Source organism: Boleophthalmus pectinirostris, unplaced genomic scaffold (assembly GCF_026225935.1).
Source record: "Boleophthalmus pectinirostris isolate CB_2022bp ecotype Guang Dong unplaced genomic scaffold, ASM2622593v1 HiC_scaffold_12, whole genome shotgun sequence".
NCBI lineage: Eukaryota > Metazoa > Chordata > Actinopteri > Gobiiformes > Gobiidae > Boleophthalmus > Boleophthalmus pectinirostris.
This window is the reverse complement of record NW_026571018.1, coordinates 18,951,415-19,239,772: the sequence shown is the minus strand read 5'-3', so window position 1 is coordinate 19,239,772 and position 288,358 is coordinate 18,951,415. Positions and strand designations below refer to the sequence as shown.

At 38.1% G+C, this 288,358-nt stretch overlaps 7 protein-coding genes across 16 annotated transcripts in view; 1 reads left to right on the top strand and 6 right to left on the bottom strand.

Annotated features, from left to right (window-relative positions):
- The window catches only part of srrm3 (serine/arginine repetitive matrix 3), a 50,863-nt gene extending 13,722 nt beyond the window's left edge, over positions 1 to 37,141 (bottom strand). Inside the window, exons 1-5 of the mRNA XM_020930190.1 lie at positions 36,867 to 37,141; positions 15,480 to 15,578; positions 5,030 to 5,119; positions 3,930 to 4,010; positions 1,818 to 1,886 (exon numbers count right to left, since the gene is read on the bottom strand). Of these exons, the coding sequence (XP_020785849.1) occupies positions 1,818 to 1,886; positions 3,930 to 4,010; positions 5,030 to 5,119; positions 15,480 to 15,578; positions 36,867 to 37,141 (614 nt within the window). The remainder of the gene's footprint in view (positions 1 to 1,817; positions 1,887 to 3,929; positions 4,011 to 5,029; positions 5,120 to 15,479; positions 15,579 to 36,866) is intronic.
- A 61,192-nt stretch (positions 37,142 to 98,333) lies between these two features.
- Positions 98,334 to 115,641, bottom strand: LOC110165079 (carbohydrate-responsive element-binding protein). Of its 4 annotated transcripts, none has more exons than XM_055148597.1 (17): positions 115,221 to 115,641; positions 111,835 to 111,941; positions 111,585 to 111,667; positions 110,801 to 110,890; positions 110,053 to 110,094; positions 108,015 to 108,192; positions 106,993 to 107,073; positions 104,847 to 104,998; positions 104,144 to 104,756; positions 102,939 to 103,009; positions 102,607 to 102,835; positions 102,157 to 102,251; positions 101,543 to 101,665; positions 101,020 to 101,147; positions 100,813 to 100,936; positions 99,199 to 99,328; positions 98,334 to 98,578 (listed from the first exon to the last, which is right to left on the bottom strand). In XM_055148597.1, exons 1-17 carry the CDS (start codon positions 115,544 to 115,546, stop codon positions 98,415 to 98,417), a joined length of 2,736 nt encoding a protein of 911 aa, XP_055004572.1. In that variant the 5' UTR covers positions 115,547 to 115,641; the 3' UTR covers positions 98,334 to 98,414. The 4 variants fall into 4 exon arrangements, 3 of the variants coding, with proteins under 3 accessions (XP_055004572.1, XP_020785892.1, XP_055004573.1); XM_020930233.1 differs by having other exon boundaries at positions 108,015 to 108,189; XM_055148598.1 differs by lacking the exon at positions 106,993 to 107,073.
- Positions 115,642 to 115,890: 249 nt separating this feature from the next.
- Positions 115,891 to 118,103, bottom strand: c1qbp (complement component 1, q subcomponent binding protein). The gene is made up of 6 exons (XM_020930273.2): positions 117,719 to 118,103; positions 117,131 to 117,281; positions 116,971 to 117,061; positions 116,792 to 116,887; positions 116,551 to 116,676; positions 115,891 to 116,433 (listed from the first exon to the last, which is right to left on the bottom strand). The coding sequence occupies exons 1-6, from the start codon at positions 117,969 to 117,971 to the stop codon at positions 116,284 to 116,286; spliced, it is 867 nt and encodes a 288-aa protein (XP_020785932.1). The 5' UTR covers positions 117,972 to 118,103; the 3' UTR covers positions 115,891 to 116,283.
- A 445-nt stretch (positions 118,104 to 118,548) lies between these two features.
- Positions 118,549 to 123,203, bottom strand: dhx33 (DEAH (Asp-Glu-Ala-His) box polypeptide 33). The gene is made up of 12 exons (XM_020930211.2): positions 122,829 to 123,203; positions 122,289 to 122,449; positions 121,977 to 122,204; positions 121,727 to 121,897; positions 121,371 to 121,556; positions 121,133 to 121,244; positions 120,898 to 121,057; positions 120,658 to 120,746; positions 120,416 to 120,543; positions 120,032 to 120,235; positions 119,864 to 119,950; positions 118,549 to 119,784 (listed from the first exon to the last, which is right to left on the bottom strand). The coding sequence occupies exons 1-12, from the start codon at positions 123,037 to 123,039 to the stop codon at positions 119,476 to 119,478; spliced, it is 2,046 nt and encodes a 681-aa protein (XP_020785870.1). The 5' UTR covers positions 123,040 to 123,203; the 3' UTR covers positions 118,549 to 119,475.
- A 2,903-nt stretch (positions 123,204 to 126,106) lies between these two features.
- Positions 126,107 to 148,457, top strand: p2rx1 (purinergic receptor P2X, ligand-gated ion channel, 1). 7 transcript variants are annotated; one of them, XR_008631554.1, is made up of 14 exons: positions 126,107 to 126,369; positions 130,221 to 130,365; positions 135,574 to 135,645; positions 136,173 to 136,242; positions 140,384 to 140,471; positions 141,593 to 141,673; positions 141,807 to 141,948; positions 142,061 to 142,206; positions 143,030 to 143,120; positions 143,200 to 143,265; positions 144,625 to 144,720; positions 145,495 to 145,554; positions 146,980 to 147,021; positions 147,988 to 148,457. XR_008631554.1 is itself a non-coding variant. In XM_020930242.2 (14 exons), exons 1-14 carry the CDS (start codon positions 126,224 to 126,226, stop codon positions 147,996 to 147,998), a joined length of 1,278 nt encoding a protein of 425 aa, XP_020785901.1. In that variant the 5' UTR covers positions 126,107 to 126,223; the 3' UTR covers positions 147,999 to 148,457. The 7 variants fall into 7 exon arrangements, 5 of the variants coding, with proteins under 5 accessions (XP_020785901.1, XP_020785900.1, XP_020785899.1 ...); XR_008631555.1 differs by having other exon boundaries at positions 146,980 to 147,025; XM_020930242.2 differs by lacking the exon at positions 145,495 to 145,554 and adding an exon at positions 145,793 to 145,882 and having other exon boundaries at positions 136,173 to 136,230; positions 146,980 to 147,025.
- Positions 148,458 to 152,500: 4,043 nt separating this feature from the next.
- Positions 152,501 to 225,830, bottom strand: camkk1a (calcium/calmodulin-dependent protein kinase kinase 1, alpha a). The gene is made up of 16 exons (XM_055148600.1): positions 225,475 to 225,830; positions 196,099 to 196,475; positions 187,304 to 187,351; positions 184,175 to 184,228; positions 178,590 to 178,641; positions 178,015 to 178,148; positions 170,717 to 170,753; positions 170,372 to 170,393; positions 167,343 to 167,431; positions 165,161 to 165,360; positions 163,192 to 163,245; positions 161,636 to 161,709; positions 159,583 to 159,670; positions 156,731 to 156,859; positions 154,531 to 154,634; positions 152,501 to 153,200 (listed from the first exon to the last, which is right to left on the bottom strand). Exons 2-16 carry the CDS (start codon positions 196,396 to 196,398, stop codon positions 153,128 to 153,130), a joined length of 1,458 nt encoding a protein of 485 aa, XP_055004575.1. The 5' UTR covers positions 196,399 to 196,475; positions 225,475 to 225,830; the 3' UTR covers positions 152,501 to 153,127.
- A 5,288-nt stretch (positions 225,831 to 231,118) lies between these two features.
- Positions 231,119 to 287,744, bottom strand: atp2a3 (ATPase sarcoplasmic/endoplasmic reticulum Ca2+ transporting 3). The gene is made up of 21 exons (XM_055148217.1): positions 287,342 to 287,744; positions 275,833 to 275,850; positions 275,405 to 275,487; positions 267,145 to 267,249; positions 265,835 to 265,973; positions 256,733 to 256,813; positions 255,785 to 255,870; positions 254,103 to 254,567; positions 245,046 to 245,134; positions 244,383 to 244,485; positions 242,675 to 242,806; positions 241,156 to 241,272; positions 240,851 to 241,069; positions 239,949 to 240,284; positions 238,771 to 238,991; positions 238,367 to 238,569; positions 237,754 to 237,839; positions 236,637 to 236,770; positions 235,762 to 235,879; positions 235,521 to 235,638; positions 231,119 to 235,093 (listed from the first exon to the last, which is right to left on the bottom strand). Exons 1-21 carry the CDS (start codon positions 287,457 to 287,459, stop codon positions 235,050 to 235,052), a joined length of 3,015 nt encoding a protein of 1,004 aa, XP_055004192.1. The 5' UTR covers positions 287,460 to 287,744; the 3' UTR covers positions 231,119 to 235,049.
- Between the last annotated feature and the right edge of the window lie 614 nt (positions 287,745 to 288,358).

Genomic DNA, 288,358 nt, shown 5'->3' with positions numbered 1-288,358 from the left:
ATGTTTTTCCATTGGGTCTTTTTCCCCGGCACACAATTTTACTTCAGTCAAGGAGAATATGTTTTTACTGTTTTTCAAAGCAGTTTTGTTCACTTCTTAGCGATTCAATTCCAATTTTCAATTACAGTAATATCATTAGTTCCACAATTTCGCAAAAACATATCAGACTGTTTCCCTCCATTTTTACATCTTGTTGTCTTTTATCTTTCTATAAAATATGATTATATCTTTTTGTTGTTCAAATAAACTAAACAAAATAAGAAATCTTTTTTTGTATCTATGAATCAATGAAGAATTAGTATTGTTCCCATAGAAATTAACTATTTGAAATGAAATATTCTATCATTAAACTAGTGCTACAATTTGGTACAGTGCATCTCTCCTATAGGCGCTGTCTCTGTCTCATTCATTAAATAAACTAAACTAAACTAAACACTGAATGGTCCTCAGAATGCTGTTCATAAGTGTAAAAAGACTGGAGTGATAGCTGGCAGCATGACTTCATCAATATTGGAACTACCACTAAACAGATATTTCGCACGTCAAGAGGGGAAAATTTGTGACACATTTACTGTTGGAATCCGAGCTGGATGGACACTGTTGAACTGCAGACGTGCTCCTGGCGATATATAGAACTTTTGGCAAGGAACTTTAGACGATTTCAAAGTGTAAAAAACATTTCTTGCGCTGATGGATGTCTGCGCTTCTCCAGTGCTGCTAGTTTTTAGTGTTCCTTCCTTCCTGTCCCGCTTCATCATCTTGAACATTTGTCATTTGTTCTGTCTGGCTTCCTTCCACTCTGTGCTTCCTTAATTTTAATAGATTTCTACATTTTAATAAGTGCCTCCATGGGACACATATTGAAGAGTGGCATAATAAAATTTAATGCTCAACGTAATAAAAAACCAAGGAAAGGAAAGTATTTTGGGACTGTCTTGCTGATATGGGATTTTATTTTATTTTTAAGGTAGGAAGGTAGAAGGTATGAAGGATGCACACTGTCTGGTTTAAAAAGGAAAACAATTAAACTTGGGTTGGCTTAAATGTACACTATGTAACTTTCCTCACCTGCTTGCTTTCATAGACATGTTATTGCTTTGCCGAAATAGTCCACAGTATGACATTAAAGGTGCACTATGTAACTTTTTGATTGGGGGGTCCTTCACATTGTTGTTTCTATGGCAATGTCATTGTTCTGCTTTGAATGTTCCACAATATGACATTAAACAGATGTACTTTACATTTATTCAATTAAAGGTGGTTTTATAGCTCAAAAATACCTAGAGGAACAGGCGGGGTCGTCTTTCCACAGACTCCACAGACTAGTAACTGGACCTGGTTTGGCCTCCATTATGATAAAAAGGTACTGGGAAATATTTCAGACAAAGCAGGTAGTAAAATAAATGTTACAGGCAAAGCAAAAACATCTCCATGGAGACTCACTGCAATTTTACCTCCACAAGTAAAGCTACACACTGGCCCTTTAACATGCAAACTGAGGACACATACATGTTTTGTAGAACACTGGAAAGCTCAGAAGGACCTCAACATTTCTTCACTCTGCACTACAACACTGAGTATTTAGATCTGACAAGACCCGTTTAGATTTTTTCCAACTGGTTTTAGTCACTGACTTGAAAACCAAAATTTTTTGTCAAACTGCCCAACCCCGAAAGGCAAGTTTATGAAATATTACATAAAATCCCACATACCCTGCCTTTAAATTGCTAATATGCATGTGCATCTTTGAACCTGTCACTATTAGAGGGCAGGTGCAGACAGGCACTTTGAAATCTCCTATGTACAAACACACTCACCTGTCGCGCTTGTGCTTTTTGCCGCTCTTCTTCTTCTTCTCTCGGCGAGTGGGCGAGGAGCTGCCAAACCTAGTGACAAAAAGGAGACTGGATGAGTACTCAAACTACAGCCAAATATTTTACACAACATGATGAATTACATTGGGTTATAAAGGGGATTGGGAGATTGGCTGAGTATCTTAATATAGCTAAGTGCAATGCCAGTTTCTTCTAATGGTTTTGATTTGTTAGGGCTGCTTAATATTCTTGGTAATGCGTCTTCCTAAAACTGTATGCTGCTAAGTGCCTTTGTAACTTTTGTGATGCTACAACTGGAACGTAGATTTCCTCCGGGACCAATATAGTGTAAATTTAATCTGATTGTTCCCAAGCCATCCTCTCCCCAGCGCTTTTAAACTGATTTTGCAGTGTAGACGGTAGTAATTGCCATAGTTTGATGTGGCCCTTGTGATTCAGATGCAAATTAATTTATTTTTGTTGTGACATACAAGAGAGCATTTTCCCCTAAACAAGAAGTCATGTACAGTTATGAGAAGTCCTATTTCACCATTGCAATACGGTGGGAGATATAGTTGGGATAAAAAGACAAAAATTCCACAGGATTTTTTGTCCCTGTGGTTGTTACAAACTTTTTTATTTTATTTGCATCAATTTGCAGCCATCTCATATTAAATTAGGCTGCTGAAAATACAATAGTTTTAATCATCTGGCATGAAAATATATGAGTTAAAGATGCACTGTGTAACTTTTTGGGTAGAGCATCCACCACCTATTTGCCATCACGGAGATGCTATTGCTTAAATGTTCCGTAAAATTGTCTATCTCCATGGAGAAAAGCATGTGATATTACCTGTCTGCAGACCAGTAAGAATGTTTTTTAATTGTATTTCTTTGATATATAAAAAGACTTTATAAAATGATATGCCAAACTGTAGGGCAGGGGTCTCCAACCTTATTCTTCCAGTGAGCTACCTTTACAAAACGAAAATGCCAGAGAGCTTCTAGTTTTAGCAGTCACAAGAAACGGAGTGTATTTAAGTGCCGCGGTGAGCCTTAAATGAGGTTCGGTTAGATACATAAACCATTACCCATTTATTAGTATACAAAGTTAGTCACTGTACTAAATAATACATGTACAATGGTAATTTAATCAATCAAATTTCACTTATTCAGGACAATACGTGTAATTCAGAAATCCCTTGGCAAACTACTGATAGCTCCTGAGCTACAGGTTGGAAACTCCTGTTGTAGGACATTCTAGGTAAAGCAATCTCTATGGAGACAAGCAGGTGGCACACACATTAGAAAATTGACACACATCTTTAAAGGGCTCACATTACACTATTTTCTGATCTATGTTATAAAGTTGTGTCCTCATCACAAACATACCTTGACTTGTGATTTGTTTCACTCACACATTTTCAACACACAAATCCTGTATATTTAGACTGAGTTCTTCTCTGAAACAGAAAACACCTGTTCCACCTTGTGATGTCATGTGGTAATGCAGGAAGTGCTCCACTATGTTTTTAAACTTCATACACTTTCACTAGAATCATCTGGATAAATTCAGTCCTAGAATTTCTGATCCTTTTCTCAACTAAAGGTAAAAGGTAGCTGTTTAACTTGAAAACTACCGCTTCATGAAATCAAAAGGTGGAACAGCATTTTGAGGTTTAGAAATGTAGACAGACTAATAATGCAGGCTTACTCAAACATGTGTGAATGAAACAAAACACAACTTTATAACATGGCTTAAAGCTCACGAAAATCCATTTTGTGTAATATTGGACCTTTAACTGAAAGCAGCTCCACTCCTGTATGAAGTTAATTTAGTCTTTTGATAACTTCTTACACTTTTAATTGGTTGCTGCTTTATTTTATTTGTTCAATACCCAATATATTACACCTGACGTAATTAGTTTTCATGTACAAAAAAGTATTAAATTGCTAACTTGAACTTATTTTTTCACTCCCTCTTTTCAGACTGACCTTGCCTTTTCTCTATGTAAAATCTGATACACAGTTTATATTCACACAAAATAACTGAGCCTCCACAAACCCACATGCTAATCGTTTTGGCTAACATCACTGCACTCCGCTCCCACTCACCGGCTCCTCCTCCGGCCAGATTTCTTCTTCTTCCTTTTCTTTGGCCGCGGAGATGGAGAGCTGGTGGATTTCCTCTTCTCTCTGAATAAAATCATTTACAAGACATTGCAATATTACAACACTCTGATCAGAACAGAAAAAGTTTTGATTATAGCTATTATGTTGTGAAAGAATAACAAGGAAAACATAGCTAACAAACCTAAGCATCAATTTTCTCATCTACTCAAATCATTCAGCCATAGGAAACAATGTTATAGCAATAAAGTAGCGACAAAAATCAGGAAATTGCTTTTGGGAAATGACTCTAACACTTAATCTGCTTTGGAGTGACACAGGAAGAAATCTAAATGGCCATCTCCATTGTAATTCTCAAACATAAACGCCTGGCTAACTTGGAGCCGCAGAACAAGATGGCGTAGATACTTGAATTGGAAAACATTTCGGATCATTTGAATATGGATGTGGCCAACTGAAAAGCAGTTTATGGAGGACACTTCATAATATTCAAGAATCTCTGTCCATGGGTTTCAGAAAGATGGAAATTGGCACTGTTATAAAAGCACTTAAAAATTAAAACCAAATATTTTCATCTTTTAAATCAGGAAAAATCCTCCAAATGTCACCTATAACAGGAAGCTGAAAACCAATGAAAAGTTAAAAATGTTGCTAAACATCAGGGCAGAATTCTAAGGTCGAATTTGCTCTGTCAAACTGCAGATTTGTTGACAACCTTTATGGTTAATATTTCCATAATTACTGGGCCTATCTACATGAAAAAGTTATCTGTCAGTATGAATAAAAGTAAAATGATTTTTCTCAGTAACTTCAGAAAGTGGTTCAGTTATTAAACATCAAAAGATCTGATTGTTGTCAGTTGAAAGGACTTTGAATTATGGACCCAGTCTCTAACAAATAATAATAAGGTTCAGTATTTGTGGATCAAACTTTTTGATATTTCTTTCAAAAAAGTGAATCCACCATGTAATTAATCAGGCTCCTGCCATCCATCTCACAGTTATGACAATATCAGGCTCTACAGAGTGTGAATTGAAATAAATGCTAGGTCACTATGTATATTACTGTATTGTGTAAGTGAATACCTGTTGTCACTGCCATAGTCGTAGTCTCCATCTTCATACACAAACTCCTGGCTGTCCTCATACTCATGGTGATAGTGCAGGTGGTTGACCCTGAGAATACAAAGAAACATCAAGAGATACTTCTGGTTAAAAGCCTGATGGTAAAAATGTTTTTCAGTTGATGGCAAAGCACAATCGTAGCTTTTAGTGATATTTTTGAGTATTTTTGCTCTGAAAATTATCATTAAACAAACAAATTTCAGATTGGTTAACTTTTGGAAATATTAGACTGATTCTTGTCTCTTAGCAAAATGCAACTAAAAGGTTCTTGTCATGAAGTCCTAGTCATGGATATCAACCTCCATTTTAAGGGTTTTTCACCATTCAAATGAGAGTTAGTGTTACATTTTTTAATTGCCATGGTAAAGGTTTTAATTTTATATAGTTCTGAAAACCATGGATAATAGAAGTGGTATATATCTCTGCTGTTGGAGAAGGTTTCCAAACATTGTTATCTGTCTGTTATGTATTTTGCTGCTCCAGTCTCTCGTGCCCTTCTGTGCATCAGATGCGTCTTTCTAAACAGACTAGATCGAGTTAATGAGTTAACGTGGAAATAGAAGAGCAGTTAAGCTAAAATGTGGATGTATGTTTACACAATCATACAACCAATTATGTTATATCCAAGAAAAACACATTTTGCTGTTATTTTTACAGTTCAATAAGTCAAAGTTAGTTTATGAACTCTACTATAATCAATGTGTGGACCTTGCAATGTTTCAGAATGATGACAATGGACAGTTGCCACAGCGATTAACAATTTACAAAAAAAAGTCCTCAAAATGTTGTATTTAACAAGAAGCTGAAACCCATGAACAGATTTTAAATATTGTTATTGATATAGGGAAATATATTGGCAATCTATTTATAACTTCTGAAAGAAAAATCCACATGAGCCCAGTCTAACGGAAGAAGCTAAATAATTCCCAGTAGAACAATACAAAGCCAGCGATTATTATTTATACTATGTGCTTAACGGCAACAAGATGCTGTCCTTATCCCAGTCTATGCTCTAGAAGAAATACACCTTTAGACTAACTCAGTTTTTATGAAATCACAAATCTGTTAAAACACTAAACTGGAATAGTGAGGATGATAATGAGAAGTGACCCGGGTTTAATAGCAGTGAGCCGGAGCTGGTCAAGTGCTATAATTAGAGTGGGACATCATTTACACAAGTGCCTGGTAATTTATTATAGATCAGACCTTTTAAATTAGGACTTCAGTTGGGCAAACATTGATTTATCTTTAATGGTTTAAATGAGCCTGGAGTTAAGCGTGCAGCACTACTTGAGAGGAAAAGGGTTTGGGTCTTGCAATATTATCTTATCCACTTTTCTTTTGGTTTCTTGTTTCTATTTCCATCGAGGTAGTGGAGGGTAAACTTGAAAAATCAGACAGAAAAGCCTAGTTTGCTGTGTGCCTTTTTAGCAAATCGATTTTTCAGTACATAGTTTGTTTGTGGTGGCAAAAGTGTTTGAAATATGGATGTGTTTTTCTCTATCTCTATTTAAATCCAACTGAAGTGCACAAATACAGAGTATACTAAGGCTGCATATGATCCTAGCTTAGTCCTGATATTCAAAGTACTGAAAGTAGTACACAGTGAAAGCAACTATGCAATGAAATTCTAACTTGCTTTCTTCCCTTGAAATAAATTGTATATTAAATAGAATGTAGACTTGGTTTGGTGCGACTTAAGCTACATTTGTGTTAAAACAAAACCCAGATTAATAAAGTCTAACTTGAGTAACATAGCTTCCCACAGAGCCTCCAGCTAATTTTACCTCACTAAAAGGTATCATTATGCAAACAGTTTTGTATTAAAGCAGCACAGTGTAACTTTCTGGAGGTGACACGTTAGTTAAAACCATACTTTGGAACATTCTTCATAAAGAAATTTTTTTTTCATGCTACTGTGGAATATTATAGCCAAAGAACAACTTTGATTTGTTAAGATGCAAACCTGATCTCAGTAAGAACACGTTTTTCAAACCAAAATAGCCAAAAATGGCTATTAAGTTCCACAGTGGGGTTTTAAAAGGTGAACTATTTGATATAGCACCCCAAAAAGCACCTTGACAAATATTTTTGCACAGAATGGAAAGAGAAGTTTGTATCATTGTCCATTTTTGTGAGCTCCAAAAGTCTGGATCCACATTTGATGACATGTTTCTGGCTGACATTTAGCCTCCCCTCTGTCCCCTGCAGGGCCCTCTCTCCCTCTCAGCTTGTGGCTCTAGTCTCCTCTCACTTGTTATTCGCACATACTGTACTGTACATACAGACAGATGGCTGCAGCCTCGCCCTGTTCTGGATTCTTCCATAACCCATTACCCACCTCTGCCTCCTCTGCACCCCCACACTCTCTCAGCCTGACCTCGGCTCTACAGGGCTGAAGAAAATGAGAAAAAACACACTTCACTGATGATTTTATTATATGCAGCACTGACCTTGTCCAACACGCCTTTAATACAAAACCATCTGGCTGCTTCGAGCTCAGGGAGCTACAGAAGTATATCGTATAGTACTATACGTATGTAAAGGTAGCAATATTAATGATTTTAAATAGTCTCCACAAGGCTGGTAGTGTAATTAAAAAAGACCATGAAATTGATTGATTTTAGGTCAAAATATAGTTGAAATAAAATGTCTTAAATTCCAAAGTGTCGTTGTTATTTTGTTCTCTTTTTCAGTGCAGTAAATGGCCTCACTGGCTCAGATCTCAGAAGCTAAGCAGGGAAGGGCCTGGTCAGTACTTGGAAGGGAGACTCCAGGTGCCACAGTGGCAAAATACTTCACCCACATCAAATAGTATTAATGTGGTGTGTGTGTGTGAGTGTTGGTGGTGGTCGGAGGGGCCAATGGTGCAGATCAGCAGCCTCGCTTTAATCAGTCTGCCCAGGGCGGCTGTGGCTACAAGCTTACCACCTCCGAGTGTAGAGTGAATGACTAATGCACTGCCAAGCACTTTAGGTATCTTTAAAGGCACTATATAAACCCAGTGATTAATTAATTCAATTATAATTTTCCAGATTCAAGTAAGTTTATGTCTGAATATAAGAAGTGATTTGATACACATCTTTATATTTATTTCTTTTGTAGCTGTTACAAATATGCAAAATAAGGTCCACACAGGAACACAATAGCTGTTAACAATAGAAACAAATTGTGTGTCAAAAGTGCAATCTACAATGTGAGAGGATGCATCAGCAGCAGCAGCAGAAGCAGCAGCAGCTGCAGCGGCAGCAGCAGCCTTGAGCACTCTCTTGTGAAATGAATCAGAACACGAATGCTGTGCTCTGGTTCGATTGAGAGAAACAGGATGCTAACTCAGAGAGAAGAGCTGCTTGTTGAAGTAAATGGTGTTTGAGAGGCACATTTGAGCAGGGCACCAGGCTGACGCTTTGTTATTGGAAGAAGATGGGTAACAGAGCCCCTAATTGGCTGAGGACCGCTGAGCACAGCAGGGAATGTCTCGTACCAGCAAAATCACCTCGCGTCTGCACCCAAAAGCCCACTCTGCCCACACGGAGGAACACTGACATCCTCCTACAACATGTGCTCACTAAGTCCATCTGGAACTCTGGAATTCTGGTCATTTCCAAGTGTAATAATGCTGTATTGTAGTGAAAAGCAGAGAAACAAATGTGTCATGACGTGTTCAATATTCAAGATTATGGTTGTGGTCATCGTGTTGTACTTGATCCCATTCAGTCTTATAATAAACTGGAAAAAAAAAAAAGGATTGCAGCTTTATGTGATAAAATATACTATATGGCCATGGGCAGGCCTCAGTATTGTTCACTGTATTTTAGACTTAGACTTTCTTGATCCACAAGGGAAATTATTTGGACACAGTAGCATGCACATCACAACATTATAATAACAAAGAGCAAAAATATAAATGGTAACATTAAAAATAGGTAGCAAAATAACAAGAGACTAAAGTCAAATAAGGCCTAATTATTTTTTGACTGTTCACTGAATGTCTCTCTTCACCGCTTTTCTTGCTGATGATTTCCTCATCCTGGCATAGCAGCACAGTCACTAAGTGACTTGCAGTCTCGCCTCACAGCAACAAGTTTCTGGCTTAAACTCCCGGGCCACCTGAGCTTTTCTGTGTTTGCATGTTTCTCAATGTGTCTGAGTCGGTTTCCTCCAGTTTCCCCATCACCCAAAAATATAAACAGGTAAACTCCTCCAGGTAATTTAGTCCTGACCAAGCCTAGCTGAAGATATGGAGATGTGTCAATGGGCGCAGCGCCAGTGCCCACTGCCCCTGACAGGGTGCCCCGGCGGCATTGAAGGAGCCCCATCCTTCAAAAGCAGAAGACAAATTTCCCTATGGACACAATAAAGCAACAGGCTATAAATCATGTGTTTGAGGTTTGAATTCTGGTCTATTTGGTTCTATAAAATAATAAAATTGTGATGACTAAATCTGCTGTTACTACTTCTACACAATTGATAATGATACTGATTCATAAATGCATTTCCAAATGCCACTGAGCTCTAGTCATTTCAGTTGTCATTGCACATTGTCAAACACTGAGCACTCTGGTCTCTACAGCATTATGAATGAAGCCCACTGCCAAAAACTGTGATTAAACACAAATGCAAGTATCTTTGTGCAATGTCATTAACCATACATCAACTAATTCCCCTGGCTTTTCTTAATCTTTTAATTGATTACATTGTGGTGTAGAGTTGAGTTGGGCAGATCCAAAGCTTTTAAGAGGGCCTTCCTGGGATGACAGGTTAGTTTATGGAGCTTTAGTGTCTGTGGGAGTTGGCGGTGATAGACTAGATTCAATGGGCTCCTCGGGGCTGCAGCAGTACAACTCATTCAGCCACACTTAGGGAGGAAATAGAACTGGCTCTCAATAGCTGTTGAGTTATTGTCTGTTACTGACGTAGGATTAAATGCAGATTAGATGCTATTGAAACACTGATGTAATATAACTATGAAAAAAAGATTCAATCATAAATATTTAAAGCGAATGTATTGTCAAACATGGATCATTATTTTGTTCATGTAAACCCTAATATTAATATAAAATGGCTTCATAAAAGAAATGTTCCATTGATTTCCTGTTCCTTTTGAAGCCTCAAATGAAGAGACAAGCACGAATCAACTGAAATACAATTCTGAGCAGTTATAAAATGGTTAAAAGCTCATAAAAGTCAACTTAACATACTATTTCCCCTTTAATTATTGAAGCTATAGTATTTTGAGTATAAATAATCATTAAAATAACTGGTCTATCTTTGAAACAATATTTGAAGTCTAAATGTCCTTATTTATTGGTGTTGATAAACTGGCAATTGATTAAGTTGACTTTGTTAAACATTTGAAGAAGGAGGCTACAAAAGAAAATGCATCCATTGTAATATAGAACATATTGTAACCACTATTGCCAGAAACTAGTAATCACATACTTTACTTGAATGGAAGATCTTGGATTGTGTCTAATTTTCAACGATTTCAAGATATGGCTAATGCCTTGGTGGAGATCTGAATTTATAGTGTTCACATTAAAACACATTTTGTAAGTGATGCCTTCGCTTTCTATTGTGTAAAAGAAGGGCATGTATTTTTCCAGTCAGCCAGTCCCTTCTACATTCTGTTCAAATTCAGAAGGGACTGGAATGAGACAATAGAGCGTGAAAGTCCAAACTTGAGCCAATCCAACCACAGCTGCTAATTTGTTAGCCAGGCTGGTAATTTCAATTTTATTTCTCTCCAGCAACTAGGTCAGGAATTGGAATACACTAAACAGTTTGCAAGAACCCCGGAACTTGTAGACCACGCACTGGGCAATCAGCGAGGAGCTGTGAAGCCATGACTGGGTCTCTTTTGTGGTACAACACAACAGTAAACAAAGCGGTCGAGATGGATGTAGATGAAGACATACATTCTGTGTTGGCAATGATTGCCAAGATGGAGGATTTAAAGCCAGAACAAAGAGAATGTCCACCTCCAAAAGAAATCTCTCATGAATTCACGTAACATTCAGAACAAAATATATAACTTCTTATACCTGAGATAAATCATAGTGAGGAAATGCGTGAGTTCAAATACACCTTTTTTTAAATTTTTATTTCTAGCTCTTTTGTAAATAATGAACTGTGAATATCCTGGTGGGAGTTACAAGTAATACCAGTGTTTCTGCTCAGTATACCACCTGCAGGCAGCACATCCCTGTTTGTCCAAATACAACATATATTCTCCCTTTTCATAAAAATGTATTTGCCTGGGGCATTTAGACAAATATTGAATAACTGTGTAGAAGTGGGGGTTTAGCTTCAGTATTGATCAGCGTGATGGTGCAGACTTGGGTGTGTGGATCTGAGCTGGTCCCATCAGTTGTGCTGCAAATCAATGCAGGGCACGGTTAGCAGAGTTATGAGTTCTCGTGTCAGAGCTTCCTGTGGGCTGTTTATTGCTGTTGTGTATAAGAGTATTAAGCTACTTCTGACAGGCCTGTGCTGTCAATAGAAGAGGATGAAGGAAAGCTTAGCAGGCTGTGGTAAACTCCGGCTCAATACATACATCTGTTAGCCTCAGATAGTGAAAGTACTGATTTGGTGCTTCAGGCTAGTCTTTAAAATCTCAGAGAAAATAGTTCTGTTTGGAAGTCAGTTTTATTTTAAGCCCTGTCATTTTCTTGTCCTCCATGAGCCTTCTCCATCTGCAGTCTCGCACTTTCTGGTGGTGGTGGGGAAGAGGGTTTGCCACCTGCTAGTCTCCATACAGATGTTGTTTGAACTGAAATGTTCCACAGCAATGCATTAAACATATTTAAGTGTTGCATTAAACTATCTGGTGTTGATATTGAGGAAAAAAGCATAAACATGTATTTTTACTGGCTGTTGGAAAGTTACATAGCAGGGATGTAACAATATCCAAATTTCTCAGTACAATATTATCATGATATACATCTCACAGTACGAGATTTATTGTGATATTGTTTTGAAGTTAATATAATATGAGATAGGACACTTTTTTGATTTTAAAATACCTTGACAAGATTTCTTCATGTTGTCTGCACTGAAAAGAATCATGGGATATGTAGTTCTCTATGTTCAAAAGCTGTTGGCTACTATAAAACCATGCATTTAAGCAAAGCAACTTGTGATTCAATATATTGTGACAGTCCACGATATTACTGTGAGACTTTTGATGACGCGACATCATGATATTTTGGTTATTGTTACATCCCTATTACATAGTGCACTTTTAATTAGAATCAGTTATTATCAGAATGATGACAACAGCAATATTCACATTTAGTAAGATGCTTTTTTAAATTTATGTAATGTAATGTAACTAAATTATATTATTGTTGTAACATATATTGCAAGTATTATAACTAACACAATATTATATTCACTGGACTGAATTTGCCTGATCAAAAAGAGGAAGGACATTACAAAATCGGTTGATAAATTGATTTTCAAACTGAATTTTCCATATAACCAATTACAGCAGAGGAATGCACTTTTATAGGGGGCAAGTTTAATGGGAGAGGTTAGACCCGCTCAATATCTGTGGCATTTGAGTCTCATTGGCCCAGAAGTGCTTTCAATGATCAATAATACTGATCTAGCACCTTTAAAATACACATTTCTATATTCACTTTTCACATCCTTTTTCACTTATATCGCAAGTCAGGGAGTGTAACATTTGCATATTTGAGAAAAAGGACAAAAATGTATGTATTTTGGTTTACACAGGGGCAGAGCTGACACAACCATCACTTATTGCATTACGCAGAAGAATTGGTGTGTACTTTGTGAATTTTCAGTTATTTTGGCATGATTGTTACATGATTAGATCTGTTTATTATTATAAACATGATTATTGTTAATGGCTTTAAACATGATTGTTTTGAGGTTCACTGACAGCCCCCATTGTTTTGTTTTGTTTTTATGGTGTCATTTTCAATTTAATTTCTTAACAATGTTATTTACGAGGTGCATTTGAGTGCCCCACATTGATTAGTCCATATGTCTTGACCTAGACTGCAGTTCTAAACAGTTCCCCCAGCGAGGCACTAGTTGAGAGCAGGGGAGCTTTTGTAAGCTTGTTGTAACTTTTTGTGGCTTTGAAATAAACTTCCTTTGTGAAAAAAAAAAAACATCCTAAATCGTCTTCTGTGCCTAAAAACATATTTCTATGGACAGTCCAAACCCAGGGAGCGGGTCGAGGGATGGGCCATAGCCGACTGCATGTTAATAAAAGCAGATATTGGAAAAGTTTTAATGTGGACACAAGATGTTTACTTTTGAGTTAAGTTGTTGATTTGTTGAGCGCTAGTGTGTGGCAAGAGTTGGGGGATAAGCAAATTACAGCCGTCTTCAATTTTCCACATCAAGGCTTTTTGGTGGAGAGAAAGCCGTGCATCCTGCCTCTGGAGTGCCCTTGGAAGAGAACTAATACTCGCAAAAAACTTTTACAAATCATCGTATTCATCTTTTTTCCCTCAGATGCAAACCCCTCTCTGCTTAAAGGGCCTGCACCCAATTTTTCCATGTATATGAGCAAAATATATCTCGCCCCAGTACAGATAGCAGAAGTAAAAGTAATGAAGTAAAAGTAGTAAAGTACTGTACTTAGGTATACATTTTAGGTATCTGCTTTACTTTGACAGATTTTTTTCGTCCAGCATCACTTAATCATCAGAATTGGGTACCAAAATTGGTTCCTTCTTCCACCACGAGTACAGATATGATGTAAAAACAGCTCTTAAGGGCAAAATAAGTCCAGTCTGTGTACTGTCTGCATCTAATTGGTAGCAAAACTTTGTTGTCTGAGAGTTGTGAAAAGCATTTATAAACTCACCAGGGTGAATAATTATGATACTTTGAATTAAATAAGTAAGGAATAACTTTGGGACCACAGCACACCATTTAAAATGAGCTAGTTCTGCTTTTCCCGTTTTGGAGACAGTAAAAAACAGACGTAGCTCCTTTAAATGTCAGGAGCTGGCTAAAGTGCAGAGGAGGGCCATTAGTCTAGTCAGTGAGACTGGAAGCGCTAGCGTCATTAGCGCCTATTAGCTCGAAGACAGCAGGTCACAGTGTCAACACTATGACTTGATCATTCACACGTATGAGCTAGAGACTGACTCAGGAGAGCAGACACGCCCACTTCCTGCTGTTTGGCGATTACACATGGATGAACACATATGACTAAACTGTGATGGCTGTCTCCCATAGCAACAATTACAGTGGCGATATATGCGGCACATGCTTAAACATACCTTTGAAAATAGTACTGGCAACCTACAATGTGTTGGAGATGCTTTAGAGAGATATTATTAGACACCAATTATTATGTGAGTTATATCTATTTTAAATCAGTCTGCGCCTTTAGCTTTATTTTACTCGAATATTATTGTAAGTCTATTCTATTATTATGTGCTATTATTTATTAAGTCTACTAGTCCGTGTTTATGGTTATTAATGAAAGAATTACAATAGGGCTGCATAGGCCAGTAGTTGTTTACTTGATTAATTGGCCGATGGTGTCTTAGTCGACCAAAACTTATATTAGTCTAATCATTTTATTTAGATTATGAGGATTTATATGGGTACCAGCAGAAAGTTAGTGAGTGATTTAGCTCACAGGCATGTTAAACTAAACATTCACAAATTTTATCTGTCGTTATATTGCATTAACTCCTTCGCTGCTGTAGTCTTGAAAGTGCAGTTTGGGTCGGACACATCGAGATAATATTTTTGAAAGCTTTTACCTCACTACCCTTTTTATTCAACTTATCGGTCACCTGGACATGTTTTTAATCAACTTCAGCTCTAGTTTACAAATAACAATGTTTTCTAGCACTTTTACTTCTACTTGAGTAATATTTTTTATTGGAGTAACAGTATTCTTAATTGAATAAAAGTTTAGGTTACTCTTTCCAGAGTGGGCAAATCTATAATAAGTTTATGTTGACAATATTAAATGATGTGAAGATTTGTGTTTCTTGCACAGAAAAGTAGCTTCCACAAACTCTTAAGAATACAGAAAATAGCTAAATAAAAACAGCAGGATCATGTAAAGAGGGTTAATATGAAAATTTTAATACCAAAATGACGGGGCTCACTGCGGCAGTTACAAAGAGAGGGATGACAATGCTTCAATGCAAAGTCAGTTGGAGTTGATATAGCTGGCATGCCACCTGCTCAGTTCCTATTTGGTACACAGCAGCCAGCAGGTTAGTTGTGTCCATTTATACGGTCTACGGTAATTTCTAAAACCACTACTTTTTACTTCTATTTGAGTAATATTATTTGGAACTTACTAATGAGTACAATTTTCTCTATACATGTTTGCCATCAAGAAACATAGCACGAAAAGCAGAGCGAGTGTGTGTAAGTGTGTGTAATGGAGAGGACTTACATGGGCTGCTGTGTGCCTTCTCTGGTAATGACACCCTCTTTGTCCATCAGCATCTGCCTGAAAGTGCTCACTTTTTGCCGGATCTCCTCCTCTGTGTACCTGAGAGAAGACAGCCAAAAGAATGTTATCGAGAAGATTGGCACCCACACGCTGCAATTCAGTACAGAAAGTGGCCAGCAAAGTTTTAGTTTATAAACAGACACGAGAAAGGACATGGGTATACTAAATGAAAAACTTCTTAGAAATGATTACATAAATTATACAGTTTAATTATACAGAAATGTAAATGTGTCCTTCATAGAAATCTATCATAAGGCACAAATTATCAAAATAGACATTACTTGCTTTTAGATAGTGGCATTACCCCAGTGTTAAAGGGGGCTATATTACATTATTTTCTGATCTATGTTAAAAAGTTGTTTCCTCATCATAAATATGGAGTTGTGTTTTATTTCATTCCCACATCCTGCATATTTAGGCTGAGTTTTTCTCTCGAACTCAAAACCCTCTATTCCACCTTGTGATGCCCCAATTGTCTATTTCTACTGAACTAAAGGTAAAATGTAGCACAAGGTGGAACAGAGCATTTGGAGCTTTGGAGATGTAAACAGAACAATAAACCAGAGTTACTCAAACATGTGTGAATCTAACAAAACACAACTCCAGGTATGTTTTTGATGATGCCTAAAAGTGCCTAAGAATCCATTTTGTGTAACAGAGGACCTTTAAATAATCCATTCCTTTACTAATCGAACATGATAGAGACAAGTTAATATTGGAGACATGAGACAATATCTTACAATTACTGGTGTAGTGGGGATTTTTTAAGTGGGGGTACACGATTCGTGACTGAACCAGGAGGACTAAACCAGGACTAAACCAGGATTAAACCAGGTCTAAACCAGAACTAAAGCAGGACTAAACCAGGTCTAAACCAGAACTAAACCAGGACTAAACCAGGACTGAACCAGGACTGAACCAGGATTAAACCAGGTCTAAACCAGGTCTAAACCAGGACTAAACCAAGACTGAACCAGGACTGAACCAGGATTAAACTAGGTCTAAACCAGGACTACACCAGGTCTAAAACCAGGACTAAACCAAGACTGAACCAGGACTGAACCAGGATTAAACCAGGTCTAAACCAGGACTAAACCAGGACTACACCAGGTCTAAAACCAGGTCTAAAACCAGGTCTAAACCAGGACTAAACCAGGACTAATCTTGGATTTGAGAGAGAGAACTCTGAGCCCATGGAGCAGGGTGTCACCCTGCCACACCTCTGATCCTGTCCTGACACTCAGTCCTGTTTTAGTCCTGCTTCAGTTGTTGTTTAGTCCTGGTTCAGTCATGGGATCACTCCTGGTCCCTCATGTCGCTAGTCACTATAGGATACTATAGTACACAGTACTGCAGATATCATGAACGTATGCAGGTTGTTTTGACCATTGCCAATAGCTCCGGTTTGACATTTAAGTAGTAGCTATTTTAGATTTGTTATTATTTTTATATCTCACATCAGGAGAAGTACAGCGTACCCCCGTGTACCACAACCACTACACCCCTGCTTACAGTGTTACAGATCTTACTTTTATCTTACTTAAACTTAAAATCTGAATGTGCTTAAAGTCTATAGTCTACAATACTTTTTAGATTTGTGTTTTTGTCCATGCTTTAACACTCCCAAAATGTTCTGAATAATACTTAATCATTTTCATTCTTCTGAGAATCTAACAAAGCTGAAAAATATAAAGAGTTTTTTTTCCTTCACATTTCCTCCATGTTTCACTGTAATTAAGTGCCCAAAGTGCAAGACTCCATCTGACACATAAAGCACAGCACAGCCTTCATAAACGCAATAAATAAGTACTCTATTCACAATATCTGATGCATAATACCTTGCATCTTTTATTCCTGTTCTTTTGTGAGACGCCTGCACATTAAATTGACCTTTTACGCTTTAATTCCATTGTGAGCGTGAATGTGGGCCGGGCTGTAACCAATGAATCAAACATGGCAACACATTTTTTATGCATTCAGACACAAGCACCATCCAGAAGCAGTGACAGAGAGAAGAGGTGCTGTAATTATTCTCCCCTTCTGTCAGACTCTGCAGAGGCTCTATTGTCAGAGGCATAGCTGCACCACTGTCAGTACTGTACACGGGCTCTTTAGAGAGACCAGCTCCAGGCATGTTCACACATCAACACATTTTACTCATAATAAGATGTGGTGATCAGGCGGACATGAGAAACATCAGGAGGATTTTTACAGGGCCCATATTACACTATTTTCTGGTGTATTGTTTTCTCATCAAAAACATACTTGGAGTTGTATTTCGCACATGTATTCACACATGTTTAAACACACCAACTCTGCTTATTAGGCTGAGATCTTCTCCTAACACTGTTCTACCTTGTGATGTCATGTGATAGTACAGGAAGTACTCCACTGTGTTTTTAAACTCCATACACCTTCACTAGAATCATCTGGATTATTTTAACCAGTCTCTACTGAACTAAAGTTAAAACTTAGCTGTGAAAACTACTACTGCTACTACTACAGACTAATAATAAAGGATTACTCAAACATGTGTGAATGAAACAAAACACAACTCCAGGTATGTTTTTGAGGAAGTAACAACATTATAATGTGCCTTAAAGCTCATAGATTCAAGTTTGCCTAATACGGGAACTTTAAGGGGAGAATCTATAGCTATGTGTACTAAAAATATGTTTATCATCAGTTTTTTAAAATTATAAGACTATAAAAACAGCAAAATCATCAAATTTTTCTCTGCTTATGGTTCCTTTGATATATGCGATTTTGTGCTTTACATGTTATTTAAATAATCTTAAATGTCCAGAATCAGATAATAATCAGATGTGAACACAACCACTGACTGCACTGCATTGTAAAGTTTTGTTTTTTGATACCTACATACAGAAAAATCTATTACATGATCATTATTAGGATCATTTCTTAAGTCATTTTTGAAGGTTTTCAGGAAAATACAAAGTAAACATATTATTTCAATAAGATGAAAAAAGCAGTTCACGTTTTTGTTTTGTTTTGTTTTGTTTATTTGTTTGTAAATCTCTTTGTTTTGATTGATCAATTACAAAGCCAATGACACCAACAGATGCAACAGGGTCTGGAATATGTAAGACGTAAAAGTAAAATGAGACAAGAAACTCAATTTGGCCAAAATGACATAGGGACTTATTAGGCCAGCGAAATGAAGGTTCAAACTACTAATTTAGAAATGCTTCCATGTTGCTGTATGCAGGGCAAGTCTCTTGTACCTTTTAATTTTTAAGTCACATCTCTGACCGTTTGCCAAATGCCTCCCTTCACTTTTAATCCTATTCATAAAAAGAAAATGACTAACTTAGATTTACATGATGCCTTTACAAGCCTGACAAGAGCATCAAAGTGCTAAGGTAGGCCCATCATTCACTCCCACACTCAGTTGTCTTAAGCTGTTTTTGTCATCATAGCTGTACTGGGCTAAACTGGTTGAAGTGTGGCTGCCAGTCTGCGCCTACAGCACCTCCAACCACAACTGATCAGTGACTCACACACTTTCACCAGGTGCGGCACCAGGAGGGGGAAGGTGGGGGCTTGAGGGGGCACTAGCTTTGCCTCGAATGGCCATTGCACCAATGCACCCCCATAGCTCCTCCAAAGATTTGCCCCATTTTCATCGGACATTCAATCTTGACTAAAAGCATTCAAATGGAAACCACGGAGTGTCAAAATGAGATTACAATAAAAGATAAATCACTACAGGGGCTAACTACATTTAAACTAGTTTAAAACACCAAAGCAGGCACGGTTGGGGGTTGGGGTGCACTCACATCCAGAAACAGTCAACATGTTAAGTGAGCACAAACACTGAAGAACTTAGCACCCCATAGCTCTTCCACCCAAAAATGTCTGGCGCAGTCCCTGTTTTGTACATAAGGAAGGTTGTTGCCCATGGACACAACAACAGCATGTTACTATGATAAAAAAAAAAAGAGGTGGGTTTATATATATATATATATATATATATATATATATATATATATATATATATATATATATATATACCCACCTCTCTGGGTGGGTGGGGAGTCTTTGCCTCAAGTGGAGGAGTTCAAGTATCTCGGGGTCTTGTCCATGAGTGAGGGAAGGACGGAACGTGAGATTGACAGGCGGATCGGTGCAGCGTCTGCAGTGATGAGGTCGATGTATCGGACCGTTGTGGTGAAGAGGGAGCTGAGCCGAAAGGCGAAGCTCTCGATTTACCGGTCAGTCTTCGTTCCTACTCTCACCTATGGTCATGAGCTCTGGGTAATGACCGAAAGGACGAGATCGCGGATACAAGCGCTCGAAATGAGTTTCCTTCGCAGGGTGGCTGGGTGCTCCCTTAGAGATAGGGTGAGGAGCTCAGTCACACGGGAGGAGCTCGGAGTAGAACCACTGCTTCTCCACGTCGAGAGGAGCCAGTTGAGGTGGCTCGGGCATCTGTTCCGGATGCCTCCTGGACGCCTCCCTCGGGAGGTGTTCTGGGCATGTCCCACCGGGAGGAGTCCCCGGGGAAGACCCAGGACACGCAGGAGGGACTATGTCTCTTGGCTGGCCTGGGAACGCCTCGGGGTTCCCAGGGAGTAGCTGGAGGACGTGCCTGGGGTGATGGAAGTTTGGGAGTCCCTGGTTAGATTGCTGCCCCCGCGACCCGGCCCCGGATAAGCGGATGAAAATGGATGGATGGATGGATATATACATGCTCAATAGCAATGTATTGCACAAAATGTGACCTAATAGTTGTCTACCTTTACATTATTTAAACTATAAGTATAACATTTTTAAATTGACCGGACTGTAAACTGTTCACATTAGATAGTGATGCCTGCCATAATGAGCAGCAGCAGCAGCGGTAATTGTATAACTGAAAATCCTGGGTTTCTCTCTATGAACTAATCTGTGAATTACGGGAGCACATTTGACCGTGAAAAGTACATTACCCCTGCCGAGTGTTTGCTCTCCTCAGATTAAATATAGAATCCCATATCTTGTACTTCCATATCTCAACCCGTCTACAGCGAGGAGAATGAGATTAGGACAAGTGTGATAGAGAGCTGAAATAGCTGGAAGATAGCCCAAATTTGAGGTATAAGCAAGCCCTATTTGACAGGTCCATCAGCACCTGCCGCTGTACTGCAATCTCCCCACTCCAGCACCTGTCAACTCAGCACAATGCAGCCGCGAATGAGAGCTAGCTATTCATGGACTGCACCACCTATCATTACACATTAAAGTCTACATTTCTACGCCCACTCCTGTCAGTCTCACTCTCAAGATGGACATACAATGGGAAAAATCAGAGATGATCCTGGCTGCACTTTGTCCAGAAACATGGACAGAGCTATAGGTCTGTCTCTTCAAGCCGTTTTCTGAGCAGTTAGAGCCTGAAGCCATCTTTGTCTGCAGTCCATTGAAGACACAAAAAGAAAGGGTCAAATGTGTGAAACGGAAATCTCTGTTTGAATTTGACCTACACAACCTCCCTGTCTTGGCTGGTCTTTTTATCACACTTTTTTTTTAAGATACTCTGCTTTCTTGTGAAGAGCCTGGCATTTGGAGGTGAATTCAAGTCCATTTGGGAAACATGCAGAGATGGAGTGAGCATTCAGAAGTTTTATCCAAGAAAAATATCAATGGTGAAAGAAAGCTATATGGAAAAAATATCCTTAGAATCTGTGAGTCTGAAAAACATTTTACAGCAGATAGCAATTGATAAAGCTGTGGGTGAGCGGCCATGTCAGAATTTTTAAAGGCAAAGATGACTTTAAGAGGAAGACTGAAATTCTGTTGTAGAACTCTCATAGGCAAAGTCAGATTATTATAATTATTAGTTACAATTAAGGATTGGTATAACTATTAAAGCAATATTGCACAATTGCACAAAACAAAGTTAAAAGTGCTTTGTTTAAGTTTTCAGGTGGAGCGTCCGTCAAATGCTTTTCTTGATGGAGATGCTATTACTTTGTCTGGAATGTTTCACAGTATGGCATTAAGCCTTTCTATTTATGATTCTATCAGCCCTACAGCCGCATAACTTCTACGTTCCTTCAGCATGTCCAGAAGTCCAACTTTTTGTACGATGGTTAGCATCTTCCTCTGCCTTTTGGGTGCGACCTCAGGAGCCTTTGTTGGTGCAGAACGTTTCATCAACATTGTGAATTTTGGCGGGGAGAAAACTTACATACAAACAGCACTTCAGAGTCACACTGTTAGAGATTGAACATTTATGTAAATTTGGCAGCTGAACACATTATGTACTGTACAGGACACACGGCATGGAGGAGACTGATTGACAGTGGTCTACAGTCCTTTAGCCAATCAGGATGCAGCGGGAGGAACACAATGCATGTTCATACACTGTAAAAAAAAACAAAAAAAAAAAAAAAAAAAAGCATGCAAAATTGCACAAAAAAAAAAAAAAAATCTGCGATACAGCAAGGCTTCGAAATGTGAACCGCATTATAGTGAGGGACGACTGTACAGTACACCTTTAACATGTTTTTTCCTTTCATTTTTAAACACCTTTTTCCAGCACTTTTTATATCATAAATTATATACTTGAATCTTGTAATGTGTATGAATAGTCTCTTTTGAACAGTGAATTTTATATTCTATTCTTATCTTGTAGAGTTTGCCTTTTACATGATATGAAATAGCAGATATTGTCAAAACATCCAGAATGGTTCAGTGAATAACAAATTGATATTGACTATTTGGTTTTCTTTGCCGAACTAGAAACACAAATTTTCAGCGGTACAGTCAATAGAGCGTCTCCATATTTATTCACTTGAAAATGAAGTTCATATTTTGGAATTCAACAAAAACATTCACAAATCTAGCTTCACAGTGCTGCAGATCCAAACAGAATCCTTCCTGTGTCTCATTACAGTGTGAATGGTCATCTCTGTGAAGACCAAAACTGACAGCATGCTATGACTAACATTAGATGATTGGCAGAGTTAGGAGAAAACAAGAGCGCTTTTCTCTGTACATTTAATTAACACTTATTCCAGCTGTGAAGCCCGCTGACTCCCCTCTTGCCATCTGTTCTGCCCTGCCACCGGCTAATGCTCACTACAAAGACATCACGCATAGACCGGCCCACTCCTGACAAAGCTTGGTAACTTTTATAGAAACAGGCTTTGCTTTGGTTTCAAAGTGGATTACCTGCTGTAGTTTAGACCCTTTGACAAACATGGCTGTCTAATGAAGATGTGTGGACGCTTTTTGCTTCTTTTTGTGTAGGTAAATAGTTTTTAAATTACTTTGTCTCAGAATAAGCTCATTTTATAAAGGAAAAGAGGGAGCTGTTAAATTGTACAAACTGCAGTTGCTAAATTATGCTTTAGTCAATGGGGGCTTTTAGATTAAACGAGAGATACATTACTTTGCTGCTTGTCAATAACACCTCATTTACTTGAAAGTGAAATAAACGTTTTCACAAAGAGACAGCTTCCTGCTCTACCACAACAACTTTTACAACAAGGGAAATATAATATAATATACATGTACTCAAAGTGTTTTCACCCAAAATTGAGAAAATTGCGCCTGCTTTCCTCCTCCCATCGCTACCAATAAAGCTAATGCGCACTTCATTTTCGATTCCTAGCTTGATCATAGTAATCCGTGACACTATCTGACTATGGGTAAGTACTTTCCACACCTCTGAGCGAGCAAAGCGTTGCAATTTCGTGCAAAAAACAACCTGCGCTCCCATCTTTAGAAGTGATTCAGTGGCGCCAATCAAAGCTATTCCACCTTATTTCCGAAAACCACACATCACATTGAATTGAATGAAGAAGGACAGGCTACATGGATTAGCAGCAGGGCCTCCCCACCGGCCCCCACACCATGAAAAATTACCACGATTAAAGAAGTTGATTGGAGTAATTAGACAGCTCTGAGAAGCCAGCGATTTGGTCCATTAACTCGGTCTTGGGGAAATGAATAGTTGTGGTGTTCAAGCTGATAGTGATCGATTTGATGCGCATGTGGCTCTGTCTGTACGCAGTCAAGCCCAATACCTGAGAGAGGCTTTTTCCTCAAGTCATCCCCTGGCTCCTCTCCTTTAAAACGTTCAAAACACGGCAGCTATCAAGAGACTGGCCTAATGTGTGGACCAATGCCAATACAGCAGTGGGGGAAGATGTACTCCATTTTGTATACTTCAGTAAAAGTACAGATACCAGAGCAAAAAAGGACTTACAGAGTAAAAAGTAAAAGTATTTCACACCAATATTGAGATCTGAGCTTCAAATGTACTGATTTTGAAAAGAATTTAGGCTGGATTTGGTTCAACATCATTTTTTCAGTTCGGTTTTTATTTTTTGTATATTTGTGTTTGTTCAGACTATGAACATGTTAAAAATAAACCCTTCAGGCTTCACAGGTCTTACTTTTCAATCCAGTTAAAACATGTAGAGTAGAAAGAACAGATACCTGCTCTGTAATGAATTAAAAGTAAAAAGTATCCACTTTAAAATCTTCCAAAAATTTACACTTAAAGGTGCACTATGTAACTTTTTCGCTGGGGGTCTTTCACCTGCTTGTTCACTGCCCTGCATGGAATATTCCACAGTATGACATTAAACAGCTTTATCTTACATGTATTAAATTACAGAAAATACCAGAAAAAACAGGCATTCTGACTGTGAGCGTGGTTGCCTCTCCACAGATCTGACTAGGGTTGCCAACCATCCCTTGAAAAACGGAATTGTCCCGTATTCAGAAACAAAAGTAAACGTCCTGTATTGAGCTGAAAAGGGACGCACTTTGTTGAGTATTACCGTGAGAATCAAAAATCGTGTGTAGTCAATGGAATAGCGCTTTATATGAAAATTTACAGTAAAGGTATTCTCAGCCTCTCCTGCTCTGTGACCAACGAGCCGACAGCACACTCACATCCCGCTCATGATCTCATTGGTCGAGGTTGCTTGCATGGCGAAGAAGATACAGAAAAACAGCAAAGCAGCGTGGATGACAGTGGTGTTGACAGTGCTTTACGGTGTTCTATCGAAGTTGGTTGCGCCGTCGAAATGAGCTACCTTCGGCCTAACATAGGTATTCTACTGCAAATCTAACACACACATGTCCATGTTTACACGCTTAACTGGTCAAAACATACAATAAAACCAATACACTTTTAAAATGTGACTTGTTACTCCACTTCTGCCTCAGGAGCTCAAATCAAAGGCATTTAGACTGGAACAGCGCTTAGGGGTAGCTCAAATCGACAGGACACTGGCCTACCAATGAGGTGTCCCTTATTTATTTTTCAGGAGTTGGCAAACCTAGATCTGACCTGTAACTTGGTTTGGTTTGTGCTCCATGAAAGTAGAAAAGTTTAATACCATACTTAGTGCTGTCATGCGATTAAAAAAATTGAGAGATTAATTAATTATGATCTGTAATTAATTAATCTAATTAATCTCTTTTTAATCTCACCTAAAAAATGCTGAGAAAAGCCTTCAAGTTGAGGTATTTTCATTTAAATTCATTATTACATTATTGTGGCAGATCAAAAGACTGATATAGAACAAAAAAAAGTGACTTTATAAAGTCATTTATTGTTTAACAAATCTCTCCAAATTGACTGTTGAGCCCAAGTCTCCATGAATAAGAAACTGTTTGCTGTAAAGTAGCAAAGACTAGGAAATCTGAACATAATAACTTTTGTCTACTTAAAGACAATAAAAAGTCCAGTCTTTCCTTAACCATATTAAAAATATTATTGATAGAGAAATGCTTTATATATGAGATCACTGGTTTTAGTTCTGGTTTTAGTCCTGGTTTAGTCCTGGTTTAGTCCTGGACTGGGTTAGTCCCGGTTTCAGTCTTGGTGTTAGTTCTGGTTTAGAGGCGCACAGGAGGAAGCGCGGTTTACGCAGCGTACGCGAGAAAACGTACGCGGCGCACGGGAGCACATCGGTGTCCGCGCAGTAACTACGGAAAGAAACGTGGTCCGCGCGTTCTCAGGTTGATGACGATGATGAAGGTGTGTGTTTGTGTTTGTGTGTATTTGTGTGTGTTTGTGTGCGTGTCCCCTCATGTGGCAGGTCACTATAGGACAGTAGTGCAGACATCATGAGTCTATGCAGGTTGTTTTCACCAGTGACATTTAAGTTGTAGGCGATTTTATATTTGTTATTTTCTTTTATATTTCACGTCGGGAGAATAATTTCCAAGACACGATTGTGTTTTTACCTGTGCACTGCTGCTTCTGTTCTACTGGCTCTTCGACCTCGTCCATTGTGCGACTGACGCCGCAAACGTTAACATGACGTTTGCATCGCTCTTACTGCGCGCGTTTTGTTGTGGGTTTCCGGCATTGAGTGGAATTACCGAAATAAAAAAATAATTAATGTGTTTTTTGTGTGTGTGTTGTTGTCCCAACAACACATAAAAACAGATTTTATAATAAAGCAACTCGCATACAGAAACAGTAAAGTTAGAGATTAAAAATGACATTAACGCGATTAAAAAACATAACGCGCTAAATATGACTGTAATTAATTAATCGCAATTAACGCGATAATTTGACACCCCTAACCATACTGTGAAACATCTCCATGGAGACAAGCATTTGATGGACCCTACACAGAAAACTTACCCAATGCACCTTTAAATACAATACTTTAATACTTATACTTTGTTACGTTCTACTGCAATAAGTTTAGCTAGCTCAGATGCTGTAGAAACCAACTCATGTGTTTCTATTTCAGGGGCAGAATTAAAATGACCTGCCAAGACCACCAGCTCTCAAGTGAAGAGGATTCAATAGAAGCTCTCCACCGTCATAGATTGCCTGGTTAGATAGCATGTAGCAGCTAGCACCAAACACAAAGAAAAGAAAATGAAGACTAGACGTTCCTCTCTCAACATCAGCTGGCCTTTTCACCTCCCCCATGGTTTAAACAGATCAATGTTCAGAACAAGACACTCTTTCTGATTGCTCATTTTGTTGTTACCCTGCTATAACGCGACAATCCAGGGCAGTTTTGTCTCTCGTTGATCACTAGATAGGCTGCGGGCCCCCCTCTGTTACAGGGGACAAAAGGGGTCATCCTTTCTCAAATGCTTTTCCATCAGGGTTTATAGTGAAGCCTTCATCAGTACTCGCACACACAGTCATTTTCAGTAGCCTGCAATTCTTTAAAGGGCTCATGTTACGCTATTTTCTGACCTCTGTTAGAATGTTGTTTCCTCTTCACAAACATACCTGGAATTGTGTTTTGTTTCATTCATGTTTAACACACAAATCCTGCATGTTTAGGCTGAGTTCACTCTCTTTAGAATCATTTGAATGATTTCAACTCTCTGATTGCCTAACCCTACTGAACTAAAGGTAAACGGCAGGTGTTAACTTGAAAACTACCACTTCATGACATCACAAGGTGGAAGAGAGCATTTACGGCTTTGGATGAAAAAAACAAACAAAAAAACCTCTGGGTTTTGATGAGGTAACAGTATTATAACATGGCTTAAATCATACAAGAGTCAATTTTGCATAATATAGGTCCTTTAATGGACCTAAAGTATGTGATATTTATAGCTCTCTCTTCACAAGGTTATTTATGTGATTGTATATTGTGAAATATGCAAATTTGTTGTTATAGATGCAGTATGGAACTTTCTGGAGGTAGCACATCACCTGCACAATTCCAAGAACATTTTCCTTGGAGATAAATAAGTTTATTGCTGTACTGTGGAAGATTATAGCAAAAGGAACAACATTTCCCTTGAGATAAGCAGGAAGAGGCACTCTGCCAGGCCAAATAAGAGTCAAGTTTGTGGAGATGCAAGTTCATAGTAAGGACACAAGTGTTTGAGTGCAATAAAAACAACCAAAATGGAAAAAAAACAAAACTTTGACAAAACATGCTTATATTTTAGGGTGCACTCACAGTAGGAGTTTAGAACTGTGCCCAAGCACAGATAGCCCCTAAAGTACGATATGTTTGTCCAGTGTGAACGCCACTGAACCGTGCCCAGGCACGGCATGGTTGGGACTTCGGCACGATTGGAGGAGGTGGGCCAAAGCTCTCGCCTCTGTTTGTTTGTCACTGTGTGACATGTAAACAAACAGCGCCATGTGTTGATGTCATCAGGCTGTGGCCTGGTGAGTGTGGGCCAGACTAGTATGAGTGCGCCCTTAGTCTGTTTTTTTAAATTTTTTTATTTATTTTTTTGCTTCATAGTTACATACTGTGGCTTTAAGTTATGTTAATTTCCCATGATACAGAGAAATCAGTATAGTAAAAATTGTATTAATTTCACTAGTTTAATGGTGCACTGCGCAACTACTGTGAGCAGGCCCACATCTCCACAGATCTGACATGTAACTTGGCCTAGTGATGTGGCCTGCTTATCTCCATGGAGATAGTTAATAATCCAGGAAAAACAATATCTACATGTAGTCAAGCAGGTGGTGGACCCTCTACCAGAAAAGTTACATAGTGCACCTTTAATGTTATAGAGTTGTGTCAAACCTATTTTAAATGTGATGATTGTGTCATGGTGAGTTATAGCAACATTTAAGTAACTAAGCATCAGGGACGAGGGTGTGCCAACTATGTCAAATTAATATGCAAATCACTTGGAACTTAATTAGCTCTTGGGGCATCATAAAGAAAAACCCAGAAGGGAAGAAGTTATGGTAGGATTATGAATATATAGGCTATATATAGGGTCTAAGCAGCAGCCAATGATGAGGATGATGTAGGTCACATTTAGTGCATAATTCTAGCAGTCTAGTAGCAGTCTCCCCAGACGCTTCCTCCAACTCTTCCAAATCACTATAAAAGCATTTGACTTAAGAGCTTGAGAGAATTTAAGAGTAGCAACTCTGTCATCTATGTTAAAAGGTCTTATATTACGCAACTTTGACTCATGTGAGCTTTAAGCCATGTTACAATGCTGTTACCTCATCAAAAACATAGCTGGAGTTGTGCTTTGGTTCATTCACACATGAGTAACTCTACTTTATTAGTCTGTCTGAAGTTCAAAAATGCTCTCTTTCACCTAGTGATGTCATGAAGCAGTAGTTTTCAAGTTAACAGCTACCATTTACGTTTAGTTCAGTAGAGATTGGCAATTTCAGGGTCAAAATCATCCATATGATTCAAATGAAGGTGTATGCAGTTTAAAAACAGAGTGGAGTAGTTCCTGTATTATCACATGACATCACAAGGTGGAACAGAGTGTTTTCCGAACTCAGACTGTATACAGGGTTTGTGTCTTAAACATGTGAATGAAACAAATTACACCTCCAGGTATGTTTTTGTTGAGGATACATTATAACATAGATCCAGAAATAACGTAATATGGGCCCTGAAAGTCGCCAGGGCAACACTCGTAGCCTCGCCTTAAAAATAACACATTCATTTTTCAATATACAAACGCACATCCAATTTATCTGCTTGGTCGAGCATACAGGGAGATGTACTCTATTCCCATCCACTGTACCACATATGATAAATACATACATGGATTACACAATGATGCATACATAAGCAAAACACAGAGAGATTTGTTAGTGTTGAGGCTACTATCCTTTTTTCTGCTTTTGCCAGTGTATATAAATTTTATATAGCTTTTCTTGTGTTTAAAGGGCACTATTGCACTATTTTCTGATCTATGTTATAAAGTTGTTTCCTCATCAAAAACAAAAACACAACTCCAGGTATGTTTTTGGTGAGGTAACAGCATTACATGTCTTAAAGGAGTCTATTTAGCTCAAAGAGGCCCTGGCACCACACGAAATAAGTACTGTAAGATATGAGTCAGTTGGAAGGTTGGCAGGCTGCAGCAATATGTTATAATATGACATAATATAATCTATTACGTCTGCCAAGTCTGTTTCAGCAGGACTTTGTGGTATGGTGTAAAAATATCAGGATATATACCAGCTGTAATAGGGCTTCAAGGCAAGGCAAGTTTATTTGTATAGCACAATTCATACTCAAAGTAATTAAAAGTGCCTTACAGAATAAGAAATACATTAAAATGCAAAGAAACCAAAACATAATTAATCATCATAAAATTAAAAAGAGAGAGACATTAAATGAGAGATAATGAGAGAGAAGAGTGCAGAATGAAAACTTATCAGACATATGCAGCAAAACAGAACTATTCTGAGCTTAGATTTAAACAGCGTCAAAGTAGAAGTCTGTCTCACATGTTCAGGAAGACTGTTCCAGGTTTTAGCTGCATGAATCTGAAATGCTGACTCCCCATGTTTAGTCCTGACTCTGGACACCAGCAGGAGGCCGGTCTCTGAGGTCCTCAGAGTGCGAGATGGTTCATATGGCACTAACATGTCACAGATGTACTTTGTTGCTAGGCCATAAAGAGACTTGTGCTCAAGCAGAGCTGCTTTAAAGTCTATTCTCTCACTGGAAGTGCCGAAACCTGAGCACAGGATGCATGTGCTCGTACTTCCTGGATCGAGTCAGGCTTCAAAATTAATCACAATCAAATCTAAATCTGAATGTAAATGAAGGAAATGAGCAAATTGCAAATAATTTGGAAGAAGTACCATAACTTCCTTCCCTCAAAAGAAAAGGTCTCATTCTGCATAAAAACTAGTTTGTCAGTTCGTACTTCAGTTCTGTTCTTCTGTATTTAAAATGTGAACTTTGAACAGAATCTCATTATTAAAACATGAATCGCAAATCTAACCACAATCACAACGCTTGTCAAAAAAAATAAAAAATTCCCAAATAGTTCATCCCTAATCTGTAAGACACTGTATAATCAGAAAACAATTACGCACACATATAAATTCTTTACCACTGTCAGATAGGGTCCTATGTGCCCATGTACGCAACTTCACTAAACACAAGTTGATTTTGATGATGTAGTGAATGTTTTGAATACACAACAATACAAAGCAATGTTTAAGCAGATTTTGATTATTATTTACAAGATGTGAAACCTTTTATTATGCATCTTCATCGTTCAACCAAATAGTTTAATAATTAGGGGTTTATCATTTTAACCACAAACAGTCTTTTTCAGAGTCATAATTTCTTTTTTCTAATTCCTTTGTCAGTAAAAGCATGAGGTTTGGAGTTCATACTAAATTTGGCTAATTTTCTGTTACATAATGGAGCTGATTAGTAGTCTGTCTTGTCTATGTTCAGAGAATCAATAATGACCAACAAATTTTATTTAGTTTTTAAAAAGGAAGAGAGAGAGAAAAATATTGCCTAGCTGTATTTCCAATATTCAGTAAACTCTCATCTGAAACCTCCTATTGATACACATAAATGTAGAACACCCCCAGCATGATGTCACTGCAAAGCATCAATAGCTCTACATTCGCTCTCTCATTATGAACACTGACACTACAGAAAGCCCCTCTTGCTCTTTAGCTCTGCTCTGAGCCCTGTACAAATGAATCCACGGTCTAACCTCCAGCCCAGCTCATGTACATAAAGGCCAAAGCCCCCCGCTGTGCCCCAGAGCACTTACGGACCACTATAGACCTTTGTACAGCAGACAGCAAGATACACCCTCTCTTAATTGAAGGACCATTCTAATTGGCTCCCAAGGTGAAGCCATCACTCCTGACAGCCTATTTAGCACAGCTCAAAAGAAGTGCATGCTGGGAAATATGAAGGGAGAGGAGTCTGTCAGGTTTAAAGGTCCTATATTACGCAAAATTGATTCCTGTGAGCTTTAAGCCATGTTAGAATGCTGTTAAATCATCAAAAACATACCCTGAGTTGTATTTTTTTTTTCTTTCACACATGTTTGAGCTCTTTATTATTAATCTGACTACACCTCCAAGGCTCAAAAAGGTCTGTTCCACCTTGTGATGCCACAAAGAGATAATTTTCAAGTTAACAGGTACTTTTTACCTTTTTTAAGTTCAGATCTGCAATTCCAAAGCTGAAAAAATCCAAATGATTCAAGAGAAGGTGCATGGGCTTTAAAAACACAGAAGAGCACTTCCTGTATTACCACATGACATCACACCATGTAAAAACACATCCTAAATATGCAGCATTTGTGTGTTAAATGTGTGTGAATGAAACAAAACACAACTCCCGGTATGTTTCTGATGAGGAAACAACATTATAACAGATCAGAAAATAGAGTAATATGAGCCCTTTAAAGGAGGGGGCAGACATCCAACCTATCCCAGAGCGTAATCTTCATCATTCGGGACAAGGAGGAGGAGACAGAGGTGAAAAAAAACCCCATCTTAATTGTGTCTAATGCCCTGGAATTGTTGTGACTCTACCCCAGTGTTTTATCCCCCGGCACGATCCGTTAATCTGGCACACATGCACACAGAACTCATTTAAAATCCACATTAGGAAATAGAGAGGAAGAGCAAGGGGAGACTGCCAAATGAGATCCCGTCTTTAAGAAGAATCCGATGATGAGTGTGTCTCCATTGCGAGATAGGGTCAGTTTTATCAGTTGGAATTAGAGTGAGATAATGTCAGTGAAAGTGGATTTTGCGGGAAGGATCAGCAATGGGTGTTGTTTTTGTTGTTTTTCTGTCAATAAAGTCATAGTAGTAGTATGCTGGTACCTTAATCAAAAGTAGAGGTGTAACATTATCCAAGTCTCACAATACGATATCATCACGGTGTGAACCTCACAGTATGATATTTAAAGCTCATGATATGGCGGGAAAGCTCACAATTAGGGATGTAACAATATCTAAATCTCTTGGTACAATATTTTCACAATATACATCTCACGGTACAATATTTATTTATTTATAAAACTGTTAATATGCTACTTTTTCCTCTTAAAATGCCTTAACAAGACTTAAACCAAAGAACTGAGGCTTAAAAGTGCTTAGTGTAGTCTACACTGAAATGGAGCAAAGGATCATGGTCTATGTAGTTCCCTCTGTCTTTTTTCAAGCTATTGCTGCACCATAATTTTGTAATTGGATATATTGAGATGGTCCACAATATTATTGTGAGAACTTTGATGTTACGATATCACAGCATTTTGGTTATTTTTACATCCCTAATCAAAAGATCAAAAAAATGTATTTAAACATACATAGCAATGTTATTGTTCTACCCTGGGTTTATCATTAATTAGAACTACATTATCCCTGATTTAGTTTCCTATTTAGGCTTAGATATAAAGGGCTCATATTACGCTATTTCTGATTTATGTAATAATATGTTGTAGTAATATGTTCTTTAGTGATCAAAAACATACCTGTTGTTGTGTTTTCTTTCATTCACACATGTTCAACTCACAAACCTTGCATATTTACCACTTCATGGCATCATATGGTAGAACAGAGCATTTTGAGCTTTAGAGATGTAGACAGCCAAATAACAACATGTGAGAATGAAACAAAACACAACTCCAGGTATGTGTTTGAGGAGATAACAGCGTTCTAACATGACTTGAAGTTTACAAGAATCAATTTTGTATAATAGAGGACCTTTAAAAGCCAGTTATTATCATATGCAGTACTTGATGTGAAAAGTTTGAGCATCTAGAAGGGATGTAACAATAACCAAAATATCATGATATCGTATCGTCAAAGTTCTCACAATAATATCGTGGACCATCACAATATATCAAATTACAAGTCTCTTACAAGTTATGGTGCAGCAATAGCAAAAAAGACAGAGGGAACTACATATACCATGATCCTTTGCTCCATTTTGGTGTAGACTACAAGAAGAAATAACAGTTCTGAGCACTTTTAAGTCTTAGTTCTTTGGATTAAGTCTTGTCAAGGCATTTTAAGAGGAAAGTAGCAAATTAACAGTTTTGTTAACTGCCACAATATGTTGCAATAAATATCGTACCATGAGATGTATATCGTGGAAATATCATGCCAAGAGATTTGGATATTGTTACACCTCTAATCGTGAGTCTCCCCATTATATTGTGAGCTTTCCTATGATATCACAATAAATATCATACCATGAGGTTCATACCGTGACAATATCGTATCGTTAGACTTGGATATCATTACACCCCTAGCATCTACTGCTGAGTATAGTCTGGGGGATGGGTCAGTCTCTAATAGTGACCAATCCAAATATGGCCAGTCACAAATAAGTTTGCCAACGTGTGGGTAGTGTCAGGAAGGGCATCTGATATAAAAATGATCCAGCACTGACAGCCACATTAAGAACAGTAATTTGGAAAGGAGCTTGCCAAGTGAAATTGTGCCTTGGTTACACAGGAGCGTGGTATGCCAGTCTTCTTGTGGTCAGCGCATTTGTCGGCCCCCAGTGGATTCTGTCATCATTAGCTGAACATATCTAACCACAGCTACATTGTTTTCCGTCCCAGAGCCCCGGTGTCTGCAGTCCACAGAGATGAGGGGTCCTGACAGATGGCACCACTGCATATACCCCCATTGCCCTCTCATGAAGTCCAGCAGTATTTAGTATTTAGGCTGCATCTGTCACTGTTAAGTAAATCCTATTGGGTATAAGGCTTTGGAGTTAAAACATGGATGAATAAGGATTTGTGTACAATTTTAAAGGTGCACTATAAGTGTTCTGGTGGAAGATCTGTCACCAGGTTGTCTCCATGGAGTTTTTACAGCTTTGCCTTAATGTACCACTGTATGACATTGAAGGGCTATGCTATTTTCTGTCTATGTTATCATCGTCTGTCATTCACACACACATGTTCAACACACAAACCCTGCATATTTAGGCTGTGTTCTTGTCTGTTCCACCTTGGCATGTCATGTGGTAATACAGGAAGTGCCCCACTGTGTTTTTAAACTCCATACACCTTCACTATAATCATTTGGATAGATTCAGCCCTGGAATTGCGGACCCCTGCTGAACTAAAGGTAAAAGGTAACAGCTAAATTGAAAACCATATATATAGGACAATATAGGACCTTGTTACAATTCACCAAATTCTTAAATGGTGTGTGGTATAAAAGGATACTTTTCAAGTAGAAAATTTAATGTCACCCTGAAATTGCAGCTTAGTTTAAAAGTTAACAATATGACTAATCTTTTTAGAAGTGTCTTTGGCCTGGCCTTGAAAAACACCTGCCACCTCTTCCCTCGGCCCAGGGAGCACTGACTAATTAGAATGACCTTTGTACAATTACTACCACCTCTCCTAATCTATCGAGGATTATCCAGACTTTACAAGTCACAAATGTGATGTGAATAAAAAATATCTGAGATTTGGGGGCCTAGTAAAGTAGTAGTAACAGTACTTTTCAGCACTATGGCCCTCGTCTATGGAACTGCCTGCCGGAGGAGCTCAGGGCTGCAGAGAACGTTCATGTTTTTAAGAGTAGGCTCAAGACCCACCTTTTTAGCTTAGCTTTTGATTGAAATCTTATACTTTTACTTGTTTTTATTGTACACATTTTATATTTATTTATCTTAGGCATATTTTTTAGGATTTCCAGTGTTTCCTTTGTAGGAGCCCTCTGCATCGGGAGTGGAGGTCAGCTGTGGCTGCTGGGTCTGTCATGTGGGCTCCTGGTGGAGGGATGGTGCTTGGGCCTCAGGTGCCTGGGCTTCATCTCTCCCCTGGACCCTGTGGTGGTTCCTGGTGGTGGTGGACGTCTCTCTGCTCCCGGTGCAGACGGCTCCTCTGATGGTGCTTTCTCAACTGGTTCGCCTGTATTCAGCCTCACATTTTATTGTGTCCGGTTATGTATTTTAGCGTGTGAGTGTGAGTGTGTGTGTGTGTGTGTGTGTGCATGATTGTGTGTATGTGAGTGTGTGTTTGGGTTGTTTGACTATGTGGGGTTGGGGGTGCGGGGGTTGGGTTGGTGGGTGGGTGGTTGGGTGGTTGGAAATGCGGGACTGTTTTTAATCACTGTAAAGCACTTTGTGTTGCATTTTGTATGAAAAGTGCTTTATAAATAAAGTTTGATTTGATTTGATTTGATTAGTAGCAACAGTAGTGGTGCAGTAGTAGCAGTAGTAGTTGTAGTTCTTGTAGTAGTAATAGCAGCAGTAGTAGTAATAGTAGTAGTAGCAGCATAAGTAGTAGCAGTATAAGAAGTAATAGTAGTAGTAGTAGTAGTACTAGGAGTAGTAGAAACAGTAGAAACAGTAGAAGTAACAGTATTAGTAGTAGGAATAGTTGTAGGAGCAGCGGTAGTAGTATTAGTAGTAGTATTAGGAGTAGTAATAGTAGAAACAGTAGTAGCAGTAGTAGTAGTAGTAGTAGTAGTAATAATAGCAGCAGTAGTAGTACTAGAAGTGGAAATGGAAGAAAATCCCTGAGACTGCCAGAGAGAGCTGCTTGCTGCAGCGTGGGGCCTGTAAATGGTTTCAGATGCATGAGGCGGGACTGTGTGCGATTGCACCAATTAAGGCTGCAGTCGGCAGAAAATTGGAAAGGAAAATGCACCATACACAGTGTAGCACTGCAGCCTTTTCTTGGGAAGAGAACATGAACATGTATCTAAAGCCTTATTGAACTGGAGTTGTGTTTTGTAGTTATTGGTCATGAGGTATTCCCAAAATATAAACATGAATATAACTGTTTGGAGCAAATATGTCTCTCCCTGTGTTTTCACCCACTGTGTAGAGCATGATACAGCTCAGTTTACATCGGACATACTAGCTGAGGTTAGGAGCAAATTTATAGGGTTAAATAAAGACAACTGTCTACGATTAAATAATAATTAAATTGTGGTCAGTGCATTCAGTGGAAACAAAACAATTGGTATATAATAATTTTAGCCTCAACATCGCCTCCTACAAACTGCAACTCCTGAAAATGCCAACAGCCTTTTAACTAACTCCCACGAGTCTGTGTGCTGTGACTGAAGCATATGCAGCTCTTATTTTTACTCGCCATAAGGATACCCCCCCTCCCATCCATGGACGTCTCCCTAGTGTGAGGTAGGACATAAAGGCCTTATCCATCAGAGCCTGTGAATGCTGAGAACTGAACTAAAATAGACACTCATCTCAGCAAGCAGCCCTCTCCAAACCACTGGCATGTTTCCTATAGATTTTTATATATAGGTGGTTTTATCCATAGCTTATACATGATGAATATTTTTCTTATTACAGTATGTCATTGTAGCTATATCAGTAAATATAGCGTCTGGCAACACTTCTGAACACTTTTCTGCTTTACTGTTTTGGCAGGTAACAGGCTTGGAAAGTCATATTTTATGTTCAGCTTCTCAGCTTCCCTATAAATACATGCAATATTCAAGTCAGAAAGTCAAGAAGCAATTTGTTCTGTACAAAATGGCTTGCTGAGGGAAAAATGTAAGTTGTAAAAATGTAAGACCTACCTCAACTCCAGTATTCTCAGTGCATTTGCTGGTGGTCAGAATATGGTTAGGTTAGTTTAATTGGTGCTTACCCTTGTTCCTCCATCATCTCCTGCAGCTCCATACATTTGAGCTCCACCCTCCTCTTCCTCTCATGGTCCAGGATCTCTCTGTGGGGCTTCTTCACCAGGACAGGCTCCACAGAGGCGGGTTCCTCCTCTGCGCTCTGTGGTCCATCTTGACCTTTGACCTGTAGGACCGCTCCAGACGCCTGACCTCCTGAGGCGGTCCCTGCTCCTGGGACCGCAGCCTGGGCCACGCCACTGGCACCATCTTTGGGGGATGGCACCCTCGCCTCATCGTACATGGTGACTGAAAGACAAAGGAGCAAAGGAAAGAGCTAAGGATCTGTTTAAAAGACACCAGCAGAAAAGCTTAAGAGCCTCACTAGAGTTTTCCTTCTTTAATTGAGTGAAGGACAGGTCCAGTGCGTGTTGGTCTTATAGTTGTGGAATATAAACAGATTTTATGTTCTTGGGAGGAAAAAGAGTTAGAAGTGTATGATAATGTGATTATGTCTGATGCTATCTCTATCCTGTGGATATGTTGATTCAAATGCACGGCACACATTTAACAATATGAATAATAAAAGGCTTCTGCCTCAGAGGCAGTTTTCATGGTCCCTGAACCCTTGTTTGGCTAACGCTGTAGAAAACACATGGACGAGCTGCCAGCGCAGTGCAAATGTTCCCAGGCATAGACAAACACATATTGGTGTTTGAAATAAGTTAGCGCTGGGCTACAGGGCACACAGAGGATCCACAGTAGATCCACAGTGAAAGGTGAGTTTGATGGTAATACCTGTGGACAGCTCAGAGCTGTGCCTGAGTAGAGCAGCGCACACATCAACAAAGTGTATGCACAGAGATATACGAGCACATCAGCACACAGCAGCACACAGACTACATGTAGACATGCATTATCTGTGACAACACTGGTAGAAACTCATGCTCTGTGAGTCAGTCCAGCAGAGCCTACAGGCCAGTTAGGAGCAAGAAGAGCTAGATACACAGCCAACTCAGAAAGTAGCTTTTCTTTCACAGTAAACTCAAGCAATGAATCACATTATACGAGTCATGCATATATTTGAATATGTTTAAAAAGTTTTGCAGTGCTTTCATCTTTTGGAGCTGGATCTTTTGGATCTTAGAACAAGACTTAATCTAAATTCATGTTTGCTTTCAGCCCACATAGAACCTGCCATTGCTTAATACAAGGAGCAAATGATAATGGCCATGTGAGAGTATAAGGCTGTTAGCAGAGCAGCCCGGTGGACCACTGATTAAGATGGACGCTCCTATTTGGGCCAGCGTGCCGGGAAAGAGGAGGGCCTTCCCTATCGTACAAACCTTGGCTGTCCTGCACCTCCCCTTTCCTCTACAACTAATGGCTCCATTTTTCACCAGAGATCCAAAAAAACACAGAGCAAGGCGCTTCATCACTGTCACTGTTGGAGAATACGGGACAAGATTCTAGCGGCACCGTGGAGACACACCTTCAGGACTGCAGATACACTCATCCCAACCCTGCTCCCCCTTATCGGAAGAGAGATTTTAGAGATATTTGACTCTGAACTGAAAGAGTTTGTGCTAATAGTGTGGTGTTTATTGTTGGAGGAGCTGCATTCATGTGTATGTGACTGGGGCTGACAGAACAGGTGGCCGAGCAGCAGGAGGTATCATCACTGAATCTATTAGACACTAAATCAGCGCTAGATATTCCATGACAGCAGTCGCTCATCTGCACACTGTCACAAAGAGTTGATTCTGAGGAAAAAGCAGTGACTTATTCAGAACAGCGTGACATGACATTAAAGCCAACAACTCTATCAGCACTGAGTAAGCTGCTACAAGTGTAAAAATCTAATATTTATTCCAGTTTCATTAAAAACTGAGTAAAAATGGAACCACAAAAAAATTGCAATTATGAATTAAAAGGGCCTATATCAAGCTATTTTCTGATCACAAACATACCTAGAGTTGTGTTTTGCTTTATTCATACATATTTAATACACAAATAATGCATATTTAGGCAGAGTTCTTTTCTCCAACAGGAAACACTCACTTGTCACCTGATGTCATGTGGCAATACAGAAAGTGCTCCACTGTGTTTTAAACTCCATACACCTTCATTAGAATCATTTGGATCACTTCAGCCTTGGAATTGCCAGTCTCTACTGAACAAAAGGTTGAAATTGAAATCTACCACCATATTCTCACATTTCCCAGTTCCAAATCTAACCCAGTTTTTTTTTTTTTTTTTTATTAAGACCCCACATTTCCTTCTATGTTCTTATCCAGACCATCAACTGCACTTAAATACTCCACAGCCAGAGGGTAACTCCACAGCTAATCCTGTTTGCACTGGACATCATGTTATGGCCACGAGATGTTCCAGTAACAACATTGACATAACCATTCCCAGCATATGACCCAACATTAAAGATGACTTCAATATTAGCTGAAATGGAATGGGGACATCAGGGAGAAATAGGGGTGAAAAAATCTCCTCCCATTTCAAATTAAATTCTCCATGATGCCAGATGTGGGTGTCAAGAGCTGCGGGCCTGTCTGTGTTAAACCATGCTGTAAATATCCAGGCTTCTCATTACGCTAATGCATCATCATCATTCACGGAGGTTCCCTTGAGGTCCCAATGGGCGACAAGAAAAAGCTGCTTCTCTCAACTTAAAACAACTAAATCACTTAATTGTGAAGTGAAAGAACCCAGGCAGAATAGCACCCTTGTCAGTTGTGGTTTGATAACGTGCAGAGGACAGATTTAATTGTGTGGGAGTCGTCCACCGGGACTCAAGGTTATCAGGAGCTACTGTAATAATAGTGGCACTGAGCCCTTCTGCTGTTATTGCATGGGAGTCTCACACTGTCACCTCACAACAAACTGTGCTTGTAATTATGCCGAGGAGACCACAACGCAATTGCTTTTTCAACAACCTCAAAGCTGGAGTAGTGATAAAAGTAAGAAATATTACTTAAAAGTACACGATGTAAGTCTCCTAGCACAGTAGAGTGTTTCAAGTCTCACCTTTGTTCTCTGGCTTTTAACACTGCGTGAGTTGTGTGGTTCTCTGTATTTTATTGCTTTCATTTATTTATTGTGATTTCATGGTTTTGCTCTTATTTAGTCTTACTAGTTTTTATTGTTTTAAGACTAATATGATTAAATCTGAGCGTTTATTTTTGTACTATATTATTATTGCTGTTGCTGTTGTTACTGTGTGAAATGAGCTATATAAATAAGGTGGACTGGATTTATTTAATTTTTTATTTTATTGCTATAGAAATGCATTGAAAAGCATGCATTCTAACGATAATCAGAGTGGCCTCCTCCACATATCTTCACTGTCATACACTTGGCAAAAGTATAATTATCTCCATGGAGACAAGCAAGCAGAAAAGTTACACAGTGAAGTTTAACAAAACATTCAAGCATTTAATGGTGGTACTTTTGCAAGATATTTACTCAATGGATTGACATACAAGTTCCGGAGCCAAGTCGATGTGAGTTGGTACAAGACAGTTCCTGCGAAACGAGGCAGCTGTAGTGTCAATTAGCCATCTGCAGTGACAACAACACTTCAAAATGTCCTGAATTTTTAAACATTTTATTAGACGCAATAGAAATAGAGTATTAAACCAAACATTGACATGCGCTGTGAATATCAACATGAGATAAATTTAGGCTGTCAATGATAAAGTGTTAAACTAGGAGTTGGGAGCTTAGTTACGTTTCAGTGCCACCAGGTTGTCTTCATGGAGATGTTATCACTTTGCCTGAAATGTTCCACTGTACGACATTACACTTATATATCTCTATGGAGATAACTGAGGGACAAGTTACATTTACAGACGTTACAGAGAAGCGAACCCACTCATAGTAAGAATGCAAGTTTTAAAGTCAATAAAATAAATAAATAAAATAAAATATGACCTACAGATAAAACCCATAAATTGGCTTGGTGGCGTCACCTGCTTGTTTCCATGGAGATGGATAAGTATACTGCCATTACAAGCAATAACATCTCATGCTAATCTGTCATGTTTATTATGCATGACTCATTGGACTGTAGGAAGTTTTGGTTGTTTGACTACAATATATACTTGTATGAGTAAATATTAATCTTTCGTAATATAAATTCTCATTCACCTCCAAAACCAAGCTCACGCAGAGTTTCAAGTAGCCCAGGGATGACTCATCTTTTATGGAAATGCATTTAGAAGTCTCTTAATAAGGAGAAGATTTGCCATGACCACACAGAATTAAAAAATCCCACCCTAATGAGGACTTGAACGTCACATTAGATTACTGACGAGAAGGAGGTCTGTCTGGACACAAGCCACTGCACAATTACACAGAATGATATTTTTGTTTTATGTGGGTGATGATCTAATTATAACAATTACAAGAAAAATGAAATCTGTGCTATACTGGTAACTTCATCAGTCTTTGGTTAAACAGATTAGAGACTGACAGCCAATGGCATTACACAGCCATTATGGGAAAAGAAGCACCTCCGAACAAAACACGCACAGAGTCAAACAAAGCATTTCTGAAGGGGAGTGTAATAAAGCAAACAATATAGTCATAAATAACAGAATAAGCTGTAATGTTGACATTTATAATCCAGCAAACAATTTCTTATGAAAACAAGTTGTCTTTGCTTGACATTCATTTTACAAACAACCATAATGTCCACTATGACAGCTACTGAATATTAAAATAGACTATGAAAATGTTACAGAAAGGTTTACACTTAAAGGGGCTGTACCTGTGTTTTTCATGTAATAGTCAAATTTGTCTTGCCTCAGTACAGATATATTGTGAAAGCTGTTTGTGTTAAAATAAGACTAAAACGAGTAAATACTGCAAGTGTGTGTGCTTTTAACAAAACCAAATATTATTATCATTTGTAAATCAAGAAGTAAAGCTAGCGCAGTTAGCATGCAAGGCTCTGCTCTGGCTTCTGAAAATTATAAACTCATCATGTTGAATAATTAGGATTTTAGGACTGCATTAAAAATCAAAGAAAGTTTGGACCGCTGCAAACCATTTTGAAATGAATTAGTTATACTTTCACATTTTAAGACAGTAAAAAAGTACATGTATTCATTGTTGAGTAGGTCAGTTTTTTGTTTTAAATACATTCTTAAATATTATGATATTTTCTGATCTATGGAATAATGTTGTTTCTTCATCAAAAACATACTTGGAGAGCAAGTTTAACACAAACCCTGCATATTTAGTCTGAGTTCTTCTCTCAGACGGAAAACATTGTTCCACCTTGTGATGTCATGCTGTAATACAGAAGGTGCTCCACTGTGTTTTTAGACACCATACACCTTCACTAGAAGCATTTGGATCATTTCTGCCCTGGAATTGGCAGTTTCTATTGAACTTGAAAACTACCACTACATGACAACACAAGGTAGAACAGAGCATTTTCAGCATGGAGCTGTAAACAGACTAATAATTCAGGGTTTCTCAAATGTGTGTGATGAGTTAACAACATTATAATATGGCTTAAAGCTCAATTTGCGTAATATAGGACCTTCAAATATTTGTAAACAAAATTATAATCGCAAATATTTATCATTCTTGCCTCGTAACCAGAAGGTCTGAGGTTATATTTGCAGCCCAGGCAGGTCCTTTCTGTTTTCCCTGTGTTTTGCATTGGGTATAACATGCTGTAATATCGCTATTGTGTGAATGTGACCTTTAATTCTGGCGTTGCTCCTAGCTGGAATCAAAACACAAAATGCCCATGGCCAGACCTGTCAGCGGTGAACCACATAAATATTCATTGTTTGTGTCTTTGAATTAATAAGGTTGACGTCAAAACAGCGGCTCTCTGCGGGGTGACAAATCCATTGGTGACAAGCTACATTATAAAATGACCCAGGCTTGAGTCATGTCGAAGTCCTATTGTTCCATTGAAATGGCTTTCTCTTTCTTTTATTGTATTGTCAAATAGAGCCATTTCTTTTTGCAGACTACAGAACACATTCATTACAGAACATATTTGCAACCATCTGTATTTGAGCTTTAGCTATTTATATAAAACATATTTTGCATTAGGATAGACAGAAGCAATCCACATTCTAGTCTTGTCACTATAAATTTCTAGAATTGCAGATTTATTGCAGAGTAACCAAGGCTGTGCCAGAATGTGGCGGCCATATTGGAGTTTTTATGAATATTGATTAGTATACTATCAAAGATTTATTATCAATAGGTGGAATATATTTGGCAAGTATTTTTTAGTTGGCTGGATAGACTGTATATAAATGGACTTAGTTAATCCGCTAGCCGCTGTGGTCCAAATAGGAAGTGAGCATAGGGGTGGTTCCGGCTCCGTCAATTCTGTTTCCAACTGACTTTACACTGAAATATTGTCCCCTCTCTCTCTGTAACAACTGCAGTGAGCCTCATCATTTTAAAATGTTCATATTAACCCACTCTACATGATCCTGGTGTTTTTATTTTGCTATTTTGTCCTTAATTAAAATCCTATTCCTAATATGGCCCTGGCTCCAAATTTGCCCCTATAACTGCTAGCCTCGTGCGCTTCATTTGACTGGAGTCGAACGCTGTGGGTGACGTCACACTCCCTTAGTCTACCTCTTTATACAGTTTTTGTTTGGCTGAGAAAGATTGGCTGGTTGTTTTGGCTCTTTTAGCTTCTCTCTTGTGAACACATCTTTTCTTAGCCCATTGAGAGTCATTGTATTGGAGCACCAAGGCTTCAATGATACGATCTCTCCCTCCGCAGTGATTGAAGGGTGGCGCTAACAGGGGGCCCGACCTTGGCTGAGGCTGGCAAAGTGGTGGAGCAAAGCATCCTGGGTCAGTATCTCTCACCTCCCTCTTAGACGCACAAAACAAAAGAAACATCCAGAGACTGGTTGGGTGTTTCTTGCAATCTGTGTGTGTTTTTTAGGAACACCTGGTTATGTCTGTCTCTCTCTACGCACCGCAAAACTTCTCTTCGTGCTAAAATTACCTGGCCTAGTGGCTGGAGGCTTGTTTTGTTTTTAGCACTTTGGAACCCATAGGAGGTGTTCCAGTCTCCCAAGGTCAGCGGTCTTCATTCCAGGCACGTTGGTATGCAATTGGATGCCAGAAAAACAAGCAAGATTTCTCTCTCCTATTCCTTTTCTGAATGCAATGAGGATGTTAGCTGCATACAGAATGAGCAGTACAGGTTAGAGCAGCTATAGGAGGTAGAAAGTGCTCCGTTGCGTTGGTGACACCGCTTGAAGTTGGCTCTGTGTGTGCCTCTCATCCCATTTAGACCCGCAGAGCGAAAAGACAGCAAACAGGTGCTTTTGTAAATACATACCAAGATACTGCCAAACGTTTATGCCGCTTTCATACCAAGAAATGTGCAGGAAAATGTTTCACTTGCAGTTCTGAAGCATCCTGGGAGTTAAATGTTGAGAACTCAAGAGCTCCGAGACATTTAAAAAAAAAAAAAAAAAAGAGTCAAAAGTTTGTGAAGGTGAAACACAGGGTAAAGCAGAAGAGGGAATGACAGTTGTGCATGAAAGACTGATTTAAGCGGTTCAGAACATCAAAACAACTATTTCAACATTCAAAATCCAGTGTTTTATTTGCCACGCTATGAGGAGAAACACTCATCTGGAGCGGACTGATAAAACAGCTCATTTTGGGACTAATGAGTGCCAAGAGACAAATACACAAGGAAGATGAAGTGAGAGATAGAAACGTCTTGTATCTGGTTTTTGGATATTGAAGGCCCTGTACCCAATTTATTTCTAAGTATTTGAGCAGGATTTGTCTTGACCCAGTACAGATATATTATAAGCAGCTCCTGACGCCGAATTTTTCTGCTGTGTACTATCTGCATAACCTATATATGTACAAAGAAGTGGACTAAGGGAGTGTGACGTCACCCGTAGCGTTCAGAGTTCCATATTAGGAAAAGGAATTTATTTGCAGATTTACAGATAAAATAGCGAAATAAAAACACTAGGATCATGCAGAATGGGTTGATACGAATATTTTAAGACCAGAATGATGAGGCTCGCTGCTGCAGGGGTGAACATTTTTTGATGTTCTGGAACCGCCAATGGAGCCAGAAGTGCCCCCATGCTCACTTCCTATGTGGAACATGGTGGCTCATACATTAGCTATGTCCATATATATATATAGTCTATTATCTGCATCTAATTAGTTAAGTGTGGTCCGAGAAAATCAAGAAGTATACGTTAGTGTGCTAGTTGTTGTTAGCGCTACAGTGGTGGCAAAAATCCGCTCTGGGCTCTGAAAGTTATGGAAAAATATGAAAGGAAAGAAAAAGAAACTATTAAAAACTCATTTAAAAATTCTGTTTGTATTCTTTCAGTTACATCACTTCAGTTTGCTATCTGTCTTGTTTTGCATTTTGCCCCCATTTTTAACATGGCAACTCCCCTTGGAGGAGAGAGCAGACGTGTGCAGCAGACGACATCTGGGCTGCCCTGGGTTCAGCCGGGGGTCGGTGCTCCTCTTCAGAATCACGCTGAGAAACTCCGGCTCCCTTTGCTCCAAACGGGATCAAACGAGTACCCGCTTTAATCTTTTGCCTTTTCTTCGGCAGGTTCACAGCACTCACCTGACGCTTTCGACAAAACTCTGAAATGTTTTGGGATAAGTCTCTGGGGAGGGCTGATCATTGTGGCATTGCTCCAGGTGAAGTTTTGAGGGCAGTAATGGGGTACAGGGGCAAGCGGGGAAATCGTCATGGTTTAATAATTACTTTGATTTCATTTGTTTGTTTCAAAATTGCACCATGCATATTTACTATATTCAAACAGCTTTTTTAAAGTTAATCATACATTTATATCTACAATACCAAAGTAGGATTTTAAAGGGTCTATACACATTTTTCAAGTAATTGTGTTAAAACTCTGAAAAAAAATCTAAAAGTCGCCTATAGGCTCATTGCGGTGAATAATTTGGATGCTCAGAATGCCACTGCAAAATATATTAAAATTAACTAGTTCAGTTTTCAACTTGGAATATGGGAAAATATGGAAAATTACAAATACGTAAAAATATGTCTAAGTACAGATCAGGAGTATCACAATGCCCAAATCACTGATATAGTACTTTAATAGCAGATCTGAAAAGAAAGAGGTCACTGTCTGGACCACCCTGTGCATTATATTCAAAGAAAATGCAGTGTGACATTTTCATATGTCCAAGTGCACTTCAAACTACCTTACATTCACATCTAACACTCGGCTTCAATAGTGGGATAATAGTCCTGCAGCCCTCCGAGAACAATTTACATAGAAGTGAGAGGATCTCATTAAAAGTTGAGTCTGACTTTCTCTTCTCTGAGCCACTGAGAGACAGAACTTAAGATTTTTTTTTTTTTTAAATGAGTGGTTTTCATTTAAGTACAGAGTGTCTTGATGGATTCCGCCTCCATCTTGTGTCCTTGTTTACTTGCACGCCTAAACCATCAGAAGCTTTGGCCTTGCTCCACTAGTATTGGGCGTAATATGGTTTGGGCGTATAAAGTGCTTTCTATGTAAGAGCCCTCAGATATATCAACCTTGACTTTTTTTTAAAAAGACAGAACAAAGTGAACAGTAAAGTCACATTTTTATCCAAGGTTAAACATGCACAATGTAACATTTCTGGGGGAAAATATTCTGCTTGTATCCATGGAGATGTCATTGCTTTGCCTGGAATGTTCCACAGTGGTATTACAGTTATGTACTTTTTCTTCATGGAGAAAAGAAGTGATGTCATGAGTAGGGCCGGGTATCATTTGCCGATACGATACATATCTCGATACGTAGGCCACGATACGATACATACGTCGATACAGTGCACTTTCGATTTGATACGATATATTTCAAATCGATTTGATGCGGGTCAATAAAATATAAAGGCTAAATCATGGCTGTGATAATAAAAGTTTCTGTTAAACCACTTCTTGTGCAAAGTTCATATGAAACACAAACATTTCAATCATCAAAACAGTGAAAATGTCAAATGTGTCACATAAAAGTTTCCTTCCTCTGAATAAGCAACAAACTGTAGCGTTGTAACAAAATAATTTAATAAAATATACCATAAAACACTCTTTGCTATATATCGATACAGCAGCTTATGCTATCGATACTGTATCATCACATTAAATTATACGATATATCGATATTTCGATATTTTTGCACACCCCTAGTCATGAGGCAGTTATAGGTCAGATCTGTGGGTAAGTGATCATGCTCACAGAAACAATACATGGTTTTCAAGATATTTTTGAGCAGCTGTAATTGACAAAAGATAGTTAAGTTGACTGCCATAGTGTTCTAGACAAAGCAATAACATCTCAGTAGAGACAAGCAAAAAAGTTACACAGTGAAACTTTAAGATAAGACCAATTTCCTTTCGTGTGGTCCATCTTTTGAGTGTCCCAGTCTGACCGTGTTACTGTGAATGTCAAAGGGAGCCCAGAGATTAGCCTGCTCCCACCATCCATTACAGAACTTATCAAACTTCGACAGACATGCTACGCTCAAATTACTTCTATGCTACAGCACCAAGCTCCGGAAAGACATGTCAGTTCCTTCGGTATATCGTAAAATGAGAACATCCCCACATGATTTCCTTCTTCAATAATTCATTAAGTTTTTCCCACAAAAGAATTTTAATGATAATTATAAAAATGAAAAATGAAGAACCGTGCTAAGACAAGAGAGGGTTTAATCTAATTCAAATTATCCATGCAAGGTCAGTGTCCAAGGGAGAAAGCCAATTTAAAGTTAAGTGCAGTGGGGCAAGGTCACTTCGAAATAGCGCAAAGCAAAGAAACACTCAGGTTTATCGTGACCTCTTTGGTATGCTCCAGAAAACATGACAGATCTAACAAGCTGCAGATAGATAGAAATCAAATCCTTATCCACCTGTTTTCGTCTGAGTACGGTTGAGTGAGTCTAAAAAGAGGAAGCGCCAGAAGCAACGTGAGACCAATCTCCAAAGTGGTGCATAGACAGAAACAGGGCTGTCCTCTTTTCCACCTGCTCTGCTCCTATACTCTTTAAATGAGCCAGCAGTGTGGAGACAAGACTGATTAAGGCCCTGATACAAAGTGAAGTCTGTCTGTTTAAGGTGGAGGTTTGTGGGCTGGAAGAGATAAGAGCGTGAAGGTCCCTCCATCGAGACCCTTTTGATGAAAACTAAAGTCAGCAATCAGGTCTTCTGTTTGTCTGTTTGTTATAGAAGTAGGTAGAGAATATATTTCTTAGTTTGCCATTGTTACTTTTATTCATGTCATCTTGGGTTGCCACTTCTAGTATGTGACCAGCTTTATGCAATCAAGAAAAGCACTTTATATTTAGGTGTATTTTTTGAGTGTAGTTTGAAATGAAATTATTAATACATTTTTAAAAAATTATTATTATTATATTTAGGGCTACGTCGATATGATACTGGTATGGGATATTGGTGTTAACATTGAAAATCTATCTGGATCAGATATCAGCTTCCAAGATACTGGTTCAGCCGATATCCCATTTTAGTTTATAAATGCCGAAAACATCTTATAATATTAATCTTGTATTTTTCCAAATCTGTTTTGTAGTTACATTAAATCATAATTTTACCATATGCTGTTTGTGTTTAAAGGAAATGAAATAATAATAGAATACTATTTTCAGTCTCTCCCCTATAGTATTGGTTGATATCGGATATTGATGGATATTTAAAGCCAAAGTATCACATCAGTATTGGTAATAGAAACAGCTGGACGAGTGCACCCTAGTTATATTGTGACCTGAATAATCATGGTCATTGATTAGCCATACCTTGACATGTGCAATGTATTAAAATGTGAATTCACTATGACGAACAGTTAAGTAAAAAATATTTATTGTTGCTTTGTATGTATATGTATTGTTGCTTTAAATTTTGCAGCTGTATTTGTTAATGTTTTAAAAATTCCCAGATCACTCAAACATTTTTGCATTATTTTATACCAGCTGTTTTGTTCTTGCTTGTAAACTTTGTCAAAGAGAGTTTTAGACGACTCAGAGACTGCTGCTTCACTTCCCACATCTTGCTAACTAATCAGAGCTGTACCGCTGCATTGTTCTGCCAAAGGTCTGATTCTAATTGCAGGTTTATCTGCCTACACCACTTTAGGATCATAATCACGACCAGCAGCTAACGGCCCACTGCTGTCACACAGGCTTATGCAAAAACAAAACTCAATGTAGGCTGATGACTCACGAGGCTCAAACCACTGCTTAATTACACCAGGGACTCGGGCTCCCTGTCACTTAGCTCCAGGCGGCTGAACCAAATGATTGTGTTGGTGGTTTCCCGTTCGCACACATACAGATTTGTTTGCTTAACTTTTCTCGAGACCTACTTTCATGATGACTTATTTAGTGAGATCTGATTGTGTTTTTAACCATACATTTCAGGGTCTAGATTGCACTTGTACTTAAAAGGGATGGGCAACCTTTTTGGCCAGTGGGCCACAAAGTGTTCTAAAATTTGACGGAAGGGCTGGACCAGGAGCAGATGGATGAAGTGTAGAGAAAAAAATAATATGGGATATGTAGAAAACCTATGCTTGAATTTCAAATGAAAGTCATTACAAAGCATTACAACACAATATCTATCATTCAAGCCCCACAGTATTTACTATTTATTAAAATTACTCTTAAAACACTGAAAATCAAATGAATAAAATACAGTATTTTTTATTACTAACTATTTTAAAGCACTGAAAGTTCTGTTCTCCTTCAGGATATTATCATCATCACTCTCCTCCTGACTGTCTTTATTTCAAAAAATGGTAGAAGATGCAGATCTACTTCTATTCAACTTGCATCCCCAGTGCCAAAACTCAACGACCAATGCAAGGACGGAGCAGAGACAGTGTGCCAGTATGTGAGCGTGTTATATTTGATCTGGTGTGCATTGTTTATAATGAGTGCGTATACATGCACATCAGTGTCCAGGTTACGATCGGGTTTTTTGAGTATCCCGGTTTTGTCATGGTTCATGTTTAATTAGAAGTGAGCTCTTACACTCTTAATTCTTTATGTATGTATGTCCTCTATATATTTAATGTATATACTGTGTTTTTATGTTGCTGAATGGTACATAAGAATTTCACTACACACTATACTGACTGAGTACATTTGTATATGTGACAAATAAACAAAACTAAACAAAAAAAAACAACTTAAAGTTGTATAGAGGATTTTCCAAGGAACGAGAAATCAGCGACTGTTTGTCCTTTTTCAAATGTTGCGCATGCGTGAAACCACCCCCCTCCCTACAGCTCCCTACGTAGAAACGCCTCCTCCCGCCTCCTCACTACGCCAGAAACAGGTTTGTTTACAGCCGGTGAGCTGCACATGACTTGTAAACACTAACTACAGTGTTGGTTAGGCAAGGCGGAGAAGTGAGGAGCGGGGGGAGCGGGTGTGCGGACATTTCGTTCGCGGACGAGAAGTGAGGAGCAGGGAAGAGCGGAGCAGGGAGAGAGGAGAGAGAGAGAGGAGAGGGAGCGGTGCGCGGAGATTCCGTGCCCGTAGAAGTGAGGAGAAGGGGGAAGAGCGGAACGGGCAGCGGGGACAGGAGTAGGAAAGGGGAGCAGAGAAGGTTGCGCGGAGATTCAGTGCGAATGAACTAGCTACAACACGCAGCAGCAAGCGGACTCTTTCTTTGCCTTGAAAATTACGTTTTCAGACATAGGATATCGCTTTCGTGTCCTGAAAAACGTTTGACTAGCTCTTGGAAATAAAGTACGTTTTCATAATAAGCAGAAGTTACCTGTCCAGGAGTAATTTGGCGACCAATGCGTCAGTCTTTAGACCCTGCGTCTGCTTCAGTCGCGCCATCGCTGGAATGAATCTACAAGAATACCTTAGTTTGGCTTCGCTGCTTTCCCTTGTCTTCTTCTTTCAGCGACCTCAAAAACGGACTTTCTTTTGCGGCTAACTGCTCCTGGATTCTTGTCTGCCATTGCAACAAACTTTGTGCTAACTGCGAGGAAGAATAGGTCAAAAAAAGCCGCTAAGAACTGTTGCATTGGTGGAGTAAACAGCGTCTGTGCGTCTTGCGTCTGTGGACTGCGTGACAGGCGTACGTAAACCACTACCGGCGGCGCGCAGGCAGTCAGTTACGCTAGAAACGTAGGGAGTTTGATTATAGCCTGTCAGCTAACAGATAACGAGGCCGTGTCGTTATCTATTGCAAATGTTTAGTGGCCCCACCACGTCCAGAGTTGATGAATTTTTATTCTCTTTTTTTTGGTCATCATAATTACAAAACCTTATAATGCTACATTGACAACTGAAACAAAAAACAAAAAAAAAATCCTCCATACAACTTAACTATCCATTATAGAATCATAAAACAGATTAATAATGTTAATATATTCAATTAAAACAATTTCTTTGGGAGACTTTCTACAGTAGTGTCTATTTTCAGTACTAGTTCTGATACCAAGCACTAGCAAGTTTTATTTTAATAGTACAACGATGCCTTACAAACAAACTCTATATATCTAACTTTGAGTTGGAGGCTATTTAATGTCATGTATTGAGAAATGATTTTCACAAACTGCTAAAAATTTCTCTTAACCCTCCTCCACCTTTTCGTTTTTAAAAATGTGTTTCTTTTTAGGGCAAGATTTTAATACAAGCATCTGCTGTGAAGTCAACATATGAGTCTAGTTGGAGCCCAGCCAGAGCTCATCTGTTTACTGGACCTCGCATGTGAGTTAGGCTCTACATTCATTTAATATTATTTCTGTTGCCATATGTGCTGTGTCTATATACATACCAGCCTTATGGACTAATTAGAAGCTTTCTCACTATAAATACTCTTGTGCATTAGTGAAGAAGTAATGGGCACAAACATGAATGCCCTTACGTGTTATAGTGTGGCATTTTGTAATTATGCAGATGTATTCACAGTGGAATAATTAACAATGTGAAATGTTTTAATTGACAATTTTAGACAAAAGGGATTTCTGATTCGAGTTCTTCAAGTGAGATCACATAAATGGAAAAGTTATTTATACTGCAAACTTCATATTAAGTTGGCTTTTTTAACCTCACTAAATGAGTTTGCATCAGTTGCTATGGTTATGGTAATGAATGTTGACATCTTGTTAAAACACTCCAGCAGTAATTATTTTTTTAACATTTTCAAAGCACGACTTAAGATAGAGAGAAAAGCTGTGTGTGTCTTCTTTCTGCATTGTTGGTTTAATTAAATTGATGGATTTAGAGACGAATTCTATCTCCAGTTCAGTAATTATGGAAAGACATTTTAGTTGAACTTTATCTCAGTTTGAAAGTGGTATTTTGGTTTGTCCTCTGACTCACAGTATTCACAGTTGTCAGGGCACACATAGTTCTTCTAGAGTTTAAAACTGAGTGGCAGGGTTAGGGGCAAGTCATATAATGCTTGGTTACTTTCTAGTGCTAAACAATATTCAACTCAACTCAAAATTCTACTGAAAAATAAGGTTTCTTGGGTATGTATGTACAGTAAATCAAACAAATGCAGACATTTGTTTATTCAGACTGGAAAAAGGAAAACAATACCACATTACTTTTACAAGGTCTCGCAATGTTATCACAGCACAACAAATTCAATCTCCAATTCAAATTTTATACTTCAAATTTTGACTGAATACTCAATACTCAATACCAATTTTGATACCACAAAACAAAATTTAGAGGCAGTAGAAATTTACTATGCATGGAGATGTCATTGCTTTGCCTGGAATGTTCCACAGTGGTATTACAGGTATGTAATTTAACTTCATGGAGAAAAGAAGTGACGTCATCAGTAGGGCTGGGTATCATTAAAAAGTTGCCGATACAATACCTATCTGGATACGTAGGACACGATACAATATATACATCGATACAACACACTTTCGATTCAATACGACATATATTTCAAATCGATTTGATATGGGTCATTAAAAAATAAAGGCTAAATCATGGCTGTGATACTAAAAGTCTTTGCTAAATCACTTCTTCGAAAGTTCATATGAAACACAAACATTTCAATCATCAAAACAGTGAAAATGTCAAATGTGTCACATAAACGAGTTTCCTTCCTCTGAATAAGCAACAACACTGTAGCGCTGTAACAAAATAATTCAGTAAAATATACTAAAACATATTTTTGGCGATATATATCGATACAGCAGCTCATGGTATCGATACTGTATCATCACATTAAACAGTGATCCCGCTCACAGAAACAATACAAGGTTTTCAAGGTATTTTTGAGCAGATGTAATTGATAAAAGACAGTTAAATTCATTGCCATAGTGTTCTAGACAAAGCAATAACATCTCCATGGAGACAAGCAAAAAAGGTTACATAGTGCAACTTTAGGATAAGACCAATTTCCTCTTGTGTGGTCCATCTTTTGAGATGTTATCACAGCACAAACATTTCAATCTCCAATTCAAATTTTATAATTAAATTTTGACTGAATAGTCTACTCAATACTGATTTTGATACCACAAAACACAATTTCTTAGAGGCAATAGAAAGTTATTGTCAGCACAAAACAGTTGTACTTAATACTTAATGTTACAATGTTGTCTTCTGATAGTTCTAATATAAATGTCGAGATGGTTTCAATATGGAGGCTGTTTTTCTGATCAAGATGTTTCAGCTCCCATCCAAAAGTCATTTTCAATTTTTCAAATTGATAGTACTGGCTTGAAACACTGGGAATCAATCCTAACCTGAGAACAGCCCCAAAGTGAGGAGTTATAGTGTGAAACTGCCCTGCCCGTGTATTAGATCTCAAAATTGATGTAAGAGAGTTTAGATGGTTGTAGTAATTATCTATCTAAGAACTGAATCGAGTCTTGGTTTTGAGAAAGGATAGAAACTGTACACTCAAAATGCATAGACCAAAAGAAAAAAAAGTCTTCTCTTTTCTACAGCTGAAGCAGGAGATGGAACAATTTAATGGTACGGAAACGCGAATCAAAAGAAGAATAAGAACACAGTCCTCCATTGAACCACTTCAAAGCACATGATTTATAGCTCTTTGTGAGGCTGCAGGTGTATTGATAGGAGCCTACAGCACAACAGCACAAGTGGAGTCTCCATATCACGCTATAGGTAATTGGATAAGAATGAGACAAGTGAACAAGACAGTACAGGTACGTAGGCCAGGATAGATGTGGAGAGAAATACCGCTACTCTGCAAAACCTAAAAGCTTGTCAAGTTAAAGGTGCATTGTGTCACTTTTCCGGTGGAGGCCCTGTCAAGGACGTTTCTTTATGTTTATGTATTTGCCCTGTCTGGAATGTTTCACCTTTCTATCGTCATGGAGACCAAACCAGACCAAGTTACATGTCAGATTTGTGGAGAGGCAACCCTGCTCACAGTCTAGGTATTTTTGATTTGTAATTTAACAAATGTAAGATCAAGGTAAAGCAGAGCTGTTTAACGTCATACAGTGGAACATTTCAGGCAGAGCAATGACATCTCCATAGAAACAAGCAGATGACGAACCTTCCACCAGAAAAATTACACAATTGTACTTAAAATATGAAAATATATTTTTGCTATACTTAAAGATGCACTATGTAACTTTTTGGTTGAAGGTTCATCACTTGCTTGTTTCTATGGACATGGCATGAATATTCCATAGTATAACATTAAACAGACCCACCTTCCATTTTTTAAGTTACCACTGGGCGGGAGGGCTCATAACAAATGCAAATTCCGCAACAAATACAAACACCACAACACAAATAAAAGCCACAACGGAAGTGACAGCGGGCCTCTATTTTCAGAGGGACCAAGAGAAGCTAAAGGATGAAGCGGGAAGTGAATGGGAAAAGTTGAAGAAGAACAAGAATGTGAAAAGTAAAGGAACAGAGAAGTGAATGAAGTTGGAAACATGTGGTGCGTTGTGGCTTTTTGTTGTGTTGTGGCTTTTGTATTTGTTGCGGTGTTTGCATTTGTTGTGTTCCCACCCAGCTTCCATACCTTTATAGCTCAAAAATAACTAGAAAAACAGGCATTCTGACTGTGAGCGGGCTTGCCTCTCCACAGATCTGACCTGTAACTTGGTCTGGTTTGGTCTCTATGATTATAGAAAGATTTAATACCATAACGTGAACCATCTCAGACAAAGCCATAATATTTCCACAGAGACCAGCAGGTTGTGGCTCCTCTCCAGGAATGATTCACGTTGCACCTTTAAATCATTTGAACCTACCTACACATTGCTTTTTGCAGTGTATACAAGTAAAACTGTCAGATCTGGGGTCGGTGCATCAAGCGGTCCTGCTGATGCTACAAATCCTCTTAATTAGAGATTTTTTAGCTGTGGAGCAAAAATGCCAAAAGCCCAAGAGAGTGTGAAGTTCAGGTTGAGAACAAGAATGTGCACTACGCTCATTAGAAGAAAAGCAACGCAAGATATTAAACAAGCTCGCTCCATCAGACAAGAGCCGTGCAAATGAATTCCTCACAATCTTCTAATGTGGTGTCTATGAAAGAGTTATGTAACGTGTTTTCATTTTTGGTCTAATTTATGCGTTTTAGACTTCCTTAATGGGTTCTGTTCTATTAGCAAATCAATGGACGTCAGTCAAATGCCACAATAGTTGAAAGAAGAATTTGAATATGGATGTGACAGTCATTTTAAGTGGAAACTAAACTATTTAAATAAGGCATGTTATACTTTTGTCAGATATATAGTTATAATCTATAGCATCCATGGATAATTATGTTTTAATTTGGACATTTTAAAGGTGCAATTCTTAACTGTGAAGAGGGGCGACTCTCCACAGATCTGAATTGTAATGAAGTGTAGTGTACTGTGTATCAAAAAAGTATTGGAGAAAGTATCGTATTTTTCGGATTATAAATCGCACTTTTTTCATGGTTTGGGTGGTCCTGTGACATATACTCCGTGCAAGTTATATATTAAAATTTTCATACTGACAGCCGTGAGAGGGCGCTCTAGGCTTGTGTACCAGTATCTGCTACTTCCACTACTTCTGTACTACTGTCATTTTGCGCTACTGTGAATGTCTCCTGCAGAAAAAGCATCTGTCCTGCTGCAAGTAGTGAAATATTCAGCCGAAAATGGTAATCGAGCAGCAAAAAGAAAGTTTGGAGTGAGCGAGAAATTTGTGAGGGACTGGCGGAAAGCAAGGATGGAGAACACAGCTTCAGGGTAACCGGGTGGGTGCACCATGCAACTTTCCTGGAAGTCGCTGGATGGATCGACAAAGCACAAACTTCAGTGACAACCACTTCAGAAATTCAGAAAGGCCGAAATAATTCTAACTGGAACTGATGCTGAGTCTGACAACAGCTATGCAGAAGAGGAAGTGGCGTTCCGTTTACCTCCGGAGATCGCCAAGTTGCTCAGAAATGACACGGAGGATGAAGAATTCAATGGATTTTGTGATTTGGAGTGAGATGGAGAGTTTGGTAAGCTTGTTCTATTCTGTTATTTATGCTATAGTTATCTGAATAACTGTTCATATGTGACGTTAACATACCAGACGCCTATTCAGCCTCCTGTTCTCTATTCTATTGTTATTACTATAATATGCCTTTCAAGATGAAAAGTCGGTTCCTGGCCTTTGATTATATAAAATGAGTGTGAAGAGTGGAGAACTTCTTGTATTGGAGTGTTTTCTGTTGGAGAGAAGAACGCCTAAATATACAGGGTTCTTTTAAATGAAGCAATGACGTCTTGAATAAAGAAGTATAAAGATTACTCAAACATACACGAATCACACTAAATACATCAGGTTAAATGAGAAGGGGAAACAATTATAACATGGTTTAAAGCTCTGAAAAGTCAATTTTGCATAATATGTCTGTTTTAAAAACCTGGGAGCAGACAAAGGCTCAACAAGTCAAATACTAGAGACAGATTCAGACATTCTGCAGATTTGAGTGGCTTTTTCCCTGACATGCTTTCTCTGACAGCTCAGGTGCGTTACAATAGCACATTTCCACCTCTCAGTGTCTCCACGGCAACCCCTGACATTCCATCTCAAATTAATTTAGATGAGTAGCGCCTCTTTCAATTAAGCTGTACAGAAAAGGCTTATTTCCATCTTCCGAGAGAGTGGAAAAAGACAAAGTAGGAGGAAATGTCACTCCATTAAAGCTTGTTTGTAACTACGCTTCTTCAAATTACAAGAATCTCCCCAATTTTGATGTGGTTGAGTGCGCGTCAAGAACCTAACCCTGAAATACCATTTATGTGAGAGTGGGAGGTTAAATGATGGCATTCTCTTAGCAACAGCTTTCAGTATAAAATAGGATTATAATTTAAAATGAACTAAAGGATTTCAACAGTGTTCAAGAGGTAGGGGTGAGAGATATTGAAGATACTGAGTTTACTATCTATAATTAAAGCTAGGTTTGTCAAAAATATCAGAAATAAGACACTAATCAACACTAAAACTAGTATCAAAGCTGGATATTTATTTGAGCAAGTATCGATACGACGAAAGTCACATTCACAGTACAGAAATGAACCTTTCCCGAATAGCTTTAGCATGATCTTGAGCTGTATCAGAACAAGTGTAAGAGCACATAGACTAGTCTAAGTCCATGGACCACTATGGAAGGATTACATGATAAAGTTAAATGTTGAAAGTCAAATAATTTTTTATTATCATCGTGGTAGTTGTTGTGGAGTATCGAGTCTATTCGTTAGTACTGAAATTGAGTTTGATTTTCTTTTACTATCGTGACAACACTAATTAAAACGATTTAAAAAGACAACAAAAAGAGCTGATTAAAATTACAATGAACAGAAACGTCCAGTGTAATCTTCCAAATAAAGGTCTAAAGTGATATTTTAATGATTTTATAGGTTTTATCCCATTTTAACTTACAAACCCTGCCTGAGTTGAGCTGAGTTCTTCTCTCAAACAGAAAACACTTGGTTCCACCTTGTGATGTCATGTGATGATACCAGAAGTGCTCCACTGTGTTTTTAAACTCTGTACACCTTCACTAGAATCATTTGGATCATAAAGGTTTTGTTTCATGACATCACAAGGTTGAACAGAGCATTTTGAGCTTTGGAGATGTCCAAAGCTCAAAATGCAAGATTTCACAAACCTGTGCATGAAACGAAACACAACTTCAGGTATGTTTCTGAGGAGGTAACAACAGTGTAACATGGCTTAAAGTTTGCATCATATAGGACAGAATATTGAGATAACGCAAAGATTTTTGTCATTATTATCCATCCCTACCGAGGGACATGTGCGGTTACCAGCTAATGAATGTAATTGACTATAAGGGATAGCAGGGTATAATTTGCATGCATGCTCCAATTAGACGCATTAGCTGTTTGTGGATTGAGATGTGGCTCCAGGACAACATTAACAGGCTCCAGACAGTGACAAGAGACAAAACAAGTGTCACTGGAGCTGTCAGGCCCAAACCTGCCTATGTGACAGCTATGAAAAAGTCACTGTTTCCAGCAGAATGACAATGTCCACAAATGTGAAACCAAGTGAAAAACAACATGAAAACTGGAAAGTCCGAAAGTGCTAACGCAAGATGAACTTAATGTGAAGTGCTGTTCTCAGCTCCAAAGTGTTGGCAGTGAAGTGACAGGAGATGCTCTGTGCTACAAGTCTAAGTTATAGCACTTGGCACATGCAGCCAGAGATGGAAAGAATACTTTAAAAAGTATTTAGTTACATAATACTGAATATCCACAGTCAAATGTATTTTGTAATGTATTCTCATACATGATCCAATCAGAGTACTGTATTGTGAATACATGCAATACTTTTACATCAAGTTGCATTTAAATTATTGTGTAAAGATGTAGTATTCATAATGAGATGGAAAAATCACAACATGCATTCCACCACAATAGCTGTGGTTTCTATTGTTCTCACTGATGTGCAGTTTGAAGCCTAAATTACATGATCAAATACTGTAATGTATTCCTTTCATTTTACAAAAATAACTGTATTCTGACTACCACCATATTCCTGTACCGGAATACTTTACTCAAAATCAGCATTATGAATACGTATTGTCAGTACATGTATTCGGTTACTTGCCAGCGTACTGCATGTAGCATACTGCCAGAGTTTTACAATGTTCCAAAATATTAAAATATCACAAAAATGTATCGTTTTGGTCAAAGACAGTTTCGGCTTTCTAGATAATTAAAGGTCTAATTTCAGTATCTCACAAAACATAATAACTATCACAGTTCATAATTACTGCAATTATATCAAACTGAGTTCCACTTTTGAAAACGACAGAACATTTAGCAGAGTGCAGCAGAAATCTTATCCAAACATTCGTATATGACCTTTTAGCACTTTTGTTCTGAATCTGCTGCTCGCGGTAAATGAGTTTTCCATTCATATTTATAACCTACCAAGAAAAACGGCATATAAAAATTCACTTTTCCTAAACTATGAAAACAAGAAACTTATCCGAAAGCACCTTAATGGCTATTTTCTTTTCCATTTTTAAACCTGTATTTTTAAAGCAGATAGTGACAGAGAAGACTCCTTTTCCTCTTTCATGTAGATTGCCTGTTTTCCCACACATGCAGAGGTGGGGGATGGACAAAGTACATGCAATCCTGCTGACAGATCAGAAACACAGTCTGATGCAGCACAGGGGAGCGATAAGAGAAGCTATTGTAATTTTTCTGAATATTATTGTGGTTTGGGTGTTTCATTTCTTATGGCCACACTGCTGACAGCACACTGCCTGTCACGATAAGGAAGCATCCTCTTTCTTGCAAGGACGCTGATTAACCAATGCTACAGGACAGATAGTGCCACCCAGCTCAAGGTCAGCCAGGAAGTATTGATTTAATGACTTTTCGTGAATAATGCAAAGTGTTTCTCTATGCACTAGATAGTTGTTAAAGAATACATATTATGCTTTTGAAGGCCTATTTAGATAAAGGCAACATGGCTCTAAAATGGCTTTATAATAGAAACAGGTCCATTGACTTCTTGTTTAGAACTACATCTTGGCATTTCACCAATAGCAAGTAGCAGATTTTACATGTATTTATTGTTGAAAAAGCCCACGGTTACGATCCAAAATATGAATATTTTGAATAATTGAAAGTAGAGTGGAAAGAGGGGGCTGTGGACAAAGGGATTGTGACGTCTCCCATAGTGTTTGGCTTCAGTCAAATGAAGCTCAAGAGGCCTGCAGTTATAGGAGTGAATGTGGAGATGACTTTCATATTAGGAATAGGAATTTATTTACAGACAAATTAGCATAATTCATGTTATTAGGTTCTTTTTTTCAGACAAAAAGTTAGTTTTCATACCTGACAGTTTCGACTGCTCATTAGCGCTCTTCCTCCGAGTGGTCACGTGATGTTACTGTGACGTGTCCAGTCAGCTGATTTATACAGGTTTTGGCGCTGTCTTCCTACTGGTAGAGGCAGGATGACAACGCCATCTTCAATCCAACTTCCGCAGGAAAGTATCCCAGGTGTGTGAGAGTAAAAAGGCCCCCTCTTCCTGGTTTATAGTCCCGTGGGCACATTTCCGTATTTTGATTGATGGCGTTTGTTTTCCTCTGTCCCAATGATGTTTGCTCCATCTCAGTCCATAATGTGGTTCTCTCTTTTACAGTGGTCAAAGTCGACTGGATTAAAGATTCAATCAAAATACGGAAATGTGCCCACAGGACTATAAAGTGACGCAAGGGGGCCTTTTTACTGTCACACACCTGGGATACTGTCCTGAGGAAGTCAGACTGCAGATGGCGCTGTCATCCTGCCTCCACCAGTAGGAAGACAGCGCCAAAACCTGTTTAGATCAGCTGACCGGACACATCACAGCAACATTACATGACCAGTCTGAGGAACAGCGCTAGTGAGCACTTGAAACTGTGAGGCATGAAAACAAACTTTTGGTCTGAAAAAAAGAACCTAATAACATAAATGATCAGAAGACCAAATTGAACCTCACTGGACTAAAGTAGCACAATAAAAAAACAGGATCATGTAGAGTGGATCACTGCAGCAGTTACAGAGAGAGAGGTGACAATTTTTCAATGTAAGGTCAATTGGAACCAAAGTCTATGGATCTGGAAGCCCTCCCATGAACACTTCCTATTTGAAACGCAGCGGCAAGCGGGTTAATGGTTAATGTCCATTTATATATACAGTCTATCGTCAAAACAGGCATCTTCTGAGCAATCAAGCCTCAACGGTGTTGGAAATGGATTACTCAAACTAGAGCCCGACCGATATGGATTTTGTTGTGGCCGATATGAAACTGATATAATGGGAGTTGGCGCTGCCGGTAGCCGATATAATCGCCGATATATTTAGTGATGTAAAAATTCACTGTAAATCTTGAATTGTTTAAAAAACTTAGGTTTGGCTCTAGTCTAGTGGATTCTAAATTGGGTTTATTTAGGCAACATTTATTGTTATTCTGACTCTTTACATCATATTTACATACAGTAGATTGGCCTAATGGCATTTTTGCATCACATTCTAGCTACTAGTGATGGGTATTCCAGGTTTTTTTTTTTGGAGAACTGGCTCTTTTGGCTCGGCTCACTAAAGCAGCCGGGTTTTTCGGCTCCCAAGCGACTCTTGAGATTGTTTTGTTGCAAGCAGGACTAAACTAAAACTGAACCAGGACTGAAAAAGGACTAAACCAGGACTAAAACAGATTTAAACCATGTGTGAAACAGGACTAAACCAGAACTGAACCAGGACTGAGTGTCGGGACTCGGTCTCTATCTCTCTCTCAAGACCAAGATTAGTCCTGGTTTATTCATTTTATGCTGAACTGCAGCCAAATATACACTTTTTTTTTAATCCTATGCACACGCATATTTCTGAAAGTTTCGTTTTCAGCCGCTGCTGCTGTCAAACTACGGGTCTACAAGCGGCTTGAAGAGAAAAAGTGAGAGAAAGAGAAAACACGGCTCCCAATAAGAAGCAGGCTCCTGTTGTTCGCTTCAAAGAGCCGGATCTAAGAGCCGCTTCGATCGCGACCGACCCGTAACTCCTAGCTAGTAAATAAACTATCGCCATTAGCCTTTAGCCGTAAAAACGTGCGCACCGCGGTAATTAATTATATGCATAAATGTGGATCATTCACACGTCTATTCACAGCTCATTTACATATCAATGCAGGTCCAGTAACAAATATACGGACAATACAGTCACTTTACAATAGGCCAATAGAAAACAGCCTGTTTATGTGCGGGAGCTACAGAAGCTAACAGCTAACTAGCTTCATATTTCCAACACTCACTGCTTACACAGGCTCCTCCTCACATCACAAGTCTGCACTAATAAAAGTCCTTTTAATCCAGACTCAAGACGATTGTCCGTAAAAAGAATATAATCTCAGTGTTGCGCACCGCTGCGGGTGTAAACAATAGCACGTGAGTGAAGTGACGTGACTCTGGGGGTGTGTTCAGGGACAGTACGGACACAGACAAATTACACCGCAAATAAATACTGATGCGGAGCCACATATTAGGACATTTATCTGTCTATAAATTGGATTATATGAACATAATGTAGAGAGTCTAAGATTTATAACGAGGTATAACATGCCCACGTGAAATATCGGCCCATATCAGCAAGCATATCGGCCGATAGCCGATATGTCTCCAGGTGCCCATATTGGCCGATAATATCGGCCAGCCGATATATCGGTCGGGCTCTAACTCAAACATGCAGTAATTGATCAAATTACAACTTTAAGCAATCTAATAATGAAGGAATATTGTTATATCATGGTTAAAAGCTCATCAAAGTAACATGCAACATACATCATTGTTAGAGAAAAGATGAGACCAAAATTAAGCGTGCACAGATATTGACGGACTGAAAATAGGAGCCTGGGTGACCGTCAGGACGAAGCACCAAAGACAAACTGATAGGACGATTGATTAATGTGGAAGGCTCTCCTCTCATATCTGATCTTCACTGACCTCGAGTCTTGCCGCATCTCTGACAAACACTTGGAGAAACACAAACCAAACCTACAAAAAGATGAACAATAAAGGCTGGTTGACAGGTGCGCTAGCCCCCTACAGAGCCCCACAGATGTTAGGGAACGCACAGAAACTTCAAAAAAGATTCCCCCTTTTAACTGTCAAGGTGAAAGGGGTCACTCCGCCTCCTTCTACTTCCTTCTCCCTCGTTGCGTTACATCTCAATCCTCCGCTCTCTTGTATCAGCGGTGGTGCGTGACGTGAGTGGGGTGGGTGGGAGAGAGGGTCTGGGGGGAGTTTAGGGGGGCTGGGGGGGCTATGGCTAAAAGCAGATAACAAGAAACAAACCCGGAGCTCCGCAATGGGCTTCCCACCTTTGCCTGTCCGCTCGGATTTCACATCTCCTCTAGCCATCTGTCAGAGAACACTACATGTGATAGGCCTATGTACAAGCAGATATCCCATAGCCTGAGAGGAGATCCATGCGTGCTGTGCAGTAATGCCTTTGATATCGCAGGAGGGCTGTGTCTAACTCCTAACTACAAGGCAGTGTTCAGGGCTAATCACTGTTGAAATGTGTTTACTTGCCAGAGGAAGGAGATGATATTGGAGTAAAATCTTGCAAAAAGCATGGGACTCTATAATCTGCAAATTGGGAGCTGGATTAAGGCACCTTTCAGAGGAGGCCTGCTGTGGTAATCCTCATCTTCTGTACAAACAACTATCCGTACATCCGTATATTGGGAAAATGGGGGACCACTTATTTACATATAGTGCTCTACTAATTACAAAAGACAAAATTAAACATTTTAGAGATATTTACACAATATACATTTCTATACTTACCTCATGAAATTTACTTGCAATGATTAATCGGAATAGTAATGGATTCCTGTGGCTCAGGCTCTGTTTATATTAGCTGTGCATATGATTGAAAGGATTTTATTCTGCACTCTTCTTTTCTAATGTTAATGTTATGACGATTATTTATGTTTTGTTTGTATTGTAATGTCTTTCTTATTCTGCAAAGCACTTTGAATTACTTTAAGTACAAACTGTGCTATACACATATATAAATAAACTTGCCAGGCCTTGTAATGGTTAATTAACTATTAAAACAATCATTGTATTTTAATCCTTTCATAACAGTGAATACATTTTATTTGTAAATCTAGGTGCCCTCGGTCACCACATTTCAACCTTTATTGGATATAAAATTATATATGTAATTAAAAAAATTAAAAAAAACACAGTTTGACTAATAAACGTATGTATAACAATAATTATTACTGACCACACTCAGCTACTAAAAGAATTGTTAGTTGCATGCCTATTAGCAGTGCTTTACACAACCAGCACTTCTTAAATCCAAAAGGTGTTAGCTGATAGCAGGGAGGGAAAGCCTGGTTCGTATTAACTGTCAGCTTTCATATATTTTGTCCCAGAAAACTGCATAGACAGCTGTGTATGGAGGTCACCTTTGTTCCAGAGTCCAGAGCTTAACATCCAAAGCACTGCTCTCTATGGATGCACAAAGCAGCATTTTCTGCTTCTCACACTTCAAAGCCCAGACTTTAACTACACTCTTTTCAAGTCAGGAAAGTTTGAACTGTAAAGCAAAAACCCTTAACAGACAGTTAGGGGTTCACTCTTTGATTTTATGGAGTATTTAGGTGGAAAGGTCTGAATTACAAAAACTGCCTGTTTCAAACAACTTGCTAAAAGTTTCATAGGTTCCCTCACAATTTCCTATTATAATATCACAATTTTGTCATAAATGTGATAATCTATATTATTGTATTTAATATTCTTCAGTATTATTTTAAGAACCAAATACATTGTGACAACAGTATTTCTTTGAGAAACCACTACCTGTGTAAAGGTAACAACATTATAGCACTATAATGTAGTAAAATATACAAAAAAAAAAAAAAAAACAGGTATACCAATATGTCAGTGTAAGGACAGCCCTAGGTCTGTCATGATAATTACTTTTCGACTTTGAGCATGACAGATGTAATAATATATTTTGGAGCTCAATACTTATCATGTTTTCTTTGCATTAGTGTTGAGATTTTTGTTATTTTAGTTGTAATGCAATAAGAGTTGAATAAGTGGCTTATAGTATGGCTAATTATTGGTTCATTTTGCAGTTTATTTGGTGCAGTTCAGGTCTTTCGACGTTACTATCTATTTAAATAGTGGTGTACTGGGATTATCTTGCTTTATTATTATTATGTCAGTGGGATATTGTCATTTATCTGCATCTGTGCAACAATATATTGTGCTCAGGAATTTATGACAGGCCTAGACAGCCCTATTTCAAAATGTTCTATCTCTTCACATGGTCCATTTTTCTACTTTTATGTACACATTCAACACCATTTATGATCTCCTTCCAGACTGAAGCTGTCACTTAAATGTTATTGTGGGAAGGCAGAGTGCACGGTCAGTTTTTGCTTGGTTCAGCTTTCTCGGTGGCCTAATAGAAAATGGTCTTTGATAAAGTCCATTAAAGTCCTTGAAAGAAGCTTTACCACAAAGAAGATTAGATATCATAGCATAATGCATCATGAACTGACCTATGCATTTCTGAGGATGCTTCCCATAACAGTGCTACAAGACCTGCATTATTTTTAGCTTTCAAACCCACTGTGAGTTTGAATGTAAACTCAAAAGTTGAAGTTGTGTAAAGATGTTGTTGTCTTTGGTAAAGGTTCATTCTGTCTTTGTTCTTAGAATGAGCAATTTTTTTGTGAGACAGGAGAGTTTGTTTACCTGCATTACATGTTTTGGGGACATTTGTGCCCAAAGCTCCAAATACCACAGCTACATCGAGGTTCACAAACAAGATCCAAGAAGCATAAATCGTGACGAGGGAGCATACACCCTATCACACACATCAACAGAAGGCCCGGAAGCGACGCTAGGCAGTAGAGGGTGTAAACTTACCCTGGCAATACAACGTAAAGCAGCCTACAAGACACGATACTACACCATCACAGGATGCTTCTGAGGCTACAGGAAATATCTGAAACATGTAAAACAGGTAAACAAACTCTCCTGAATCGCTAATTTAAAGATATTGTTGGGTTACTAAAGACAACTGGAAAAACCTCTAAAAATGTCAGTATCCCTATCTGGAACAAACTACATCCACAACACTACAGCCGCACAGGAGTTCATAAACAATTATATAGAAATCTTTTAGGAAACATTACTGTTGTGCATATGTATAAAGAAAGATTTACAGTTCATGATTCTCTCCCAAATCTTCAGCTAACTCACTCTATGCCCTCGCTTGTCTCTGTTGTCCCATATGAATTCCTTGTAATTTTAATAAAACTAATACATACTTTGGTCAGCTAAAACACCATCCATCACCTAAGCTGTACTTACTAAAGTAATAAAAAATATGTCATCTTATATCTCATATATACTCACATTATAAAAGTTAAAGAAGTATATAAGTTTGTTCAGTGTTGTCTGGATAATTTCTGCTTCTAATACGATTACAGTGCACAAACCAGGGGACAGAAATATAAAGCTGTGCCCAGTGGAAACAAGTCCCTAGTTTATTAGCAGAAAAACTGTCTGAAACTGTCTCCATAAACTGTCTATGTGTGGATCTGGATGCCTCGTCTCCAGTGTCTTCTCTGTCTGAGTCTATGCCCAGAGACAAGCTCAGCTCTCAGGGGAGCCCAGGACACTTTCCTCTTGTCAGCAGTCCTCCTCCTCTTCCTCTCCTCCTCCTCCTCCTCCCCTTCCTGCAGACAGACTTGGCCCAGTACATAGGGTTCTATATAGGCCACAATGAAACACATTCAAAGGTCATGAGCTTGGATGCTGCTGCTCCAGAGGGCCACCACTCGGCATCTCAAAGGTTAGACTGAGCCTTCAGCTGCTCCCACGGTGATGTGAGAATACAGGAAATGTCACCAACACCAATAGCGCTCCCAAAAGTCAATACTGAAACAGTGGAGGGCTCACAAAATGCTGTCGCTTTTGTTAGAAAGCAATCAAGCCGAGGTGAAGGGCAGTGCGTCCTCTCATAAGAAACACTAGACACAGGGCGAGCTTATGTATTTTTATGTCTTAAGGTGAGTTGGTTGTGTTGTAAAAAATAAACACAAAATAAACCCCAGAGTCAGTTAAAGGAACTGTATGTAGCCTGAGATCTTACAGTTTAAAAAAAAAAGGTTTTACAAGCACAAGTGAACCCGGGGTTGGCAGTGCCTTAACCTGCAGGCTGCATTAGCACGGCTGCAGGTGCTGGGATTAGATAGTGAGGATTTAGACCAACTAGATTCAGCATTGAAACTGGCAACCCAAATGAGGGATTCATGTCAGTCTACTTTTTCTTTGGATATTCAACTTGAAAATCAAGACACCAAAACATAAAGAACTTAGCCATGATGTCCAGTGTTTGTGTGATTAAGTTGTTATCAGTAAGAGCCATATTTGATGTAAACATGTCTACTGTGTATCTAGGGACCCTGCTAGTTCTTACATACAGTTCCTTGAAATGCTTTCTGTAGACTTAAACGCAGCAAACAGACTGCACCCTTAAGGAAGAAACACATATATTCCTTCACATTTTTATGCCTTAATGTGAGTCACTTGTGTAAAAATAACCACAATATAAAGCCCACAGTCAGTTAAGTGCTTTCACTAGACTTCTCCTGACCTCTATTACCAGACAAAGTGAAGCTGAACACAGACTGCACCCAAACCACACACTGCATTAGGCCTGCAAGATTAATCGCAATCGAAACGCAATTTGAATGGATGCAATTAGCAAATCGCGAAGGCTGCAATTTTTATAGTACCATAACGTCTTTCAAAGACAACAAAATATGCAGTTTTATTCTGTGTAAAAACTGCTAACCCTGTAGTTTAGATCTAACATGTTCTGATTATTGTATTAGTTTGTTATTCAGTCTTTCAATTCATCTGGACGTGTTTAAAATGTGAACTTTGAACAGAAGCCTATTATTAAAATACAAAAATTGCAATCTCAATAAAGAGCCCACATTATGCTACTTTCTGACCTATGTTATAATGTTGTTTCCTCATCACAAACATACCTGGAGTCGTGCTTTTTTTCATGCTCACATGTTTAACACATACCCTGTATATTTTTTCTTTTTCTTTTCTGTTTCTCTCTCAAAACACTTTGTTCCACCTTGTACTGTCTTAATACAAGTGCTCAACTGTGTTTTAAAATTCTATCCACCTTCACTAGAATCATTTGGATAATTTCAAACCAGGAATAGACCATCTCCACTCAACTAAAGGCAAAAGGTAGCTGCTAACTTGAAAACTACCACTTTATGACATCACAAGGTGGAACAGAGCATTTTGAGCTGTGGAGATATAAACAGACCAATAATTCAGGATAACTCCATGTATGTTTTTGATGAAGTAACAACATTATAACATGGCTTAAAGCTCACAAGGGTAAATTTCATGTAATATAGGACCTTTAAAGGAGAGGATTGCTCTGGTGTGGGCTCCATATGTGGTGGCTGGGCTGCTGATGGTCTTATTAATCCCCGAGGAGGGTGGGACAGAGGATGAGCGTGTCCAGGCTCGTGTCACATCCTCGCCACGCACTGCGGCTATGTGCCCTGCCCGCCCCCACTACCTCCACCACCACCACGCCATCTGTTTCCTGCCTCCACTGTCCTCCAATGGATAGGGCTCTCCTTCAGCTGGTTTGTGGATTAATGTGCCCCAATGAGCTCTTAAAGCATCTCTGGAAAGTTAATTGGGTTAGAACTAAAACAACAGACTTCTTCTTGGTAGATTATGTCCACTTGAGGCTGGGGTACTCTTCTAACTGCTGTCTAATTTGTGAGCCAATTGCTGGGGTTCAGACGGCATCAACATTATAAGACAATAATATCCAAAACAGATGGGGGGCAGCTAAAATAAATACTGTTTTTGAAATATAGCAAGCTCTTGGGTCTTGTCATTATTAGATATTATCAGGTTTGACATTTGTGAATTCACCTTTTGACATTTCTTATTAAACTACCAGCTAATCAATATCTTATTTTTTTTTGTTTTATTTTTCACACCACATCTGAACATTTGACATCATTATATCCCAGAATCTAAAAACCATCAACCGTCTGAAAAAGCATGAATTATGGCATATTATGGTTATGTTTTGTTTAAGTTTAAATATTGTTGATTTGGTGTATGTGCATTAGAGTGCTCATTCAGAAGATTTATGTTCACATAGCAAAATGAAGCTCAAAAATAAATAATTCAATCAATACATTTCAATAAAATGGGAATAATAATAATAAGATATTCACGTATTTGAGTCATATAATATCATAATCATATCACAATAAGATTTTTGTAGAAGTCAACAGTGATGCAGCTTTGATCTGGACTTAAGAATGTACCGAATGACTGAGCTTGAGTTTCTTTGTTGCAAGAGTGAACAGTTGTGTTGTAATCCACTATACATGTCTTATAACAAATTTACCCTTCACACAGCTCCACCTCTCCTCCATTCACTAATCCAGTCCATCTTCTTCTGTAATCACATTTGTTACCACTGAGGAAATGTCCAAACTCTATCCTTTTATCTTTGCTTTTAACAGGTGCACTTCAAACTAGGAGAGTACATTTTATCATAGTCTCATCAAAATTGGAATTTCAGTTTGTATAATTCAGAAAAGCTGAAATAGTTGAATTTAGATGTTCTCCACAAAGAACAAAATATCCCGTCTTTTTAGAAGAGTCTTGTAGTACATGTAGTTAGACCTTTACAAGCTACAAATGTTTTGAAATGCATGTGATTCTTGTATCAGTTCAGTCTTCTCTAAAATGTTAAATGGTAAAATTTTTATATAGTGCTTTTCCACTGTCAAGGCACTCAGAGCGCTTTACATCAAAGAACCACTCACCCATTTGCACACACCACACACCAGCATTCATCTGGGGGAGCTGGAATTGCACCGCCAACATGTGGGTCAATGGATATGACTGTTCAACCAACGATGTTTATGTTGAGAGCAGTATTTGAAAAGCCAGCCTTTAGACCAGTGGACAAACACTACCAACTGAGCTACTGTCACTCACAAGTTCCTAGAGTTTTTTACAATGTGAACTCAGAATTTTATCTTATTTTTCAAAATCTTGCAGGTACGGCACTACTTCAAAGCTCCAACAGTGAATCCGGTTATAGAAGTAGATTGATCTTGGCCAGCTCTTATAGAAATCTGGACACTGCTGTCTTGGCGGGTGTACGATCCAACACATTCAGAATGATAAGGAGACAACTTCATGGCCTGAAGGGTTCATGGTTCACAACTTTTCGCAGCACGCCCCAAGGAGGTAGATCCCCCCATTTCTCCCTAATGGAAAAGGCATCGAGCATGAAATTTCCCCTGACAACGGACTCCTTTAAAGCCGGTGAAAGATCTGCTCCACACTGTAGGGTTAATCGATGGGGTTGAGCGATTGGAAACAGAATACAGATGAGAACCTTGTGCAGACGCACAGAGAGACACGACAAAGACAAAACCAATTCATTTCCATCAGACTGTGTTGTCTTTAGTTGTTTACTCGATTAATCAGTCAGTGGTGTCTTAGTCAACCAAATGTTTCATCAGTCGACAATTTTACAATTTAGATGATAACGATTTATATGGGACAACAACAGAGAGGAAAAGTGAATGAAAAGTGAAATAAATGAATGAAAGTGAGCGAATTAGCTGATGATTTGTAAGCTAATCATACAAATACATGGTTTCCTACTTTTTTTGAGATAGTTTTTGCATGAACAGTTGTAGTCTTACATAAAAAATTTGAAGGTATGCTCAAGTCATTTATGTGGTGTCTCTGAAGTCTTAATATTTGGATTTTCCTATTGGAAAAATGAATGAAAAATCTACTTACAGAAGTGGAGCTGGCAGTCACTGTTGAGCTCCATAGTTTTGAATTAGAATTTTTGTTAAATTTGAGTCAACTACAGCTCTAGTATTGAGAGAAATCCACACATATGAAGCTTAAAGTGTGTGCCTCTTGTCTGTGCTGAGGGCTACAAATGGACGTTTCCTCTGCACAAGTGGAGAGGTGAGAGGGCCAAGCTGTTTGGCACGAGCCTTAAGTCTGTCCTGGCTCAGCTTCCAAGGGCCTCTTACTCTTTCCAAAGGTTACGCTCCACTGTTTGGAATATGTATGTTGCAAACTTTACTAAAAAATAATTTAAATATGAGGTGAGATTTTGCATTTAAGGTCAAAATGTTGTGCTGAGATTAAATACAGTATAATGAGAGTCTGCAGGCTTCCAATATGAAGAGGAAAAACAAGCCTAAAAAGCAGATGAATTTGTGTCAACTAATACTTTACATTCCCAATATTGAGTATATTTCGTATAGATATTGTATTTTATCGGCATTCTATGTAGTTATGTAATATTGACATTTGACAGTGGAAAAAAAAAGTGGAAAAGGGAAATGTTGTTTTTTTTTCTATACATTGTAATGAGAAAATAGCGTTATTGCTTCTACGTGCAGTTACTCACAGTTTTCACTGTGTCTGTTTTATATCCTGTTTTGAAGAGAGCTGCTCTCCTCATATTAGGGAGTAACTGTCCTTGTATAAGTTTTGGGGCATCACGACCCAGCACAGATGCAGATGTTTCCTTTCTTTTGGTAATACTTGTTTAGACACTACTATATACAGTATGTTTTGTGAGTCTGACGCTGGTTCAGACAGAGTTACAACCCTATATTGAACAGATTGTCCTCTGCCTCTCTTTGCAAAGATATTAAATAAACTTTTATTTTGTTGCTTCAGCGGATGTTTATTATTTAAAAAGATAATTTTTCCACGACAACATATACATAAAAATGCACCCAACCCTATAAAAGAAATATTATATAGGAGGAAGTCACGAACAAGAACAATTAATTTTTGCCAAAAATGTAGAGCCCTGTAATTCTAAAGGCACAATTTGTATATTTAAACTGTAAACACCTGGCAAATACAAATATATCTCTAGTAATTTTTATACAGATAGATATCAGTCTGGTCCCAACGCTCTCTATCATGTCTATAGTGATTCACTCATTGATTCTTCAGAAATACGCAATGTTTTTCAGTGTGTAATTTTTTTTTCGTTCTTTTTTCCTTTTAAGCAGCCATATTTGCTTTGTTACAAATGGACCGTGCCTGTCCCTGATTGGGTAATTCACCTGTCAATCATGCACTTCGGTGACCAGACTCGTATCTTTGTGAAGTATTGAAGAAGTGTATATTCTTGTTCACAAGCAAGTAAACAGCTGCGTGGTATTAATGCAAAGTTTTAATAAATTAGCATTTTGATTTCAGACTAAGATTCATCAAACGCATGACGAAAATTATTCATGATCTAAAAATACATTTTAATGAGACTTACACTGCATTTTGCAACAGCTGCAAAACCGTTATGATATTGCATATTTGAATCCGTCTCATTTATATTTCTCTGTGATCAGATGGGGAATTCTTTGAACTCCTCAACTCAAAAGCTCATTTGTCTAGCTCCCTCTAACAACTTTCAATAACATCAATACCAGCTCAAATCAAGATCACAATGAATGACTATGGGCAGCTGATGTAAGAAAAACCACCAATCCTGTAACCCGTTTTCTCTTCACAATCACACACTTTAAGAACACGAACCAACAATGGTTCTTTGTACGGTGACAGCAGGCCTCGGAGATAGAAAAGCTGTCACTGCGTGTCTTTTATCAGCTTGGTTAATATAAGTGGCTCCCTGCGGTAAACATTGCCGCTTTATTGTAGTCGACGTATGCTCCAACTCCGCTCAAAAGCAATGCTAAAATGTCCTACTTTATCTCAATCCAAGCCTGTGCCTCGAAGCATAACAAGCACAGCCTTTTCACCTCATACCTCGGCTCTATTACGCTAATACTAGGACCAATCAGGCGCGACCATCGGCCCAGAGTAGAAGGGACAGTTGGGGGCTATAAGCGGTGCATCTTTGCTTTGTGAGTTTTTGTTTGAAATGGCCCTCTTTGTATAACTCTCTTGTTGTTGAGCTCATTATGATGTTGCTGCCGTATTGTTCTCCCTGTAGCCCCTATGCAGATAATAGCAGCTGAATGCGATCTCATGCTTTATTGTTTGCTTGTTATTTAGTTTCTAGCCACAAACGATTCCACGGACTATAATATAATGGTCTCATTAGCATTAACAAACTGTGTAATTTCCGGATGATAGTCTGAAGTGCAAATTTCCGCTGATTGCAGAAGTTGCTTACAGAGCCAAAGGAAAAAACTTCAGGTGACTTTGATGACAGTGTCAGACAGAACGTAATTGTCAAGTTGTGTGGTTGTTGTACTGATTAAAGAGCCCGCATTATCTGATATTTGTTACAATGTTGTTTCCTCATCAAAAACTTACCTAGAGTTGTATTGTGTTTCATTCATACGTGTTTAACACACAGACCCTGCAAATTTAGGCTGAGTTCTTTACTCAAACGGATAACACTAAACACTCCAACCTAAACAAAAACTAAAAGGAGCTGTTAATTTGAAAATTACCACTACATGATATCACAAGGCAGAACAGAGCATTTTGAACTTCGAAGATGTAGACAGACTAATAATAACGAATTTTTCAAGAATGTGTGAATGAAACAAAACACAACTCCAGGTATGTTTTTGATGAGATAACAACATTATAACATGGCTAAAACCTCACAAGAGTCAATTCTGAGTTTACAAAAGGAGAGAAACTGAAAAACGATATAATAAGTGCAAAATGTTTTATGTATAAACGCTATGTTTTAAATAGTACTATCCAATAATTAGTAAACTTGGGGTTTTCTAACCAAATGTGGACTGATGAGTGTATGGAAAGAGTAATGTTCTGAAGTGAATTAATTGGATGATGATTTTGATAAGGATGATGTTTTTAAGATGCTGAAAGAACTGGGTGTGAATGATGATCCAGAATTATGATGCTCCTGACATTATAAAGACATTCTCTTTCTATGTTTGATTTAATAATAATAATAATAATAATAATAATAATAATAATAATAATAATAATAATAATAATAATAATAATAATAATAATAATAATAATACATTGGACTTATATAGCGCTTTTTTGGACACTCACTTACAAACAAATAAAAAAGTGACACTGTAGAAAATCGGGGAATCATGGAGGGAATGCCAGTTTGAACAGGTGAGTTTTTAGATGTGATTTGAAGTGCTGCAGTGAGTCCGTGTTCCTGATGGATTCCTGAGTGATTGTATGTTTATGAACTATAACATCAACCTGCCCAGGGACTACAGGTGGAAATTAATGCATCTCTCCTGTAAGGCTAATGTATATTGTGCACTGTCCCTGTCTCATTAAATAAATGAACTGAACTAAACATAGGTCACGTTGCTAAAAACAACATTAAAGCCTGATTTTTTTTGTATATGATCATTATTGGTACTAATGCTGCTATAGATAAAGAAAAGACAGGCAATAACCCTGCTAATATTATTTATACATACAGCTGATCTCAACTCCAGATCTAATATTGGCTGCAGATAGATATACCATAAGCCTTATTGTGTTCTATAAAAAAACAAGCCTTACCTAAAAGTCACTCACTGTTGCTATGGAAGATCACTCCATTAGATCACAACATTAGATCATTTTTATGCTTCCATAAACAAACTAACCAAGCAATAATAACAAACAAAAATCTAAAACTAAACTAAACTAAACAAAAAACAAGTATGATATCGCAGCATGAAAGTATGAAAAAGCATACCTATTAGGTATTAATAACAACTTTGTTTGGGTGATAAAAACAAGCCTAGACTGAATAGAATGATTTCATGACTTTAGACTAGAAATTGTCCATATCAAATCCATATCCATATCAAAACTAAAGTAGGACAGGATTAGGGCTGAGCAATTAATGAAATATGAATCAAACCTGAGATTCAGTCATTTCTAATTGCCAGTAATAAGTTTGGCTTTTTAATTGCAAGGGGTTCACAGTCCTCTAAAAGCATGTGAGTCCAGACTTTGGAGGAATGTTTTGTGTTGATTAAATGATTAAAAGTCTGTCTCATTTATGTTTATTAAATCATTACTGAAAGCCATATTCATTTTTATTTTGAAAAGAAAAGAAAAAGATGATCTAAGTGAAAATCGAGATCAATAAGAAAAAAAAACATGTTTCATTCTTTTTTTCCCCCATACCGCGCAGCCCTAGATAGTGTATTGTTTGAGTACACAGCAACAGTGTGCAGTATATTTTGAGACAAAGCCGCAGTATTGCTTGTACAGGTTGTGCTTGATCTGATCCTCCCTGTAGTATCAGCCACCAGCCCAGCTCCTGACACCCCATCTCTCCGCAGCGCTGTGTCTCTGCCTCTCGGAAATATAGACCTCAGCAGGCGATGCCACATCTCAAACTCACTTCTCGCGTATCAGTCCGATATGAGTTCAGAATTCACAGTCGGGACCTGAGTCTGCTAGACACTGTCTGATAGGGCTCCTAAATAATTCACTATCAACCATCCTTGTCCATTACCTGTGAGCGCGCTCCCCGAAGAGCCTTGTTGCCATAGATACGTGCACCCCGCTGTTAGTGGGGTGCAGCCATGTTACATCCTCTCCATGAATCACTACAGTACTCTAGCCATAATGACATATAAATAAGGCCTAATGTTATGTCTGTGAGTTTTTCTGCCCTATTGCACTACTTCTCCATCACCTCCTTTCAGTGAACATCATGTACTGTGCAGGAGGTCTGACTGTGCAAAGGAAACTAACACTCCCCTAACACTTAAGGCAAGTAGGTGATAAAAAGCTTGTTCTAGACTTTTAAAGAAACAGATAATGCTCTTAAGGAGTCAAAACTGTTATCTGCTGGGTGTTGGAGTTGCTTGGTTATGGCAAAAACTATTATAATGATTTTGTTTTGGCTAGTAATTGAAGTCAAGATTAGTCCAAGCAATGAATTATAGACTAACAAACAGTGAAGTTGACCAGGTTTGTAGTATAAAAACTTACAAAATTGAAGATATAAACACTTAAATCTATCAGAAAATGACTTAAAAGAAATGAAATTATCTGTCCATGCAGCAAGTTATCTTAAAATAAACTACCTCTAGGCTAGAATTAAGCTATCTCAGAACTAGTAAGTAGATAATAAATCTGAAAACAAGATGAATAACCTGATTTAGTTTTAAGTTTTAAAATGTTGGCCAGAAATTTGCAGTGTATTTTGTTGGAAATATTATAAAAGTCAGAGCGCCTCAGAAAATGTTTTTGACAGTTTTTTTTTACTCTGTCATAAGTCAGCTTTCACACCACGAGCATGGTCATCTTCACTGTTTGTTAGTTTTTGAGCCTTGTCCTTGAGGAGCATCTGTTCTGGACTTTTAACTAAGAAAAATCCCCTGAAGCTCTCACTCCTTCTGTGTTTTTAATGAATTATAGCCTGTCAAAATTAACCAGAAGAGAAAGCATGGATCGAATACATTTTATTATTAATGTTTTTTGTGACAGTTTTGTTGAAAAGCCAGTAAAGATTTAAAATGTGGCTTTGCTTCTGGTTTTGAGTGGCAGAACTAGTGCACATAATTCATTGTATTTTCAATTAGAGCATTTTTGTAAGTGAATAAGAATAATTTAAATCAGTTTTACAAGTTATTCATTGCACAGTCCTACTGGGTGTCTAGCACTTTTGGCTCACAGCAAAAAAGTACTGCAGTATGTGGTCCTGGATTTGTTTTCAGGCTTGGGTGAGATCTTTTTGGTGTAGAGTTTGCATGTTCCCATGTTTATGTGTGTGTGTATTGTCAGATGTGCCTTGACTAAACTGACAGATTCATGGATTTTATTGAATTGTAAAATAGTGTATTGAACAAAACACATTTTGGAGCGTCCTGAGCAAACATATGCACCAATTAAAAGAAAGCTAAATAATCATCATTACCAAATTTGAAGAACCAAACAGTGGCACAGACAATATTCAGCACAATTTATAACTTAAAGGTGTGATTTGGTAATAATTTGGTAGAAGGTGTTCTGTCAAGTCTTGTTTATTTATTTCATGCAAAATAAAAATAAAAATACATAAACAGTATCATAACATTAAACATACATGAAATTAATGAAAAGGAAGAGTAAACTTATGGTATCTGCCCCCTTTTCTTAGCCTGATTCATCAGACGGTTTCACTTTGTGGGAACCGTCTGACCTCGCAGCATTAGAATTCATTCACTCAATGGTAGACAGGTACTTTTTTTATTTAAACAGTCGCTGCAATTTGGTTGTGACGTAATGAGCGCCTCTAATGGGGCTAACTGGTATATTAAACTTTTCCCAAATCCTGTAGGAAGAAGGACAATAATGTCTTTTCCTCTTTATAAAATTCACCAAACATTGTCTTTGTTCTGGCTTTAAATACTCAATCTCAGGAACTGTTGCCAACGTAGAATGTATGGTTCTTCGCGGATGGGCTGATGCCTGAGCTCGCACTTCTGGGGTTTTTGTGAACCATCAAGTGTATTCCGATTCCTGGCCTAGTCGCTGGAGAGAAATGAAATTGAGCGGAGGCACTAGGTGGCACCAGCCTGGCTACTCTTTTTTGCTCTTTTCAAACAAAAAAGTGAGAAACTCGAGAATGGTTCAAAGACACTCGAGATCCTGGCTCAAAATCTAGAGACGAGGATCAAATGCTAAAAGAAAATTAACTCTAAACATAATGTGAAGCTTAAATCTATCATATTTTGAAATCATTTGTTAGTTGCAATTAGCTTATATCTGACACTGACCTTTTACATTTGACAACTGGCCCCAACATTCAATAAATTAACCTCAGTTCAGTTCAATAATATCTCTGTCCCTCTACACCAATTTACCATGATTACAGAGAAAACCACCAGATCGATAATAGCACTTCCCACTCAATGTAGGTATAAATGCAAGAAACATTAACTCCTATCACGCCTTAAACGCGTAATATAGCGGTGTGGTAAGTGGACTGCAATTGTGGCGCAATCAAAGGAAGAAGTAAAACCCAAGCTGTTGCAGAAGTGGCTATGAATATTAATACTGCCTTGGTAGTGCCCTCTTCCGCAGGTGACAATTTATCTCCAGATATTATTGTCCAGTTAGATTATACAACGTGTACATGGGGCGTCCTACACAACGCTGTTTTACATAATCACTCAGTGGGTAGATTTATTCTCCCCTCCCCCATAGCAACCGGACAACTATCTTTGACATAGATGAATGACTTAACGTGATTTCAATCTGCGTGTTAGAAGAACATAAAACAGACTTAAAAATGGACTGTGTAACTTCTCTCTGCACCTGCTTGTCTCCATGGAGATGTTATTGCTTTGCCTGGAATGTCCCACAGCATGGAATTAAACATACCAAAAAAACAAAAACAAAAAATTAAACATGCATTTTTAATGCAGACTGTCTACTCCTCAGCCTTAAAGGTGCACTATGTAACTTTTTTGTTTCAAATCTAACATCTGCTTGTTATGCCATTGCTATGCCTGGAATGTTCCGCAGTATGACATTAAACAGCTCTACTTTACATTTCTTCAATTACAGGTGATTCTATAGCTCAATAAATAAATAAATAGAAAAACAGGTATTCTGACTATCACACCACCTCCTTGTGTAGTCAATAAAGATTTATTTTTACTGATGGCTTGATTAATCTTTATTGTGGCTTGTACATTCTTGAAACTCAAAAGATGCCTCTGATGCCACCAACATCACCAACTCCACCGTCAAACTAAAACAATTAACATAAATTACAATTACAAAAGTATAATATATAAGACACAAAATAAAGACATGAACAATTACAAAAACATACCTTGCTGGCTGACCTATACTCTGGAGCTAGAATGACCTTTTAACAAAAGTTTATTCACTTTATTTTTAACTTTAATTGGCTTGCTTTGCCAACAAGACACACTTCTCAACCAGGCGTGCGTCTCTAACAAGGAGTCCAGCAGAACCGAACAAAACAACAGTTCCTACCTGTTTACTACCAAAATAATAGCAAAAAATCTTCTCTTCTGTGCATTTTACATATTACTTAAGAATTATTCAAATAAAAAGTAAATCAAAATTATGGCTATAAAACTGACTGTGAGCTGTGAAGATGCCTGTGGGATGTTTTTGCTTTGCCTGGAATGTTCCACAGCATGGCATTGTGTTTATCTTGCATTTAGAGATGTTTTTGTTAAATATCTAAAAATGCTAAATATCTTTAAACATTTATTCTGAGCTGCCTCTCTTCAATCTCAACTTGTAATTTGGCCTATAAAGTTGTTTTTTTGGTTTAACAATGCCACTGCGGAGTGTCCATTCTTGCTTCTTGCTTCTTCATTCACTTTTGCTTATTATATTGTGATGTTTTAAGCTACTGTGTCCAAATAATTTCCCTTGAGAATCAATAAAATTTATCTAAGTCTAATTCTAGGCAAAGCTATAATCACCATTTCCATAAAAACAAGCAGGTGGCGGACTCTCCACTGGAAAAGCTACACAGTACACCTTTAAGCAGCTGTATAAATTAGCATATAGGTCAGTGCAGTGTCCAGAACTGTTATTTTAGTCATGCTCTAAATAGCACATACAATGACTGCAGTACCCGGGGCAGGTATGAATTCCCATGGTATAATTAGAAGGTCAGTGTAGAATTCATCTGTGTTTTTTTTTTTTTTTTTTTTTTTTTTTTTTCATGCAGTATCACCTTTTGTCATGTTTTATTATGGATTCACACCCTTGGCCTTTATCCCTCATTTCTCAAGGGTAAGTAACTGGAACTCCACCACTCAACAAAGCTCAGTGTGGATGACATTTTGAAGCTTTCTGGAGCTTTCACAATGAAAATCTGTTGTGTTATTTTGCAGTGGTAAGAATACTGTTATATTGACTGAAAGAATCTACTCTACATTGTCTCTTGCAAACCTGTGTTGGTCGGTGGTTGAAAATTGTGGTTCTTTAGCAAAATAAATGACTTTTTTAGAGTTAAGGTCAGTATTTAGAATGCAATTAGAATTTGTGCTAAGGTTAAAGCCAGCGTATAGTTATTTAGTAGTATAAATTTGTTTCTTTACTGCCCTCTTGTGGATGGATAACAATTTTTTTTTTACAACAACAACAATGTTACCTCCTAATATGGTAATTATTTTTAAATATCTTGGACATTTTAAAGTTCTAAGTGCTGTTTTTAGTGTAAATAGTTTCTGTGTTGTTATGTAATGTGTCTATTGCGTTTTCTATTAGGTCTAATGCTTAAAGGACCCATACTACACTGTTTTACGATCTATGTTATAATGTTTTCTCATCAAAACATATCTGGAGTTGTGTTTTGTTTCAGTCACACATGTTTAACACACAAACCTCAAGGCTGAGTCCTTCTCTCAAACAGAAAACACTGTGTTCCACCTTGTGATGTCATTTGGAAATACAGGAAGTGCTCAACTTTGCTTTCAAACTCCATACACCTAGAATAATTGTGATAATTTCACTCCTGGAATCGCCAGTCTCTATAGTGAAAATAAAATGTAGCTGTTAAAACTGTTGAAAACAACCTCTTTATGACATCACAAGGTTGAACAGAGCATTTTGAGCTTTGGGGATGTAGACAGACTAATAATAATCTCAAACATGTGTGAATGAAAACACAACAAAACACAACTCCAGGTATGTTTTTGAAGAGGTAACATCATTACAACATGGCTTAAAGCTCACTTTAGTCAATATACAATTTTTAATGCCATGTAATATAATGTTTTTATCTAATTGAATGTTTAATCATTTTACCTGCTTTAGGGCATTGGATAAAATTTTGCTATTGTGTTAACTCCAGCATATTTATATTGAAGCTGCTTGCCAACACACTGATTAATATACACTGTCCTAATTCATTAAAATATACTGACTAGAAATAGATTAGAAGGTCAAGTGCAGTATTCCTCTTTGAAGCCCGTGTTTTATGTCCTCACATCCCTTTTTCCTGTGTTTTCCACCTTCATGTCCTTGGCCTTTTTCCTGGTCTCGCTTGGATAAAAGATTGGACCTCACTGCTCCACACGAGAGCTCTGGCATTACTCATTATCAACTATTGTCACACGGCATGAGCCAATCAGCCGTGTTTCTTCAAAGCAATTCAAATGATTCAAAGAAAGAAAGTAAATATAACTGGGTTTAAATCTCCTGACTGTGCTTTACTTGTACAAGAGACAGGTTATTAGTTTAACAAACAAAGCTTTATGGATGTCTGTGCTCGTTTCCTCCTCTGTCAGGGCGCCTCCAGACATCATCTTATCTCTGCTCCGTCCTGCCATCTGTACTCCTCTTTTCCTCTCCTCATCCTCTTCTCCTCCTGTTATCGCTCTCCACCATACTTCCTCTTGTCCTCCTCCCATTCTTCACTCCTCTTTATCCTTCTCCTCTTTCTTCTCTACCACTTCGCCTCTTTCTCTTATACTCCTCTCCTTCTGTCTTCTTCCTTTTCTTTTCTTTCCGCCTCTCATCCTTTCCCCCTCTTGTTCCTCACTCCTTTCTCCTCTTCCTTCTCCACATCTTCTCCTCATCTTTATCTACTCCTCCTCTCATCCCCCCTCTCTTTTAGCTTTCCTCCTTTTGTCCCTCTTCTTCTCCTCCTCTTGTTTCCTCCTCTCCAGTTTCTCCTCTCATTTCATCCTCTCCTTTTCTCCTACTTTAATCCTTACCCCTTCTCCTTCTCCTCTTCTCTCCTCCTCATTATACCACCATCTCCTTCTCTCCTCCCCTCCTCCTCCTCGTCCTCTTTGCCCTCCTCCCCTTCTTCTCTAATTCTCCCTCTTGTCCTTCTTCTCATCTCATTCTTATCCACTACTTCTCTTCTACCTTCCTCCTCCCCTTTTACTCTTGTAGCATCGTTTTCACCTCCACCTCCACTTGTCTTTTCCACTCCTCTCTTCCTTTTCTCCTCCTCTTCCTCTCCTCCTCTTCATCCTCACCACTTCAAATCCCCCTCTCTTTCTCTCCCTCCCTCCTCCACACTCAGGATTATCACAGTTGTGGATGGACTGCTGAGAGCATCATTCCTCCGCTTCAATATGAGCTTTGTATCCAGCAGCACAATAAAAGTCACTGAGGAGCACAAATGATTTCGACTGCTGCGTCTGCAATTAAGACACTGGCTTTTCTGTATTGAGACAAATAACCCGGGTTTAAGTTGCCTTTAAGTTCCCGTGTTATATTGGTTTTGCTGGATTTATTAATTAAAACATGTCTAGGAAAGCCATTTAGAAAATTATCTTTTCAATCCTGGTCTATATGTTGCATACAAAACAGCAGTGGGCATTTTATGGTCCTACATTACACAAAATGGATTCTTGTGAGCTTTAAGCCATGTTATAATGTTGTTATCTCATCAGAAACATACATGGAGTTATGTTTTTATTGACTCATCCATTATTATTAGTCTGGCTACATGTCCAAAGCTCAAAATGCTCAGTTCCGCCTTGTGATGTTATGTAGTGGTAGTTTCAAGTGAACAGCTCCTTTTACCAGGGCGGAAATTACCCAAATGATTCTAGTTAAGGTGTATGGACTTTCAAAACACAGTGGAACACTTCCTGTATTACCACATCACATCACAAAGTGGAACAGACTCTAAATACTCGCCTAAATATGCAGGGTTTGTGTGTTAAACATGTGTGAATGAAATTAAACACAACTCCAGGTATGTTTGTGATGAGAAAACAACATTATAATATTCTGATTGTATATTATCAGAAAACAGCGCCCTTTAAAAGAACAGTGTAGTGCAGCCTTCCTAATTCTGGTCCAATCTTACACAAAGGGAATTAACCTGGTCCATGACAATTAAAGTGGGATTTCCAGGGGTGGAACAAATGAACTCAGATTAAGCCTGTGAATGTATTAGGAAAAAAAAAAGAGGTGAGGAGACCACATCCAAGGAATTATTTGCATTTGCAGCAAGTTTGTGCCCAGAGATGTCCCCAGAGGCTAACAGCCACAGCCTTAGATAGGAACAGTTAGAGGCCAATAAAACATACACCATCATCCATTTATTAGTGCAGAAAGTAAAGTTAGGCATGAAAATTATACATTTACAATTTTGTTAGTCATTCTATTCATTTATTTTTTGTTATTTAGCTAAAAACTTATAATTCAGAAATTGTTTGGCGAACTACTTGAAAGGGGGTGGAGAGCTACAGGTTAGAGACCCCTGAGCTACAGACATCTTGCAATATAAAACAATTGTCTTCAATCCATTAGTTCGCTGACCCTTGTGAGTTGAGCTAGTATCAATAATTTATTAATTCCTGGATTTAAAAAAACTATCAACACCAAATTGTATTATAAAAAGTTTTTGAATAGTTAAAATTAAATAACTAACTAAACAAACTTTCATGCTACATCATTAGATCTAAACAAGGAAAGTAGGTGTGACAGATCAGGCTTTAATGAATACACATGGATTTTTAGATGCTTATAAAGTGCTTATTGATGAGAAGAGTCAGTAAGTTAATCAATACAGTAACCAGTAACAGAATGACGAATGCACAGAGAAATTACTGTTGGCAGTCCCAGGATTAAGTGGTTTAGCTGCTACGTTGTTCCCATTGGACAACTCCATACGGATTCTATTGATAGGTTTCAGCTTCCTGTTATATGGTGCCATTTTGAGGACAGTTGACCATTCAAAAGATATAATGTTTTGTTCTGAATTGTTAATTGATATGGCAACTGTCCTAATTTTCATTACTCTGAAACCCATATAGGTAAGAACATATGAGTAGGAACATAACAAATGATAAAAAATTCCCCCAAAATGGTAAAAGCTGGGTGTTGATATGGCATAGTTGTGAATACAAACTTCACATTTTAAACTAAGACGAATTGACAAAAATACAGAAATATGAACTGACAAACTAATACAAGAATTAAGTATAGAACATGTTTATACAGATCTAAACTACAGGCTTAGAGGTTTTATGTAGAATATAAAAGGACACTGTCATTTATAAATTATACTTCAAAAATGACCACTTTTCTATTTGCTAATTGTGTCCATTCAAATTCCAATTCAGTTGCAATTAATCTTGCGGCAATAGTTGGGAGAGGGCAGGATGGGTGCCTCCTTCAGTATAAGTGTGGCAGATGGCGGTGTGTTTAGGGGGTGTGGGATACAGCAGCTGCTCTCACCATAGGCCTCTATTCTCCTCACCCCAGCATCCCTCCCTCCTCTGTCAACTCCCGTCCCCGACCCCATCCCTCCTCCCACCACAAACACTTAACAAGCTCCCAAAACTTTACCTATTTACTTTTTGGAATATTACGCCTGCAGTGATTATTTTTATCGCATGCTGAGACTTTTTAAATACATTATCAAACAAATAAAGGTTGACTGAAGGCTTCTAGATATAGAAAATTCACGATTAAAATGGGTTATTGATGAAAATGAGAAACTGTTTACTGTTATGCTACATTTTGATTTAATAATGTCACTTCCTTTGTTATAAAAAGATCTCTGGTGTGTATTACAATTACAGTCTATTATATTCTACATCTCAACTTTGCATTGCAACACTGTAATTTCCCCACTGTGGGACAAATAAAGGTTTATCTTAGCTTAAATCATGACAATGATTCCATTCACTATCAGTATACTCTATTAAAAAATAATGGCAATAAATACTGACAAACTATCTGAGTACACAAGCAAATGGAATATTTGCTGAATTATAGGCACATAATTTTGTTTTGTTTGTTTATTTTACCTATGCAAACCTCTTATTTTCCTTTATGAACTGCTGGAGTAGATGAGTGAGTATGGATGTGGTGTGTAGATGTTTGTGTGCATTCTAAAAGGATGGCCTCCTCTGGTTTTGTCAATAATAAATAATAATAATAATAAAATAAAAACAAACATTGACAGCCCCCTGAAAACTACACCGGGCTCACCTGACGGCCCCTGACACCAGCACGTTGCATTATTCATCAGTCTGGTCCTGGTCGGCTACAGGACCACTCTAATGGGCCCCGTGATACAAACAACAAATCCAATTTCTCATCTCACACTGAAAACAAAACAAACAAATGCAGGCTTCAAGAGATTACTCATATGTGCAATGTCCTTATACCACACACACATACACACACACAAACACCCACAGACACCTAAACACACACACACATACAGACACACCCACACACACACATACACACGCACACATATACACACACACAGACACATACACATGAACAGAAAGCATCTAATCGTCTAATCTGCAAATGAACAAAAGCTTGTAATTTGTTTACATAGCCACATGATGCTTTTAACAATTTAGCCACAAGCACAACCTCCATCAACATCCAACCCACACTCCAACCATTCTGCAGCTGGTATTGTTTTCAATGAAATACACAAGAAATACAGAAGCGACTCACCCTTGGAAATATTATGTGTTATGAGAAACTATAAGGAATTGTACAAATTAATGGTTGCAAAACTTCAGTTATAATTTGTGACTATTTTGTGATTGCTGTCTTTGATAAAGTAGATGTAAAATGACAATTTCATAATGGGACATAAGTATAGCTCTATATATGTAAATTATATAGACCAATAATTAGAAATCTATTTACCTGAATGCCTTGTTTAAAGGTGCATTGTGTAACTTTTCTGGTGGAGGGTCCGTCAAATGCTTTTTTACATGGAGCTGTCATTGTCTGGAGTGTTCCACAGTATGTTATAAAATCTCTATCTTCATGGAGACCAAACCAATCCAGGTTTCAGGTCAGATCTGTGGAGAGGCAACCTTACACACAGCCTGGATACCTGTTTTTTAAGGTATTTTTGAGTAAGATATTTAATGTCATAGTGTGGAACATTCCAGGCAGAGCAATGACATACCCATAGAAACAAGAAGGTGAAGGACCCCAACCAAAGCCTAGTTGATGAAAGTTAAAAAATGTCACCTCATAATCTGGCGTCCTAGTGAAATGATCTTGCCCTCCTGAGTCATAGACAGACTGCAGTCTGTCTGACTCATAATTTAACTGACAGATGAGCACAGTCAATCAGTCACATGAGTGCACCTGAAATTACAGCAGGCCGCTATTACAAAAGCCAGATGTGCTCGCAAGAGGTGCGCCTGGTCAAGACATGATGGTACAAATCTCCCATGAGTCAATAAAGGGGTCAAGCCACAAGGTGAAGTAAACAACTGAAGTAGCAGTATTTTGCTCCATCTGCTAAAAGGGAATAGAGGTGAGATCAGTGACCGTATACTTGAGTACATTTAAAACAGCATACATTTTGCTCACAATAATGGAACTATGTGAGATTTGGAAGCTTCTAAGTACATCAGATATACCCTACTTTACAGATGAGCAGGGGTGAAAAGTAACAAAGTACAAATACTCATGCGACTGTATTTGAGTAGATTTTTACTGTTATTTTTTACTTGTACAATTTATCATTACCGTTATATATTTGTTATAATATTTTCTGTGTGCTGTGTCCAAATAATTTCCTTTGTGAATCAATAAAGTTTGTCTAAGTCTACATTTCTTGGGCAATTTTACTTTTTCAAGTAGATTTGTAAACCTGTACTTGTACTTGTAATTGAATATACTTGGCATAGCAGATTTCATGTTCATTTTAAGTAGACCTTTTGGTTAATCTTCCATCCTCAAATCAAATAATTATAGAAATGTGAACATGTTTCATTTTTAACAATTCTATTCTCACAGAGCTGTCGCCGTGGAGACTGCAGTGGTAAAGCTACACATACTAGCATTTGTCCCATTGAAGAATGACATCATTTTCAAATTGGCATGAAAAAGCCCCGAACCCAAAACATGTGTGGATTGCTGGAATGAGATGATTTTAGTGTCCCCTCCCCCTTTAGCTCTTCCCCCAGCCCCCACTCCCCCATCTTTCACTGCAGCCCCTCCCCCCTCCTCCCCTTCACATCTCCTCTGAGGAACAACTTCAAAGCTGCTCTGAAGTCAGTGCGATAGAGCTGGGGGATCCCTGGGGACACTAGGAGCACGCTTCTATACATACACACACATACACACACGCACACACACGCACAGAGCAGAGCAAGTGCACGGTGAGCCCAAAGATGGCTAACAAGCAGTCAGACAGTGGCCTTTGAGCAGTGACAGCATCAAACGCCCAGAACAGTCCATTCTCTTGGTTGTATAGACTTAAGTAATGCAGTTTCATGTACCGTGTGCACACACACACACACACACACGCACATACATACAAGTCTAATGAGGCTAATGCTTAATTTAGAAATAACAGATCAGAGAGCGTTAATGAATAAAACAATCACTATTACCACGGTGAAGGAGGACAAAGTTCATAAGAAACGCCCCCATGCTACGCTGGACCCTCAAAGAAAAAAAAAAAGTTTGCTTGAATTATTTAGCTTTAGTCCTTGATCTAAGTTTTATTGAATGTTTTTGCTTCTTGATGAGGATGAAACTAGGGCTAAGTTTGCTTTGATCCACACATGAAGAAGACCCTCTCTTCATCTTCACAGCTCAGCTTCTCCACTGAGAGCTGACCTCAAACTGTGTATATGACAGGTTAGACAATACTCTTTTCACATAGGTAACATCATTATATGTAAGATTTAACAAAAAAATCTTGCTTATAGTCTGCTTTTACTTTGGCGAAGCTTAAAAGTACTATATTATGAAAATTTGACTTTGTGAGCTTTAAGCCTTATTGTTACTGAATCTGGAGTTATGTTTTTTGGAGTTATGTTTTTTTACCCCTTTTGTGTAGCTGAGATTGGCAGTTCCAGGGCTGAAATTATCCAAATGATTCTAGTGAATGTTTATGGAGTGGGGCACTTACAGTTTTACCACGTGATATCACAAGGCGGAAAAGAGTTTTTTTCTATCACTCTTTCTTTTCTTTTTGAGAGAGAAGAACTCAACGCTACTTACTGCATTTTTATACTTTTCCTTCCAACTTTTTCTGCAAACTGCCTCTAAACTTATGCAAAACTAAGAAATATTCACCACAACAATCCCACCAAGCCAGGAAATCATTAGAAAAACATGAAAATGTGCCCTATAAGTCACATATAGGTGGGACTTAGAGATAAAAATGATTGAGCGTCATGGATTTGTGAATGTCAAGTGCGATTTGAGAGGCCGGGTTTTGGTGGAGGGGATCAGCTGTAGCTAAACATAGCATCTCTATCCCTATACAAAGGGCCTCAAAGAATGTTTTTGTTGTGGAGATGAGTCACAGTTATGCAAGCAGCGTCAGTGTTTGTGGGCTGTGCTGCCAAGACTTTTGGATCAACGACACACTTCAGAAAAAAGAGACAGCACCTGTGTTCCGCTGAAATGGGATCAAACTTCAAAAAGAAATATGGGGAGAGCCGATTGTCAAGTAGGCTACATTCACAACACTTTGAATTTTATGTTGTAATTGCAGGAAGCTTTGGATTCGAAGAAATAACTAAACAGAAAATCCCAAAATGTTGAATTTTAATATTTCTTGTTTTAGATTTGGTTCACAAATGAGCGATAGTAAGCCTGTATCTTTCAACTGACAATACTCAGCTAGTGTGTATGAATAATATCCCCACTTTTTATGCTACAAGGGGGAAAAAACACACTTGTTCATTATTTTTCCCTTAAGGTGTATTGTGTAACTTTTCTGGTGGAGGGTCCATCAACTGCTTGTTTCTATGGAGATGTCATTGCTCTGACTGGAATGTTCCACGGTATGACATTAAAGCTCAGTCTTACATGTCTTCAGTTACAGGTGGTTTTATAGCTCAAAAATACCTAAAAACAAAATATAAAACAGTATTCTGACTGTGAGTGGGGTCGCCTCTTCACAGATCTGACCTGTAACACTGTATGGTTTTGTCTCCATGAAGATACTGTGGAACATTCCAGACAAAGCAATAACATCTCCACGGAGAAAAGCATTTGACAGACCCTCCTCTAGAAATGTTACACAGCGCACCTTTAAAGTTATGTTGTGTTTTTGCTCTCTGTTATGTCCATATTTTGCATTTATATTCATCCATTTTAACACTTTATTGTTTTATTATAGTTTACTAACAATACTGATAAAAATTCAGATTCTTAGAGCTAAAAAAACACTGAAATATTAAGCATAAAACTAAGCAAAAACTGTTTAAACCGTTCTATTTTAAAGTTTATATAACATTGTAACGTCACATGAACCTGACACATTAATTACTGGATTAAAATAGATGCACTTTTTACATGGGAGGCTGAGCGTGGTGCATTCAGGTGCCCTAAATGGGACGTGGACACTGCATTACTCTTCAGAAGTGGGCTATACCTGCAACAACAGCACATAGATCACACGAGCTGTTCAAGGACCTTTGCCATTGTAGCGCACGCTCCTTATCGATCTAGATGCACCAAAGCCTGGATACTTTTCACCAACTAAATTTTGTCTTTCCTCTCCTCTGTTTTTGCTACTTCTACCCGACAAATCAAATACCTCTCTCGACGCATTAATACGGCTGCTCTCCTGAGTATTTGTCTATGTATTTTGTCAGACTGATGTTCTTCTTAATATAAAATCAATGATGAAAAAATAATATGTGGTCGCTCTGACATTGTGGATGATAATTTAGCATATTGCATCAGTTCTTATGAAACACCAGGCTCCACTACATGGTTTTCTTTGTTCAGAGAAGAAAAACTAAAACTTTTTAACTTAATTAGAGCATGATGTAAGACTTAATTAATAATGAACAAATAGTTTATTAAGAAAGATTCAGCTTATTCACTATTTAGTTAAAGAGTCAGGGTTAGGGTATAAATTAAATAGTTGAGTCATTCTTAATAAACAATTTGTTCACTGTGAGTTAAAGGTGCACTGTGTAACTTTTCTGGTAGAGGATTTGTCACCTGCTTCTCTCCATCAAGATGTTGTCTGGACACAGTGTGACATTACATTTATATATCTCAACGTAGACAGCAGGTGATGCCATAGGGCCAAGTAACATGTCAGATCTGTGGAGAGGCGAGCCCACTTCAGAAAGAATGCAAATCAATAAAAACCCGTGTAAACTGAGTAAATGCAAGATACGTACGGTTGATGCCATACCGGGACATTTCAGACAAAACAACATTTGCAAGGAGACAAGCAGATGGTGGACCAGAAAAGTTACACAGTGCACCTTTAACGCTAATCATAGTTAGTATAAATACCTATTATGTTACCTCAAGTGTAATGGACTATATGAAGTAGTCCTAAGCCTGAATGGATTCAAATAAAAAGGAAATAATCACACACTTAGCAGAGAATAAAAGTGTTTTGTTTTTTTTAATGTAGGAATAACCTTAAGATCTTTTTCTGATTGGCAATTTCTGTTGTTTACTTCATCAACATTTAATTAAGACGTGCCATAAAAGCACAGCTGTGAAATCTACAGATGTGTTTTGTTTGAGAGAAAAATGGGGAAGCTGCAGAATTCTGTGTTGATTTCTGTAATGACACACTTGTTTACTTTGTTCGTGCATCTGAGAGAGATCGTTTAGCTTGTCGTTATCATCATAGCTATCAATCATCAGGCTAAACAATGATGAGAGAAACAAGAGCAAAGGCTAAATGCTAAGCTAGTTACACGAGTATTGATTTAAACAGAAGGAGATGCATTCTCAATCTGGATAATAATAGTGAAATAGTGGTGTATTCCGGAAAAGCCTGATCATATAGTAGAGGAATGATTGAAAAGAAGACCTATTGTGCTTGTGTCTGCTATGTAGTTATACTCTATGACAACATTCAATCATTATATTTAATTTACACATTTTAAATCACAATCTTCTAAAATGACTGAATAAAAGAAACAAGACTGCTCACTTCTGCACTATAAAACTGCTGTGCCCAGTGGAAGCTGACATTGCTGTAAACAACATCACAACAAAAATCTGTGCAGCTGTCCGCACCTCCGATGGATAGTTACAGATCATGCATGTGAGATTTTTTTCATTTGTACAAAAAATGTCTACATGGTGATGCCAAATCCTATATCATCTATTGAGAAAATAAAATTGGAGAACAAAGTAAGTATCGAGTAGTGACCAAGTCCTGCTGGAGCTGAAAATAGGAGCTGATCTGCAAAACGCGCCTTGAAAATGACAGATTATTCAAACACGCATAAATCGCTGCAAATAAAACTTTGGGTGAGTAAATGGTAAAGGGAAACAACAATAACATGGTTGAAAGCTCTAAAAAGTCGATTCTGCATAATAGGTCTGCTTTAAGGGTTTCACGGTTTGTCATGTTGTCAATAATTGTGAATAAGTCTGAATAATATCAATAATTTAAACTGTGAAATCTCATATTGTGGCGCCTTTATTCAGTACTTCAACCAATCAACCTCTTATTTAGTTGAAGACAAATCCCAAACACCATGGCGCTGAAGCAAGGGAACAGACATAACATCACAACATTCAAAACTAGGTCTCAAACTTATTCAAAGGAAACATTAAATAATGAAGCAACTGACATTCGTAAGATCAAAGAATCCATCACGTATCAAAATGTGACAATAAACGACATCGCCACAGCAACATGACAACTCCCCAAACTGCGATTCGGCTCCTCTTTTCAACAACATCTAACATTCATTCTAAAAGCTACTCAGTGTTATGGGGACAGGTCTTTTTCAAGCTTCTTTCCTGAAAAAAAGGTCGGAGGAACTGAAATAAAAGTCAAATAAAGGGCTGTCACACACTCTCCTTTGTGTCCAGTGACGCAGCAGTAAAATTATAATCGTCCTAAAGCTCCCAGAAGTGACTTGCAGACAGCATCGCAGACTTGACAAACCTTTTAAATAAAACATAAAGGAATTACCACCTGCAGAGTTAGCATACAGCCCGGCAGCTGAGTCCAAGTATTTTCAAGGAGACTCGCTCACTTTCTGGTCTCTTGACGACAGCGCTTGGCATCGCTTCTCTGAATTAGCATAGGCACCCTGGTGGGTCTTGACGGTGCGTAGAGTTTTTGCAGTTAGATTTTTTTTTTTAACGAATAATATCGGACCACACCCCAAGAAGGACCAGGGGCGGGCAATATGACAAAAATATATTCACAGTGGTTTTCCTGACATTGATCCATCATGAGTTTTGATTTGATTTTGTATTTTTAAGCAAGTCCTCACAATACAGACTTTTAATCATTGTCATTTAAAGATGCATTGTGTAACATTTCAGATGGAGGATCCGTCATGTGGAGATGGTATTGCTTTATCTTAATGGAGAACAAACCAGACCAAGATACAAGTCAGATCTGTGGAGAGGCGATCCCGCTCACAGTCAGAATGCTTGTTTTTCTAGGTATTTTTTTTTATCTATAAAACCACCTGCAACTGAATAAATGTAAGGTAGAGCCTGTTTAATGTCATACTGGGGAACATTCCAGAGCAATAACGTATCCATAGAAACAAGCAGGTGACAGATCCCCAAACAAAAAGTTACATAGTGCATGTTTAACACTTAATAGTCAAATGTATGCCTCCACACTCTGAACTCACACGCTTTTACGGACAGAGGATTGGATGTGGACTTGCCTGTTAAAAAGATGCATGTGCATTATTGACGATTAGAAATGACTGACTCTCGATTAAAATTTGATTAACTGCACAGCCCTGAGGAGGAATAACTATTTTGTTCCACATCAAGTCTGACTTTTGCTGTCACTACATTGACGATCTGTCCGTTGCGCGTCCTTGATGATTGAGTGGAAGAGGACGGTAGTGTTTGTCAGTGGGATTAGACGACAGTGAAAGCGATGCAAGAAAAGGAGAGTGAAGCTAGAGGGCTTAAAGTGCATTATAACAAATACTGGATTGACACAACGTTAATTAAATGTGATGGAAATTGCAGTGGTCTATTTGTCGAGAATGTTGCAAAAGCTATAATTATGAAAATATGTGAAAACTGAAATTAAAAAATGAACAAATTTCATCCTCCTTCATTTCTAACTTTGCCCACAAAAACCCACAGATTACGTGAAGCCTTAGAGTATTTATAATAAAGAGATTTTTACACAATAAAAACACACAATGAATAATACATAATTCAAAATACAAAATTGATATTGTATGTTTAATGCGCTGCTATAGAACATTTCAGGCAAAAGAAAAACATCCATGGAAACAAGGAGGTAGCAGACCATCACCCGAAAAGTTACATAATGCAATTTAATAATAACTTAATAATAATTAGCAAATAATTTAAACCAAATTCTTATTATATATGTAATTTTCTTTTTTATTATTTCTTAAAGTGGCCATGTGTGTACAAAATTACATATATACTTTAAGTATGAGCAATATATATGTACATAATTCTACTACATGTCCAAAAATATAGTTTTATTTTTCAAAATATTTAATTTTACCAATAATTTCATGGCCCCCTTTTTATTCTTTTGATCATGCACAGTTCCTATGTCTTTCCTTTTTATTATCATATTCAATTTCAACCAAATGTATTCAAAATGTTAAAATATATATAATTTAAATTCAGATATTTACACATACACTGAATGAATATTGCACATTGAATTTGAGATGGTCACTTGAGGGAGACTATAGACACCAGCACAGCTCTTGTCTATGCGGTGCCTAATACACAGTAATCCTTCTATCAGCCTCTTACCTCACCTGCCTCACCTCTATCTCGCCTTTCTACACGAGGGACAAAACGGGAGACTGTCTTTCTGAGTATTTTACTGGGACCAAGTGGACACATAGTCAAGGTTTTGGTCAACACTGTCACTGCCCATTGCACACACAGCGCTCCCACAAACTCTCTCCTTTTCCTTCAGTCGCATGTCATGAACCGATTACTGATTCATGTGGAGCCTGAGATAAGGTCCGCTGGAGAGAAAACACAGGATTTGGTTTGCCGGCATGAACAGCGCTTGGCAAATAATACAAAAAGTAAAATCCAATCTCGAGGGAAAAAAATTGTTCTTTTATTAAATTACAATGTGCATCATCGTGAGACACATTTCAGCCAACTTTGGTTACTTTTTTTTAGCTTCAAAACATTGCTGAATAACAACTAAACCAACCTGACTGTGTATTAGCTGTGAAATTTTACAGCAAACTTGCTTATAGCAACCATTAACCAAATTACAAATTAAGCTAGAGTAAGAACTATTAAACCTTCAGCAGCAAAAATACGACTTTGCAACAGCAGCTAACCTTGGTAAATAAATAATTGATACAGGGAATTCAATACCAATACAAATGCATGCAAAATATAGATTGTGGCTTGCAGGGTAAAAATTGGGGGAATTTGATATGATTAAAATAATAATAAAGCTACTATACTTTTAATACTAGTAAGCGTAAAAGTAGATCGCACTGTTTTTATTACAAAGGATGTGGATACTTTAACATATAAACTTTTGGTAATCTGTGGTGATGGTTAAATACGCAAACACAAACGCGTGAGTAAGAGCGTCTAATGCATTTGAATAGCGGTCCTTTAACAACACAATACAGCAGCCCGACAATTTAACAAAGGGGGAGTGAGGCGTAAGCGTGCGGCTGATATCTGATATCACTCAGCAAGGACAGGGCACTGAAAGAAACACCAGCTGGCCACTGTGCGTAACGCTAGCTCTACAGGAACCGACGAACACTGAACCCGCACCATCTGCAGAGCGACGCTTCACCTAAACGTGCTTTTCCAACACTCGGGTACAGTTTGGATTTGCTTTGGGATAAACAACAATGCAGAAATATATGGGCTAAAACCAGTGCAAGAGGCCACCGTAAACACCGCCTTAATCTGGACATACAGTATTAATGAACCAGGAAGGAAAGATGAGCTTGTTCTTCGCAGATGCACAGCTTTTAACTTGACTATTTCAGCTTGTCCAAAAGTCTTACCTTTGGAGAGGCGTCGGGGAGCGCACAGGCGTGTTTTGGGGCTTGTTTTCGGGCTCTCTCGTGTTGCTGGAGGGGGATCGGGGCTGGTGCAGATGCAGATCCGTGATGGTCTCTCCTCCTCGGGGTGGTTAGCCTGCTGCCTCCGCTCGGCTCGGCTCGGTGGTGGTGCTGAAGTGGACAGCGCACAGAGGAGCGCAGGGAACAAAAAGCTTTAGCTGCGCCCTCACGCCCCGTTTGTGGAGCAGCCCCTCCTGTCGAGATGGAGGGGTACTACCAGCAGCACGGCGTTCAGAACTTGGACAGCGTCATCTAGTGCTGGTGAATGAGGCTGTTGTTGGGGCTGTTTGAACAATATTATGAAGGATGTCTCACATTTACGTTTTTCAATATTAAAAAGGGCCTATTAGCACTTGTATGTAAAATTGACTAGGCCTATTATGAGCTTTTAACCATGTAAAAATCCATCATTATTAGCTCACTCAGAGTTGTATTTTGATTGATCCATGCATGTTTGAGTAACCCACAGTGTTGAGAAGGTTACTTTTAAAACGTATTCCCCTACAGATTACAGATTACATTGCCCAAAATGTAGTCTGTAACATAATCCATAAAGTTACTTAAAGTGAGTAACGTAATCTGAATACTTTGAATTACTTGATTTGCTGTAGAGCAGCAAAGACCAGGATATCTTCAAATAAGATGTTTTGTCTGCTAAAAGACAATAAAAAGCCCAAACTTTACTTAACCATATTAAAAATATTATTGATAGAAAAGAAGGAGACAAGGTCCGCACAGCATGGTTTAGTCCTGTTATATCCTGTTTTAGACCTGGTTTAGTCCTGGTTTATTCTTGGTTTAGTCCTGGTTTAGTCCTGGTTCAGTCCTGGTTTAGGCCTGGTTTAGACCTGCTTTTAGTCCTGGTTTAGTCTCGGTTCAGTCCTGGTTTAGACCTGGTTTAGACCTGGTTTAGTCTTGGTTTACTCCTGGTTTAGACCTGATTTAGTCTTGATTTATATCTGGTTTAGTCCTGGTTTTAGTCCTGATTTAGACCTGGTTTTAGTCCTGGTTTAGTCCTGGTTTAGATTAGTTTAGACCTGGTTTTAGACCTTATTTAGTCCTGGTTTTAGTCCTGGTTTAGTCCTGGTTTAGACCTAGTTTTAGTCCTGGTTTTAGTCTTGGTTTAGTCCTGGTTTAGTCCTGGTTTCGTTCTGGTTTAGATCTAGTTTAGACCTGGGTTTAGACCTGGTTTATACCTGGTTTAGTGTCCGGCAATGAGTGGAATTACCGGGGAAAAAAAAAAAAAAGGGTATAGCCCAAAATGTGAAAACAGGAAAATACCACCCTGTAATACATTTATTTCAACCAAGTAACTGTAATCCAATTACCACTCACTGAAATAGTAACTGTAACCGAATACAGTTACTCATAATTTGTACTCTGATTACGTAACTCCGGTACATGTAATCTGTTACTCCCCAACACTGGTAACCCAATATTGTCCTTCTGAAAATTCCTGCTTTCACCTACCCCCTATCTCCGCCTACTGCTCTGTACTATTAAATACCAGAAAAACAAAACAAAACAAAAAAATGTAAAATTATTAAGTCTTCTAAAAAAAAGGCACAAATGAGTTACTGATAGTGAGACTGCATGTACCTCTTGGTTGCATTCTAAATCCTATTATGTGTTTAATTAAATTTTGTAATTACATCTGACCAATCAGAGAAGGCAATGTCGTGCTGTTATCCATGTTTGTGGGTACAGAAAGAAGCAGAGACCGCAGTGAGACAGCCATACACTGGGATGATCGGGACTTGTACAGTATCATTACAGTATCACTTCTATGATTTAAAATGTAATGACATACAATTTACTAGAGCCCGACCGATATGGATTTTGTTGTGGCCGATATAATCGCCGATATATTTAGTGATGTAAAAATTCACAGTAAATCTTGAATTGTTTAAAAAACTTAGGTTTGGCTCTAGTGGATTCTAAATTGGGTTTATTTAGGCAACATTTATTGTTATTCTGACTCTTTACGTCATATTTACATACAGTAGATTGGCCTAATGGCATTTTTGCATCACATTCTAGCTACTAGTGATGGGTATTCCAGTTTTTTTTTTTGGAGAACCGACTCTTTTGGCTCGGCTCACTAAAGCAGCTGGCTCTTTCGGCTCCCAAGTCACTCTTGAGATTGTTTTGTTGCAAGCAGGACTAAACCAGAACTGAACCAAGACTGAAAAAGGACTAAACCAGGACTAAAACAGATTTAAACCATGTGTAAAACAGGACTAAACCAGAACTGAACCAGGACTGAGTGTCGGGACTCGGTTTCTATCTCTCTCGAGCCCAAGATTAGTCCTGGTTTATTAATTTTATGCTGAACTGAAGCCAAATATGCACTTTTTTTTTATCCTATGCACACGCAGATTTCTGAAAGTTTCGTTTTCAGCCGCTGCTGCTGTCAAACTACGGGTCTACAAGCGGCTTGAAGAGAAAAAGTGAGAAAAAGAGAAAACACGGCTCCCGATAAGAAGCAGGCTCCTGTTGTTCGCTTCAAAGAGCCGGATCTAAGAGCCGCTTCGATCGCGACCGACCCGTAACTCCTAGCTAGAAAATAAACTAGCGCTATTAGCCGTAAAATGCTGCGCACCGCGGTAGTTAATTATATGCATAAATGTGGATCATTCACACGTCTATTCACAGCTCATTTAAATATCAATGCAGGTCCAGTAACAAATATACGGCCAATATAGTCACTTTACAATAGACCAATAGAAAACAGCCTGTTTATGTGCAGGAGCTACAGCAGCTAATCGTTAATAACAAATAGCCAAAACCTAGCTTCAAAGTCGATGTATTTCCAACACTCAGCGCTCACACAGGCTCCTCCTCACATCACAAGTCTGCACTAATAAAAGCCCTTTTAATCCAGACTCAAACCGATTGTCCGTAAAAAGAATATAATCTCAGTGTTGCCCACGGCTGCGGGTGTAAACAAATGCACGTGAGTGAAGTGACGTGACTCTGGTGGTGTGTTCAGGGACAGTACGGACACAGACACAGACAAATTACACCGCAGATAAATACTGATGTGGAGCCACATATTTGGACATTTATCTGTCTGTAAATTGGATTAAATGAACATAATGTAGAGAGTCTAAGCTTTATAACGAGGTATAACATGCCCACGTGAAATATCGGCCCATATCAGCAAGCATATCGGCCGGTAGCCGATATGTATCCAGTTGCCCAGCCGATATATCGGTCGGGCTCTACAATTTCGGGCTCTAAAATTTACAACTAGAATTATACTCAATTACAAGTACAGTTTGCATTTTAAGAGAAAGGACCATGAATACTATATCAAAGACTGAAAATATTTTAATATTTTTAGATGAAAATTTGCTTCAAACACATAGCAATAAAAAGAATACACATAAAAATAAGACCAACATATGATAAAAACAAAACAATTATAATTCTTAATATTTAGTGGAGTAAAAACATCCCTTTAGCAGCTTGTAAGTTAGACAAATGTAAGGCTCACAAAAGAAGGCATTATGTCCCCTGTACATTACATTACATGGGGTGTAGATTCTCATGTGTGGCAGGTTGCAAGGAGTGGTCCAGGGCTGCTGCGGGGGTCCCCTGTGTGACGGCGAGGGTGGCCTGCTCTGGGAGGAGGCTGGGGTCTGTGAGGATAGCTGTGGTCGTGCTCAAGAGACGAAGAGAACTCAGAACCACTAAAAAGAAAAAACAATGAATGAGTAAGGCGGCACAGTATACTGCAACTGGAACAAAATCACAATTTGATTTGGTGTGTGTGGTGCTGTGTGATGTTAGAAAATCGCAAATACTGCTATTATTTAGATCAGTGGTTCCCAAAGTGAGAGGGCCTCAAAAGTACTGCAGGGTAGGTATTAAGCCTAGAGGAATGTAGTGTTTTAGGATATAAATCTAAAGAGAAAACATTACATATTATTATATATGTAGAATAAATTATTATAGGAGAGGCCCTGTGTGATTTTTGCTTTGATAAGGAGCCACTGCACAGCAAACTTTGGGAATTACTGATTTAGATACTAGAATGTACAATGCAAAGCGCAACATATCTCGTCTTATTATACCTGTAGTTTTAAACCTCTACATACATGTTCTCAAATTCATGGGACTTGTATTGTTAGTGTAGTTATTTACAATTAGAGCTCTGAACAGAATCCTACACAAATCACAAAAGTAGTTGCAATACTCGACAGAAAAATTTTAACTCTGTTCCCCCGCCCAAAATCTTGCAGCCCTATGAATCACATACAAAAACATACATAAATCTAACGGTAATGTTGTGAAATAAAGACGATCTTACTGGGTCTGAGGGCAGGTAGTGAACAGTGCTGATCCAACCACGACAGAGTGGAGCGACACAGGTCTTCAACACTGGCAGTGGAGACCATCCCATTGTAGGACTCAAAGAGAGGCTCAATTATGATGCTGAACTGAGGCTAAGTTAAGAACAATAAACATACTACTACTACTAGTACTACTACTAGTACTACTACTACTACTACTACTACTAATAATAATAATAATAATTTTCATGACACTCAAAGATGCTTCACACAGTTTAAGACAGACAAAACACACATGTAGAAACAGATAAAGGAGATGCAATTATTTGAAGGCAGTTTTGAACAGGTGCATAAATAAATGATTAAGTTTATAGCTGTGCACATGGAAAACAGAATGCTATATACTGCAAAACAAAATTGAATCCTGTCAACTGGACAATAGTTCAGAAGCCTCTTGGATGAGTGGCGAAATATTTTCATTAACTTTGACCAGTTGACAGATTTCAGTTTTCTTTTGATGTAACCTGGACGACTGAAGGATTGCAAGTCTAAAAACACAAACTTTAATTTACTGCAAATATTCAACAGAAATCTTAATTCACACTCAAGTACAGTTGATAAAATGCACATAGCCTAAAGAAATCCTAAAAAATTTAAGACTTGAATATTCATGGAGCTAGCTTTGGGCTATTTTTGTGCACACCAAAAGAAGAATATTGATTTAATCTTCTTATCTTGCTGCAGATAATGGGGAGGTGGTCATTACAGAAAAGTATTATGGACTACATTAGCATATTTTATAACTGTCTCACAACATTTATTTTATCTGCTAGATTACACACAGATGCTGCAGATGAAAAATGTATCTGTTACACTTGGAATAAGTAAACATGCTGAATCTTTTGTCTAAACTTTTATAGAAGTTTCTTTAAGCATGAATTTGTTCCTGTTAAATTAAACAAAGCAACAGCACAAAATATTGTCTATCTACACTGGTCTAGCTGTTCAGTTAGTTAGTTGCTTTCAGTCCTCATTGTTTTTAAATATCCTGTATTGTGCAAAATTGTCATTTGTGTGCTTAAAGCCATATTATAATGTTGTTACCTTCTCAAAAACAGACCTGGAGTTGTGTTTTGTTTCATTCACACGTTTGAATAACCCTGTCTGTCTAAATCTCCAAAGCTCAAAATGTCACGAAGCTGTAGTTTTCAAGTTAACAGCTACATTTTACCTTTTGTTTAGTAGAGATTGAAATTCCTGGGCTAACATTATCCAAATGATGCTAGTTAAGGTATATAAAGTTTAAAAACATTGTGGAGCACTTCCTGGATTACTATATGACATCACAAGGTGAAACAGAGTATTTAACGTTTGAGAGAAGAACTCAAGAATATTTAGGGCTTGTGTGTTAAACACGTGTGCATGAAACAAAACAAAACTTCAGGTATGTTTGTGATAAGAAAACAACATTATAACATAGACCAGAAAAAAAACAAACTGTATATTGGCCATTTAAACTATTTTTTTCTTTATCTTTTATCTATTTACAGTGGTCTAGTTGTTAGATAGTTAGTTGTTTTCAATTCAACTCATTGTTTTAGTGTTTTTTAACTATTTAATGAGAAGGATACTATCCAGAATTTCCAGTTTTGCAGAGTCTGTGCCTGCACATACTCTCTGAACTTCTGCCTCATGTGGTCAAAGCGCTGTCGTGTGATGGGCACTCCGGTCGCAGGGAGCTGCTGCTGGCATGAGCTATAGACGCAATCAAACACAAAGTTAACAGGAGAATGCCTCCTCGCTGTGACTAATGATGAAGCACAAGCACAGAGACGGACTTGATGGCCGAGTTGAGCTGTTGTATTTCCTCTCTGAGTCTTTGGGCCTCCTCGTGCAGCTGAGCTCTGTCCTGCTGCATCTTACTGATATACTCTGCAGTCTTCTGGAGGGTGGTGGCTTTGCTGATCTGAGCCAGAGGGACATGAGTAAGCAGAAATCAAACTCTTCTTGAAATATTTATGATAGACACCATTAAATTAGGCATAAAGATATAAAAATGTATATAATATATAATATGTGATGTATATTATATATGGGGGTTATTAAAATGTGTTTATATTAAAATATGCAATTATGCAAGGTTGTGAATTTCAATTTGGTATTCATGGGTTTCAGGCAAAGGATTTCTTCCTCTTTTGAAGGATTTGGCATGGCAATGGTGCTCCGTTATAATGCAATTCAAATTAAAATGCAAAATCCCCAAAAATCCTTTTATGTCAAAGACATAGATTGTATTATTATGAGATTGTTTGTTACATCTTTTCTCTCTTTATGATGCAGCAGTCATTCTTGTGAGAGTACCTTAATGCTTGGCTGAGAGCTGAGGGTGGTCACAAGGTTATGTAAAGTGTCAAATCCCAGTCGGATGTTGAAACGCCTCTTCTGTTCTGCAGAGATGTGGGTGATTCGTCTGCTCTCCGTGTGCTGTAACAGTCCAGTTTAGACCAGTGCGACAAAAAAATACTAAAACACTATAAGTTGCATTTAAACAACCCATATTATACATTTTCTGATCTATGCTATAATGTTGTTTCCTCATCAAAATATACCTGGAGTTTTGTTTTGTTTTATTCAGACATGTTTAACGCACAAACCCTGCTTATTTAGGCTCAGTTCTTCTCTCTGACAGAAACACTCTAGGTAGGTACTAAGGTACTTGTTAATATAAAAACTACCGCTTCATGACATCACAAGGTGGAACAGAGCATTTTGAGCTTTAGAGATGTAGACAGACACAAACAAAACACAACTCCAGGTATGTTTTTGATGGAGTAACATCTAACATTCTAACATGGCTTAAAGCTTATAAGCATCAGTTTTGTGTAATATAGGGCCTTTAATAGCAACACAAAATTACATAATACATATTAAAGAGCTTAGTATAGGTGTAATATAATAATATAACTGCAGCATACCTTACTTGAATCCAGTTTTCCAGGTCCTGGGAATGCAGACTGTGGTGATTCAGGGTTAGGCATCTTGTCTAAAGGATTTGGTGGTGATGTCTGATCTGAATTAAAAAAAAAAAAGTAAAAAAAGAAAAAAAGTTAAATAAAAGTTAAAAATATGGTGGTGGGCATATTCCTATCGGTGGGGGCAGGATGACAGCGCCATCTGTTCTGAGGAAGTTGGACTGCAGATGGCGCTGTCGTCCTGCCCCCACCAGTAGGAAGACAGCGCCAAAGCCTGTTTAAATTAGCTGACCGTACACGTCACAGCAACATCACGTGACCACTCTGAGGAAGACTGCTAGTGAGCAGTCGAAACTGTCACATATGAAAACAAACCTATGGTCTGAAAAAATAACCTAATAACATACAGTAAACACGTGTTTCAAAAGTATTAACTATAACAATGAACAGAACCTGTGAGGCAGCCCTGGTCAGTCCCATAGAAGTGCACAGGGGACAGTTTCTCGGTCTTGGGGATGAGCAGGGTGGTGCTGGTGTGGGTGGTGCTATGGGTGAGGAGGGTGGGCATTGTGGACCCTCTGGAGGTCCCGGCGTGGGCGATGCTCTGTCCCAACGTGGCGCTCTGGCTGTGGAGAGGGGTCAGCACTGGGATCCCTGTGTGCCAGGCCCCTTCATGCTGCAGCTGTGAAAAGTGCAAACAAAAACATGAACTGAAGTGTTGAGGTGTATTACAACCATGTAACTGGAAAATTCTTTGTAACAGAAATTACTTAGGAATTACTCACAGTGGAGCCGGTGGGTGATGTCCTCTGACCTTTGTTTGACCCTGTGGAGTCAAATCCTAGTGACGGTCTCCCTAAAAATATTATAAACAACAAATTATGATCTTAATCAATATATGTGAAGTATATTAATGTTCTAGGCAGGTTTATACATACTGCTGTAATGCAAGAAATGCTCTTTAGAACATAGACCACATAATCATAAAACTTTGACTGAGGAGTGGGTAGGAAATTTTGGCAGTAGAAAGTTGGGGTATTAGATAGAAGACTTAACATTGTACTGTAAGTCAATATATACTGTATAGTTAGAATATGTGGACAGGATTGTAAATTGGAGAAGGAGCTGATTAAAGAGGAAAACTGTCAAGCAGTCTGGCATGTTTCGCCTAATTGTGTTTATTATCATGGCATTACACCCCCTTTGTTATAGACAATATCAAAACCAACTAGATGTGTGAACGATAGCAAAGTTAGAGATTGTTATTACACATTTCCCCTGCTGCTAGGTTTCAGATGACATTACAACATTCTATAGGCCCATAATATTTAATACAGATAGGGGAAGCTAAAATTAATATTGTTAAAATACAGATTTTTCTTGAAATATAGTAAGTTCTAGGGTCTAGTGACTAAAAGAAATGACTAGGTTCAGCATTTCTGAATTTGCATTTTGGATCTGTCAAAGAAAAGTGCAATGTAATTAACAGACCCTTCATGAATATGTAAACTAAAACTACATTTTGGAATGGAGGCAAAAGTGAAATGAAACCTCAGAATATCACAAAATATGAAATGGGAAACTTGACAAATGAAAACTGCTCAGATACATGTGAGTGATATCAGAGCCCAGTTTCAAAACATTTATAATTGTGATTTTAAGATTTTAAGGTTTTACTGGACAAATCCTTACAGAAAAATTTGAGCCCACTACAGTGTTTCACTTCATCTACAGATATATTTTAATTTTGTCATAATGTTGTAAACCATTAGCATTTAGATCTGTTAATCACTTAAAATATATTATGTCTGCTTCACTTTGCCTCCAGTTACCTCCAGAATTTTGAACATTCTGATGCCATAGGATTTTTAAGGGTGTATAGAGAAAACTGTCTTTACCCCCATCTGGTATTATGACATCATCCTAATCTAAAAATCACTAATTGTTCCTCCATTTCTGAAACCACACATGCTCCTGTTATCCAACTCACGTTCTCGGCTGCCAGAGGACAGTAGTTTGGCCAGGCAGCTCGTTGGAGTATTGGCTGTAGACAGGGGCCCGGCAGAGGCAGGAAGAGCCACAGAGCTTGCTACTCCTGTCTTCTGCTTATGCTTGCCCCTGCCCCCCGTGACCGCTGCCTGCTCGGGCACGGAGAAGCAGTGCGGCACAGTGACAGAAGAGGGCAGCGCAGCGTGGAGAGGGTCAGACGCACCAGCTGGATAACCCAGAGAGTGGCAGGCACTTTGGGCGTATGCGTTCCCTGTGTGTGAATAAGCATGAGGCTGGGGCACTAAACCTGGAGACCCCATTGAAGATCCAGTGTGGGTTATGACAGTGGAGGTCAGGCTGCTTGGGGAATAGTAGCCGAACTTGTGACATGATAGGGGGTAAAGGAAGGGCACAGTAGTAGTAGAGGGCTCTTCAACTGCGGTGGTCAGTGCTACAGAAACAGATGGATCGGGGTATGTTTGAAGTACATAGGGCATAGCTCCTGATACAATACTAGATGTTGGGTATTCGCTACAATCCTGGCTTGATCTGGTCTGCTCAGGGCGAGAATTGGAGGAAGAAGGTTGGGGTACGCTGTCAGAAGAAAGGCTAGGCTGAAAAAAGAAATGCACAGTTGTTTTTTAAATGTGGAGACTTCAGCTGTATTAAATCTAGAGGGAGCGGTGTTACAGCCAGAGCAGTACCTGAGGCAGCTGAGTGTCAATAAGGAGCTGAGGAGTTGTTACCACGGGAGACGGAGCCGGAGCAAAGGCAGCACTGGACGAGCTCTCAAAATAGCCACAGTCTGTAAAACTTGTCTGTTCAGAGGACTGGCCCCGGTAGTTCATAAAGATGTCTGAGAAAACATGCACAAGTAGAAAGGAATAAATGTTATCCCTAAATGCTACAGTGAGCAGGTTGAATTTAGGGATGGGCCCATATGGATTTGTTTTCTTTTTCTGAGCCGATACCAATCATCTGATGTTTGACTTGCTACTGTGGCTGATTTTTCAATACTTAGCTTTAAAATCCATAGCAAAGATTGCATATTAACTTTGTTTTAACAATTGTAAAAATAATAAAATTTTTATCATGAATATAAAATGTTTGAATAAAAACATACAGCCATATTTGAGCTGAATGTCTATTCTATTGCCTCAGTCTACATCAAGATTCAATGCCAATATCGACCAAAAAATGTTCAATATTGGCCCATCCCTAGATGAGCCAATGCTTGAATCAATAGAATCAATATAAAGCAAAAGCTACTCATTCCCCCATAAACAAATGTCATTATAAGCTGTTATAATACATATTTTGTATTATATGTTGTATTTTTTATTGTACTAGTATATGTGTGTCATATGAAATGTGCTATATGAATTAAATTATTAACTCGGGCAAGAACAAGAACTACAAATGTTCAAAAACTAGAATTTTGGCACCCTTAAAAAGAATACCAATTGCCTTGTCCTTGCTGATCTACATTTAAATTCAAAGATTGTGCATAAATTAACTCCATGACTGTCCTTCCCTGACAGACCTTCAGCCGCTCTCTGAACCTTGAGACCAAAAGACAAGCAGACAGCCCACTCCTGCATAACACACACACATACACAGATACACACACACATTCACACATGTTGGATTTACATTGACTTTCCTGGAGACTGATCCTAATATTAACCAAAGCCACTACTTGCCTAAGCTTAACCCGGGCCCTAACCTTATTAAATCTGAACTGAACTTTTGACCATGTTGTTGATCTAACAAAAAAAGCGTTCATGTAATAGGGGCCACATTTTTATCCTTATAAATGAGGCAGGTCCCCATAATGTGAGCGTAAACCTCAGGCAATGACAAAACCTGAGACAGATTTAAAGGGGCATTGTGTAACTTTTCTAGTGGAGGGCCCATCACCTGTTTTTCCCTGTGGAAAGGCAACACTGCTCACAGTGAAAATGCTTTCTAGTTATTATTATGATGATGATGATGATGATGATGATTATTATTATTATTATTATTATTATTATTCATAAAAATATTTTATTGAGGCTCTGTTAAATTATTCCATGCTACCTGGGATCCCTTTTCACATCAAACTGGTTCTTTAACCTTTTCTCAGGATCTGGAGAATGACTAAAATACAGGTAATAATCCTTTCTTCCCCTCGTTTCCCCCCTCTTCTTAATATATATTTTATTACTTATATATTTTTTGTAATTAATTATTATGTTTTTGTTTTTTTTATTAATTTACATTGTATATTTATTTTATTTATCTACTACTGCTATTACCACTATCAATTTTATTTACTTAATCATTATTATTCTATTTTTATTTATTTTGTCATACATGTAATAGTACTATTCAATACAATGCACTCTGTTATAAGTACTGTATGTTAAAAATGTTCAGTAAACAAAGTTGGGGAAAATAATTGTAAATGAATAAATGTAAGGTAGACCTAGGCAGAGCAATGGCATATCCACTGAAAAAAGTAGGTGATGGACCCCCAACAGAAAAGTTACAAAGTGTACCTTTAAGCGTAACATGACATAAAAAAAATAAAAATTAATAAATGTAAAATTTTTGTGGTATATTTTATCTATTTGTATTTCTCTATTCAATCTGCGCCCATGACACAGACAAATTTCCCCACCCACTTCTCCAGTTGGCCAGCCTTTGCTATGCTCTGAGTGAATAATAGGTAATCAAAACCTTGTCTTCATATATTTCCACTAATCTTCCATATGGATGATGAAGGTGATGGTCCTTTTCTCAATTAAATGCAAAAATACAACAAAAATGCATTAAGTTGATTTAGTGTCAGAATGGTGTAGCCAGTACCTGGTATATCCATAAAATCATCCAGATTAGGTTGCAGAGGAGTTAGTCCAGGCTGGATGATATCAGCATTACTTGTGTATGCTGGGGAAGTATACAAATGTTCCAATATAGACCTTTAAAATTTAACTTGCAAAGAAAAAAGGCAATTGAATGTCAAAGATATACATTTGTGCTTTTTCTGTAGGAGAGTACATCACCTGTTCGTCACTGTGGTGAGGATAATGCTTTAACTGGGACTTGGACTTTTCTATCTTACATTCAATTACAAGTGTTTTTATTACTCAAAAGATATCTAAAAAAACATGCTGTTCTTGCTTCTTCACAGATCTGACCTGTAACTTTCCCTGGTGCAGAAATTTGCAAGCATGTGATGTGCCCTTCAACAGAAAAGTTACATAGTGCACCTTTAAAGGTTACAGTTTAAGTTACAGGTCAGATCTGTGGATAGGAGACAGAGGTAACAATAAGATTGCATGTTTTCAAATTATTTATGAGAAATAAAACACCTCTAACTGAATAAATTTGAGTTAAGTTTAATGCCATACTGTAGAACCAAAGCAATAATGACATTTTATGTGGAAACAAGCAGGTGGTGTGCCCTCGATCAGAAAAGTCAACATTTATAAAAGGCTGAATGCTTCTGTCTAGTTCTATATATGCTTTAGAAGTAGGGATGTAACGATATCCAAATCTCTTGATAAGATAATTTCACTTTTCACACATTTCAATATGCATCTCACGGTACAATATTTATTTCAATATTTTGTAGGTGCTAGAAAAATTTCCTTATAAAATGTCTTGACAAGCTTTTGGTACTGTTATAATACAAATAATTAAGATTTAAAAGTGCAAAGGATCATCATCTGTGCAGTTCCCTCTGTTTTTGCTGCACCATAACAATGAATTTAAGCAAAGAGACTTGTGATTCGATATTATTATGAGACTTTTGATGATACGATATCACGATATTTCAGTTATTGTTACATCCCTATTTAAAAGTATAAACTATTCTTCATACTCACTGCTATGTCTGTCATTGGTCCAAGGACACGGCTTCTGCGTCATGGTGAAGAGTGTATCCGAGATGTCCGAGAGGAGACAGTCCAGGTCGAACATGTGGGCCTGGGCTGGGACCGCCTCAGGCTCCTGGTACATGGGATAGGTCCATTTGTCCAGTTTGCCCTGGCAGATCTGACCCTGCTATCAAAACACTTATGACACCAACTGCATTTAAAGCACATATACAGTCAATGCCCAATATGTCCATGAGAGGACTCCTCATACACTCACAGTAGGTGCAAAGTGAAGAAAAAACACATTAACTAAATACTCAGATAATTAAAAAGAGGTCATGTTAAAAGTGGCAGTTTGTTTGCTTTGCTTTGCCCTCATCCTTCTGACTTAACTGCCAGTTCTGTCTCTGAGGCTGAATTTATAGGAAACCCGAACAAATCCGTAATCGTGTGATTACGTCCGAGCACACGACATCCCTTCTAGTAATTTGTTTATTTCTCAGATTGTCAGCTTTGAAGGAGAATATGTGTTGTGTGCAGGTAAAAATGAGGTAAGATTGTTGCGTGCATATTCAATGTGTCTATGCGCTAGTCTACTCCATGATGAAAAAGCACTTTTGGGGTATTGTTCCAAAACACTAGGCCCTTAGAGGATGTCATTATGGTGCCTTTGTTCATTTCTTTATTTTGATGTCTCACCATTTCAATAAAGGCACAGGCTATTGTCCCTGACCTAATTCTAGCTGTCACACTCACGTGCAGGCAAATGGGAAGACCTCAGGCCAGACAAAATCATGTTGCCATATAAAAACAGCATACAGAAAAGAACTTCCGATTTCATTGAGTTGCATTCATGGGGGTCTACTTCTCTGTTTCCATATTATTTACAATGCAAAGACAAAAATTATCTCGTAAACTAAAATACATTTTTGGTAGATGCACTGGAAAACAAAATGGCATTCATGTATATAACCCTTGGAGATTAAAGAATTAAATTCTTTTATTGATGCTTTATGAGTAGATGAGGTTACTAGATTTGATCAAAAGTAAGATAAAGTTTTGCCCCTTTACAAACATATTAACTAGACAGTGTGATCTTTGACCTGTCTTGTAAAAATTTCAGTTTGTGCTACAGCAACAACAAACAATATTTAACAAACACATTTAAATAGTAGGTCTGCCAAATGCTTTTCTCCATAAAGATGTTATTGCTTTGTTTGGAATGTTTCACAGTATGATATTAAACCTTTCTATCTTCATGGCGCCCAAACCCGACCAAATTACAGGTCAATTCTGCGAAGAGGCTACCCCACTCACAGTCAGAATGCCTGTTTTTCTAGGTATTTTTGAGCTATAAAACCACTTGTAAACCAACTTGTAAATGTAAGGTAGAGCTGTTTAATGTCATACTGTGGAAAATCCTAGGCAGAGCTATGACATATAGAAACAAGCAGGTGATGGACCCCAACCAAAAAGTCACATAGTGCACCTGTAAAGCCTTAATTGCAAACTGTGTTCAGGAAAACCCACTGCGGCGATTTACATTATGCAGATAAAAACAAAAACTGTAATTTGAAGGGAACTGTTCATTTTAACAGCGGTCTATCCCTCCACATGAATGAGGTGCTTCCCCAAACTCTCTCTCTCCCTCCCTGACGTCATGGCGACACTCACTGCTCCTCCACTTCACAAAGCGCCGCAGGGAAGTAGGTCACATTTGATTAAAAAACATTAACTTTTGAATCCACTAAACATGAATACACATGTGCTGTATAGCCTAAAGGGACATTACAAGCATTGTCACTGCTGTGCGATCAATATGTGTCAGTGGCCTACACATTTTACACTATGACGCAAGTTGTTTTGTTGGTTGTTCTTTATTTTATTGAATGGGGACATCGAACCTTGGGCTAAAAATACCCCTTTTGATGACTTTGCCAATCAGCTTGAGTTTGTAACACCAAAGTAAATAATGCTATGGGGTCAGGGAACAACACGATGACCTAAATTAGCATTTATTTTCTGTATAGTATTTTAAGCATCATACCTCTTGAAACATTGAGAGGATATCATTTTTCGTCTTCTGGAGCTGCAAAGATAAAGATAAAAATGTGTACACTTTAATCACATGGACAGTTCTCACAGGACGAAATGAGACACAAGATTAGGTCCATGAGAACAAGAAAAGTTGGGATTTTGAAATAATTTGTGATAAATAAATTGTGTAATCCACAATTTTAGCCTCACATTTGTAAATGTTATTTATTTAAAGGTGCACTGTGTAACTTTTCTGGTGGAGGGTCCGCCACCTGCCTGTCTCCATGTGGATATTACTGTTTTGCCTTGATTATTCCACAGTAAAAGTTGAAATAAACTTGGTAATCACAGTGGAGACAGGTCTGTTCTATGGAGAAGCAAGCCCGCACATGCTAAGAATTTATGTTTTTAAATGTATTTCTGAACTATAAAACAAAAGTAAGAGTGAATATTTTTAATGTCCTACTGTGGAACATACAAGGCAAGAAATAACATCTCCATGGAAACAAGCAAGTTGCACACCCTCTACCTTAGAAATTACATAGTGCACCTTTTTTACTTTTGTTGTCATTATAGCACTGCATTTTGGAACAGCTTCTCAAGAAATCAAACTCGCCAGCACTGAATCATTTTTTTGTCCAATCCAAATGTAAATATATGGAAAAAAATCTCACAAGATGATTTTTCCATTGTGGTCATTTTGTCTAATGAGATCTTGTGGCTCCAGATCCTTTCCCATCCCCACTGTAAATACTCACCCTCTTCTTATAATAAATCCTCCACTTGTGGTACTCTTTAATCACCACCTCGATTCGCCTCTTCCAGTAGCTGCCTTCCAGGATGATTGCCTATTATAAAGTTTGTTAGTCACTGGGTATGTTGAAATGCACATCAAAATCTGATCATATTCTTATTTCTGGACCTTTTTACATGCATGTAATGTGATTAGAGATGCACAGATCCAGCTTCAGTTCAATACTGATTCTGATACTATAGCTTTAATTATCTGCCAATGTCCGATATAGCAGTTTAAAACAAAAATAAAATAAGACAAAACTGATCCAAATGTGTTTTGTAGCTGTTATTTATACTACAATCTGTTCAGCCTCCTGCTCTCCGGGACAAGGTACAGGAGCTTTCGGTTCCTGTACCACCAGACTCACTAACAGCTTCATCCACCAGGCTGTTAGGATGCTGAACTCTCTCCCCTCTCTAACCATCAGGCTGCCATGAAGGTAGGAATCTGTATCTCCCCAAAGAAGAATACTTGCAACCAGCAAACTAGTCGTATTACATTAATTTATATGTCTAACCAGAATATCAGCTAAACCAATATTTGGCATATAATGGTATTTTTCTATATCAGTTCTGATATCCAATACTAGTATCAGACCAGTGCATCCCTGAATGTAATGTAATATTGCTAAATCAGATTATTTAGTTGTTTACATTTAATTTTCATAGCCTTATAAAAAAATAAATAAATTAATTAATTAATTAAAAAAAGGTAATAATCAGATTTTGTAGTTGCCGTTAACTCACTTCAGGTTTTCGATGTGCGTCTGCCTCTGATCCCTCCAATGGACTGACAAAGCCACACACTGGGTTCTTCCTTTTCTCCACATCTATTATAACAGATGAAGAAACTGAGTAAATTCAGATGACTTTCTAATAGAAAAAGAATATGTGATATAAATAGTTATAGGTGTAAAACATAGTGGACATAAGGTTAAACTAAACAAGACAAACCTTTAAGACCTCAAGAGTAGTGATGTCTGTTATTTAAACTCACACTGAATAAACCAGGCTCGCCAAATTGCATTGTTCAGTCGAATCTTGTCCCTCCACAGCAACCGTAACCCTTTAAAAGACTTCCATTTTGGAGACACTATCTTCCCACTGAAAACAAATGTATGTCATCAGTTAAAATGTTTTATAAGTGCCAATGATAATGATCTCAGTTCTGTAAATCAGTGCATATGTTTATTATCAAAGCCTGTAAAGGTGTAATATGGAACTTTTCTGGTAAGGTAATTCTCTTCTTGCTTGTCTCTTTGGTTGTATTATTGCTTTGTCTGGAGTTGAACCCATCTACCTATTGAGCATTTATTTAGGTATTTTTCTTGCAAAAAAAAAAAACGTTAAACATGCATTCTGTGTCTCACCACAGATCTGCCAAATAACTTTGCCTGATGCTGTTATCTGCTCGTCTCCTTGGGCATAAATGATTTTAATGCCATACTCAATATTCCAGGCAAAGCATCTCTAAGGACACAAGCAGGTGGCCTACCCTTCACCAGAAAAATTACATAATGTTGTGTCATAGTTTCTTTGGGATAACGCTTGCATTCAATTCGTCAATGCAATGAGTCTTTTTTGTCAAAAAAGCTTCAGCAATAGTGGAGCTTTAAAGAGCCCATAATTTGCCATTTTCTGATCTATGTTATAATGTTGTTTCCTCATCAAAAACATGACATGTGTTTTGCTTAATTCACACACAAATCCTGCACATTTAGGCTGAGTTCTTCCCTCAAAATAGAAAACACTCTGTTCCAACTTGTGATGTCATGGGCTAATACAGGAAGCTCTCCATTGTGTTTTTAAACTCCATACAAATTAATTTCATTTCAATAATTTCAGCACTGGAATTGTCAATCTCTACTCAACTAAAGGCAATAGCTGTTAACTTGAAAACTATCGCTACATGACATCACAAGATGGAACAGAGCATTTGGAAATGTAGACAGACTAATAATGCAGAATAACTCAGACATGTGTGAATGAAATAAAAACACAATTCCATGTATGTTTTTGTATAGGTAGCAACATTCTAATATGGCTTAAAGCTCACAGGAATCAATTTCAAGTAATATAGGACCTTTAAGCTCAAACCTGTAGACGTCTGAAAGGGCACTAGTTTCATCTTTGACTAATGCTAACCCATCGTTGCGGCTAATTCATCTGAGTGCAGCTGTTTGCACTCGGTTGGCGTCCTTCAGCCTGAGTGAGTGGTGAGAAAAGCTTCCTAATGTGAGATGCTCAGGGAGTTGCTATGGAGCCAGGAGGGTGTTTTTGAACATGCTTTTAACAGCGGAACGTTTGTGCATGCCTTGGGCTTTCCAAATGGCTACATGGTCCATTTAGGGGGAAAAACATTAGCTTCACTTAACTAACATAAATTTAGTTAATGGTGTGAAGAAACTGTAAAGATGGAACAGGCGTCAGACATCAAGAAGTGTAGAGCTAAGGATTGTCTTGTTTAGGGGTGTGCAAAAATATCAATTTATTGTTTAATGTGGTGATACAGTATCGATACCGTGGGCTGCTCTATCGAAATATAGCCAAGAGTATTTTTGGTATATTTGTTTTTACTAAATTATTTTGTTACAGCGCTATAGTTTAGTTGCTTGTTTATTGGAAGGAAACTCGTTTATGCAACACATTTGATATTTTACTGTTTTGATGATTCAAATGACTGTTTCATATGAACTATGCAAAGAAAGTGGTTTAACAAAGACTTTTAGAATTACAGTCAGGATTTAGCCTTTATTTTTTATTGAACTGTATCAAATTGATTTGAAATATATTGCATCGAATAGAAAGTGCACTGTATCTAGATATGTATCATATTGTGGCTTCTGAACCAAGGTATGTATCATATTGGCAACTTTAGCTCTAGTCTTCTTGAACAGACCCCATCCAGTGGTCAGTGGATAGCCAGTAAACGATTTGTGGTGTTTATGTGCACAAAAGAAATCTGCTCATCAAAAACACATGAGGAGGTTAGCCAGTTGTTGTAGTTTTATTTGGAAGCCAAAGTACAAAGTACTTTAAAATAACTCTTTTTCATTTTTGTCTTTGCCACACTAGTTTCACTTTTTTGCATAATTTCCTTTGTCAAAACTTGCACAGGTCTGAACAATCAGAGTGAAATCAGATGAATCAAATCAGATGTAATGGTTTATTATAAGGGATCTTGCATATGTCACGATCACACATTTTATCACTGAAATGTATTTGAAACCAGAGGGCAAGACTTGTGAGGTGTTTTGCACTACTGAATTACCTTGTTGCATGACAGGCTGTATGAGTCCAATGGTGGTTTTAGGCAAAGTGGTTATAACATTAGGAGGACTAAAAATAAGAGGAACATTGTGAGGTCTGTCAGATTGCAAGGACAAACTAACAGACATTAGCCAATAGTCACTTTATGAAATTTGGGATTTCATAAAGTATGCTGTCCTTAATAAAGGTAACAGCCTAATATGGTTGATTTGTTGGCAGAGGCAATGACAGCAGCATCTTCATAATAAAATCAAACTTTTTGTCCTATCGCAAATGTGTCCAGTTTCTGAGCACGAGACTAAAGCCTAAACTTATTAACAATAAATGTTACACTTAAAGGTGCATTTTGTAACTTTTCTGGTGAGGGGTCCACCACTTACTACTTACCATTTAGATGTTAATGCTTTGGTTTGGTTGGAATGTTCCACAGTATGGCATTAATCACATCTTGTATTTATTCAGTTTCAGGTGTTATTGCTACAAAACATTTATACATTCTTACTGAGTGGGATTGCCTGGTCTTGTGTCACCTCCTGCTTTTCTCCATGGAAACAAGTTAATGCCATATTACAGAACATTCCAGGAAAAGCAATAACATTCTTCATGGAGCAAGTGAAAGTTACATTGTGAAAATTTAAATAACTTGTAATTGGGACATCATTGCATAATTTGTAATAATAACTAGTAGATGCACTGTGTAACTTTTCTGGTGGAGTATCTGCCACCTGCTTGACTCTATGGAGATATTACTATTTTGCTTTGATTATTTCACAGCATTGTGGACTGAAATAAACTTGGTAATCACAATGGAGACAGGTTAATGGTCAGATGTATTGAGAAGCTTCCACATGAAAAAATCATGTTTTTAAAGTATTTTTCAGCTATAAAACAGCTGTAATTGAACAAATGCAAGGAAGACATGATTAATGCTCTTCTGTTGAACATTACAAGCAAAGCAATAACAACTAAATAGAGACAACCAAGTAGAGGACTCTCCACCTTAGAGGTTACATAGTGCAAATTTAAGTTCATTAACATTTTTAGTAGTTTTTTTTTTCATAACTATATATTAGATCTGTATAAATGGTTAAAAATAACGTAACGAGGACTCACCTGTAGGCCAAAGACATGCACTCGAAAAGTCGCGTGAGAGTGGGATCAATGCTGAGACTAGCGGAGCTCAGGGGCCCGTAGTGGTACGTCTGGCACCATCTCCCTTTGACCGTATCGAAGTCGTAACTCTCCGTGCTCCTCCGTCTGCTCACAGCCGAGTCACTGTGCGGCGAAGAGACCATGAAGTGGCCGCTGTGGATGACCTGTGAGCCGGGCCAACACGCGGTGGAAGGCCCGGTCCACACTCCCCGAACTGCTCCTCTGTCCCGCTCCTCCGAATCTGAATCGGAGGAGTCAAGGGGAGCAACTTTACACTTACTCGCCATTGTCTTGTATTGCAGTTCGTTTCTTTACATTGAAAAGGTACTATCCAAAATAGAAGATTACAGAAGAAACAGGCTGCAGTGATGCGACTGTTGTGCAAGAGCAGACTCTGATCTAGACCTATGTCAACTTCCCTGGGAGCTAAAGTCCTTACGAAAGCACTGAGGGTGGTAATAATTAATAGGATGTGAAGAGAAACCGTTCAATGATAGCAGTGCTTGAACATAAAAAATAAAATAAGCACAAACAAATACTGTAACAGAAAATTAATAGTCCATACGTTTCAGAAATATAAATCATTGACATTTCCAGACTTTAATTTTACGGTAAGGAATGAGTCATTCAATTAACAAATATTTAAGTTTTATTGTACAATACATTAACTGTAAATTACACATCTTGATCCACTTACCCTAGTAATGATATGTTGTAATGACACTTTTGTCAATGTTGGGGGCTATGTATTCTGCACTGATCCACAAGAATATTGGTGGTTTACAGCCATGTTTAAGACATCACTGAAACAGGTTTACATTATGTGCAACATTTGAACATAACCGTAATATTTTTTCTATAAATAAATCCTTTTGTATCCTACCTTATTTAACATGGTCAATCTGAAGTACTGACAAATTCAGTATTCAGCCTGTGTATTAAGTGCTGCAGCTATTTTACAGTGCAACTTTGGACATTAACTAGCCAGGTTGAAAACAAAATTTGGCTTTACACTTTTAATACATTAGTTGCATTTAACAAAGCTCTGTAGATCCTCTAGAAACTTGATGTACTCTTGGTGCTCAATGGCGGTGCTCAGCTCCATCAGTTCATCTGCAAATGTGTTGTCAACTCCGCGGTCAGCAAGGAAGTCCATTAGGTGGTCATAAAGAGCCTAAAAACGAATGGTGCATTTAAAAAGAGGTACAGCTGATACAAAATAATACATTTTAGGAACCTATCAGGAAAAAACTGCAGTCTAAGGTTTAAGGTAATACAAAACGAGACGTACCCAGTCCAGAGAGTCTGTGTTAAGTGTGTAACTGGTTTCCTTCCAGTCTTCGTCCCCTTCAGGCTGAAAACTGACCTCACGAATGGCAAATATATCACTCTCCTCTTCTCCCTCACCATGACTTATCTGGAAAAATAATAATAATAATGATAATGAATTCAGCAGAATAACAGAATAAACAAACTACAAAGACAAGTATGCTTTACAATGTTTTTTTAAAAGATTCATTTGTTTTATTAACCTCATCTTCTGGGAAATTGCAGTCAAACACCAGTGAGTGTTTGGCACCCTGTTTGGTAACTTCAACAACAAAGTTTGGCGTTGAAACAATTTCTGGCTAAAATATAAAAAAGTAAATTGTTAAATGACATAGAGACATTAGATCCAATTTCAAATAATTAATAATGTCAGCGTTTTGACCTCTTCTTCAGCTGGTTTCTGCTGGCCCTGTTCTGCTTCTTCTCCAAAGTTTGGGGGGATGCTGTTATTGACATTGAATGTGACTGTAACTCTGGAAAACACACATTAGTTAATAACATGCAGAGTCAGAATGTTATTGAATGTTTTTTCTCAGTCTTACTTGTCCCCAGAAACAAATCGGATGAGTTTAGCTTCTGTGCCGTTCATCTCCAGCTCCCATCCTCCAGACATCTTTGGAAGGGACTTAGACTTTTGGATCTTCTTCTCCTCTTTGATTTCATCAGTAAGGAAGTCACCAAGAGCTTTGTCTCCTGATCAGAAAAAGAAAATATACATTACTGAAATGACCATTAATGGGTTTTTGATATTAACTGACTTATAGTTCATTTGTAGCCTACTTGCTTTTATTGTTACCCATTATATGTTTTATTCAATATTTGTATGTACATTGTGCTATACAAATCTAACTTTTTATGAAAATTTGGGGGGCTAAAAAGGGACATCTCAAGGTGAAATGATCAACAAGCAAGTATGGAGGCTACTTTGGTCTTGTTAAAAGAAGTTCCAAATGGACAAAAAATACAAAAAAAGGGGAAATAAAACAACGCCTAACTTCAAAATAAAACGAACAAATAGTAGTCGAAAACATCTTTACAAACACGCGGATACAGTGACTCACGCAACATTGCCGTATACCATAGACACAAGGATACATGCTGTGCTAGCGAAGTTTGAGCATTATATTTACCTTCTGTGTGCAGTCCTCCACATCCACACGAAACTGAAGGAGTCAGTATTTTTGAGCTAAACAGTTTCGGCCTATAACCAGAGGAAGCGCCGCTGTTACTGAGCATCCACATGGACCGGGTAAAGGGCCGAGCTGTAGCCGAGTTGGGGGCACACAACACCGGGTAGCGGAGAGGCGCAGCTCGTACTGTGGAAGTGCTAGCGTTAGAAAGGCGGACAGAAGCTCCAACCGCACGGACAACAGATTTAAGCATGGCTGTACAAAATAGCTAACTCTAAAAACAAAATAAATACAAACAGAAATCTCTAGAACCCTATTCCCCCTTCACTACTTCAGTATTATAGCAAGCACACGTGTGGAGGGCACGTTGACCTATCGTAACTATGACCCCTGCTCCGGAAGTACTATGTCCAAAAATGTATATTGAATATTACTTTCTATTTGTGTCTATGTCAAAATGTATACTTATACTCATGCCACAAATAATAATACATAAAAATAATATTTACAAAGTTTGGATTTTGTAAAAAGAAAAACACATTCGTCGGTAACTTGCGCCCCCTGTGGTTTGTCAGATACATTACATTGCATTATCCTATCCTCGATAATTTCTACTTGTCTAACCTTTACCTAAACACTGTCCTTAAACTATTCTAAATTAACCCATCTCTGTCAGCTTTGAACCATGTCGCTGATCTTAATGATTTACCACATATAGACCAACATGTTATCCCCCTAAAGGGAGGCAAACATCAAGTTAATGTGTATTTATAATCCTGTAAACTTAGCTCATAATTAATTTATAATATAATAAAACAAGGACTAAAACATGTGTTTAGTGCATTTAATTAGTTCATGGTTGTGATTATATTACAATGTGTTTGCATTTGTAGCATTTGTTAAAACTGCAACAACTTAGTTATGTGCCCCAAAATGTTACACTATAAAAGTATTGGGCCACAGTTTGGCACAATTCATGCATATCTTAGGATTTCCTGCCAGTAAATTAAATGTATGCAATATATTCTCAAACCACACATCTCTTAAGAACATTCATATTACATTTGGTAATTCTACAAAATCTCTACAATTTAATTTTTGGTATTTTGAAAAATAGAAATGCTGTGTTATACCTCATATTATACAATCCTGAGTACATTCCATAAAGTGTGAAAGACCTTAATCAGATCAACTACAATATTCATGCATTGCATCCATAAGAATACACCAATGCTTCTTCAGTGCAGAACTATAATCTGTGTTATGTACAGTATGTAAACAGCAAAGACTATCATCTGCAGAAAAAGGCAAGCGACGTCTTCAGACTAGCATGAAGACAGAATGATGTGTGAGGCATGTGCATAATGTACACAATCAGACTGTTGGTTGTAGGATACAGCATGCAACTTAACCTTTTTGGATGGCCAGTGTCTTTTGCCACTTTACTCACATTTCTTCACTTCCATATGAAAATCACTAAAAACTATTGAAATATTTCAGCTTTACACATGGCTGTGTGAAGAATCTTTGAAGTAAAAAATCTGTCACATGACACAAGGGAGAATAAAAGCACTATATTAAGTTGTGAGGACTGTTGCAGTCACACATTCCAGATTCCAATCACTTGGAGGTAGTAATTTTTTTTTTTTTTTTGAGGGGAAAAAAATCAATTAATGACAGCTCTAATAATAGTTTTATTGAAAACCAGTGTCTCTTTATCCATCCTCCATTTCTCTGTGTCCTTGTGTTATTAGAGGTTAACTTTTAGAGAGATGGAGTTTACGTCCAAAGTATTCTGGTGCTGCATCCAAAAGCCAATCAGCATCCACCAAACACAGGTCCCTCATGTAGCAGCGAGAAGTGTGCAGCAGCTCATTGAACACCACGTAGGCTGGCTTTGCCTGGAACAGGACTGAAGAAGGGTGAATAGCTACAGGCTGATGGGTGTCCAGTGCTAAATAGGTCCCATCTGGCTGCAGCTCTGCTGTGTTTACAAACATGCCATGTGCAAGACACCGGCGAACACTTCCTGTGTCTGCCCCACAGGACACCAACTTCAAATTTAGCTACAAATTACAAACAAAACACAAATTAATATCTTAATTTAATTTAAAATATGAGTAATATGTAATCAATTTTGCTTACCTTAAGGCATATTTCTTTGAGCTGTGCTTGGACTTCTTTTACTAGACTCATGTTTCTGCTGTTGACAAAGTTCTCCCGACACCAGTCCTAAAACGGCGCATATAAACAATAAACACATGTACATGATTTTTTTTTCTTTTTGTGCAAGATTTTTTACATTTTACAAACCTTATTGCCACTGACTTTCTTGAAGGCCCTATAAATATTGAGTAAAGTCATGTGATCTCCTTCACTAGAGGTGAACTTCTTCCGAGCAGCCAGGACCTCATCCCTACGAGCAGGAGGGTTGTACAGCACAGTGTCCACAGACAGCAGAGACACAATACTGATGACCTCCTCTGAACAGGAGAACTCTGGAGAGAGGAGGATTGTCTGAAAATAGAAACATTATACAATGATAAATTTTTAAAAAAGTAGTCTTATTTAATGTTAATGTCAAACAGTAAATACATTTAAATGTAGCAACTTAGCAGTTTAATAAATGCTACAATAGCCATTAGACTGGATCAAAGGCAAAAAGATATTGATGTGCACATCATAAAAGTGAGTTACTTTTGCATATCTTGGCTCTAGAGGAAAGCTGGCCATTTTCTTCCCCAGTGCAGTGAGAACAACTTGTCCATCCTTCTTCTCTACTGCCCCCAACAGCTCCAAGTGCTCCACTGCAGAACACACAGCCTCTACACAGAAAAAAAAACAAAAAACAAAAAAAACACACATACACTCAAAAAGTTACTTCTGTTGAAGTAAGTTAGGTTTGTCAAAGTATAATACATTATACCACAAGATTTTACCTGGAGAAGGTTTAGACATGAAATCAAAATTCATCACATCTGGAATCCCCAAAGCCATTAGCTGTAGCATTACCCCGGCCAAGTTGCACCTGCAGAACACACAGCAGGAGAATGAACAAAGTGTTGATGTATACGGTGACTTGTATACATCAAACTTCTAAACATGATTTAAAATTGTATAATATATGGTACATCAAATCTCAAACTTAAAAATGCACACTAAACAATGTGCTATTCTACCTTTGTATCTCAGGCACGGTCATAGGGATGAGATTATCAAATTCATCCTCAGTGTAAAGACGGTAGCAGAAGCCAGAGTCCTCTCTGCCAGCGCGTCCTGCCCGCTGCCATGCCTGAGCTTTAGAAACCCGCTGCACAGCCAACACCTCCAGACCACTCTCTGAGAACACAACACAAATGTTACAATACATGCTTCAAAAATTTGATGGACTAAAAAACAAAGAAATAGGTTTACCAGGATTGAAGCGTTTTGCCTTCACCATGCCAGTGTCTATAACATATTTGATGCCAGAGATTGTAACAGATGTCTCAGCAATGTTTGTTGAGAGAATAACCTTCCTACTTCCCTAAAAATAGAGCACAAATTATATTTTATATTTTACATCAGTTAGTATGTAAAAGAAACTAGAATTTTCTGTACTCCATTGTCCAACAGTATTCATTGGACCAGATGATGTTAAGTGTCTCATCACCTTGGGAGCAGGCTGGAAAACTCGGAGCTGCTGCACTGGAGGCAGTGATGCATAAAGAGGGATAACAACCATAGGACTACAACTGTCAGGAAGGTGCTTGGCAATGTCTCTGCATGTTCTTGCAAGTGCCTCGATCTCTTCTTGGCCTGTCATAAAAACTAAAATGTCTTGGGACTGCGGTGCTTCCTGCAAATAAATAACAGAGCTTTATTCAATTATGTGCAAAATAAATCCTTCAATGTATGTAACACTAAAACTTTTTGCATCTTCTGCATAATTCACACTTTGTGAGAGAAAATACATTGCCTTACAGAATGTAAAGTATCCAATAAGTTTCGAACATAACGTGGCGCTACCTGATGTATCTGGAAGATGGTGACCAGTGCCGCCTGGAGATAGTCTGACTGGGGTTGTTTTGTGTAGTAGATCTGAATGGGATGTTGTCTTCCTTCCAGGTACAGCACAGGAGATTTGTTAAAGTATTCCGAAAATAAATCCACATCCATTGTAGCTGACATTACTAAGACCTGAGACATATAAAAATACATCATGTTTCATGAATATGGAGCTATAATCAAATACATATTCAGTCAGTCCTCTGTATACCTTTAGTGGGATCTTGTTTAACTCTTTGCGCCGTCTCTGAGCAGTCTTGACAACACCAAATAATACATCAGTGTGCACTGTGCGCTCATGAGCCTCATCCAAAACCACTATTGTGTAACGCAGAAGTAAGGGATCTCCAATGGCTTCACGAAGTAGCATGCCATCAGTCATGAATTTTATCTTGGTCTCAAATGATGTAACATCTTCGAAGCGGACAGTGTAACCAACCTGAAGAACATAACAACAACAAAAGAGACATAAGATAAAGTAAGAGGACAACTGCGATCAGCTGAGAAAAACTAATGTTATTACCAGTTTGCCGAGTTGAGTCCTCTTCTCTTCCGCCACCCTACCCGCCAGTGAAATGGCAGCAACTCTCCGAGGTTGAGTGATGGCAATGATGCCCTGACGCCCAATGCCAGCCTCGTATAAGTACTGGGGAATCTGGGTAGTTTTTCCAGAACCGGTCTCACCTGTGTAAAATAAAATAAAGAATATCAGTAAATACCTATGTACACAACAATCATTTACTTCAATTTGTGCATATGGCAAAACTGTCAGCAAGTTAACCAAAACATCACACATTTGCTTAACTTACTCTCACAGTAAGTAATGAGTAGTTTAAACTGAATTATATAATTCGACCAAGAGTGACCCTTTATGGCTACTTAATTTACATTACACGGCCTTAGAATAGAAGAAATAAAATATCATGAAAGATGAAAATGCAAGAGTACACTATTTTCGACCAAGAATAACGCAGATAGTGTAAAATGTACATTTGATCGAGTTTAGAGCTACCTCGCTTAGTGCTGCCCTGATGCTATTATGCAGCTAGCTCGAATGCCTTACCAATCAGAATGGCATTGTTGAGCTGTCTCAGTTGGTTGAGTAGCTGAGGTTTAGCCTGGTAAATTGGCAGCTGTTTTCTTTGGACATCTATAGGCGTGGATGCATTTCCTTTTCTCGGCAGCAGCATTCCAGGCTTCTTCTGGTTGAGACTGAAAAGAACAGACCCCGGCTTGAATTTTTTGGCCGGAGGAGGATCGGGATCGTGGGGCATGGTCTAGAAAGCGGAGCTGTACGAGTCAGACCTTAGCGGCTGCTCCGTGGACTTCGGTATTGAATACAATCAGTAAAAGTTCTCTCATGGTCCCTGTGACACGCCAAGCTCTCTGCGGTTGTTATGCTCCAAGACGTAAAAAAAAATCTTCCCACGTGGTAAAAAAAAAAAAAAAAAAAAAAAAAAAAAAAAAAAAAAATCGGCGCAAATGTTTGACGTCATTGCGTAGCTCATTCAAGACTCTTCCCTCAGTGTTGACTGTCAGGTAGGTAAAATATTTTATTAGAAATGGCTCGGTGGCATCGTCTGCAGTTTCTCCTGTGATACTGATACCGCTGGAGGTACACAGACTCATTCTGCACTTCATTCAGCGTTTGTCTAATTTCATTCAGTGTTTGTCTAATTATATTTACATTTTTGTCATCCTTTGGCACTGGTTATAACTACTACTAATAATGGTGTAATAGTGTTATATATCTGGATTAGCCCTAATTTTAAATTAGATCTGCCTACTCGGAAAGTCTTTTTTTTTTTTTTTTTTTTTTTTTTTTTTTTTTTTTAGTTGGTACTGGTCTGAGAAGTTTGAGAACTACTGTTCTAGGCAAGGTAATCATATCTGCATAGAGACAAGCTGGTGTCAGGCCTTCCACCAGGAGCTTTCATATTTCACACGTGCACCTTTGACATCTTCCCTTCCAGGGTAGGCTAGTTGGTCATACTCACACTGAGGGTATTTGTGACAGAGTGAGTGAGTGAAGTTTTTTTTTTCAAATTTATTTATATAGCACTTTTCACAGGCATTATGTCATAAAGACGCTTTTACTGATCATTATTAATTCACTCCATACCCTGTGGTGGTAAGATACTATTGTAGACACAGCTGTCCTGGGGTAGAGTGACGGAAGCACGCCAAATCTGCGCCATCACCCACCACCGTCACTCATGCACACACCATTTTCATACTAGGCAATGTGCGTGAAGTGCCTTGCCTAAGGACACAATGACAGTTTTTATGACTGGTGCCCCACTTACTGTGATTGAAAATCGGTCTACTGTAGAGTGCGCTGAAAACAAGACAGTACACAGTTCATAACATGGCCTATAACATATTACCTTTAAGCTTCAACTGCTAACAATTGTGACCCATATACTTCTCCAACATTATTTTCAAAATATTTGACTTTTTAATAAACATTTCAACTGTTAGGTTTCCATCAAACCTACATCAGTATACAAATACCATGCATCATTGAAATTATTAGGATTTTGTTATTTGAATATTGTCTGCTCAAACTTCCAATAACTAAAGTGCTGCATAGTTCTGATGGGTAAGCTAAGTGCACATACCCGGGCAGTTTTAGGCCTGCACAAACATTGTCCACTGATGTCACAATGACTTTATTTTAGGTATGCTACGCCTCATGTTTAATCAGTAAACTTGCACTAACATGCTGTTAGTATGTTTAACAGGGCAAATAAGTACATAACCACTAGAATGTGAATACTTCCACTGTTTCACTGTAAGACGAATTTAAAGTTGTTTGTTTCCTTATGGCATTAGAGATTGTACACTACACTGTTCTAATTAAATGCTTTCGCTTAAGTGGTTTAATTCAGTTATAGTGCGGATCTCCTGGACATGCCCATTCTCTCCATGTCCAACTGAAGTTTTTCTTTTAGGGACTACCAGGAGCAAAAGAGCCTTTATGCCAGTGTCACTCACTGAAGTAAAGTCAGTGTCATTTCTTTAAGGATATTGTATGTATCCTCTTTCTCATTTGTCTGCTGCATTTGACTTTATAAATGTGGATACTTACAGTATTCAAATCCATACAAAAGCAGTACAATCCTACAATCCCACTAAGCAACACAGTGCTGGCCACTTGCATATTTTTTTTTACAAATAAACCGATTTAGATATTAAATGTGATTCTAGTAATATGCCCTATAATCTGCCCAGATTAGGATCTTGTCTGGGAAGCCTTTTTTCTGATGTTAAATATAGGAACTGTTTGAATTTGTAAATGTTCACTTAATGTATTCGTTCTACCACTTTGTCCCTTGCCTCTCTGGGAAGGTGCAGATTAAGAATGCAAAGAAGGTATTGGGCGAGGAAAAGCTGGAGCACTGTTCGCCTGTGAACCCAAAAATGGCGATAAATCGTAAGAAGGCTTAACGTCTCCAAAATGTTGACATGATGAGAGGAGCTGCATGCATACTGTGTATTTGTTTATGTCATAGCTCGAGTGGAGTCTATCTGTATTAGGCACACAGGAAGAGAATGACAAGCCAAATTGATAAGAAGAGGAGGTGGTAGCTAAATCATGTGCCGAGTCGTTTTGTACTTTAAAATGTGTATATTCTGACAGGTTAGACTACTAATTTTAAACATTTTACTAAAAATCTTACCTAGTACTTTTCTTTTTTTTAAATTTGCTGAATATAATATGATTTACTTGTTGGTTGGTATGACATTGGCAGAGATAATTCCACAATGTTAAAAACCCCATAGTATTAAAAAAGGCTAAAACATGTCTAAATTGCATAGTAGTTATGATTAGACTAATACAAATAAATTACAACATCTTTATTTTGTTGTATGAAGCATGAGAGTGTTAGAAAAAATGTTTCTTTACCCTACATTTTGGATGGACTTTTTGATGTTGATGACATAAATATAGAACTCACCACTACTTCCTGTATTTTTGTTTTGGTTTCTTTTCAACTTTCTTGACTTTCTTGACACACTGACACTTAAAACTTGTGGGGAAAAAAAAAAAGTAGAAAAAAGAAAAGATCTAGATATGAACAATATTTACAGCAGACACTATTGCACAAAACCAAGTAATAATAATAAGAAAAACATGAAAATCTGTCATGCTCACATAGGGAGGACAAAAATGTACATAATAGGTTTCAATAATAACTGGAAACCATGTCTGTATTGTATTTACATTCTGAAGGGAATTTATGGGAGACAGATCTCGATGACAGAGAAGGGAGGGGTTATGAAGTGGGAGGGGATTTGGGAGTCCACAGCTGACTTCTTTTTCTGAGTGTGAGCAGAAGATCTTTTTGTCACAAGACAGGACTCACACCAACCAGTCCCAGAGGAGGTGGAGGAAACTAGCATTTTGCATGCCACTATAAGCTACAATATTGGCCCTGATTTCTAAAGGGGCCAATGGAAAAAATGAGAAACAAAATCACAAATGCTCTCTCAGACTTCTTGTTTGAGTATGAGACCCCACGTCAGGTGCTGGTGAGGAACAGGAGAGTGGGAGTTGTGTGCCGGATAATTCAGCTTGGAGTTCTTGCTTATATTATCGGGTGAGTCTTGTTTATTTGTGAGAAAATAGAACATTTGCTTATACATTCATTGCATTGTGGTTAGTGGTCAATGTGACACTTTACTAAGCACATACTTGATGACTAAGTTTGTGCTGACTGCAGTACTAGGAAGAATACTCTTACATAATATTGAATACCTGAATACCTAAGATTAAGTATTTTGTAGTATTATTCATTACATGGCTCAATCAGAGTACTGTAATACTTTCACTTTGAGTTGCATTATTTTATAGTGTGTATTATAAAGGATCAAAACAAATTCCTTTACCACTTATTAGGGAAGGCAAAATCATACATGTGCTCACCACAAAAGCAGTGTACTCTAATACCATACAGTTGATGTTTTCCTTTGATTTTGGTATTCTGAAAACCATCAATTAAAAGAGGAGCTGTACTACTTATGCAGAGTTACTATTCTGAATGTGGGATGACAAGTATGTAGTTACTTCAAAATACTGGCTGACATTGCTGGCAAAGATAGTAGCGATGAAGAAAGATAACGTTGCATTTGTTACTTCATACTGCGTGTTCTGACATGTTTTTATTGTGAAGAAAACCCACTCTAAGACATTTCCGCTAAGTGAAATTCTTTGGATTTGTGTGTAGTTCTTGTGGTACGACCTAAGGAGGTGTGTGATCTGAACAAGTGGAGGCATATGTTAACTCGGATTACAATCAAAGCACTGCCCAATTCACTGGCGAGCTAATGTAGAGACTTGCCACTTTCAGCTGGTGACTGTAGAGATAAGGCAAATCGCCCTAGACAATTGAAAAACATCAAGCGTCGCTAACAGGAACAGAAGTTATTTCAAACAATGGGGTAGCCACTGGTTATTTTGCGTTTTGGATGTGTCAGATTTGAGTGTCTTTTCGTCACATGTCAGTCTGAGTTTAAGATGATGTGTAACTTTGGCTGTCTTTGTCAAACTGAGATTCAGGAGGTCATTCTGGAGATGTGAAAAAATTGCCCCTGATAAGAAGTGTTGGGCTTTTGTGTCCACTGTCACCTGCGTGTTACAGATGTCCAGACACACTAGAGGACGTGTGATTGGCACGGAAGAAGATGTGATTATAAAAACTGACAGCAGACGTTATCTTGAAGTCTTTACCTTGTCACGCTGTCACTTCTTACAAACCCAAGTCTACTGGATGTGAGGGGTAAAAACCACAATACATGGGTTTGAAACTGAGAAGAAATTAGGATTGTAGCCATAGCAATTAACAATTTAAAACAAAATATTATGTGATTTGAATGGTGAAAAGTCAAAATGTTGTCTATAACTTGACTGACACTTGATGTTTGTGTAAGCTGTGTTTTTTGTAAAGTCTTATGTGTTGAGTGTGGAGAGGGGTGGGGTTTGGGAGAGTTTTTGTTTTGTTTTTGTCTTTTTGTGTTTCATTTGGTTAATTTCAAAATTGAAAAAAAAAAAAAAAAAAGTTGTCTCTAACAGGAAGCTGGTTCCCATGAACACAAAAACACGGGACATTTGTTTCTTGGACAAGATATTTTTAAGTTTGTCATTCTAGTTAAAAACTGTAAATGGGTCTTGTTAATTGAGCTCAGATTTTGGGAAAAAATGTAATCTTTTCAGTGTTAAATAGCAATTATTAAAAGTGCGTCTTATTTAAATTCCTAAATATAACACCGAGGGACATTTTTATTTGTTTTAATTTGACAAAATGAAATGAGCATTGTGATGGATCACTATGAGAATCCATATGATATATTTTTGTCACACCCAGTCCTATATATGCATTGCAGAAAGCGCTACACTAAATATTGTAATTCTGTATTATGTTTGTGTAAATATAATGTTACAGCTTTCTGCATTTTGCTCATCTCCCTTGTCTTTTCACTATAAAAGTTAGCGCAGATGTTAATTAGACAGTGTTAAATATACATTCTCATTTCTGTCATTATCTCACCACAGCAGCCCCATTAAGCCAACAAAGCCTTTAATTATTCCCCATTTTCTACTGGTGTTCATTAACTGCACACTATTGTTTCAATGTTTTTGAATTCATGTGAACAGTATTGGCCCTATGTAGCAGAAAGGAGGAGAGCTCTGAGCACACTGTTCCTATGCAGCTGATATAATCTCTGTTTGGGAAGCACACGCCATTTCAGTTCACGCTTTTTTCATTAACATGCTCCATTTTTGCTCTCTCCTCTCTTTGAATGTGCTCCCATACATTCTGGCATTGATTAATTTGATTTGCACTTGTGATAGAACTACAGTAGTGGTGCTTTTCAGTGTTTCTTGTCATTGTGGTTTTGTGGAATGACTGGGTATAGTAAAGTGTGGCTCATGGGCACAATGCCACAGGGTAATTACTTTTAACTACTTGAAAAAGTCTTAAATGTATACTACTTTGTACTGTAGTTTGGCCTGTGCACTTACCAGCTGGTACTCATAGCCTTGGGTCACATAGACAATCAAGCATAAAACACTGTAGTTATTCAAATATGAAATCCTCTTTAGGAAATGGGAGAAAGGGCCTCATTAGAGTACTGTCAGTAGGGTGGACTGGTATCAGTTTTATAGTTAAAATGTATATGTTGCTTTAACAATCTTAAAGGCACAGTGCGTAACTTTCTCAAGGTGGTATGTCACCTGCATGATCCCATGGAAATAGAAAGTTAAAATCATACTTTGAACTTTTTCCATGGAGACAGATGAGTTTTATGCCATTCTGGAATTATAGTATATTAGGAATGTAACGATTTCCAAATCTCTTGGTATGATATTTTCATGATCTGCATCTCATGGAGGTGCTAATATAATTGTAGATAGGACACTTTTTTGCTTTAAAAATACCTTGACAAGATTTTGGTGCACATCATTGCTGTTATAATCCCAGGAGGTCAAGTAAAAAACATCTCTTCATGTTGACTGCACTGAAATGAATCATAGGATATGTAGTTCTCTATGATTGTTAGCTTTTTTTTTTTTTTTTAAACAATGCATTTAAGCAAAAGAATTTTCAATTTGATATATTGTGACAGCCCACGATATTATTGTGAGACTTTTTACGATATGATATCACAGTATTTCAGTTATTGTTACATCCCTAATATTAAATAAGGCAAAGAAACAACATTTGCATGGAAACAAGCAGATGAAGGCCAAATAAGAGTCAGGTGTGTGGAGAAGCAAGCCCCTGCTCACAATAAGGATGCATGTTTTTCAGTTTTGTTTTGTTTTTTCTCCTATACAGTACAATTAATAATTTGTCAAATGCAGACATAGCTTTAATTTAGAGGATCCATATTTTCTGATCTGACTGCATGTTCATCTGGAGTTGTGTTTTTGTTTCATTCACACACATTTAACACAAACCCTACATATTTAAACTGTGTTCTTATGTGAAACAGAAAACACTCTGACCTTGAGATGTCATGTGGTAATACAGGAAGTGCTTCTCTGTAAGTTTAAAGTTTTTAAATTTTGCGTATACGCCCTTTACAGAAACAACATCTAAACAGGAACCCACTATTCAAAGCTGTTGTTCCATAATTAATTAATTTAAATGACCACTGATTGCATTAGTGACTATCAACATTATACTGCTCTTGACTGCTCTGCTCTTGCACTTCTCAACTTTGCTTCTGGTAAAATCAAAAGCTGATGATGTTGAAGTGTGATTTTTGTCCTAACAGAAAGTTTGCCCACCATGACATTTCATTTGTAACAACATGTTAGAACAAGTGAAAGAGCTGTTGGATATGTATGGCACCTCCATGTGTCATTGCCAGTGGAGACTGGCCGTAGTGTTGGGCTGAATAGTTGACAGTTGTAACCTCATGTGTTTTTCTTTGACCTTTGTAGGTGGGTGTTCATCTATGAAAAAGGCTACCAGTCCACAGACACTGCAATCAGCTCTACGCTAACCAAAATGAAGGGAGTGGGCTATACCAATGTGAATGGAACGGAGAAGATCTGGGATGTGGCAGACTATGTCTTTCCACCACAGGTCAGTAAATGTAAAGCGAATTCCTCTAGCTGGTAGCTCAGCTGGTAGAGTTTGTCAACTGATTTGAAAGTTGCCGGTTTGAATCCCACTCTCGACATAACGAAAAAACATCATTGACATTGCAGGCGGGAAGAGCAATTCCTAGCCAGGCTGGCGCCACCTAGTGCCTCCACTTAATTTAATTTCTTTCCAGCAACTAGGTCAGGAATCGGAATACACTAGATGGTTTGCAAGAACCCCGGAAGTTGTAGACCACGCACTGGCCAATCATTGAAGAGCTGTGAAGCCATGACGTCAAACTCAAGCTCCTGTCTGTGTCCCTTTTGTGGTACAGCACAACAGTAAACAAAGCGGTCGAGATTGATGTAGATGAAGCCATACATTCTGTGTTGGCAATGATTCTCGAGATCGAGGATTTAAAGCCGGAACAAAGAGAATGGTGAATTTTACCAAGGGGAAAATTGCCCTTCTTCCTATGGGATTTGGGAAAAGCTTAATATACCAGTTAGCCCCGTTAGTGGTGCATTACATATGTCACGACCAAATAGCTGTGATTTGTTAAATAAAAAAAAGTACCTGTCTACCGTCGAGCAAACGAATCCTAATGCTGCGAGGTCAGACGTTTTCCACAAAGTGAAACCGGCTGATGAATCAGACTATGCAATTCCAGCTCCCACAGATGAATGCTGACGTTGTGTCCTTGGGCAAGACACTTAACCCTCCTCGTCCTCAAATCTGTTTACACTGGTGTATGAATGTGTATGTCTGAACAGGTGAATGGTTCCTTGATGTAAAGCACTTTGAGCGCTTTGAAGGTGGAAAAGTGCAATACAAAAATGTGACCATAAAATCCACAAATGTTGAATCTTATCATTATTATTTGTTAGGGATTGGGTCTTGGTTATCTACTGTTATCTCATTATTTATATATTTAATGTTGTCTGATGCTATAGAGGAAAAAAAAACAAAAAAAAAACTTTTGTTTATTTACACTGAAGATGAAGATAAAACATTAAACTTTTAATTTATTTTATTTTATTTTTTATTTCACGTGGATAGGCCCACTAATTACAGATATATTAACCATAAACCAGGTCAGCAAATCTGCAATCTGACAGTTATGGAGATGTCATTGCTTGAATGTTCCTATACCTTACATTTATTCAATTACAGGTGGTTTTATAGCAAAAATACCTAGAAAAACACAAATTTTGACTGTGAGCAGGGTTGTCTCTCCACAGATCTGACATGTAACTTGGTCTGGTTTGGTCTACATGAAGATAGAAAGGTTTAAACCATACTGTGAAGCATTCCAGACAAAGCAATAGCATCTCCATGGAAAAAGCATTTGATGGATCCTCCTCCAGAAAAGTTACAGAATACACCTTGCATCCACAAATTCCACCAGATAATTCTGGCCTATCCTTCTGCTCAGTGTTAAACTATATGGATTCAAGAATGTTGTTATGAACCCATGTACAGGCAGATGACCAATGCTGGGATTAAAATAAATGGGTCAAATGTTACAACAGTCAAATACTATGAATCCAACTGTCAGACTGAATGAGGATCAGGCTGAGTCAGACCACTGCATATACTGTGGTCACTGTAGAATATAGATCAGTAGTAAAAGTGACAGGTAATATTGATGGCTGAGAAATTCAAATTAATTTACAAATCATCCATAGAATTGATTAACTAAAAGTCTATTACAGTTTTAATAAAAATTTTACCTTACAAATAATCTATACATTTGACAGCTTGTTCACCTGCACCTATTGTGTTTTAAGATATCCTTCAGTTCAATCCAATAACATTTTATTTACATCCTAACACTGCGTTTTAATTAACCTTATGAGTGTGGGAGCCTTGTGTGTGAGGCAAAAATACATTAGGCTGAACTCGGGATGTTTAAACCATAATCTTAAAGGGCACTGTGTAACTTTACTAGTGGGGAGATCCGTTACCTGCTTGTTTCCACGGATATGCTATCACTTTTGCTATCACTCCTCAGTATGGAATTAAACTTGTCTTGTATTGATATAATTTCTGCTCAAAAATAACTTGGAAAACATGCACTCTTACTGTGAGCATGGCCTTTCATACTTGTCTCCATAGTGATAGATACATTTAATCCCAGTGTGAGGAACATCCTGGGCAAAACAATGTTACCCTTCAGCAGAAAAGTTACACAATGTACTTTTAAGCATGCTTGTATTTGTGTGTCTTTGTGTCAGTAATTATGTAATTGCACATAAAGAAATGATAAAACTATGAGGTCACTAATGTCATCTTGGTTAATCTTTACACAGACTGTGTGGTTTGCAGATTATGACTTTGTAAACAAAAAGTCATTTGTAACAGGACATGTCTGTGGTTTAAGGTTAAGATAGTTTAAGCTAACCGCTCCCTTACATGTGCAAACATTTATTGTACATAAACGACTTCTGTTACATATGTCAAGATCTTACCCCAATAATGTTTGCTGATGATACGACTTGATTCATATCCAATTCCAATGTTAATGTTCTAATCCATCCATCCATTTTCGTCCGCTTATCCGGGGCCGGGTCGCGGGGGCAGCAGCCTAAGCAGGGACTCCCAGACTTCCTTCACCCCAGACACGTCCTCCAGCTCCTCCGGGGGGACCCCGAGGCATTCCCAGGCCAGCCGAGAGACATAGTCCCTCCAGCGTGTCCTGGGTCTTCCCCGGGGCCTCCTCCCGGTGGGACATGCCTGGAACACCTCCCGAGGGAGGCGCCCAGGAGGCATCCTGAACAGATGCCCAAGCCACCTCAGCTGGCTCCTCTCGACGTGGAGGAGCAGCGGCTCTACTCCAAGCTCCTCCCGTGTGACTGAGCTCCTCACCCTATCTCTAAGGGAGCGACCAGCCACCTTGCGGAGGAAACTCATTTCGAGCGCTTGTATCCGCGATCTCGTCCTTTTGGTCACTACCCAGAGCTCATGACCAGAGGTGAGAGTAGGAACGAAGACTGACCGGTAAACCCTCTTCACCACAACGGTCCGATACAGCGACCGCATCTCTGCCGAAGCTGCACCGATCCGCTTGTCAATCTCACGTTCCGTCCTCCCCTCACTCATGAACAAGACCCCGAGATACTTGAACTCCTCCACTAATGTTCTAATAAACCAACTAATGCTGCGTTATCTGCTTATGACAAATGGTTAAAAAAAAAAAATGAAAAAATTATCTCTAAATATCAAGAAAACAAATTATATGATTTTTTGTGGTGAAAAAAGTCATTTCCAACTAACCCTAAAATCAAAACTGATGCAAATGAATAGCTCGTGTCCTACAAAATTTCTCAGCGTCTTTGTAATCTTAACTGGAAAGAGCAGCTGACTGGGTGACCAGAAAAAAATTAATAAAAATCTCTTGGTATTATAAGAAAAGTTTGTACATTTCTGGACTCAAAATCTGTGCTTACATTATACCATAGTTTATTTTATCCCTATCTGTCATATTGTAATATAGTCTGGGCAAGCACTTTCTCAACTACTCTGAATAAAATATTATTGGTGCAAAAAAATGTTGTGTTCAAATTGCAACTCATTCATTGCCACTAACATTTTCTGCAAATTTATTAATCAAACTTAACACATTTATTAGATATGTAGTTTTATTTATAAAATCCTTTATAATACAACTACGATCCCCAAACATTTTACATTACATTTAACTTTAAAACTAATGCAGAGATTCATAGATACAAAACTCTTCAAATTTGTATTTATGTTCTAAAAAGTGTCACATCAAGAGCTCACTTTTGCTACGATACAGAGGATGTAAACTGTGGTGACAGTTTTCACATCTGGTTAGTGATGGCAAATCAGAAAAGTTGTTTAAAAAGTTTGAGGAAATATTTTATATTTCATGATAATGTTTGATAATCATTCAGTTGTGGATGTTTCATTGTATTTTAATTGATGTTTGAATCAAATGAATTTAATCCAGGGTGTGTAAATGTAATTGTATTTTTTATTTTTAATTAATGCACAGCTATAATGTTCAATTGTTAATGTCTTCATAAGGTGGAGGCTTTAATATAAGCCCTTTGGGTTATTTGCCTCTTTTGGCACCTTCTTTTTTATTTAGTGAGTTTTTTCATTGTTATGTTATATATGTGCAAAATAAATAAAACAATTTAAAAATAAATAAAATAAATGTGCAAACATCAAATAAGGAATAAACATGCACTGAAAATTTGAAAGATTTCAGAGTATTATATCAATTGTAATTTTCCCAACAGAGATTATAACTGTAACTTTTGTGGTGAAGGACCTGCTACCTGCTTGTCTCTAGGTAAATCTTATTGTTTTGCCTGAAATGTATATTAAATGCATAACATTAAACTTGTATATCTCCATGGAGACAGGCAGGCACATCTAAAAGGCAAGTCAGATTGTCAAGTCAAATTGTGTTAAATTAAAACTGAGTAACAGAGTAGTGCCTACAGTTAGCATCACACCCTCAGGGAATGTTGATGACAGAGGTTGAAATTATTAATAGGCCCTAAGAATGCTGATATCATGGCGACATCCAGATGTATTATGTGAAAGTGAAACGACAATAAACTCATTATACATTGTAAAGTGTATATTGAAACATGTTTGTGTTGATAGGTGTGTCTTCATGCTTTAGCTTTGGCACGTTGCCTGTGATGATAAAACCTATAGACATGGGAAATGTAGCATGTGCAGTAAAGTTAATACAGATAATATTTTTCTTATTTTGAGCCCAGCATATGACCCATCCCACCCGTTCTATAGCTTTTAAAGGTTGAAATATGGATACATGTGTTATTGATAATTTGCAGTGACTTCATGCTAGGGGTGTTTTAAATTTGCCTGGTCCTGCTTGTGCTTGTAATGTCATTTGATAGGGACTTTAACAGCACAAAGCACCTCACGTGTTGTAGTCCCGGCTAAATCACTTCTTTCTGGTCAGATTGTGTTAAAACAAAGCCCAGATTAAAGTCTAAATTGAGTAACTGAGCTTCATATTGAGTAATACGTCCAGTTAGCATCACACCCTCAGAAAACATTGAGGACATCAGCTGCAAAGTATCAATAGCTTTAAAATGTTGAAATATACAGTAGATCCATGTGTGATAGTGTGTTATTGAATTGCTCATATGTGCATTAAAGCCTCAGGTGATAGATACTGTCTGCTTCTTGTGTACACAGGGAGATGCTTCGTTTGTGGTGATGACCAATTACATCATAACAGAAGGCCAGTCATTGGGAAAGTGTCCAGAGGTATTTGGTTGTACTTATTTAGTCCGTCTGTCTCGTCTCTCTTCCTCTGAAATACTGAACAACTGCTTCCTTAAATAGTCAAAATGAACGGAAACTGTGCCTCATTCCACAACTGTTTGTGTAATTGGCCAATTGTGTATACTAAACTTCATACAACTGGGTATTTTAAACATATTTATTTACACAGCACAGCATGGAGCAGTATCATTATTGACTAACTTTTCCAAATTTGGGTGTATTTGAGGTAATTTTTTTAAATTACAGAACATTTTTGACACATTTCATTGATTTATTTCTAAATATTAAAGGCCCGATATTACACTAATTTCTGATTGATTTATGCTGTTATTTCCTCATCACAAGAATAAGGAGTTGTGTTTTGTTTCCTTCACACATGTTTAACACCCAAATGCTGCATATTTAAGATGAGTTCCTCTTTACATTAAGACAGCTTTGTGTGTAAACATGACTCATTTCCCTTTGGTTACATAACTTTACACTGACTGATAACATTCTCTCTTCCATAGCTTCCTGGTAAGCACAACTGTACCTCAGATGCTGACTGTGAAGGAGGGAGTTACAAACGTACGGGACACGGTAAATTCTACTGCTCCATCTGCCCCAGTGTACTGAGTGACTAATGGATAACTAATGCAAACTAACTCTATTGTAATGAAGTTTAAGAATATTATCTCAGCATTAATATTAGTTATACTGATCCAGAAATATGTTTTAGGCTACTCTATAACTCATCAGATTTAAAATAAAAAACTAAATTTACTCTGGAACTTAATACTAATGTGACATAGTCATATTTTCTTTAACAAAACTATGCCACAAATTAAAATGATAAACTTAAAATGATAAAGTTACACCTGATGGATGTTGATGTTCTTGTTTTATATGGAATGTTCCCCAGAATTGCATTTAACTCATCTATCACCATGGAGACGGCAGGCGGTGCAGTCAGACCATGGTACAGCTTACAGGTGTAGCATTTATTTTTACAATATAAACCAGGCATAATTGAAAAGAAAAAAAAAAAAAAAAAGGTAGATAACTGGAATGCTTTTCTGAACATTCCAGGCAATGCAATAATATCTCCACAGAGACGGTCCACCAGGAAAGTTACTCAGTGCAACTATTTCTTTGCAGCAGTATAAAGGTGTTGTATTTGCAGAGTATGCTGTGACTTCTAAAAACACAAATGCCTTCATTTACTTATAAGGCAAACATTTGGACATGTTTTCTTTATTCAACATAAGAGAAAAGGTGGTAAGATATACAAGCAACCAATTCTCCGTAACAACCAAACAATAGAGTTTATATTATAACATATTTATATTCTGGCTCTCCGCCAGCCCTGCCTTAAGCAAGCAGGCAATGACATAAGGTGCATGTTAGCATAGCATTTAAGACAAGAGGACATCCTACTACAGGTGCACAGTGCAAATAATGTTTCAAATACTATTTAGATACAGAACACATCCTCTCACAGAACACTGTGGTAGGATTGCACAATCGTAACACAATTATCACTTCCGAATGGTTGCATATTTATATAATAGAGTTTCCTTGCAAATAACAATATATAAACTATCTTGTGCCTGTAGTTAAAACCTCTAAAAACATGTTCTGAAATTCATTAGATTCTTACCACTTATATACATATTTAAGTTTTTTTAAAGGTCCTCTAGTACACAAAATTGATTCCTGTGAGCTTTAAGTCATGTTAGAATGCTGTTACCACATCAGAAACACACATGGAGTGGTGTTTTGTTTCATTCACACATGTTTGAGCAATACTGTATTAGTCTGTCTATATCTCCAAAGCTCAAAATGGTCTGTTCCACTGTGTGATGTCATGTAGTGGTTAGTTTTCATAGCTGCCTTTTGATCTGGCAATTCCCAGGCTGAAATCATCCAAATGCTTTTAGTGAAGGTGTCTGGATTTAAAAACACAGTGGCGCTCTTCCTGAATAGCCACATGACATCACAAGGTGGAACAGAGTGTTCTGTTTGAGAGGAAAAACTCAGAGAACAAGCAGGGGTTTGTGTGGTAAACATGTATGAAACAAAACACAACTCCAACAACATACATCAGACATACATCAAAAAATAGCACAATATGGGCCTTTGAAATGATAATGCTCTGTAGTTTAGTAGGTGCAGAGTCCAAATCCAGAAACATTTGCAAATCTAAACACAACCTTGTCCAAAAAATTGCAACTGGATTTTTCCACCAAATTGCACAGCCTTAGTTACAAAAATGTATTTTCTCTAAGGTTAAATTAAGTCATTCGCTGTAGCATCTGCTCCAATAAACCGTCAGCCTCCCAGAGCTTTAGATGTGTCCAAGTGAGAGAGGTCAGACTGAGCTGGAGGTGTGTGGAGAGGCGGACAGTTGACAATTGGCGGACAGTTGTCATTACACTAGACGAGTAAACAGGCTCGGCGCCCTCACAGTCACGCTCACACAACACTGGACACTCATAAACACACTGCTTTAAAGCTCCTATATTACACAAAATGGGATTTAAGCATACATTGTTTAAAGAAGTGGATTAAGCGAGTGTGATGTTGCCCATAGCATTTGACTTCACACAAATGAAGCTGACGATGATGCAAATGGTTACAGGGGCAAATTTGGTCCACACTCCATATACCATACCATACCCTAACAACTTTATTTGTAAAGCGCTTTAAAAACTTTACAGCTGGCCAAAGTGCTGTACACAAACACTGGACAGACAATGACAATCGCAGTAGAATAAAATACACAGTACAAAAGCAACACAACTACCAAAAACATAGAAAACAGTAAGACACTCAATAACAAGAAATATACATGTCACTTGTTAAAAGCCAGTGAAAAAAGGTGTGTTTTTAGGAGTGATTTAAAAATAGGTACAGACTTGGCCTGTCTAATTTCTAATGGCAACTGGTTCCACAGCCATGGGACAGAAACAGAAAATGCACAGTCCCCACGAAGCTTACATTTAGTTTTTGGGACAGCGAGCTGGAGCTGGTCTGCTGACCTGAGTGTGCAAGAGGGGCCAGTGAGGTAGGAGGGCGCTAGGCTGTCCAAACACTTAAAAGTAAATAAAAGAATTTTAAAATCGACTCTAAAGGACACTGGGAGTCAATGGAGAGAGGCTAAAATTGGTGAGATGCTCTCGTGTTTCCGGATTGCAGTTAAAAGTTGAGCCGCTGATTTTTGGACCCGTTGCAAAAGTGCATTTTGGCTGAAACCAACATAAAGTGCATTACAATAATCAAATTTAGTTGCCATAAATGCATGTATGACCGTTTCAAAATGTTGCGTTAACAAAATAGGCTTAACTTTGGTGAGTTGTCTTAGCTGGAAAAAACTAGATTTTACAACAGCACTAATTTGCTGATCACAAGTTCCATATTAGGAATATGATTTTTTTTTTATGGACAAAGAGAAAAATAAAAACACCAGGGTCATGTAAAGCGGGTTAATGTGAACATTTTAAGACCAAAATGATGAGACTAACAACAGAAGTTACAACAGAAGGCCACAATATTCCAATGTAAGACAATGGGAGCCAGGGCCAGAAGGAGCTGGGAGCGCCCGCATGCGAACATCCTGTTTGCGTGTAGGTTATATTAGTAAATACTAAGACTGCACGATATATTGAGTAAATGGAAAAGACTGCAATGTTTTGTACATAATTCTTTTGTAGTCTTTTGAAAATTAAGCACAAACAAAAATAAAACTATACAAAACGAAAGCAAAAACTCTCTCCACACTTAATACATACAAAAAACACTAAGTGCACAAATATCAACGTCGTATCAAGTCCAATCCTGTCCATTTGAAGTCCGTAGCCTTGTATTTTTGGTCTACTTGCACGGAGTGTTTTTAATAATGAAAAAATATAATTTATTTATCTTGATCTTTGATTGAATATTTCTAGTCTCCAGCTGTTCTCTGTTCTGAACTTTGAGTTGTAACACTGGAATTTCCCCACTGTAGGAGTAGGACAAATCAAGTTTCTCTTACATCTGCTTAATAGAATGCAAAACAACTGCTAACCCAGTAGTTTTCAGACCTGCATACCTAAGGGGAGTCTTGTATTAGTTTATCAGGTCATATTTTTGTCTTTTTCCAAATGTGAAGTTCCTGAAGTTGTTTACAGTGAGAATTCTGAAGAGTATCTCAATTTAAGCAGCTTTCACAAATCTAATAACAAGAGCATTACTTATCAGAAAATCGCAAGTAGTTTTCAAAATCGTGCAGCCCTCTGGTAAAAAACAAACTGCAGACCCCATAGTAGACCCTTTAGTTTTTTAACCTCTCCAGAATGTTGTGAAATGCATGGAATTCTTGATTTAGTTACTGTAAGTCTTTAATCATATGTGAACCACTATCACAATACTCATAAAAAAAAAAATTCCCCTAAAATCCTGCGACTCTAGCGAATACATATTGTAGGTTTAAATGGCTGAAAAATCTAATTATATGCAGAAGATGATATGTTCAACTCAAGTGCAGATAAAGAAAAGAGCGTTCCAGCATTAGCTTCGCCTCACATCGCCGCCTGCTCCTCGAGATTCAGAACCGAGATAAAACTGGAGAACTGCAAGGCACATAACTTCAGCATGCTGGGAATGCTCTCTGTCAAAGCTAGTGCACTTTTCTCTGCTTGTCTTTCCTCACTGTTTTCATGGTCTTTAAGTAACTAAAGTTTTACAAATCTTGTATTTTCAGGAAGCATGACGGGACGTTGTGATAACACTACAAAAACATGTGAGGTCATAGCCTGGTGTCCTGTGGAAGATGATCAACACATCCCAGAGTGTGTATTCATATTGTTCTGTTTCTCCTGTTTCTTAATAGCCTCTGTACACTTTTATCCAGATTTACTGTAGTGAAAAAAACCAACAACACAGTGGCTAGTGTCGCCTTTATTATAAGTGACAACAACAATGAGCTAAAAGAAAGCATCAGAGATAAGTTAAAAGTATTACGCAAAATTGAGTCTTGTGAGCTCTAAGCCATGTTATAACGTTTCCTCTAGAATTGTGTTTTGTTTTATTCAGACATATTTAATCCTTTATTATTAGTCTGCCTTTATTATTAGTCTTTTTTATTTATTTATTCAGTTTTTCAAGTTTTGTGTAACAAGCAAACAAATACAAAGCTTGGGGCACTGTTCCACTGCATTAAGGATGTAGAAGTCAAATCTGTTATTGTTTATATTTCAACCATTTTGTCCAGCGTTTAATGAAGAAGTCTCCTTAGAGTTGTAGAAAAAAAATCAGTCGTTATAATGTCTAGCCACTGATTCACTGAGGGTGGGTCCTTTTTAAGCCAGCTTCTTGTTATTGCTTTTTTTATGCTAATGTCAAAATCTTGAAAAGGTATGTGTCTGCTTTTTTGATCACCTCTCCAGGCAGAAAGTTTAACAAAAATACCTTTTATTTTTATTTCAGTAGGTATTGGCAATTCCAGGGCTGAAATCATCCAAATGATTTTAGTGAAGGTGTATGGAGTTTAAAAACACAGTGGAGCACTTCATGTATTACCTGTTACCACATGACATCACAAAGTGTTTTCTGCCTGAGAGAAGAACTCAGACGAAATATGCAGGGTTTGTGTTTTAAACATGTGTGAATGAAACAAAACACAACTCCGGGTATGTGATGGGTTTGTGATGAGGAAACATTATAACATAGTTTAGAAAATAACGTAATATGGAACCTTTAAGTAGCTCTTTATCCTCACAATCTTGTGGTATAATGACAATAAACATACCACGAACAATTGTCTAGACTTTTTATTGCAGTAAATGCTATAGTCCCCTCCCGACTATGTGTAATAAGTGGCGATACTTGTATATTTACCTCTTATGTCTTGACCTTTTTGTTGACACATAAATGTTAATGTGCTCACTTTCTCTCTCTCTTTCTCTAACAGTCCTCCATTGTTGATGTCTGCAGAGAACTACACACTTTTTATCAAAAACTCGGTCACTTTTCCTTTATTTGGCGTCTCAAGGTAATGGGCAATTTTTATGTATTCCTCAATAGATGCTATAGCCTGTATTTAAGAGTGCGCTGTATATTTAACACCCACATTTTATGGTCTTCTTTTGTAATCTGGTTTGAGCAAGCCTCTCTGGTTATTTCAGGAGTAATCTGGTGGAAGGTATTGATGCAAACTACATCAGTAAATGTCTTTACGATCCAGACAAAGCTCCTCTGTGCCCGATATTCAAAATGGGAGACATAGTCAAATTATCTGGGTTCAACTTCGAAACAATAGCAAAAGTGGTAAGTTTTACCCCTAGGCCTTTACTCCGCACTACAAACAGCATCACTCTTTCATGCTTTGTGCCTTTTGTCATTGAACATACATGACTAAACCCAGTGTGTAACTCTGCAGGGAGGAGCCATAGGTATTGTGATAGACTGGACATGTAACTTTGATGTGGATAAACGAAAGTGTAAACCTGAGTACAGCTTCCACGGTCTTTACGGAAACCCAGATGAGACAGACAACGCACGAGCATCTGTCGGATACAACTTCAGGTCTGACCCAATTACCTCCTGACGCACCAGAGACTGTATATAGAGTCTATGATCTTCAGTGCTCTACAGATATATTTACTCTAATATGAGGCTCTCCATATTAACCCAGCTGAGAGCTTTCAACCTGTTTATATTTGAGCTTGTGCCAGTCGGAGCTGCAGTTTACAATGTTTGCATGTACGCAGTTCAAAGCCTCACCTGTTGCACACCATTTCAGTTAGAGTATATGTAGTGTCACCACAAGAGGACATTCATTTTCTGTTCCTCTCCTATAATATCAAAGACAAGGCAGGTTGGGTTTGCGACATGTAAAATGCAATATTTTCAAGAGCTCATACTGTATGGTGCTATTTTTCTGATCTGTTATAATATTGTTCACTCATCACAAACATACCTGGAGTTGTGTTTTGTTTTATTCACGCATGTTTAACACACAAACCCTGCATATTTACACCGAGTTCTTCTCTCAAACAGAAAACACTGTATTCCACCTTGTGATGTCATGTGGTAATACAGGAAGTGCTCCACTGTGTTTTTAAACTTCATAAACCTTCACTAGAATCATTTGGGTAATTTCAGCCCTGGAATTTCCAGTCTCTACTGAACTAGAGGTCAAAGGTAACTTGACCACTTCATGACATGACAAGGTGGAACAGAGCATTTGCTGATGTAGACAGACTAATAATAAAGAGTTACTCAAGCCTGTGAATGAAACAAAACACAACTGTTCTTGATGAGGAAACAGCATTATAACATTACTTAAAGCTCACAAGAGTCAATTTTGTGTAATATAGTAAATAACTTTTATATGATGTGCTTAAAGGTATGCAAGGCATTATTTTGAAAATGGACTTCAGAAAAGGACTCTTTTCAAAGTGTTTGGAATAAGGATTGATATCATTGTACAATCACTGGTAAGTTTAGACCTATGTCTGATAACAGCATAGTGTGTGCGTAACAAATAATAACATGGGATTCTTGTGTACTCTGCAGGCCAGGAAATTTGATATCATCCCAACATTAACCGCGATAGGCTCAGGTGTGGGCATTTTTGGAGTGGTGAGTCTTATGTGTATTTAGTTGATTAAAGGTGTGTGCTGGGCCCCAAAAAACAGATCCACAACACAGTTCTTTGGAGCTCCCAATTTGTTAATTATAATTTTAATAGTACCACAATGTGTTATTTAGTTGTGTATCACAAATAATAATGTCTTTTAATCTAGTTTAATTAAAGGGCCCATATTATGCTATTTTCTGATCTCTGTTATAATGTTTCACAAACATCCAGAGCTGTGATTTGTTTCATTCACACACACACTTAACACACAATAACTGCATATTTAGGCTGAGTTCTTCTTTCAAACGGAAAACTCTGTTCCACCTTGTGATGTCATGTGATGATGCAGGAAGTGCTCCACTGTGTTTTTAAACTCCATGATTTTAATCATGGAATTGCCCATCTCTATTGAACAAAAGGTACAAACTTAAGCAAAACTTGAAAACTACCACTACATGACATTACAAGGTGGGACAGAGCATTCTGAGCTTTGAAGATTCAGACAGAGCAATAAAAAAGTGAAAGTGACAAAACACAATTCCAGGTATGTTTTCAATTAGATAGCAACATTATAACATGGCTTAAAGGTCATAAGAATCTATTTTGTGTAATATAGGTCTTTTAATGTTTTATTTTTCTTAGGGCCGGGCACGTTAACGCGTTAACTTTGCGTTAACTAATCAAGTCATTAACGCCGACAATTATTTTAACGCCGTTAACGCAGTTTTTATTATTTATTTATTTTATTGTAAACGTCTGTTACTCACTGGCTTTTATTTCGAAAAAGTCCACCGCGAGCGTTTCTTTAAGTTTGACTCTTTTCTTTACACTTTTTTCACTTTTTTCTGACCACGTGAGATGCAACGTGTCCGAGCCTCCGCGAGCCGCGGGTTCGGCCGCGGGTTCGGCCGCGCGCTCCGACTCCCGTCGCGGACTCAGCCGCGGGTTCAGCCGCGACCACCGGCTCTGAGCTGAGCTTGTTTCCTAAGAAATATCAGTCCAAGTTTATAAATACTGATCTAGAAATTATTACTAGTGTAGTGTTCATTACTCACAGCATAAAAAATATTCAACAAATATATTAGTAGTACAAACGTCCATTCAAAATTTTTTCTTGAGCCTTCCCTGAATACATTGAAGGCTCTGAGGGTTCCCCTGTGAAAGAAATGCTGTTTGCACAACAAATGTTTGGCTCTTTCATTTACATTTCCAATAAAAGTGCGCTGTACTCTACTTTTTAATTCATTAATTGGTTTTGCGTATAACATGCGATTAATCGTGATTAATCGCTCGAACTCATGCGATTAATCGCGATTAAAAAAAATATTTTGCCCAGCCCTAATTTTTCTTTTATCTTCCAGGCAACTGTGGTTTGTGACTTGGTTCTACTTTATTTATTACCAAAAAGAGAGTTTTACAAGAATATGAAATTCAAATACACAGAGACACAAGGCCAGGTGAGAAATCATGTTTTGCTTTATTTGTTTTAAAAGCATCATTCATATGTTCATTATCATCTTTAAACAGCAGATGGCAGCAGACCAGTTTATAACTATGGCAGAGGCACATGAAGAGTCTCAGCATTTAATGTTCTGTAAATGATTAAACTAGAAACTAAAACCCGATGCCTTTTTTCGTGGTCAGTAAAAAAAAATGGCATAATCAGATAACCCAATAATTAGATCTGGGTTCTGGTGTGTGTTTCCATGCACAAAAGAAATCTGATCATTAAAAACATTGAATGACGCGTGACAGTTTTGTATTTTGACATAGAATTAATGACATAACGATTTAAAACATTACTTTGTCCTTCTTTGCATAATTTTCAGCATCAAAACCTGCATGGGTGTGAACAATCAAAAATAAACCAGATTACTCACATTCAGTGGTGGAAGAAGCACTCGATTTAGTTAATTAAATAAAAGTACAGATACCAGAGCAAAAAAAATATATATATATATACTCAAGTATCACATGAAAAAAATCTACTTAAGAAAAAGTATTAAAGTATCTGTTTAAAAATGTACGTAAAGGGTAAAAAATAAAAATATTGATTTTGAAATCTAATAAAAGAAATGTAGAGAGGTTGATAAAGGTTTGTGCTGAATTTTGTTCAATAGAAACAACTGAATTGATTGGGTTTTTTTTTGTTTTTTTGTTTTGTTTTTTTGTTTTGTTTTTCTAGCTGCTTTTCTTTGTGCATTTGTATTTAAAATGCTTTTACTTTTCAGTCCGGTTCAAAAATGTAGTGGAGTAGAAATTACCGATACCTGCTCTCAAATGTAGTGAAAGTAAGTAAAAGTAAAAAAATATCCACCTTCAAATGTACTCCAGTAAATTACAGATACCTTATTTTTTTTTACTTATGCAAAAAAACAAAAAAAACAAAAAACAAAGCCAGTGTCATAAAACACATGTCAGTCTCATCATCACATCATCCCCCCCTCCCCCCACCTCCCTCCCATCTCATGCCTTGTCCCTTTAGACTCATGTCCTTAACTAAAACAGCTGGGACATTTGTATTCACAGCCAGACAACGACTCCTTCGATTTAGACCCAAACGCCTATTACGGCATCGGAGCCAAACCAGGACAAGTGCAAGACACTGGGCGCTCCCATGTGAGTGTGAGAGTGTGGGTGCAAAGCGGACAAAAGGGGAGACACTGGATAATGGACTTGTTTAGGAATATTAGGTTCAACAGCTTAAAAATATTACTGTTTTTTTCAATGTCTTTGACACACTTCTCTATTAAAAATTTACATTTGCAAAACAGTTCACACAGAATCCCAAACATAAATCATTCTTCAAAAACTAATTTCACTGTCTAAACTCTCAAACCTTGGTCATGTGTTTCTGGGCTCTTTCATTCACTTGACACTGTAGCTCAGAAGTTTTAGTCCTTCTCTGAGTGACCACAAAGAATCACTGGTTTAGTGCAGTCAGACTCTGGGCTTCACACTTTACACACTTTAAAGTTTGGACTGGAAAAGCTGTGTTTTTTGTCCAAAACCTGTCTGTATTGTATTATGTAAAATGGAAAGATGTTGGAATAGGAAATGTATCAACAATACTTTTGTATCTATTCATGTACTCAGTGTCTGTACTCAGCACTGAGACGCTTCTCCCTGTTTGACTCATGTGTGAAATCTTTCACCATTAGATTTTTGGTGCTCACACATGTTGATTTGCCTTTCTGTTTGAATTTCTATATTGAAAATGACAGAGTTTGGGCCTTTAGCATGTGAGAACAGGCCTCTAGAGTTGAAAAAAGTGAAAGTGAAAAAATCAAACATGACATTTACACCAACAGTACTTTTTGATATATGGCCTGTAATGGCTGCAGTAGGATGTTCCTGTACTCATGACTAGATAAATTTTGGATGTTCACAAATATTTGCTTTTTGATTTTATGCTTTACCTGCTTTACCACATGAGAACAGATGTGTAGGATTGATAAAATTAGGGGAATTCACTGATCATGTGTGTTTCTAAATGAGCTGCGTCAAGTGTTGTGAGAAAGCACCTGAGAACTGTGTGAACTGATGAGAAACGTTCAATGATCTGATCACCTATTCCCCTGTTCAGATACATGTTTAAATCAAATGATCAAGCTAAAGTTAAAATGTGCTAAAATAGTTGAAAAAAACTGTAACCTTAGCCTGCATGTGTTTTTAGCATTAATTGGTAAAACTAATTTCACCTCTGATCTCTGCAGGATCCAGAATCAGACGGCGGTTCTGTAGAGACTGAAGTACGAGTAAGTGAGTAGAAAAAAGTAGAACTGTGTTGAATTTATGGTTGATGGTGTAAAAGTATAGTAGGGTGTCATATAGGGGTGTACGATATCCAAGTCTCACAATACAATATCGTCACAGTATGAACCTCACGTTACGATATTTATTGCGATATCCTGGGAAGGCTCACGATATGATGGGGAGGCTCACAATTAGGGATGTAACAGTTTCCAAATCTCTAAACGATATTATCACGATATACATCTCACGGTATGGTATTTATTATGATATTTTGTGGAGGCTAAACAGCTGAAACTGTTAATATGCTACTTTTTCCTCTTAAAATGCCTTGACAAGACTTAATCCAAAGAACGAAAACTTAAAAGTGTTTAGAACTGTTATTTCTTCATGTAGTCTACACTGAAATAGAGCAAAGGACCATGGTCTATGTAGTTCCCACTGTCGTTTTTTTAGCTATTGCTGCACCATAACTCTTAATTTAAGCAAAGAGACTTGTCATTTGATATATTGTGATGGTCCATGATATTATTGTGAGAACTCTGACGATACGATATCACGATATTTCAGTTATTGTTACATCCCTAGTGTCATATATTCTGACCTATTGCTATTCTAATCTCTCTCTGTGCTTTGGTTGGTAAAAACTGAAATTTTATTGAAGTTATCATGTATAAGTTTAATGTCCATCTTATCCCACCACATTGCTCAAATTGTATCACTTTTATTACCATTTGAGGTGGTCACCCTATTTAAATATTTTTAAAATTACTATTAAAATGTAGAACAATGTCATTCTGCATCTAAACGAACAAACTATCATATACAATAACTTTCCCATTTGATGTGGGCTGAATTCAGAAATCATTTGATATATTTAAACCTCAGGGTAATTACAGTTTATTACCATTTGATAATGTTCTTACAATGCATTGTTTGAATCTTTATTTCCTTTATTTTCTACCTTTTAGCAATGACATGAAAGCATTCCTGACAAATTCCAGAGCCACTTTGAAGGTACACCACAAGTAATGCCTGCATCCTCCTCCAGAGACCACTCAATCCAGACTATGGACGATTCCAGGAATAACAAACAGATTACAGGAATATCCAACCAATGAATTTTATGCACATGAACTTGAAAAGACTGGCCCCAGGGACTGCATCTCTTTTACTTTTCTTTTTTGCTGGGATAATCGCCAATAGAAGTTGACGCTGTGTAGTTTTTGGGTGTAGTCACTTTTGTTGTTCTTTCGTTGGGTGTAACATGTTTACTGTAACGCTCTAAAAGCTATGTGTGGATGAATGGACTGATAAAGCTGTGTGTGGATGAATGGACAGTTACAAAGCACTGAACCTCATCATTGTGCAAAATTAGATCTTATTGTTGACAAACGGTACAATAAAATGATTTTTGTGGTTATAAAGAAAACACAATCAAGTCTTGTTGTTTTGCTATATTTTATTTTGCCTAGTGTACAAAAGCATGCAAAAAATAGCCTCCTTCAGATATTGGTACATATTTACAATGCATTCCTTAAGTATTAGAGACAGATGAACATTCAGAAAAGAGTATATAAGACAATGACACACACACAGGCAACGGAGACTTCACATTTTTAATGCACACTCCCTGATGATGAATACAGCAAAGACAACACAGTAAGTAATTTTTCAATGAAATTCAAGGTTTTACTCAAGGCTGAAAACACGCTTGACGCCCCTCTAACTATGACTGTGTGCTGGGTATTTTTATTTGTTGCAAGGACAATTATTGGTCACACTTTGGTCCTGGTTTGAGGCCAGTTTAGTCCTGATACAAACAAGGTCTACTCCAGGTCTAGTCCAGATCTAGTCATCCAAATCTAATCCAGGTCTTGTCCAAGGTTTAGTTCTGCTTTATTCCAGGTTTAGCTCCAGGATTAGTCCAAATTTTCGTGTAATATGTGTTAACACTCATCATTTCGTACTACCAAACTATTACATAGGCTATAAATGGTGATGTATTTTACTCATTACATCAGCCGTATTGGACTATTGTGTTTTAAACCTTCTCCAAATCAGGGGAACAAAAGCTAAACCCGAAAGTTCTTATTTTGACACTTGGACAGTCACAAACTGTGACCTCTGCAAGTCTCTAATTGAATTTTCAGTTTTATACAATTCTTCACTGCTTAGTACAGGGTGAGACCTTGAGTTTGCTCGCCATATATTACATTGACCATATAGAATAGTATATGAAAATCTTAAGTGAAACTCATATTAAGTGGGTACAACATGTAAACAATCCACGTAAAGTGCTTCATAAATCAAGAAAGTAATCTATCATCTCAACCAAATGAATAAAACAAATAGTACTGGCTGTTCCTATTCATGGAGATTAATCAGCTCTTTTAATTTGACATATTCCGTTTATAATATACAACTCCAAAATCAGGATGCTGTAAAAGTGCCCTGGTGTTTTATGGAAATGCGTAGAAAGGATTATGTAAAAACCCAAAGCAGCCGGAGCAGGAGCACAGTTTATCAGAACGTCTCGAGCTTCATTGTGAAAACATCATTCATATTCGGCGACATGCAGATACACACCACAGAGTCAAAACAAAGAAAAGGCCAGCTATCAGCGCACATCCAGACACAGTTTACAAGGTCTTGGCAGGCAATCAGACTTGAAATTAAATTATATATATATTTACAGTTATAAACAATGTACATTTGATGCCATAGTTCTCCTTAAAAGGTCCTATACTGTATTATGCAAAATTGACTCTTGTGAGCTTTAAGCCATGTCATACTGTTGTTACTTCCTCAAAAACATACCTGGAGTTGTGTTTTGTTTCATTCACACATGTTTGAGTAATCTTTTATTATTAGTCTGTTAGTATTAGTCTGTTCAAAATGCTGTTTCACCTTGTGATGTCATGCAGCGGTAGGTAACAACTCCTTTTACCTTCAATTCAGTAGACATTGTCAATTCCAGGGCTGAAACTATCCAAATAATAATGATGAGTGACAATGTATAGTGTTTAAAAACCCAATGGAGCACTTCCTGTATTATTGCATGACATCACAAGGTGGAGCAGTGTTGCAGAGTTTGCGTGTTAAACGTATGAAAGAAAACAAAACACAACTCCAGGTATGTTTTTGATGAGGAAACAACATTATTACATAGGTCAGATAATACCATAATACAGGCCCTTTAATCACTCTGAAAAATGGAATGAACAAATAATGCACCTTATTGCACATGAGTGTATGCTACCAGTCAAAAATTTGGATACACCTTCTCATTTAATGTTTTTTTTTCTCTTTATGTTAATTACTTCCTAGATTTTAGAAACATAAACCACCTAATATATGAAGCAAAATACCTGGAATTATGTAGTAAAGAAAATTTAAATAACTCTACTAAATATTTTTCGACAAAGCAAAAGGAGGCTATGGGGAGAAGTATTAAACATATAGAAAAAAACATTGAATGAGAGGGTGTGTCCAAACTTTTGACTGGCAGAGTATATATAAAGTTAAAGCTAGTGGCAGTATAAAAAAAAAAAAAAAGATTCTAAACCATACAGCCACCTTTCCTATATTTCCCATTTTTGGTTTTAAAGCCCTTCATTAAGTTATCTCACACAATACATTGCATTATCTTTCTTATCTTTATATAAAAATTAAAAAAATCATGAACCCAGAGTCGAAAACATACATAGCATAGATATTTACAAAACAGGAACAGTTACGTTCTTCCCACCTTGAGTTATAAACATTCTCTATTATATTTGATTGTATGCATATGTGCAGGAATATAAAGCTCTCAAAACAGAGGCTTGATATCTATACGCAAAGTATCTTCCTATTTATCCATCCACACATTTAGGTCTGCCATGATAATAAATAAATTATATTATATATATATATATATATATATATATATATATATATATATATATATATATATATATATATATATATATATATATATATATATATATATATATATATCTGGATTATATTTTATTATGTGTATATTTTCTTCAAATAACTGGGAAATTTGTGCTTATTTTTTGTCTATATGATAAGATTTAAGCTGTAGATGGTTAAATGGATAACTTTTATTACTATAGAGTTTCATTTTGGTATTTATTGATTGCATGATTTTTAAACTGTCTTGTAGATTTAGAACAGTTTTTGTGGTTTTAGATCTGCTCTTGGGTGATCGTGACAGTGGCATAAATTAGTTTCAATATTATTGTTTATCTTAACATTTTTTCACACATATCTCCAGGGACCTTTTTGAGGATAAAAGAAGTTGAAAAGTAAACCAGATGCCCAGATATTGCAGAGTTAAAGGCAAAATCTACACGATCTATAGTCTATACTAGACTTTAAAATAACACTCTTGCCAGGTAAAAGTCACTAATTTTAAAGTAAATTGTCTATGATTTAAAAAAAACTCCAAAAGTGGACTTGGTGCTATTCATTGGTGCGTACCCGTTAGATTTAGTCACAGTGCAGGAGCTCTATAGAGTTTCATTCTGCTGTTTATTTATTGCAGCTCATGATTTTTTAACAATATTGTAGATTTAGCATAGTCTTTAGAGGTTTAAATCTGCTCTAGGGTTTTTGTGTCAGTGGCATAAATTAGTTTAAATATTATCGTTTATTGTCTATATTTACTTCAGCAAAATATTGAACTGCAAAATGTGTTATTGTGACAGGCCTGTCCTCTGCGTCCTCTGGTGGCACCATTTGCTGGAGCAGAGCGAGTTAAGATTGATGGAGGAAAAGCAAAGCAAAGCAGGTCCCAGTTTCTAATCAGCCACACTCTGGATCGCAGTAGAGTAAGGGTCTATGTTTTATATTGTTTTATATTGTTGCAGCTGTAGCCCTGATCACAATGACATTTAAATGCTTTTTTCAAACAATTATGGCACTCAATACACAAAAGAGATTGTGCAACTCATCTACCACAATAGTACCGTGATAATACATAGCCATATAAAAGGTGGCACTGTGTAACATTTCTAGTAGAGGGTCCGCCATCGGCTTGTCTCTATGGAAATGTCATTGTTTTGTCTAAAATTTTCCATAATATAATTACATGTTTATCTATTACGAGGGGAACAAGCAGGTTACAGCACTACTCTACACTACTTACAATTCAAATCTGTGGAGAGTTGCCCCTTTTCACAGAAGAAAATACCTTACTGAAAAGCAAGATAAATCAGTTTAATGTCATACTGTGGAACATTCCAAGCAGAGCAATGACAATTCCATGGAAACAAAAAGGTAAGAGACCCCCAACCGAAAAGTTACGTAGTACATCTTTAAACTGTCTGAAAGATTTGTTTTATAGAGGTCATTTGTGGATTGGACTTTTCTGCTCATATTTTTTCCATACACTGCTACTTAACTGATGTAAAACTATGATAACTCTTTACTGCAGATATTATCTCACCAAACCAAGTAATAATTAGAAAAATATGAAAACCACTTTATATTTTATCTCATTTGAATCTTGCTGCACTTGACACCTTTTAAATGCATTCAGTAATATTGTCAGGCATAAAGGACATGGTTTTGAAATGCTGCAGAATAAATTAAAATCAAGTAAAAAAAAGAAAAAAAAAGTGTGACTGTTTGACATCTTAATCGTTCCCTGCTTCATTTCATTGGAGTTCAATAATTTACACGTCTCTAAAGAATGGCACATTTGCAACAAAAGGAACAACAACAACATTTATCATTTACAAGACACCTATGTACAATATTAAATAGCAAAGTAAAGCCCTGTATTTCATCAAAGATAATAAAGTGTTTGCAAGGTTCAAAAACATCTGTAGAGGCAACATTTTCCAAACCAAGTTATGTATTTTCAGAGCAAACAGGAAGCATGCAAACAGCCATCTTGATATTGAAGAAGTAGACGTGATAACCCCAAGATGTTGTGATGTAGAGTTCAAGGCTGAGTGAAATTATAAATGCCAGCACAAGATGTTTAGTGTCTATTACAGATGTGTAGATGAGAGCACAGTGGTACGAGCAACAGGTTTTAAAGGGGAAGCAGAGTCAGACCCGGTCACTCATTAAGGCTGATGATGATGAAGGTTCTCAGGATGAAGGCTCGTCCTCATGGAGGTCCTCCAGCTCGCCTTCTCGAGGACTGTCTCCTGTACTGGTTTTTCTATAAAGGACAAAGGAAAACTGTGTAATGTCAGTCTATACTTTTCTCACAGCATCCAGGTTCAACTGATGACGGCTAAAAACAAGGATTGATTTGTTGCGTCCGGAGACAGTGGCAGGGACACGGCAAAATGTCTTTCAGCAAAATGGCAGCTTGGCATTTTTACGACAGAAGCAGAAGCAAATGGAAGCACAGATACTGAAAGGACCACATCGCCACATGACTCTATGGCACTGGGGACGTAGGTTACCTTAATGAAGGGTGCAGTTTTAAAGATGGCCGGAAAGGCCATGAGTCCCTGCAGCAAGTGGGAAAGAAGAGAGGTCACAGGTAAAAGGGCAAAGGTCATGTTTGTAGTTACTCGGGCAGACTGGGTCCTACCAATGCACTTTAACAATATGTGTTTGGTGACAGGTAGCTAAGATTAAGGATAGGCCTGTCCCAATTACATATATGATGATACATTGATATTGAAAATATTACATAAAACTATAATATTGAAATCACTGACAAAATAATGCAAAACTAAACAAAAGTTAGTTAAAATCCATGATGAGTCTTAGAAGTTACTTATTCGACCCTCTACAGCTCAAATCTCAAATCAAACTACACAAAAACACATCTGGGTCTAATTAAACATCTTTCATCAAACATTCACATCATGTCCTTGTGAATGGCTTTGAGACACCAAACACTAGTGAATATCTTTGTCCAGCAGGGGTCAGTGTTGTTATACACAACAACAACAGCACGACATTCACCTTGTATAACTCTAAGCTCTCAAACTAACAGAAACCCAATGCTGAGGATGAAAATGTGCTTTGAAACTAGCACATAGGGGAATTAGATCCACCCATATCAAAGCTAAACGTGACACTAAGAAACAGTGCAAAACTAAGAAGAGTTTCAACATCAGTACAATCTTTCTATGCAATACATTTGATTCAAACAAATATTGGAGGTCACTACACTCTTCCAGTCCTTTTCAATGTCTCTGTATGTATCCTTCTAAACCTTTTAAGTCTGAAAGCAACACACAAAGAAACACTTATAAAAGAGGTAAGCCCGGGCGCACACAATTAAAGAATGAATTACGGTGCTATGGCAACAAAAAGCAACAGCTGCTGCCTCGCGAACCCGTGCTAGTTAACCTGATACAGCAGAGAGGAGACACAAGTGTGAAACATTGTTCAGGCAGAATCTGAGGAGATCACTGATGATTGGATCCGTGGGCTGTGTTTGTGTTTTGGAAGAAGTACCAAATGTGTGGTTTTGTGTGGTGTTGTGTGGAGGTGGAGAGCCAGATGGGGCCTGGACACTGTGCGCTTACATGAGGAGGCTGCCAGGGGCTGACATCGAGCGCTCCTCCCTCCTGCTTGGACACTCAAAAGGATTACTGAAGGAGCGCTTTCTCAGCATCGCTTTCACCAAAATCTGAAACATAGGAACAAATGCTAGGGTAGGAGTATGGGATGTCAAAAGTATTAATAACCAAATACTAAACAATACTAAAAACATTTATTGAAACTAGATACTCAGCTGATCAAGAACTGATAACACTAACAGGATCAGATTGTAGCTTTCCTGAATAGTATAGGATGGTCTGTGAGCTTTACTAGTATAAGATCACATTGTATCACAAAGAAACTACTGTTTATTCACTATTTGGTGATGAATATGACATTTTACTTTGTAAAAAAAAAATAGTTTATTTAATAATTGTAGTATTAAAATCTGTGTCAAGAATCAAGCCTATTCCATAAAGGTCTCATATATTATGCAAAATTGACACTAATAGTCATTTTAGAATGCTGTTACCACATCAAAACATACATGGTGTTGTGTTTTGTTTCATTCACACATTTGTGACCCTTTATTAGTTTGTTTACGTCTCCAAAGCTAGAGATTGAGAATTGCAGGAGTGAAATTATCCTAATGATTCTAGTGAAGGTGTGTGGATTTTAAAAACACAGGGGAGCACTTCCTGTATTACCACTTAATTACATCATAAGGAGGAACAGTGCACAGCCTAAATGTGCAGGGTTTGTGTGTTAAACATGTGTGAATGAAACAAAACAACTCCGGGTATGTTTTGGATGAGGAAACAACATCAGAAAAGAAAATAGCATAATATAAGATCTTTAATATCAAAATTGACTAGTGGATTGTAAATATTTGTGTGCAGGAAACAGCCTCTATAAATGGCATTACTACCTCAATCAGTTTCTACTTTCTGAATATTTATGAAGCTCTCCATTTTTAGATAATGCAGGTGTAAAGCAATTACGGCTCCAACTGCTAATTAGCGGTATATACAGTCCTGCATATATAATTTCTGTTCCATTTAAATGTGAAAGCATACGGTCACGGTTAAAGCAAAACAACACATTTTGATAATGTGTGTCTGTCGGTATTGTCAGGGATTTTTACAACTGTGACTTCTAACTCATATGATTTTAAATGCTGCTAATTACAGTTAAATGGGTAAAATTGTTTTCAATTACAAATACAAGCCAATGTTAAAAATATATATTAGGCTACGTTTATATGATGACGGTCTGAACAGAAGACGTAAAAGTGGCGTCACGTCTTCACTTTTTATTCCACGTTTAGACGAGTGCTTTTTGTGTGCATACGGTGACGCAAAAGTGTGTGGAATTCGACTGGGTATGCATGCCAGGTTTCTGTGTACTGTATGTGATGTAAATGTGTATGTGACGTGAGCAGATGTGACCAGAGTTTGCGTCTTGGGCAGTGTAGACGGAAATGCTACAGTGGAGCGTATTCAACTTTTCCACTCTGGAGGGTGGTTTCAGATTTTGTAGTTTTTAAGCCTCAAAAACGCTGTCACTGTCTAAACAAAACACAGTAACGATAAAATATTTTGCGTTCTCATGTAAACAGGCCCTTAATTGTATTTGTAGAGGTATTTGTAATTAATTACTTTCCACAGCTGTTGGTAAGGGTTCTATATTACACAAAGTTGTCCCTTTAACCTTTAAGTCATGTTATAATGTTGGTACTGTCCTCAAAACAATGCTCTGTTCCACCTTTTGATGTCATGTAGTGGTATTTTAAGTTTACAGCTATGTCGCTACGTTTTAGCTTTTATTCAGTAGAGATTGGCAGTTCCAGGATTTACATCATCCAAATTATTCAAGTGAAGGTGTATGGAGTTTAAAAACACAGAGAAGCACTTCCTGTATTACAGCATGACATCACAAGGTGGAACAGAGTGTTTTCAATTTGAGAAAAGAAATATGCAGGGTTTGTGTGTTAAACATGTGTGAATGAAACAAAACAGAACTCCAGGTATGCTTGTGATGAGGAAAGTGTATATAATAGTGTAATATGGAAATGCATGCAAATCATGAATGTCTGACTGTCCAGTTTATTAGAGGAAAGCAGGTCCTTCTCTCAATTAGAAGCACAAGCACCCTATAATTTATTACCCTAGCAGGTGCAGTTTAATTATGTCCCTCCTACTTGGCATCCTTTGGTTTGTTATTGGAGGTCAGGCGGTTTCTTACCACTGCAGACAGGCTGGGCACAAACTTCACTGAGTTCTGGATGTCCTCCTCGGTCACCTCCACCACAGTGCAGTGTTCCTCCTCCAATGGCAGAGGGTCTGTTCCAGCACGCGTCACCCATTGGTCCATCTGAAACACATGTGGATAGGATAAGACCATAGAGTGTATATATAAATGGACACAGCTAACCCGCTAGCCGCCGGGTTTTAAATAGGAAGTGAGCATAAGAGCACTTCCAGGCTCCACTGACCTTGTTTCCAATTGACTTTACATTGAAAAATTGTAACTGTTGCTATGAGCTTCGCCATTTTGATCTTAACATTTTCATATTAACCCGCTCTTACATGATTGTGGTGTTTTTACATTGCTATTTTGCCATGGAACTTGGCTCCAGATTCGCCCCTATAAACACTAGGACTGTGAGCTTCATTTGAAAGGAGCCGAACGCTATGAGTGATGTCACACTGGCTTAGTCCACTTTTTATACAGTCTATGGATAAAGACATTTGAGTGATGTTGACAGTGGCCAAAATATCATGGCAGAGTTATAGCATTTCCAGAACTACCCGTGGGTTTCAGAATGATGAAACACCTTTAAGAATATATAAAAAAAATACTAATATCTGAACAGTGAAAAGTACTCATAATGCTAGCTATAACGGGAAACTGAAGCCAATGAATAAATAGACATATAATATGCTGAGGAAAGATGTTTTAAAAATCAGACAAACCCCATTGGACCAATTGAAACACACATGAGTGGCTTGACAACTACATTACAGCTTTAAAAACTATCCAGGGGTTTCAGAATAATGAAAAAATTAGACCATTGTCATAGTGATTAAGACCTAAACACAAAATATAAGGTCCTCATATTTTAATACAAATAAGCAGTAAAGCCTGGCACTGAGCTTTATAGGCTAGTCAAAGTCTCTTAATGGAGGCATACCACCACTACTGTTGTCGTCACAACTGCCACTGAGTGATGGAAGCCAGGCTGCCAATCACTCACATCACAGTCATACTAAGCAAGGTGGATGAAGTGTCTTGCCTATGGACACAACACAGTGAGAAGAAATCAATCCTCCATCCTTCAGGTTGGCGAGTGCTCTAAGCACTGGCCTGTTCCCTCATCTGCAATCGAATGATTAATCAATAAAAAATATATATACATATTACTAGATAAACTGATAAGAAATAATCAATGTTCGTCTTGAGCATTGTATCTTGTTTTATTAGTTGGCAAGTTATGGCTGCTTTGTGTACATAAGATACATGTTTTAAGTCAGTTGAAAATCTATACTAAATACTAAACCCTACTTCACGTATTAAATTTGCCAAGATGTTTTATTTATGATCCCCCTCTTCCATCGCTCTTTCTGCTGCACTAAAGCTGGCATAGATTTATGAATGGCTTCTCTTTATTCGAGCCAGGCAGCCATTTGTTTTGATTAATTGTGGTTTTGCACAAAAACTCATTTGAAAAGACATGGAAAAGATTGAAACATGTAATGCATCAAACTGCCCAAGTATATCTTTGTCAAAGTTTCTCTCTCACCTTATTGATTTAAAATGTCTACAGAGATTCTGGGGCTTTTGTTTGCTTATCGGCAAGTTGTGACTTTTAGAAAAAAGTATGTATAAATCAAATACTAGCTTTGACCTTATGTTCTGATGTTCTTTTTTAACAGTTAAAGGTGTTGTATCTGATTTTTACAAAGGAACTGAAAAATAGTTCTAGTACATTTTAAATGGTTTTGCAGTGGTTCAAAGTTATACCTCACCTCATGCATTCCTAGCATCCAAATTATTCACTATGATGAGTTTAAAAGTGTTTCACAACTTTCAGACGACACAGGGGATTTTTGTCATGACAGCAAATAGCAGGCAAATTGCAAACTTCCTGATTCTCAGACAATAAAAAGCTGTATAATTAACAGCAGACAGTACACAGTGGACTCATTTTGACCTCAAGAGCTGCTTATAAAATAAATCTGCACTGGGGCAACACAAATTTTGCTCAAAAAAAATCTGGCACATGGACTTTAAAGCATAACTTATACATCCACAAACACAATACAGTTTAGACAGTGTGACATGAAGACAACACTATACTATAAACAACAGGGTGTGAAAGAATGGTCTTTGCATATGTAAAAAGACAGTTAGGGTCAAAAAACATGGATGAAATGTGGTTGTGTTGGAGCAGGTTTCACAAAGACAACAGTGTTTTGTCAGATAATACAGGCATATTCTATTGAGAGACAAAAATGTATATATTGTATGTAAGTACTGTGTGCTGCCTAATTATGTGCTGTTCCATATACACAGCATCTCCAGGGTCTGTGTGATTGTGTTTTGTGAAAACACAGAGAGAAGAGGCACACTCATCACTCAGGGGTGTAGTGGGACCAATGTCACTAATACAGAGTCCTGCTCTGAGCTCAGCTGGGACAGGCAGGTTTCATCATGCCCTGCAGCAGAGAGGGACACACTCACACCAGACCTTGAAATGGGCCCCTGTATGTCTTCAATGGAGATAATATACTGCTATAAATTAAGGGCTGTTGTTGTTTAGTCAATTCATCAATCAGTGCTGATTCAGTCCATAAAACTAAATGTTTTATTGTTCGACTAGTACCCTTACTAATTAATCAACCATTGGATTTATATTGTGCTTTTCAAAAGACCAAAATATACACTGGGTATCAGCAGATGCGTAATGCTTTGTATCGAAATTGGTATCGAAACTGAAAAAGTTGCAGCAAAACATCTGTTTTAACCAATTTTTAATCAACTAATTGATGCAAAACTAAAATATACTAAAATAAACTATACATTTTATTACAAACCTTAATCTCAGGAAGAGTGATTCTGGTGTCAGGGTTCTTGTCCAACATGCGTAAGATCAGAGTCCGCAGCTCCTCACTGACTTCAGGTCTAGAGACAAAGATAACAAAGACACATCATGTGTTTTGCTTGAGAGATATTGATAATTAAAGCAGGTATACCAGATTTTTAAACAATGAAAAGAAAAAGTAGGTCCATCTAAATTTAAAGATGCACTGCATAACTTTTGGTTGCGAAATTTTTGAATGGAATGTTCCAGAGTATGACATTACACAGCACCTTACATGTAAATGGTAAATGGTCACATTTTTCTATAGCGCTTTTCCACCTTCAAGGCACTCAAAGCGCTTTACAACAAGGAACCACTCACCCATTCACACACACATTCATACACCAGTGTACGCAGACACTGTGGGCAAAGTGGGTTAAGTGTCTTGCCCAAGGACACAACGACAGCATTCATCTGTGGGAGCTGGAATCACACCAGCCAACCTGTGGGTCAGTGGATCTGACCGCTCAACCTGAGATGTTTATGTTGAGAGCTGGATTCGAACCTCCAACCTTCAGATCAGTAGGCGAATGCTCTACCAACTGAGCTACTGCCGCCAATGTATGTATTCAATTATAGTTCAGAAACTCAGGCATTATGCCTCTCCACAGATCTGACCAGTAATTTGGTCTGGTTTGGTCTCCATGAAGATACAAAAATTCCAGACAAAGCAATAGCATCTCCATGAAGACAAGCATTTGACTGACCCTCTACCAGAAAAGTAACACAATTACATTTTTCAGTAGTTAGTCGCTTTCATACTCTCACTTCTTCTACTGATATGTATGAATATTTTAATATAAAACATTTTTAGAACAGCTTTTTCAGAAAACAAATTAAAGCAGGCTGGATCACCAAAGCACAGCCAATCTGCTCTCATCACAAACCATCACATAATGATGCACACAGCTCTTTCTTACAAGTTTACAGATTGTGATACAGAAAAACTAAAAAACTAAAAAAGAGAAAACTTGTTTCTTGTCCCTTGTTTCATTATTATGTTTACCCTAAAGTACATAATGTGCCAGTATGCTCCCAGTTCATAGTCAGCTGCACTTTAAATTCTTACCTGTCTTGTTTATGATCCCCTTAAGCCTGAGATGTACTTTATGACTCTGGAAACCCCATCTGGATCACTCACATGGCCTTTTACAGACACAGGCAGCACATGCACAATCTACACAGCACTCTACTGATTTTAAACAGCTCTACATGACAACTGGAATTACACACTGCCACTAGATTACACAATACTATTACTATTACTATTCATTCAACTAAATCAAAAGTGAGCATCTTTAATTTAACTATTCATTAAATAATTATTATTGTAAACTTATTATTGTTGACTCTATTATATGGATAATAGAGACTTAAAAAATTTGGTGGAGATGTTACAGCTTTGCTTGGAATAGCCCACAGTGCGGCATTAAACTTACTTATCTTGCATTTATTCAATTACAGGTGTTTTACTGGCAAAAAACACCTTGGAAAATAAGTGTTTTTACAGCAGAGTAATCTCTCCACAAATAACCATAGAGGTAAATAAGTTTAATGCCTTACCATGGAACATTCCAGGCAAAGCAGTAACATCTTCATGGAGACAAGCAGGTGCCGGACCCTCCAAAGGAAAAGCTACATAGTGTACTTTTAATAACAGCCTTTGCTCCTTGTCTGTCTCAAACTTTAACCTGCCCATCAGGCTTTCTTTCTCTTTATAACAAACCCAGACAGACCTCAATGTTTTTCTTTAACCTCTGGGGTCGGGGTGAGGAGAGTGAAATAATAGAGGTTGCCAGTAACCAAGCAGCTGACACATTTTTTGATTAGATGCAGGTGACATTTGGAGCTCTGTAGAGACCAATTCATTTCTCCCAAAGAACTGAGAGTTGTTTAAAAAGTCAGATAGGAAGAGTTTCTTGTGCTTGTGCTTGTGGGTAGCACTAGCAGCTCCTCTATTGTCTGTTTTTATTAGAGGCAAAGAAGCAGGCGGGGGATGTACTCACGATTCTGGGAACTCCACAGGCTTGGTCCTTATCTTATTGTGCAAAGCCAATATGTAGTCATCAATAAAGGGGCACTGCAGGTAGAGAGGAGAGAAAGGACAAAATTAAGGAATTACTGTGGAGCTGATGGAGAAGCAGCATCTCTCGAGGCAACATGAGAAAACCAATTCAAGCAACAGATCTATAAGCAGTCTAGAGTGATGGGAAGAATACTTTGAAAATCTATTTAGTTACAGAATACTGAATACTTGCAGTAAAATGTATTTTGTAATTTGTTCCGTTACATGGGCCAATCAGAGTAGGCCTACTGTATTCTGAATAGACTCAGATTTTGCTGATCCACAATATAAAATGAATAAAATGACAGTAGCAAACACATCATAACATAATATAACAAAATATTAATGGTAATAATAAATTCTAAATAAGTAGCAAAAATAGAAAAAGACTGGTGTTAAATAAGGCATAATTATAAAATGGTATATGTGCAAGTAAAAATAAAATACAGAAATACAGTAATACAGGTGTTTGTGTGTGTGTGTGTGTGTGTATGATATATATATATATATATATATATATATATATATATATATATATATATATATATATATATATATATATATATATATATATATATATATATATATATATATTTATATATATATTATATATTTTATATTTATACTTATATATAGAATAGTTGGAATACTTTTACACCGAGTTGCATTAAATTATAGTGTAAAAAACATGACATGTAACTACAAGGTTTATTTTTGTTGTTTTGTTTGCTATTCATTAATTTATGTCTTCTAGTTTTTGTACGAACACCATGCAATTCAAAAGAAAAGAAACAATATTCGGAATAACACCAAGTGAAAAAGAAAAAAAAACTGTAGCAAAATACTTTTATATAGCTGAGATAGTATATTTTGTATTACTATATTTCTATATTTTATTTTTACTAGTACATGAACATTTATATTATTATGCCTTATTTGACATCAGTCTCTTGCTATTTTTGCTACTTTTTTAGAATGTATTATTACCAGATATATTTTTTATCCGTGTTATTATTATATTGTGATATGTGAGTTGTGATGTGTGTCCAAATAATTTTCTTTGTGAATCAGTAAAGTTGGTCTAAGTGTAATGACTACAGGTATTCAAAATTAGAAGTGATTTATGGAATTTAAAAACACAGTGGAGCACTTTCTATATTACCACATGACATCACAAGTGAGTGTTTTAAAGTAGAACGCAAACTAAATAAGCAGGGTTTGTGTGTTAAACGTGTGAAAAAATCTAAAAACATCCCCGGGCATATTTTTGATGAGGAGACACCGTAATGTAGATCAAAAACTAGCATAATATGGGACCTTTAAGCAGTCGACAAGTCACAGTCATTCTGTTTAATCGTTTCAGCCTTCTATAATCTAAATATAATCTTAAATAGAAAAGTGTTAACCATAAAACACACACTTATTTTACTAATAATAACTGCCATGTTGTTGTGTATGACATAATCTTTGTAATAATCTGTGTGTATAGGTACTTGCCTTTCCAAAGACAAAACAGTACAGCGTGACTCCCATGGCCCATACGTCTAGTGCCTGCATGAAAGAGCAACATTTAATTAAACTTAAAGGTGCACTATGTAACTTTTGTGGTAGAGAGTTCGCCACATGCTTGTTTCCATGGCGATATTACTGTTTTGCCTGAAAGGTTTCACAGTATGGCTTTAAAATTAACTATGTTGCATTTATTCAATTACAGATGTTTTACTGCTCAAAGATACTTGCATTTCTGCAGTGAGTGAGCTCATCTCTCCACAGATCTGACCTGTAACTTGGGCTGGAGGCATTATGGGCTCATGGAAATAGATCAGTTTAATGCCATACTGTGGGACATTCTAAACAAAGCAATACCATTTCCATGAAGAAAAGCAGATAGCAGACCCTCCACCTGAATATTACATAGTACACCATTAAGAAATTTCAGTTCTTATACAAAGTAACATTAACTCGATGAATTTTTGTCAGCTCTTACATCCAAATCAAGAGGAAAAAGGTTTGCAGGCATTCTCCACGTTCTTGTTTCATTCTTGCTCTTCTGTCTGCTTACATAAAGAGATTGCAGACTTCCGTTTTACACTTTAACATCAAATGGAAAACAATGTTGCCTCGAAAGCTGCACAATATATTCAAGCATTCTCCAAAACTGCTATTGACAAAAACAAATTGCAAGAAAGCAGGAGAAATAAAAAGTCTTTTCAGGATAAACATTCACTTGGGCTGAAAAAGATTCTTAGCAAATACAATTGAACAACTCTCAGACCCCAGAGGCTTTTGCAGTTACATATTCTCTATTGGCCAAGCGGTTTATGGGCACACAAGGTCCTTCCTCGACCAAATTCATCACCTCAGGCAGCTATTGATGGAGGAAATTGACTGCGTCTGATTGCAGAAAGTGGGATGTTTAAAAGGCTGGAGGCGGAGGAGCGTCTTTCTTTCCTCTGAATGTCACTGGTTTATGAGTCAGAGAGAGGGGTAAATGGTCTTTGCACAGTTTATGATGGTGAAGCTATTGTAAAGATGTAAGGGTGGGATCAGAACAAAGGCTAATTATGGGTGTTCAGCGGATTTTACCCTCAGGCACATTGAGACTAAGGGTGGGCGAAACTGACAAAGATGATGATCTCAGTATTTGTTGTTCTTATTTCAATTATGATTTTCGGTTGATGCATCAGACAAGTGCCAAAATGGGCCTGTAAATGCTGTAGCTGAAGTATCGCATAAAACAGGACTATAAAATAAACCAAAAAATAAAAATAAAAAATCACATACTCTTGTTTTAAAGTTGTTTGTATTTTATCTATAGGTCTATTATGATACTTATTCAAATTTGGCATTCAAACTAAATAAAGTGCAAAAACTTGTAATATGTGTTGATATATATCTTCAGTAATATTATCCCTAAATAGAAATATTCAGTTATTTGATTCCTGCCATGACAGTTTACTTTCTAGATTAGTAAACCAAAGGGGAAAAAAAAGGAAAATCTCAATTTATCTTTCAATCAATTTCTCTTTTTCAGATGTAGATTTATGCTTCCACCTACCTGAGCTTACACCACAGGATCATTTGTTCTCTTAAAGGTGCACTACATAAAGGATCCATCCCTTTCTATGGATATGTCATTGCTCTGCCAGGAATGTTCTAAAGTGTGGCATTAAACAGCTCTACTTTACGTTTATTAAATTACAGGTTATTAAATAGCTCAAAAATACCTCGAAAAACAGGCATTCTGACTGTGAGTGGGGTTGCCTCACCACAGATCTGACCTGTAACTGGTCTGATTTGGTCTCCATGAAGATAGAAAGGCTTAATATCATACAGTGAAGGATTCCCAATAAAGCAATAACATCTCCATGGAGAAATGCATTTCTACCAGAAAAGTTACACAATGCACATTTAAATGAATACACAATCAGCTCATTGATATTCATGATAGTTTTAGCCCACGTACTTTTCCACTGAAGCTCTTGCGTTGGTCGGACAGTGTCTCTGGTGCCATGAAGGCTGGCGTGCCAGCAGTGCCAGACAGTAGAGCATCATTTCCTTCAAACTGGTTACTCACGCCGAAGTCTGCAATCTTCACGTGACCGTCATCTCCCAGCAGCAGGTTTGAAGGCTTAATATCACGATGGACGATCTTCTGGTAGTGCACTAGTTTAAAACAGATAGAACTTTTACTTAATATGTTATACAACATTAAAGGTGCACTTTTGTAATGGAGGGTCCACCATCTGCTTGTCTCCACGGTGATGTTATTGCTTTGCTTGGGATGTTCCACAGTATGGCTTTAAACAAATATATCTTGTATTAATTCAATTACATGCGTTTTTATTTCTCAAAACTACCACAAAAAACATGTATTATTATTGTGAGCAGCTCCACTTCTCCAGAGATCTGACCTGTAACTTGGCCTGATGATGTTGCATGCTTGTTTCCATGGAGATAGTTAAATTAAATGCCATACTGTCGACCATTTCAGGAAAAAAAACACAACATGGAGTTGAAGTGGTGGGGCCTGTACCAGAATTTACACAGTGCACCTTAAATAATTCAGCTTTGACTCTGCAGTAATGTTAAGAGTGACTTTGTTCCTGTGAAAAAGGCTGTGGTGTAAGCCAGTTTTCCTTAGAATTATTTCTGCTGTAATGGATGTGTTGTAATAATATGGGGTTTATACCACAGAATGTTTATAAAGTGTGTGGTTTTGACTGTGTACTTGGTTTGCAGGAGTCTGTTTAGAGGGCATCTACCTGCAGCCACACAGACACAGACACAGACTGGAGCATAAAACATGATTGCTGTCTATAAAATCATCTCTCTGACCTTGGCCTGACTGCTGCTGCTGATGTAAGAATGTTGTGAAAACGAACATCTTCAGTTAATCAGAGTTTATTGCCAAGATCTTCAGATTCAACACTTAACTAATTAGGGACTGGGACTAGCTCTTCTCTTACAATAAGCTCTTTTTTTTTTTCTTACAAAACCCTTAACACCCAATTAAACAATGATTAGAAATAATTATAATTTACAGATAGCCAGCTTTTTTTGCCTACTCATCCCAAATGTACATGAGTAGATCTTCATATTAAAATGTTTCCATCTGTAGTGTCCAAAAATTCAATCACCGTATTGTGGTAACATGTTTTGTTATTTACCGCTTACAATAAACATCAGTGTGCATGTCTCACCTGCTTTGTCAATTCTACTACAGTGAAACAGTACATCATTAAGGTCACAGTCCACCATGTGTAAACCTCCAGTCTACAGGTAAGTAGGTGGAAAGTCAGGAACAGGAGACAGTACCAGCTAAACCTATGCATTTACATGTATTTGCATAACATCTAGTTCCGTTTAATGGATGCAAAACACTAACACTAAGTGAGTGTGAAAGACAAAGTATATGGGCCATAGCCAGTGTCACAGAGAAGCACTGAAATCAAGAGTTTTTAGTGGTTTTAAATGTTTGGAGATGCAGCATGAGGCAGAGAAAGAGGCAGAATTGATCAGTAACGATTGGGCCTGTCAAACAGATTCTCTCCACAAAATGAGCAAACAGCTGGAGCCACAGCTGAGCACAGGCTGGTGAGGTGAACAGAGCAGAAGCAGCCAAATGCAAAAATTAACACACACCAGGGCTGGAGTTAATGATTACATTAGTAATTATCTAGTCAGTGCTATTTTTGTTTAATTTGTCGACTAATCAAATGATTAATTCTGTTGTATGTTGAGACTTTCATTATATTTTCAACCAGATGAAGATAAGATGTTTATTCTTTCTTGCCAAGTTGCAGAATGTGGTTGGCTTTTGGTAATAAAACACAGAGCATTTTGATCTTTGGGAGGTGAAGACAGACTAGGATTACTCAAACATGTGTGAATGAAAAAAAACACAAGACCAGCTATGCTTTTGATGAGATAACAACATTATAACATGGCTTCAAGCTCACAAGAGTCAATTTAGTGTAATATAGGACCTTTAAACTGTGTCTAGTCCAAACACGTCCATGTCCATGATAATTTTAGTAATTTTTGTAGTATTAGCATTTTATTTTAGCATGTTTATTTTGCGAGTCTAACACACACTACATAATAAGTAAATTAAAAGGCGACTGCTCACCAGAGGAGATACTTACAATACTCTATGCCGAGGATGACGTCTCTGAAATACTGGCGGGCCTGTTCTTCTGACAGAGGCTTGTCCGAGGGCACTTCCATCACTGGACTGGAGTCAGAGGAGCACATATAAGTTTAAAAAGAACATCTCTCACAGCTACACAAAGGCAGAATACATGTCAACTCAACACGTATAAGACAAAGACATGCTACACTACAGCAAAAAGCTTCATAGTATAGTATGGAATGTTGCAACCCAGTGTTATTTACCAACATCGCTCCAGAATTACATCATTAAAATAACATAAAATAGTTTGAGGTATAACACAAGCCATTAGACAGAGCTATAAGTGCAAATCTTTGCCCAGTCTTATGATTGCATCTGGATTTAAATCTTGTCTTGGGGAAAATACTACTTTATAACTACTTTATAATAACTACACTGTAATTAGTCCGCACAGTGGCTGGGCACTCCCTTAGAGGGTGAAGAGCTCGGTCACACGGGAGGAGCTCGGAGTGGAGCCACTGCTCCTCCACGTTGAGAGGAGCCAGTTGAGGTGGCTCGAGCATCTGTTCTGGATGCCTCCTGGACGCCTCCCTCGGGAGGTGTTCTGGGCATGTCCCACCGGGAGGAGACTCCAAGGAAGACCCAGGACACGCTGGAGGGACTATGTCTCTCAGCTGGCCTGGGAACGCCTCAGGAGGAGCTGGAGGAAGTGTCTGGGGTGAAGGAAGTCTGGGAGTCCTTGCTTAATATGCTGCCCCTGTGACCCAGCCCCGGATAAGCGTAAGAAAATGGATGGATGGAAGTATAAATAATCACCAAATTAAGAATGATTCAGGCTTAGTAATGCCCTAACCCTAACCCGCTAATTAAGTAGTATCTAAGCCTGAAACATTCTTAATAAACTATTTGTTCAGTATGAATTAAGTAAAGGTGCACTGTGTACATTTTCTGGTGGAGGGTCTCATATCTGCTTCTGCTTCCGTCATATTGCCTGAAATGCTACACAGTATGGGACATTCAAGACCAAACAATAACATCTCCATGGAGACAAGCAGGTGGTGGACCCTCCACCAGAACAACTTAGGATAAGGCTAACATTTATTATAAACAATTATTCCAATACAACTGCTTAAAATCAAATTTTCCCGTATGCTAAAACATCTTTAAAGGGCAATTATAGCCGTATAACTTGAATAATGTCTAAAGTCATATTATGTAACTTCATGTATTAATCAAGAGCTTAATCACTCCCCACAAGAACAAACTATAATTTTTGTATTTCTAATCCAAGGAAAACAAAATATGCTTTCCTTGTTAAAACCTTAATTACACCTTTTTATTGACATATGTAAAATTCTAACATCCACACACTCACAGTCACTGAGGAGCTGGGTCTTGGAACATTACAAGATAAAAATGTTTCTTGTGATGTGAGAAGAAACATTTGCGCACGAGAACATTGACAGGGCAGACTGCCATTGGAAATAACTGTGAAAACCTAAGAACATTAAGAATCTCTTTGAAGACCAAGCGTGGAGCAAACACTAGCTGTCAAAATGCCGAAGGAGAGAAAGAGAATAGAGAGAGACGGACAGGAGAAAGAGAGAGAATAGAGAAATGCAGAGGGAGGAAGACAGGAGGGCAGGATAGAGAGGGACAGAGGAGAGAGTGGAGAGAGAGTAGAGAGAGAGGGGGTAGAGAGACAGAGAGGAGAGAGAGTTAAGAAAGAGAAGAGAGAAAGAGTCACGTAATGGAGGGACAGAGAGATGGAGGAGTGAGAAGCAAAGAGAAAGGTTAAAAGACAGAGAAATAGAGATAGACACAGAGAGAGAGAATAGAGAGAAATGCTGAGGAAGGAAGAGAGGAGGATAGAGAGAGGGACCGAGGAGAGAATGGAGAGAGGAGAGAGGGGGTAGAGAGACAGAGGAGAGCGAGTGAGAAAGAGTGAGAGAGAGTAAAGAGAAGAGAAGAGAGAAAGAGTCACTGTAATGGAGAGAGAGAGAGAGATGGAAGAGTGAGAAGCAAAGAAAGAGGCTAGAGCAGGGGTGGGTAAACTTTTTGGCTCGCGGGCCACATAGGGTCCTAAAATTTGACTGAAGGGCCGGAAAGAACACAGGGCATGACATGTTAAGAGCTTGGCTGCATTATATTCATATTTACTCTTATGTAGGAAGCGCACTACACGCTACAACATTACCGCGAAAGATTCAGAACACATGAAAAGTTGGCAGACCTGCTCTACTGCATACCACAGGTAAAGGTGAATTGTGTAGTAAGGTTTACTGCGATATAGGGCCCACACCACAATGTCACACGTTCACACACTTACACGCGTAATGACAAGACTCTCATAACATTCCATGCATTGAGACTTACTTCATAACATCCAAATAATTTTAATCTTTGATTTCTACCAACTCAAAATGGAAGCAGTGCAGCCTTATATCTTGAACACCACTACTTCAGTCATGGTCCGAATAACTCCTGTAAGAACACTTTCCCATAAAGCATAGCGGCCAACATAATACGCCGCACCTCAATGTATATATAGTGCGCCATCTACTGGGAAACGCCGGAAATGCATGAAAAATAAAACATCAACAAGGTTTATTATTGTAATTTATTCCAGTTCGGCGGGCCAGATTAAAAGGTTTAAAGGGCCGCATACGGCCCCCGGGCCGGAGGGAGAGAGAGAGACAGAGAGAGAGAGAGAGAGAGAGAGAGGAGAGAGAGAGAGGGGGGGGGGGGAAGACACACACTGAGAGACACAGAGGACAGAGAGAGAGATGGAAGAGAGGGATAAATGGGACAGAGAAAAAGATATAGTGAGAGAAAGAAAAGAAGACCAGAGAGTTATGGTGAAAGAAGGAGAGTGAGGGAAAAGACAGAGAGAGAGAAAGAAAGGGAGAGAGATTAGAGATAGTGATGGAGAGAGTGGAGAGAGGAGGCTGGAGTGAAGGATAGAGGGGAAGATGGTGCAGAGGAAGGTGGAGAAGGAAAACGCTGGTTGAATTATTAAAGACAGACGTGTTCTTGACTCACCCCTTCCGCATCAGCTCAAACACTGTCAAGACAAAAGACAAAAAGAGACAAAACTGTTATAAACTCAGTTATTTCACCGCAAGCCACAGCCCCCAGCATCAGCACCACTTTATCACCACTCTATCTCCACAATCGTTTAATTAAGAAGCACATTAAGGAGATAAAGAGTTTGACATTTCACACTAACTACGGTGTCCTGGAGGTGACCTGATGGAAACTTTGTGCATAATGTGTTCTGAGCGAGCCCAGGGCCACACGGATCTGAATACTGATGCTTCATTTCGATGGCTGCCTCCAGGTGGATGTGGAGATATAGGGTTTGGACAGTAAAGAAGCATCACTTACCCATGTGAAGATTGTCCTCTGCAGGGTCGTCCAGCACCTGAAACACACATAAGGGTATAATAAGCAGTAGTCATTTGTTTATAAGCACTTATAAATCATTAAATATCATTTATAGATATTTTATAAGCCAATAAACAAAAAAGCTATAACAGAATATAAAAGCTATAACATAATAAGATGCTTACTATACTATTACCAACAAACCATGCAATTCATCAGATGTATTCAAGCCCTTAATAAAACTTGCCTAAATTGATTATACCAGAAGGCAGGTTTATAAATACATTTACAAAGACTTTATTAACCCTCTGATGCATGAATTATGAAACCTTGGTCAACTTCAGGACATGTGCATGAATGTGTCCAATCCAGTGGACTACAGCCTGAGCCCTCAACATTAAACATTGTGAACTTACTGTAAAAATGAATTAACTTATGTTCTATTGTAAATATACAAGCTCTGTTTTCTTTTTATGCTTTGAAAAACATTTCAACAATTTTTTGGGGAAATTCCAACATTTTATAGGCAGATTTTTTTTAGGCCTGAATAAGAAAACCAATGACACTCATAACTGCTTACATTTGCAAACCAACCCAACAGGAGAAACATTACTGTCTCCACAGTTCTATAAGGATGCAGGACAGTATTACCAAGCCTTTATATTAGTATGTGGAAGAAAACACAAACTGATATCAGTCTCTGCATCTCAGAACACTTCTCTGTTCATCACACTTAGGCTGTATGAAAGTTCGCAAAGCATCCAGGACACAGTGGCACACAGCAATGCATGCATGTATTTGTCTTCCATGTGCATGCAGCATCATGGCATCTGTTTGCATTTTTCACCTTGGTGAGTTTATGGCCAGTGATATCCTGTACCAAACCTGACCTCACGGACTACTTTGGTGACTGCTCTCCGCTTCACGGGTGGGGTCCACTGTCTTCCTCTTTTGCTTTGCTGAGGGTGCCACTTTTTATATGTTTCATCTTTTCCAAACCAGACTCAGGTAGAGGCGCAGGCATTTACAGTCACACCAAAAAATGAAAAAACACACGGATGTACCACCTCTTGTTACGCCGTCTGTGGGGGTACATTGCCAGACATTGGTCAACAAGATCAACCCCACCCATGTGTTGATTGTAAGGGGCCACAGAAAAGGGTTTTTGGACCATCACATCATTGTTTTTTCCTTCTTGACCCATCTTGTGGCAACATCTTCAGGGGACTGGCCAGCACAGGACGAGACCATGTGGATGAACTGTTGAGCCAATGTGTGACAGTGATGTTTGCATTATTGCTGACAACACAGCAAGCTCCTCTGCCCATTTCTTTCAGTTGTTTTTCACCCTTGAGTTTCTGATTTGCTCCCTTCAGCCTGTTTGCTCTGCATGTACCTGTGCCATAGATGCTTTGGTCTTTCAAGGCCTCATTGAGTAGAATGCTGCAGAAGAAGTTATCAAAAACACCTTGTGAATTTTGTGTTTTATGTCATCACAAAGATGCATCACCACATCTCCAGCCATTCCCAATCCACTGATGTGACCACTACTTGCAGAGCCTTTGTACACTTGGCATACAAATATATTCATATAGCCTGAGGTTCCTGCCGTCACCCACACTTTCACTCCCCAGGGTTTGGGCTCTTTTGGTATATATTGTTTGATGGGCTTTGAAAGGAATGATCTGCTCATCAACTGACTGAAATTCTTCAGGGTCTGCTGCTGCCTTGAATGTCTCCTGAAGTGCCCAAAACAGTGAAGCAATTATATGGCTTTTGTTGAAAAAAAAAACTCTGTGATGCATGATGTCCACTTCACTGGACACATGATTAATTGTAATTTTCTATATATTGGACATAAAAATTTCATATTCCAAACAGATAATATCCTTCCCTAGATGTTACTGTAAGTCATCATATTTTTTTTAGCTGTGGGGCTCTTTTAGTATAGAAGGATCGACATGATATGCCAGCAGTGGTCAGTAGGGGTAGCTGTTTGTCGGCCATCTTGGATTCAGAGGAAATTTACTTGCAGTTACATCGACTAACCACTGAATTGACCTCAATGGACAATGGCAGCAGAGGGCACTCTAGAGGCTGATATGCAGTACCACCACAGAAACCAATGCATTAAAGAGAGTTACTTTTTAAGCTGACTGTATGACCGCTATGCACCAGAGGGTTAATATAACCCTCAGGTACCCCTTTAAAATAAATCACAACTATGGTCATTCGACACAAAAATCTCATAAAATACTGCCAACACTGATTTTGATATATATATTTTTTATATAAATAATGTACTGTACCTCTGAAAAGAATACCACATTATTTTTATGCAGTACAGATTTGCATCCAACTTTTTAAAATCAGTGTCTTCATTTACTCCTGCCCTAATCATACATACCAAATAATCTATAATATATTGAAATTTTAACTGTACATGTTTTTGCTTGCATGGATGTAAAACTTACACTAGGAAATCATAAATTGTGGATTTTTATAGGTTTCTCCTGTTAGGAAAAGATAAAATTTGTTATTTTTACAATTCAAACCCAACTCACCCCTACACCTTCTGTAGGCATGTATGCAAACACATCTATAGTTTTCCTATGCTTTCCTATGGAGTTCTATGGGATTTACAGCGATACACAGCAAATTCAAATGTTAAATTCATGGTGTTGGTGTAGTTGTGAGTAAAGTGAAGAAAATCCAGTGATGTTTCAACATAGTCAAGAGTTATTTCAACTATGACAGTGCTGTAAAGTAAAATAAGTAGTTGTTGAGTCACAGTGTTAACGTCAAACACTTAGAAAGTGTCTATTTTGAATATTACACTACATCAGTGTTGGACTTTTGTAACGTTTCCAGCGGGAGAGCCACAGTCCAAGAGAGAGGCCACATTTCACGGTCCGAAGCTAAGGTAAGAGCTAACAGCGTTTGTTTTTCAGCAGAACTGAACTCAAGTCCAACCACCTGAGCTCTCACATGCCCCGGGTCAGATTACTTTACCTTTTTAGGACACTCTGCAGTTAATTTAATTCATAAAAATACTAAATATATTTGAGCTGAGTAGTAAATTTATTAGGTCATAATACATTAGGTCATTGTAAAGCTTGTGACAGGCCTGCCCTACACTCAGTGTATGTAACACGATTTAGGACAGTTATGAGCTATTTATGAGCTTTTTATGAGCTATTTCAAATGAGAAATACAAAAATGTTGGTGGTAAAATAATAATGTGACAGATATCCATGTACATGTGAGGCTCTTGGGTCCATGTACATTCACATTGCATTTGATTTTGTATTAAAATGGGAAATTCAAAATCGTAACCCTTAGTTGTAAGCCGAAAATGTATTTGCTTTTTGTCAGTGTTTTTCTCGTAGAGCAGCCCTGAAAGCCCCGAAGTTTCTGTGATGCTCTTCACTTGCCGGACCAGGTTACAGCGCAGCTGCGCACTGTCTTTAAGCAGGAATAGAGAGCACTCTCAGCGGCTACACTGCAGCTGACTCTCTGAGGGGAGCTGTTGGAATTCCCGGTGTTTCTGCAGGCCGTATATCATGGGCAGCGGGAACGCGGTATACGCTCCGTAGCCTGGAGTGCACTGGGCACCAGAGGAGGTGGAATCGTCTCTAAACAAGGACTAAACCTGCATTTGACCAGGTCTAACCTGACACCTGCATACGCCTAAACCAGGTGAGTCCCGCTCTGACTCTGCTCCGTCTCGAGGAGACTGCAAACAGCGGGTCCACGATCTCACTCAGCCCTGATCCAAACGCCTTCACACGGCCCTATCTCTGCCTGCACCCGGTACTGATTCTCCAATTCCAAATTAAAATCTAATGACTCTTCTGAGTTTTTCACACTGCATTCATTCACTGTATTCACATTTCTTTTAATAATAGCTTATAAATGTGCACACTTTTGTGTGGTGTTTTGACGCAGGATATTATACCAAGTGGAGAATTATTAAAATTATTTGAATCAAAAGGTTAGTAGTATTTTGTAAAAATAAAATATCTTCAAGTTTGATGTCTTACCCAATACAATGTTTTAACATGCTATTGACCTTTAGTCAAAAAGAGTAATGATACATTCTTTTTTTGTATTTTCTTTAGGGTCTTTCTCCTGGTCCCCACACACCAGAAGTACTGGGGGGATGTTGGGGGGATATGTGTATGTTCAGATACATGTAATTCAGAGATCCGAGTCATTTAAAGTTTTAAAACAAATGAATTTAAACATTGAAAATAACAACCTAAATGAGAGGCTCATGCTAAACTTTTTATTTCCTTGTGAGATAATCATCTTGAGAAAAGAACACCAAATGAAAACATCAACAATTTGGCAATTATGTCCAATGTTTTTGTAATTAGCAACAAATGAACATTTAAATTTATATCAGTAAAAACAATACTTGATAGGTTTACCTTGTAACTGGGAACAGAGAAGTCACAAAATTTTAAATAAATACCCTACATACCCTCTGTTTAAGTAGTGCTATTTGTATATTGGGCACATTAGAAACCAATCTAGCATCTTTGGCAATGTTCAGTAAAGGTAAACAATCTCAGGCAGAACAGACAGAAAAGTGCTTGAAAATCTGATCTAGTTATTTTTAGGTTTAATTCATGCTCATCACTGTTTGCAGACAATTACAGGTTTTTCAGAGCACTGCAATTATCTACAAGAAAACTTAAATTATAACGGGTGCAGTAGGGAAAAACAGGACAGATCAAGTAACCATAGCAATTTGATTTTACTCAAAAGTGCACTATGTAAGTTTTTGTGTGAGGGGTAATCTTGCTATTTGTCATTCTCATGGAGATAATTACCTTTGCCTGGAATATTCCACAGTATAGCAGAAAACATACCTCTCTTACATTTATTCATTCACAGGTGGTTTTATTGCTAAAAAGCAAGCATTGTTACAGAGAAAGGGCCCACCTTACCATAGATCTGACCTGGCCTATTGACATCACCCGCTTGTCTTTTTGGAGAAAAACTGGTTTACTGTGGAACACTAAGGCAAAGCAATAACAATTCCATGGAGACTAACTGTTTGATTAGGGAGAATCAGGGAGAACATTCACACTCCACACAGAAAGGCCCAGGCGACCCGATGAGTGCTAGAAACTCTGCCACATTGCTCCTGGCAGACTCCCCTATTTTTTATTCTTTCCTATTATGATACAGCCATTTTTCAACCTGGTACACTTCATTAGGATGCATTCATGGCATTTGTACAGCACGTAAAAATTAACTGCTTCTTTTCCTCCTGTTACTGTACTGTACAGCAATGAGAAAGGCACTGTCATCTGTGACAAATGACCATATCGTTTTCATCAGCCTGAATCCGCTCCACTTGGCCCTCGCTTTAATGTTTCCAAATAACAGCCAAAACGCAATTAGACGATAGGGCTCGGGTCTCACAGGAATCATTTGGAAAAAGCAATAATGAATGCCACCCCAGCCAGAGTAGGCAGCAAGTAGAGGTATAATTATTATTAGACCAAAAATATGTTGAATATTGTGCTATACTTGGTGATAAAACATTTTCTACTTAAAAAACATCATACTGTTATATTCTGTTATTATTATTAGCTGATTTTTAGTTGTTACATGAAGGGCAAGATGGAAGAGTAAGGCAGTTAGGGTTTATTATGTAAAATTGACTCTTGTGAGCTTTAAGCCATGTTAAAATCTTGTTACCTTCTCACAAACATAAGTGGAGTTTTGTTTTGATTCATTCACACATGTTGGAGTAATCCTTTATTATTAGTCTGTCTACATCTCCAAAACTCAAAATGCTGGTAGTGGTAGTTTGCAAGTTAACATCTTATACCTTTGGTTAACTAGAGATGTGAAATTACAGGTCTGAAATTATCCAGATTATTCCAGTGAAGGTGTATGGAGTGTGTGGAGTGTTTCCTGTTTGAGAGGAGAGCACAATTTAAATATGCAGGATGTGGGTATTAAACATGTGTACATAAAACAAAATAAATCTCTGGTTATGTTTTTGATGAGGACACATTGTTACAACATAGATCAGAAAATACAGTAAGATGGGCCATTTAAAAAAACACAGTTTTGGTAGTTAAGGTAAAGTAAAGATGGGGGAATGAAATATAGAATTCTGTCTTAAACTGTAACTTGTTACTATGTTAAAATTGATTCTGTGAGGGTAAGGATCAAATCTAAAAAATAAAATAAAAATAAAATACATTAGTTACAATAAAGTAGAATAAGTAAAGATTAATACATTGGACTACGCATAAAATTCAACTGCACGAAGTGACTAGTGACACTGAACATTAGTAATCTAGTCAAAATGTATTACACAAAGTAGACAGGGAATAATTAGTACTTTGTAAAAGAACTGCACTCATAGTTAAAACGTGTGTATTTTGGGCTCAGACTTTGGCCCAGACAGCTCTTCACTCACAGAAGGTTAACTCCCCGAGCAGGACAAGTGTGCCCCCGCCATCTGGCCCAAGACTGAAAACAGCTCTGATGCTATCGCAAGGGGAGCAACGGGCATCTCCAGTCACAGAGTAAAAATGGCTCCTCATCTTTTATAAACAGCCTGTACCAACTCCAACACATTCTCCATCTTTGAATCTCAGCAGGAGAGAAGAGGCTTTGCACTGATCAAGTTTTGTTTTATGGATCACAGTGGCAGTGGTTACAACATGAATAAAAGTAACATTTGTTTTTTTGACAAAATAGGATACATGTAGTCAACACAGCAGTCAGTTAAAGGGCCCATATGACACTATTTTCTGATCTATGTAATAATCATATTATTTCCTCATCACAAACATGCCTGGACTTGTGTTTTGTTTCCTTCACACATGTTTAACACACAAGAGTTCTTCTCCCAAACAGAAAACACTCATGTAGCACTCCTGTATTACCAAATGATAAATAAAGTATTATCTATCTATCTACAGTATCTATCCATCTACAGGATTACTCAAACTTGTGTGAATGAAATAAAACAAATCTGAATATGTTTTTGATGAGGTAACAACATTATAAAGATAACTAAATATTCAAAAGTCATCACAGTAAATAATTAGGATGTTTGAAATGCATAAGATGAGCAAGAATAAGTTTGTACGAGTTAAAAATGAACTAGATGTGTTCTTTATATTTTAAGACATAAAAAAGTCATGTACAGCACCTCAATGAAGCATTGTGGTATTAAAAGCACAGTGAATGCCAAGATGCCACTCAAAGCCAGCTAGAGTCACATGTTTAAACAGAGAATTAGATGTTATCAATGCTCTCACCTCAACCAGTTTGACAATGTTGACATGGTCCAGCTTTTTAAGAATGGCAATCTCTTGGTAAACCCGCTCCAGGGGTCCTAAGATCTTGGGCTGTTCTCCCTGGGCCGCCTTGGGTCCTCGCGGAGGCGGTCGACCTGTGGAGGATAAGTCAAAAATCACTTAGTTAGGGATGCCAATCCAGGCTTTTCTGTTCTGATAACAAAGGCAATACTTTCACTTTAACAATCTGCCAATCCCTGATATCAACTGATACTTCAGCCTGACACTGAAAATATATTTCCTTTAAACACAAATGACATAAGGTAAAGAATGATCTAAATGTGTTTTGTACCTACAGAGCAGATTTGTTTTATGTTTAATATTATGAGACGTTTTGGGCCAACATTGTGCATTAAATCATCTTATTACATCAATTTATAGACCAAGATTTTCAATGTAGGCGCCGATATCTGATAACAGTATTGTATTATAGGTCCAATATCTGCTTTAATCTTGCATCTTGACAGCTAGAATCTTGATTGTTCATTGTTCATACTTTTTACCATAAAAGTAAATAACAATGAAATTAGACTTACGAGGAAATCCACACTGCTTCATGAGTCTCTTCTTGGATACCAGCTTCATTGCCTACAAGAGCACACCAGAGTTAATTTCCAAGAATAACAATTTTTCATGTGGTTTTAGAACAGGGGTGCACAATACGTCGATCCCGATCTACCAGTCGATCGCCAAGGTCGTGTGGGTAGATCACCGTGTCTTAGTACTCGTCTCGGACTCGATCGCATTTTGACTCGGTCTTGTCTCTCACTCAAGGTCTGACACTCAACAAGTGCAATCATATTTCATTACAGCCTCTGGCAATAAATTTGTACCGGGGTGCAGGAGTGTGTGGGGCGTCTCAGTGCAGCCTGTGCGCTCATTTGAAACCCGCGGAGACTCTACGGCACAAATCACAAATACGCACGCTCCCTATGCTCGTCTGCAACAGCGTGTGCCCTTGTGTACCAGCGTGCATCATAGGGCAGGTTAAACTTCCTAAACATCCTACCTGTCTATCTGTCTCACGTCAGCATGCCCCTCGCCTTTTCACGCTCTCACTCCTTCCTGTGTACAGTGAAAACAAGCCACTTCCACAGTGCGCGCTGATTAGAAGAGCAAGACGAAACGTGAAGCAAAAACGAGTCTAAATTTGTGTTAGAGTGTTGGCACAAAGCAGGTCTACAGCATAGAGCAGATCTACAGAACAGACCTACTGCCACATTTGGCTGAAGTTTGCCTAACAAAAGTGCACAAATGCATCTGTGTTTGCCACAATGTGCGTTTGGTTTGGTAAATGTGCAGAGGCTGGTAAATATCACTGCAAAACCAGAAAAGAATGAAACTCCAGTTTGGAACTTTAAAAAAACAGGTTTAAAAATCTTACCTACTTCCTTCACTTTTTTCATAGTTTTGTGTAAAGTGTGTTGTGGTGAAGAGGGAGCTGAGCCGAAAGGCGAAGCTCTCGATTTACTGGTCAGTCTTTGTTCCTACTCTCACCTATGGTCATGAGCTCTGGGTAGTGACCGAAAGGACAAGATTGCGGATACAAGCGCTCGAAATGAGTTTCCTTCGCAGGGTGGCTGGGCGCTCCCTTAGAGATAGGGTGAGGAGCTCAGTCACACAGGAGGAGCTTGGAGTAGAGCCGCTGCTCCTCCACGTCGAGAGGAGCCAGTTGAGGTGGCTTGAGCATCTGTTACGGATGCCTCCTGGACGCCTCCCTCGGGAGGTGTTCTGGGCATGTCCCACCGGGAGGAGGCCCCAGGGAAGACCCAGGACATGCAGGAGGGACTATGTCTCTCGGCTGGCCTGGGAACGTCTCGGGATTCCCCCGGAGGAGCTGGAGGACGTGTCTGGGGTGAAGGAAGTCTGGGAGTCCCTGCTTAGACTGCTGCCCCCGCGACCCGGCCCCAGATAAGCGGAAGAAAATGGATGGATGGATGTGTAAAGTGCCAGAGGAAGTTCTCTTAAAGAAGGAGTTCTCGGACTGTGGGTGAGGGTCCAAAAAAGGGGCACAGAGTGTTTCAGTGCAGTTTGCTTAGCTTTGTATTAGGTAGATCATTTTGACTTGGTCATTTTGTAAGTAGCTCGCATGCTGAAAAGTGTGAGCACCCCTGTTTTAGAAGTTGTCTGAACCAGTTTCTTCAACCCATTTGCACAGGAGGCAGAGTTAACTTTTAAGATCTCAAGACAATAATTTGAATTTTAACAGAACATGCAGTGACACGTTTTGTTTTCTTGTTTTTTTCACTAAACAGGCTCCCTCACAAGTAAAAGAAAAAATCCTGTAAGATACCTCATTAGTGATGGCAAGTGTATATTTACAGGTTCATAGAAACAGCACGTTTAACAGGAGTTATGATTAATCAGATTAATTTAACACTTTCCTGTTTTTGTGTGTTTGGTAGACCTGCTAAGAGCTTCCTTTTAAAACTGCAGTCAGCATAGAGCACAGATCAGGTTTGGCATGGGCCCATCGTCCTGGACACGGTTTCCATGGAGTACGCAGTGTGCTTGTGGGAGGATGGATATGGGGAAATAAAGCACCACGCATCGTCATTCAGGAGAACACTGTCAAATGTCCAAGAACGCAAACTGGCTTAAAGGGCGCTATTTTCTGATCTATGTTATAATGTTGTTTCCTCATCAAAAACATAGCTGGAGTTGAGTTTTGTTTCAATCACACATGTTCAGCACACAAACCTTGCACATTTAGGCTGAGTTCTTCCCTCAAACAATTTAAGGTTTGTTCCACCTTATGACGTCATTTGGTAATACAGGAAGTGCTCCACTGTGTTTTTAAACTCCATACACCTTCACTAGAATCATCTGTCAGCCCTGGAATTGCCAATCTCTACTGAACTAAAGGTTAAAGGTAGCTGTTGACTTGAAAACTATTGCTTCATGACATCACACGGTGGAACAGAGTACCAGTGTATATACAATCTGCAGCTTTATATGATCAATTTTTCCGAAGTACACTCAGAGAAAACAGTTGGCCTATGTATTTGACACAGATTTTATGTAGTTGCGATTATCTATCTCTGCCTGCCCCAACTATGATTGCACAGTATATCACAATCAAATTTAAATTGCAATTTGATTGCAATTATTAAAATGGTAAAAACTGCAATTATTTAAAGGTGCATTATGTAACTTTTTGGTTGGGGGTTCATCACTTGCTTGTTTCTATGGATAAGTCATTGCTCTGCCTGGAATGTTCCACAGTGTGACATTAAACAGATCTACCTTACATTTATTCAGTTACAGTGGTTTTACTGCTCAAAAATACCAAGAAAAACAGGTATTCTGACTGTGAGCGGGGTTGTCTCTCCACAGATCTGACCTGTAACTTCTGGTCTGGTTTGGTCTCCATGAAGATAAAAAGGTATACCACACTGTGAAACATTCCAGACAGCAGGAAAAACATTTGACAGGCCCTCTACCAGAAAAGTTACAATGCTTACAATGCACCTTTAAGTAATAGGAGGTCCTCTTCAAAGAACACAATATCGTGCCTTTTATTTACAGTTTAGTTTAGATTTTTACAAACATTCTGAAATTGATGTATTCTTGTAATAATTCATTAATTCATATTTCAGTCTTGTCTCAGATGTTAATGCACCTGGAGTTGTTTAGAAGGTGCAGATTTACTGTTTAAACATTAATCACAAGTTTAATTGTACAATTTATTTTATTTTATTTTTTTCAAAAATTGTGCAGCCCTAGCTCTGACAAAACATCACATCGTTGCCTGTAGGTGCTTTGTGTCCACGCCTACACATTCACAAATTAAATAAATTGGAGAAATTGAATGAATAAACAAACAAGGGAAAATACTTGGCTTGGGTTCTCTGCTCCATAATAGCTGGAGGATAATATGAATACATCTGAATTAAGAGGGCAGTAGCCTAGTTTTCACAGACCGACTCTCCAACCATAACCTCCTCCTTTCTGACACTTGAACTGCTAAACGCTGAAAAGGCCTGGAGGATAACACTGGTATTACTGCACATAAGAGCAGTGCCCCGGACGCAGACAGACTGACTGGGCAATTATTAGGTGTCGTGTTCCACATACTGAGATAACAGTTACAGTGTTTGTATCATCTCCAGAGAGAGCTGTTCTCATTAAGCAAATGAAAAAGAAATCAAATCACTGCCTCCACTTCTGAGAGCCCATATGAGGCATTAATTAGCTGTTTAAAATCCCCGTTCCAACAATTTGACATAAGTTCAGATGCATAACACTAATAAACTGCGCATCAGGTGGGCTTAGTGTGCAGAGGAAGAGGTGGTGGGCAGTCAGTTTGTGTCAGGGTTGTCAAGGTTGCTAAATGTAAATGGGAGGTTGCAACGGGACGTGACCTCGTACGACCTCATCTGCTCACTCTGCTGTTGGGTAACTGCAAAATGGGGCTGGGGTTGGGGTTATTAATCAGAATAACAGACTAGACAATTAAAATGATCTTACTTTAGTAATCGTTATTGTTACCAGGACTACAAAGACATTCTCCGTTTTTATTTATTATTCATATTATTAAAGGTGCACTGTGTAACTTTTCTGCTGGAGGATCTGTTTCCTGCTTCTCTTCATGGAGATACTGACTGGAATGTTCCACAGTATGGCATTACACTTATTTATCTCAGCACAGGGCCATGTTGTTGAGTAAATGCAAGATGGGTACGTTTCATGCCATACTGGGACATTCTAGACAAAACAATTAAATCTTCATGGAGACAAGCAGGTTGCGAACCCTCCACCAGAAAAATTACATAGTGCACCATTTAAAATGTAAAATATGATTTTTATCAATAATGCACTTAATTTGTTTTGACAGATATAACTGTAGACCTACAATTATGGTGTAATAGGACCAGCTTTGTTCCTTCAGCAGCTATCCTTATGAACAAATTATAGAACTTTATTCTTCTGTTTTATATTTTTTAAGTATTTATTAGATTTTGAACCAGTGTTTGAATGTTTGATGATGTGTTTGTATTGTCTAAATGTGTATTGATACCAAACCTGAAAAATCGCTGCAAAACAAATCTGCCAACAGGTACAAATAAAGTCACCTGAACCTGAACAGTTTCAAGTGATTCATGACTTGTTAATGATGTGTTTTGTTTTGTTTTTCTGAACCCCAATGCAACATGTATTAGTTGATTTTAAAATATTATATGGTTATTCCATTCATTAGCAAGTATTTTTAAATAGAAAAAATATACTGAAACTAGTCAGTCAAAACTCCAGACATTGATCCATGGAGCCTTTCATTCAGGCATAAATGCCGTAGTGACTGAATCACTGGTTAATGTTTACAGCTATTTGTATTGTATTTTTTAAATACTTTGACATTTGCCATTCAAGATCACATGGGTTGGAGCTTATCAAGCCTAAGGTGGAGTGCACTATGGGGTTAGTCACAGGTTTGAACTTTACTCACTATAGTACGAACAGGCACTAGTGTGAGAAACTAAGTGAGATTTTACAGTAGTTATAAACATTTCTTCAGCTGATAACATTTTACTTCACATCTGTTTACCTTAGATTGTCTAGTTGTACCCGTCCCCCTGCAGAGAGATGATGAAGTGAATACATTATGGACTATACCCAGTCAGTCAAGTTTGAACTTTACTCATTATAGTACAACTAGCATGAGAAACTAACTGAGTTTTACAGTACTTCTAAATAGTCCTTGCACTGAAAACATTTTACTTCACATCAGCTGTTTACTTTAGATTGCCGTGTTGTAACTGCCCCCTGCAGAGAGACGCCTGAAACGACCTCATTCCGGCCCCATACTGGCTTTTATCCAGATTGTCAGAACTGCCTAGAGCTGCTCAGAGCTGCTGTTGATGCGCATCTCTTTGATGATTGATAATAAGTCCTGGAGGTTCTCGAGTGCCACTGCAGGACACTTTGATTCCCAAGTTTGTACTGATGCGATTGGAGAGGACGACTCACAGCACGTCTGCAAAAGGTAAGGGGAGCAGAAATCAATAGCTCTAGTGAGATTCTCTGCGCTTTGGTGTAGACAATAGAGGGCTTTGTTGAAGAGACGAGTGCTTTGTTACAAGTGTGGAACAGAAAAACAAACACAACACGTGGTACCACTTACATAATGTTTCTCATCATCTTCATTGTAAGCGAGTTTGACCACACCATAGGAGCCCTGCAAAAAAAGGACATGTAAATCCATCAGTTCAAAATGATCAAGAGGTTAGGCTGAACCACCTGCTTATAAAGGTTTTCTTTATATATTTATCCACTTACAGATAATACGATGAAAAAGTCCTATATTACACAAAATTGACTAAGTTTAAGTCATGTTATGTTGTTACCTCATCAAAAACCTATCTTGAGTTTTTTCACATGTTTGAGCAACCCTTTAATATTCGTCTGTCTACATTTTCAAAGATAAAAATTCTCTGTTTCACCTTGTCATATCATGAAGTGGTAGTTTTCAAGTGAACAGCTACTTTTTACCTTTAGGTCAGTAGAGATTGGCAATTCCAAGGCTGAAACCATCCAGATGATTCTAGTGATGGTGTATGGAGTTTAAAAACACAGTGGAACACTTCCTGTATTTCCACATGACATAACAAGTTGGAAAAGAGTGTTTGCTCTGTCTAAATATGCAAGGTTTGTATGCTGAAATTGTCAGCATAATATGGGCCCATTAAAATGATTCACAAGTTCATATACAGCATATAAATTTGACCCAAAAACCAAGCTGAACTATGGATTGCATTTCGTTCAAGGCCATGTGGGTTTGTGTGTTTAAATTTGCCACAAGCCTAGCTCTGCTGAACAGACGGCCGCACCATGCTGGCTGCATGTTTAGAAGGCTGCAGTTTTTCATTCAAAAACAACAGTTTGATTCTTTGGCACAAAAGGCTCCTCCCACACAGTCTGCCCGAGGGCGTGTGTTTTTCCCACCATTTAAACCGCTGACATACAAAAAACTGACCTGAATATTGATCACACTGTAAAAAAAATCAAATCTTACCAAGTTAAAATTACTTCAATTAAGAAAATGTTCGAGTAAATTCCACATGACAAGTAAAATTATCCCTAGCAAGCTTTGCAAACCCCACAAATGTAATAAGCCCCACAAACCTAATAAAACTGTAAATAACACACAAACATAATAACATCACACAAACAATGTTTTTTGTCAACACAATGTTAACAAAAAAAGCTATTTGTGGGAAATTCAGTTATTACATCTGTGGCTTTATTACATTGGGTTTAATTATGTTTGTGGGGCTAACATGACCTTTTTAACTTGATTTATTACTCATGTACATTTGAAACTGACCTTTTGGTTTTTTTGAGTGAACCTCTGCACTATGAACACTTTTGTTGTGTGTTGGAAAACAAAGAGCTTTGTTGCACTGTTAAATAAAGTTAAGAAAATGTTTTATTTGTATGTATTTTTCATTAAGGAAATGAGACAATAGGATATTTTAAGATGATTCTTTTATTAAAAAAATAAATAAATAAAAAAACAAACAAAAATGATTTGTTGTATATGATCATAGCTATATTTTTAAAAATTCATCAAAATCAGAAAATCTGCCATAGGCCAAAGAAAAATCCATATGTGTCAAAAGTCTAGCAAACGTGTGCTGAATCTGATGAATTTGTCCTAAACTCAAGGCTGCAAAAAAGAACTAACTAACTAACAATGAAATAAGAAAGAAAATCTTATATTGTTTGAATCAAAAAAGACTTACTACATTGGTAGATCATTTTACTTGTCAAGTCGGTTAACTTAATTTGAGTAATCTAAAGTTACCTAAATGTTATTTTTTGCAGTGATTTGCAGTGCAATTTTGATACATTTCATTTTTTAGATGATGGTCTTTTAAAACTATTACACCAATGTGTTTACTTAACGGATATAGGCACTTCTAAGTCATCAATATTGTGTCAAATCACATAACATTCAACTATTGACATAAAGTATCACAAGAAACAATAACAGGGTCGATGAAAACCACTTGACAGGTCTGCCTGAGGGAGGGTTCACTCGTGTTGAATACATAATAACTCACATGTTATTGTTACTTATGATGAGCTTAGATAACTCTGTATTCTGTTGCTTTTCTATGGGGAACCGCATTGTCCTCCAGAACGAAACACAATTTGACATGTCTCATCTCTTTTCAAATGTGACAACAGTGCTGACAAAGTGCTGAAATGCTTCTTTTGTGTGTACAACAAGAGACATTGAGATAAATATGTCCTCTGTCAAATCTACTGCAATGTTAATTAGCTTCAGATTTATAATTCATGAACGCAAAACAGCCTCACACTTAACTTGACAAAACAGAGCCCAATGTTTATGTTTGATTAAAAGGGTCCATATTAGACTATTTTCTGATGTATGTTATAATGTTTCCTCATCACAAACATACCTGGAGTTGTGTTTTGTTTCATTCACACATGTTTAACACTCAAACCCTGAATATTTAGGCTGTGATCTTCTCTCAAACAGAACAAAACATTCTGTTAGGCCTTGTGATGTCAGGTGATAATACAGAGTTTTTAAACTCCATACACCTTCACTACAATCATTTGCATAATTTCACACCAGGAATTGCCAATCTCTACTTAACTAAATGCAAAAGATAAGTATTAACTTGAAAATGACCACTTCATGACATCACAAGGTGAAAGGAAGCATTTTGAGCTTTGGAGGGTTACTCAATCATGTGTGAATGAAATACAACTCCATGTATGCAGAAAGAACAAAAATGTGGCTGTTTGCTGCAGGTGTTCCAATCAGCAGGAGGAAATAAAGGGTGCTCTTGGAAAAAAGGATCAAAACTCAAACACAACGGATTCCAGGCACTCCAAAACAGTAGAAAAAATTAACACATCGCACGAGGAAAAATATAATTAAAAGGCCTTTATTTGAATGGCCAAAGCCAACATGTTTCGACCTTAACTGGTGTTCATCAGGGCTTAATTGCCAACTCCATGTATGTTTTTTGATTAGGTAACAACATTATAACATTGCTTAATGCTGACAAGAGTTGATTTAGTGTAATATAGGACATTTAGAGAAGACATGTATAAATTAAATGGGGATAGATATATTTAATGCCAAACTGTGGCACATTCCAGACAAAGCAATAACATATCCATGAACACAAGCAGGTGACGGACCTTCCACCAGAAAAGTTAAACATTGCACCTTGTAAAATAAAATATGTCCCCTTTAAAATACTTGACATACCTTTCCAATCTCGCTCTTGAGCTTGTACTGGTTGAGCTGGATGCAGTCCTGTAATGACAAAGGACACATTATTGATCAGTGCTTCAGTCGCTAAGTGAAACATTCCCCGTGCTGTGCTTACATTTTCAAAGTCATTTATGTTGGACACAAGTGTAGGCAACAGTGGGCCTAGTTTCTGTTTACCGTCTGGAAAGCCATTAGTGAGCTACTGCTTAAAAGGCTGATTAGCAGTTCCATAGCAACGGGCTATGGCTGCTGGTGAGGAGTCAGACGGGGCGAGCGAGGAGAGGAAGAGCAGAAGGACAGACGGGAGGGACGGATGGAGGGAAAGTCGAAGAGAACAAAATAAAAGTAAACATGGACTGATGAAGGTGTTTTTGTAGGCTAAACTAACAGGGGCGGCTGGCTGGGTTTCTAAAATGGGAGCATGCCAACAACATTATGAGGCAATTTGCAGAAAAGCAATTGACATAACGTAGGATTTAATACATTATTTTCAGTAAAAATTTTGGTTCAGGGCAAATTATTATGATGATAGTAAGGACGCATATTTTCATATGTTTTTTCAGCACAGTAAAAACAAAGACGACAACAACAAGAATGATGATAACGACGAGAACGATGATGACGGCAACAAGTTTTTATGTTTTACTTTGTGTTGTTTTGTGTGTGACGATTGTAGATTGAGAGAGGGATGGATTGTGGGACTTTTTTGCTTTGATTTTCTCTGTTTTTGTTAAGAATAAAAAACAACTGAAAAAAAACAAACAAAAAAAACAATATCCTTTTATTTTTGTTAATTTTTAGCTAAAAGGTATTCTTATGCACATAATTAGTTTATTGATACATTGTCCCATACTGTATTAAGCATGGCAAACTCCCCAGATTTAGCTGAGACTTCTCATACATTTATGAAAGGAACAAGCTCCAGACAGGCTGAAACTCTCGTCTGACCTCAGGGAACTCTAAAAAGTCCTCTTAAAGAGACAGCTCTGTCAACACTGATTTGTATTTGCATGTGGTAGCTTATATGGCAACATCTGACTTACATTTAACTTACATCTGAGATCTGACAATTTAAAATGTAGAAATGTGGGGTGTGATGTTTTTAAATGAATGAATAGGAGAATGCATGCTTTGATTGTAAATGGATGGACACTTGAATGAATTTTAATTGTTAACCTGCCTGGGGACTGCAGAGGAAATCTAGCTTTAGCTAAATGTAAGATTAAAGTGTTTGCACATTGTCCCTGTTAAAATAAACCAATAAACTAAACTAAAGGTTTGACATTGATCAAACTCAAAGATTAGCAACAACAATTCAACCAGCTTGTGTGATTAAAAAGAAAAAAGCAGAAACTTTTTTTGTATAATTACAGAGAGAGAATAAGGCATAGTATAAAACATCTATAAAAGCTGCTGGTATTCACAATTACGGCGCCAGAGGAAGTTGAAGGACATGACTTCATTCTGAATTTCTGACTGGTGAGTCTACAGCGAGTTACATAAGCGGCTAAGTGCGGCAGAGATGAGAGCAGAGTGGGCATGTTAAAGGGGGTAACGCACTATAGGCAGCAGGTATTATGACTAAAAGAGAGAAGGATCAGAGATGTTTAGCTGCTCGTACATGGAGTGACTTTTAAAAAGGGAGCTTTGAAGGCCCGGTGAGAGAAAGAGAGTGAAAGAAACAGGGCAGGATAAAAAGAAAAGAGGAGGATGGAAAAGAACAGTGGGAGGGTTTGGAGAGGAGTTTTCATCCTGTTCACAGTTTGGTGGTACACTGCGGATATCACTGCAGATGGACAGAGAGAGAAAAGCCAATGACACTATGATCTGCTTCACATGTGCAGTGGACTCAAATGACCTTGATACAGACATACAAAGCAATATGGGATCAAGTCTATGCCATATGTTCTCCCCAGGTTCAGCAGCTGTGTCCTCAGCTGTGGGTTTATATTATAATAGAATGGTCCATCTACCCACATATTCATATATTCTAGAGAACCTTTGTGAGGGATGAATAAGTAAGTTTTAAGGGTGTGCTATGCAACTTTTCTGGTAGCAGAGTCCACCACTTCGTTTCTTCATGGAGATTTCATTGCTTTGCTTGGAATGTTCCATAATATGACATATCTATCTCCATGGAGACAAGCAGGTGAAGCCACCAGACCAAATTTTAGGTCAGATTTTTGAAAACATGCACTCTCTCCCCCAGTGTATTTTCCTACCCTGATTCATCAGCCGGTTTCACTTTGTAAAAACCGTCTGACCTCACAACGGTAGAATTTGTTTGCTTGACTGTAGATGGGTACTTTTTTCATTTAACCAATCACTGCTATTTGGTCGTGACGTATGTAATGCGCTGCTAACACGACTAACTGGTATATTAAGCTTTTCCCAAATCCCATAGGAAGAAGGGCAATAACGTCTTTCCCCTTGATAAAATTCACCAAACATTCTCTTTGTTTTGGCTTTAAATCCTCGATCTTGGGAATCGTTGCCAACACAGAATATATGGCTCTTCGCTGATTGGCTGGTGCCCAGACTCGCACTTCCTGGGTTTTTACAAACTGTCTAAGTGTATTCCGATTCCTGACCTAGTTGCTGGAGAGATATGAGCGGAGGCACTAGGTGGTGCCAGCCTGGCTAGTATTTTCCAGCCAAGACACCTGTAATTGAACTGAACACAAGTTGAATTGAACACAGGCCCAGACTGCAAAACATTCTTGGCAATAAGATTTCTATGGAAACAAGCAGGTGGCAAGACCTCTACCAAAAAGTTACATAGTGCATCTTATAATTGAACCTCACTGAAATTGTAATTTTTTTTCTTGTTTCTTATACAGTATTCAAAGCTGTAATAAAGCATTGGTTATCCTGCAGTCTACAAGAGGCATGTAACTAACAAACACTGTAAAGCTCAATCAATGTCCCATGTTGTGGAATAGAAAACGACAAATGGGAAGTTGTTACACTGTTAAATATTTATCTAAAATTAGCAGTGACTTTAGGGGTGAACAGTTCTCAGCAGTGCACATGTTGGTACACAGATGAGGACCATTTCCTTCACTAATGGGCTGTGATACATCAGACCATTGTTCATTCTGCCTCAAGGTTACAGCCAGACTCTGGATTGAAGCTAATGCAGTTTTGTGTCCACAGAGTGAGCCCACCACATACAAGGTCACAACAGATTTCTTAAAGGCGCTCTACCTATTCAAAACAGAACTAGTTCATTTTAAAAGTTTTGCAGTGGTCCAAATTTATTCTTCACTTTCCAAACGCATTTCTAGAATCATAAATATTCATGTTTAGTCGAGTTTATAAACCTTTTGCAGTTTTCAGAGGCTCTCAGGGTGAAGTCAATAACAACTACTATGCTAACTATCTCCTAAAAGGTCCTGTATTGCACGGTATTCATGTTTGTTTCTTTTCAAGTTTAATGTGCTAAACTGCTTTTATGAATAACCATTTTCCTCCACATTGTTATGTATTATTATGTGCAGAGTGCGTGTTTGAATCTGACTCATTCTGCTAGCTCTCAAACATAAATGTATGGCCTTGAAGAAGAAGGGGCAAAAAGTGGTTGGTTAGGAGGAAATTTATTTGTAAATGTTATTTTTATTTAGAAAGTGCATACATTCAGTTGGTTGTCATAACACATTGAGACAGGAGTCAGTTTCCCCTATTGATTACATTAAAAGAGAGAAATCAGAAATCTGTGCTGTATTTCAGACCACATGATCATTTTTTCCTTCCTTTTTTCCTTATATGCCATATTTGTTTAGATATGGAAGGACCATGTGCTTCCCCGAATGGTTAATACACCTGTCAATCATGCTCATCTGAACTCTGGGACATTCCAGACTCACATCTTCTTAAAGTATTGGAAAAGTGTGGATCTTAGAGATAAACCAGATTTAAAAAAAAAAAAAAAATTATCAGTGACAAGCTCAAGAACTCACTATATTACAACAACAAACTCATCTGTACATCTCTATTAAATATCATTGGCGTGTCAAATGTGGTGCTATCATCTGAAACTCAGCAAAACTAGAAAGAAAGCAGTGATGAAGAAGCTTTTCCAGTGGGAGGCCTATTGGAGGGTCCTATGTACTTTCAGCAGCAGAAGAGAAAGGGCTGGCCTGTCAGAGATACTGTCTGCAGAGGTGAGTGCACTGGCTCTGGAGATCACAGTGCAGCTTTGTTTAGGGCCCTTTGATCAGATATACATCTTATCTTTATTGTGCAGCGGCCTTTATCATTACCCACAAACACAGGCAATATTCAGGTGAAGATTGTTGTTCAAATGAATTAAGTTTGGGCGATTAAAATGATAGCAGAGTCTGTAGTCATTTATATTATCAATATCTGGCTTAACAAAGTTAGAATGATTCATATCAAGACTAGGAATGCACTGATCCAGCTTTTTTAGTTCTGATACCGATTCTGATACCACTGCTTCAAGTACTTTCCAATACCCGATATCTACCCATACCAGTGGAGAACTACAGATAGACTTTACTTTCCTAATAACAAGAAAATTGTATAAAAATGTGTTATGTAGCTCTTATTTACCTCTCAAGTAATTATAGAATAACTTTGTATTATAAGATCAACATTATGTCCACATATGACCAACTACGACCACTAAACAATCTTATTACAACAATTTATACACTCAGTCAAAAGTTTTAGAACACCACACTTTTTCCAGTTTCATACGGTTTACTGTTGACCAAGACATATGGTATTCTAAACTTTTGATTCATGAAAGTGTCTGCCTTTGGCAGATATAACAGCTGAACACACGCGTGGCATTCTTTTTACAAAAAAAATCTAATATTCTTCAGAAAATTCTTCCCAAGTCTGTTGCAGAAGTTCCCATAAATATGTGGCACTTGGCTTTTACTTTTCTGTCCAGTTCATCCCAAAACTAGCTCAATGGGGTTTAAGTCTGGAGACTGTGCTGGCCACTCCATGTTTTCAAGCTCACCATCTTGTTCTTTTTTTTCCTGAGGTAGTTTTGGCAGAGCTTGGACTTGTGTTGTTATCTTTTTTATCTTTTTTGGCCATTGTAATCTAAATCTAATCTAAAGCTTCATTCTAATGTGATTTTCTACTGGGATTACACTCTCAGATTAAAGACAATCTGCAATATCCATTAAAATAATCCTGCTATAGAAAAGCAAGTAAGATTGACAAATCACTCAGAAACAATAAACCCCTGGAAGCTTAGACTAAAAATACTCATCTCTAGTCCTTCATTCCTTCCACTTTGTCAGTTGCCAGTCTAGTGATCTTTGGAGTAGTTTAAAATGCTGCTTTCGTTGTGTTGTGTCAAAATGTGTTGCCAGAGTGAACGGGGAAATCCAAGCATCTCAGTCGTTTTCTGGTTCAGTGGCAGAACTGCAGCTCTGTGTTCAAATGGAGAAGGACACAATGACAGGTGTGTGAATGAGGCAGCAGACTGTAAAACTCAGGGCTCTCACACTCTGCCTGGATCATGTCATGAATATTTAATGCAGAGGAAAAAGCAGATTTGGGAGTCGCTCCAAGTTGCATAAAAGACTTTATGGTTATAAAAGTGCAGTGGAAACAGCCAAGAAAGAATACTACAACTGGCAATTGTTGACATGTTTCTCAAAATGTGGTAATGGTGGAATCACTGGTGATACACAAATCTGCAGTCAATGTGCTGTTTTATTTTAGAAACAATTTGGTATATTATTGTGCATTTGTCACAGTGAGGGACAGGAGGGCACTTGCCAAACTGCTCTCCATCATGGACACCCCTGCTCACCCACTGCACAAGACTATAGAGGGACAGAGGAGCTCATTCTCAAACAGTGAGAGATACAGGACTACAATCATAACATACTCCATACAACTGTACAACAACCCACCCTTATATAATAGATAACCCTTTGTCAGGTCAATCACTACTTCTCCTTCTCCTGTAATTATATTATAATGTGTGAGCTAGTGTGTCCAAATAATTTCCGTTGAGGATCAATAAAGTTTATCTAAGTCTAAATTTATTTGCCTTTTTGTAGGAATGGGAATAAATTTCATGCCAAGTCTTAGAGATAAAATTACTGCAGGACTGTGCACACATGAGAAAAATTATCTTGTGAGATTTGTTTCCCCGTGCATTTACATTTGGTTTGGATAATAAAAGGTGAACTGGATTGCAGAGTTTATTATAAATTGTGTGTTCACTTGTCTTATCTTGCCTCGTTCGTGTCGACCCAATCTCTTGTCTCATCTCGTTTTGTAGGAAAAGCTGTCTCATCCTCCTCGGAATGTCTGTGCATGTGTCAATAAAATGGCCAGTCATTGCACCATCACCAAAACTCACATTTTGTTGTATAAGCACAGGTATACTTTAAGACTAACACTAAGTATTGTGAGAGCCTGGTTAGATTCGTCTCACTAGTCAAATACTGCGCATTTAATTTTTTTTTTTATGCAGAGTCAGTAAAATGTCAAAAACACGGAGATGAACGCTGTGCTCTGGAAGAATTTCACACTGATAGCAAACCACTTTTCCATGTTTGGGGATGAAAGCTGTGCCTGTAGCTACAACCACCAAAGTGGCTCTGAGGCGTGTGAGGCAGCTGAAGTGTGGAGCAGCGTTTCACAGTTTACACTACACAAAGCACACACGTGATTGCCATGGTAAATAATGAGCTGTTTCTCTCTGACACTGCACGCTCTGCTCCTCCAGCACAGGCCACTCTTCTTTGTGTCCATGTCCTTTTGATTAAAGCGTCAAAAGGATTCTTGTCTCACATGTAAGGCCCCGACAGAAACAGTGGTAACGATGCTGTAATGATAATGCCTCACTTATCCATACAGGCTCTGCTTCCTGTCATTCTGTCCACTGGCCTGGATCTGTTCTCACTATGACTGTACAAGAGACAGTACAAAACACTGGGGTGAAGATGACATGCTCTCATAAGAACAGTGAAGATGAAGATGCAATACAGAGCTAAGCAGGCAGCCAGCTTTGACAGTGAATGCAGTCCTCTTCTAGGATATTACATTCATTTGGCAGTGCTCAAATTTAGATCTTCTATTAAGCCACACTATTCTTTTATGATTAAATATAGGGGTGCATGATATGAAAAAAGGTGCAAGTATTTGATAACTATGTTTTGCATTGCAGTAATGGTATTATTGTAATATTTTATACCTATATAGTTGTTCCCGTTGAAAATTGGTTAGTCAAGGTGGTGACCAGGGTGACATAGATACTAGGGGTGTAACAATAACTGAAATATCGTGATATTGTATCTTCAAAGTTGTAACAATAATATTGTGGACAATATATTGAATTACAAGTGTCTTTGCTTAAATTAAGAGTTATGGTGCAGCAATAGCTAAAAAGACAAAGGGAACTACGTAGACCATGATCCGTTGCTCCATAACAGTTCTAAGCACTTTCAAGTCTTAGTTCTTGATTAAATCTTGTCAAGGCATTTTAAGAGGAAAGAGTTGTATATTAACAGTTTTGTTTTTGCCTCCACAAATATCGCAATAAATAGTGTACCGTGATATGTATATCGTGAAAATATCATACAGAGAGATTTGGATATTGTTATATCCCTAATCGTGAGCCTCCCCACCATATTGTGAGCTTTCTCACGATATTGCAATAAATATCATACCGTGAGGCTCATATGGTGACGATATCGTATCGTGAGACTTGGATCCCCCTACACCCCTAATAGATACCGTGTCAACAAAAGTGAGAACCATGGCACGACGGCCGTAGTTTTGCGAGGATTCAGGTGGTTCAGAGGGATGTAGCCAAGGAGCGGCCTCCCTAACATAAAGCATTGCGGGAAACACTGTATATACTTTTTGAAACACACAAGTTTAGTTCAACAGAAAAATATATATACATTACTCAAATATTACTATCAAATGACTAGTTAAAGTGTGCACTGCGTAACATTTCTAGTGGAGGGTCTGCCACCTGCTTGTCCCCGTGGAAATGTCATTGGTTTGTCTAGAATGTTCCACAGTATGGATTCAACCTATCACAAGGAAGACAAGCAGGTTACAGCACTACATTACAGTTTAGATCTGTGGAGAGTCAGTCCTATTCACAAAAGGAATTATTGTATTTTTGAGGAATAGAAACACTGTAATGAATAAATGCAAGTCATACATACCATACCATGGAACAAAAGCAATAACATCTCCATGGACACAAGCAGTTGGCAGACCCACCATTAGAAATGTTACACAGTATTCCTTTAAAGACTAAAAAACTAAATTACTAACCTTAATTAATCAATGTATCAAAACAAACTTATTAGTGACTGAAATACTAAAGACTTAATGAGGGAAATTAAAATCTAATTTGTTTTTACTTTGCTCTTTCCAGAACAGTAAATGAACAGATGGAGAACATTGTTATCATTGGAGAATATTGTGCTGCCCTAGTTAAATAAATTATTCATAATGTTCTGTCACTGGCATTGTTAAAACACTGGATCTTACATGCACAAGGAATCTATTCATAAAAAAAGTATTGTTAAAAATGTAAGAAAAATGTTGTAACGATATTCATGTCTCACAATACGATATTGTCACGGTATGAACCTCACGGTACGATATTTATAAAATCTTATAAAGCTCACAATATGGTAGGAAGGCTCATGATTAGGGATGTAACAATATCCAAATCTCTTGGTATGATATTTTCACGATATACATCTCACAGCACGATATTTATTGCAATATTTTTTGGAAGCTAACAAAACTGTGAATCACTTTCTGACCTGTGCGTCTGAGATGGACACTCTCTTGGACTCCACCGTGGGTCTGCGGGCCACTCGGGGGGAGGTGTGAGGGGGGTGGTACGTGCCCCTCTCCTGCAGGGACAGCTTCCGCCCGGTGAGGTGAGGTCGAGTTTGCTGGGTCCTCTTGCCCTGGATGCCTCCTCCGTTCTTCACCCCGTTATTGTTACCGTTGCTCGTGTCCTTGGTGGTCATGGCAGAGAGGTTGTCTGCCAGGCTGCTGCTCTGCTCCTCCACATCAGCAGAGGGCCTCGCGCACACAGGCTCTCCGCTCATTGCCATGGTGACAGGGAAGAAGAGGGATGAAGAGGAGGGACTAGCATCAACGTGAAGCGGGCCAGTCTGAGGTAAGGAAGTCACTGAAAAACAGAAATATCAGAATCATCACAAAATTATCAAGACAGCATGTCATATAAATGTAAAGGTGCATTGTGTAACTTTTCTGTCGGTCCATCAAATGCATTTCTCTGTGGAGATGTCAATGCTTTGCCTCGAAAATATCACAGTATGGTATTACTTCTACCTTTCTATCTTCATGGATCCCAAACCAGGCCAAGTCAAATCTGTGGAGAGGCAACCCCACTCTCAGTCAATATGCATGTTTTTCTGGGTATTTTTAAGCTATAAAACCACCTGTAATTGAAAAAAATATAAATTAGAGCTGTTCTATATCATACTGTAGAACATTCCAGAGCAATAACATCTCCATAGAAACCAGAAGTTACATAGTGCACCTTTAAATGAATTTGATCACTAATTCAATACATTCACATGGCATCACCTGACAGTTCATATATCTGTAATTGCTGAGCCTATCCACATGAAACAAAAATTGGCAAATCTTCTTGGCAATAAATAAACAAAAAACAAAACAAAATGATAATGGTGCCATTATTCAACCCCAAAGACATTATTGTTGTCAGCTGAAAGAACTACATTAAACTGTAAGCAAGTTTATGAAGTAAATTATGGATCGTACGTTTGGATATTTCTTCCAAAACACTTTCCCAGAGAGTTATAGGCCCATTCTGAAATTATGACATCAACAAGTACTAAAATGTGAATGCAAATTTTGCTCATCTTTCCTCATCTTTTGTTGAGCTATATCTATAGGCCGGTTATGAGCATGCATTATTGTTACAAAAATATCACAATAAATGATACTGAAACTACTTGACAAAATAACCCTAAGCAGGATAATTTAATTTAATAATATAGCTTTTCAATAGAAGAAGAATAATGAAACACTTTAGTTACGAAGTTACGATTTCTCTTTCTTTCTACAGTTCAGCTATTATCATTGCAAACAAATGTACACATGATAAACATTGATCCTCAAAAATGGTTTTAGTTCCATACTGAACACCAAATCAATATAGAAGTCATCATGACAGGCCTAGGGTATCTAGTATCTGGTTTTATCTGCCTGCGAGATTAAATTCTGGGCAAAACAGAGCATGACATTTCTGTGTGGGCGCTCAGATGGGTCAGGTCTCTTTATTAGAAGCATTTTATGAACACATGTATACTGCAGAGACGGTAATTTAATCATGTTTATGCCAGCGGTCAAGGCTTACAGAGTCCTTTAAACAGACGTAAAACACAGGGACAGTGTACAGTAGGTGCACACATTTATAAAGGCCCTGTTTACGAGACATCACTTTCATCTTATAATAAAGTCAGAGGAAAAAATATCAAAGCTCCTCTGTACATCTGGTTCAGTTTGTCAGATAGCATGCAAAATGATTCCCCCAAGAGCCATCCAGTGAGTAACTACTAAAGTTTCCCATTGATGAAGTATCCAATTTTGCTTTGATCCTTAAGAAGTCACAGTGAAGTTACTGTGCATTAGGGATGTAACAATTATGATCAGATGTCTTAGAATCATATCGTGGGCTGATACAGTATATAGATTCACCAGCTCATTTGCTTTCTTTGTCACAGCGGGTAAAAAAGCAGTGTGAACTATATAGACCATAATCCTTTGCTCTGTTTCAGTGCAGTCAACATTTAGAAATAACTGTTATTAAACATATTTTAAACCAGGGTCTCAAACTTGTGACCCGCGGGCCAAATGAAGCCCCCTGAGATGATTTCTACTGGCCCACAAGATAATTTCTAATTTCTATTGATAGTGGCCCACCAAATAAATGCATAAATGCATAAGAAACTGAGCTACAGTAATGTATTGCTGCCTGTAGTGCCAATTCGGCTCGTTCCCTGCTGCCAGGGCAGCAGTGGCAAAAAACAAACAGTAGGACAGAGTGACAGGTGCAGACAGAGTGAGAGGGACAGACAGCGCTTATACATGGACTTTCAAACTTACTCCAACCAGTAAACTGACACTGAACACGTGGACTGTGGGAAACTTCAGAAACAGGCAGGTGTGACTGTCAGACCAAAGGAGTAGCCTCATGAGCTAAGACTACAGTAGATGGATAGAGAATTTGTTTTTGTATAGCATGTACAGTACTTAATATCTACTCAAAGGCTGATGGTGCAAGTACAAGAAAATGTGCAACTAAAATAACACGATACAACAAATCCAAAAAAGTTGCAAGACTTGGAGTTGAAAGAGCTCAGAGCTAAACTCCTGAAAAAAAGAAAGAGCTGAAAAACCAAATTTACAGATAAGATATTTGTATAACAATAGTGTGAAAGACAATGTCCAACTCAAACAAGAGCTGGTCAACACCAGGAAAGCCTGTGAGAAGTTGAAAGAAAACCTTAAGGAACCTACAATGGAGACTCAAACTACTTGTAATGATGTTGGTGGAAATCTAACAAATAATGAAAATGAGAAACTGTCCAGGAAGGTGCACGAGCCATCTTCTGAACTCTTCTCAGCACGAGAGGAGCTGCATAGCCTGAAGTTTCATTGTGAAAGTCAAAGGTCACAGCGATCCAGCTGCCTTACAGCAGCCATAGTGGAGGAGCAGAGGAGGCGGCCCAGGCATCAACAGCACTAAAGCACATCCAACCTCCACCTCCTCTATTCCCCTTTACACGCATTATTAAATAAAAATTACAAAAAAAATATTTTACATGTGTGCTTTAGCCTTTATTTAGTACTCATTCATGTTTTATTGTTTTTTTTTCCCCCACATTGTTTAATTCACATGCCAGCCACATAGCATACTGCAGTGGCTTGTTATTTATGCAGAAATGTGTAAAGTGAATCTACAAAAAATATTACAATACATGATAAAAGAAGGCAAAAGATTAAAATGGCAATGTGAAGGTTTGTTTTTCCCCCCTTAACTATGATTTATTGCCTGTTGGAATCAAATGTAATGAGAAAGAGAGAGAGAGAGAGAGAGAGAGAGAGAGAGAGAGAGAGAGAGAGAGAGAGAGAGAGAGAGAGAGAGAGAGAGAGAGAGAGAGAGAGAGAGAGAGAGAGAGAGAGAGAGAGAGGTAGGCAAATAATAAAAATTGCAAATAATAATGACAAAAATAAAAATACAATACAAAGTTCTCCATATGAAAAGAAATGAGTTTTTTGAAAGTAACTGCAAAAATGGCAGATTTTATCCACAATTTCCTTATTGTGTACTCCTTTAATCCACTTTGGTCTTGGTCTAAGTTTTAATTTTGCTTAACTTATTGTGTCAAAAATCTAAATATTGCTATGATATAGTTCAACAAACAGTTTTCAAATATCTTTATCTCATATGATGCGGCCCTTATAAAATGTATCAGCCTATACATTGCATTCATGTTTACTCTATGTGAGGCTGCGTGATAGTTTGGTGGTCATATATAATAAGTTATATAATATGCGGCCCTCGACCAACGCTGATTTTATAACTTGACAACAGCACCAAAGGCATGTCAAGGCATTTTAAATGGAAAAAGGAGCATATGTACACTTCTGTTAGCCTCCCCAAAGTATCGTCCAGTGAAATATACATTGTAATATTGTACCATTATATTTTAGATAACGTTACATCCATATGCTTATACAACATACAACTGAAGTCAACTCTGAAGACATGCACTTTAAAATGGGCCATGCCAGCTATTCTTGAAGTGTGTCAAGAAGGAGAGCTTCACAAAAATAACACAATTTTCCGTTTGGCCCAAGTGTCTCAGATTGACTGATGCACTTTAAAAGAGAGGGGTCCAATTTAGGGAGACCAGACATCCTTATTTACCCGGGACAGTACCAGAATGAAATGAAATTTAGAAAATCTGGCTGCCCTAATCGAATGGTGACCAGTGACCATTAACCATAAAGCCTCTGTTTCATTAGTGAGGTCATTGGGTCAACACTGGGAGATCTGCCACTGCAATCCTGTTGACTCTAACCTGGGAACACAAAAAGCAACCATAAAATTCACAAGAAGAAACCAAATTAGAAGCATGTCAGGATGTTTTGTGTTCACCACGTTGTACAATAGGTCAAGGGTCAAGTAATTGTATTAACAGTAGGCTACTTACTATGGCAACAAATATAAAGAAGTATTGCTAAACTTGCTATTGAGAAACCTACAACTTGCAAAAACTTGTTCTTTTATGAGTATTACGTTAATGTAATTTGTCCACATCCCAAATGGCTATAATTATGATCTTTCCTGGGAATTTCAAAATTGCTCAAAAGGGATTTTATCTAAAATACCAAATTATATACATAGTACAAACGAACAGACCAAAAGACCAAAGAGAACATTCACAGAACAGCTGGAGAGTCTGTCACCTTCTTGACTCTATGGAGAAGTTGTTGTTTTGCCTCAAAAACTTATCAATTTCCATGGAGAAAAGTAAATGACATCACCAGGTCAAGTCACAGGTCAGATCTGTGGTGAGGGGACCCTTGCACACACACAGAATACATGATTTCAAGGGTATTTTATGAACACTAGTATGAATGCAAGAGAGATTTTTTGTATTAATTTTAATATCTAATAAAACAAAGAACAGAAAAAAAGACTAAAACAAAAACCTCCCACGCCCCACCCTTCTCTCCACACATACATCACAAACTTCAGCGATCACTCAAGTCCAATGTAATCAAAATATAGATATGTTTAATGCTCTACTGCAGAACATTCTAGACAAAACAATAACATCTCCATGGAGACAAGCAGGTGGGAGACTCTCCATCAGCAAATTCACATAGTGCACCTTTAATGGTATTCATCCAGTAGAAGAAGTTGCCCTCCTGTCCTCCACAATCTGTCAATGACACACAAGCGTTCATCTCTCCCATTCACAGGTTCCAGAAGACTGTTATTTCAAGTATGTAAATTCACACACAAAGGGCCGTCAGTGTTCAGCGGAGGAAACAGCATTATTATCACATGACTCATGCAGAACACACAAAAAGAAACATTTGGTAGTTTGATAAAGCCAGTGATTATGTGCAGTCTGTGAGAGAGGCTCAGAGCTGGGAGGTAGCCTACTGATACAGCGTTCATCTTTTTCTACATTATTTTCAGGTTTGTATTTTGTTGTTTTTGACATAGTAACGTACATAATATTACGTGGTAGCAGCTCAATTATGGGTATACTTATTTACTTCTACTGTCGAAATTAGCATGCAGAGAAAGATCCAGGTTTTGAGGGCCAAAAAGAGCATATACATATAAAGCATTATTCATTGTTCATTCCAGATTTTTGTTGCCTGGAATGATAACTCTGTATTTTCATACAAATACACCACAAAGTCACCACTTTCTCCATCGCCCCTCAAGTCAGACTCCGAACACAATGGTGCAATCTGATTTGTTTATTTCAGTGACGCATATGAAACAAAGGAGCTCATTGGTGACCCAGCATTTAGAACTGGGATGTCCAAACTTTCCACTGAGGCCCGAATATAGAAACATATATTTGGGACATCGCAGCATTAGGATTTGCTCACTTGAAGGTAGATCTACGATCTACAACTTCCGGGGTTCTTGCAAACCGTCTAGTGTATTTCAATTCCTGTAGTCGCTGGTGAGAAATGAAATTGAGCAGAGGCACTAGGTCACGCCAGCCTGGCTAACAAACTGGTGTTCAATACAGTAAATCATTCAGATGGATGAAAAGACCCATCACACTTTTAATACAGACCGGTAATATGGTTTTGGCCTGTATCATAATACAATGAGGTTTTATTGGGGTTGTAGTGGTAGAAATACTTAAATTTGCAGATAAAATTACTGCCTTTGATCATTTGGGTCAATTCAGCAGGAAGCCTAATGACCAACAAAAATTGGTCGGGGGCCACATTTGGCTCCAGGGCCATAGTTTGGACACCCCTGATTTAGAACAAAATCACATTTCTCTCATTGCAAATTAAAAGAGGTTAGCGCTTTCGCTCGATGATTCAGTCTGTGATATGTTTTTCCTTTCTTTTTTCCTTGTGATGTAGCCATGTTTGTTTGGAGAAGTGTATATTTTGGATCACAAGCAAAAATCTGTGGCTAACTCCTTTCTCCTTGGGTGCATGTATTGTTTTCTAATCCCCCAAAATAATAGACAAAAAACAAAAAAAAAAAAAAACAAACATTGGAGCCACTGGCTGATTAATTGGCTACCACAACAGCTACAGAGATATAGCTGTTTTATAATTGAAGGCTAAAAAGTCAACATAACAGGCAAAAACAAACAGAGCAATACAGTTACACTCAGTGCTCCCAGCTTCCTGAATCCCATGTGAATATGAAGAGCTCTCAATACCTCCATCTCACCCAGTTCGCAGCCAATTACAGTGAGAGGAGAGCGCGCTGCCAGGACGAACAAATGAATCCATTAATAAAACCTCTCTCACCCTGAACCCAGACACCATTTGTTTCTGTCACCGATTTGTTGCCTGTAAACTGCAAATGGAATGGATCTAAGGCCAGCAGGACATAATGTAATTCAGCCCAGCGCAGGCAGAGACGGGACGCCAGTTCAAGCACGGGTCAGTCTATAGCTTGGGTCATTTTTACAGGGTCACGCTAAAGGTCTGTGCACAACAAAGAGAATAGAAAGTGAAAAGAGAAAGGGATATACAAAAGATATTACAATCGACAAAAACAACTCAACAATTTACACTTTATAAAGAAATGTAGCAGTTACCATGGTGACACATGGCGCACAATAGCAAGCACTGGCAAAAAAGTTTTAAGATCATCTGAAAACTCGAGAAAAAATACAAAATCGATTTAAACTGCACATTTTCAGCAGCCTGTGATCAATACGAGCATTCATGGCTCTGTTTAGGTGTTCGATTTTCAAAACAAATGTGAGACTGACTAAAGGAAAAACTGTTGGCTAATGATAGTGAGCTTGTGACTGTAATTTTAAGTGTGAGAGACTTGTTTAACAGCACAAATCATTTTACCATTTTACCTAATCTTTCTGGCCAGACTGTGTTAGAATAAAACTCAGATTAAGTCTAATTTGAGTTGAAACTAGCATTATCTTGCTTTGTGTCAGCATTAATATTTTGGGGTCAGCCCTATGTTCCGTCATTTCTACGAGTTTTATTACTTATAAGAGTTTAAACTCAAGTCAAGTAATTTTTAAAAATTTTATATCACCTCTACATTACATCTGTAGTCGATAACAGGTTGAGTGTAACTGACAAAATTGAGAGAAATGAGGATAAAATCTGATGCAATTTGATGATAGAGGAAATGTGGGAACATATAGGGCCTAATTTTAGAAAGAAAAATTTACTTAGAATGAGGGAACATAAGGCTGAAGGAACATATCTTCAGAACCACAATTGCATTTTTTTTTTTAACAGTGTAAGCTACCTTATTGACAATAGCAGTATTTTCCTCTTCCAGCAGGAGAATAATATCCCTCACACAGCCTTGACTTACAGTGAACACTAATTTTCATAGCACCCATAGAAGTAAGAGCAGAACACAGAGAATGAACTCCTGGATCATTGTATTGCGTTTGGTAATTAGGCCGTGGTCAGAAGTTGAGATCTGAGCCAAGGGGACCATTAAGGAGAAGGTGAACTGCAGTGCCTAGCAGCTTCAGCACCACCATTAGCAGTCTCAGGAAAAGATAGATGTCAGCAAGAATTGTATGTTTAATTAAATGGCCCTGTAATCAATTTGAAGAAAATTAGTGCACATTAGCACAGGACTAAGAGCATCAGCCAGTGTCATTTACAAAGAAGAGGTGATGGAAGAATCTGTGAAATAAAGTAAAATGTTTTATGGCTCAGCACTGAGGCTTTAGCATTGCCTTTAATTGAATAGAAATGAAAGCTATACAACATTGTCCTTGAGGTTTCTCATTTAATATTTGTATATAAAGGAGCTACAGAACAGAATGTCATGAAGGTCAGAGCTTAGATGCGGTTCATACATTTTAATTCAAGTAGAGACAGCGATGAGAAAAATTATTTGAAAACGTACTGAGTTACAAAACACTCAATATCTGCATTCTGGTAGATGTTGCAGCCAGAGTACTGTAGTCTGAGTAATTAGAATAATTTTACATTGAGTTGCATTTAAATTATAGTGTAAAGATGCAGCATAGGATTAAAAACAGCTTTAACTTTATTTCACCATTTATTATGCATTTCCTCTTAAAAAGGAAAAACTACACATGCACACACTTTAAGAGCAGTGTTTTCTATTTTTCTCACTGATAATGTGCAGATCGAACACTAAATTGTGTGATCAAGTATTGCCATGTATTCCTTTGATTTTAGAAAATTTATTGTATTAAGACTATTACTAAATAAAATAATAAGTGCACCGGAATACAGTTAATAAAAATTATAATTCAGAATACATATTCTCAGCACTCTGTGCGCATTCTGTTACTTCCCAACACTGTGCAGAGGTGGGTAAATTATGAAAATATCAATGAAGATATGCAAAATTAGAAAATAAGATAAAAAAAATATATATACATATTTAACAGAGATTTTACTGACTTCATTTTATAGCCATTTGCAGTTTGTGCCATACTTGTTGCAGCTAAACAATAACATTTAAAACCACTTTTCAGATTGCAATAACATGACCTGATTTTTCTTATGTGGGTTATTAAGCATTCTTCTAGTGGGACTGGTTTTACTAATTGGATTACCTGGAAGAGTGATTCTATTAATACACTGTACATTGTAATTAACTGGCATTTTCAAACTATCCAAGGTCCACAGGTAAAAAGGCACAAACATAATGTATGTCCTCTTTTGTGGAACACTGTTTTTAATGTGTATTGTCCCTGATAAATGAACAAATTAACTAATTAACTAATGAATGAACTAATCTGTCAGTATTACAGTAGAGTAAGTCAACTCTGCGTTTAACAGACGGGGTATAATGTTTAATCTCTCTCTTGCTCTCACACACCACAGTGCTGCTGGTGCCTGCTCCTCTCGCTGGCCTCTACCCAGTCGCTCTCCTCAGTCACTTCTGATCTGCCTCAACCCTGTAGAGGTCACATTCACCGCCCAGAGGAGGAGAGAGGAGGAGAGAGGAGGAGAGAGGAGGAGAAGAGAGAGACACACACAGAGAGAGACAGAGCAAGAGAGAGAGAGTGAGGAGCAGAGAGGAACAGAGAGAAAGGAGCAGAGAGAGAGAAGCAGAGAGCGAGAGCTGGGAAAGAGAGGAGCAGAGAGTGACAAAGGAGCACAGAGAGAGAGAAGAGGAGCAGTGATAGAGCAGGGTGAGTGAGAGCACCAGAGAGAGAGAAGATCAGAGAAAGAGAAGAGCAAAGAGAGAAAGAGAAGACAAAGAGAAGGGAGCAGAGGGAGAGAGAAGCAGAAGAGACAAGGAGCAGAGAGAGAAGAGCAAAAGAGAGAGAAAGAGAAGAGGAGAGAGACAGGAGAAGAGGAGCAGAGAGAGAGAGCAGAGAGTAAGAAAGAGAGGAGCAGAGAGAGAAAGAGAAGAACACAGAGAGAGAAAAACATAGAGACAAAGAGAGGGCCAGAGACAAAGACAGGGGAGAAGAGGAGCAGAGAGAGAAAGACAGGAGCAGAGAGAGAAAGACAGGAGCAGAGAGAGAGAGAGAGAGAGAGAGAGAGAGGAGAAGAGGAGCAGGGAGAAAGAGGGGAGAACTACACCTGCCTGAGGAAGAGCTTGGATCTGCAGGATACACACATGCACAAGCCTGCTTCGCCTCCTCACTTACGAAAATACATGAGCGCATACATTTGGAGCAGAAATTATTTTTCCTATTATTCTCTGGCAGTGGAAGAAAGTTGGCTTTTATTAGGGTCAGTCAAGTTGAACCTACAGTATATCCAGAAAAATATGCAAGTATGTAGGAAAAATATAATGATTTTCTAAGTATATTCAGAGGTGATTCAAGACCTAACTCCTTATGTGTGTACCTATTTTTTTACTCTGGTGCAGGATCAGCTATCTGCATATCTTCATGGAGATGTCATTGCTCTGAAATGTTACACCGTATGACATTACATTTAACTATTTCAAATGAGGCAAACGTTACAGGTAAAACGTGTGGAGAGGCGAGTTTGCTCACAGTAACAAATGCATGTTTTTCAAGGTATTTTTTTTAGCAAACATCTGTGATTAAATAAATGCAAGATGCACTGTGCCATAACTGTGGAATATGGTGACGTGCAGTTGGCTGACCCTGCTCAAGAAACATGACATAATGTACCTATAAGGAGTAAAGTCACCTTGCATGCTCTCCACTCAAAATCAAATATGTCTTCAGTGGGTGGAAAATGGAACAGCTGGGGATAGTGTTGTCACAATTTCAAACTGGATGTCAATAATAAGTAAAAGGTTATCGCTATGCCAGTTTTAATACCACAGAAGACCACAAAATACTAGTAGTTATAAGTTTCTGTAATTACCATGCAGTTTTATAGTCTTACTAGTTCTGATATAGTTGTTTCAGTATTGGTTAGAATCTAATTTTTACTATATGCAGTTATCGTTCCATAAATGAACGCGTGAACAATATATCTGGGCTCAGTGTTTATCGTGTGTACAGTTTCTTTGCAATAGTGGACATTTTTGACATTTTTATGTAATACAGTAAGATTTGACCTGTAGATGATAGAATAAATAATTTCAATCTTTATTAGCTCATTCTGCTGTGTATTTGTTGCAGCTCTGCCCTCTTAATGATGCTGTATTTTAAAAAATAAGTTTATTGGGGTTGTCCTGCTTTGTGTCAGTGGCATAAAGTAGTTTCAGTATTATCCTTAATCGCAATATTTCTCTGTAGCAATATATCATGCTTCAAATTTGTTAACGCCTAACCAGGTCTAAACCAGTGACTAAACCAGGTCTAATCCAGGTCTACACCAGGTTTAAACCAGGTCTAAACCAGACACTAAACCAGGGCTAAACTTGGGACTAAACCAGAGACTAAAACAGGTCTAAACCAAAGACAAAGCCAGAGACCAAACCAGGTCTAAACCAAAGACAAAGCCAGAGACCAAACCAGGTCTAAACCAGAGACTAAACCAGGTCTAAACCAGGGACTAAACCAGGTCTAAACCAGGGACTAAACCAGGTCTAAACCAGAGACTAAACCAGGTCTATCCCAGGGACTAAACCAGGTCTAAACCAGATCTAAACCAGAGACTAAACCAGAGACTAAACCAAGACTAAACCAGAGACTAAACCGGATCTAAACCAAAGACTAAACCAGAGACTAAACCACAGACTAAACCAGATCTAAACCAAAGACTAAACCAGAGACTAAACCAATTCTAAACCAGAGACTAAACCAGAGACTAAACACAGACTAAACCAGAGACTAAACCAGAGACTAAACCACAGACTAAACCACAGACTAAACCACAGACTAAACCAGAGACTAAACCACAGACTAAACCAGAGACGAAACCAGTCCCATCTGTGGCCATTAAGACTTGGGGAGCTCATCTTTTTCAGCTGTCATATTTTAAAAGTCTGCTCAGTGTGCAGTCCTCCACCTGTCACTGTATTCTGACACATGTCACAACCTCCTCAGGCCCAACTCTGCACCGGACACGTTTCTCGAGCAACCACACTGCAACGTCTCAAGGTCTTATTTTTGTCTAATAACTACCACTGGGCTTTCTTAAGAAAACATGTCAGCAATCATATTTTGTCATTCCAGTTCTTGCAAAAAGTGAGATTAGATTTGAAACTTAGAAACTGTCATCAGCCCACAAGAGACGTAATGACTCATTTGCATCAGGCTTTAGCTCTGGCAGGCACTGAAGTTTTAACCCTTACATAATTTACTGGTTCAAATATTGTATATTCACTGTGATTGAAGCAAGAAGAAGAGTGCAAAAGATGTATGTGCAATCCAGATAAATGGTTCTAAATCAGTAACTCCCATTAAGCACATTATACACAGCACATAGGGCACCAAGCACTTACGGGGGCACCACGTGCATCCTCGCAAAAGTACTGGCGTAGTGTTCTAAATGATTATTATAAACTACTGTAGCACTTGGTCAGTACAGACAGAAACCTTTGTACTTGGTGTTTTTCTCTGTGTCTTTCTGTGCACATGGGGTAATCTGTTCATTAAAGGTCCTATTACGCAAAATTGACTCTTGTGAGCCGTCAGCCATGTTAAAATGCTGTGTGGCCTTATCAAAAACATATCTGGATTTGTGTTTTGTTTCATTCACACATGTTTGAGTAATCCTGAATTATTATTAAGTCTGTCTACATCTCCAAAGTTCAAAATGCTCCATTCGACCTTGTGAGGTCATGTCGTGGAAGTTTTTACATTAACAGCTACTTTTTATCTTTTGTTTAATGGAGACTGATGATTCTAGTGAAGGTGGATGGAGTTTAAAAACACAGTGGAGCTCTTCCTGTATTACGACATGACATCACAAGGTGGAATGGAGTGTTTTCAGTTTGAGTGTTTTCAGGTTTGTGTGTTAAACATGTGTGAATGAAACAAAACACAACTCCAGGTATGTTTATGATGAGGAAACATTATAACTGAGATTAAAAAAAATGCGTGTAATACGAGACCTTTAATATTCTGTGTACTCTGTTTCCCAATAATATAAACACAAACAAACACATGAATGATAAACTAGTGCATGACTGATAAGACAGAAGCCAGGAGCTCTGCCAACTGCCCTTTTTTACAATACATCTAAAACCAAATCAAACATCTATCTCCTTTTATGCTCTACTACATACAAACATGCCATTTGCTCTATCCTGATTGTACCACACTCATGTAACATATGGGTGTATCATTTATTCATTTATTATATGAATATATTATTTACAGGGCCCATATTATGCTATTTTCTGTTCTATGTTACAATGTTGTTTCCTTATCAAAAACATACCTGGAGTTTTGTTTAGTTTCACGCACACATGTTTAGCACACATATTTAAATGCATATTTAAAACACACTGTTGCACCTTGTAATGTCATGTGGTAATACAGGAAGTGCTCCACAGTGTTTTTAAACTCCATACACTTTCACTAGAATCATTTGGATATGTGTGGCCCTGGAATTGCCAAACTCTGCAGAATGAAAAGTAAAAGGTAGCTGTAGCCATCACAATACAGAACAGAGCACTTTGGAAATGTAGACAGACTAGTAATAAAAGTTACTCATGTGTGAATGAAACAAAACACAACTATGGGTATGTTTTGAAGGAGCAAGAATCCATTCCATGCAATATAGAACCTTTAACTTATTTGTAGTTTACCATTCGGATCAACTGTGTGTCTCGTTTTAAAACATAGCTGAGGAAATTTAAATAAATGAATTTGTAAATATAAGTCGATTTCACTGCCTACACACACATTTAGTTTACTAATTGCTGAATTATTACTGATTACAATCTGTCTTTTCGGCCTCCCACACAAGAGATTTAACAGCATAAATATTTGTCATGAACAAATGTGAATATGAACAAATCTTTCTCATAGTCACAGTGGATTCACTTTATACATTACACCATCCATACATGCAGTCCATCAATGTGCAATGATGCAGAGAGAGAAGAGACCGAAAGCGAGAGAAAGACAGAGAGAGAGCAGGAGAGATGGAGATGGAGAGATGGGGGCAGAGAAACACAGAGGGAGAGACAGAGAGACACAGAGAAAGACAGAGAAAGAGACAGGCAGAAAGAAACAGAGAGAGAGACAAAGAGAGACAAAGATAAGAGAGACTCAGAGAAAGAGAGAGAGAGAAAAAAATTGACAGGGAGAGAGAAAGACAGAGGGAGAGACAGAGACACAGAGAAAGAGACAGACAGAAAGAGAGAGAGAGACAGGTGAGAGAGAAAAAGAGACAGAGAAAGACAGAGAGAGAGGGGAAGACAGACAGAAAGAGAGAGAGGGAGGGACAGAGAGACAGAGAAAGACAGACAGAAAGAGAGAGGGAGAGACAGAGAGACAGAGAAAGACAGACAGGCAGAAAGAGAGAAAGGAAGCAGCAGAGACAGAATGAGAGATAGATCAAGAGAGAGAGCGACAGATAAAGCAAGAGACAGAGAGAGAGAAAGAGAGAGCGATGGTGATCAATCTGACTGGACAGAAATAAACAACACGACAATCCTAAACTAACCCAGAGTCCAGCTCCTCTCTGCTGCAGCCTCGTGCAACAATAAGAGCTGGATTACATAGGATTCACAGAGCGCAGTGGCAAGGTGGAAGAGCCAATTATTTCTCCTCAACTCAGACATACGACATGTCCGAAGATCTCACCGCCAGTGACCTTAAAGGAAACCGGGTGTAGCCTCACAACAACAGGTCTGTCTATAACAAGGGCAGAGACAGGCTTAGACTCACCCTCACTAGACAATAAACACAATAGACACAAAATATCATTGTATTCACATGCAAGCTACCAACACGGTTAGTCATCATACAGCTGTAGTGAGGGATAAGCAATTTAACAGTATATGTATATGAGTGGTGCAATATATCAAAAACAATCTTGCAAAATTGGATCAATCCATCTGTTTTGATCTGTTTTATGACCATTTAAGCTACTTCACTGGGAACTAGGGATGCAAGGATATGGTTTACCAAAAATTCAATACATGGGTTAGAATATTTTGAAACGCTTTAGGCCTAAAAATAATCAAATATTTCCACCAATAGTTGGATTATTAATCAATTATCAATAAATATGACATTGGAATCAGTGGCGGAGTTAGCAGTTTGGGGGCCCTAGGTGAACTTGAGTTTGAGGCCTCACTATAATGCACCAATGTTTTTTAAATATATTTATTGTCTATTTTTCCCTATTGTTCTTGAGAAATGCACATCTCTATTTACTTGAATTATGGTGGATTGGAAACATCTTATTAGTTAGGTCGCCCACCAGAAAAGTAGTTTTATTTTGTGTTACATTTTTGTTTACATTCATTACATATGACGGACAGATGGACGGACGAACGAACAATGATGATGATGATGATGATGATGATGATTGTTTTAAAGTAAACTACTCTCATTTAATGTCATATTGAGAGAAAATCAAATTGCTTTGAGGCCTCGGCCATTAGTGGCACTGAGGGCAATTGGTTGGGGGCCCTAGGCAGCCGCCTACTTTTGCCTAATGGTAGCACTGCCTCTGATTAGAATTTCACAATCTCATCTCTGTTGAAATATATCAAGCAAAAGGTGCTGTATTGAGTTGTTCATGTGTATTACACTGTGGTATTGATTATTATATTGATTGTTGTTGCATACCATTGAGAATTAAGGACAGGGTTGAAATTTATTATCATATTGATTATTGATTGTGTGTGTGTGTGTGTGTGTGTGTCTGTGTGTATTCGAGTGTAATGTCCTCTATATTAAACACTGGATGAGAAGCCTTACTACACACTAGGGCTGGGCAATATTGACAAAAATATTTCTTATATAGGCACTATAGTCAGTTTTGCCTATTATTTATTATTCCAACATTATCCAGTTTTTGATATAAACCCCCCATCTGTACTACATTCTAATTCAAATACAAGTTTACACATTGCAAAAATAACAAAGTGTTATTGCTATTGTCTTGAATCTTATGAGTCCATTGTGAATCCTGGTTAAACACTCCACAGGGACAAACCAGGAGCAGGATTAATCTGCTGGCTCTGAAAACGAGAGGCCATCTACCCGCTCCCGTGAGAGAAACACACAGTGACCTTTAAGTCCCAGTTATCGCTCTCTCTGCACATCACTTTTACTGTACAAACCTTTGGTCCGCACGAGGGCACGCCGTCAGATAAGACCACCGTACTACTGCAGTTTACACTATTGACCCATTCACCTTTCACATGCCACTGCACCAAGAATAATGCAGTGGCTACTGTTATTAAGCACAAATCTCATCCCATGGACCCATACTTAGGTCTTGATAACAAATATTAAAGGTGCACTGTGTAACTTTTCTGGTGGAGGGCCTGTCAAATACATCATGGACAGAACATTTTCATGGAGATGTTACTGCTTTGTCTGGAATATATGGAATTAACCCTTAACTCTTCATGGAGTAATTTAACAAATGTAAGGTAGACTGTGTTCATACTCTAGTCTGGACATTCTAGACAGAGCAATGTCAAGAAGGTGACAGACCCCAACCAAAAAGTTACATAGTGTACCTTTAAATCATGATATATTACCGTAGAGAAAAATTGCGATAAACGATAATATTGCAACAACTTTATCCCACTGATTAAAATTTAAATAAAGCAACATAATTGCAGTAAACCATTTTTAGACAAGACATGGGCTGCAACAAATAAATAACAGAATGTACGAGTAATTTGCCATAAAGGGAACTTATTCAGCCCTCTACTGCTCAAATCTTATCACATTCTAAAATCTAATCTAAAATAACAAAAATCTCCCCACTTCTACAAAGAAAGTGCCCACAATGCATGCTTGTCTCCATGGAGATGTTATTGTTATAATTTGCCTGCAATGTTTCTCAGTATGGCATTAACTTATCTTTGTCCACAGAGACAAGCAGGCAGCGCCAACAGACCAAGTTACAGGGCAGATCTGTGGAGAGGAGATATTTCTGACTGAAACACCAGTAACTCCATCCATCCATTTTCTTCCGCTTATCTGGGGCTGGGTCACAGGGGCAGCAGTCTAAGCAGGGACTCCCAGACTTCCCTCACCCCAGACACTTCCTCCAGCTCCTCTGGGGGAACCCCGAGGTCAGCTGAAAGACAAGGTCCCTCCTGCATGTCCTGGGTCTTCCCCGGGGCCTCCTCCCGGTGGGACATGCCCAGAACACATCCTGAGGGAGGCGTCCAGGAGGCAGGAGGATGCCCGAGCCACCTCAGCTGGCTCCTCTCGACGTGGAGGAGCAGCGGCTCTACTCCAAGCTACTCGCGTGTGATCGAGCTTCTCACCCTATCTCTAAGGGAGCGCCCAGCCACCCTGCGGAGGAAACTCATTTCGACTGCTTGTAACTGCGATCTCATCCTTTCAGTCATTACCCAGAGCTCATGACCATAGGTGAGGGTAAGAACGAAGACCCACCGGTAAATCAAGAGCTTTGCCTTTTGGTTCAGCTCCCTCTTCACCACAACAGTCCAATACAGTGACCGCATCACTGCAGATGCTGCACTGATGCAGCCAGTTACACCAGTAACTGTAAGATAAGTTTGTAAGACTATGGAATGTTAAGCAATGCAATAACATCTATAGTTGGAGACAAGCAGGTGGTGGACCCTCCACCAGAAAAGCTGCTTAGTGCACCTTTAAATCCTCATATAGTTTCAACTGTTCATAGTGTCATTTTCTCAACTCAATCTTGTTTAAATCCAGTTGCAACACTAGTAATGAGGCCATTTGCAGGATGTTGTGAGCCAGTGATACAGCTAATCCCCCTCTTGCAGTACTCCAAACTCAGTGTTAATTTGCTGAGCTACTATCTCTTGTAAACATGCAGATTCTGAGGTGGTTAAATTGGGTTAAAAGAAAAACAAGTCCCCTCCTCGCACTTGGAGTTTTACTGTGCGTTTGGGAAAAGGTCAGAGGAGGAAACATGGCTGCCAGCGTAGCACTGATATCACAGTGTTTAGCCCAGCAGCTCCGCCATGACTCAGACTAATGTCACCCACCTGAACAAAGAGGGACCATTACTTATATTCACGCGCTCCACGGGGTTTGGGAGCTGTTCACTAATGTATTTATTTTTGGACAGATGCCTGTATCCTCCTGTTATAAACATTATGAAACATTGCATTAACTCTTAAAATAAATAATATACTGAGGTCTAATAAGAGGCTTGGTGAGAAAGGGAATGCATCCAGAACTAAACAAATATGAAAATAACATTAGATAATTACATATTGAGGCTGATTTGTAGTGGCAGTGTTGGGAGGACGAATAAACAGCATCATATCTGGGGAAAACAAATAATCATGGTTTCCCATTAAACAATTATGGAAAAAACTCAAAAACAAATACTCTCACTGTTTGTAAGCTATTGAGCCATTAGATGACAGACCTTCCTTTTCCTTTTTTTGAGCTTCATCAGTCAGGTTCAGATTAGGTCTTTCACAATATGACTAATGGATTAATTGAAAAATGCATCCACCGACTAACAGATTTTTAGATCATTGTTAGTCAATCATGTCTTTGTGGCTTATACAATAAAGCATTCTATTTCAGAGTGATTCATTTTGGTCTTCCAATATTATCCTAAAGTTCTTTTGAATGCAGACATATTAAGCAAAATCTACTTTTTAGAGCTTTGAACCATGTTCTAATTGTTTCCCCTCACCATTTACTCACCCAGTGTTGCATTTGGAGTGATTTGTGCATGTTTGAGCGATCATTGTTATTTTTAACTCGCCATTTTTCTGACCAAGTCCCATTTCCACCTCTACTAGCATACACCTACTTACTTACATTGTTCTCCAATTTAATTTTCTTAATCTGTGATACATGTAGGATTTGACCTGCTGGGGTGATCCACAGTTATCTATAGAAGGGACTGAGAACTTCACGGCTCTTTGATGCCGTTACAGCAACATCAGCTCCATTGGGCAGAAGTCAGCGGACTTGTTTCTTTTATTACTTTGTTGTAGAAAGTGTTGTGATTTAAAATGTCCAAATTACAATATTAATTATCCACAGAGGTCATAGATTATAAGTATATAGCAAACACAAGCACAATAGGGCTTCTTTAACAGACCAGGGTGTTTACACATACTTTGACATGTTTCAGATGCCTTCTGAATCCTTCTTCCCTCCTACTGAAGAAGGATGCAGGAGGCATCTCAAACATGTCAAAGTATGTGTAAACAACACACTTAAAACTTAAAAAAGAACTTACATTTGAGAATAAAGCATTTTAACAAAACCTGTAGGATTGTATATTTACATCTTGAGATGTATGAATTGCTTAAAGTTGATGCTAGCCGAGCTAAGGCGGGGTTGCATAATTGTCATCGAATAGAAATTGCAATTGGGTTGGTGCAATTGCGTGTAGGCTGCAAGAACAAAATATCCTGTCTTTTATAAGAAAAAATCTTACCATACCTATAGTTTTTATCTCTACAAAAATTTATGTGGATTAACGTGATTCATGTTTCTTCTTAAATGTTAATGCTCCAAAACATGTTTGCAATGTGGTCTAAGAATAAATTGCATCGCAACATCCTAGTCACTGAGACAAACACTTGAAATATTCGGAAAAAATTGCCATCATCAATTTGAACTCCCATCATTCACACAGCATCGTCTACAAAGAAAAATTTTGATGCTGGAGCCAGAGTATGGACTTGAGCTGGGGTGAGATTTTGACAGGCTTTGCTCTTTGCTCTTTATCAAGCTTGTTTTTTTCTGTCAGACTGAGGTGACCCCTGTCAGGACTCAGGTTCTGCTATTTCATCAACAACAAGCCTACTCAGAAGGAGTGTTGACACGATACTACAATTTCAAACTCTATTTCCATACTAAAGAATGGACTCAATACACAAAACAAATTGTGATACCACAATGATAATAAAAACACTCTTGATTTAGACAATCAAGTGTAATTTTCAACATTAAATTGTAGTACCTTCTTTACTAATACCATGTGCTCTGTATATCTATCTATATATAGTATGTAAACCCTCATCCATCCAAAGGTTCCAGAGTGGTCCATGGGCATATACCGCTATTATTATATATGGTTCTGACAATCTAAAACTATTCAGGAAAGGTTCATTTCTCTACTGTGAATGTGACTTTTTTAGTATCAATACCTGCTCAAATGATGTTACTAGGTTTAGAATCGATTTGTATCTGATTTTTGATCCTTTTGATAATCTCAGAGACACACAGACTTCAGTTTAGTTACAGAAATGTATTATGAAAAGAGGAAAATACAGTCAATATTGAGGGCTCATCTTCTTGCACTACTCGATGTCTTGGGCTTTACCAGTACAAACAAATCCCGTGTTAAATCCCCCAAAAATCTGTCAGAAGCAAATAGAAAAAACAAGCTCAAAAGAAGAAACAGCTAATTACCATAAAGGGAACTACTGTGTTCACATTAAGAGGACGTGGCATTGGCTGATATGATGAAAGCCTAACCCCTTACCATTTAAGTAGAATTTATTTGGGTAACCAGGGCAACGAAATAAAAACAAACTATTGTGAAAGATAACACAGTATGAGATTATAGTGCCAACTAGTAGTAAGATCACACAGTTTTACCAGATAAAACAGCAAACTTCTAATGGGTAAAAAAGAGACACAACTTTAAACTCAACTGTTTACATGTGCTTTTTGTAAACAATATATATAGGAATATGCTGAAAAACTAGAGCTGTACCATTTTTGAAAAATACATTTATTAACTGTAATTATCAATTAGATTTGAAATTATGTTTTGAAATCGAGAATGAAACATATCTGTGAGCAGTATTATCTGTTACTGTTAATCTATGTCCATGTATATGTTTATTTAGCCTGTGTTGTTTGTACTGGACATTCTTGTTACCCAAAAAATTGCAGCTACTGTTATTTGGTAATAGGCTCTGTGTACAAAGTGCCCTTCAACCACACTGTTAGCATCACGACTTCCTGTCCAAATGTGCATGTAAGAGAATTTAAGTAATTTATCTTCCATGTACATCTCAGTTTAACATTGACTCACAAAAGCAATATTTACACCATGAGCTTCCCTTGGCACACCACTGGCATACTATTATCTAAATTATGGCTTATTGTTGTCTAACTGGTGTCTACTGGCCTTCATAGTCTCACCACACTTGCTTTATAAACCTCCTCCTTTGGAAGCAGGGTCAAGGGGCTTGAACGCTCAAAGATCATACTATGTTCACTTTTGAAACCATACTATGTTCACTTTTGAAACCATACTATGTTCACTTTTGAAACTATACTATGTTCACTTTTGAAACCATACTATGTTCACTTTTGAAACCATACTATGTTCACTTTTGAAACTATACTATGTTCACTTTTGAAACTATACTATGTTCACTTTTGAAACCATACTATGTTCACTTTTGAAACCATACTATGTTCACTTTTGAAACCATACTATGTTCACTTTTCTAGTCCCCCCAGACCTGTATTATTGATGAAAAACTTCTCCTGCATCCAGTTAATCTCCAGCCTTTTACTTTCACCCTTTCTTGGACAAGCTGAAAACTTCTACAACAGTGCATCTATGTTTTTATTTATTTGTTTTTTTGTTTTTTTTTTGTTTTTTTTGCTGAGTCAAGGTAAAATTATTTAAAAGATAAGGCACTGGCATAGACAGCATAAAGTTGACTAAGCGAGTGCGATGTCACCCACAGTGTTGGGAGTGAATTTAGAGCCAGGCTCCAAAGTATGAATAGGTTTTTTGATGAACAAAACAGAAAGAAAAAAGCAAGTTAATATGAACATTTTAAGGCCAAAATGACGAGGCTTACAGTAGCAGCAAAGAGAGGGACGACACTATTCCAGTGTAAGTGAATGGGAGCCAGGGTCAGTAGGAGCTGGAAGAGCCACACGCAAACTTCCTATGTGGAGCACGGAGGCTTGCGCATTAGCTATGTCCATTATATATACAGCCTATGGACAATATACAGTAAAATGAATACTTCAGTGAAGGACAACTGAGTTTTTTCTGTCTTTAGAAAGTGATGTTTGTGTCTCAATGCTAAAGTTGGTGCTAATTATGAGACATAATAATAAAAACAACAGCAGAAATTCAAGTATTCTACACATAAAAACAATTGGGTATAAATCTCGACTTGAATTAATTTGAATTTTAATAGTTTGCTAATTTTATATTTGACTATTTTAATAATAGTGATTGTTAGCTTTGAGACACAGTGAGCTTGCTTGTGTGCTGCTGTACACAAAGCCAGTTCAAATAGCATTTTGGATTTTATGTATTTATTTATTTATAACAGTGTCCATGTTGCAAATCTGCGATATATTGTGCACAAACAGAACCAGTCCGACTAGCATCTAATGAATTTAACATAGATCAGGCAGCACAGTGCTCCTCACACCACAAATCAGCACCTCAGTCAATAACTATGCAGTGTGAGGAAGCATGCTGCCAGAGAACCAGAGCAACTCAATGTAAACATGGAAACCTCCATCTGGTAACGCACATCTCATTCTGTATTGATGCAACAGGAGAAGAGACAGCCAGTATGCCACTGTCTCGCCCACGCTACATTGAGAACACAAGAATATACAGAGAAATGATCCGATGCACTATCTGATGTGATATTTTTTATGAGATTATCAAAGAGGAAACAAAAAGACAAAACAGTTTGGGAATTATAATGAGATTGTGTTTTCAGATAAGGAGTTCTGGAGTTCTTGCACTGATTTCCAGTTCAGAATATGCATGAGTCTATGTAACTTTGAGTGTGTTGGAGGTGGAAAAACGCTATATAAAAATGTGACCATTGACCATAGTAAAAAAATAATGGACAACGATTATCAATAGGGGCCGTGTATTTAATTGCATTTTAATTGTGATCACAATTTATTGCTCACGTTACAAAAAATGTGTAGTTGAAAATAAGACATCTGTTCTGAAGGATTTGGGTGCTCATTCTGTCCCATAAAAACTGGAGCAATCCCACGGGTTGAATCTACTTTAATAAACCTCTTTTTCCAATCTGTTTTACACTGGTTATAATGTTGTTTTTTGACCAGCAGTCCAATATGCAATTCTAAATGTTGAGAATTAAAGATTACATATAGCTGTTATTAAAGCTCTTATTACATTGTTTTCTGGTCTATTTTATAATAATGTTTACTCATCACAAACATACATGGAGTTGTGTTTTGGAACAGAGCATTTTGAGCTTTGGAAACGCAGACAAACTAATAATAAAGGGTTACTCAAACATGTGTGAATGAAACAAAACACAACTCCAGGTATGTTTTTTAGGAGCTAACATTCTAGCGTGACTTAAAGCTCACGAGAGTAAATTTTGCGCAGTATAGGACCTTCAATAAATATTAAATGTACTGTAAAATCAGCATCTTCTATATGTTGCTGCTCAAAATGCATGGAATTTCAACTATCTAATAACACATCTATGCACATATTATAATGTAAGCCATATGATATGATTATAGATTATGGATTTTCCAATTGAAAGTTTCTAGTTATAGCATATATGAGCTGGCTGGTGTTTATACTCATGAAATCAATATTGAAACATTTTTTGTTTTTGAAAAGAAAAAAATTAAACTGAACCAAAAGTCAAAACTGATCAATATGATGAAAACAACGGTCTATTTTTAGACATACCCCCCTGTCCCTAATCGAAAGTCTAAAATGTACAGTTAAAGCTTTGATATTTGTGCTGTCTGCTTATGTTTTTATCCTGCCTAAATCTTTGTAAAACGGTGAAACAAAAGGTGGTTTTGGCAGTGGCTCAGCAGAGAGAAGGCTAACCTGATAATGAGGCTGAGCTCCAGCTGTCTGCGCCCACAGGAGCCCAGAGTCTGGAGTGGTCCGGGGGGAGGACAGTGGGGTCTGCTCAAGAGGATTTGGACTTAACGCAGACAGACGGCTCTACAGGATGAGTAGGCACTAGATGAGCCTGGCTTCACTGAGCGCCTAATGGGCTCCATCCTCACAAATACACTGGGCACAGAGATAATGAGGAGCTGGTGAAAGTGAGAAAGTTAGCAGTAATTTCAAACAATAAAACAATTGTAAACCAAGTGTGTTTGTGTCTTTTACTTAAAACAGGATGGAGCTGATGTGAGTTTAAGAAAATGTGTTTGGACTGGAAAAAGCTAGAATAATCTGATATCAATTAAAGATCAAATTTGGCTATTATTTGGCAAGTTCGGTCACTTTTATAATACTAGATGCCCTTCCAGTTGCAACACTAACAATATTGTCAAGATATAGTGCCATATGATGTACACCAAATCCTGGCAGACGGTTATTACTATGTTATTATGAGTTAGCCATTATACAAATTTTTCTGTCTTCTCTTTTGTTAAAGCAGATGTATTAAGAAAAATTAACTATCAAGAGCTTTATAGTATAGTATAGTATAGTATAGTATAGTTATAGTATAGTATAGTTATAGTATAGTATAGTGTAGTAGTATAGTATAGTGTAGTTATTAGCTTTGCCGATCAACTCCTGTTTTTGTTTTGTTTAAGTAATTTTAGATGAATATTGCGATTTTAAAAGTCCAAATTCTCGCATAATGATCCCTGGGTGTCATATATTATAACTATAGCAGACACAAGCACAGTATGTCTGCTTTTCAATTATTGCATGTTTTTACACCTTTTATAATGACTGGCATAGATCTGTTTTTGTTTCAGATGCATCCCTTAGAGTCTAGTAACACCGATGCATGATTATAGGCTGCACTTATAGATGTGGTCAACTCACAGATCAGAGGACCCCCCACGGTGCACTGTCACCATGCACAGAATAATGTACGCCACGATGCAGACGAGCTGTGCTTTTCCCAAGTCTACTGATGAATGCATCAAACAGTAATAATGACAACTTAGTTACAACTAATCAGACTTAATAAATACCATAATGTAATCTCTAGGCTCTAACGAAGGGCATGGCAGAAAATAATGAGATTAATTGTTGTAAATAGGGCTGGGTGATATAGCAAGAACATTTTTTATTTTTTTTTCCTTTTAGTGATAAACTGAGATTTTCAATTTTATGTTTTCCTATTAAGAACAAGTAAGTATGGTTATTAATACTACTGTTGTGAACAAAAACAAGGCACTTTAAATAAATGCAATTTAACACAGAAAACGTTGTCCAATTTATTCTTGCAAAGTCTGAACTCTTCTTCAAAACATTATTTCACTGACAGAGGATTGGCTGATCATTGAATTAAGCTAAATTTGTAGCTGTAGTTCATGTGTAGGCTCTCATGATAATTACTATATCGACTTATCGTTTAATTTATGCAAGGTGGATCAGTCATTTTTGGGAGTCAATATTTATCGTGTGTATGTTTTCTTTACACTACTGGGGAATGTTTGGTTATTTTTTTGTATATATGATAAGATTTGAGCTGTAGAAGTTTGAATTAATAACTTCCATAACTCATTACAGATGCAAACTAAGTAAAGTGTTTCATTCTACAGTTTATTTATTACTCTTTTTTTTTTTTTTTTTTACAATATTGTACATTAAAGGATACTTCTTGTGGTTTAAATCTTCTCTTGGGTTTTTGTGTCAGTGGCATAAATTAGTTTTAATATTATCGTTTAATGTCTATACTTACTTCATCAATATACAGTATCACACTTCTAAATTTGTTATTGTGTGTTCCTCTGATCTAAATCATGCACGTCTAAGGGGAGTGGTTATTCCCTGACTGCAGACACATTTTCAGAGTTTCCAGGAAAAGGAGGCTGCCTCTGCTTCAGCGAGGGCGGAGGGAGGCTCAGAGTTCTTATCTATGTTATAATGTTGTTTCCTCATTATAAACATACCGGAAGTTATGTTTTGTTTCATTCACACATGTTAAACAAACAAATTATGCATATTTAGACTGAGTTCTTCTCTCAATCAACACTTTGTAATGCCATGTGACAATACAAGATGCGCTCCAGTGTGTTTTTAAACTCCATTCACCTTGATTTCAGCACTGAATTGACAATCTCTACCAAACTAAAGGTAAAAGGCTACAAGACATCACAAGGTGGAACGGATCATTTTGAGCTTTAGGAGACGTAGACAGACTAATAATAAAGGATTACTCAAATGTGTGAATGAAACACAGCTCCAGCACAACTCCAGGTATGCTTAAAGCTCACATAAGTAAATTTTCCATAACACAGGACCTTTAAACTTGCGACAGACTGGAGCTAGGACTCATTCTCAGCTGTAGCATCAAAGGCAGTAGAGAGGGAGCTAACCATCTGAGCACTAGAGACGCAACAGAAGTCTCACTCTGGGTCTCTGACGTGAAAAAGTAACAGCTTATTCAAGACTGCTGCTCTATTCAAAAGGTAAAGACACATTCAGCTGTAATATGGATGAAATACATAATGTCCTTGTACATCAGTATCAAAGAGAAGAAATGAAGGCTAATCACGAAGCATATAATACGATACCCAGTCATAACATTATGAAAACCTGCCCATTAGCTTACTTTGACTTTTACAGCCTACCATGACCCACTAGATAACAGAGAGACCGTAACAGATAGGGAACAACACATGAAATTACTTGCCGTTAAAATATATGCGCATCATTGACTTAAAAACAAAAACTCATATTTTCAGACACTTACTAAAGCACTGACAATTTACCTTACATTTATTCAATTACAGGTGGTTTTATAGATCAAACATCCCGATAAAAACAGGCATTCTGACTGTGAATGAGGTTGCCTCTCCACAGATCTGACCCGTAACTTGGTCTGGTTTGGTCTTCATGAAGATAAAAAGGTTTAATACCATACTGTGGAACATTCCAGACAAAGCAATAACATCTACAAGAAGAAAAGCATTAAACAGAGCCTCCACCAGTAAGGTTACACAATGCACCTTTAATGCGTTTGCATGTTTTCATATAGTATTGATTTTATTGGAACTCTGCACTCTGGTCACCTTGTGTTTTTAAATAAAGATTGATTGGTTTCTAATAAAAAGAATGTCATTAATGTTCTGCATGATGTTGTAATAACTGAATAGGCATAAATTGTCTCCATGGAAGCCAATGTAATGTTATACTGTGGGGAAACAGGCAAAGCAGTAACGTGTTCATGGAGACGGGTCAGATGGTGTACATTTACATATAGTCCTCCTTTAACTGACACTAAAATTCTGATTGCATTGTTACACTATAACACTAATGACAGCATATGTAGTGGTTAGAATTGGTCTTAAAAAGGTGCTCCGTGTAACTTGTCTTTGTGATGATGTTTTTGCTTTGTCTGGAATATTTCACAGTATATAATTAAATGTTAGCCTGATTCATCAGCCGGTTTCACTTCATGGACCCCGTCTGACCTTGCAGCATTAGAAGTCGTTCGCTCAATGGTAGACAGGTACTTTTTTTATTTAACCATTTGCTGCTATTTGGTTGTGACGTATGTAATGCGCTACTAACGGGGCTAACTGGTATATTAAGCTTTTCCCAAATCCCGTAGGATGAAGGGCAATAACGTCTTTCCCCTTGAAAAAATTGACAAAATATTCTTTGTTTTGGCTTTAAATTCGCAATCTCCGGAATCGTTGCCAACACAGAATGTATGGCTCTTTGCGGATTGGCTGGTGCCCAGACTCGCATCATTTAGTGTATTCCGATTCCTGACCTAGTCGCTGGAGAGAACTGAAATTGAGCAGAGGCACTAGGTGGCACCAGCCTGGCTAATTAAATGTATCCATCTTGCATTCATTCAATTAAAGTTGTTTTATTGCTCAAAAATGCATTCTTACTGTGTGTGGTCACCTCTCCATAGAGCTGGCCTGTAACTTAGGTTGATGGCATCACGTACTTGTTTTTATAGAAATGGAGAAGTCGAATACTATATTGTGGCAGATTCCAGGCAAAGCAATAACATCTCCAAGGAGACAAGAAGAGAGTGGATCCTCCACAAGAAAAGTTACACAGTGCACCTTTAAGATTGGGTAGCCAGTTCAGTTCTTGTCTGTGCATACTATTGTTGTGTCCATAACAACTATTGTTGTGTCCATAAGCAAGAATAAGACCAAAGTCACAGTGAGTTCTGCTGTAACAGGAAGGGCACCCAGCATAAAAATCGGCCAAATCCCTGTAACTGAAGCACAAGGCCACTCAGCATCCAAATACTGAAAGGTGAAAAACATATTTTCTTGCCACAGACTAAATACAATCAAATTGCTAGACCTTTGTGCAAAAATGACATTTATTAAAAGCATTTTGTTGCAGTGACTGAAAGCTGCACACTGTTGCTGACATATCTCCTTTCTTTAATGCTTTCTTTTTAAAGTTGTTGTCAGCACCAACAGGGGAATGGGGAAAAGGCATGGACAGCATATCCAAGTGGTTTCTGCTGAGGCTAATTACTACTGTTTAGTAAATCGTGCAAGAGAGAATACCGCTGGGCATGTTATGGGCACAATTTGCTGCTACTGTAGTTTTCATGCTTGACCTGGCAACAATGGGAGTCAGATACAAGGAATAAACTCAACTCACGATATATCACGTTTTGTTGATTGTAAATGTTCAAAACAAAATGTGAATTGAGAAGGGTTAAACTACAATGCACCAATACACAAAGCTCCAATTACACTTGTATCTATTTCTGCGTGGCTTATTACAGAGCTCCAAAAAGGGCTTTCCTCACATTCACAGCACATTATCATCCAGAGGCAGTAATTAACTATAAGGAAATGGCTTGTTAAACTATTGTTTAAGCATGACACCACAGCTCAGCCAAGTCAATTTGAGTATGCACATGCGATAAGCACACAGGAAACTTGGGCACGACTGTGTTCAAAGAGCTTTCCCCAGTCCAGAGTCATGGAGGCAACAACCATGACATAATATAAGCTAAACAGTGAACTCCTGGTGCATGAGCACCCAACATGCAGCGCGCCTTAAATGCTAATGTATGATTGGAAATCTGTCAAGTTTACGTCCCAAGACTGAATGCTGTTTATAATAACGCGATTCCCACTGCGTCCATAGACTGACAGGCGCTTATCCTTCATTCAACAGATGCGGTGATGCACAAGACACGGGCTTTAATGACAGCTTGACAGGTGCACTGTTGTCTGCAGCTTACAGCAACCTGCTTCCCTTTGTGCATGAGCGCGTGGAGGATTTACTGTATGTGCTGGTTAACTGTGCAGCTGCACACTATTCAAAAAGCATCCTACTGTGGACAATGTCAAAGAAGAACAGAATCACAATACACAAGCGCACGTGCCTTTGCAGGGCGCACAAAGACAATAGTAGCTCACTGACAGTAAACTCACGCATGCAAATGTGTATTTAAATCCTAAAGTTTCACTTACCCAAATGGGTGCACGGGTGCGTGTGTTCTCTTCCACTGAAACGGATCCAGGGGGGTGTCCCGTTGGATGCAGTGCCCTCGCTGCGGTGCTGACTGTCCGCTGGACGCCTTCAGATGGGCTCGCCCTGTACGTATCCCGCGGTCAGCAGTGGACCTGTCAAAAGTCCCATGTTTCAGCCGTTCTCTTCCGGAAAACGCGACGAGCGCAGCCCCAGCCCCGTGTGCACCCGGTGTGCGCCAGCGGCAGAACAAGCACCAGCTGGCTATTGTTGCGGCAGCTCCGCACTGAGCAGCAGCGGCGGTAGGGCTGGTCTCACTTTATACACTCTCTTCTCTGAAACACGGCTACACTCTACACACGAGGCGAGGCAAGTTTTCTCATTCGACAGAAATGAACCCATGGTCCTAAGATCCGCCTCTCTCCAGCGCGGCCAATCACACACACGACACCATGGCAGCGCTTAAATGTGACATAATGACATCCCTGTAAAATCATTATTCGGCTCATTTGCGTGTATTTGAATAACAGTCTTTATTTCGCTCACATTAAAAGTAATCGAACGTTTTAATCCTAAAGAGATCATCAAAGTAGCGCCTCTAGTGGCTACGTCCAATTATTCCCTCTGATCAAGATGGAAGCAAGTGATAATTATAAGCCATTAAAAGTTGAGTGTCTAGACCAGTATTATCAGACGCTCCGTGTACTTAAAGGTGCACTAATCTAGACTATAGGCCTATATGTAATTTATGTTTCTGTTAACTGCTTGTCTAAATGAAGATGTTTGTGTTTTACCTGGAATGTTCTACAGTGTGGCATTAAACTAATAAATCGCCATGGAAACAAGCAGGTGACGCGGTGAGGCCAAGTTACATGTCAGATCTGTGAAGAAAAGACCCTTTACAAAGCAAAAATGCGTGTTGTCAATGTATTTATTTATTTATTATTTTTGCAATAATAACTGAAAAAAGCAAGACAGATATTGTGTAACATCTCAAGCCATCAAGAAGCTGACACACACCCGTCAGAAATGTATCTTCTTCCTGTTTTTTTTTTTTTTTTTTTTTTATGTGTGTAAGACTAAAGGTCATATTTCCCCAGTCTTATTGCTGATGTTTTTCAGTTATTGCTGTAATGTTACATAATCATAAACATGGCTTGTTCCCTTTATACAGCATACAAAAAATACTGTGGACCACATCAATATATTTACTTATCGGCTTTGTAAGTCTTAACCTTATCAAGTAAAACTGAAACACCCTCATTGCAAACTGGTTTGTGTATTTTTCCCTTTGACATGATGGATGGATGTTAACAGTTTGACATTTTCAGTATGATGTTTTAAAGGTTCTCTATAGGTCCAAAATGGACTCTTGTGAGTTTTATGTCATGTTATATTGCTCTTACATTCTCAAAAACATACCTGGAGTTGTGTTTGTTTCATCACACATGTTTGAGTAACCCTGGATTATTAGTCTGTCTTCACCACCAAAACTCAAAATGCTTTGTTCCACCTTGTGATGTCATGAAGTGGTAGATTTTAAGTAAGTAAACATCTACCTTTTACCTTTAGATCAATAGAGATGAACAGTTTCAGAGCTGAAATCATCCAAATGATTCTAGTGAAGGTGCATGGAGTTTAAAAACACAGTGGAGCACTTCCTGTAATACCACATGACATCACAAGATGGACAGAGTGTTTCAGTTTGAGAGAAGAGCTCAGTAAATGTGCAGAGTTTGTGTGTTAAACATGTGTGAATGAAACAAAACACAACTCCATGTTTTTGATTAGGAAACATTATAACAGATCAGAAAATAATTATAATAAGCATAATTTTGGTCCTTTGAGTAGTAGGTAGCATTTCTTTGCCTAATCCCAGAAACTAACAGAGCTTCCAACCCCCTTCAAAAATAAATAAACACAAAAATTGACCTTACATGACCCTAGCTTATTCTTTTTCCCCATAGAGTGATTTGTTTTTAGTCTTCACCGTATGAGGCCATTCAAAAACATTATCCAAGAAGATCTGTATTTCATAACAAAATTTAACCACAGCCCCCACTTTTACCTCCTAAATATACTTCTCTCCCTCTCTTTGACTCACCAAAAGCGTGTTATGTAACTGTGAATGGGTCAACTAAACGTAGCTTAGTTTTTGTAGTGGAAGCTGGTCAAGAGAATACCTCTTTTCCTATTGCAGCCTGAAGAGGAAAGTTCACATTGAGTTCATTTAGTTTCTTGGCAACAGTTTTGGCCTCAAGCAACAACTACACAGTGAGATGAGGGGGGATAGTGTCCTGCAAAAATCCCCTCCAAACTCCACACTTTACAGAGCAGGCGTTTGTGTGGCTCCGTCATTGCTGGTGGTATGTCTGTGCTATAGTTTATATGAGTCATCCTCCAACAGCCCACGATCATACCTTTTAAGAGCAGGGGGAGAGTAAACTGACCCCTGACTGCTGAAGCGCAAAGCATGCATCCTAATCGTAAAGATAGTTCTGGATCTGATATATTAGACACTTTTAATGGTGCCATGTGAATATTAAAGCTGCACTATGTCACTTTAACTCTCTATGGAAACATGGAGGTGACACTACCAGGCACAGTTGCAGACTTGTTACTAGGCCTGTTAAGATAATTACTATATTGACTTATCGTTCAATACATGAAAGCTGAAACTACATCTTTTGGGGCTCGATATTTATTGTGCGTACCATTTAGACTGAGACTTAGACAAACTTTATTGATCCACAAGGGAAATGATTTGCTCACACATCACAATATAAAATAAAAACAAAGAGCAAAAATATAAATGGTAAAATTAATTCTAAAAAAGTAACTAAAGAGATAGCAAGAGGCAGGTGTCAAATAAGACATAATTATGTAAATGTAAATGTACAAGTAAAACTAAAACTAGAAAAATAAGTAATAAAATTGAAAAATAACAGCTTTATACAAGAGGTCATGGGAGTACAGTGCAACAATGATATGATCATTGTCATGACACGGATTGTCCGTTACGTTGTTGTACAGTTGTTGTACAGTTGTTGTACAGTTGTTGTACAGTTGTTGTACAGTTGTAGAGAGTATTATCTGTTACATAAGGGTGAGTTGTTGTACAGTGGTGTGGAGTAGGGTATGAACGTAGTCCTGTATCTCACTGTTTGTTTGTAAAAGTGGGGAAATTTGGGATATTTTTCTTTTATTACAATAATGTTTGAGCTGTAGAGGGTTGAAATAATAGTTATTGGTTCTTTCTGCTGTTTATTTGTTGCAGCTCAGGCCTTTTAATGATACTATCTATTTTACAATGGTTTACAAAGATTATCTTGCATTATTGTTATTGTGCCATTAGCATAAAGTTGTTTTATTGTTATCATTTATCTCAGTATATATCTAGCAATATATTGTACTTAAAAATGTGTTATTGTGACAGCCCTACCTGTAAGAATGCATGTTTTGTGCCAATAACCTGTAATTTAATGTAAGTTACGTGAGTGGATTTAATGCCATATTATGGATAATGGATTATGGATAAAGGGAAAAGCAAAAACATTGTCATGATAGAAGCAAGAAGGTGGTGAATCCTTCACAGGAAAGTGATTGTGCACCTTTGCTGAACTTTACTACACAGCCATGTGGAGTCACCCATGAGATTTTCCATTGTATTGTGGTGTTCATATTGATCTGTTGTGGAATTTGATGGCTGAGTGTACTGACACACATACTAGTACACACTTCTGGCATCAAGTTTCATTTCCTATTGAAAAGAATGTAAAGAGCATTATTCACTTCAGTGTAAGAAACTATAGCACATTGTATGAAGTAGCTTTGTAGGTGAAGGAGAAGTTGTGGTGACGCCTGGTTGGGTTTCAGACTGTCCAGGAGCTCAGAGGTCAAAGTCAGTGGAGATGCCCCTCCCCATGTGGTTTCACAGGAGCATGTGGTTTCACAGGAGCATGCCTCATCACAAACAAGCACAGAAGAACACAAACTCTGTACAAATGTTGTTATGAACCAGCAGCCACCACATGGTGTTTTCTTTGATTCTAGGGTCTCTTTGAATCCTTCTGTCTGTAGTTTGCATCATCAAATGATTTGAGATCCCTTTTCTCCTAACACATTCATATTACTGTTGCAACATGAATTAAAACCCCTTTGAAATCCATTTGATTTTTCTGCATAAAATCTTGTTAAAGGTCAGTCAGCTCAGTTTAGCTCATATTTGTTTTGTCTATTTGTGTAAATTGCATTTGGTCATTTGAATCTTCTCCTGTGACCTGTGATTTTTACAACAGAGTGAACAGTAAACAATTGTTAAGTTGTGATCAATTCTATAGGTGCAAGCTACAAAACATTTCTAATAGAGGGTCCACCCCCTGCTTATCTCTACGGATGTCATTTATCTCCAATGTTTTATCTACAGTATGGGATTAATTATGTATCTCCATGGAGACAAGCAGGTAATGCTATCTGGCCAGGTAACATCTGTGGAAAGGCGACTACTCACAGTAAGAATGCATGTTTTGCAAGGTATTTCTTTTAATATGCGACAAAATAATAACCTCCTCCTTTTTTCTGCACCGGAAATGTTCCCAAGTGTAACTTTAAACATTATCATCATTCATATAGTGCATCAAATCTCACGATGTTCTGCATCAGCCAGTCTCTTGTCATTATCCTGAGGTGAGTGCGTCAGGTGCTGTGTGACCCGCGCCTGGGTTTTCAGTGGAACAGGCGCCCTGCTGAGTTCCTCTTTTGTGCTTCCTCTTGGGCCCGCACGCGATGGAAATAAACGCCGTAGTCACTAATGAGATCCTCCTTTTAACACCACCAGTCCCCAGATTGCGCCTTCACCTCAGGAGCGGCACCCGGGAGAGGATGTGCGTCAGCCGCATGTGGTCCAGACGCGTTCAGTACAATAAAGATGAAGGTAGCGTACGATTTTCCTTTTGCAAAGTGATGTGGATCAGAAAATTACTATTTGCAAGGCCTGATTACTTCACAGACCGATATTTCACTAATCAATAGTATGGTAAAATGATGTAACAGCTCCCTCTGCTGGCCATAACACTCATCAGACTCTCAGGTCATAATAAAAGAGGGTTTGACATGAGCTACAAGGTGTTTTTTTTTTTTTTTTTTTTTCATACTGGCAGCTAAGAATTGATTTCATGGGGCTCCAGATTATATGAGGAAACATAAAAAATGTGATAGTCTTGGCAAGTGGTAAGTGTAGATTCCTATACATTAGCCTGCCAAAATAATTGATCTAAGTCTATGTCCTCAATATAAATACTAAAACTACAAAAAAGGCTACTTGATCATTTTACAGGTAGAATCCCTTTTCTGTTGTCATGAATGCTAATAGTTTTTATTGGGGTACTGTACAAATAAGTTTAAAGTGGGAATATTGCCAGCATGTAGGTTCTAATTCTAATATTTTTTAGAATTATTATCATTGAATCAGTGTTTTGTTGCTTTATCAAATGGTGGATGATTTAAAAATCAGGGGGAAAGCATACATCAGAAATAGATTTAAGCAAAAAACAAGACTACTAAATAGATAATTTAATATGTGCTTATGAGATTAGCTTGTGTAGGTCAACTTTGAGCATGTAAATGAACATACAACACAAGGCTCTGTTTAAATAACAGATAAATAATCTTTATTTCCACATCTTTGTCATTTATAAAATTATGTGTCCACATTTGATATTAACAAGGCAATACAGAGAGTCTTTATTTCTCAGTGGTGGAACAGAGGCTCTAGAGACAATGGAAAAGGGCATGAGGAGTTAGATGTACATATGAGCCAATGCAATATATATTTATTAGTATGTAATTCTCAGACCCTCTCAGATCGTTGAGGATCTCTAAAGCCTGCATCCGCACCAAGCCCTTCAAAGTACAGTTCTTAAACTTCATTTCCCAGAATTCATCACTGCTTAGTGCTCAGTGTAAACCAGACACAGGAACATTCTCACAGCCTTTTTAAGTACACTTCAAAACCATCAACATCTTAAGACTGTAGTTAGCTCAGGGACTCATTGCTATTCTTAACATTACAATATATTCTTCCTCTATGATAAAAACACAATATCCCAGCAACTGTAAAACCAAACGAAGAAACAACCTTCCTATTCTACGAAACAAACCAGATCCTAGTTGCTCAAAAGAAAATGTAAAAATAACGTATCTTGCAATTCTATTGTAGTCGAGTCAAATGTAAAATTATCAAAATTTAAATATTAGATACTGTATAGGTTATTATTACAGTAACAAATGTCCATGCCATCTTGATGTATACAGATTCAGTAGTAAATTACAAGTTTATACAAAGCTTTAGTGCCAGCGTGTTTAGGGTCAATGGAGATCTGGGACAGGGACAGATGCTCAGCTAATTTGTCATCCATACAATGTTGTTTGCACATCAGATATCAGATAAGTTAACTGTGGACTTTATTACAAGCAATAACTTTAAAAATATGAGACAAACATGGACACCTAAGAAGATTTACCATTAATCGCTTGGGAGGACTGACACACTGTAAGCAAATGTAATCGTATACATTCATGTCTTCAATGGTGGGTTCTATTCAAATGGTGTCATGCCATGTTTTGAAATGTAAAACAGAAGCCATAAAAGTAACCGACCTACCTACTGGCCCACTTATAACAATAAAACTGGTCCGCTGTACAAATTAAAATGTACACGTTCTATAGGCAGATAAAAAGATACTATATTGATCTATAAAGCACCTTATTTTGAAGCAAAGAAAGACTGAACCCAGAGGTACAGCCCGAGCCTTCCCAATCTCACAGAGCCCCGCCAACAAACCAGGGTTAAGACTTAATACACACGCTTTAGATGGCTCTTTCAGTCATACACAACACATTTGAAATCCTTTGAATTTATATTATTACATCAGTAAGACCCAAGTGAGGCTTTAAAGCATTGAGAGGAGCAGAGGAAGCAGACAAAGTGCACAGCAAAGGGGCTTTCTATTGAACACACAACTAAAGCTCTAACATTGTTACAGGGAATGTCAAAGGCAGGCAAATGCACAGGCACATGTCAATAAATTACACATTATGGACAGCTACATTTATTATCATTATATTGTATTTTTAGTGGGAAAAGTAGTCAGCACAATAGGTAAGCATATGCCCTCTAACCAGCGAGAAACCAGTTCAAATCTTGATTGTAAAGCAGTGTTTGTGTCACACACGCAGTAACATTAAAGTGTGTATGACAGAGTTTTAGGATTCTCTAATTTTGACTTAATTTGATTGGATTATCTAGCCTAATTCATCAGATGCTTTCACTTCGTAGAAACCGTTTGACCTTGCAGCATTAGAATTAATTTGCTTGACAGTAGGCGGGTACTTTTTTTAAATTTAACCAATCGCTGCTATTTGGTCGTGACGTGGGCAATGTGCTGCTAACGGGGCTAACTGGTATATTAAGCTTTTTCCAAATCCCGTAGGAAGAACTGCAATAACGTCTTTCCCCTTGATAAAATTCACCAAATATTCTCTTTGTTCCGGCTTTAAATCCTTGATCTTGTGAATCGTTGCCAGGAACGGTCAAGTATATTCTGATTCTTGACCTAGTCTCTGGAGAGAAATGAAACTGAGCGGAGGCACTAAGTGGGGTCAGCCTGGCTACGGATTATCTCTATTGTAAATATAAATTATAGTTTTACACCAATCAAAAATCACATTGCGAAGAAAAGTTAAAAAAAAGAAAAAAGTTCAAAATAACAAGAAGTAGAGTTGTAAAACACTGATGACACTGAGTTATGGAGAATTCTATCCAAAAGTTTGTCACAGTTTACAAGTAATAAATAAATTTTTTCTGATACTTTCAACATTAATTCAATAAAATAAAAGCCGGTTGGTGTTTTAGAGTTTTGCTAGGTAACAGTAATGGAATTATCTAGAGCAATGTCACAATTTCCAACCAGGAAGTGACGTTTTAAACCTAAAAATGAGTAGTCTAACCTGTCATAGGCACTTTAAGTTGATTCATTGTAACAGGAATGACATCCAACATCCAAACAACTGCCAAAGCTGAACCACTTACCTTCTGATTGGTGGGCTAAAGTTTGACACCTACAATAAATCTGGCCTTTTCCCAACTACAAATACACAATTCTCAGATCCACAGTTAAGTACATGTTTATAATATTTTATCTTTGTACTAAACTTATGCAGCCTGCCTTTAAATTAACTACTTCAACTTGCCTTGGTATTGGAGTACTGTTATAATACATTAAGTCAATATTTTATCAACATATGCCTGTATATGAGGGAAAAGGGAAGTATACAGACAGGGGACACATTCTTTTTGCCACATTTTCATGAGGCGGTTCAGTGAGCTATATAAGGCATGGATGTTCTATATTTAAAAATATAATATAAAAGTGCACTGTGTAACTTTTCTGACAGAGGGCCTGACAGTCTTCATGGAGATGTTATTGCTTTAACTTACTTAACTTTTCAATTTCCATAGAAACAAGTGGGAGACTCCACCAGGGCAAATTACGGTGAGATCTGTGAAGAGGTACAGCAAGACTCCATGTTTTTAAAAGTATGATTGAGCAATAAAGACACCCATAACTGAATAAATGTGCGTTATATAAGTTTAATACTATATTGTGGAACAATACAGGCAAAGCAATAGCATCTCCATGGTAACAGACTGCCAATCTGACAAGTTACGCAGTGCACCTTTAAGATTTAAGTTATAGGCTTTTTAAAATTTGGTAATTTAATGTTTGAACTGCCAATCATTCAAACTGAGAATATGATTTAGTGCAAGTACATTCACTATTTTGTTTATACCTAATTTGAAGAGGCAGTGCAGGGGATGGACAATAGTGAGGCCTGACAGAGGACCACCTGATCTTCCACCTGACATTTTCACATTTAAAATTTTAGTTTTGCCTAAACATCCACCTCAATGAGTCAAAGAAGGTGGTAGCGCAACAGCAGTGTAAAGCTATAAAAATCCACAACAAGCTGCCTCCACATCCAGAAAAGAGAGCGAGGAAAGATGAGACACGAAAACAAATAGAACGAAATGAAGAAGTGGTTCAAGTGTGGACACAGGAGTGAACAGGGAGCAGTGGTGCTGTCACTGCCCACACAGTACTGGTGAAGTCCTGTCCTGGAGATGCAGGTGAACACAGGTGAGGTGCATCTTAAGCTCTCCACTTTATTCCTTTGTTAGTCTCTGAGGCTGGCATCATCCCTCCATCACCCCTCCTTCTTCTCCCCATCCCACTGTTCTTTTGCTTCTCTGCAATGTCCACCGTTGTTTTTTTTTTTTTGTTTTTTTTACTGTACCCTTCAAAAATCTATAAGCATCTTTAAAAAGCAGAGGCCTGGGCCAGTTTTCTCCTGATGATGCGTCATGCACACTTACTCATTGACTATTTTCACTGGTGCAGGCCCTGCTCAGTGGTGAGAGGTGGTCTGTGGACATGCAGGAGTGAGTGGGAATGGGAATAGGGTTCTATCTGTTTAAAGGAGCAGAGCTCTAGGAGTTTTGAGTGTTTTGGGAGAGGATCTAGTTCAGCTGCCATCTCCGTCGATATTTCATCTCCTCGTCAGCTGCAGAATGAAAAAGATAATTAAAATGACAAGATAAAGAGACATAGTCACAAAGAAAAAGCACAGACCATTAACTGTTATGAGTGTAGTGAATCAAAACTTACAAAGCTTAACAAACCCATATTTGTGCTAAATAATCTATGTTGTGTTTGGCAGTGACATTGCATGCTTTGAGCCATGCATTTTAATGGAGCAGGGAGGTTTGTTTACACAGGGAACATAATGTATCAGCATCTACAGCTACAAACTACAGTCACACGGTCTAATGAGAAAACACTATGAGCCGGAGATTAAGTACCTTTCCACAGAGTGGGAAATAAATATAACGACTTTAAGCTGCATCAGAATGCAGAAGAAAAAGAAAGAAGAGTTATTATTTACGTATTTATGAATATATACAGTATAAACTGTTTAACTGTAATATTACCTTCTAGATGATTCCTGGATACATATTTTAATGCCTCATCCAGGAGGATAACTGGGATGGAAATTTTCAAAACCACAATCCACTGAGACCACCGCAAAGGAGTGACCTGAAAGATGAGCTGCAGAACAGACACACTTTATTTGTAATTATTAACTTTTGATCTGGTGTAATCTAATCAGCAGAGGCCAGAGACCACCTCTGTGTGCGTCAGTGTACACAGCTGTCACAGCGCGGCACTCACCGGCAGAGGCTCCACGTACAGGATCAGGAAGTGAAGAGACAAGGACAGGACGATGGCTCCCAGCAGCCAAATATTGACCCAGGGAGGCATCCGCAGCAGAGACTGGTTCTCCGACAGACTGTCACAGTGGGACATGACACTTAATACTTCATGTCAAAGACACAAGGGACACTCTGCACAGGCTTAGTTACCCAGACAGTAATTCACTTTATATCAGAGGTTACAATAAACTTGACTACAACAGTTATCATTCATCATTTATAACTAAAAGATGATGTTTTAGTAGTTTTACTTATGAACAGGCTTCCCTTTAAAGCCCTCCAGTTATTTACTTATGCCATTTATTATATGCATTCTATGGAAGTCACAGGATTCACATCACATATACCAAGTCATATGACATCTGTGATATCCTCCAGAAATAATATTCCATGACTATTTCTTTAATATACAGTGACATTATGGGCTCTATGATTTAAAGGGTCCACATTACAATACTTTTTGATCTATGTTATAATGGTGGTTCCTCATCAAAAACATACCTGACTTTGTTTCATTTACACATGTTTAACACACAAACCCTGCATATTTAGACTGAGTTCCTCATTCAAAAAAACAAAACAAAAACACTCTGTTGTAACTTGTGATGTCATGTGGCAATACAGGTGCTCCACTGTAATTTTAAACTCCATACACCATCACTAAAATCATGAATTATTTCAGCCATGAAATGAAATGAACTAAAGGTAAAAGGAGCTGATAACTTGAAAACTGTATCATGACATCATAAGTTGGAATAGAGCATTTTCAGCTTTGGAGATGTAGACAGACTAATGACAAAGGGTTACTGAATATTGAAATGACAGTGGACTGACCTGTTGAGTGCATTGAACATTTCGATTGTCACCAGCACAGACAGGGCCATGGTGGTGGGGTAACGGGACTCAAACACATCACAGTCTATGTCGTTGAACATGGGGTTGTCCTCTGTACACTGCATGAAATGTCTCTGAAAGAAAACACATGCACACACACACACACACACATACAGCACTACATTTATACCATACTCCATACAACTGTACAACAACTCACCCTTATGTAATGATAACCCTATATCCTGTCAATCACCAGTTCATCTTTGCATGGTTTCTCCTCTTGTATATAGCAGAGATATATTTTGTATTACTATATTTCTGTATTTTATTTTTACTTGTACAGATATTTGTATAATTATGCCTTATTTGAATCCAGTCTCTTTCCATTTTTGGTACTTATATTGGATTTATTATTATCTTTTATATTTTTGATCCACTACTGAGCTACTGTGTCCAAATAATTTCCCTTGTAGATCAATAAAGTTTGTCTAAGTCTACAGAAAGAGAGTTAAGGATTATAAGTTTGTATGTTGATTTTTGACTAGGACCTTTGTGACCTGGCCTAATGGAGCTCACGTTTGATGGAGAAACATCTGAGAAAGTCTGGCCACACTCTGATCTACAAATGCTCTATTTTTGGCTGAATTTTTGAGCATCGGAATTGTTTCTCTCTTAATGATTCCTCTTATCAGTACTGCTTTGGACAGCTGTATCTTTAAGTACCATGTAAGCTCAGTTCCACTTGTCAATACCTGCTCTCGTCAGAAGACTGGGCCTGGTTAGTACTTTGCTAGTAGACCAGATGCCAGTTAATCAATCAGAAGCAGAATCAGGGCTTTTTATTTTTTTCCTTCACTACAACTAAACGTTTCAATGTCCATGTGGATGCTTTATGCCCACAGTGAAGGAGAGTCAAAACAGCAGCACTGGTCAGAGCGTAATGCAGGTACCAGCAGGAGCATTCCTCGTTAATGGGATTTACAATGCGACACATATGAGGAGCAGGGAGGGAGAAATAAACAACAGAAAGCCTTTACTGCCTGTGCTTAATCCTTACATGTTTGTATCTAGATATTTATTCAGCCACTGTATCAAGACAGACTTTCCCACTCACCAACTGATAAAAGGACACCTGTGGGCCCTCTTCATCAAACAGGTACCACCATGTGGCAGCGCTCACTGTCCCCAGACCCACATATCCTACAAAAACATAGAGGCACTTTGATTATGGCAATACTTGAAAGGAGAGATCAGAAATGACAAATGGCATGCAAGTCAATAAATAGAACAGCATATAATTAAAGCAACAGTATGTGGCCTGTGCTCTTAGATGTTTTTAAAAAGGAACTGCAGGGAGTTGTCAGTGCTTTAACCTTAACCTGCATATAAAAGCATGCTCACAAGTTTTTCCCATTCTCAGTGGGAAGTGAGAAGCTCAGAACATCCTAAATTCACTCACTGAGCTACAGAGGCTGCACTAGCACTGGTTGATTGATGATTGATTCCAGTATTCAAATTAGAGCAAGTACTTAAGCTTTAAATCAAGCAGGTTTCAGCCTTAAAAAAATGAGACTCATGTAATGCTCATTCTGATTTCTGATTTATGTCCATTGTTTTTGTAATTAAAAATAAATCAGCATATCTACAAAGATAGGACACATTTATGACATTTAATCTCAAAATCGTACATACTGTCCCTTTAAGAGTTGTTGTTATGAACTGAATACCTCCAATAGCCAGGTATCTGAAGAAGAGCCAGCCAGAGATGAGGGGCTCTTTGGGGTTGCGTGGAGGTTTGTCCATGATGTCCAGGTCTGGAGGGTTGAATCCCAAAGCAGTCGCAGGGAGTCCGTCAGTCACCAGATTCACCCATAGCAGCTGCACAGGGATCAGAGCCTCAGGCAGTCCCAAAATGGCCGTCAGGAAGATACTGCATCACAAAACACAGGTCAATGAGGAGAGGCCAACATGAAAAACTAGAGCTGCAGTCAACTTCTGCAGTTGTCCCATATAAATCCTTATATCTATATAAAATAATTTGTCAGCTAATATAAGTTTGGGTTGACTAAGAAACCGCCAATCGACTAAAGGAATGCAGCCCTTTGAAAAACAGTGCGTTTTTGTCCCTTACCAGACCACTTCCCCCACGTTGGAGGAAATGAGGTATCTGATGAATTGCTTCATATTGTTGTAGATGGCTCTGCCCTCCTCCACAGCAGCAACAATGGTGGAGAAATTATCATCAGACAGCACCATTTCAGAGGCAGACTTTGCCACTGCAGTCCCAGAGCCCATAGCAATGCCAATCTCTGCTTTCTTCAGAGCAGGGGCGTCATTCACTCCATCACCAGTCTAGAAAACAAAGCCCAGTGGATTAACTAAGATTAATATTTCTTATTATTGCAACAGAGTGTGTGACATCCAATCCAAAAGAAAGTTAAATCTTAATGAAATGGAATAAATAAAGATGTACAGTGTAACTTTTTGATCGAGAACATACCACATCTTTGTCTCCATGAAGATGCTACAGTTATGCCTGAACTATTTTTACCCACAGGTTTTTACTTGTGGATTCTTACTGTGAGCTAGGTCACCTCTCCACAGATCTGACCTGACCTGATCTGAATCTTCCTAGTCCTAGTGGCGGCACCTGCTTTTCTCCATGGGGATATAGAAGTTTAATGCCATATAGAGTAACATTCTAAGTAGAGTGGCAATATGCCAGACCAACCACCAAAATACTACAACCTTCAATAAAGGTTGTCTTTGAATGAACTGTTATGGCAATATCTATATACTTTATCTTTTTAATATGAACAAGCACAACATTTAGAGAAGCAAAACACTCATTCCTGTTTGTGAGGATAGACAGGATTATGCGATACAGATCTATGGTGACGGGGCTTAAAGCAGTCTTGCACAGTGCTGATTGGCGAGGTAAGGCTGACAGGAAAATGGAGGTTTTGTTGTCCAGACTCTGCTTTAGATTGTGCTGTCAGCTGAGACGTGCATCAGATGGAAAGCACACGGCCGGTCTGAGATGACAGCTTGAGATAGGAGCAGGACGTGCAGCGTGTCATGCCTTGGCAGGAGGCAACTCATGCAACAAATGTACAGTGGAGTCTGAATGTATAGTGGAGTACAGAACTGTGCAGTGGAACATGTTTGCATTTGTGTTAGGGGCAGAGAAATAAACAAGGAGCAAGAAATTGAACAAAAATGTTATTATTGTAGCTGGTATAGCAGTTGTGTTTGTACTGGAAAATGTTAAGTTACTAGTGTTAGACAATGTAAGTTGTTGACTCTTACCATGGCTGTAATCTCATCAAATGACTGTAGATATGCGACTATCTTGGACTTGTGTGCTGGCTCCACTCGTGCGAAGCATCTGGCACGTTTAACAGCCTCCCTCTGGTCATCTATGGGCAGGTCGTCAAACTCACGGCCCGTGTAGGCCTTGCCCGTCACTTCCTCCTCTTCTCCAAAGATCCCAATACGTCTGCAGATTGCCACAGCTGTGCCCTTGTTGTCTCCAGTAATCATGATCACACGGATACCGGCCTCGTTACACAGCTTTATAGAACCTATCACCTCCTTCCTGGGAGGGTCCAACATGCCAACACAGCCCACAAAGGTGAGACCCACCTGATGAAAACAAGTGAAGTCAGATTTTACCTCAAATACATAATGGCTGAAGATATATAAGCAATGAAAATATGAAAGATTTAGAAGTCCCTGTTCAATGATCAAACTGTTATTTGTGCCACTTAAGTTATTTATTGTTATGAATGATGTGTCACAGATTGACAGCTGTCGAGCTGCATTAGTGTGTGTCACATGACCCACACATCACATGTGTCAGAATCACTGAATGTGGCTTGGTTAGTTTGGTCAGTGAGAGGATTATCGTAGGGCTTTCTAGTTTTTAATCCTAAAAATATGATTTATCATTTAGGATACCATGTGGCTCAGTTATTTGTGGGTTATACAAACACATTTATTAAAATTGGTGGTGTTCACATTTTAGAATGAACCCGCACAGTGTTGTGTTAATACTTGTGGGCCTTTTTCAAACCAGCAGATGGTGCTGTAACAATAAAACCGCAACAGCACAGCATCAACCGTACCAACAAGTTGGGGAATGTACAGCACATTTGTAATTGTAATAACTGAACAGCTACACATGCTCATGTGCAGAACAGACACTGTACCTCATACTGGGCAAACTTGCTGGAGTTCTCCAGGTCCATGTCTTCCTTTCGTGGTGGAGAGTCATGAGTGGCGAGGGCAAGGCAGCGCAGAGTGTCCCGGCCCGTGCCCCAGTCCCTGATCTTTGACAAGAGCTGCTCCTTCAGAGCAGGTGTGAGTGTAACCCGGGACGACCCGACTCTGAGGTACTGACAGCGCTCTATCACGCTCTCTGGGGCCCCCTGAGGACACAAGAGAAAACAACATTAAAATCATATAATAAGCCTGGGTTCTGATAATGAATTGTGCCGGTAATATTCAGTTATACTTTGATAAACATCTTGCTCGGGGAGCCAGGTTTGACAGGGGTGCAGTACACAGACATGGACTTCCTGTCTCTGGAGAACTCCAAGGTGAACTCCTTCTTCATCAACTGTCTGATCACCTGATGGATGAGAATAGAGAGATAACAGAGGAGAAGAAGGAGGAAAAGTGGAGGAGAGAGACAGAGCTAAATAGCTTTGTTTGTGGGCAGCTGTCATCATGGCAACTGGTGGGTGACTGAACGCTGTGCAGAGCTCCTGACAACTGAAGGATGCCACTTGAGACAAAGCACTCATCCACTTTGTCTGGACTGTGTTATATTTTACAGTCCACACAGTGAATGCAGATGATACAAAGACTACATGGGTGGATATTTGTAAGTAGAAAAAAATCTTTAATTACTGCACATATAGGATTGACATACTTTGAAATATCATGTAGTAAAGGTCTTCCTCCACTAGATGTCCTTCTAGCACCAGGCCTATTTAGGATCATATTGACTCAGCCACATTTTATCTCACCTAACTGATGTTACCCTCTTGTGTCAGAGGACTTCTCCGACTAATGTCCTGTTATCTGTCGGTGTGACAAACATTTCCTCTCTATTTCAAAATTAACATTTTAAGTTGTAAAAATGTGATGTCTGTCCTAAAAATGCAGAAAACGCCTTTCATCAATAATATAGGTGTTCAGCTTATAGCCGTTATCCAAATGTCTATGCATAAGAACAAGCTCAAACACGATGCCCCCTCCTACTGTTTTGCAGCAGTTTTGTGTCCTATACAAATAATCCATGGTTAACTCCCTGTAGTCAAACATCAGCTTCTATCAACAACCTTTAAATGCCAAACAGTCCTTGAGTGAGACAATGTGAACTCCTGACATGTTGATGTATTGTACAGCAAGGTGGAGAGCAGCCAAAGCACAATTTACATTTCAAATATGCTCAACAAAAAGGTACAATAAGGTTAGGTCAACATGTTCGCAAGGAGGAGCTCTGCATACAAAAATAGCATAGTGGGAAAGGAATCCCATTAGCCTGTAAAGATGTAACGCTTATATGCAATAAATTAAAGTAGTAATTTCACTAGTTAACAGTTACACACAATTATATTTAAGATTTTACAAAAAAAAATATTTCCTAGTTTTTTTTTTAATTTTGTGATGTTTTGTGATCCATAACTGTTACCTGTCAACCATAAAGTAAACAAAATTCAAAATTCTGTTTAAACTGCACAATAGTTATGATTAGAGTAAGAAAAAATAAATGGCAACACATTTTGTTAATTCAATATTTAATCTGGCACAGAAAAGCTTCCTTTTGCATAATTTTCTATCTGTATTTTGCTGTAGCACTCAGTACTACTTCCTGAATTTTTATCATCTTTTTCCATAAACTGCCACGAAACTGATATACAAGCATGATAAATATTTACCACAGGCGCTCTCCCACCAAAACCAAGAAATAAAATGAAAAACATGAAAACCTATAATATGCAAACAAAAAACTGAGTGGTTCTTACAGAGTTGCAGACGCCGGCCCGTTCCACTTTGCTGAGTCCTGATAGGTTCGTCTTAAACACATTCATTTTCTCCACCAGAGTCGTGAGTGCAGTCTCTGTGGCTTCTCCAACCTTCTCGTAAACCCCTTTGGCCTGGAACACAACCACAATTACACATTGTTCAACCACCGATGTAAACATAGAGCCCAATGAGTGCCCTTAATACGACACCAGGGACAAAACACTGTTACTGCATGAATAACACATATAGTGACTGAGGCTAATAGGGCTTATTTACATTGCACAGTGGAGTAATCATGTTTCCAACTGAATGATAAGTCTGTCATGGTAACTAATTTTGAAGTGCGACATATTCCTTAAGTAAATATTGACGATAATATTTGCCACTGACACAATAACCCAAGAGTAGATATAAACCACAAAAACTGTTCTAAATCTAAATTTTGCATAAAAAACAAAAAAACAAAACCCATGAGCAGCAAAAAATAAACAGCAGAATTAGACACTTTAGTACTTAGTTTGCAGTGTCATAGAATTTATAAATGCAACCTTTTACAGCGTAAATCTTCATAATAATCATATAGCCAAAAAATATCCAAAGATTACCAATAATGCAAATAATAATAATAATAATAAATAAATATATTGCTGCAGCTTTCATATATTGAATAATATAATTATCATGACAGGTCTACTGAATAAAATGAAATGAAATGAATTTTACTCTGTTGGTAACAGGGGAGGAGGCAGGCATTTTTGGTTGGAGGAGCTGAGGGGATGCTAAGGTCTTCAATGGGGGTGTTCACTTAACATGTTAATTTAGAGCCTTTTAACAATACAACCCCTTATCACATTTGCATCGCTGTTTTTAATACATTTAAATGTAGTTAGCCCCAGTAATGACTCATTTTGAACAATCCTTTTTTGCTACTTGCTATTTGAACATGTTTAGTCGAGAAGTCCTATGCAAATGAGGCAAAAATCTTTGAGGGGCCATTCTAGGGTAGGATTAGTGCCCACCCAAGTCCCCCCATCAGCACCGCCCCTGGTTGGTAATAAGATGTAATAAGAAATGACCTTAACACTCTGCTATTCACAGGAGATATAAAGCAGTTATTGAATGCAACACCAGTGAGCACAGAAACTTCAGTGAGGTGAGAAAAATGTTAACTAATATAAAATGGCTTCAACTACACAGAGATGTGTTTTTGTTTTATTTAGCCAAGGTCAATAATAAGTCAAGGATTAATTGAGTTAAGATTGTGCTGTTCCTGCTCTATACTCTATACTTTCTTTGAACATGGATTTGCGTTTTTCTGTTCATCACCCCCTACAAGCTCATCCTTACAACATAATGATGCAATATATTTAATCTTTAAAAATGTTTGTGAGGAGAGAGTTTTGAAAAGACAGAAATACAAAAACATACAAGTCCAAATAGTATTAGCATGCATGAGAAGGATTAGTCTGAGAGAAACATGAGCAAAGAAAAATCTTATCGTGAGCCTTTCTCCTTATCATGGTTACCATGATACCATGGTGATGACAAAGAGGTGAGAAAAGCAATTTGAAGCAGAGAAAAAGATCAGAGTAAAATTAACTATGGCTGCAGGAGATATGGCTTTTTACAATGTGTAAAGTATGCCAGTCAGTAAGATGTGTTGTGCTGAGAATATATAAATATATAAAGAAAGAGTGGGCAAGCAACCTCATTGTAATCGAGTGAAGAGTCGTTGCACATGGAACAGACTGTAGCCAGCTCCAGAAGTCCATCATAGTCTCCACACTGGACAGGCCTGTCTCCCTTCAGTCTACAACAAAACACACACACATTAGTGGCAGCTGGAACAAAAACCCTTCACTCTGAACAAGACTCCACTACAGCATCATCTATATTCATCATAAGCAGAGCTGACATGCAGTGGTTTAGCTGCATACTTGAGTTAGGAAACATCACTGATAGTAATACAGTAGTAACAGTGTGTGTATCACAGAAAATGCTTTTGGACTGCATGACGACAGTGATGCTGGTCCCAGTAGAGAATTCACCCACACAATAACCCACACTCAGCTGTTATGAAGGCCACAGGTTTACACAGACTCAGAGACACAACAGTGAGATCAACATAATGCACCAGACTGTATGGGAACTGTTCGAGGGGCATTTTACTGAGATGAACCACTGTATTCTTATAGTGAGCAGGCAAGGCCCCAAGTGAAATGACAACAGTGATCTGCCTGTGCACATTATACTGTAAAGTGTAAAGATTAATTTCTGATGTCTCAAGACTACTTAAAGTCATGCTAAAACTACTTCAACAGGTAAAAAACAAAAAGTACTGCATTTTTCAAGAGAAATTGTGATACCTACATTTGTCCTTCAGGTGCATATGTAGATCCAGTTATGGTGAACTCATGGAGGCTACAGTTTGAGTCTTCCACTTTATCTGCAACAAACATCTGGAGACAAAGATACAAGGTGAGTAATTCCTTTCATTAGCATAACAATTATCAGTTACTTGGTCGTGATTTTATTTTTTCTGGTTAAATAGACATTATATTATACAGATAATTGAGAGATACAATGAGATTGTTTTGTTGGATAGTAACTAATACTGAGAAAATACCGAAAAAAAAAACTGCTTTCGTGCAATCAGGGACAATGTTCCGTTGGAATCATGGGAAAACAATTGCCTAATAGACAGAAGATTCACTGTCATGGTGCATTACAAATGTGAGAATAACAAAGTGGGCGGAGATGTACTACATGGAAACAACTACACGAGACTATCCCAGACAGTTGTTTCTGTGTCATGGTGGAATATAAAAGAAAGGACTAAGTGTGCCATTAGTATTTACCACAGACTGTATAAGAAGTGGACTAAGGGAGTGGGAGTTCATATAAGGAATAGGAATTTATCAATTTAATGGTCAAAATGGTGAAATAAAAACACCAGGATCATGCAGAGTGGGCTCACAGCAGCAGTTACAGAGGGAGGGATGAACATTTCTCAATGTAATATCAACTAGAAAGGGTCGATGGAGCCAGAAGCACCCCCATGAACACTTCCTATTTGGAACACGGTAGAGAGCAGATTAGCTATGTCCATTTATATATACAGTCTATGGCATTTACACAAATTCACCAATATACTTTATGTTCAATAGCTGTGCATATTCACCTGTGTAGCCATAAACATACAGAAACTGTCCATGTAAAATGGTCTTATAGTTCAGAAGTAAATGTAAGTAAATCTTCAAATAAAGGCATTTCCTCTTGACAGTTTGTGAAGACTTCTCCGGATCGCCAACCTCACTCCCTGGACTCTTTGAGTTTCCAGACGTGGGCATCATGGGAGTTTGTTCTGTTCACATCTAAAGCTTCATCAGTCACTCACACTGCCATACACACTTCAGTAACCAGCAGCAAAACAAGGCCGAGTCAGGATCCCAGAGCTGTCCACAATCTGCTTTGTTGGCAAATCTCCTATATCAGATTGCCTCAAGAAACACTCTGTAATGTGTGACTAAAATGTCAAATACAAATGATTCAAGAAGGCTTCATATGAGAACTACATAATAAGTATTGTTTATCATCCACATGACCCCTATAACTGCAGCACAATACCACAATACAACCACAAACAAGGTCATTTCTAGGATAGTTGTTGTTACATAGCATTTGTTTTTAATTCAGTAATAATTCCTTAAGAAGTTACTGAAAAATTTGCTACAACATGATTAGATAATGAACGCTAATTAACAGAGCTGTTAGTTCACTTCCTAGGCAACTACGTAGTGGGTCTATGTACTCTGCTATCCAAAAAAAGTAGAAGTCAAGTCTATGTCCCTTTGTGTGTAAACCAATGGTTATTTTAAGATGCTAAACCTAAATATAGCACTCATTTAAAAGCATTCTGATCTTATCTAGAGTTATAAATATTTACCAGTAGTGACCCAGCAGTTACATTTTGTTTTTGCAAATTATTTCTATGGAACAGTTGACAGTTAAGGTAAATTAAATGCAATTAGTCAATGAACCTGCCTAGGGACTACAGGTGGAAATTAGCACTGGTGCTACAACCTGGTACAATGCATCTCTACTGTTAAGGTTAATGTAAAAATTGTGCGCTGCCCCTGTCTCTTTAAATAAATAAAGTAAGTAAACACAAGGAAGCCAATTTTGACGTTCCATCTCAAGCGTTTAATGCAAATATTCCAAAATAAATGATAGATAACACTGCTTTATAACAGTGGCCTAGGTGGCAGTCATCTTCTAACTGCTCAAGCTCAAACTCTTAGGCTCCTTGAGCAAAACAATTCACCCTGTATGAATACAGAGTGTGGGAGAGTGATTGTTGTGGTCGGAGAAGCTGCACTGGCAGCCATGTTTGCATCAGTCATTACAATCATTAAGGCAGCTGCCTATAGAGCTGTAAGCTTTTAGTCGATTAGTAAATTAATCAGTATTGATCCAAAGGTAAGTCAACAAATCATTCTTATTTTGGTATTGTGAAGAGTTTGTATGTGCAAGAGCAAAAGGACAAGGCATATTGCAGAGCAAGATAGAGATTTCTGCATTTGTACAAACAAATACTCTATTTACTAGTCCTTTTCTTGCCAGTGCACTTGGGTCAAATACAGTTGGATCTTTGAGATTCACTTTGAGAACTTTCACAAATGCAAAGCCCTCTTTTAGTCAACTGAGGCACAGAGCAGGTCTTTAGTAGCCCAAGAATTACATTGGTATATAACTGTATTTCCTATTGAAGCACCAAAATATTGTTATTATCATTACCATTATCATAGTGACTGGATATTCATTTAATTTGCACACTAGTCTTCTATTTTTCTCTCTGGTCAGATACTAAAAAGAGCACACACTTCACACTGAGCAGGGTGTGAGGAACAGAGACTGGTCTGGTGGAGGTTTTTCTTTGACTGATCTGACTGTGCTTTGGTCTCCACGGAAACTAGACTCAGTGTGATGTGCGTGGCTCGCCGGCCCTGGCACCAGTCTGTAGTCTTTTACTCACTTCCTCCATCATTTGACTGGCGTCATGAGTAACCCTTTTAGGAGTGTGTTTAAAAAAGAACAGGAGAGCAGTGCATCAAAACACAAAGGGGAGTCCCGGAACACAGCCCGACTGGGGATATCCTCAAATATGAATGAATTTAAGGAAATGAGAAAACATTTAAGGAAAAGGCACACATTTACAAAAAAACAAAAAAAAACAAAACGCTGTCATCATCACAGCACAATTTTTTTTGATTTACCATATATGTTTAAAAAGCGAGGTTCTGTTCAAAATGGCTCATCGTTAACAAGTCCAAGAAGTATTCTCCGAAATGTTTATGCTCCTGAACTGATAATACAAGAATCCTATCAGAACATGTTTGTAGATGTCTAACCTACAGGTACAGCATTATTTTTTGAAACGATAGGATGTTTTCTTCTTTGCAAATTACCTTCTTTTATCTTAATAACTGGAGCTTTTGTGTACTATACTACAACCACTGCCATCACTGGTGCTAAGACTAACCCAAAAGTGGAAAACCACAAGCTGACTTTTGTTATTAAGGTTTTAGCTAAAATGAAAAGTACTACAGGGCTACTACAACTTCAACTATTATTATTAACAATTTTGCCACAAAGGTGAAAAAAATCAACTAGGTATAGGTTAACAAAAGAAATGCACTTAAAGTATGACTTAACCTAAATAAATAAATGTTGTGGATAATAGTGTCAGACTTGGAAAAACAAAAAGAAGCCTGTCAATAGGACTTATATAAGTAGCCAATGCACTTAAAATACAACCATCGATATAGAGGAAATGCATGGGCCAACTCCTAAAACTAAATGAGAAGAGTGTAGTTGCATAATAATTAATAGCTCCCTGCAGGAAATGAACCAAAAAAAAACTCTCTAAACGGAACTGCAGCTTATCTGAGAGCGGAGGACCCAGCTGCTTATCTCCCTCAGAGCTGAATGCAGCGAGCAGCCCACACGAGGAGGACAGGGTCAATATTTACCCCCAGCCCAATGCCACACTGTGAGACCAGCCTATGCTGCTACAAGAGGGAACTCCCTGGCACTCAGGAATACTAGACGTCATAACAGAAAAAGAGAGAGAGTGGGGAAAGAGAGGGGGAGAGAATGATGGAGGAGGGAGCAAAGAGAAGGTGAGGGAGGGAAGAGAGAGGGAGGGAGAGATGGCGAGAGGTGGGAAGAGGGGAGGGTGGGGTGGGGAGAGAAAGAGAGAGACTGAAGAGAAAGAAGGAGGGAAGGAGAGAAAGAAGGCACTGGAGGCAGCAAAAGAGAGAATGGGAGAGAGGGGGTGAAGGAAGGAAGAGAGAGGGAGGGAGACACAGACAGAGATATGAGATGGAGGGAGAGTGAGAGAGAAAGAAGAGGAGAGAGACAGAAAGAGAGAGACAAGAGCAGAGCAGGGAGGGAGGGAATAGAGAAAGAGGCAGACCGCTGTATTTTCTGTGCAGGAAGTCCCATAGATCCACCTCCATTTTGAAACAGAAAGGCCACAGTTTGACACGTGCAATTTCAGAGGGGAATAAAATTGAAACTCAATAGCAGCGTGTTGTGTTTCTGCAGTGGTTTACCAACGGCAGTAAACTAAATGAACAGTCAAATTCATTTTGCGCCTCATGCTAGTTAAAAAGGCAGAAGAAAAACAGTAATAAAGCCAAAATGAGCAAGCTATTCCTGAATAAAGAGTGAAGCTATTGCATTTAGTAAAAGGCCTATATTACGCTGTTTTCTGACCTGTTATAATGTTGTTTCCTCATTAAAAACATACCCGGAGTTGTGTTTTGTTTCATTCACACATTAAACACACAAAGCCTGCCTCAAACAGAAAATACTCTGTTATAATACAAGAAGTGCTCCACTGTGTTTTTAAACTCCATACACCTTCATTAGAATCATTTGGATAATGTCAGAGCTAGAATTGCCAATCTCTTTTGAACTGAAGATAAAGGTAGCTGTTAACATGATAACTACAGTTAGATGGGCTGGTGCCACCTAGTGCCTCCTCTCAACTTCATTTCTCTCCAGCGACTACGTAAGGAATTGGAAAACACTAGATGGTTCACAAAAACCAGTGAAGAGCCATATATTATGTGTTGGCAGCAATTCCCGAGATTGAGGATTTAAAGCCAGAACAAAGAGAATGTTTGGTGAATTTTATCAAGGGGAAAGACGTTATTGTCCTTTTTCCTGTGGGATTTGGGAAAAGATTATTTTAATAGTGAGCCCCGTTAGCGGCGCATTACATACATCACGACCAAATAGCAGCGACTAGTTAAATAAAAAAGTACCAGTCTATTCTAATGCTGATAATTCTAATGCTGAGAGGTCAGACGGTTTCTACAAAGTGAAACCGGCTGATGAATCAGGCTAAACTACAGTTTCGTGACATCACAAGTGGAACGGAGCATTTTGACCTTCGGAGATTTAGACAGAATAATAATAAAGGGTCCCTCAAACATGCGATAAAACAAAACACAACTCCAGGTGTGATGAAGTGACAGCATTATAACATGTCTAAAAGCTCACAAGAGTCAATTTTGTGTAATGCAGGACCTTCAAACAACTGTCAAACATGAATCCTTTTACTACCAGAAAACTGACAATTTCCTGTGTTTTCCCATTGTTTTCAGTCAGCACCATTCCAGACTGATAATGTGTAGAGCTCAAATGAAGAGGGCTACACAGAACAATCTGCCATCTGCCAAGTCCCAAAAAGCAACGCTATAAAAAGTATTACACATTTACAGCAGCATTTGTATGAGCGTGGAATAAATCTACAGTGTTATCGTGTTTATGTGTGTATATGAGGCCATTTGAAAACCAAGTATGTGTTTCTAGTGTGAGCGCCTCAGGGGTAAACTAGCACAGGAGCCTAGTGGTGACAAAATCAGGTCCTCATCAAGGGTCTATTGGAAACGTAGAGAGCAAAACAGAGAGATGATCCAAGGCACTCTGATTTTAAAAGGCCCACATTATCCTATTTTCTTATCTATGTTATAATATTGTTTCTTCACCAAAACAGAGTTGTGTTTTGTATCATTCATACATGTTTAAAACATAAATGTCAAGTGCTCTATTGTGTTTTTAAACTCCATACACCCTGGAACCCCGATCTACTGAACTAAAAGGGAAAAGGTAGCTGCTAACTAAAAATTTACCACTACATGACATCACAAGGTGGAACAGAGCATTTTGAGTTTTGAAGATGTAGATAGACTAATAATAAAGGATTACTCAAACATAGTGTCATAGTACTCAAGCTTCTCGAGAGCAGATTCGAGACCCTTTTTTTACGGTCTTGATCTCATCTTGGACTCGACCTCGTTTGGACTCGGTCTTGTCTCGGTCTTGAAAGCGCTTGGACTCGGTCTTGACTTGGACTTGAGGTTTGAAAAATCAACAAGTGCGATCACATTTCATTATGCCCTCTGCTGTCGGCAATTAAGAAAACAGATTTACAAATCCTACCCACTTTCTTCACAGTTTTCTGTAAAGTGCCAGTGGAAGTTCGCTTTAAGAAGGGGTTCTCAAACTATGGATGAGGGTCTAAAAAAAGGGGCACAAAGTGTTTCAGTGCAGTACAGTTTGCTTGACTTATTTTAAGCCTAAATGAACATTAATCAGATAAAATGCTGATAGGTTTATAAAAAAACATTGATATATATGTGCCAAAATAACTGTAAAATACAAATAAATGTTGAAAATGACAAAGATGGTCTCGATTAGGTCTCGATGGGCCATGGTCTTGATCTTATCTTTATCTCAGCCTTTAAAAGTGTCGTCTGTCTCGACCCTCAGAGGTCTTGGTCTTGTCCCAGTCTCGGGACCGTGTGGTCTCGAACTGGTCTACTCTAACATGTGTGAATGAAACAAAACACAACTCCAGGTATGTTTTTGAGGAGGAAACAACATTATAACATCGCTAAAAGAGCACAAGAATCAATTTAGAGTAATACAGGACCTTTAAGTAAAAATCCTTTTCAGTAAGGGACATATCAAAGAAGTACTGTTTAAACTAGAAAGAAAATCTCCAATGCGTTTTATGGAGACACAGACAAGAGTGAAAAAGTAATCTACGGATTGGAGCTTTTTACTTGTACTTTTTACTTTTTACTTTTACTTACCATATACTCTTAAAGTAGGCTGATGCTCTACACTTTTTCTGTGCAAATCCTTTTTAAGATAAAATAGGCTGTTTTATCTTTGCATGTTTTGGCGAGCAACTGTTGCCTCATTAATAAAATAATTGTGATTTTAATTAAGACCCCTATAATAATACCAGTATAATCAAGCAGATCTAGTGTTTTATATTTACTTTTTGTAAAGTTTAGCGGGGTTGTTAAAATGGCAGAAAAAGCTCACACTTATATAAGACAAGCTGCAGTATTTTGAGATAAAACCGTATTTGGGAACAAGAGCCTTTACCTGAATTAAACTTGTGCAAAACCAAAGACAAACAGGACCACTGGCATTTACTTTACTCTGCAAAACCACCCACACACATCGCACCACAGAGAGGAAAGGGGTGCAACCGTGAGATAAGGAACACAGCAACTTTCTATCTAAATTTAGTAATGGTCTGTTGTGGATGTATTTTGAAGTAATACTTTTATAATACGCCCAACATGTGTGATAATGATTAATGATTAGGGTCATTTAAAAACCTCCAGTGATATAATGTTATGGGCAATTGCATGCTAGCTTGTTCTACTCCTGCTGTAGCTATCTCTTATCTACCACATGAACATAAACACAAGCACACGCAGAGGTTTTCCATTCCCCCACACATGACTGCAATAACAAAACCAGCACAGAGCAAAAAGCTAAAAGGTACATGAAGATTGGCACTAATAATGAACAGAAACTCTTTGGAGAATTCACCACCTTAGCAAATTCTGAGAGAAACCCCCCACAGCATTTTTAGATGTGTCAGTCAAGTCTCAGGATGTGGAAAATAAATGATAATCTACACTTTCATAGTTATAATATTGTGGCTGTAGTTACGCAATGTGTTTTTGTGAGCTATTTTGTGTTTTTCCGCATAAGACTTCACGCTAAGATTATTTAAAGAAGTAATTTTTCTGGCAAAAGGTCTGCTACCTGAGCTTATTTTCCTGTGTTGTGTTTCACAGGATGGTATTAAATGTATTTCTAGTACATTTTTATACATACTAATTTTCAGTTAGATCGCATAAAAACAAGTATGCAAAGATATAACCAATGTTTAACCAGTCATATAAATATTAGGGTGTAACGATATCCAAGTCTCACGATACGATATCGTCACGGTATGAACCTCATAGTACGATATTTACTGCGATATCGTGGGAAAGCTCATGATATGGTGGAGAGACTCAAAATTAGGGATGTAACAATATCCCAATCTCTCGGTACGATATTTTCATGATATACATCTCACGGTATATTTATTGTGATATTTTATGGAGGCTAACAAAACTGTTAATATGCTACTTTTTCCTCTTAAAATGCCTTGACAAGACTTAATCCAAAGAACTAAGACTTAAAAGTGCTTAGAACTGTTATTTCTTCATGTAGGAGCAAAGGATCATGGTCTATGTAGTTCCCTCTGTCTTTTTATAGCTATTGCTGCACCATAACTCTTAATTTAAGCAAAGATACTTGGAATTCGATGTTTATTGTGATGGTCCATGAAATTATTGTGAGAACTTTGATGATACAATATCAGGATATTTTGGTTATTGTTATATTCCTAATAAATATCTATCAAAATATCAAAAAAATAATAAAGTTGATCATATGATTTACAAAAAATTACCTCAAAAAGAGACAGAAAATAATGTATAAAGTGAGATTCACCATTCACGCTTGATTTTACGATTTGTCCAAGTTCGGTGCTATACTTGAACCTCAACCAAGGCACATTTTAGCATTTGTTAAAATATCATCTGACTGTCATAATTGAGATAATGCAAAAAGAATCAAGATATAGATACTTGTCAATATCACCAAACCCTATACCAGATAACATTTCTTTAAAGGTCCCATAATACACTATTTTCTGATCTATTTAATAATGTTGTTACCTCATCACAAATATACCTGGATTTATGTTGTTGAGTTGAGCTCATTTCTCAAACTGAAGACACTTGTGATGCCATGTGGTAATATAGGAAGTGCTCCACTGTGTTTTTAAACTCCATACACCTTCACTAAAGAATTTTGAGCTTTGGAGATGTAGACTGACGAATAATAAAGGATTACTCAAACATGTATGAATGAAACAAAACACAACTCCAGTTAGGTTTTTGAGGAGGTAAAAGCATTATGACAAAGCTCACAAGAGTAAATTTAGCATAATACAGGACCATTTAAAACTAAGTTTACAAAAGTGCCACTTACTCTACAAACAGACATCTGGTTGGTGGTGAGGGTGCCCGTCTTGTCTGAGCAGATCACAGAGGTGCAGCCCAGGGTCTCTACAGATGGTAGAGAGCGTACAATGGCGTTCTTCTTGGCCATGCGGCGAGTTCCCAAAGCCAGGCATGTGGTGATGACCGCAGGGAGGCCTTCTGGGATAGCGGCCACAGCCAATGCCACGGCAATCTTAAAGTAGTATATAGCCCCTCTGACCCAGGACCCCCCATGGACAGGGTCTCCAAAATGGCCGATGTTAATGACCCAGACAGCCACACAGATCAGAGAGATGACCTTGGACAGCTGCTGCCCGAACTCGTCCAGTTTCTGCTGCAGAGGCGTCTTCTCCTGCTCCGTAGATGCCATCTGATTACGGATTTTACCGATCTCCGTGGAGACGCCCGTGGCAACGACTACACCTATGGCGCGACCAGCAGCGATGTTAGTGCCCTGAGGGAAGAAAGAAGAAGAAAAAAAAAGTTAATTTAAAGAAGTGTATACGGAGTGGGCTCTTACTAGTTTAAAATCACAAATCACAACATAACCTGGGTTTCTAATGCCTAAACCTGCATATAAGGACAGATACAAGTTTCATCTTTTCAGAATATAGACAGGCCATGTCTCAGATGAAAGCTCAGCATCTCCAGAATTTCTTCACTGAGCTGCAGAAGTTGCACTAGCACTGATTCATGATTTTCTGCAGATGCTGGTGTTAAGGTAGTAAGAATTCAGATCAGAGAGTGTTCTTTTAGGGTTTAACCTAATGGATTGGATAACCATCTTGAGAAAAAAAAATTATAACATAAAAAACTTCTTAATCATGCCCATTGTTTTAGTTAAATCAGCATTACAATTGTTACCTCTTATCTGGGGTAGTTAGGTCATGTTTATGTGAATTAAAATAAAAATCTTGCCTATAGTTAATTTAAGATGTATTTTAAATCACTATAAGCATACCAAACATTTTCTGATGTAATTCTAATTTGAATAAGTATTGTGCAAATGAACTGATAGACATTTATAGTTTGTTGAATCAAGTCTAATCTGATCCCACTGCATCTGCATATAAACTTTAGGGAGTGGATCTAGTTGGGGCAGATTAACAACCAGGGCACCGCGTACCTCCATAAATAGAACAAACTATGTCAGAACACGTGCAGCTTGAAGAGCCAAAAGGGACGGATTTTGAAATAAGACATTTCAGTGAGAATGGATGGGCTGTGATCAGTTTGCATGTAAACTGGTACTTGAAGATCCTATATTACACAAAATGGATTCTTGTGAGCTTTAAGCCATTTCATAATGTTGTTACCGCACCAAAAACATACCTAGAGTTGTGTTTGTTTCATTCACAGTACACCCTATATATATGTATAAAAACACAGTGGAGCACTTCCTATACTAGCACATGGCATCACAATGTGGAACAGAGTGTTTTCTGTTGGGGGAGAAGAACTAAGAACTAAGCCTAAATATGCAGAAAGTGTGTGTGAATGAAAGAAAACCACAATTCTAGGTATGGTTGTGATGAGGAAACAGCATAATAACAGATCAGAAAACAGAGTAATATTTTTAAGTTGAGCTAGAATCCTGTCATGTCACCTCATTGTTTTGAACACTCTTTATTTGATCAGCCATAGAAACAGGACACAGTGGAGAATGCTTACTGAAAACAGCATGTTCTTCTTATCCTGGTTGACAGCTCTGGGGTCGGGGACAGGGTCTGTGTGTTTGATGACTGACACAGACTCTCCTACAGAACAAAACCAAATATTGTGACATGCCGCAGTGACATCTTATGTCAAATATTATTCAGAACAGACTTTTATGAGCTTTTAACAATGTTTTACTATGCAGCTTTTACAATTCTGATACTGGTTTCAATTCTATAGCCTTAAGTATCTGTCAATATTCAATCAACCGATACCAGTGCAGAGACTGAAAAAAGCATTTATATTCCTTTAAACAAAAACAAAAGAAAAAACTGATTGAAGATAAACTGATGCTAATGTTTTATGTAGCTGTTATTTATCTCTCAAGTGTCTACAGAGCAGACTTCATGAGACTTTTTGGGTCAGCTACAGACAGTAAATAGTCTTATTACATACATTTATATGTCGAAACACGATATTGGCTGAACCAATATTTGAAGCCAGTGTCCAATCCAGCGAAGTTTTTGAGGTCAGCACTGATATCAATTACGAGAATCGGATCTCTAGTTGTAACAGTTTTCTCGTAGAGTCCAAACATGTTTGAGTAATCCTGTATGGTACTGAATTCAAGGCTGCGGTGCTCAGAAATGTTCTGTTTCCCCCTAACCCCTATGTATGCCCCATTGATGTTTTTAGTTGGAATTATAAAAAAAAAAAATCAGGAACAGGGTCATACATTTAGTTAGTGAATCTGCTGCAGTGAAAAGCCACAATACAGAGGCAGGGCTTATCAATCCTCTGTTTCTACTATTTTAGCCATTGTGATATACAATAAACTAAATGTAAAATCACAAATCACTGAGTATGTTAAAGTTTAATTTATACTATACTCCAAAAAGCATAGTTTATCTCCTTTAAGATTATAACATCAACAAAATCAAGTACTTGTAATTAAAGTTATACCTGTGAGAATGGACTGGTCTACTCGTAGTGTTGTGGACTTTATAGATGTCACCCTGATGTCTGCGGGCACCTTGTCTCCAACTAAAGACAAAAACACATTAGCTTAGGTCAGTTTATTTGACATTTGTAGTTGAAAACCACATGGGAAAAACATGTGCAAAAAGCTCAAAGTGGACCATAAAATATTAAAAACCACATGTACAAACAATAGACAATCTGATGAAGTTAGTAATGTACTGGACTGGATATGGCCTGAGGATAAATGTATTGGAAAATTAATAATTAATTTTATTCTAATGGACTTTTACATGTTGTCAATGAAGGTTAGGAAAGATTTTACTATTATAGTTATCCATTTTATACTAATGAACTTACATAAGGCTGAAATGTGAATATTTATGTGTAATTATTTTATTGGATCCCAGGAAGAAAAACATCAGCTCAGATTGATCAATAAACAATAAACAATCATTAGCCATGTTAAAGTAATTTACAGAAAATAAAGGGAAAAGACAGAACAAAAGCTTAAAGTGAATCTGCACTATTTAGTCCAGTCAGATATCCGTGTTCACACAATAAATCCTTGAGTAAAGAGACAGTGGCTCATTCAGCTTGGGCTCTGGCTGCAGGTAAACAGCAGGCTCAGTACAACCTTGATGGAGTCACGTTTCTCTTTTAAAATGATTGATTATTTGAGCCTGGCCACTGTTTTCTCTTCAGTCTTTGTGAGGAGTGACGGACCATTTCCTCACTCTTGTCAAACACATGCAGAAAATGGATACAACTGCTTCTTTCATAACTCTCCTTAATAAGCAAGCCAGCATATTAAAGTCATCAATTACAAGTAGCTCATGTCTCAAAGCAAAACACTTATTGCGTCTTCCCTACAAGGTCTACTCAACAAATCCCAAATGGTTCCAAAATAATAAAATTTGTTATATAATTTGAAAGACCAGATCAGAACGAGAAACATAAAAAAAATACAGTACATCATCATCATTATCATTAAAAACTCCAAATGGTAAAGTTTGCAGACTCTGATTTTTACATATGATAACCAAGGACAATAGTACTTGAAAGTAGCTGTAATGTTTTTTAGCTTCAACAAATTGTATTCTACACACCCAAATTGTTATTACATCAACATTTTCACAATATAATACCATAAGTACACCTATGATGTGCAGATTAGGGTTGTCAAAAGTATAGAAAAGCAGATCCTAATCAGTACTAAAACTAGAACTGAAACTAGATAGTCATTTGAACTTGAAGTAGCAATAAATATGACAGAAATTAACTTTCCTGAACAGTTTTAAAATGATCTTGAGCTGAATCAGAACAAGTATAAGAGCACCTGACCACTATGGAGCCTACCTGCACAAATGAGGGAGTACACAGGAACATAGAAAGTAATATTATTGAAAAGTACCTTGAAAGTTTTGAGCATCAAGTCTATTCTTCAGAACTGAAATCGAGTTTGAACACTTCAGTATCATGACAACACTAGCACAGATATATAAGAAATGTATAATAAAATTGCTGCTTCCTTGTATAATGGACACTTTATGTAACCGTATTCATAACAATGGAAAATCTTCAGTGGAAATACTAGTTACTTTATTGGATGACTGGCATAAAGAAACACAGCGGTTAGCCACAGTAATAATCGTCTCATTAAAGCCAACTCAGAGTCCTGGGCTGTCAACACCTTCACTGCTAACTGCAACAAAAACAAGCATTTACTACACTTTTTCAACACCAGTACAGGACATCTTGAAGTTCTCTATATTTTCTCACTCAACTTTTGTATACAGAACTTTTTTTGACCTGTAAAAACTTTTCACCAGGGTCCCACACTGATAACTTTGAGTGCCCTCTTCGTCATCTCCTCTGGCTCAGTGGTTTGGAAAAATGTTAAAGATTTTGTTCAGACAGACAAAAAACTGAATATAGTGGAAGGGCAAAAGGGTAATCCAGGCATCCATAACGAGTAATACTACTTGACTGTACTCCTGTAAAATAAATGGTCCTATAGTATGCAAAACTGACTCCTATGAGCAGTGGCAGAGTTAGTAATTTGGGGGCCTGAGGTGAACTTGAGTTTGGGGCACAGTTTTGTTTTTTTTGTTTTTTTTTAAAATATTAATATTGTCTGGTTTTCCCCATTCCCCATTTATTTTTATGCTAGTACAATAAAATGTTTGTGTACATCCATTACATATGATCATTATTATTTTTCTTATGATTATTGTTTAAAAGTTCTGCTCTCGTTTAATGTCATATTGAGAGAAATCTCATTACTCTGAGGTCTTGACCATTCGTGGCACTGAGGGCAATTGGTTGGGGGAGCCTCCAGGATTGGGGGCCCTAGGCAGCCGCCTACTTTTACCTAATAGTAGCGCCGCCTCTGCCTATGAGCTTTAAGCCATGTTATAATGTTGTTAGTTATCTCATCAAAAACAGACCTGGAATTGTGTTTTGTCTCATTCACACATTTGAGTAACACAGCATTATTCTGTCTATATCTCCAAAGTTCAAAATGCCCAAAATGCCCACCTTGTGATGTCACGAAGCAGTAGTTTTCAAGTTAAGCAGCTATCTTTTACCCATTGTTTAGCAGAGATTGGAAATTATAGAGCTGAAGGTGTATGGAATTTAAAAACACAGTGGAGCACTTCCTGTATTACCACATGATATCAGAAGGTGGAACAGAGCATTTTCTCTTTGAAGAACTCAGTCTAAATATACAGATTTTGTGTGTTAAACGTGTGTGAATGAAACAAAAAACAACTCCTGGTATGTCTGTAATGAGGAAACATTACAGCATAGATCAGATAGTGTAATATGGGCCCTTTAACAACATATTAGTCTTCATATATTTGGTAAGTATGAATAAACACTTCAAAGTATGTTTAATTATTTGTGTCTTTCAGATTTTAGAATGATTACGTCTATGTCTATTTTTCTATAGATTACATTGTACTTTGTCATGAAATATAAAAGGGTATTTTCACATTTTAAAACATTTTAAACCTGATCATTTCTATTACTGACTACACCCAAGAACTCACTGTATTACACTGTATTGCATTTTAGCTACCCCTCATCTGTATTAAATATTATTGCCCTATAAATTATTGTGTTCAAGTCATCTGAAACCCAGTAATAGTATGTGCAGTTTAAATATGTTTAAATAAAGTTTGCCAATATAAAAAGGCGAACGTATAAATCCAAATCTTCCTTTTAACACCACTAAAGAAAAGGTATCTGGTTTCTTTCATCTCTGGCGAGGCACCAGGTGTGGAGGAGCAGCAGTGTTTTTTTAGGAGATGGCTTAGGGCTAAAGGATGGACCAAGGCCACAGAAGGCATTTTCAAACACCTACCACCACAGAGATGCTATACCCTCCCACTGAAGCTCACTTTCTGCTTAAAGGAATGTGTTTATGAGATAGTGAGTGAACATTACCATTTAGATTAGAAAAAAAGGAAGTAAAACCAAAATGGCTATTATTGCACATGTCTTGAGTGTGAAAAATAGTGATACTATCTTATCAACACAAAAGAAAACAACCACACTTTTTAAAAGGCACACTATGTAACTCTTCTGGTGGAGGATCAGCAAAAGGACCTGTTAAGTAGCCAGTTAAAGGTTCTATATTACGCAAAATTTACTCTTGTGAGATTTAATTAATGTTAGAATGTTACCTCATCACTAACATACCTGGAGTTGTGTTTTGATTCATTTACACATGTTTGCGTAATCATGTATTATTAGTCTGTCTGTCATCTCCAAACCTCAAAATGCTCTCTTCCACCTTGTCATGAAATGGTCATGAAGATGTATGGAGTTTAAAAACACAGTGGCGTACTTCCTGTTTAACCACAAGACATCACAACGTGTAACAGAGTTTTCTGTTTGAGAGAGAAGCCTAAATATTAGGGGTGTAACGATCTCCAAGTCTCACGTTACAATATCGTCACGGTATGAACCCCACGATACGATATTTATTGCGATATTTTATTTGTGGAGGCTAACAAAACTGTGAATATGTAATATTTTTCTTCTTAAAATGCCTGGAGAAGACCCAAAGACCTAAGACTTAAAAGTGCTCAAGAATTGTTATTTTTATTATCTATTATAGTCTACACTGAAATGGAGCAATGGATCATGGTCTATGTCAGAGATCTCAAACTCATTTTGGTCCGGGGGCTGTATCCAAACTACTTTGAGCCCCAAGGGGCTGGATCAGAAAACTCATGGCATATATATACCCCGAAAATAGCAATAAGTTCAAATATTTGTGCAGAGAAACTCAAATCTATTACAAAAATCTTTTTTAATTGATGAACTCTTTCTTTTACAAAATATTATAATATTATGAACAACCTGAAACTTTAAGAAAAATGCAATTTCAACACAATGTTTTAACATTAACTTGTATGCAAATAGATATAATTAATTTTTTCTTGAAAAATTCTGCACTCAGCGTCCACTTTTCTCATTTTTGACATTTTGCTGATGAGGGTGTCATGGTCAACAGTCAAAGGAGACGCTCCTATGCTAAGTGACGCAGAAAATTACCAATATTTTAATAGAAATATAATTCAAATATTTTAGTAGAAAATCAGCCGAGGGCCAGATTAAAAGTCTTGGAGGGCCGGATCTGGCCCCCGGGCCTTATGTTTGACACCCCTGGTCTATGTAGTTCTCTCTGTCTTTGTTTAGCTAATGCTGTCCCATAACTCTTAATTTAAGCAAAGAGACTTGTAATTCAATATATTGTGATGGTCCACGATATTATTATGAGAACTTTGATGCTACAAAATCAAGATATTTCAGTTATTGTTACGTCCCTACTAAATATGCAGGGTTTGTGTGTTAAACATGTGTGAATGAAACATAACACACAGGTACAGTATGTTTGTGATGAGGAAACAGCATGAGAATAAAGAGCAGAAAATAGTGTAATATGGGCTCTTTAAGTTACAGCTCAGATCTGCAGAGAGGCGACCCTGCTCACTTTAAGAATGCTTATTTTTCAAGATGTCTTTACGCAATAAACACCTAATTGAATACATGCAAGATAAGTATTATGCCACACTGAAACCTCTCATGTGGCGTATCCTCTATTAGAAGGGTTACATAGTACACCTTCAATAAACGTTAGACATGATTCAAAAGCTTGCATAATACACTATGCACAGACAATGGGATTGTAGAGGCTGTGCAAGTGAAAACATGACTATTGCAGTAGTCACCTCCTTTAAAGGAAAGTTCCAGTGTAGGCGCGAAACTCATCTATTTCATAACCAAAACTGGCACTGGCTACTTTTTGTACCTACACGAATCCCTGGAAACTTCAGCATATACATTCATGTTCTTTTTCTCGCCCAAAAAGGTACTTGCGGTTAACAGTGTCCTTTTCCAATACCATGTTTGAGTTTATTTTACCCCCCTCAAAGTGGTTTCCCATGGAACGACCAAGAGGCTAATCTACAGCATAGGAAATCAGAAGAGGGAAAGAAAATATTTATAGAATCAAATTTGTTTTCATTGCAACTGGATCCAAGTTGTGGCAGCGTGTGGCTTTGCTAACCCTGACACATTTATATTATAAGGGAGATGAACCCAACCTACACATAGCTATTTATCACTGTTTAAAAACTGCTTAGCAACAGGATGGTGACAGACTGCCAAAGGAAGAAAATGAGTTTGCTTTTGCATAACAGTGTAGTGACATAACTTTGTAAAATATTCTTTTGATTAGATTTAACGAAGGAAAAAAAGAAAACCTTCACAGCCATGTACAATACCATTTATAAGGAGAGTTTTATCCAGTATCCTTGGTCAGGTGTAAAAATATACTTCTAAACAAAAGCAGAAAGATAAAAGAATTTAAATAAAGAATTTGAAAAAAATATACACACACAACTTTGATCTGAAAGAAAGTTGAGTTCTGACGAAATTATAATGAACTGTTGAAATAGTAATTAGCAAATTAAAACAACATATATCTTTTGAATGGTGCTCAAAATGTCGCCTATAACATTAATAGAAAACTCAGTTAAAAACCAAGATTCTGCTTGTCTGCCCTAACAGAAAACATGACAACTATGGGCAGATATTGAATTATTGAAAATATCCTGAAAGTTCTTTTGAAAATATGCAAAATTTGAATAACGAGTATGTTGTCTATATTGAAAAACATTTAACAAAGAGCTGACTACAAATGAAAATATAAAAACACATTAAAATAAGGGAATGATATAATAATAATATTTCGACATATTAGAAGTTTTAACACATTTCTGTTGATTGACATAATTAACAGAACATAATTATCAGGATACAAAGGTGGACTATGTAAATTTTTGATTGGGGGTTTCTATGGAGATGTCATTTCTCTGCCAAGAATGTTCCACAGTATGACGCTGAACAGCTCTACTTCACATTTATTCAATTACAGGTAGTTTTATAGCTCAAAAATACCTAGAAAAACAAGCATTCTAACTGTGAGCGGGGTCGCCTCTCCACAGATCTGACCTGAAACTTGGTCTGGTTTGGTCTCCATGATGATAAAAAGGTTTAATACCATACTGCGAAGCATTTCAGACAAAGCAATAATATCTTCATGGAGAAAAGAAAGTTGTTGATTCCCTTTCGTTGGATAGAACAGTGAAGTTATTTTGCACAATTGGCCCCTGCTCCCTGCTCCTACTCAATTAGCCCCTGCTCCCAGAGTCCCTGCTCAACATTTCCAAATAGCACATTTTATATCATAGTTTTGAACGTAACAATGAAAGAAATCAGAGACCATTGAGCCCCAGTCGTATCAAAACTAGTGTCTCCATTGACAAGCAGCAGATGGTTCATTTTACTGCTCCCTACGCTGGCATCAGAGGTGTCATTAAACGCAGAGCCCTCGTGAACTACACAGTCACACATGAGCCAAAGTCAGAGCACACGGTTGTCATGGCGACGGCGGTGGTGGTGTTGACAGTGATAGTGCTGGTGCATGATGGGAAAGAGGGATGGAGGTGTGGGCTGAGGACCCTGCACCTTATAAGTGTATGTATGTGGTTGTGATTAGAGTATCATCTCAAAGTAGTACAGGTGTCACATAGTAACAGTAGTAGTAGTAGTAATAGTAGTAGCAGTAGCAGTATACATAGATATGCTAGCGATGTTTAAATCAGGACTAAGCCAGGACTAAGCCAGGACTAAACCAGGACTAAACCAGGACTAAATCAGAACTAAACCAGGACTAAACCAGAACTAAACCAGAACCAGAACCAAACAAGTATTGAACCAGAGCTAAAACAGGACTGAACCAGGACAGAACCAGGACTAAACCAGGACTAAACCAGATCTAGACCAGGACAATCACAACAAAACCAGGACTAAACCAGGACTAAACAAGGACTGAACCAGGACTAAACCAGGACTAAACCAGGACTAAACCAGGACTAAATCAGAACTAGACCAGGACAATCACAACAAAACCAGGACTAACCCAGGACTGAATCAGAACTGAATCAGAACTGAATCAGAACTGAATCAGAACTGAATCAGAACTAGACCAGGACAATCACAACTAAACTAGGACTAGACTAGTACTAGTCCAGAAACAAACCAAGAAAAAAAAAAAAGACTAAACCAAGACTAAACCAGGACTGAACCACAACTGAACCACAACTGAACCACAGCTGAACCAAAACTAAATTTGGGACTAAACTAGGACGGAACTAGGGCTAAACATGAGCTGAAGACAAGACCAGTTGATGGTGGAGCAATCTTCTGTGCGTCCTATGTGTCCAGTCATGCATTAACTGCACACACAGATGTTGGGAACTGGAATGACAACAGGAGCTATATTTAGTGCAGGCTGCCCACACGCGGGTGAATACAGCAGGGGAATTATATGTGTGTGTGCATATGTGCATGTGTGTGTGTGTGTGTGCATGTGTGCGCGTGTGTGTGGAGCTGACAAAAATCCAGGAGTGTCCAGGTGGCGAGACTGAGAGCATGGAAAGCACTGGGAAAAAGGAAAATTAAACTGGACCTAAAATACAGGGACCACAGGCACTTACACAGGCACAAATCAGACCCAAGCGGACAGCAGTTTTGGCACATACGTTTGTCCACGCAATTGCTTCTTATGTAATGTAGAGTATTGACAGTAAAAAAATAGGCATATTCAAGGACATGCTTCAGTGTACAAAAGAAACTGAGAAGAACTGACCTCCAATGGCCCTGCCTCGCAATGTTTAGGTTGCCACAGAAGATTTAAGTACAGGGTTATGTATCTCTATTGTGACACAAAAACATCTGAAAAGGAATCCCTAGAGTGGTTCATTAAAAAAAAAAAACACACAATACAGTAATTTGACTTATTTTCTTAGGGCCACTACAACTTTTCATATCCATAAAAATGCACATATTATGTTTTGTTAAAGGAATCTTCCTATCCAAAATCTTTCAACCATGTAATAATGCTTTAACCACATTATTAACACTTATTATACTGAGTAAAATGTAAAATAATGAGCTACATGTGTCATTGAATTTGCTTAAATACCAGGAAAAGCATAATATGTCTTCTTTAAAAGGTGTAATATAACCTTTCCGGTGGAGGATCACAAAATGTTATTGCTTTTCCGGGAATATTTTCACAGGGGATTTGATTTAGACTAACAATACCAGAGAGACCATAGAGACCAGGATGTGACGTCACCAAGTCAAGTTACTGGTCAGATGTGGAGAGGTGATTATCTGCTGTTTTAAAGGTATTTTAGAGCAATAAAAACACATGTAATTGAATAATACCAAGATGAATTGAGTGTCATACTGTGGAACATTACAGGCAAGGCAAAAAACATCTCCCTTGAGTCAGACCTCCCACTAGAGATGTTACATAGTGCACCTTTAAATAATTCAATAAGCACCAATTGCCCAGGACTGTTTTACACATATCCGTGCAGCTTCATGAATGCCTGAATATGCGCGCGTGTGGACACATGTTGAGGTGACAACAGTGGGACCTCATCTGGAACAGGTCCCTGAATAAATGAGTGCTTTTGAGTGACAGGGACCGCTCACCTGCTACCTCCACGATGTCTCCCGGGACGATGTCTTTGGCTTTGATCCTCTGGACAGCTTTGCGGTTCATGCGGTACACTTTTCCCATCTCTGGTTCATACTCCTTAAGAGCCTCGATGGCATTTTCGGCGTTCCGCTCCTGTGCCAAGAAAGTGCAGCAGAAAAGTTCAAGACAGGGGCGAGGACAGTCTACGCAGGTTTGACAATAAGCTGCTATGTGAAAGCTAATCACAAAATGTACAAGGTCACAACAACAGAATGAGGTAAGGTGGAGTGTATAAAGTCATGTTTTGTGCATTTTAGTCACCGCTAACAGACCATCACATGCAATAACACCCCAGGTTAATAAGACACCGTGTTATAGAAACATTTTTTTTTTTAAAAATATTACAATTTACACTTTTTTTTAAATCATTTGTAGCCTTATTTTTTCTTAGACGACCTTTTTAAAAGCTCAACAATTTAGTTTAAGATAGACAGGTTAGGGTGAGATTAGGGGTGTTAATGGGTGACTGTCTTAAAGGGGCAATATGTACGTTTTTAGCAGGAGGGTTCAAAATCTTTCTATTCTCCATGGAGATTGTTTTGCTAGGAATGTCTCACAAAATGACATAAAACTTGGCAGTCTCCATGGAGACAAGCATGTGACCCACCAAAACCTCCAACAGAAAAGATTAAAGGTGCTCTATACAAGTTATGTACATGGGTGTGCTTCTTAAAACAGGAAGGTCTTTGCTGGCAAGTTAATGCCATTTAGACTTAAGTATATTTTTAAGTGATCATATTTAAGTCATTGAAGATATTGGGTTAATTTTTACAATATTTGCACTACACACTTCAGAACAGCTATTCTGCATCATAACGTAGTCTATATTGTGAATTACACACATACACATAGCTTACCAATAAGGCATATCAGCAAACAGTTTTTCTTGTTAGGCTATAACTCTGACACATATAAATCCACAATAAGCCACAAAATCTGCTTCTAGCCTCATTACTATAGCATTCATGTTCATGCTTATGTGCATGATTCACATTTTGACTGTCTTGTTTTATGTGTCACAAGACAGACACATACAAATATTACACTTCATACTTGAGCTAATGTAAATTCACTTGAAGTCACTTGACGTTTTTGGTTATTAAGCAGTTTAACAGCTGGTGAGCAGGAGAAGTGAGTTCAACTTGTTACTCTTGTTAAACATTGTTCACATTTATTTCACAAGGACTAACTGTTGTGTAACAGTCTTTAGTGTGTGTATAGTATGTACTTAACACGTCACAACAACAGGAGCAGTGGATCTCACCTGCCAGACCCCGATAACAGCATTGGCGATGAGGATAAGGAGAATTACAATGGGCTCAACAAAGGCGGTGGTTGTCTCCTCGCCTTCTTCAAACAGAGCCAACACCTGCATGAGAAAACACATGGACTTAGCAAACACATTAAAACTGACACTCAAATGTGCAAAAGTGTGACGCTGCAATAGGGCTGCAAAAAAGCATAACAGTTATATTGGCTGTGGGAGATGTCTCAGTCCATAGAATGTAATAACATCAGTCAATTACCTGGATAACACTTCAGAATATCTACACCTCAATTAGCTTTGACAAGGCGTGAAAAAGAATTAATTCATAATGAACAAATGGTTTATTAAGAATGATTCAGGCTTGGTAAGTACTTAATACCCTAAACCCTAACTCCCCTAACTCTTTAAAGGGCCTATATTACGCAATTCGATCTATGTTAGTGTTGCTTCCTTGTCAGAAACATACCTGGAGTTGTGTTTTGTCTCTTTGACAAATCTTTAACACATAAACCCTGCATATTTAGGCAAACAGAAAACACCCTAGTCCACCTCGTGACGTCATGTTGTAAAACAAGAAGGGCTCCACTGTGTTTTTACACTCCATACACCTTCAATAAAATCATTTGGATAATTTCAGACCTGGAATTACAAATCTCTACTGAACTAAAGGTAAATGGTAACTGTCAACTTGAAAACCACCGCTTCATTACATCACAAGGTGCAACAGAGCATTTTGAGCTTTGGAGATCTACACAGACTAATACTAAAGGATTACTCAGACATTTGTAAATAAAAAAAAACCAATAAAAACAAAAACAAAACACAACTACAGGAATGTTTTTGATGAGGTAACAACAATACAACATGGTTTAATGCTTCAAAAAGTAATTTTGTGTAATATAGGATCTTTAAGTAGTTACTAAGCCTGAATAATTCTTAATTAACTATTTGTTCATTGTGAATTAAGTCCTTTTTTATGCTTAGTGTAGATAGTGTAATTATTATGCATTATTGAACTATGGGTTTCAAACAGAGATCTCTCTTCACTATCACTATGATGACTAAACACATGATGTAAAGTTAGTAATATTTTGGAAACCAGATTAATGTAACACTGGTATGTTCCCTGGAGCAACACAACAGAAGATGGCTTTCTCACAGGGAATATAATGATAAGGAAAATGCATGTGTAGAAGCAGTTCTCATTTTCAATAGACCATCAATGGGCTATTTATAAACAGGACTGAATACACATTGCATTAGTTAAACACTGGACAGGTTGATGCAAGGAAATCAGTCAAAACCAGCAATGACTCCAGAAAGGCTAGACATGCGCTTATTGATAGTTTGCAGTGACATCATGCTGGGGGTGCTCTAGACAGTCCACCATTAGAGATACGTGTAGCAGTTACCATGGTGACATAAAGCACATATTAGCAAATACTGACAAAATAGAAAAAAAACAAACTAAATAAATTTAAAGAGCATTCGTGGTCCTATTGGCGAATGCTAGTGAGCTTGTGACTGTAATTTTATGTGTGAGAGTCTTGTTAAACAGCACAAATCATCTCTCCTGTGGTAGTTCCAGCTAAATCAGCTCTTTCTGGTCAGACTGTGTTTAAATAAAGCTGGCAAAAGATCAAAACTTTTCAGTATCTCTATGATCTGCCCATATATCTGACCCAAACTGCACTCACAAGACTAGTCACGATAATGACTATATCCATTTATGGTTCAGTATATGAATAATGGAAAGATTTTTGTAATAAATAATAAGACTTGAGATTTGAGCTGTACAGAGTATAATAAATAACTATGACTTTTTGTCTATTTAAAAATGGATTATCCTGCTTTGTGTAGTTCACTCGCTTATCTCAATATATCTCTGTAGTAATATATTGTGCTTCAAAATGTGTTATCGTGACAGGTCTACACAAGACTACAACCGCGTAGGAGTTAATGTAAAAACAACTATTTATACAGTAAAGAGTACAAGGAAAGAATACTGTATATGTAAAAAGGCAGATTAAGCTTCCGATTCACTGCCAAATCTTCAGCTAACTCACTACATGCCTTGTCTTTCTGCTGTTCTTGTAAAGGCTGACTACTCTATTGGCTCAGGTGCATTTTTGAGAGCATTTCAACTTCAAGGGCAAATACTTTTGACAGTTCAGCCTTTCTTACAGAGTGTTTTTCAGTTCTGTTTTTTTTTTTTTTTTTTTTTTTTTTGCCCCATGGGGTTTACGATAAATGTAGCAGATCACACATCATTTAAGGAAATGTCAAAACTTAAATTTCACTTTAAAGCTAGTCAAGAAGTAACAGCCATGTAGCCTTGTGAATGCCCAATCTCGTCTCGTAAGTAGGGATGGAACCATACCCAAATCACTCTGTATGATATTTTCACCATATACCGTGGAGGCTAACATAATCCATAGATAATAATTCATAATCCATAATCCAAAGAACAAAGATTTAAAAGTGCAGTTATTAAGTTCAATAGACTTTTTTCCACAAAGGCCGGAAGTGCCACAATGTTGGGTTAACATCACTTATGTTAATGCTTTTCTATGGCAAAATATCTGTGGAAATGTCTCACGTATTTTCCACAAGTTTCATCAATCTGCCTTCTAAACTACTAAATCTTCATCCAAAAGGCCGACAAAGGACATGGACCGGACAAAGGACTGTCCATGAAGAATTTATCCACAACTATCAAGGTAAGAAAGACAAAAACATAAAGGCTAACAATGACAAGCATTAGTGAACTACTCATGAGCAAAACTAACATTATGGTCATGAATAAAACATAAGTAACTTGTGAACTCAGACTGATACTACAATTAAAATTAAAAATCGATTTCATGACGTCAATATTAGCAAAGATTTGTGTAGTTTTCTGTAGCATTCGAACGGCACAAATCTGTCTATGCTAATATCTACATCATGAAATAGATTTTTAATTTTAATTCTTGAATCAGTCTGAGTTCACAAGTTACTTATTAATGAATTACTTATTACTTATGTTTTATTCAAGACCATAATTAGTTAGGTTTGCTAAGGAATAGTTCACTAATGCTAGTTGTTGTTAGCCTTTATATTTTCATCTTTCTTACCTTGATAGTTGTGAATAAATTCTTCATGGACAGAATATGTCTTTTGTCGACCTTGTTGATGAAGACTTGGTGATGGGGTAGATTTATGAAGCTGGTGGGAAATACGTGAGCCATTTTCACAGACATAGAAAAGCATTGACGTACATGAGGTCTATTACGCTTTCATCTCACTGAAACGCAAAGGATCATGGTCTATGTAGTTCCCTCTGTTCTTATGGAATTGCAATAACAGCAGTAACAGAGACTTCCATCTATATTGTGATGGCCCATGACATTATTGTGAGGCTTTTGACAATAAAATATCATGATGGGCCTGGTTAGTACTGGGGTGGGAGAGCGTTAAAAATACCAGGTGTCGTAGTCATAGTAGTAGTAGCAGTGTCTCAGAGTGCTCATTTACCAACCCCCGAAACCCTCCAAGCCTAATGCATACTGTTGTTGTACCCTTGGGAAGACACTTTAGCACCTTTGCCTACAGAGTCGATGAGTCAATGAGAGTGTGTTTTTGGAAAGTCAATGCAGAACAATGGATGAAGTTACCACATGGCTACAATCTGGTATGCACTGCTCCGGCTATAAACCTATAACGAATAGACGTGAACACAACTTTTAGTTACATGAACTCTCTCAGTACTCAGTGCCATGTCAGTCAATTGACGAAAACCAATACGGAGAATAATAGAATATCTACTTCATAAGAGCAACTTTTCTAACATAAAATCGATAATAGCCTAGATACTTTAAAGTCTCCTAAGTACAGCCTTATGTCCCAACTTTTCAAAAGACTAGGGATGTTGTTATTATTGATGCGTAGCAGAATGTCTCACTGTAATATGAAATGATTCTAGAGAGACAGTGAAATTTGACGTTAAGAGGTAGAAGTCTATGATCAGATGATGAGGGGTGATTTCAGAGCAGACTATTGAGCGGCCGGGTACGTCACGCCACAGAGAGCAGGTCGATAGCTCATCATTGCCATCATTTGAGGAGGTAAATCTCGCCACAAACTGAGTAGAGAGAGGACGGCAGCGATGGCTTTCCCCACAGAGGTGACACTGGAGACAATCAGCATGTAATAACACAGGGCTTTGAAAACTGCTTCAGCGAGCAGAGTAGCAGCTAAGAGGGTGCCCCAGATCAATACAAGAATGGGATACTTAAACTTAATGTGTAGAGAAAGTTTAATGATTATTATATTGATTTTTATTATGATATGTGGGTTAATAATTCCTAATAGTTTCAACTAAGTGAATATTCATTATCTAATTAGCTCATGATAATTTCAAGTTAAACTGAACTTTAAAAGGAGTGAAGGAGTAAAGTATTTTGAGCTTTGGAGATGTAGACAGACTAATAATAAAAGGAATACTCAAACATACGCAAATGAAAACACAACTCCAAGTATGAAGTTACATAGTACATAGATGCACTATGTAAATTTTCTGGTTAAGGGTTCACCATCTACTTGTCTCCATGGAGAGGTCAATGCTGGCACCAAACATGTCTCTATCTAAACAAGCAGGTGATCAGGTCAGGTCAAATTTGTGGAGAGGCAAGCCCACTCGCAGCAAGAATGCACATTTTTTAAAGGGACAGTCTGGAATTTTGGACATTGGCTAACTGGGAAGTGAAGTCCTGAATGTTGGAGATGTGTGGAGACACCATTCCATCCAGTCCTTGTATTTGCAGAAGTCACTGGTGCAAGGCTAGTGCATGTCAATGGCCATAGCTAGCCTGCCACTAAAAACAGTCTTACCCACTCCACAAAGCACCTGAAGCAAATCTATTATTACGCCAGACTATCGATGTAAATGTCTGTGTTGATAGAAAAATTTTAGAAGTAAAACCAACCTTGCATTTGAAGGATTTATGTCTGAGCAGCAGCAGTGAGTTGTTCTTCCTGATCTGATCTTGCTGGCAAAGTAAAATTCCACTGCTGCTGAGAAAATAGTCCCTTAACATGCGACGATTCATGTGAAGCAAGGTTAGTTTTATTTCAGACACTAGTCTATCATCACAGACATTTACATTGACAGTCTGGCGTAATAATAGATTTGCTTTGGGTGTTTTGTGGAGTGGGTAAGCAGGCTAACTATGGCCATTGACATGCACTAGCCTAGCACCAGCAACCTCTGCGAATACAAGGACTGGATGGAATATTTCAAAAAGTGTCTCCACACGTTTCCAACACTCTGGTTAATTAGGAAATGAGGCCCTATGTCCAAAATTCTGGACTGTCTCTTTAAGTTAATTTTGTGTGATAAAACTCTACTGCATAGTAAAGTATTATACGATACAGCTGCTAAAAAAGCTAAGTAGGAACATTATCCATAAAACAAACAGGTGGTGGGCACCTTACCAGAAAAGTTACACAGTGCACCTTTAATTTGTGATTACAGCCTGGGGTGAAAACATAAACACACATCAAGTTTCAACAAACATTTACAAAGGCTTCACATAGTTCTAGGGAAAACATTAATACCATTGGATATCACTGATGAGTAAACTGAATCAGTAGTTCATAGCTGAAAGTGAGAACAGGATATTCTGAGCAGCAGTTTGAAACCAAGTCGCATGAAGATAGGTCCCTTGATGCCATGCAAAGAAGGCACCAGGTCCTACTGATAAAGTCAAATGTATTCAAAGTGGGGCCAAATGAGGATGTTTGCACAAAGACCTAAAGCCACACATTGTGTTACACTGGTCACAATAGGAAGTGAAACTGTAAGGGTGTTTGTGAGCAAGGGATGATGAGAATGCTACTTTGTCAAAATTAGTTTTTTCATCTGTCTTTAGTTTGACATATCTCTCATAATTGATCTTATCTTCTTGTACTCCAGGAAGTACTGACCGATCAGGATGTCCTCTTAATCTTGAGTTCATTTATCAAAAAAATATGTCTACATTTTACTGTAAAACAGCATCAAATCAATATCTAGGCAAGTACATTTGTAAGTAGTTCAGGACCTGCTTGTTGGCAATAGAATATATTATTTTATTTTTCATACTCAACCAGAAACACCCTGAGCTCCACAGTATGGATTTTTGTTGAATTATGGAAAAAATAATAATCATGATTTTTTTTTTTTTTTTTTTTTTTTGCTTGGAGAGAAGGGGAAACAGTCAGGGTAAATGAAAAATACTTAAAATGAAGAGAACGAAGTGATGCAATCAAAGTAGGTGACTTATCTTTCAGAAATTGTTGTAAATGTAGCATAATAGAAAGGTAGGCCACCACCAGTGAGCTTTTCCACTTCAGGAAACTCATATGTGTGCCATGAAAGTACTTAAGATTAAAGGTCCTATATCACACAAAATTTACTCTTTTGAGCTTTAAGACATGTTATAATGTTGTTACATCATCAAAACATACCTGAATTTATGTTTTGGTTCATTTACACATGTTTGAGTAATCCTTTATCATTAGTCTGTCTACATCTCAAATGCTCTGTTCTACATTGTGATGTCACAAAGTGGTAGTTTTCAAGTTAACATCTTTTTTTTGCCTTTACTTTGGTAGAGATTGCCAATTCCAGGGCTGAAATAATCCACATGATTATAGTGAAGGTGTGTGGAGTGTAAAAACACAGTGGAGCACTTCCTGTATTACCACATGACATCACAAGTTGGAACAGAGTGTTTTCTGGTTGAGAACTCAACCTAAATATGCAAGATTTGTGTGTTAAACATGTGTGAATGAAACAAAACACAACTTCAGGTCTGTTTGTGATGACATTTATAACATAAATCAGAAAATAGTCTAATATGAGCCCTTTAATGTTAATAATCTTGATTGCACATTTTTAATATATTAATAATAATTTTAATTGAAATATGATTAATTGCACAGAGTTAATGGATTGTTTGACATGTTTTTGTTATGGTAACACCGGATGTGTAGTAAACTAAATAGAGATTGACTGTAATAAAATGATGCCATCGCTGTATGAATAAATAAGTGAGTTCATTTCCTTGTTTATGACTTAACTTTTTCTTTACTACATGACTGTTGGCAAAGATATTAAACTGTGAAACTGCAAGCAAACGCCACTGCCAATGTAAACACTCCAGTCAGGGAAAGCCTCTTTTACACCAGGGAAACTGAGCCCTTACTCCAAGCCACAACTGCTCTCCATTTGGAAACATGGGGAGATATATTATGTCATATACATATTTAGAGCAGTTTTCCAATATTCAAAAATAGCAATGCCGGTTCTGTCCGGGGTGGAATAGAGCCATTATGTCAGGCAGGATTCCCCTACTCCACCCTGGTCCAACTGGTCGCCACTCCAAAGCTCAAACCAACCAACCGCATACTTTAAAAACACAGTGTGACATGAACTTTTGACTGGTGGTTGTGAATCCAGCTAAGGAGAAGTACTGTTTCCAATCTCTTCTGAAACGCTATCAGCACCGTGGAAAAGCCTACATTTCAAGCTTAGCAGTTTCCACATGAAAAAGGTACAGTTAACTAGATCGGAGAGGACTTAAGTGTCAATTTCCTGGGCAATTTGGGCTGGAGATCTCTGGGGGAATATTTGAGAATTCATATGATGGATTTAGGAAAGAAATGTAACTAACAATTTTACTCTCTTTCTACTTCTATACTGATCTATACTTGCCTTACTCAAGTCAAAACAAAGCATAGTGAACTCAAGTTTAGAGCTAAATTAGCTAAAATTTTAAACTGGGCTCTGTAAAGGTTTGTATTGGTTAACTGCTATTAAAATCGTCATTACTATTTTAATTGTATTAGTCTAGTTTTGGACTTTAAAAAAACTTTAATTGTGATCAAGTCATTATTTTTGGCTATTGTGAAATGAAAGTTTAGTAGGTAAATTTACCATTGGATACTTAAGATTATATTGCAATATTACACAATAACTACTAAATAAATACAATAACTAAATATAATGCAATACCAACAATTTTGAGCTGGCAGAAATATACTGTGTTTTTTTTTTTTTTTTTTTTTTTTTTTTTTTTGGAAAACACTGAAAAAATTCCTCATCATTTCAGTGTGTGTCAAAAAATATTGCAAAACAAATTGCAATAATGTAAATATTCTAGGAAATATTTTGCAATGTTCTTGGACATTGCGCAGACCTATTGTTTTGTTGTTTAATGTGTGCTGGACTTACAAAGGAGACACATGCAGCCAGCAGCAGTATTCTGACCAGGAGATCTTCAAACTGCTCCACCACCAGCTCCCACAAGGATTTCCCTGTAATATGCAAAGAACAACAGTCATCACATTGTATAAAGTATGTCTACCTGTAGGCGTGTGCAAAAATACGAAAATACTGATATATTGTGATACTAAATTTGGCAATACAGTTATTGTGGGCTGCTGTATCAATATATTTCCTAAAGAAAAATACATTTTTTTAAAAATGTGCTCATGGAATAAAAATAGGTGTTGCTGATCTCTTAACACTGCACCAACAAAGCGGTGTCCACTCCCTAAATTTACTCCTCAGCAAACACAGACAAAGGGATCATGGTAAAGATATTTATGCATGTAGTTTAAAAGAAGGGGCAGTAGAACAGTGGAAAAATCAATATTTACCTTCTTCAGCTGGGAGCTCTGTGGAGAATCCAGGAATCACCAAGAGGCGGGGCATGGGGGATAGAGAAAGAGCAGTTAATATATTTGAACTGGGACGCATGAACAAACACACTATTAAGAGGCTTGGTGAGTCATCGGTTTGGTTTGATTAGACTGTGTTTGATAAGACATTCAAGCAAATCGCAAACAGTTGGTCAATATAAACAAAGATACAGCAATAATAGGATGCATGGGCAGATAAATCTTTGAAGTCAAGTGAATGAATGCTAAAATGTTAGAATATTCTGACTAGAACGTGACCGATATATCGGTTGGCCGATATTATCGGCCGATATGGGCACCTGGAGGCTGACAGGGGCCGATATTTCACGTGGGCATGTGATACGTCGTTAAAAATCTTAGACTCTCTACATTATGTTCATTTAATCCAATTTACAGACCGATAAATGCCCTAATATGTGGCTCCACATCAGTATTTATCTACGGAGTCATTTGTCTGTGTGTGTGTCCATACTGTCCCTGAACACACCACAGAGTCGTGTCACTCAAGTGCGTTTGTTTACACCTGCAGACACAGATCCAAACACTGAGATTATATTCTTTTTACGGACAGTCGGTTTGAGTCTGAATTAAAAGGACATTTATTAGTGCAGATTTGTGATGTGAGGAGGAGCCTGTGTGAGCGGTGAGTGTTGGAAATATGTCGACTCTGAAGCTAGTTTTGGTCATTTGTTATGGGTTAGCTGCTGTAGCTCCCGCACATAAACAGGCTGCTTTCTATTGGTCTGTTCTAAAGTGACTATATTGGCCGTATATTTGTTACTGGACCTGCACTGATATGTAAATGAGCTGTGAATAGACGTGTGAATTATGACATTTGCGCATATAATTAATTACCGCGGCGCGCAGCATTTACGGCTAAAGGCTAATAGCGCTACTTTCTTTACTAGTTATGGGTCCGTCGCGAACGAAATGACTCTTAGAACCGGCTCTTTGAAGCGAACAACGAGGGCCTGATCCTTACTGGGACCCGTGTTTTCTCTTTCTCTCACTTTTTTTCTCTTCACGCCGCGTGCAGACTCGTGGTTTGACAGCGGCAGCGGCTAAAAACGAAACTTTGAGAAATTTGCGTGTACGTAGGATTAAAAAACAAAAAAACGAGCATAGTTGGCTGTAGTTTAGCATAAAATAAATAAGTCCCGGTGTAGTCCTTTTTCAGTCCTGGTTCAGTCCTGCTTCAGTCGTGCTTTAGACCTGCTTGCAACAAAACAATCTGAAGAGCCGCTTGGGAGCGAAAAGAACCTGCAGCTTTTAGTGAGCCGAGTCAAAAGAGCCGGTTCTCTAAAAAGAACTGGAATACCCATCACTAGTGTCTAGAATGTGATGCAAAAATGCCATTAAGCCAACCTACTGTCTGTAAATATGATGTAAAGAGGCAGAATAACAATAAATGTTTCCTAAATAAACCCAATTTAAAATCCACCAGAGCCAAACCTAAGTTTTTTAAACAATTCAACATTTACAGTGAATTTTTACATCACTAAATATATCGGTGATTATATCGGCTATCGGCAGCTCCAACTTCCATTATATCGGTTTCATATCGGCCACAGCAAAATCCATATCGGTCGGGCTCTAATACTGACTGAGGTGAAAACAAAGATCAATTATAGATTATATAATTCTGCAGTTTAACATTTCTTCTTTGTGTCATATAAATAGAAAGAAATGTGATTTAAAAAAAAAAAAAAAAAAGGTAGTTTGATTACAGCCAAAATAAGCATTACATGACTTTGTTGAAATGTGAATGGGAGGTTATGAAGTTTTGAATTAGACAACATTGAATTAGGGATGCACATACTGTAAAACAGCCAACAAATCTACAGTTCTTCTGATCTTAGACTTTGGAGTCTTGTGTCGGCTCCACAGGAAAAAGTAAGCCTGAAGATGTTATTCATCATACAGCCATCGGCTTTGTTATTAGCGCACTAGTTCACCACTTAGATTGCAGTTTTTACTTCCTTTAGAAGTGGCTAAAACCACAACAAACCCGCGGGTTGTCATTATTTAATAATCATTTTTGCGTTTCCTCTAGGCTAAGTTGTCACCGTAAATAAGAATGGGGAAATGCCAAAATAAAAAACAGGATGTGTATAATTACTTCATAGGCAAACTACACGAGATGTTTTCTAAAAAACTATAAGGCTGTAGCCTAAACTGCAGAGTTTAGTCTTCTTTCATTTGATTAACATTTGATTAACAAAACCTGTCAAGACTGTAAACACAGACGAGTACAGCAGTGAAGTAGGAGCACATTAGTGTTTAGAAAAACACTGCAGTGACAAGTGCGTTTGATGGATGTCACCACAATGAGCAGCACTTAGTCATGGCATGTGTCAAGACCAACGCACCAGTGCACAGAAGAGGTCTATTTCGGCAAACAGCTCCGCAGCAATCATAACGCTCATGTAATCATCGTACAGAGCCCGGGCCTAATGACAGGGGAAATCAGAGGAGGAGGCACCACCGGGACACAATGACATCATCACTCGGAGCACAGGAAATCCCTCAGCAGGTTTTAAGCAGAGCCTCTACAAGGACCAAACCAGCCCCGAGGAGGAGGAAGTGGGGCCATGTGTTAGAGGCCAAACACAAACCATACTGCTCGCTTACATACTGCAAAGGGGAAACATGACATATTGGTTATAGAGGACTGCCGTTGAGGTTTATGTGGTCATGACTCAATATCGGTGGGTTTATATTTCACATAAAGATAAAATCATCTAAGGGAACCTTTGATTTGTGTGTAGCAATTTACAATTAGCTAGAGCTGAGCTGACTGCTGCTGTACAAGGCATAATAAGGCTACAAGTCAAAGCTCTGTCAACACCCCACTGTGAAGACAGTACGTGTCCTCCCCTGATATTAATATCTGATGACTCATCGCAAGCACTGCTTCACTCAGCTGCCGTCAGCTCGGACACGGTCACAAATGCAGGGGACATTCAGCTGCACTGCTCACTACAGACCTGTCCCCCAGCACAGACCTCAGCACAGACCTCAGCACAAACCTGTTCTTCAGATGTGTGGTGAACTCCAAAGTGAGTATTCCTGTTTCCACACTGCAGCAGCCTGACAAAAGCCTGTTTTCCCATTACTGTGCCTCTCAGGTTGTATAATGTTTTTATGGCAGACAGTCTGGCAGTGGCTCATATGCTGCAGACAAACACAGGCTCTGGTGGACAGAGGGAGCAGAGAGGGCCGCAGTGCAGAGTGGGGTTCCCCGGCTTCCCCCTGCCAAGGATTCCCTCACAGTCATCTGGCCTGTGTCAGCTGCAGGCTTGCCCAGGCACATTCCTGAGTACTGACTTCAGCTCTCCCACTGTGTCCCCACACCACCTCCCGCTCCAGGGGCCAGACAAAGAATAAAAGCCTTGTTTACGCACAGCAGCACAGGGCAGAAGGGAGACACTTCCTGGAGACTGTTGCCAACAACAACGGGGCGCAGCATCCACAATCAGGAACAGGAAACTGTCCGGGTGTCTGTGCAGCTGGAAATAAACTGCTGAGGTGTACATTTTTACAGAAAGGGACAGTATTCATTATCTTATAAGGCCTTATCTGAGTATGAAAAGAACAAGTTCAAGATCTTTTGTGTAAACTACTAACACGAAAAAGTTTGCAGCACTTGCCCTGGAAACTTGTCTCCTGAACAACAACACTGCAGTGTCTATTAAATGAACAAAGAGTAATTCTTATGCAATCTGCAGGACCTTAATATGGCAAAACATAATCAGACAAAGGGCTGCAGAGCTTGTGACAACAACACACACATCTCACACACACACAACAGAAGCCAACACCAAACAGCAGTGTGCAAAGTCTGAAGGAGAAGATTCAGCTCTAAGTGGCTCCTGCTCAATGAAAGGATTTAAAGGAGGCCTAAATATACAGTAACAAGAGCCTCTAATGACATACTGTATCTTCAGTAATGCATTCCTCACTGTAAAAGGTTGGAACGCATTAACCATATGAAATGTGAATTAAAGATTCTGAATGTTCTCTGTCAGTCATTATCTGAGCACAGAGCACAGCAGAGCTCGGGGCGCCTCTCATCATCTCAACGTCAGAGGAGGGTTTCCCCTCTCAGATGAGGTCATGTGATCTTTCTGCAGATAGTTGCGCCAGAGTGCACCAGGAGCACATAGCAAAAGTGAAAACTGTGTGTTACACTATCAGAAAGAAATAATGAAGCAAAATAAGCATTCATATGTGGATACAGGGATGAGGCATGATCGTGCTGAAGATGATAGAGATGGGAAGCTGCTTAGGCCAGCCTTTATTTTTACAACTTTATTTGATAAACTGTTCGAAGATAAGCAATCTCCATAGTGATGGTGCCCAAATCTTCCATCTCTGTGAGTCATGAGAGGCTGATTGCTTCTGGTAAAGTTAGATAGAGAAATCAAATTAACTTTGTTCAGTGGATATTTTCACAGGGTAAATTACTTATTTTCCATGGATGGAAACCTTGTCATTTTTAGTGGAATTTCAAAAGTTGTAAATGTATCCCAAAAGAGGCACAGCACCAGAAATCTGATGCCTTTGTTTTGAAGGTCAAAAATGAAATAAACAGAGAAGATGCACCAAACAGTAAAAAAACTCTGCAACTCCCCAAACAGCCCAGTGAAATCTGTGCTAACACAAGGCTATTTATAGTTTATTCCTCATTTAGAAATCAGAGCAACACTTCTGACCAATCACAAGCTGGTACAGTATAACTTCACACAGCTCAAATGATGTCAGAGAGGTACTGAAGTAAATTGATTGTTCCTTTCTGACATTTCAGTAATTTATGTGTGTTAGTAAATACAAAAGTGCACAAGTGCCTTTATCTGCTTCACTGCAGAATATTTCTCTTTGAATTAAAGAGCCCACGTATCGATCTTTTCTGATCTATGTTATAATGTTGTTTCCTCATCACAAACATACCTGGAGTTGCGTTTTGTTTCATTCACACATATTTAATACACAAACCCTGCATATTTAGGATCACAATTCCAAGTTTTGAATGAGGCCTAGTTTGGAGTGCTGAGATGTGTATTATGAATTTGTGTCACAGTCATTATTGTAAACATTATTTAGCTGGTCTTGTTTTTAAAAAAAGATCACAGATTGTTCCAGCCCAAGTCCATGTTAGGTTGTGATCCTTCAAAGCACATGGTTGATAATATGTGACAGGCGCAGAGACTGGAGCACTACAAAAACTTGATTAGAGTGAATTTCACAAGACAAATACAATTATCTACCAATGGAACTAGTCTTTCTGTAGTTGAATTAGGAAGTACACCCAGTTACACTAAAAATAACAAAAGCAAAAACTCTTTGTACTTCAAATAAGAAACTAAATCATATGTTTGAATTCAGAAAAAAAAGCTTATTCTATTGGTAGATCATTTTATTTGTTAAGTGAAATCTGTTCAAATCAAGTTCAATCTTCTTCATTTGAATATTTTGAACTTACTTAGATATAACTTTTAGCAGTGAGGTAAGAGGAGACAGGGACAAGCTCCAACAGGACGTCAGCTCCTCAGAACGCCACCGGGACAAGAACTCAACACACACACATGTTGGGCTTCATGCTTCTTGAGGACAAAGCATTAACTTCAGTCATTTCCTGGAGACTGATCCTAAATTTAACCCCAAGTCTCAACTTCAAACGTTAAACTTAACTTTTAAACCATGTTGATTATCTAATAATTATGAATTTACATAATTATCAAAGGACCAGATCCGAAGTGCAGTTCTTTGGAGCTCACAAATTTGTATTTTAATGACACCACAAGGTGATGTTTTGGGGTCAAGTCCTTCTTCAGACATGACCTGTTTTTTTCTTTTGCACATTTTTTGTCTTTGGACCAGACATGGATGGATGTGCATGTATTGCAACCTGCTTTTTGTCCCCATAGGAGAGGTATGTCCACATAAAAACAGTGAGTATACAGATCTTAGTCCCCACAATGTGATAAACACCCGCCCACACACACAAAGTAAACTAGAATAAGGAAGTGACTCAACCACCCAAAGGACGACAAATAACTTTTCTATAACTGAACCTTCTTTCAGAGTGAAGTGAAATAAAGGGTTAAGTGAATTTCAAAGTGGAAGCCCCATGCGTGAGGAAATCGCAGGAAACCATCTTGAAAAATACACCATGCGGACACGCTGCGGTTATGTCAAGTTGCAGAACAGGAAGAGATACAGAGTTGAGAGCCAGTTCCTGCAGGGGAAGTAGTAACAGTTATGTGTGGCCCAAACACTGCATAGTAACTCAGAATAATAATAATATTGCATAGTTTTCCGATGATGGAATCAGTAATGTCCCAGAACACAGTCAGACATGTTTAGAGCTGCATCAGTGACAAAAGACAACACCCGCCCTCAGATTCCCAGGAAACAAGAAAGATGATTGAGAAATGGGATTAGGAGATAAATGTGATTTATATTATGCATATATATGAATATGACTGCTCAAATATAAACTGAAGATGTAAAAACACACAAACACTTTGAATGCAGTACAACTATGCAAACTATGTGTTGGTTCCAGGGTACACAAAAACTGTTGTGTTTAATTTCAGACCCTTTCCTTATTGTATTAAAATTATATTAAATGTATGTACCCCAGTTGAAACATAAATGCAAAAATATAAGATGGCAGTGCAGGACAACAGCCATTTGATGTAATATTGATGTTTTGGGTGTAAACATAACGCAACTGATAAACTTTTTACAGCTATCACTTTTATAATACATTTCGTATAAGCTATTTAGCACGATTTACAAGAGTGCAGACAACAGACCTGTTCTTTTTGATTATTATTGGTACCTTCAGAGATACCAAAAGCAAGTATGTGCCCTTTGCAAAGCATGAACATCCTTTGAAATCTACGGCCCTGGACTCAGTCGCTGCTCACTGAAAGCTGAAAACTGGTAACCGAAGAGTCTGCTACACGGACATCTCTACCTTCCATTTCACAGTTTCCATGATAAACTGTCTAGTAAATCCAAGCTCTTGTTTTCAAAAGTTAATTAGCCTGATCTGAAGAAAGTTGCCAGAAAAGAGCTGCCAATGGACCATAAATGGAAGGTGCAAAGAACAGGCAGACATCACCTCTCAGCAGCAGAGACAGCTTTGTTGTACTGAAGAGAGCTAATTATTCAGAGGATGGAAAAAGACCAGAGTTCACAGCTCATTTGGGTTTCCCTGATTATGAAAGATGTGACAAAAACAGCAACGCTGTGGCACTCATCAACACAGACAATTAGGGAAATCCAGAAGGTATCCAGAGGTCAAAGAACTCAGCCAACAATGGATAAATGATATGTTGGAAAAACACACACAAATAACTACTGACTTGAATGACTCGATAGATCTTTGACGGTGAGATGGCCTTAAATGGTAGTCCCACAACGCAAAGACATGCAAGTTCACAGGTTAGAAGCTCCGTATATCACATTTAATAGAATAACCCCCAATTCACACCAAAGCGCAACGGCGCGTAAGCGCAGCAGCACAGCACCCGAGCAGCAGACGCGCTGCTTTAGAACTCCATTTTAACCGGTCTGTGCCATACGCGCGTCCAACGAGTGTCTGACGCTGACGCGCTGCTCGAGATAGGTTGGAGTTCTAATTTTGCAGCGTCAAAGGTGCGTCTCCAAGGTTTTTAGCAGGGGAAAGACAGGAAATAAACACGCGGTGTCAAAATAAACTTCCGATACCCTTTCAAAATAATTTAACCAAAGTCAAGACAGCGATGTAAACAACGCGCACGTGATTTACGATGTCAGACACCAATTCTACAAGGACTCAGGACTAACTCAGGACTAACCCAGGACTAAACCAGGACTAAACCAGGACTAAACCAGGACTAAACCAGGACTCACTGTCGAAATGTGCTCGGAGGTCCTTCCGTGTGGCCCCGAGTGTCCGCGGGCGAAAGGACCGGTGCAGAGCTTGGAGAAGAGGTACGTGCAGCCGTCGCGCTTTTCGGACACCTGCTTCGCGGGGCTCAGGGTTCGCTCTCTCTCTCTCTCTCCAAGATTAGACCTGGTTAAGACCTGATTTAGTCCGGGTTTAGTCATGGTTTAGACCTGAATTAGTCCTGATCCGCCCTTAAAATTCCAGAACGTAAAAACTCGCCCGTTTCAGCGACTATTTTCCCTTATCCATTGGTGCAGGACTCTGTATCAACATATAAACGTATAGGCCTTATTACCTGGACGGACATATGATTTTAATCACACTCATAATGTATGTTAATTATACGTGATTTTACCTTATTAAGGGAAAAAAACTGAGGTGTGCGTGCTAATAGATTTAAACCTCATTAAACGCAAATGCGTTGCAGTTGTACACTTAATTCATAATACACAATACACATTCTAACTTAATACACTTTAACATAAAATAAATGATAAAAAGCAAGTACAAAATGTGATGTCTGAAAACAGTGAGAAGATGTGCAGGCTGCGTAGCAGGAGCGTCTCTCACGCTCTGGTGTGAAGTGAAACTTTGAAATTTACGCGTACGCGCAGCTCCGCCTACGTTAAGCGCTGCTGCAGCTCCTGGTGTGAATAGGGGGTAAGTAGGCCTGTCACGATGATTTCTATATCAACTTATTGTTCATATGTGAAAGCTGGAACAATAGATTTATCGTGTGTACATTTTCTTTGCACTACTAGGAATTTTTTGGTTATTTTTTGGCTATATGATTAGATTTGAGCTGTTAAAGGTCAAAGTAATAATTTGTATAACTCATTACAGATGGAAACACAGTATTATACATTTTCAATAGTTTTTGTGGTTTAAATCTGCTTTTGGGCTATTGTGTCAGTGGCATAAATTAGTTACAATATTAATGTTTATTGTCTGTATTTACTCATCATTTGTTATCTTAACAGGCCAATTATTAAGTCCATTTGGGTCTTTGTGAAATGCAGACCACAAATCTGTATGTTGATTTAAACATTTTCTTAAAGAAGCATCAAACTGCATTTCTTTCCACAGTGCAGTATATTGCAAATAAACAAAATAGTAACAGTGACAAGAGAAATACTGGACTACAGGATAAATTACTACTTTGATTCTATATTGTTCAACAGATGACAAAGGCTACATTTTCTTTGCACTGATGGGGAACTTTTTGTTACTTTTTAGGGGGTCAAATACGTGTCACTTATGACTCATTACATAACTGCTTTGAAGTGTTTCATTGTGCCATCGTTTTTATATTTTAATGTACATTAAGAAAAGGGTTTAATACTGGCTTCTTTTGTAAACTTTAGGTAGTTTCAGTATTATTTTTTATCACCTATATTTATTTTAGCAGTATTTCACACTTTTGTTACACAACATTTGTTACTGTGACCTACTGTGACCTGTCCAATAAAGTGTACAGTTATTACTTCAATATTTTCAACTGTGCACAGAAAGCAGCTCTGAACCAATGTGATGAACTGAACTGTCCGATTGCCTGCAGTGCTTGTATGGATGCTTGTAACAAAACACCACATCTTATAATCCTGCAGGGCACTTAAGTCTGCAGAGGTATAGAGAAGAGAGGAGAGGTTCTATCCAGCCAACATTAAACCTAAAAGAATCAACCAGAGCCTATTACTCAAGTGAAGTGGCTCCCTTAAAGAAAGCAGGGTATCCCCATCTTTCACTACTTATCTGCACACGCTCTTGCAGCCAGGAAGTGCACTGCTCAAAACCAAAAGAGATGTTATCTGCTGCAAGACGTTGCTTTTTCCATGAAGTCATCAGCAGCCTATGGGTAGCGCGTCAGGCTACAACAAAAGGGCTACTGTTTGAGTGGCACAATACTGCACACAGCTTGGCCACACATGCAAATGACAGGCTAGTACACGGAGAGGTGGGTGGACCTGGGTGAAGCCAGGTCCCAAGTCAAAAACACACCATCATTGAGACGCAGTACATTACATGATAAAAGTGGGAAATTACCTTGTTAAAAGTATCGGAAATCAGATACGAAGTGATACTGAAACTAATACAGAAACTACATACTATACTGAACAAGTCACATTCACAGGACAGAAATGAACGTTTCCTGAACAGTTTAGAATGATCTTGAGCTGTGTCACAACAAGTATAAGACCACGTGGAACCTACAAGGATGACATAGATATAACACTACATGGTAATAAAAAAGAAAGGATGAAGATTAAATGTTGAAAATGACAGTCTATTGTCTAGAGTCATTTTTTTATTCTCATCTTAGTACTTAAATTGTGTTTGAAATATTAGTATTGCGACAACACAGTAGACTGTACATTATATGATAAAAGAGCCCCATTATTTCTTGATGTACAAAATAATACTCATTATAATGGCTTATATTGTCCTGCATGTACTCGGTGGTAATTTGAGAGTACAAGTATACACTGTACACTTTACAATTGCTGAAAGTGAAAACAGGTTGTACAGGAATGCCTGTTTCAGTATCTCTGGCTTCATCATGGTTGGCTGCTGTACACTTCCGCATCTATGTGACAGTCAGGAATGCCCATGTTCAAGCACACACATGCACAAAACCACAGATACTCAGGTGAAGTGTCAATGGTTTTACTCCATATTTAACATTCACAGCATGAAAGGGTCTACTTTTTACTCAACTGAGAAAAAATAGGTCCTGATTGGAACCCATGGATGCCCTAATAAAGTAATTATAAAAATAAATAAATAAATAAAGCCATGTTAAAAACTGCACTATGTAGATTTTTCTAGTGAAGGGTCTGTCATGTGATGGTCTCCATAGAGATATTATTGCTTTTCTTATTGCTTTGCTTCCCATGTTCCCAAGCAGGGCATTAAATTTATCTATATCTTATCTATATAGTTACAAGTCAGATCAGTGGAGAGGCAACACCACTCACTGTAAGAATGGATGCTTTTCAATGCAATAGAAACATTTGATATGAATAAATGCAAGTTAAATTTAATGCCATATTGTGGAAAATTACAGGAAAGGCAAGTGGAGGACCTCAAACTAGAAAAGTTACATAATATAGCTTTAATTATGATACATAAATGACTTGGTATGGTGGCTCTGTGTTGTTGCACTGAGTGACAGTTTAGGAAAGGTGTAATTATGAAAAAAACTGTAGTTGGAGTCCTACACATACATAGGTTGGATAAATTATAAATCATACAGTACAAATATAGACTTCTGTATGATTTATTCGGAATGATAATAAATAAAATGGACAGCCACAGTCGTAAGCATCAATGAATGTGCCACTGGTGTTTCCACTGACTCCGCGCCTCAGGGAATAGCACAGTTCATTTGTCAACTCACGACTTGGATAAAAGCGCACAAGATCAACGCAGTTAGTAGTAGTATCGTAGATTAATCGATGTACAAGCAATGACCAGCCTCACAGCAGCGTAGAGAAGTGAAGTTGGCTTGGAAGAAGTACTACTCACCGTTCGGACCAAATTTCTCTAGGTTAATTTTGACTTGTTCCAGAGTCAGCCCGTTGTTTTCGTTCACCCCGAAGTAATCTAAAACTTCAGTCGCTGATTTCGTGTGCGCATTTTCCATCTTGGAGCCGGGCTGTTCACTTGATCAAGTCGAAGAAGTGCATGTAGAGGAGTTCAGCGTGTATTGCAGGAAGCGGTAAAGGTGAGGAGGAGAGGGTAAGAAGGTACGCGGCGGTAATTCCAGCGAAGGGCGTCCGGGATACAGCAGACTTGAAACGGTGCGCAGTGTCACCACCTGTCCCCCCCTTGAAGATATCCACAAACACACGGCGAGGTGGTGTCTGCTGGTCGACTACCGCTGCTGGTTCATCTCCATCCGTAGGTGAGAGCCGTGTGGCCGCATACTGCACCGCCTCTCGCCTGTTCAGCACTCCCTCCTGCGCGCTCATTGGCTGCGTGCACCTGAGCGCAACCACCAGACGCCCACAGCACCATTCAAAAAGTTTCTACCCAAAATTCAGACGTTTGTTTTGCATGTTTATAGAGGTACTTGATGGGGAAATGCACGGTTTATTTCTAATGTGTGCATTATCTTTAACTAAAAGCTTGTCGAGTTACAATTAGGCTATCCCCATGCTTTGTCAGGAAACTATTACACTAATTTCCTGGAAGGCTACTATTTTTAGATAGAATAACCTGACCCATAATTAGGTTGTAAAAATAATTTGTGCGTTGTCTTTTTTATAGGGACAACCCAGAAGTCATTTTCATATAGCTGACCTTGAGACCAAATTACTTCCTTAAAAGGTCCTCTATGTCGCAAAATTGACTCTTGTGAGCTTTAAGTCGTGTTATAATGTTGTTACCTCATCAAAAACATACCTGTGGTTGTTTTTTGTTTCATTCACACATGTTTGAGTAATCCTGAATTATTAGTCTGTCTACATCTCTAAAGCTCAAAATGCTCTGTTCCACTTTTTGATCTTATGAAGTGGTAGTTTTCAAGTTAACAGCTACCTT

Coding starts and splice junctions, on each gene's coding strand:
- LOC110165079 (XM_055148597.1), bottom strand. CDS start 115,546: ATGGCGAGTAAGTGTAAAGTTGCTCCCCTTGACTCCTCCGATTCAGAT. Junction 111,668..111,834: donor GCGAGCCTGGTTTATTCAGT/GTGAGTTTAAAT, acceptor CTGTTATAATAG/ATGTGGAGAAAAGGAAGAAC. Junction 104,757..104,846: donor TTGACACTCAGCTGCCTCAG/GTACTGCTCTGG, acceptor TTCTTTTTTCAG/CCTAGCCTTTCTTCTGACAG.
- c1qbp (XM_020930273.2), bottom strand. CDS start 117,971: ATGCTTAAATCTGTTGTCCGTGCGGTTGGAGCTTCTGTCCGCCTTTCT. Junction 117,062..117,130: donor CGATTTGTTTCTGGGGACAA/GTAAGACTGAGA, acceptor TGTGTTTTCCAG/AGTTACAGTCACATTCAATG. Junction 116,677..116,791: donor GCAATTTCCCAGAAGATGAG/GTTAATAAAACA, acceptor TTATTTTTCCAG/ATAAGTCATGGTGAGGGAGA.
- dhx33 (XM_020930211.2), bottom strand. CDS start 123,039: ATGCCCCACGATCCCGATCCTCCTCCGGCCAAAAAATTCAAGCCGGGG. Junction 121,058..121,132: donor GGCAAAACGCTTCAATCCTG/GTAAACCTATTT, acceptor TTGTGTTCTCAG/AGAGTGGTCTGGAGGTGTTG. Junction 120,544..120,657: donor CATGTCTAAACCTTCTCCAG/GTAAAATCTTGT, acceptor TTTTCTGTGTAG/AGGCTGTGTGTTCTGCAGTG.
- p2rx1 (XM_020930240.2), top strand. CDS start 126,224: ATGGAAAAAATGAGAAACAAAATCACAAATGCTCTCTCAGACTTCTTG. Junction 130,366..135,573: donor ACTATGTCTTTCCACCACAG/GTCAGTAAATGT, acceptor TTGTGTACACAG/GGAGATGCTTCGTTTGTGGT. Junction 136,243..140,383: donor TTACAAACGTACGGGACACG/GTAAATTCTACT, acceptor TTGTATTTTCAG/GAAGCATGACGGGACGTTGT.
- camkk1a (XM_055148600.1), bottom strand. CDS start 196,398: ATGGCAATGAGCGGAGAGCCTGTGTGCGCGAGGCCCTCTGCTGATGTG. Junction 170,754..178,014: donor ACATTGTCAAACTGGTTGAG/GTGAGAGCATTG, acceptor TGTGTGTTTCAG/GTGCTGGACGACCCTGCAGA. Junction 156,860..159,582: donor TCACTCTTCCTGAGATTAAG/GTTTGTAATAAA, acceptor CATGTGTTTCAG/ATGGACCAATGGGTGACGCG.
- atp2a3 (XM_055148217.1), bottom strand. CDS start 287,459: ATGGAAAATGCGCACACGAAATCAGCGACTGAAGTTTTAGATTACTTC. Junction 256,814..265,834: donor AGACATCGTGGAGGTAGCAG/GTGAGCGGTCCC, acceptor TTTTGTCTTTAG/TTGGAGACAAGGTGCCCGCA. Junction 235,880..236,636: donor ATGTTCAATGCACTCAACAG/GTCAGTCCACTG, acceptor CCACTGTGACAG/TCTGTCGGAGAACCAGTCTC.